The 288358-nt window shown below is 46.1% G+C and overlaps 1 protein-coding gene across 4 annotated transcripts; it reads right to left on the bottom strand.

Annotated features, from left to right (window-relative positions):
* Positions 1-73213: 73213 nt before the first annotated feature.
* LOC146809250 (zonadhesin-like) lies at positions 73214-246982 on the bottom strand. 4 transcript variants are annotated; one of them, XM_085616074.1, is made up of 5 exons: positions 246870-246982; positions 220857-221114; positions 205586-205635; positions 118810-118845; positions 73214-78436 (listed from the first exon to the last, which is right to left on the bottom strand). In XM_085616074.1, exons 3-5 carry the CDS (start codon positions 205623-205625, stop codon positions 75303-75305), a joined length of 3210 nt encoding a protein of 1069 aa, XP_085472200.1. In that variant the 5' UTR covers positions 205626-205635; positions 220857-221114; positions 246870-246982; the 3' UTR covers positions 73214-75302. The 4 variants fall into 4 exon arrangements, with proteins under 4 accessions (XP_085472200.1, XP_085472201.1, XP_085472202.1 ...); XM_085616075.1 differs by having other exon boundaries at positions 246881-246921; XM_085616076.1 differs by lacking the exon at positions 220857-221114 and having other exon boundaries at positions 246881-246982.
* Between the last annotated feature and the right edge of the window lie 41376 nt (positions 246983-288358).

Genomic DNA, 288358 nt, shown 5'->3' with positions numbered 1-288358 from the left:
GTGGTCCTTATGATCTCATGGAAACGGGAAAATCCTTTCTGTCCCTGGGATCTTGTGGACAGGAGGTTAGCCAACAGGCCCTTGGAGAGTGCATAGGGCTCCAGGCCACAGGAGGTGATTAACTGCAGGCCAGCAACATTCAGGCACAAACCCATCAAGTGGTAGTCCCCTTCCTGGAGCACAATAAGCTCCAGGCAACCACATTGTTGTAAATGAAAGTAGAATGTGATTAAGCATTTACTGAAGACATTAATGCTTCCCTATTATCATGTTTTCCTCATTATGTTGGCCGAAGTCCGGACTCCATTTTGTATTGGCATGCTGCCACGTGTTCACCACGAGGAGAGTCCGACCTCTGTGTTAGTTGCTCTTGTAATCTGCCTAGTAACAGTTATAAATAGCTTTCTTGTCTATCTGGCGCATGCCCAGACTTGACCACATCTGTTATAATTAGCTTTGCTTGACCATGTGTTTTCGCGGGCCCAAGGAGTGTGTTAGCTCCGCCCATGTATTGATTCAGTATCGAGAATGACCCTAAATGGTAATGTTCTTCAACTTCTGTGGTATCCACCCACTCATGAGCCCCTCTGTTGTGTATAAAAGGGGACTGTGTACGCAAGTTCTGTGTGCTACTCCTTGCAATACTGAAGAGTGTTGTGTGGATTGTAGGACCACCCTTAAGGGTTAATAAACGTTGTTTTTGTACTTTGCAGTTTCCGCGCCAACTTCCTTATAGATTTCGTTACAGAAGAGCGAACCCTTGTCTCTTGCGGGCCTAGCTGGGGCTTGTATTCATCAATTGGCGCCCGTCACGTGGGGCTCATCGGCGACTCGGATGCTCGAAGGACTGGTCGCGACGAAGGTGAGGAGTTTGGCCGGGGACGTGATCACTGCCAGCGGCGTCTTAGCCCTGGCATCCCGAGGTTTTTCTTCCTTCCCTTCCGAGCTGACCGTCTGGGTGGCGCCGGTCATCGACTGAGACCTCTTCTGTCGGTCCTGCCGTGAGAGCCGTTTGGGCGATTGTGGAGCTTGGCAGTTGGAACCTGGACTCTTGATTGGTAAGAACCGTTGTACGGTACTTGCTCCGAGTTTTGAAGCCTGGTCTGGCTATTTGAGTTTGATTGATGGTGACTAGTCATATTTTGAATTTGTCTTTGTGAAAATATATGCGTTGCAACACATATAGGCAGGTAATGTGGAGAAATTTCTCCGGAGCTGTGTAAACTTTGAACGGCGCAACGATTAAGTGCCCTTTTCTTGATAATACTGCATATTTTGCATTATTCCTAGCATGCCTGCTTTTAGCGCACTTCGTAAGTGGTGCTGCTGTTTTGGGAACCGGTTGAACCTCGAGGAATCTGCTCCAGCTCCCCCAGAGGGGACTCCTAATAGGGATATGTACGTGAAGCATGGTCTTTCTTCCATAATGTACAGCACGTTATGGAGGAAATATACGAGGAAGGATCCTGAGTTGCGATGGCCTTTGTATGGATCGTTTGATATACGTAAGATTGAGTATGTGGAACAGTGTATGTGTAAGCGACGTGCTCGTCAGGATATGTTTGAGTGTGTGCGACTATGGGTGAAGGAAGTGCGTGAGCGAGAGAAACGTGAGAAAGCGCTGTTTGATAAAGAACAACGGAAGAATGATCATGTGCGAGCTCAGGAAGCGAAGCGTCGGGAGGACAAAGAGCAAACGGACAGACAAGAGAAAGAGCGTAGGCTACAAGTTTCGGGTCAATATGCTGTTCGTCAGCCACTTTATCCTGTCCTTAATAATCCTGATGACGATTTCCATTTACTAGATCGCTCTCCGCCCCCTTATGTTGGCGCATCTGCTCCGCGGCCGCAAGATTCTGGTCCGGCTCCGGGTAAGGTCGACACACGGTCCATGTTATCGACCGAGCATATGGCTGATCTTCGGAAACTTTCCCTCCGTGCACTTAAGGGCAAGATGTCTAAGGATGAGTTGTTCCATACGTGGGGGTCGTGGCAAGATAGAGAGAGGGTGTATTTTCTGTCTCATTTCTCAGAAGAAGTAATTGCTGCTTTCCGAAAATATTCTAGTATCCTTGAGCCTGACGAAGTGTCTTCGGATGCCGGAGCATTACGTAATGGTGTTTTTTCTCCCCTTAAGGCTTCTGAGGCGGCTCGGCGGCTGTTCGCTTTGCGGGACGAGGTGCTGGCCCTTAGAGAGAAAGCACGTCAACAAACGGAGGAGGAGAAGCAGTCGGATTCGTCTGCAGCAGGGGGCCACCCATCCGCCTCCCAGTCAGATAAGGATGACATAGTGCATGTTAAACCAATGCGAGAGGCGGCGCCTTTGTATGTTCCTCCCAAGGGAGCAGGGACTAGCTCGGATATTAATTCTGTCGATGCTAGGGGGTATTTTGTGTATAATTGGGTTTATACTCCATGGCATAGGGCCGATGTTATGGCATTAAAGAATGCGCTGCCTGACCCCCGCAAGAATCCAGCGGCCTTCTATGAAGAAGTTGAGGGGGCCTTGAATTCTTGCATTATGACCTTAGCGGATATAGACTTGTTCTTTGGCCTTATCCTACCGCCGGATACGTGGCGCTCTGTCCGAAAGGTAGATGATGCGGTTGCCTTTAAGGCCCGGTGGTCTGACCTTGAGGATGAGGATAGGGAACGGAAGCCCGCACAGAAACCACCCCAGAATATTTTAGATCTCCCTGCGGCTATTGTGGCTAAGTTGAAGACGATTATCCCCCCTAAAAAGATTGATTGGAATATGTTAGCTGCGTGTAAACAGAAAGTTGACGAGTCAGTCGCGGACTTCTTTACGCGCTTTGAGGAGACGTTTCATGATTTTAGTGGCCAGTCGCTTACTGACGACACGGGCCGCCACCTTTTCGCGGACAAATATGTGGCTAATCTGCTGCCGGCAGTTGCGGCCCGGTTAAAAGCGAGTGAGAGTTCTTGGTCCTCCGCGACACCGACGGCCCTTCTGACCATCGCCCAGTATTATGAGCGTCAGGAGCACGAGGCGAAGGGCCAGGAGGAGAAGAAATCGAAAGATCTCAAAACTAAAGTGATGTTAGCACAAGTATATGGCCCGCCCCGCCGGGGTAATAATAATAGAGGAAGGGGCGGATCTTATGGTCCCCCTTCGGGCCGATCTGATTTGAATAGGAACCAGTGTGCGTATTGCAAGCAGTTGGGCCATTGGGCCAGGGATTGCCCAGCGTTGCGTGCTTCGCGTCAGGGGCACACTCCGGGTGGCCCGAGAGGTAGAGGGGGCTTCTCGAACTTTAGAGGGAATTCCAACGATAATGCCCGTTTCGATACTGCCGGACAGCACCGAGATAGCTCAAATGTTTTCGATCGCCAGCACCAGTATCATGTATCGGACATCGATCGATCGGGATATCATGATTCTCAGCATGCATAGGAATGCGTAGGATGGGGGTCCGAATCAGTTGAGGTGCCGGTCGATCAGACGGGTCCTTATGTATCGGCTGAGGTTTTAGGTTCTACCGATCAGTTCCTAGTGGATACAGGAGCGACACGTAGTGCATTGTCTAGGTACTTGGTTCCGGGGGCTCCCCCATCCGGCTCAATAGTTACATCGGTAGGGTTTGACGGTACACTCTCCCGAAGCCCTCTTTCACAGCCCCTTGCATTTAAAGTTGATTGCTTTTCTGCGCCTTGTCCGTTTCTGCTTGCTCCGTACACACCGGATAACATTATGGGCCTTGATATGTTAAAGTACTTTAGGGCCACAATCCGCTGTTCCCCTGAGGGTGTGAGGGTGATTTTAAATGACAACTACCCCCGATCTGGGCGGATGTGTACGATCTCAGAGGATGCGTTGTTGGCTACCCTCCCCCGAGCTTTATGGGCGACTTCGGACACAGATGTCGGACAAATGGTGATTCCTCCGGTCCACATTAGTGTCCAGGAGGGGGCGGTACTACCGCGCCTCCCACAGTATCGTATTTCCCAGGAGGGCGAGGAGGCTCTCATACAGATTGTGCAAGATTTGATCGCAGTAGGAGTAGTGGAAGAAGTTCCCTATAATATCTGTAACAGTCCGATTCTCCCTATTCTGAAAAAGGACACGGATGCAAAGGTCTATCGGTTCATAATTGATTTGAGGGAGGTAAACAAGATCGTGATACCTCAGTACCCGGTGGTTTCCGATATCACGACGTTGCTTACCTTGGTCCCGCCTACGGCGACCATGTTCTCGGTGATTGATTTGAAAAATGCCTTCTTTTCTATTCCCATTCACCCTGATAGCCGATTTCTTTTTGGGTTCACATTAAACAATAGATCTTATCGTTTTTGTAGAATTCCCCAGGGCTATACAGAAAGCCCTAGTATTTATAGTCAGGCTTTGAAGCGACAGTTGGACTCCTTTGCCTTACTCGAGGGGGTCGCCCTCATTCAATATGTCGATGACATCTTGTTGGCGGCTGACACCCTGGAGTTGTGTGAGAAGAGCACGTTAGCCTTACTTTCCTTTTTAGCATCCCACAATCACAAGGTCTCTAGGAAGAAATTGCAATTCTGTAGACCAAAGGTGACTTATTTGGGTCACCTTTTGTCTAAGGAGGGGCGTGCACTCACACCAGATCGTATCCAAGTAATTTTGGACACACCGAGGCCATCCACGCAGAAGGATGTGCGTGCATTTTTGGGTCTTGTTTCTTTTTGTAGACAGTGGATATTGGGGTTTTCACACATAGCTAAGCCATTACTAGCTCTCTTGACAAAAGACACGCCCATCCCGATCCCCTGGTCAGATGAGTGTGACGCTGCTTTTCAGCAATTGAGACAGGCCCTTTGTTCAGCACCAGTGTTAGGGACCCCTGATTATGCAAAACCCTTTTCGTTGTATGTGCATGAGAAAGATGGATGTGCATTATCAGTCTTAGTGCAGATGCATGGTGATAAGCAGCGCCCTTGTGCATACTTTTCGGCCGTACTTGATCCTGTCGCCCGAGCATTGCCAGGGTGTTTTCGCTCGGTTGCGGCGACAGCTGTGTCAATACGGCAGAGTGAAGGAATTGTGTTATCCCATAAACTGTTGGTGTTAGTTCCCCACGCTGTTGATGCCCTGCTTAATCAAACAAAGACGCAGCATTTGACCAGTGCCCGTTTAACGGGATATGAGTTGACGCTTTTAGCTCCTCATATTACGTTAAAAAGGTGCGTGACATTAAACCCGGCCACATTGTTGCCATATCCCGAGACCCAGCCTGAGGCACAGAAAGCGCATGATTGTATTCTTGTAACTGAGGAACAAACAAAGGGTCGTATTGATCTCCAGGATACGCCCTTTTCAGATGTAGATGGAGAGTTGTGGGTGGATGGATCATGCCTGAAGCTACCAGATGGTACGACTTCAGCAGCGTATGCAATTACCACGTTACAGACGATAGTGGAGACAGCACGCATACCACAGAAATCAGCTCAAGCAGCGGAACTGATAGCGTTAACACGAGCGTGTGAGCTCAGTACAGGATTGTGTGTGAATGTTTACACAGACAGCTGCTATGCCTTCGGAGTAGCGCACGATTTCGGCCTACTCTGGAAGGAGAGAGGGTTTCTAACGTCACATGGGGTACAGATAATGCATGGAGAGTTAGTCCACAATCTTTTAACTGCATTGACATACCCGAAGAGAATTGCCATTGTTAAGTGTAGTGCCCATAGGAAAGTAGTTGATAAGGTTGGAGAAGGGAATGCGTTGGCGGATCGAGTAGCACGGGAGACTGCGATGCAGCCCGGTACTACTTCCATGTATGTAGTGAAGTCACAGGTGGAGAGATGGCATGATGCGAAGGAGGAAGTGCGAGAAATACAAAAGACCGCTTCTGACAAAGAGCGGGAACAATGGGCTAGCGAAGGAGAACTGGATGACGAGGGTTGCTGGAGAAATAAGCAGATGGATAGATGGAAATTACCCACGGCTTTTGTACAACCTATGGTCCAGATGGCACATGGGCTAGCACATGTTGGAGCTTCCGCAATTGTGAAATTGCTTACCCAAGTCTGGGAGCATCCAGAGATTGCTAGCACGGCAAAGAGGGTGGTGCAGACCTGTATGATCTGTCTGAAGTATAACCCAGGGAAAGGCACGCGAACTCCAGCAGGAGGATTTGCGACGCCCACTGCACCCTTTGAGGTTCTGCAGATGGATTATATCCAGCTTGAGCGCTGTAACAACTTGAAGTATGTTCTAGTAGTGGTTTGCGCCTTCAGTAAATGGGTTGAGGCGTACCCTGCGAAAGACAATACTGCAATGACTACAGCGAAGCTATTGCTGAAAGAGTTTTTCCCCCGATACGGCGTCTGTAGACTTCTGTGGAGTGATAATGGCCCTCACTTTGTAGCGGATGTTATAAAGTATGTCTTGAAGGGCCTAGGCATCACCCAGAAGTTCCACGCCGTGTTCCACCCCCAGTCTGCAGGACTAGTCGAGAAGTATAATGGTACGCTGAAGCTTAAGATCGCCAAAATCCAAGCTTCAACATCTTTGACTTGGCCAGACGCCTTGCCACTGGCGTTATTGTCAATTAGGTCGGTGCCACACTCTCGAACCGGCCTTACACCCTATGAGATTGTATTTGGACGCCCAATGAATATTTGGGGTCCACCAAGGCCTAAGGCTGTGTATGATGTACCTTGTGTGATGATGAGTGATTATCTGGCACAGTTAACGGATAACTTGGTTTCTATTCATCAACAGGTCCGAGAGGCGCTCCCTGATCGGTCTACTGGCGAAGGACATGGTCTCCGGCCTGGAGATCATGTAATGATAAAGGTTTTCGACAGATCGAACAGTTTGGAGCCGAGATGGGTAGGACCTGAGCAAGTCCTTCTTGCAACGAGGACGGCAGTGCGAGTCTCGAACAGGAAGAATTGGAAGTAGCTGCTGTGTGTTCATTCCTGATCATACGCCATCCGTTTATAACGCCATTAACAAGCTGCATAAAATAGCAGCTGAAATCCACACAGAAAACGGCACTTGGTCCTTTTCTGGATGGTTTTGGGCGTTGGTTACTGCCTGGGGTTGGAAGGTTCTAACTGGTCTCTGTATTATTGTAGCAATTCTGTTCCTTTTCTGTATGTGTATTCAATGTGGACCATTGTGCTGTTCCGTATGCATTTCATTCTGCATTCCAGATAAGAAAGCTATTGCCGATGTTGCCCGCCAGAAGGGGCTAGCTAAAGAGGTTAAAGGAATGATGATAATTGACATATACGATGATTATTCTTGGAAACCAGATGTCTTCAGTAAATGCTGAAAGGGTCGTCTGTTGTAAATTAAAGTAGAATGTGATTAAGCATTTACTGAAGACATTAATGCTTCCCTATTATCATGTTTTCCTCATTATGTTGGCCGAAGTCCGGACTCCATTTTGTATTGGCATGCTGCCACGTGTTCACCACGAGGAGAGTCCGACCTCTGTGTTAGTTGCTCTTGTAATCTGCCTAGTAACAGTTATAAATAGCTTTCTTGTCTATCTGGCGCATGCCCAGACTTGACCACATCTGTTATAATTAGCTTTGCTTGACCATGTGTTTTCGCGGGCCCAAGGAGTGTGTTAGCTCCGCCCATGTATTGATTCAGTATCGAGAATGACCCTAAATGGTAATGTTCTTCAACTTCTGTGGTATCCACCCACTCATGAGCCCCTCTGTTGTGTATAAAAGGGGACTGTGTACGCAAGTTCTGTGTGCTACTCCTTGCAATACTGAAGAGTGTTGTGTGGATTGTAGGACCACCCTTAAGGGTTAATAAACGTTGTTTTTGTACTTTGCAGTTTCCGCGCCAACTTCCTTATAGATTTCGTTACAGAAGAGCGAACCCTTGTCTCTTGCGGGCCTAGCTGGGGCTTGTATTCATCAACATGTCTGCAGATAATTCCGTTGCAGTTCCTCCTGCCCAATGGTTTCTCTTATTGAGGTCCCAGTGTCGAACCAGCATAGAATGGTTTCAATCCCAAAAGCATCTATAAACTCCTGAGGACAGAGCCCCAGTAGTTATGCCCAAAATGACCTTTGAAGAGGAGATCAGTTCAAAAGGCCACCTTTGAAATGCACAGGCACACAGAGAGGCGTAGAAAAGCCCACTTTCCCAAAATAGCATTTCCATGTCAGTAATGACAAATCCACTCTAACTACGGGAGAGTATTTGCCATTACTAATCCATCAATGCTAAAGACCATACTGCTATTCTACTGCACGTAGGAAAAACAGCTCATTATGAGAAGCAGGCCTCACAGTACTGAACACACCATCCAATGTCATTCACTATCAAGGCATGTAGCGCAAACGTGTGCATGCCCTACTTTTCCCTACACCGTACCCTACCCCTGGGAGTACTCCGATGTAGCGAGAGACATTCAGAACTTTGACAAGTAGCTTTTCAATGCCAAGCTGAGTAACATTAACCTGCACACAGGCCCAGCCATGGAAACCTGTGGTACGTTTGAAGATCTACCTCCGTGGGAGGTACAAACAGTGCTGCAGATCCACGGAGAAGCTTTGAGTTATATGCCCTAGGTATACGTCCGGCCACTGGTCAAAGGACTTACAGCTTACTCAAATCATCCAATCATGTATACACCAATCACCAGTATGTATATGACAAGCACAGCATTTTGGCATTGAATGGCAGCATCAAAGCACTCAGTCTTAAGGCTAGCACATAGATAAGCCGAAAACCAGGAGGTACAAAAGCAAAAAACTGAGGGAATCACCCTAAAAGGGCCATTTCCACCACTACCCAATCTGGATTCTGTCCTGTATATGGTATCAAATCAGCTCGTCTCAGTCAGGCATGACCTCAGAATGTATGCTGACAAAAGACACTCTGTGGCCCTGGTGTTACAAGACCTGTCTGCCATTTTGAATACTGTTACCCATAACATTTTGATCACCAATCTAGTAGGGGTCAGTATCAGAGAAATAGCTCGAATCCGCTGTAAATCATATCTAAAAAAAATTCAAAACTGTTCATCTTAATTCTCTCCACTCCACACTCAAGGGGTCATGAAAGGGTCTGCCTTGAGGCCAACTCATACACAACACATTAGACCTCTGGTCCAATTGTTCAGAGCTCACTCATGGAGTACTTTTTTATGAATTAGGCTCAAGATTCCTAGCTGATCATATCACTTGACCATTCCTTCTCCATGTGGGGCTTTTCATAATATAATGTATGCCGTTACTGCTTGGCTCGCTTAAAATTCCCTAAAATTCAACAGAGACTAAATGGCCATTTTGTGCCATTCCATCAGCAGGCCTTATAGCACTGTCTCAGCTGACTTCAGCCAGTTGTCATTCAATTCCATTTTGTCTGTTCCATCCTTTGTTTCCAATCTAGGGTATCATCTAGACAATAAAATGTTATTCTTAACACAGGTAAACAGACCAACACCTCATACTATACTTTGATGCACATACTGTGGCAAGTAATACCTCTTCTTCCAACTTGTTGCAGGGATTCTGCATATACACAGAACTATGCGTAGAACCCCAGGACCTCAGTGAATTGTGGTGTACCAGAAACTCACCTCAGAACCCAGAACCCAGTATCCGGCTAGCATAAGTGTCCCATTCGTTATCCGAGATTTGGCTCGGCGGTCCCAATGAAAAGACAACCCAGAACAAGCGACTCAGTGTACTCTCAGGAATGGTGGGAATCGGAAATACCTGTTCGTATATTATTCTCACATCAGTCCACAACAAGAATCAAATGAGACACGGTGAAAATAAAAAGATTTTATTTTTATAGACCACGTGTCCTAAGATGCAGTACTTTGGCTAATACAAGCAGACAAATGATTATAATCAAAACCATCAGCATCGTTACAATACCATAGAATATAAAAGGAGTGATCATGTTATAAATAACAGTGGATGCTACCACCTTCCCTTTACTAAGAAGCTAATATTATTATTATTCTAATAAAAGGTCTCTTAGGCTTGAATGGGGGACCCCATACCTCAAAGATCAGCTTAGTGAAATCACATCACAGGAGCATCAGGAGTCTTCTCGCAGGAAGGCTCGTCTTCGGTCTGAATATTAAACATGATGTCTGCAATATTAAAAGCACCAGCTTTCAGGTATTCGCAGCTGCCTGTGTGTTATGGCTAAATAGTGGGTCGATCAACCTAGGAGTGGAAAACATGCATTGTCTAACAACCCAGACTGTTTGTCACACCATGTACAGACCAAGGTCGCTGCGCAGAGCTCGGGATGGTAACAACAGATTGCTCTCGTGTGAGGCAAAGTGCGAGCCAGCAGTTTGTTTAAACAATAACATGTAGATGCAGTGTCGTGCGCAAAAGCAGCAAGATGGCTTTCTAACATCTAACGTGGTTATGCTAACTCAACAATGTATGTACGTATTAAGGGTTCCTTACTACATGCCCCCTTGATCGAAGCACTAACCAGTAGGGAAGAAATGAGAGAATGCAGAGTTCAGTTTCGACAGAGCAGAACAAGGCGTATTCAATTTGAAACCAAGTATCGGTTCAGACAAAGTTCGAAAACCAAAAACGAAAAGGGAGAGAAAAAAAAAAAAAAAAAAAACCTCAAACTTCAAAAGGAGATAAAAAAATGAAAAAATGCTGCGCTGGGCAGCAGTCCCAAGGCACAGGTAATATTCAAGACATGGGAGAAAAAACATAGTGGACGACAGTTCACTCAATCCATGAACGTGTATGCAGCATACGCGGCAACTGCTTCCAACAAGAAATCGTTTGCAGAGCCACTAAAAGTTTCAGCCATCCAGTTAATCAAAGAAAAGGAACATACATGTTCTTCAATAAGCGGAGCCTCTAGCACGATAAGAGGGCAACCGACGTGTTCTTCCAGATAGCTCATATCCAAGAAGTCATAGGCAGCCCTTGCGATGTCCCAATTACCCAGGAAACCATGCGCCGCACCACAGGCCATAATCCGAACACCAGAACAGGCAAACTCGTGAGACACTAAGGGCCTCATCAGTCGATCATAATCCGGCACCGGAGACACCGTGTAGGTTAAGCACAAATCCAGAGGCCATTCAAAGGGACAATCTAGGCAGTGAAAAACAGGTTGCACGCAGGTGAAGTAGGAATACTGAAAGGATAATCCATACGCCAGGCTCAAAGTCGCCAATGGCAGCGTACCATAATATTCAAGCATCCGGTCACGAAGAAGATGCAGACGGGACAGGTTGTCGTGTGGCACAGAAAGAGCAGCCATTTCTTAGTACGAAAAGTAAAAACAGCACACCTGCCACCAGCGCCAGAATCAGCGGGACACCGCCAAAGACGCTCGAGAAAATAGAATGTAAAAATGCCGGAATCACACCAAAAGTAGTTTGGAAGGAGGTCACGAGGCCTGAGCCCACAAGTTTAAAAAAATGAGCCAGGCTCGTTGTGGACGAGGCATTGAAAATTGTTTGGATCAAAGCTCCAAAATGCAGGGGGAGGTCAGTATTCAAAAGCGCCTGTACCTCAGTGCGCGTATTTGCTACGTGAAGGACAAATGTTTCTCGGGAGGAAGTCAATGGCACCTCCTTTTGGGACAATAGAGCTCTTATTCTGCTCATCTTGTTGAACTCTGCTTTCAAGGTCGGAATCGAAGGCCAGATGGAAACATCCAGCCGCCCATGCGGGGGAGGAAATAGAACATTATTGCAGCAGACTACTCTCTGCGATACAGTTACTATATATGGGATTCCCACTAACATCCAGCAGCAAGCTTCATTATTCAAAATCAAATAACTACCGTTTGCAAGCTGTGTGAAAGATGGTGTAATCACTGGCACTGGGATACCTTTGAGGACGCAGGCCAAATTCGGGGCGTGTACATTGCAAGCACCGTGTAACTGAATGTGCCTACATACTACAGAATGATCAGGTGTCGTGGTACATTCCTCACCTTTCAGATAAACCTCAGTACCGTCTCTTGTACATCTATACGTAAAAGGGAGGGACCAAACCTCATGTATGAAAGCGGTGCCCAGCTGTTCATATCTACCCAGAGCATAGTGTTTCATACAGGACGTAAACTTAAAAAGCGCGAAAGGTAGCGTGATCAACCCATGTACTAACCACACGGCCGAATTTAATTCCGCCACAGAGAAAGGTAACGGCTCCAACTTTTCAATGTGTAACAATGAATACGTAGCATCCTTCATGGACATGAACTGTTGCTTTACACTAAGGTTAAAGGGAAGGAATAATGATGTCGTATTCAGATAGTCCCAGGGGACCTTTCCTGCCTTTAACGTTTGTAAAGTCCATGCAAACTGCATAACAGAACGTAACTGGTTTTGACCATGGTACAATACAGACATATCATCATGTACAATATCAACAATTGAAGAAACAATATTATCTAATGTATAAATTCTGGAAGAAAGAGTGTTAATGCTGTTATCAATAACTGCTAATACCTTTTCCATATTCGCTTGATCAATAGCTCTCAATCTGGAAGCCGCCTCAATTTGCGACAATTTCCATACTTCGTTGTAAATAGCATACGCCCACCTTTTGGATCTGCCACCCACAGGACCTTTAACAAAATCATTCAAATCTATTTTGTCATGTAATCTTGATAAATGAACTTTGACAGATGCCAAGGTGGAATGTCGCAGCCAGGACTGACATAATTTCCCTACAGAGTAGGTAGTTACCGTATGAGATGACTCAAACCGAGGGTCTACGCGTTGCTGCGTATACCCCGGTTTCAGACCTAGAAAACGACGTTGACAGGTATCTGAACTGCTTTGCCAAATCAACCATCCTTCACTACTAAATTTCGAAATATTGAAAGATGTATTAGACACCAATGACTGCAAAGCAGGAAGGGACAGATCTGTGTGGTTATCCCAATTTGGGTAAGCGCTCAGATCTGGAACAGAAGGGGAATATAGTTTTTTAGAAGTGGCCAATCCGAAACATGTGGTCTGGAAAATGGTTGAATTTAAAAACAACATATGATTTGGTACAAGACAGGCACGATGTAAAGCTTCAGTTCCCTGAACCTGCCATGGTTTGGAACCCCAAACCGATTTAAGATCAATAGTAGCCTTCCACAGATCATAACCCTTGATTGACAACTCATCCATAAAGGACTTAGAATAGAGTAGTTTGGTGTGTGTCAGTCTAACCTTCGAGGCAGACTCAGGCATAACTTTAAAATAAAAGGATGCCGGGTCGGAAACACTGAAATCAGTAAAATAAGTATACTTATCAACTAATGTAGGTGAACTGCCAAAAGAGGGGGTGGGACAGTGTTCCCATTGGGTTAAATTTACAAAATTACGAAAAGTGTTTGCTTTATGCAGGAAGTGATTGCCATAATGCTGAAAACAATACTGTTCCGCATAATTAGCCGCATTCTCATACAAATCTTCTGCATCAAAAGCGGCATAATATTTCAAATCAGAAAACAGTGCTTCAATGTCATGAACATCCCAATCATCAGAACGAATGTTCTGCTTAACGACATCACCCATAGAAACACGAAATACATTAGGCACATTGATGACCTCTGTAGGACCATGAATTTGGAATTTAACAGCCTCCCACGCAATTCCATCCAAAACGGGCCAGGCAGTAATATTCACAAAAGTCTGGTCTCTTTTCATGATGTGGGACGATGAGTGGGGGGCCAAAGTTCCATTAATAAGTCTAATTGTAGATCTTTCTTTAAGATAGTGTCCATTCACCAGACGGAAAAATACTATTACAAATCCAATGGACATAAACAAAAAATACTTATAAGCACCAACCAGATGTATGTCCAAGGGGTAATCAAAAAATGTCTTTTGAACCAACTAGCAAAAATAGCAATGTTCGAAGGGGAATTATGAGGCAATGAGTTAGTGTCAAAGGAGAAACGTGACTGGCCAACTGCCGTAGATTGTAAAACAGGCGAGTGACCATTTGTAGGGTAAGCATACTCAGTCTCTTCGGGCAGACCACCAGCCGGCGGTATTAACAAGGGATCAGTAACTGACTGCATCTCGATGGCAACATCAGACAAGGTGTTAGAAGCAGGAACCAACACTGAATTTCTTTGCATTGTCTGGCAGGAAACTGCTGGAGTAAGACTAAGAAGTATCGGCCACTCGCTGAAGTTTGACATTGTCAATAGAGATGTACCTGTTTTCTTTGCGACCAGGAAGTGGTGGTAAAATGACTGTTCTTGTACCCTGCACTCCAAGCACTGGAACTGGTGCACGATTAGAGGGGCCAAACTCCTTCTTGTTCTCCACCTTCTCACGGACCAGGCCTCCAACTCGGGGTAGCCAGCCGACTACCGGAATCTGAACCTCAGCTTCAGATGTGGAGGGCAAGTGTTCCTTCGAAAGAGTGTCTCTGGCTTCTTGTAGGGTCTGCAAAACAGCACAGTGATCATCTACGTCAAATGGTGCGGTCGACGCCGCCATGTCTAGACCATCAAGGTCTGGGACAAACATTTTGATTCCGAAGAGCATCATGTACGGGGTCCGCCCACCCAGAGACCTTCTAGGGATATTATTAAGTGCACGTTGGACGTTATACAAATGGACTAGCCAGTTCCGGCCTGTGCCTAAAACACGTGCTGTCAAAGACTGCTTTAAGTCACGGTTCATTCGCTCCACCACACTATTACCCTCAGGCCGGTAGGGGGATGAAAATTTGACTTGGACCCCCAAATTTCTCATAGCCTCCTTGTAAGCCTTAGAGGCGAACGCAGGGCCCTGATCAGAATGGAAGGTACCACACGCAAAAGTTCCCACAAAGACACGCAAATCCCTGATGACAGTCCGCGAGTCAGCACTCCTTTGTGGCCATACCCAGAGAAAACGTGTGCACGAATCCACTGCAACCAAGATATACTTGTACGCAGTATCAGAAGAAAAAGGACCGCAGTGATCTAGATAAACACAACCAAATGGTTTATTAGATATGTACAACTGTGTTTGTGGTGGGCGCGCAACAGTGGAAGGTTTAATCTGTTGGCAAATGTTAAAATCAAGAACATAAGCGCGTGCTTGTTTATATAAACCAAACCACCAGTAACGTTGTTGTAACAGAGATATAGTAGCGGACACGCTGGTCTGCAGTCCGCGTTGGGAATAATTCTGTCACCAACGTCGTTAATCCTCACTAACGGGACGTTATCAGGACTTAAGTGATAAACATAACGAGAAGGAAAACCCTTTGGGTAATCACTTCCCTTCTCTGTAGCAGCAATAGCTGCCAAGATGTCATCATCAATCTTACTTTTGGATCTTGTAACTGCTGCCACTAAGTATGTAGCCACTGCGGTTTTTGCTGCCTCGTCAGCCAAGCTGTTACCGACAGCATGGACACCAAGTCGTTGGTGACCAAGAGTGTGAATAACATTCACGAGAGGGAGACGTTCTTTAAAGTCTGCCACTCGAACCCAAAGCAGTTTATGCTTAATTGTGCTACCTTTGGTATCTCGATAATCGTTTTGAGACCAGAAGTGTAAGTTGTCATTGTAGGACTGGACACAGTAAAAGGAGTCACTTACTATAAGAGTCGTGACTCGGGGATCAGCAAACTCCAGTGCAAGCACCAGAGCCCGGAGCTCCGCCAATTGCGCGGTACAATCACCCAATGACTGCGTATGCACGGCATCAGATTGGAATTCACCATTTACGAATGTACCCACGACAATTGCGCAAGCCGCAGAATAGGCATGCTTTGATCCAATCGCCGGCTGCACCAAGCCGTCAGTGTATATGACACAATGGTATTCTTCGAGCGGGCGCAAAGACAGAGGAGCCGGATGAACGAATTCGTACTGCAAGTACCCCTGAGTCTGTAAAGAGGCGTCAAAGATATAAGTGACATCTGGTGATGTCAGAGTTGTGGCCCACTGTATCCACCGTGGATGCAAAGCTTTAGAATTTGGTACACTTGCTTTAGTCACTGCCTCTAGGGCAGGATACGGTGTTACAACCAGAATCTGTTTTCCATGCGACAGTGCGCGTTCCTTAAGGATCGACACCTGTATGGCCGTCAGAACTTTCTCGACCGTGGAAAAACATAATTCAGCAGAAGTGTACAAGTGTGATTTATACGCAATGGGGACGGTATCGCCCTCATTGAACGTCAAATACGTGAAACCCACGGCGCCTGGTACTATTCTTATTACCAGGTTAGTGCGGTTATCACGCGTCAGCAAGTATTGTGAAGCAAGAAGATCAGCCTGTAAAGACTGTAAAATAGCAGAGTGTTCTAGCTGCCAGCTAGACTTCGAAAAAGAAGGTTGTACCAAGGCGTAAAGCGGCTTGATACGCTGGGCATAATCAGGAATATACGTACGTCCGAAAATCAGAAAGCCCAGCAGAGATTGTAATTTTTTCAGCGTTGTAGGAGCACGGAAGCATGCGCACTTCTCCAGAAAGTGGGGAGCTAATCCCTTACCTTCATTGTTGAGCTCGTAGCCCAAAAACAACACAGTATATTCTGCGATGTGAGACTTCGCAAAATTAAATTTGTAGCCATAGTCCGCAAAACTCACAATAATATTGTCGACTCGAGACAGATGTGGCATCAGCTCATCATCCGTGAGGTAGATATCGTCAACATAGGAGTATGCGTCGGGGTCAATCCTCTCTAAGAGAGAGACCACGCGAGCGGAAAAGACGCCAGGGCTGTTCTTATAGCCCATGGCTAATCTAGTGAACTGTTTTTGTTTGCCGCCCGAAGTAAACGCCGTCCACTGGCTACTCAGTGTGGACAGGTTATGGCTAAAAAAGCCATTGGAGATGTCAAGTGTCGTTTTAAATCTCTTACGCACGAGACTGTCGACAAGAGCCGAGCTGTGAGTATTCTGTACCGCGTAGGTCCGGCAATGTGAGTTTAAGTGCCGGTAATCCAAAACTAAACGGTACGACCCGTCGGGCTTCGTCACAGTGAATAAAGGGTTATTCATAGGGGACACACAAGTTTCAATAACACCCTGATATTCCAATTGTTCAAGGATTGCCGCGACGTGCGGTCTAGCTTCACGACGCATGGGATATTGGGGTTGAGGCTGGGGCATAGACCGTAATGGAATCTCATGGCAGGGGGACAACCGGTCCCATCCCACCTGAGTACGATACACCGCCGGCGCAAGCGCCAGCGCCCACTCCTCAGCGTATACTTCAGGCTGGTCCTTAGGCACTGTGTGCGCAAAGGACGGGAGGATTACCTCCTCCCCTCTAGGAGCTTCTAAAATGAAAGCTGGGGGCCAATCTGCCTCCGCCAGGAGGATATCATAGGTGGTAGTCAGATTATCCCAAAAAATCCCTTTTATTGTACGTTGTATGTCACCCTCAATTAGTAAGACTATTTCGTAAAGTCTATCAGGGGGAGCCACTCTGGTGTCAGCTGTTTCAACAGTAACCAAAATATCAGTTGCTGTCGCCGCCAGAAATGGACGCAGAGCTTGACGGACTATGGTAATTTCCGCTGCGCTGTCCAGTAGCGTCAGCGCCCATGTCCGGTTCCGAATCTGTGTCCGCACTATCTGAGGCATACCTTGCCGTCAGAGCAGCCACTTTCTTCTTCTGAAACGGGGGTCTTTGTCGTGCAAATTCGTCCTGCTTGCCTTTACCCTCAGTCTGCCGGGGCTGGTCACGTGTTTGTGGAGCACCCCGACCTTTGCCACCGCCTCCGCCACCGGACTGTGAAGCAGATGTTTCCTGTGAAGAACGAGGAGAACGTTGTTCAGAAACCTGAAATCTATCAGGAGACTTAATAGTAGCACGATCACGCAGATCATTAGCGCGTTCACTACCTGACTGAACGGGAGAAGCAGGCCGAGAGCCCTGTTTCTGCTGCTGCTTCCCCTGTTGTTTTGACCGCCAATTCTGTTTCGGAAAGTTTGGACGGTCATTCTTACCAGAGGCTTCCGCCTTACCCTGCTGCTTAATTTCGGGAGTTTTGATCACAGGTTTAACTCCTAAAGAGCTACGACCCAAATCTCTGTACGCTGACGAGATTATTTTCGCAAATTCCCGCGGCTTATCCTCATCAGCAACTTTCTTCAGTTCATTACGAACTTGGAACTGCATAGCATCACCCTTAAGGTTACACATTATCATGGTAGCCACCAGGTCAAACTGTCCGAGGAGCCGCATACCTAATTCTATCGCAGACTCCGCACCGTGATTATCTTGAACACGCTTAATAACGGAGGGCAGTACCGACATAGACGGAGTGCCAAAGCACTGCGAGTACGTCGCTGACAAGACCTTGCCCCAGTTTACACAATCATCAATGTCGGGGACCAAGTCTTTAGGCAAACTAATGGTAAGGATTCTGTGTTTCTCCATAGGAGATGTATTCGGGTATACCGCTTCTATTTGGTCAAATTTTTCAGCAAGCCAAAAAGGGAAATCATCCCTAGTTTGGGGGCGCTTGCCCATAACCAAATTAACCATAACAGGACTAATGACCACCGCGTGGTGGTCAGTAGGTTGTCCCGCAACAGCAGGTGCCCCCGCCTGCACATTGCGTGACACGTACTGCACTAAAGCCCTATATACTGTAATAAGGGCAGTGTGTAGTACACGCAATTCAGCCACCGTCACCGTGAGGTAACGGGGATGAGGCGTAAATCTGGCTAGTACTGGCCAAGTGGCCCCTGCAATTGATAAGGGGCCCATTCTCGGCGGTATAACCGCATGGGGAAGGGCGCCATTAAACCAAATAAGATGCTGCCAAGCAGATATTGGTATTTCCTGTGTCCTATACGGTGTATAGTTCGCTGGCACGGCAGTGGCAGTGTAAGAATGAAAGAAGTTATCGTCCTCACTCACTGCCGGAAGCGTTACCCAAGAGTAGAACAACTCATAGGGATGAGCCGCATCGGCTCCTACCACAAAGATGACGTTCATACCTGTGTCTGGCACCCCATACTGCATCAAATGACGTTTCAGAGCCGCACGGCTATGCGCCGCTATTTCTACCGACATAAGGACAAGCTACACTCGAAGTAATCAGTAGCACAAGGGTTCAATAACCTTTTTAATAATCAAGCTTGAAGAAACCTATATCAAAAGAAATAGGTAGGTTTAAATCCGTCAGACTTGTTATCCGGAAACAAGAATGAGGGTGTTGTGGACTAATATAAACACTACTAAGGCGTTTCAACTCATAGACCAAACGTTAGGTGCGCCATGTTGCAGGGATTCTGCTTATACACAGAACTATGAGTAGAACCCCAGGACCTCAGTGAATTGTGGTGTACCAGAAACTCACCTCAGAACCCAGAACCCAGTACCCGGCTAGCATAAGTGTCCCATTCGTTATCCGAGATTTGGCTCGGCGGTCCCAATGAAAAGACAACCCAGAACAAGCGACTCAGTGTACTCTCAGGAATGGTGGGAATCGGAAATACCTGTTCGTATATTATTCTCACATCAGTCCACAACAAGAATCAAATGAGACACGGTGAAAATAAAAAGAGTTTATTTTTATAGACCACGTGTCCTAAGATGCAGTACTTTGGCTAATACAAGCAGACAAATGATTATAATCAAAACCATCAGCATCGTTACAATACCATAGAATATAAAAGGAGTGATCATGTTATAAATGACAGTGGATGCTACCACCTTCCCTTTACTAAGAAGATAATATTATTATTATTCTAATAAAAGGTCTCTTAGGCTTGAATGGGGGACCCCATACCTCAAAGATCAGCTTAGTGAAATCACATCACAAGAGCATCAGGAGTCTTCTCGCAGGAAGGCTCGTCTTCGGTCTGAATATTAAACATGATGTCTGCAATATTAAAAGTACCAGCTTTCAGGTATTCGCAGCTGCCTGTGTGTTATGGCTAAATAGTGGGTCGATCAACCTAGAGTGGAAAACATGCATTGGCTAACAACCCAGACTGTTTGTCACACCATGTACAGACCAAGGTCGCTGCGCAGAGCTCGGGATGGTAACAACAGATTGCTCTCGTGTGAGGCAAAGTGCGAGCCAGCAGTTTGTTTAAACAATAACATGTAGATGCAGTGTCGTGCGCAAAAGCAGCAAGATGGCTTTCTAACATCTAACGTGGTTATGCTAACTTAACAATGTATGTACGTATTAAGGGATTCCTTACTACAAACTCACCTGTCTCTCGTGATGGTACACTCATCAACAATAATCAGGCTTGATCACTGTAATTCACAGTTCTTGGGTTCCCCTGAATAAATCCAGACATTTCTCTATCGGAGTCAAACTGCTAGTCTAGACAAGTGCTGTTTCTTTCATTCTACTTATCCACATCTAACACCCTGGATCCGCTGCACTGGTTACCCCAGCCCAAGAGGATCATGTTCAAAGTTGTTTGCATTGTACGTAAGGTTATCCATAAGTCAGGGCCTGACTTTCTTCAACAGAAGTTTGAACTGTATTGCCCTAATCAACATTTGCACTCAGATGATGCAAACGTGTTAATCCTTCCTAAATTCATAAGAGTACAAGCAGGACACAACGCTTACCTCTGGTGACGCAGTGTCACTATTGTTTAGTTGTGCTTATTGATAAGTTAACCGGTAACTCGCACATACACTGCTCACATGATTTACACAACTTGTTAATTATTTCACATATTTCATGCATCATTCTATGCTTTGTTTTTATATTTAGACTCTGTAAACTGGATGAATTAAATATATTGTTTGACTTTAGTGAGCATATGTGCATCTTAGTTTAATTGTGTCTAAGCCCTTACCTTATTTTAAGATGAGCGTTGTGTTTCTGGGCACAAGAGTCACTGTTTCCTTATTTAGAGATGTTATTCTTTTTTAGAGCACATTTTGAAGGCCCTATAGGACCCAATAAATAGTTTGGATGATAATTCCCAACACCTTTTGGATTGCAGGAGAGAAAGTGAATACTCCTTTGTGAGATATCGTGAAGGTTGCAGTAATGGAACAAGTTGCCATTGTCTCATCCTTTAGCCCTATGCTTTTTTAATCTATATGTCCCCCTCTGGTCACGCCAATTAAAAAGTCAGGATTCTCAGTCATCACCTATGAAGAGGACTGTTAGAAATGGGATTTCTGCTTGGCTAAGGCTTGCGCCAAAGTCAGGCAGAAACCACCACTCTAGTCAGGGCAAGGAAGTTACACGCCAAAGATAACCCCTGCTCACCCCCTTGGTAGCTTGGCACGAGCAGACAGGCTTATCCCTGAGGCGATGTGTAAAGTGTTTGCGCGCGCACCCAGCAACAACACCCAAGGCCCACTACAAAGGAAACTCCACACAATGTATTATATAAAAATAACCTTTGTATTATACACAACACATTAGATAAAAACACACACTTTACAATGTGCCAACAGGCACGGGCAGAATTTACAAGGGATTATATATACAGGGGACAGGGCCACATGGACCACTGTCAGGAATTAGCACTTTGTAGAAATAACACTTAGAACGTAGGAATAACCTTTAGACCATAGCACTTACAATCACTGTAGCACTAAAAATAGAACATATAGCACACAACCAGTAACTACTGGTAACCAGAAAGTACCGCCTGCGCAACCCTAACCACCTTTAGGAATATATCACGCAGGGAACTAGGACCTCACTAGTACCACCTGTACTAGGGGGAAAACAACCACCTAAGTATCACAATACCTGTAGGGGTCTAAGCACATAAACACAGGATGCATAAAATACATTTAGAGGTGTAAACACAGTTTAGGAAAAAAATATCATGAAGGCATTGCGCAGGCGCAAAAAGTACATGTATGAAAATCACCAAGCGCCCTAGGGGAGGGCACAACACCAGATAACTGTCCGCAGGCCAACTGGCCTCTCAGGATGCAGAAATACCCAATATACGAGAATGCCAGGCGCGACTGCGCAGGCTGCGCAAGCCCGGCGCACAAGGCACAACCTAAACGTTGCAGCTGCCCACGAAGTGCTGGGCAGCTGTAGGGACTGGGGCCTGGGCACCTCGGGGCCCTTAGAACGCTTATGGCAGTCGTTGGAGCCTGTCTGGGCTCTGAATCAATAATGTGCCCCTTGAGCCTCGCAGGCTCTAATCAATAATGTGCCCCTTGAGCCTCGCAGGCTCTAAATAATAATATGCCCCTTCGTTGGAGCCTCTGTGGCTCGAGAACCATGTGCCTCTTTGGAGCCTCGTGGGCTCGGAAAACGAATATGCCCCCGTAGAGCCTTCAAGGCTCTCAATGATAATACTCCAGCAGTTAGAGGGAGGGGGGCCTCGTTGGAGCGGCCCACTGCCAAGCGGGGCCGCTCTGGACTGACTGCAGGTGCCCCTCTCCGTTGGAGTCGTACTCACCGGGGCAGCTTCCTGCTTGTCGCGCTGGACACCTGCGGGGCTCTCCACGTGGCTACGGGAGCTCCGCACACCCACCGGTCGTCTCCAGGCTTCACCTCCGGCGGTGGGGGTGACGGGCATGGAGCACGCGCTGCTCCGATGTCTCTGGTGGTGGCAGCGGGGCTCTCTCCTCCTTACGAGAGACCTGCTTGGCTATGCTGCACTTCCGGGGTCTTTCCTGAGGACGCGCTGGCATTGGGCGGCCCGCACAGCTTCCGGGTGGCCCGCCCCCAACCAGGCAGTCCCGCCTAACTTCCTGTCGGCTGCTCCGACGCGGCTGTGTATGTAGAGCTCGGGCTGCGGCGGTGATTCCTGCAGCGGCAACGAGGGGTAGGCTCCCTCTTCAGTCACACAGTGCGGGGTGGGCACCCGCGACAGCACCAATATGCGGGGTGGGCTCCCGCTATAAAAAATAATTAAATAAGCGGGGTAGGCACCCGCGAGGATCACGGCAATGCGGGGTGGGCACCCGCTTCCAATCCGGCAAAAGCGGGGGAATCCCTACGTCGGGGTTCCCTCAATTATCGTAGCGCCGTGCTACAATGAAGGCGTTCTTCAGGGGAAGAGCTTTCCAATGCCGGTGCCCCAATCAATGCGCTCCTAGCGCTATAAATCAAATAAAAGCGCTCCCAGGCGCTTTGGGGAGAAGGAAAGTCCTGCACAGTTCTTCAAAAGGCAGGGGGGCAAGGCTGGACCCAGAGCCAGCTCACTGGGCCTCCAGGCAGGGAGGTAATCCAAGTGGCGGTCCTCTGGTCCAGCAGCAGCAGCCCCCCTCAGGTAAGATCCTGGCAGAGAACCGTTTCTGTGGGGACACAGCCCCATTTTTATACAGTCAAACCCTTTGTTCTGGGTTCAGGGTGAGGGGGAAAACCAGTCGCAGCTGGTTGGGGAGCACCCTTGATGTGCTCAGCCCCTCACTCTATTCACTGGCTGGGCTACGGTCGTCAGTCGCACCACAGGGGGCGGGGCCAGCATTGTGTGTGGAAAACCCTGTCCTATTCAGGACCCAGGTGTACTCCTCCCACCCATATAGCTGCTGATCTCCCCATTCACCACTGGGTGACTCATCCTGACTCTGGGGAATCCCTAGCCCGTCACATGACATGACCAGCCAATCACGCGACAGACACACTGCACACAGAAGTGCCCACTTCTAGAAGTGGCACTTCCACACGAGGTACATGCACGCCGCACACATCATCGCGCAGCATTCACTCCCACGAGTCCGCACATACCAAACTCGGGCATGCACACCCCACGCATCAGGAACTACTAGGGACACATACATTCCCCATGCCTTCCTATGGGAGGGCAGGCCTATCTCACCACATGCACTCAGAGCACGCACGCACTTTACCCTGGGTCACAGGGAAAGTGCGCAGAAACCAGAAAATTACCACACCAAGTCACCAGTACAAAGCAAAAAAGTTCAGGGGTGAACCTGCCAGAAGGGCCAAGTCCAACACAACCCCCTTCCAGCCAAAACGCAGGGCAGCCGAATCACCACCGTGATGGACTTCCCTGCTTGGGGCGATAGAACACGGACGCGGGCCCGCAACTGCAGGGACACCCTCCGGTTCTACGCCACGGTGAACCCATGGAATTCTTTCTAACACCACTGTCTGGACCAACTGGGCTACCCCACTGGTACTCCCAAGCTGTCCGCGGCCAAGACCAGGCCCTAGGCCACCCAGGTGCCACCGGTCTTTGCCTAATCACAGAGTGGGGGGTAGTAACCCCTGGCACATAGCGGCCATTCTCCACTCTTCCTCTCTGAAAGACAGGACTAGACTGCCACTGGTTCTCCAGCCTAGGGTCTACACCCTCAGGCGGACCAGGAGTCTCAGGGAAGGCTCTCCTCCCCCTACCTCTTCTCCTAGGTTTCCTCCTCCTCTGGCGAGGGGTACACCTAGAACGCCATTCCAACCCAGGGTTTAACCCCTCAGGTTGTACCGGGGGCAGAGGTGGGCTCTCCCACCCTCTGCACCCCCTTCCAGAACCCTGCTCCCTACCAACTGGGGCGGTACCTCTGGAAGAAGAACTGGTCGGGACGCTGATTACTGACGACCCACCCTTCAGGTCAGGCTGATCCCGAACCTGGCCTTCCAACCTCCGGCCTAGAACCTTTGGTGGAATAATCGCCTGGCACTCCAGGACTTTGGGGGACTTACATTCCATCCCCCTGAGGCTATTAAATGACACATATGTCGAGCGACTGTCTGTCTGGCGCTGATCTCCCGTCCCCTGTCCACCTGACAGTGCGCGGAGATCCCCCAGAACAGAAGTGGTGTCACCCTGGTCACTACACGGGATCCTAGCCCAACTGGGAAGTCCCTGACCCACCGGCTCTTCCACTGGGGAACTCATCCCCCAATCACTCACGCTGGACTCCTGTACCCTCCCTACCGGAGCGGTACTGCCAGACTCCAGAACCACAGGAGCCCTGTTTACAGGCGCTCCAGGTCCTCTACTCACTAAGAGATCTTCCTCTAGTGGACTAACAGGACAGCCTAGGTCCCCAACTTGGTGTTCCCTCATGAAACCATCCAAGTCCTGAGGCAGGGGTTCGGGCGTCTGGAGACCCTCGGTCACCCCCTCACTCCTGCTCCACTGAGCCAGGCAGTGAGCCCCGACACCCTCCTCGCTATCCTGGGACCTAGCTGGGCTACACTGAGCCTCCTCCACCACGCTGGGCTGGAGGATCTCTGACCCACTATTGTTGGAATCACTCACTAATGACTCTAGAGGACCTCTAGCACATTCCCAATGGTCTGCCTTTTCTGCAAGCTCAAATGGCTCAGACAATCCACACCCCAACAGGTGTTGGCGCAACCCCGGCACACAACAACTGAGCAGGTGTTCTCTGAGAACCAGATCATACAGGCCGTTATACGTACGTTCCGAGTACTGCTCCACCCAATCGGACAGTGCCTCATTACATCCCTCCAAAAACTCCTCCCAAGACTGGTGAGACAGTTTCCTACTGCCCCTGAATTTCAACCTATACTCCTCCTCTTGGGAAACAGGTACCATACTCGGGGAACTGGGAATGGGACTCTCTGGACTGCACTCTATATTGCTGCTACCACTGGACTCCACCCTCACTGGGGAATCCAGAAAACTACCACTGTGCTCAGGGGACAGGGAAAGGGATGAGGCGCTATCTCCTACGCTGGACCCAGCAAGGGACTCCCTACCTACGGGGTCCTCATTCTCTACTGGCGTCCAGGTACTGTCATCTCCTTCTGAATCTTCAGGGCTCCCCACAGACCCACCACCCTCCAGGTGTGAGGCCCGGGCCCTTTCTTCCTCACTGCGCTCACATTTCCATTCATCTGCTTGCCATCCAATCATGTAGTTCCTCAATTCGTACACAGTGTCTGACTCTCTCACCCCTATGTTTCTCTCTCTACAGAACCTTTCCAACTCCTGCATACTGTAATAAACTAGATCACTGAGATCAAAAGCAGGCTCCATTCTGGCAGACGTTCTAGAGAAAAGATCACACAGGGAACCTAGGGGTCTGAGCTTAACAGGAGTACACAATTCACAAAAAGGATTCAGCAAGCTCTCTATCCCAGAGAACTCACACTCACTCGCCTAGTGCCACACACCACTCATCCACACACAACCCTCCCCTCGGACTGGTAAGGCAGTTTCTACCACCCCTGATTCCTCAACCTGACCACCACGTGACACAGGTACCAACTCTGGGCACAGGGCGGGGGACAAATGTACTGGACACTATTACGCTGCCACCACTGGATCCCACCCTCTGGTGAATCCAGAAAACACAATGCACTAAGGGGGATGATCTACCCTCCCGAGCTAGGGACACCTAACTCGCAGTGCACAAAAACACATTTCCAAAGAAATGACAATTAAAAACAAACTTAGAACAATAATCCCTATACCATGTGATTTATCTAAATGCAGAGTTTTGTAGTGCGGCCAGTTGCCGCTGCGGTACAGCGCAAACGCAAGTCCAAATCCCACCGCTGATCACCAATGTTAGAAATGGGATTTCTGCTTGGCTAAGGCTTGCGCCAAAGTCAGGCAGAAACCACCACTCTAGTCAGGGCAAGGAAGTTACACGCCAAAGATAACCCCTGCTCACCCCCTTGGTAGCTTGGCACAAGCAGACAGGCTTATCCCTGAGGCGATGTGTAAAGTGTTTGCGCGCGCACCCAGCAACAACACCCAAGGCCCACCACAAAGGAAACTCCACACAATGTATTATATAAAAATAACCTTTGTATTATACACAACACATTAGATAAAAACACACACTTTACAATGTGCCAACAGGCACGGGCAGAATTTACAAGGGATTATATATACAGGGGACAGGGCCACATGGACCACTGTCAGGAATTAGCACTTTGTAGAAATAACACTTAGAACATAGGAATAACCTTTAGACCATAGCACTTACAATCACTGTAGCACTAAAAATAGAACATATAGCACACAACCAGTAACTACTGGTAACCAGAAAGTACCGCCTGCGCAACCCTAACCACCTTTAGGAATATATCACGCAGGGAACTAGGACCTCACTAGTACCACCTGTACTAGGGGGAAAACAACCACCTAAGTATCACAATACCTGTAGGGGTCTAAGCACATAAACACAGGATGCATAAAATACATTTAGAGGTGTAAACACAGTTTAGGAAAAAAATATCATGAAGGCATTGCGCAGGCGCAAAAAGTACATGTATGAAAATCACCAAGCGCCCTAGGGGAGGGCACAACACCAGATAACTGTCCGCAGGCCAACTGGCCTCTCAGGATGCAGAAATACCCAATATACGAGAATGTCAGGCGCGACTGCGCAGGCTGCGCAAGCCCGGCGCACAAGGCACAACCTAAACGTTGCAGCTGCCCACGAAGTGCTGGGCAGCTGTAGGGACTGGGGCCTGGGCACCTCGGGGCCCTTAGAACGCTTATGGCAGTCGTTGGAGCTCTGAATCAATAATGTGCCCCTTGAGCCTCGCAGGCTCTAAACAATAATGTGCCCCTTGAGCCTCGCAGGCTCTAAATAATAATATGCCCCTTCGTTGGAGCCTCTGTGGCTCGAGAACCATGTGCCTCTTTGGAGCCTCGTGGGCTCGGAAAACGAATATGCCCCTGTAGAGCCTTCAAGGCTCTCAATGATAATACTCCAGCAGTTAGAGGGAGGGGGGCCTCGTTGGAGCGGCCCACTGCCAAGCGGGGCCGCTCTGGACTGACTGCAGGTGCCCCTCTCCGTTGGAGTCGTACTCACCGGGGCAGCTTCCTGCTGGTCGCGCTGGACACCTGCGGGGCTCTCCACGTGGCTACGGGAGCTCCGCACACCCACCGGTCGTCTCCAGGCTTCACCTCCAGCGGTGGGGGTGACGGGCATGGAGCACGCGCTGCTCCGATGTCTCCGGTGGTGGCAGCGGGGCTCTCTCCTCCTTACGAGAGCCCTGCTTGGCTATGCTGCACTTCCGGGGTCTTTCCTGAGGACGCGCTGGCATTGGGCGGCCCGCACAGCTTCCGGGTGGCCCGCCCCCAACCAGGCAGTCCCGGGCAGTCCCGCCTAACTTCCTGTCGGCTGCTCCGACGCGGCTGTGTATGTGGAGCTCGGGCTGCGGCGGTGATTCCTGCAGCGGCAACGAGGGGTAGGCTCCCTCTTCAGTCACACAGTGCGGGGTGGGCACCCGCGACAGCACCAATATGCGGGGTGGGCTCCCGCTATAAAAAATAATTAAATAAGCGGGGTAGGCACCCGCGAGGATCACGGCAATGCGGGGTGGGCACCCGCTTCCAATCCGGCAAAAGCGGAGGAATCCCTACGTCGGGGTTCCCTCAATTATCGTAGCGCCGTGCTACAATGAAGGCGTTCTTCAGGGGAAGCGCTTTCCAATGCCGGTGCCCCAATCAAAGCGCTCCTAGCGCTATAAATCAAATAAAAGCGCTCCCAGGCGCTTTGGGGAGAAGGAAAGTCCTGCACAGTTCTTCAAAAGGCAGGGGGGCAAGGCTGGACCCAGAGCCAGCTCACTGGGCCTCCAGGCAGGGAGGTAATCCAAGTGGCGGTCCTCTGGTCCAGCAGCAGCAGCAGCAGCCCCCCTCAGGTAAGATCCTGGCAGAGAATCGTTTCTGTGGGGACACAGCCCCATTTTTATACAGTCAAACCCTTTGTTCTGGGTTCAGGGTGAGGGGGAAAACCAGTCGCAGCTGGTTGGGGAGCACCCTTGATGTGCTCAGCCCCTCACTCTATTCACTGGCAGGGCTAGGGTCGTCAGTCGCACCACAGGGGGCGGGGCCAGCATTGTGTGTGGAAAACCCTGTCCTATTCAGGACCCAGGTGTACTCCTCCCACCCATCTAGCTGCTGATCTCCCCATTCACCACTGGGTGACTCATCCTGACTCTGGGGAATCCCTAGCCCGTCACATGACATGACCAGCCAATCACGCGACAGACACACTGCACACAGAAGTGCCCACTTCTAGAAGTGGCACTTCCACACGAGGTACATGCACGCCGCACACATCATCGCGCAGCATTCACTCCCACGAGTCCGCACATACCAAACTCGGGCCTGCACACCCCACGCATCAGGAACTACTAGGGACACATACATTCCCCATGCCTTCCTATGGGAGGGCAGGCCTATCTCACCACATGCACTCAGAGCACGCACGCACTTTACCCTGGGACACAGGGAAAGTGCGCAGAAACCAAAAAATTACCACACCAAGTCACCAGTACAAAGCAAAAAAGTTCAGGGGTGAACCTGCAAGAAGGGCCAAGTCCAACAAGGACAATCAGATAATCATTTCAGTGGCTGACAATCTGGAAGACACTGCAAGTAGGTTCCATAGTGGCACGCTGGAGTTTAGTAATTGGATATGCAACAATTGCTTAAAACTAATCTCCGGCAAAACCGAGGGGCTCCTGTTGGACAACAATACCTCCTTACCTTCTTCTGGTCCCCTTTCTGGTGGCCACAGGAACTGGAAGCACTCCCACACCGGACTCAAAAGCAAAAAGCTTGGACATTATCATTAATGACAAATTGTCATTTGATCAAAAAAACATCAATGCTTTGTCATCCTCTTCATTTTATGTTCTCAAAATCTTGAGGAAAATGTTTCCATACATTCCACAAGATATGCAGAAACGTGTGGTTACTGCACTTGTGCTTTCAAATTTAGATTATTGTAATGGACTGTGTCAATTTACAGCAAATACTAACAAACTACAAGTTCTGCAGAATGCCACAGTGCACATATTACTTAGGATCACCAAATATCACTTTGGTTCCCTAGCCCTGGCTCAGCTTCAATTACTTCCTATTCACCAATGCATCAATTTTAAACCACTTTGCATTGCTTTTAAAGAGTTGAATGGCCTCAGCCTAGAACACCTGAACCAGAAATTCATATGGTACTGCCCATCTAGAACCTTGTGGTCCTCTTCTGCCCTCAATGTGAAGGATCCCAAAGTGAAGAGAGTTCATTGGGGAGGCAGGAGCGTTATTTACTGTGCAACTAAAAGATGGAATTCTTTTACTCTTTCTTTGAAGAAATGTACAGATCTTTGCACTTTCAGGAAAGCTCTGAAAACGTGGCTTTTTAAGCAATGGTGTTTCTCCTTTCGTTTTTCAGGATTTTCCTTCCCATCCGGATATCCTGTTTGTTTCCTTTTTTTTCCAGCTGGAAGTGCCTAAATGCCTTCAGGCAGTAGTGTGTTTTATATATATCTGTATCTATATATATATTTTTTTTTTTATTTCATTATTATTCATATAACGAAGGTCAACACAGAGTACAGAAAGAAAATAGTTTTTTGATTGTTCCCTTGGGGAACATGAAGAATGTATCAATTGGATGGAATTTCTGTTTTAACTGTGTAAAGCATGTTAGGGAGATAGATCCCTTGTCCATCCCAGCAGGCGGACCCCCCTTTTTCCTTCTCTTGAGATCAATGCTTCTTATTTTATTTTATTTTTAGTTCAGAGAAAAACTTTATTAAAAGCAAAAAGGTGGCAATATACAAGACAACTGTCAAGCAAGAATTAGTACAGCACATAAGTATTCCAGCTTAAATACACAAATGAGGAGAAAGATAAACTCATAGCAAAAGAAAATCAGGAATGACACAGCTCATAAATATGTGTAAAATTAGAAGAACATCAAAAAAGTTTATGGAGGTTTAAGTACTTCCTGCTGAGACGGGGCCAGCGAAGAGTGTTGTAATGCACATTTATCAAAGAAGGTTGTAACAGGTGACCACAACTGAAGTCGTTTCATAGCCGTTTGCAAAGGAAACACAAGGAATGTATCCAGCCTATGATGATGACAAACATCATACCACCAAGCTTTGTAGGAGATTTTTGTAAAGTCTTTCCAATTTCTTGTGATCTGCTGAAAAGCAACTGCAATTAATAAATCTACAATTTTGATATTAGTATCACAGATATCCCAAACTGGTGAGAGGCTTCCTAAGAAAATGTCTTTGATGAGAAATGGGATATTGGTGTGGAAGATTAAGTTGATTTGAGACCAAACGTGAGTCCAGAACTTGTGTACTAATGGGCATGAAAAAAGCATATGAAATAAAGTAGCATTAGGCAACGAGCAGGACCAACAAGTATCCTGTACAGTGGAAAACCTTTTATTTAATGTATGTAGAGAAAGCAAAAGTCTATTATATATGTAAATCAACGTTTGTGTCAAACTAGCTGTTCTTGAGGCTTTGCGTATTTTAACCCAAATCTTATTCCACATTGGTGGAGACCAACTTACACCGATGTCTGTCTCCCAAGCAAGTTCGATTTTAGATTTTTGTCTTGATATTCCTGTAGACTGGAGGAAGGTATACAAGATAGACGCTTTAGGTTTGGTACGTATGAGAGTGGACAAACCATTAGACAAGGCATTGGTTGGAGAGATGGCAGAGTTATTAGCAAGGTGAGTGTATAAGTCAAGCGTCGTACGACGGAGAACATAATATTTAGAAATGAAAGAGGCAGGTAATTTATAAGATTTCTGAAGTGAAGAAAATGAAACAAACTCATTATCCAAAAACAATTGATGAACCCAAATCAAATCATGTTGCCTTCATGTTTTCCAATAAAAGGGCCTATTATGTATTAATAAAGATTGGTTGAGGCTAACAAAGAATCTAAAGTGTCATAAATCAAAGAATATAAAGGACTGAGAAGTTTGGAAGTGAATTTAAATATGTGAGTAGATAACGCTTGAGGTTTACAGGAAAAAAGAGAGATATTCTTGAAATGAAAAAGGGAATAAAAGTGAACTCTCAACTGAGGTCCATAAGGGGCAATCAGCTGTGGAGTCAAGTAACCAAAATGAAGCCTGTCGTAATGAAAAAGCTTTTTGATAAGCAAGGAAATTAGGAAAATGAACTCCTCCTTCAGCTTTAGGACGCACTAATTTATAAGTGGACATGCAGGGTTTTTTGTTATTCCATAAAAAGGAGGACAGTACTGAATTATTAGATCTGAAGAATTTAGTAGAAATGGGAATCGGAATGTTAGAAATGGTATATAAAACTATAGAGGAAAGCATCATCGTTATAGTATCTAAGCGGCCCCGCCAGGAGAGATAAAGGGGCTGCCATTTAGTAGTGAACTCTGAATTTTTTTTTAACACAGTTATTCATACATAGGGCTACGGTTTCTTTTATACTGGGCATGAAAAATAATCGTAAATATTTGATATGGGAAGATCTCCAGATGAAGTTAGTTGAAACAAAATCAGCTTTAAAAGTGAATTTAGTCAAAGGTAAAATTTCACACTTATCACTATTTAATTTATACACTGAAATTAGAGAAAAGGTTTGAACTTCCTTTAAAAAGGCAGGAATGGACTCACTAGGGTTGGAAATGAAAAGCATAATATTGTCAGCGTACGCTGCAAGTTTGATAGTAGTATTAGAGGTCTGAAAACCAGATATATGTACATTTTGACGTATTTTTGAAAGGAAGGGTTCAAGGGCTAGATTAAAAAGAAAAGGGGATAAAGGGCACCCTAGGCACACTCCCCTGCCAAGACTAAAAAAAGGTGATATGAGACCATTGGCACAAACAGCAGTGTGTGGATTAGAATATAAAAATGAGATTAGGGATATGAATTTAGGGCCAAAACTAAACCATTTAAGAGTGCAGAATAGGTATTGCCATTCAACTCTATCAAATGCTTTCTCAGCATCTAACGCTATAGCTGCTAGAGAATGCTTTAAATACGGGGCTTTAGATAAGATATTGACAAATAGTCTCGTATTGTCACTAATAACTCGCCCTTTTACAAAACCAGACTGTTCCTTGCCCAATATAGTTGGTAAAATAGGATCTAAACGCAAGGCCAGAGCCTTAGAAAACATTTTGTAATCTATGTTAACAAGTGGTATTGGTCTATAATTTTTACAGTATTGCAAATCTTTACCTTCTTTGGGAATCAGGCAGATATGAGCATCTGAAAAAGAGCCCGTTGATTTCCCTAAAGAAGCAAAGGAACTGATCAAAAGGTATAATTTAGGCAGTAATAACTTAGACAAATGAAGATAAAATTCAACCGTGAACCCATCTGGTCCAGGTGCCTTATAATTTTTTAAGTGTTGGAGTGCAGTCAAAAGTTCTTGTTATGTAATGCTGTTTCTAAGGATAGGAGATCGGGAGAGTATTGTTGGGATTTTTGTATAGTGGAAAAAAAGGATAATAGCATATGGTTGGTAGGATTCGTTTCAGAAGTGTATAATGAGTTATAAAAGAGTGCGAATTCATCCAAAATATCCGTATCTCTGAATTCTAAGATAGAATTATCATCATAAATAGAATCAATGTTCAATTGGTTATGTTTGGTTTTCAAATAATTGGCTAAAATTTTACCAGCCTTATTTTTCCCACCATAATATTTTGCACTAGATCACAACAAATACAATGAGGCACTCTCCGTTGACTCCTTATTAAATTGTAATTTTGCATTTATAAGGGCATCAAGAACATCTTTGGAATTGGATGTGTAAAAAGAATGCTCCAGTCTCCTAATATCATGCAGTAGGCGAGTGCGAACGCCTACGAGAAGTATTGCTTTTCCTGGCCACATAACTTATAATGAAATCTCTCGCTGAAGCCTTAAAGGCGTCCCAAATAGTGGGAAAAGACAAAGAATTGGTATCATTTATAGTGAAATATTCTTCAGCAAAAATGACAAATGAGGAGGAGAATGCTGGATCCAAAAGAAGGTAATTATTAAATCTCCATCTTCTGGGGGTATTCATTTTAGGTAAAATGTCCAAATCAACTGAAATAGGAGCATGATCCGATAATAAAATAGGTCATATTTCTGCATTCATAAGTGTTTGCGAAATATTATTGGATACAAAAAAGTAATCAATTTGTGTTTGAGAATGATGCACAGGGGAATAAAAAGTATATTCCTTCGTAGTCGGATTACACAGCCTCCAAGCATCTAAAAGTTTGTGCTGTGTAATAGTATGGACAAAGGATTTATGTTATTTATTAGGAATAAATGAGAATTTTGATCCACAAAAGGATCAAAAGTCTGATTGCAATCACCTGCTAGTATAAAATTATCTTCCATGCAGTGAGAGATCTGCTTAGCCATTGGAGACCAAAAAGAGGAGTCGCCACCAGTAGGACCATAAACAATAAAAAAAGGAGACTGGAACATCCTTCAACAGCAGTTTAACATTAAGCCAACAACCATCTGCATCAGATTTGTGTGAAAGAAATTGAAAATTAAGTGACTTACGAACTAGCATCATGACTCCGTTGCGTTTACCATCACCATTAGAATAGAATACTTCCCCCACCCAACCTTTTTTAAGTTTTAACAACTCAAATTCTGTGAGGTGAGTCTCTTGTAAGGATACTATGTCTGCCTTTAATTTAGCTAAATGGGTCAGGACTCTTTGTCTTTTTATGGGGGAATTCAGCACTCTAACATTCCAAGATATTAATCTCAACGGCATAACAGATTAGAGGTAATGGCAGAAGTAGGAAATATAGACAAAAGCATAAAAAAGAAAACCACAAAGAAGTCATGAAAAATAAAGATAAAACAAATATCAGAAACATGGTTATGAGGACCAGGTAAAAAAGAGAGGAGAGATAGAAAAAAATAAAAGGTAATAGCAAGTATCAGAAGAAACAGCAGGAGATCAGAGGGAAGCGTAGTTAGAACTATGACTCGAAAGGGAGGAGAGAAAAGAGTGAACATAAGGAGAGAAGAATGAACAATATCAAAAGCTGGGAGTTAACCACCTCAGAAATAAAGTTGAAGGAAACAGGAAAGGAAACAGAGTGAGAACACGAAGGGTGAGTGAAGGGACAACGCTTGGAAAAAAGAAGAGGAAGGAAAAATGAAGAGGATAGAAGGAAAAAGGCTAGAAACATAAGAAGGAAGGAACTGTATAAGAGTAACATACCTACATGAGGAAGGATCAGGTAGATACGGGGAGGGGGATGGAACCACATGGAATGGACGACACATCCAGGGGTCAGCTAAACGGACGACCAGGAAGACGCCATGAGACAGGGGTGTGGGCTCTGTGGTGAGGAAGCATTATAAGTATTAGAAGAAAATAGTAAATCAAACAATGTCGGTAACGCTAAGAAAGACAGCAAGACAAATAATCAAAAAAAAACTTAAGACCCGATGAAGGTCACATCAAAGGTAACAAGAACATGGAAAAAAAATAGTTTGAACTATCAAATAGTATAATGGAGAAAATAGAAACTCAAAACATCCTAGTTAGTAAAAAACAATGTCAAGCATTAAAAGAGGAGGTAAGACCAGAGGAGTCCATAGTAGTCGGTTTGCACGAATTGATGTTGCTCTGTAAACGCAAAGGATCCTCATAAGTAGTTGTTCTATTGTTATGTGTAACTTTAAAAAGGCAAAGGTGGAAAAGACCATATCTGGCTCCTATTGAACGAAGATCAGCTCGCATATTCAAAAAAGCTTTGCGCCGATTAGCAGTATTCTTAGCATAATCTTGTGCGAAGTACAAAGATGAACCAGACCATGTAAGCTTCGGAAATGCACGTACTGCTGAGAGGACCTTCAACAAATCCATATACTCCAAAAAGTATAAAATGACTCCTCTAGGCCTTGGTGAAAGTGAGGTCTGTGACGGAACATGACCTAGCCGATGCGCTCGCTGAATGTTGAGTACTGTTCCCTCTGGTAAATGGAGCAGTTTAGGGAGGAATGATTTGAAGAAAGTAATTGAATCTGTCCCCTCAATACCTTCTCCCAGGCCGTAGATGCGTAGATTGTTCCGCCTGTTATGATTTTCCAAGTCATCGACTTGTTTCTGAAGTGACTTGAGCATGAAGATGAGAGACAGTGGCACAAGTTTATTTGAAGGAAGAAACATTTTGTTCGACTGACAAGACCCTTGTCTCTAATTGAGACCAATTATCTGTTAAAGTTTGTAATTTGGTGTTAGTCTCTTCCATGAAAGGCCGAAGAGCTCTAATTTCTTCCAATAAGAGCTCCATATATACTGGTGACGCTGATTTAGGTGGTGAGGGAGGATCCTTTTTCAATCATTTGGTGTTAGACTTCCCTACCGCTGAGGACGAGAGCTCCATTGCAATGTCCAAATCTTGAGCAGAGGAACCTAGAGAGTCCTCTAATTTGGAGAGTTCAGAGAAAATGTTGGAGTTCTTTATAAAAATATGCTAAGGTTTAGAGAATGAAGAGTGAGGTATTTTCGTTCTGCCCATGAATCACATTTGACGCACTTTGTACTGAGGCAAGCGACTTAGGAGTCAACATAGTGAAGTAAATAATTTGCAAAAAGGAAGGAGCTCGTGAGGAAAAGGTACAGTTTATAAAACAAAGGAATACACCGCCAAGAGAGGGCAATGAAGACTTCCTTAATGAAAATAAAGATATGCAGTCAGTCTTCCCATTCACTTCAAAACAATAGTGGGAGAGCCGATGAGGAATCCCAGCAGAGCGCACTACAGTTTACTGCATCCTTGGCGGGGTAGGTGTCACTTGAGTACCAGGGGAACAGTACAAATAACCACTTGCAGCACACAATATAGCAATATCTTTTATAAAATATGATAAAAAGAACAAAGAGGGATTTTCTTAGGCTCAAGAAGCATTAGTTCATGAAAGTATGTAGAAAGTATGTAGAGGAAGAAGAATGTAAAACAAAATGGCTGCTGCATAAATTATGTTGAAGAAAACTGGGGCAAAAGTCATTGAGCAGCTATGAGAAACACAGCATCCAGGCAGAGGAGGTGACTGATATTCATTTAGAATGCTTCAGCAGGGGCGTAGGCAATTTGAGAAAAAAAAAACAGAAGTAAGGACATCGTTTGGTGTTGTTCTGAGGACGCGCTCATTCACGCGATAAAAAACAAAACGGTGGCCGCAATAACGAAGAAGCAGCGTCGGAACTTACTTCATTGAATTTAGCCTTTATGCGTTGCATTTGAGACCTGCGAGAGTTTCGGAATGCGCTCCGAATCTTTAGGCAGCCATATGCAGCTCCAGCAGAGCGGTAAAGAAGCAGAGAATCATTACGTCTTCCTGGCGAGCTGGAAGCCTCACCCGTGCACCGCCATTCAGCTCGGGCACCAAGCCACACCCCCCAATGCTTCTTATTTGAATGCTCCTAGAGTTACTCGCAAGAACATTACTTCTCATTCTAGTCAAAACCTTTATCTGGTTCTTCTTTCGATGGTATATTTGCTGACGCTTGCTGCTTCTATATTTCCCTGACCTGCTCACAACCTTAGCGTAGCATTAGAGAGTATCCACAATGGAAAGAAGACTTTTAATAATGCAATATTCACATTTACTAAATTGAATTACTTGAATCATACCTAAGAATGCTGTATTCAGGTGAAGTTTGATTGATTTGAAATTGTACTTTTACTAATTTGCTAATAAACTTTTATGGTTTGAAAACTTAATTCTCTGTCACTGCTCAGCAAAATCTGCTTCACTGCCATTTTAATGTTCTGCAATTTGTGATTTCAGCCTCAGTTCGAGAAAAGGGTGAATCCTAGTGGACATAACAGAGTTCCAAGTTTGTACTGTACAAAAACTAATCTGATCTGTCCCACTATCACCTCTCCCCTGCTATAAATTCTGAGTTTTGCCTACTCCGCATTATGCTTGTACTGCAGACACCAGACTGCCAACGCCACGTGGCGAAGTATTTTTTTCATGCATGTCTCAACAATGTTAAGTTGACGAGCGAGAATTGTTGTCCTCTAGTGTGAAATTCAGGTGCTAGAATAGCACCCGTGAGATTTTCTTAATGGGGGCAGCTGCGACTGCTCAAGATGAGAAAGCTGCCACTCGAGTAGAAAATCTACTCGAGCAGCAGCATAGAAGCAGTATGCCCTGTGGTGCCATTATGCAGCACAGATCATGCTTCTGTCGCTAACAATTAGCATGACATGCCGATTCCACCTGCTCACAGAATCTCAAGTTTTTATGGAACTCTGCGGAATTCTGCAGAGTGAAACTCTGCAAGTTCCGCTGACCCCAAGACATAATCTGAAGAGAGGGTCTGAGGGTTCCCTTTTCATACCTGGTTTAGGAAAGGAAGTTATTATGCAGTGGAGCTGGTAGGTGGCACTATGTAATAACTTAATGTTGCCATCAGTTATGTTCTTTGGTTTCTTCTAATAAATTCTTAGCTTGATACAGGGTAGTGTGGCATAGAGCAATCACGCTTTGCCAGAGCAACATGTGTAAAGCATTTCAGAGTACCATCATGGATGAATAGACGCAACTCAAAAGAAATCCAACACCAATTTATATAGTGCTGCAGTCATCTGGTCATTAGATGTCGTAGTGGTGCCCACGACGAGTAATACTCAAATCCGAAAGGGGCTTAATACTCTACCTGGCTAGGTGGTTCTAATGGTTCCCCCCTCAGGGTACAGCTCCAAAAATGATCTTACAGTCAGACTTACACACTAGCAGGTTTTAAGGCAAGTCCTGTGTCCTTTGCAGCTTCCAGACAATCATATCTCAAGATGCGGGTAAAGAAGTTGAAAACCATGATTCTAGTGGTCTCAGAAAACTGCTGGAGTGGGGACTGTTTAGTATTTGGCCTGGGGTCCTGCAATCAGGGTCGGTGGGCACAGGGGTCGATGTCCCTTGTAGTCAGTTCAGTTCGCAGCTGGTGTTCAATCAGAGGTGGACCACTGGCCAGCTCATTGCAACAGTGATGCCTGGCTGGGGATTCTTCTGCTTTCGGACAAGTAGGCAGGAGTGAGTAGACTTTGACTACTTGACCGTTCCAGAACTCGAAAACAGTACTTTCAGCCTTTGATGTGTCTGAGTCTGGCAACAGGAGACTAGCACAACTAGTCCTTGGAGATTCTGGTCTGTCTTGGCACCTTGAATAGATCACAGTCGGTGTTCCTGTCTTTGTCCTCAAGACAAAGTTCTGGAGCCTAATGTGTCGCAGAGTGAGCAGGTGCAGTGATCAGTGCAAATGCTCTTCTTCACAGTTCAGAAGAGTCACAGGAACAGTCCTTCCCTTAGTCCAGGTGATCTGAGGATCTGTTGCCAGGGGAGCCCCTTAAATCTTTGATTTAGTAGCATTTTAGGGGAGTGGACACAATGACTGATGGACATCTGTGTCCAACGGCTAGCACCCCATATGGTGACCACTGCCTGTGAAGTGTGCTACCCTAAGGTCCCAGAGTTCCTTGCTCTGGCTCTGCTAAAGATGACAGAACCGTTTCTCGGCTGTACAGACCAGGCTGACAACCCTAGGGCTGAGGTTAACCTCTGGGGGGTGTACGCCACTTGACAACTACCTACTCTTTGATCATTCCCACCTAGCCCAGCTGCATATATGCCTAAGGTTAGGGGGTGAGCTTCCCTCCATGGAGGGTAAGGGAAATCCATTTGCATATCAGAGGTGGTATCAGCTTTGAAGCTGCCCACTCTGATATGCTACCTCCTGTGCCATCCTATCAGAAAGGAAGGTCACACCTCCTTGCAGGGGGTCAGATTCCTCTCATGGTGGCAGCAGTCATGAGCTGTCAACCAGACACAGGAAAAGCAGCATTAAATCAGACTTAAGCAGCAAGCAGGGTTTTAAAGAAACAAGACTTTTGATGCAAAATCAGTGAGACCATAATGGGGCCAGCATTATGGGATTGCCTAGGTGCCCCCCTGAACCACCTACAGCAAACCAACACTTAAGGGACACAATAGAGGCAGATATGCTTGCACATATCTGTCTGCCCATTTCATTTAAGGCACCCTACTTTTCTGTGCTTGAGGAACCTTCTTTAGGGGTGACTTATTCCATATGAAAAGTTGTGCTTAGGCTTTGCTACTCCATGTGAGGGCAAAGTTGTGACGTGTAATTTGCACAGCACAGGCAGCCCGCTAAGGCAGAGCTGCTCAATTTGTTTACTTGTGTCACTCGGGTGGCACAGTCAGTGGTGCAGGCCCCTGGTGACCCTCATACCTCCTCTGCCCTGGATACCTTGAGTACCCTCTACCAGATACCTATAGAGGGATAACGTTTTTGCCAATAGGGTATACCAATTCACATTTACTTTATTTTGAGGGTAGAGCACTGGCACTGGAGCCTGGCTAGCATATCCCAGTGCACTCTGAGTCAAAACCATCAGCATCAGTCAGAGAATTGTTAGGGTGACCAAACCAAAGGAGGCATTTCTCCACACATGGTGTCCACTTTGAAGTGGGAGAGGCTTGTTTAGTTTCCCTCTAGAGAGGTGTCTGAAATTTCCTACATTCCTTCCCTAGTCTCATTCTGCTTGGGGGTAGTGTGTAAATTCCTTTGTGTTAGGGTCAGGCCAGTGCCTTTGAAGTGAAATGTGGCAGGAGACAGCTCTGCCCCTTCATTAAGCCAAGCTGGCCCATCCTGCCAACACCTAGACCCTCTATTGTGATGCTGTGTGGGAGTAATACACAAAGGCCAACTCCCAACTATACTTAGTCATGTGACCCAGGAACAGGCTAAAGACACCAAATGGTAAAGGCTACAAAAAATTACAGCTGTCTAAAGGTGTTGTTTTCGAAGTTACGACTTAAAATCCCATGTTACCATTAAAGAGGGCTTTAAATTACCGTTTCTCAGACACCAAATATGACATTCTTACCTGCTCCCAAACAAAAGCTATCTCACATTAAATGTAATAAGGAACTCAATGTTATCCTTTGGGAGATGTAGGCCTTGCAGTAGTGAATAATGAATTTTCCCTACCAGCAAATGTAAAACTTAAATGTCCAAGTCCACCTTTTTAAAGACAATGCACTCTGCCTTAGTGGTGCCTTAAATGTGTAAAATAAAATAGAGTGTTTTAGGCCTGGCAAATACTTTATTTTGCCAGGACAAAATGGCAGTTTAAACTGCACTCACAGTCTGCAATGGCAGACGTGAGAGATGTTTAAAAAAGCTACTTATGGAGTTGAACAGTCAGGGTTGCAGGCCCACTAGTAGCATTTAAATTAAAGGCTGTGATTACCTTGCAGTACCACTTTACTAGGGACTTATAGGTAAATAAAATGTGTCAATTGGGTGGAAGCCATTTTTACCATGTTTAAAGGAGCTAGGACAAACACTTTAGCACTGGTGAGCAGTGGTAAAGTGCACAAAGTACTAAAGGCCAAAAAAAGTACCGGTTCAGAAAACACAGCAAAAGGTTTGGGGATGACCCTGCAGAGAAGGCGAAGTCTAACAGACAAGTATTAGTTATTTTAGTATTAGAAGTTGTACGTAATAAAATATTATTTGTGTGTATTTTGTCTTAGTTTACTAAGCTTAGTCTTCGTATTAATTAATTTAATTAGAACTTGTTAATTTAGTTGTTAATTGTGGGACCTGTACTAGATTAGATTGGGAGATTTTTTTCAAATTAACATTGTTTTAAATTTGTAATTTTATGTAATTTAAATATTTAATTGATAGTCATGTAAGTTACATGAATACATGTTTAAAATGTGTTGTTTAAGAAATTAATTGGTTTATCATTTTAATTAAATTGTGTTGATTTTAAATTTAGTAATTTCTCTAAATCTCAGTTCTTTTATTTAATTTTAAATTTTTTTACTTTTTGTAATAATTTACCTTAATAATGTAAATTGTTTGACCGTTTGTCTTTTAGGGAAGTAGGGTGAGAAGGGCTTTACGTTAAAATTATCTTTTTTAAATTTCACTTTGTCATAAAAATTGTATTTTTACAATGTAATTTTATTTGTTTTATATTGTTTTGTTTTATATTTAATAAATAGATGTTTCACTAAAAAGTAGTTTTTGCCTAAATTTAAATGCTTGCTTTAAAAAAATAAATGATGTTTGTGTGAGAATAGTATATATGGCCCCTCTAAATTTAAAACCTTACCTACTTTTGTTCACATTGGAGTGGAAATAGTGCCTCTGACCCCTATAAAGTTAATCGCTCTCCCTATTGTTGCTGAGGTGGGAGTAGTGAATTTTACTTCTGGTCTAATTTTCATATGAATTTTTAAAGTTAATAAATATTACAATTTTTAAATTTAGTTTAATATAGTTTATTATTTATTTTTTCATACTTGTTATTTATTATGCAGTTATTGCATCAATTTCTTAATATGAACCACTTCCTATAGCTACACACAGTGCACATAACTCGCTCTCGCCTCCAGCAAGAAGAATATTACACTCCGATTTGCATCATAACAAGTTTATCTACTCGAATGCCAACACACCCAATGCGTTTCAATGTATTACACGCCTTGCTCATCGGTGGGACAGGTTTGTTTCCAGTATATATTTAAAGTGCAAAAGATTACATCAACTTAGAAAATGGAAATTTCATGTATCTATGGATTTACAAATACAAATACTGGATTTACATCTGCAGTGAGACTTAAATGGGTTGGCCATTTGACATGTTCTTACACGATACACACAACTGAAACTCAAGGAAGTATCTAAGGAAGCATATCCCTCCTTCATATGTAAAACATCATATAAGCAATAAGAAGCTTTTAAACTTATGTCAAACAAGTGTACCTTAAAATTAACATCTCATTGCAGATGTTTGTTTACTATTAAGGCAGATGTCCCAGACAAGCAGCAAAGTACATATATTATTTTTCATTTTTGCAATATGCAAGGGGAAATTTTCCATTTTTGCCATATGACGTAACTAGAATTATCAAGTTATGTGCTATTCAATATATGCCCATTCAATGTATGACCACTTGAGTCAGATTGAGAGCGTTTCATTGAGCAAATGTTGGTTTGTCGATTATTGATGCCATTGCTTATAATTAGAACGTGACAGAGGTTCTGCAGTTACTTGTATGAGCTCATTGACACCCTTGTAGTTATTCTTACTGGGGCTAGACTGGTAAACTTTTCTATTGGGCTAATCCTGTCAGTATTGTATTCATCTCTACAAAATAATTGTCATGTTTTGCAACTTCTTCATTATTCACAGGCTGTTACTTCTCATCTGTTTTTTTTCATTTGTCACACTTTGATATTCATACGCTGCTATTTGATTTTAATATTAATGTACACTTGTTTGACAGAAGTTTAAAAGCTTCATATGTTTTATATGATATACTTCATATGCAGGAAGGACGTGCTTTCTTAGAGGCTTGCTTGAATTACCAGTTTTTATTATTTAACATTTCAATATGTATTAGCATTTTATCATCAGTCTCAATATGTTTAAAATATTGTTCTATTATGTTTTATAACAGTAGGGGCGTATTGGTTTATGACTTTCGAAAAAATACAGATTATATATAAAATAACGTCAGGCATGCAATTTAAATATTTTCAAATTCGAGATTATCTTATCCGTAGAATGCAACTGACAAACATCTCAGGTTCGCTTATATGGGATTATATGCATAAAGATAACTCAAAATCAATAATTAGCACTGGCTACAAAATCTTATGCTCATTTAAGCCAGATGACTGTCACAGATTAGCTGAGCACTTGGGACGCAGTTTAGGGGCATCAGTGACAGCTAACACCATAACACGGGCTCTCTCTAGGCTTAATAACTCTGTATACTCTTCCAACCTTAGGATACAACAATTTAAAACAATCTGTCAATTATATTACACTCCAGAAAGAATATCAAAATGGTCCTCCCATGGCTCTTTTAGCGAACGCACAAAATGTCCAAAGTGCAATCTACAGTCTGCTGATCTAAAACATATGTTTTTTTTATGTCCTGCACTAGAGAGGTTTTGGTCAACGATAACCGATCTGATCTCTCAAAAACTAGGGAGTGTAATGATGATCTCAGCAACAGAGGTATTAACTGGAGCCCAGAGCACTACAAGCAGATATGAAGATTTATTTTCAATACTACTGGCTAGCGCAAGGTTAACAATCGCCCGTGCATGGATCTTACCCACACCTCCATCGACTATTGAATGGTGGGGATTAGTTAAAGAAACATATGATATGGAACTAGCATTGGCAAAATCGAGAGGGATGAAGGCATTATGTAAAGTAAATAAGATATGGGGTGTATTATTCTGAAAATGTTTGCAAAAGGGGTCCCTTTTCTCTCCCCCTCCCCCCCTTTTTTTTTTTTTTTTCTTTCTATTTCCCTCCCCCCCCCCCCTCCCTCTCCCCTGCAATGAGGGCTAATAGTTATATAGGTAGATATGAAGGATAATATATTTATAGAAATGATATAATTACCTGTTCCAATGCTTGTACTTATTTGCCTAAAACGTATTGAATTGTATAATATGTATTAATTTTTCTTTTTCTTTCATGTTGGTAATAAAGAAATTTATAAAAAAAAAAAAAAAAAAAAAAAAGAATTACCAGTTTTTATTATTTAACATTTCAATATGTATTAGCATTTTATCATCAGTCTCAATATGTTTAAAATATTGTTCTATTATGTTTTATAACAGTAGGGGCGTATTCTGTAAACGTAACTCAGCACACCAAGTCACATTCATTTTAGCTGACATAGAACTCCAAGCTCTTTCCCACTGCTAATCAGTGCTAAAGTTCCCGTGCACTCTCCTCTAACATCGGAGCATGGGCTCATACCCAATTCTCATATTTTATTTACTTACAAGTCTCTAGTAAAGTGCACCACATGTGCCCAAGGTCTGTGAATTAAATACTATTAGTGGATCTGCAGCAATTACTTGTGCCCACCATTTAAGTAGCACTCGATCCATGTCTCAGGTCCTCAATTGCAGGGCCTGTGAAAGAGGTTACATTGCCACTTTGAATTGGCAAGGTAAAGCCCTTTTTCAGGCCTATATCACCATATTAATACATAAACATCATCCCTAAAGTATGCCCTGTCTACCCACAGGGCATGTTGCCATGTATCTAAAAGCCAGGACATGTACTTATAAGTTGTACATGTCCTGGTAGTGAAAAACTCCTAATTTAATTTAATTTTTTACTACTGCAAGGCCCATCTCTGCTCTAGGATAACATTGTGATTACCATATTTAATCTTTTATGGGTAAATCTCAATTGTGAAGTGATGGACTTCAATTTTAGTGTCACTGAACTCGCAATTTAAATTCACAACTTATGGTGAAGTTGGATTTCAAATTCCAGTTTAGGAAATGCCACTTTTCGAAAACTGGCCTTCACTTACTTTAACAATTGTGTGCCTTTTCCCTGTCTTTGGAATGCACGTCTGGTGTGGATGACAGCAAGCTTCATGCATTCCCCTCTGGACAGTCACAAAGGAAGGGTTGGTGTGCCTCACAGGTCATCCGCATGCAGATAGACCATCCTGAGGAGGATGGAGGGAGGAGGGGACACTTACAGGACAGAGGGTATGGGTATAGGATACAGTCCTTTTAAGTATGTCAAGAAACATGGCAGGAACGGAGAAATCCAGTGCAGATTTCTTTGAAGTTTCCCCCCCTTCAAAGGCACTACTGGGTATAAGCACTGGACCTCAGACACCACCAACTCAGTACACTTCTGGACCTGTGAACACTCTGCCAGGAAGAAGAGCATCTACTGTGTTGCTCAAGGACTGACTCTTCTGGAACTACTGTTTGGTGGACTCTTGCCTTGCTGTGTTGCCCTGCAGCGCTCTCTCCTGCCTTGGTGAGAAGGAATGGCCCTGCATCACTTCAAACCAGCGTGACTCCAAGGGCTTTCAGGCTTGCCTCCTGTTGCCTAAGTTTCAAGGATACAAAGAGTTAGAACCTTCCTGTTCCAACCCTTGGGCTCATCTTCTTGAGAGTCTGTCCTGCCAAGTGATGCCACCCCATTCCTGGACCCTTGAAAATGGACCAAAGGGCTTGCTCAAGTGGAACGGACTCATCCTCTGTTTGAGCAGAATCTATGACGACTGCTTCAGTACCGATGCATCGCCGCCACTGCCTAGAGAACATAGGCTAATCACCTCTACAATGTGGAGACATCCTGCACATTGCATTTGGAAAGGATGCTTCGCTCACCAAACCGATGCATCGTCGCAGTTGCATGGAGAAATCTGCTGCAACACCTCAACTGCGAGGAAATCACCAACACATCTCGCTGTTGTTAGATTTGGGGGGTCTCTAGTTGGCACAGGTAAGTATTTGTAACAAATAGAGACCCTTGCCTCTAGTCAGGGTAAGGGGGTAAACTCCTAAAATAACCATTGCTCACCCCCTTGGTAGCTTGGCACGAGCAGACAGGCTTATCTCAGAGGCAGTGTGTAAAGCATTTGTGAACACATACAGTAATCAAGTGACAACACTACAGATGGACACCACACAAGTTTTATATCAAAAATAAGTATTCTTTATATAGATTTAACACAAGACCATAAATGACAAAAATCCACAATACTGTACTTAAAAACGGTAGAATTTAGCTTAGTTCTCTTTAGTTCTTAAATGCGACACTTTCAGTTCAATGTACCTTTTGATGCGACACGCAGGGCAACAAAATTGTTGCAATGATGGGGATGCGATGAAAGTTTGGTGCAAAGAAATAAAGACGTGAAGATCTTCCTGAAGCGGCACACTTCTCCGATGTTGCGAGAGATCTCGGCTCGATGCGTCAGCTGCAGCTGCGACATCCCTGTCCAGGGATGCGACGACAGCGGCTTTGGCGTCGACACTTCTCCAGCGATGTGAGACGCTTTTCTTGATGCGGTGAAATGTGACAGCTACAGCGGCGACATCTAAGATGCGACGGCAGCGGCTGCGACAGCAACACGCTTTTTCCTCGATTCGAGACACTTCTCTTGATGCGGTGCAATGTGACAGCTACGATGGCTGCGACACGCTTCTTCGGTGTTGCGGGACGCTTCTCTTGATGCGGTGCAATGCGTCAGCTACAGTGGCGTCACCCTTGTTCTAGGATGCGACAGCAGCGGCTGCGACGGCAACACGCTTCTTCTTCGTGAGTCGCGCTTCCAGCTCCTTGCGACACGCAGTCCCTCAGAAGGCCCAAAAACAGCAGCAGGCACTTCCAAAGAACTCCGGGGAGCTGGTGGTTGAAGTCTGTTGTCCCTGAGACTTCAGCAGGAGGCAAGCTCTTTTCCAAGCCCTTGGAAATCCTTACAAGTTGAGCAAAAGTACACACAAAGTTCCTTTCTCCTCTCTTTATTTATTTATTTATTTTTATTTATTTGAAAGGTTTTATATACCGCTGGCTACACCCGAGGGTTGCAGAGCGCTTTACATCGACAATGAAAAATAAACATGGACTCAACAATAGCAATAGGTGAAGCAAATTAAACACATGGTTATACAAAAATAAAGTAATAATTAAGATTACATATTGAGCAGATTGCATATATTGTAAACAGAAAACAAAATGAGAGGACCAGAATGTAGTTCTAAATAGTGTTATAACAGTATGCCAAGGAGGACTTAGTGTACATAGTAAGGGGGAGGGTATAGTGAGGGGAGATCATTGGAGTAATTACCCCAAACATTTATTGAGAAGGTGAATTTTAAGGTTTCTTTTGAAGCTGTCGTAGGAGGGGTTGCATGAGGGTTGCATCGAAGGTCTTTAGGAAGGGCGTTCCAAATGGTTGAGGCCTTGCCGGAGAAGGAGCGGGATTTCGAGGCGTTATTTTTTAGTAGAGGGGGTATGAGAAGAAGAGTGTTGGAGCTTCTCAGCGTACGAGCACTGCCAGCTCTTTTGAGTTTGGTTGAGAGGTAGGTTGGAGCATTCTTACAGAGGGCTTTGTGTGTAATACACGCAATTTTGTAGGAGGATGGGGTGCCATTTTAGGGTCTTGAGGGCAGGGGAGATGCAGTCAAGGCGGTTACAGTTGGTTGTTAGTCTAGCTGCAAGGTTGAGGACGGATTTGATGGGAGCAAGGTGGATTTTGGGAGTACCAGAGAGAAGGGCATTCCCGTAATCAATTTTGGATAGGACCAGAGATTGGATAATTTGTTTGAAGTCGTCAGCTGGAATAAAGGGTTTGATTTTTTTTTAAATGTCGGAGTGTGAAGAGTTGCCTTTTTGCTGAGTTCTTTATATGAGTTGAGTGTGAGTTTATTGGTGATGGTGATGCCGAGTGATTTGACAGATTCGGCGAGGGAGAGAGTACAGTTTAGGGCATTAAGGTCAGCGATCCATGTTTGGATGGGGAGAGGGTTGTTTTTGGGAGAGAAGATGATGATATCAGTTTTGTTAGGATTTAGTTTAAGATGGTTGTTATGGAACCAAGATTGGATCTTGGTAAGTGTAGTGTTAAGGTGTAGGATATTGGCATGGGACTTTATTTTACAGTACATTTGGGTGTCGTCAGCGTATAGGTTTTAGTTGATGTTTGCTTGTTTAAGAATGAGGGTCAGGGGTTCCATAAAGAGGTTGAAAAGGGCGGGGGAAAGGATGGATCCTTGAGGGACACCTAGGGAGACAGGGGTTGGTCTAGAGAGTCAGTTTTGAATTTTAATTTGTTGGGTTCTATGTTGGAAGTAGGATGTGAACCAGGTAAGGACCGTGCCATTAATGCCGAAGTGTTCTTTGAGTGCATTGAGTAGGGTTGGGTGGTAGACTGTGTCAAATGCAGCAGTGAGGTAAAGGAGGATGAGTAGGTAGCTCTCGCCCTTGTCCAGGGCTAAGTGAATATCATCGACTATGTTGAGCAGTGCGGTAACCTTTGCGGAAGCCAGATTGAAGGGGGTCTAGAAGGTTAAATGTGTCAATGTGTTTGTCCAGTTGGTGGAGGGTGCATTTTTCGAGGGCTTTGGAGAGGAGGGGGAGGTTGGAGATAGGGCGGAGATTGGTAGGGTCATTGGGGTTGGCTTTGGGATTTTTGGGGATGTGGGTGATTTGTCCGAGTTGAAGGGAGATGGGAACATTACGTGTAGAGAAGGAGACATTAATGATATTGATCCATTAGGGAACAATGACGTGTTTGAGATCTTGGACGAGTGCGGAGGGGAGAGGGTCTTTAGTGTGGGAGGAGGGTTTGAGTTTCATTAGGATGCTGAAGACTTCCTGTTCAGAGATGGGGTGGAAGTTATGCCATGAGGCGTTATTTTTGAGCGGTAGGATACTGGGCAGGCATTCAGTGGGGATGTACGATGGGGGGAGGAGTGAGTGAGTCAGTGGTGAGTTCAAAGGGAGAGGTGGATAGGGTGTAGTATCCAGGGGGTGTTGAGGGGTGGGTGAGGGTTGGGGGTGGAGAAAAGCACGGTCAATTTTTGCGATTTTTTCACTGAAAAAGTTGGCGATTTTTTCACATTTGTTAGTGGAGGCCACCGGGTTAGGGAGTGCAGGTGAGGTTTGACTTCTAAAAATGTTGAACAGTTCTCTAGGTCTGTTTTTGGCACGAGAGAGTTGATGATGAAATAATGGTGCTTTTTTCCGAAAAGGTGTGTTTTTTGTAGGAGGATCTTGCATTTCTGAGGAGAGCAAGATGGGATGGGGAAGGGTGTTGTCTCCATGTTCTTTCAGCCAGTCTCAGTGAGTGTCTTTCTTTATTAAGTTCTAGGGTGAACCATGATTTAGAGGGGACATTTTTTAGCGTTTTCATTTTCAGAGGGGCGAGTTGGTCTAGAACAGGGGTACTCATAGTACAGCCCGCGGGCCGCCGCGGACCTTTCAGACATCGTACCGGTGTTTTTTGTTTTTTTTAACAGTGTCAGCAAACACAGACTCTGCTCTGTGGGGGCCCGGGGATTCAAGCGATAGTCCGAGTGGAGCTGCTGGGGCGCTAAGAGGTGAAAGCCTCTTTATCATGCAAATTGTCTCTTAAAGACCTGTGAAGTACTCGGGTGGGGCTGTGTGTGTGCCCTGGAAGGGAAGCTGCCTCAGCTGCCACACAAGCAGAGGGGGGGTGTGGGGGGAGGGGAGAGGTGACAAAGAATGACAAGAGAACAGCAGGGTGTGAGAGTCGGGTAAGGGGACAGAGGGTGACAGAGGGCAGTAGGGAGAGACAGAAACAGATAGAGACAGATAGAGATAGAGACTAACAGAGACAGGGGCAGACAGATAGAGGCAGAGACAGACAGAGAGGCAAAGAGACAGACGGAGAGGGAGACGGAGAGAGAGAAGGAGAGGGAGGGAGACGGAGAGAGAGAGGGAGATGGGGAGAGAGAGGGAGACGGGGAGAGAGAGGGAGACGGAGAGAGAGAGGGAGACAGGGAGAGGGAGGGAGACGGGGAGAGGGAGGGAGTGAGACAGGGAGGGAGTGAGATAGAGAGGGAGGGAGAGAGACAGAGAGGGAGGGAGAGAGACAGAGAGAGGGAGGGAGACGGAGTGTGGAAATATGGATTTTTCTGGTCAGTTATGTCCCCTATCTTGGACCCCAACGGTTCTATGTGCATGTCACAAGTACATGTATGTTCCCTCCAGTTCCAGTTATGAAGACGCAAATACATGTGCGTCCACCATCAACATGTCCTCTGTCAGATCCGCCATGAATAGGCCGGATATTCCATTCCTAAATATGAAAGGCCACCGGTTTTGTATGGTTCACTTATGCCATTTTACAGTCTAGGCAAGTAGGCCCTGATTCTGTCATCAAACTCCTCTTGCCTTCTGCCTCTGAAAACTCAAGTCTGAGCCTGCATCTGTGACCATGAACTTTGTCTCATTCTCTGCGCGGCTCACGAAGCCTGACATCAGCCTATTCTCTGCCAAGAACTGTATTTCACCTTCGAATTATCTGCTTCACTCCTTAGCCGATGCATTCCTGTCTAGCAGTTTAAGTAAACATTCTTCCAGCTACTGAGCAAAGGCTCGGCTTCTCTGTCCTCATGCAAGTAATTCATAGCCCTGTTACCATGGAATATTCCTACCCCCTCGCATTCAGTGTAGACACTTAGACGCTTGTACACGCACGCACAGTCAGTATAGAATAGATTCTGTCCGAGAGTCCTTCTTTTGTGGATAACATAGTTCTTTAAACATAGGATGTTAGATATGATTTGGGATTAGGTTGACTTGACCCCCCAGACTTTTTGTCTCCACATGTAGAGCTAAATGTCAAGTCCCCTTCACCCCCTAGTTGCACGTCAATTACACGTCATGCTGCTGCGCGCGCATCTATGCCAAGTATTATCTTATAGATCCACCTATATGTGACATCATAACCAATTATGTTCCTTTTTACTCCTTATTACACCCATTTTCGGTTACGCATACGAATCGTCATTTTCCTTATCAATTGTTACGCCTACTGCATTCGCTTCATTGTAATGTATGTACTATAAAAGTCACTTCTTGTCAATAAAGTATGTACTTCACTTCCTGAACCCCCGTGGTGATGGAACTTGGAGCAACCGATTATAATCGATCATTGGAATAAAGCCCATTCCGAACCTCTAATACCACGGATTCTGCCTCTTATTTTACTGAGCTATTTTATTATGTTTCTGTATCAAATTAAGTCCCGGTAAAGGAATTTTATTTACCACATGAATGGCGCCCGAACAGGGACACTTTCTCATCTCACGCGCCGGCGGTGAGTTGCAGGCCCGGTCTCCTGCCACAGCTGGACGGACAATAACGCGTACCAGCAGGATTTCCTGTATCTCCCTCCGGTCAAGCGGGGGCGACTGAGGCTGCGATCAACACCCAGACGAGGCGGTGAGAAGTGCGAAGTATCCCGACCAGAGCCTAGCTGAGAGAGCAAGATCCGAGGTATACAGAGACCCACCAGTTCGAAGTCGAGTCCAGTTTCCGACGAGTCGAGTCGAGTCCAGTCCGGTTCAAGTTCAGTTGCCGAGGCCTTCCGTTTCCGAAGCTACCCGGTGAGTACCATTACTGGGGAGGCATTTCTGACGTGCACATAGGTTGTGCCGGTCAAGACGGGTTTGGGTACACAAATCCGGTCTGCACTGTTTTAGCAGTGTATATGTACTGTTTAGCAGTATATCAAGTATTCCGAAGTATCTAGTTATTGTCAAGAATTAAGCTTGGTGATTAGTTATGCAGACGATCATCATTGTTGGTTATTTTGAAGGTTAGAAAAATGTTTAATGTTTAATGTTTAATGTGTTAAACGTCCTGCATATTGTGGTATGAATGGTTGTTCATTATTGTGCTTTTGTATTAAGTGTGTTCAAGATTAAGTATCGGATCAGTTGTTAATATGCCGCTCTTTTCGAAATTAAGACAGATCACTACTAGAAAAGGGGTACTCGAAGAAGCCGTCCCTATTCCTCCTAGGGACACTCCAGGGCACTTCATGTATCACAAACATGGCTTAGACGCTATATTATTTCTTGATTTATGGGTAGACTACACCAAGGGATTACCAGAAAGTCAGAGGTGGCCCGCAGCAGGGACCTGGGATGCAGAGTGCATCATGAAAGTCGAGGAAGAATTATGGAAAAGGAAAGTCAGACAGTCACAGAAAGACGCCGTTGAGTTATGGCGTAAAGAATCTCATAGGCGCACAGAAAAAGCACTCCGACAGGAAGAAAAGAATAAAGAGAGTTCAAATAAAGTTCGAGAAAATCTATTAATTGAGGAAGGTATCCGAGTGAAATCAGAACAAGTAGATAGACAAAGAAATGCCCTTATGAATGGTATGTATCCCCTTCTAGCCGAAGGATTACCTAAGGCTACTCCAGAGATACCGAAAGACTTGCCAACCCCATTATTCCCAATAAAGATACATCCTAAGGGGCATCCTAGAACCGCAGAAGATGTTTTTCTTTCCTCATATTTAGATGACGCAGCTCCCGAGTATGCTAATTCCGCCCCACATAGACCGCATACCAGGGAGGTTCAACGCCAAGACCCAGTACCACTATCCTTACAGCAACAGATCGAGTCACAAGTTCCGGCAAGCACATCTGTTTCTGCATCCGTTCCTACAGCTACTTCTATAGCTGTGTCCACACCTATAGTTGCTGTGTCACGTTCAACGAATCCTTTCACACCCGACACCCCAGATGGGGCTACGGGAGGTGCTACCAATATTTTTTCTACGCCACCCAGAATAAATAAACTTACTTTTCAAGAGTCAGCACATTCACGTACACCCAAACTCATAAGTGCCCGTACGCTTAAGGAACTTCTTATAGATTGTAGATATGACCCTGTGCCCGGTAAAGAGGACGAAATGACCCTGGCATCATTGCGTATCAGACGAGCCGCAGTGTATTTAGGGAAGTTACCAGGAATGACTGCGCATCTAGATAAAATATATCATTTTGTCCAAACAGGGCGAGATCCAGAATGTATTAACAGAGCTATGGAATACCAGAAAGTAGAGATACAGGGGGAACTGTTACGTTTCCTCATAAATTGTGTGATCAGAAATCAAGACCGACCGGGGGTAGACCCGGAAGCAATGCAAATTCTTACCAGATGGAGCCAGAATATATCAGAAGGGAGACATGATAAGCAAAATTGTATAATAGCCATGTGGCGAAAGATCCGTAAAGAAATAGAACGCCTACACGAAGAGAGATTAGAGGTAGACGAGTTCGAACAAAGCGAGGAAGAAGGGTCAGGACTGCCCGCGGGACAGTCGGACACCATAGCCTATGTAGGTAGAGGAAGATCTTGTAATAGTAATAGATGTCTTACTGACTCGATACGTCCGATATGTCCAGATAATAACAGGAATTTCCAAATACCTATAATTAATATAAGGTCTAACGAGCATTCGTTCCAAACCGCCGACAAACTACTCCGAGAACGAAGGGGTTATCATTTTCTCGATTCTATGGATGAACAAGATTTAGCCAGGGCAGCTGTCCATTGGGTGGACAGTCCCGGAAAATATAGTGATGATACAGTAACACGCACATTTTTGAATCTCACCCCAGATGAACAGAGGTTAGCTGGGATTTATATGATTCAACAACTCATTATACTATATCGGAGTCAGCATTCGGACCCTGGTCCCTTACCTGACATATTGACTGAATTGCTTCTGAATAAATGGAGAGGTGCAGGTACTAAATTAATTAAAGAAATTCTAGAATCAAGAAAGCAGTATATTCTTTTTGTATGCGCAGAGCATGTCTCATTGCCAGTCAAGGAAAGAACCACGTATCACATGGATAGACAGAATCCCTTACGAGAAGTGCACCCAATAAAAGGCGAGGACAACGAGTTTAAGCGCGTATTTGTATATACGCCCATATCGAAAATAGAATTGTTACAAATGAAGAAAGTGGTACCCAGTCATGACAAAGATCCAGCGGGTTTTCACCGAGAAATTAAAGACATGTTACTCATGGGAGAGTATACCTATCCCGACATTATGACAATATTAAAGGTATTGATGCCTGCTGGTATTTATGAGAAACTCAAGGAAAAAGAGTGGGAGGTAGGAGACCAAAAGATAGAATGGTCAGTGTTAGAAGCGGAAGAAAAGGCCCGAACTGCAGGAGCAGGACTTGGGGATAAAACTAAAGCACTACCAGGTTTACTAGTACAGGTACTGCCACGTTTATTAACTACGAAAAAGGAAGATTGGGGTACAATTTCAGCCTGTAAGCAGAAGCAAGATGAAGACACTAGTGATTACTATGCCCGATTTGAAAAATGTTTTGGTATAAATAGTGGCATAAAAGCAAGTAGCGAATCATACCCGCATCTGTTTGTAACAAAATTAGTAGAAAATGCCCTGCCCCCAGTAAAGAATAGAGTATTAAAATTCGAGAGTACCTGGCAAGGTAACACTCCATCACAAATGTTACAAATGTTACAGTACCATCACAATAGAATTAGAGAGGAACAAGAACATGAACACAGACGCATGAAAGACACGAAAATGAAAATGCTAGTTTCCCAGACAGTTCCAGCTGAAGGACATAAAAAGGGTATGACACATTCCGATTCAGCAGGACCTGTAAAAGGGACATGCAATTATTGTAAAAAGCCAGGTCATTACGTACACGATTGTCCAGTTTTAAAACATAATATCGCCATAGGTAAAACACAAGAAAGATCACGGCCACTCAGACAAGATCAGAATGAACAAGGAGCTCTGCAGCATGCACAGGCCATGCCAGCCGCACAACAGCCAATACAGTTTGTGCCAGCTGCACCACCGTTGCCTGTTGCTGCCACACAAACAACAACACGACAAATGTATCAGACCGCACAGTATGAATATCCTGAGTATCAGCGTTACGCATGAACTAGCCTAGAGAGGGAAGTTGACTTACCCCTTATCGAGATTCCTGTAGATCAAGAAGGACCTTATGTACATAGTGAATTATTAGGCCAAGATAGAAAATTTTTACTCGATACAGGGGCAAGTCAAACAACTATAAAACGTAGTGAAGTTCCAGGGGCACCCCTCTCAGGCTCTCAGAATATTTCCCTTGGTTTTTCAGGAAAACCTATTGTTAATGAAGTATCACAGCCACTTCCACTTACGATAGGACCTCTGACCCGAACTACAGATTTATTGCTTACTAAATCATGTCCAGAAAACTTGTTGGGAATAAAAACACTGAAAGCTCTAGGAGCCATAATACGTTGTTCTCCGGAAGGAGTAAGGTTGTTTTTACGTGATTTTAAAGGTCACTATGTGTCTAGAGACATGGATCCCCGACTGCAGACTTTACCTACACATCTATGGGCACAAGGCCCTACTGATGTTGGTTGCATGAATATTACACCATATCGAGTCACATTAAAGGCAGGAGTGGTGCTACCACGAATGCGACAATACAAGTTACCACCAGATGCTGTAGTGGCTTTACTACAAATCATTGACGAGCTCATTGTCCAAGGAGTAGTTGTGGAAACAGACTCCAATGTATGTAATTCACCGATAATTCCGATTCTTAAACGAACAGATCCTAAGGCCCCGCCAGTATATCGATTGGTTATTGATCTGCGCGAGTTAAACAAATGCATTGTGCCACAATTTCCTGTGGTCCCAGATATCTCGTCATTACTGACAGCTATTGATTCCGAAGCAACATTCTTTACTGTAATTGATCTCAAGAATGCCTTTTTCAGCGTCCCAATAGATCCGGAAAGCCAATATTTGTTCGGATTTAGTTTAAATGGACGTAGCTTTAAATTCTCACGCGCACCTCAAGGATTTACAGAAAGCCCCAGCATCTATAGCCAAGCACTGAAACGAGAACTAGATAGTATCCACATGCCAGTTAACACTGCTCTACTCCAATACGTCGATGATCTGCTGATCACCGCGAGAAGCGAACCGGAATGTGAAAAAGCATCACTGACAGTTTTACAATTTCTAGCCGAAAAGGGGCACAAGGTGTCCCCTTCTAAGCTGCAATTCTGTGTCCAGCGAGTTGTTTATCTTGGACACTCGCTGTCCAAGGAGGGAAGGCAGCTTACACCGGACCGCATTCAGTTAATAGCTAACATGCCAATACCCAAGACACAAAAGGAGGTGCGGGCTTTCATAGGCCTCACTTCATATTGCAGGCAGTGGATCCCTCAGTACGCATTTCTAGCAAAACCACTCATTCAGTTAACCACACAGGAGGCAGCCACATCGACTGCTCTCCCTTGGACTCAGGAACATACACAAGTTTTTGAAAACCTAAAGAAAGCTTTATGTCAAGCACCTGTTTTAGCAACGCCATGTTACAGAAAACAGTTTACACTCTTTGTTACAGAACGCGAAGGTACTGCCTTGTCAGTACTCACACAGGAACAAGCAGGAGCACACAAACCATGTGCTTATTTTTCTAGTACATTAGATCCCGTAGCCCAGGCTTTGCCTGCGTGCCTGAAATCAGTAGCAGCGACAGCTTTAGCAATCAGACAAAGCGATGCCATAGTGTTAGGACATCCATTGACAGTTCAAGTACCACACGCAGTGGAGGTTCTTGTAAATAGAACGCAAACACAACACTTGACTATAGCGCGACTTACAGGGTATGAACTTACATTGTTTCAGCCACATATAGAAATCAGACGCTGTAACACATTGAATCCTGCCACACTGTTGCCAGTAACCGGAACAGACCCACTAGCTCATGACTGTATTGAAGTTATTACAATAACGACGAAACCCAGACAAGACTTAACCGATGTCCCATTGTCAGATCCAGATCTGACGTTGTATGTAGATGGTTCATGTATGAGAACAAGTACAGGAGAGTTAGTGGCCGCTTATGCAGTCACAACAGACACTGAAGTCATTGAAACTAATCGTATAAATACCTTGTCAGCTCAAGCAGCAGAGCTCATCGCTCTGACACAAGCCTGTATTCAAGCCACGAATAAAAAAGTCAACATATACACTGATTCACGTTATGCATTCGGAGTTGTACATGACTTTGGCGTGCTGTGGCGAGAGAGAGGTTATTTAACTTCCCACGGTGCCCACATTCAGCACGGACCCCTCATTCATGCCTTATTAGATGCAATACATCTACCCACTGCAATATCAATTATGAAATGTAAGGCTCATACGAAGGTTACTGATATCATTTCTCAAGGCAATGATCTAGCCGACAGAACAGCTAAACAGACTGCTCAAACTCAAACCCCCGACATGTCAAAGACAATAGTCCCGACACCGACACATTGTATGACAGTTAAAGATCCTACTCTTGACGTAATTGACATACAGACACATGCTACACCAGACGAAATAAAGAAATGGACTGAATTAGGAGGGATCCAAACGGACCAAGGATGGATGATGAAGGAAAAGTCTGTGTGGTTCCTTCCTGATTCAATGGTCCAAGTTATAATTAACACTATACATAGTCCAGCACATCTAGGAGAAAAAGCTATGCTAGACAGCATTCAACACATTTGGTTCAATAAACATTTACGAGCAGCAGCCAAACAAAAGGTCCGTATCTGTATGATCTGTTGTCAGTTTAACCCAGGAAAAAGCGTTCCCGTAGAACAGGGTGGATTTCATCCTCCTAATCACCCTTTTGAAGCCCTCCAGATGGACTATATCCAGATGGAACGATGTCGAGGATTCAAATATGTTCTCGTAGTTGTCTGCGCTCTGTCCCGTTGGACAGAGGCATACCCGGTTTCAGATTACACTGCCCCGACTACTGCCAAACAGTTGGTTCGAGAATTCTTCCCACGATACGGTTTACCACGTGTTGTTCACTCAGATAACGGCCAGCCGTTCTCATCCGAATTAATGAAACATGTTTCACTTCTGTTAGGATATCAGTGGAAATTCCACTGTGTCCGACACCCCGAGGCAGCAGGTCTCGTAGAAAGACATAACCAGATACTGAAAATCAGATTGTCCAAAATATGCAGAGAGAAAGGTGTCGACTGGGTAGTAGCGTTACCCGTTGCACTCTTTTACATGAGAATGGTAGCACACTCTCGAACAGGGCTATCCCCGTATGAGGTGATCTTCGGCAGACCACCAAATATGTGGGGGACGCCTATACCACGCAAAATAACTGATGTTGACTGTAATATGCTGACAGATTACTTGGCTTCCTTGATGTCTGCACTACAATCTTGTCGTTCACAGGTAGCTGCAGCTTTTCCCGACAACACTGAGGTGAAACCCCATGACGTAGTTCCGGGGGACCTCGTATTTGTGAGGAATTTCGACCGAAAGACTCAACTGGAGCCCAGGTGGAAATCACCCAAGTTGGTCCTGCTGACCACAAGAACAGCCGTGAAGATTGAAGGCAGGAAAGGCTGGATTCATACAAGTCATATCAAGAAATTTCATGGACTTTCTGCAGATGTAAACAGCCCACCTCGTGTGTCTTCACCCATTGACTCAAAACTTCCTTTTGTTGAACAGAGTGACTCTGAACACTATAAACTAAAGCTTAGGCCCAACCAGTCGAGCAATTTGATTGTTTAAGTCCTCTCCAAGGTGAAGCGGTTGAATTGTCTCTGACATGTATCCCTTGGACCTGAGTAGAGAAAACACCCGGAAAATGTTGAAACAACAGGCGTATTGTAAATCACTGCGTAGCCACTGCATAGTGACATTATTAATCTTGTTTTTCTTGAGTCTTTTAATAATTACTGCAAGTATATTGTTGTACATATATTACCCTATTGCCAGAAACGTTTACAATGTTACTGCTGAACATTCTTTTAGTGACTTACCTCCGCATGAATTGTCTTATAGACTTGCGCTGCGCAATAACACTTTCATTAGTATGTTACATCATTCCCATCAGACTAGTAATGCCACTAATTGTTGGGTGTGTGGCCGGCTCCCTCCCTATCAGAATTATGAAGGAGTCCTGCCTTTCTTTCCACATCCATTTACACATAATGGCTTCTGTGGAGCATGGTTTAGTTTAATCAATTCCATAGACTCAGACACAGCAGTTTACCAAGATCATTGGGTATGGGGAAACCTGAACCTAGTTTTACTCAAGGTCTGCTACCCTGACAAGGAGGGTCGCCCCAAAGGAACAGGAACTGATCTAGAAAATGAAGTATATGGATTAGGTAATTTTACACCTAATCTCATGATTCTGAATGTCGAATCCGAAGTCGAACTAATTTTGCCCACCATGTCAGTATTCCCAGTAAAGGGTGAATTATGTGTAAGAAAGGTTGGTTCCATACATATGGGCCATAGTAAATGCACTACTATAGTAGAATTCAGTGATCAAGGCAAATCTTCATTTAGAGCTTCTCGCCACTCCTACTTTATATGTGGTCAGACTGCATATATGCGTCTACCTCTAGATTGGGATGGTACCTGTTACATTGCATTCCTTTTGCCACCTGTTTTCCTAGCTCCTCCTGATTATTACAGAAATATTCATTTAGTACACAATAGAGAGCGGAGAGATCTCCCAATTGTCGATTATACTGAGACAGCATGGGACAAGTATGTAGATTTTAATAAAGGCATCTTTCCCTATATAGGTACTGTTACAAATAGTAAGCTGATACGTAGATTAACTAGAACCCTTGAAGCAGTAGTGAATGAGACTATTTCCGCCTTAGGCAATTTAACAGAAGAGCAGTCTGCTATGCGGATTGTTGTGCTTCAAAATCGTCTTGTCCTTGACGTCATCCTAGCTGATAGGGGCGGAGCTTGTAGGGTCATCGGATCAAGCTGCTGCGTATTCATACCAGAAAATTCGCCATCAGTATATAAAGCCATCACTCGCCTTCATAAGATTGTAAACCAGATACACCAGAACCCAGGCACTTGGACTTGGTCCAGTTGGTTTTGGAGTGTGGTATCAGCCTGGGGATGGAGAGTTTTATCCTTCCTAGGTATTGGCCTTCTCATACTATTCAGTTGCTGTCTATGTCTACAATGTGGACCAGCGATTTGTGGTCTGTGTACCACATCGTGTATTCCACCACCAAGATTTCATTCGTCACGGAAGAAGAAAGAAGAACAAATGATGCTATATGAACAGATCAATGGATTGATGAAGATTGATATCTCTTAACGGGCAAGTAGGGGACAGGGAGGGAATGTGGAAATATGGATTTTTCTGGTCAGTTATGTCCCCTATCTTGGACCCCAACGGTTCTATGTGCATGTCACAAGTACATGTATGTTCCCTCCAGTTCCAGTTATGAAGACGCAAATACATGTGCGTCCACCGTCAACATGTCCTCTGTCAGATCCGCCATGAATAGGCCGGATATTCCATTCCTAAATATGAAAGGCCACCGGTTTTGTATGGTTCACTTATGCCATTTTACAGTCTAGGCAAGTAGGCCCTGATTCTGTCATCAAACTCCTCTTGCCTTCTGCCTCTGAAAACTCAAGTCTGAGCCTGCATCTGTGACCATGAACTTTGTCTCATTCTCTGCGCGGCTCACGAAGCCTGACATCAGCCTATTCTCTGCCAAGAACTGTATTTCACCTTCGAATTATCTGCTTCACTCCTTAGCCGATGCATTCCTGTCTAGCAGTTTAAGTAAACATTCTTCCAGCTACTGAGCAAAGGCTCGGCTTCTCTGTCCTCATGCAAGTAATTCATAGCCCTGTTACCATGGAATATTCCTACCCCCTCGCATTCAGTGTAGACACTTAGACGCTTGTACACGCACGCACAGTCAGTATAGAATAGATTCTGTCCGAGAGTCCTTCTTTTGTGGATAACATAGTTCTTTAAACATAGGATGTTAGATATGATTTGGGATTAGGTTGACTTGACCCCCCAGACTTTTTGTCTCCACATGTAGAGCTAAATGTCAAGTCCCCTTCACCCCCTAGTTGCACGTCAATTACACGTCATGCTGCTGCGCGCGCATCTATGCCAAGTATTATCTTATAGATCCACCTATATGTGACATCATAACCAATTATGTTCCTTTTTACTCCTTATTACACCCATTTTCGGTTACGCATACGAATCGTCATTTTCCTTATCAATTGTTACGCCTACTGCATTCGCTTCATTGTAATGTATGTACTATAAAAGTCACTTCTTGTCAATAAAGTATGTACTTCACTTCCTCAACCCCCGTGGTGATGGAACTTGGAGCAACCGATTATAATCGATCATTGGAATAAAGCCCATTCCGAACCTCTAATACCACGGATTCTGCCTCTTATTTTACTGAGCTATTTTATTATGTTTCTGTATCAAATTAAGTCCCGGTAAAGGAATTTTATTTACCACAGGAGGAGGGAGGGAGGCGGAGGAGGGAGGGAGACCGAGGACGGAGGGAGAGGGAGGGAGACGGAGGATGGAGGGAGACGGAGGACAGAGGGAGAAGGAGAGACACCGAGAGGGAAGGAGAGGGAGAGAGGGAGGGAGAGGGAGAGAGGGGGAGGGAGACAGAGAGGCAGGGAGACAGAGAGAGAGGGAGACGGAGAGAGACGGAGAGGGAGAGAGACGGATAGAAGGAGAGAGGGAGGGAGACGGAAGAGGGAGGGAGATGGAGGAGGGAGGGAGATGGAGGATGGATGGAGACGGAGGGAGAGGGAGGGAGACGCAGGAGGGAGGGAGACGGAGGACAGAGGGAGACAGAGGAGGGAGGGAGACGGAGGAGGGAGGGAGGGAGATAGAGAGAGGGAGAGAGAGAGATATGTGTATGCCGGGTCTGGTGGCTCAGTGGACGAAGGCATCCGCTGCAGGGACCTGTGTTCCACCTCAAGGTCACAGTATTTTTTTGTTGCTCTAGCCCTGCCCCCTCCCCCAATGACCCCGCCCCCAAGGTGCGGCCCTCGACCACAAACCACACTGTAAATTTGGCCCCCAAGAGAAAGTTTGTGAGAACCCCTGGTCTAGAACCTCAGAGACAGTTTTGTTAAAGTGCTCAGTGAGTATGTTAGCATTAGAGGAGGGGGAAGTGAGACTGAGTTGGGATTGGAGTTTATATTCCAGAGTGCTGGGGGGGATTTGCCTAAGATTTCTGGTCACAGTTGTAGTTTTATTATTTTGTATAGGGGCGGGAGGGGCTGGAGGGTAGATCGAGAACAAAATAAGATGGTGGTCAGACCAATCGATGGGGATGATGTTGGATAAGGATGTCAGATCATGGTTGGAGATGATGGCGTCTAGCGTAGCTCCTTTGGCATGGGTGGGGGAGTGGCAGAGCTGTTTGAGGTCGCTAATCTCAAGAAGGATGTTGAGAAGGATGGTTGCAGGGTCATTGGGTTCTTTTCAGTGGAGGTTAAGATCTCCAAGGAAGAGATCATTGGAGTTGGAGAGTAACGATTTAGTAAGAAGGTCGGATAGTTCTTCGGCAAATGGAAGGGGTTCACCAGGAGGGTGGTATATGTTATGGAGTCGTATTCGGGGGGAGTTTTTTATTTTAAGTTCGGCTCCTAGGTATTCAAAGGTTGTGTAGTCAGTGTTAAAAATTGGGAAGAGTTGAAGTTCTTCTTTATAAATAATTACTAAACCTCCCCCTATTTTTTCAGGTCTGTCTTTTCTGAGAATAGACTAGCTGGGGGGGCCAGAAGGTCAAGGATGGGTGTAGAGTGGTCTTTGAGCCAGGTTTCAGTAAGAAAGGCAATGTCAGCATCCTCGTTGAGGATGGTTTCAGAGATTTTGGTCGCATGTCGGACAGCCGAGCGGCAATTAACGAGCATGCAGGAAAGGGGTTTAGGGTTTGTATTGGGGGCGGGGAGAAGTTGAATGCTGGTGAGTTGGGGGGGGGGGGTCTTGGGGCTCTCGGAGCCTCAGGGATTCTGCTAGTCCCCAAGATAACTGGGATATTGGAGTGAGTGGGGGAGGGGACATTAGGAGGGGGATGGTTAAGGTAGGCATTGCAGAGGGCAGAGAGGTCGTGGGCGGAGTAGGGATTCAAGGTTCGAAGGGGTCTGTCAGAGCGGGTGAGGAGGGGCCAAGTTTGGCAGTAGGCAACCACTGCAGGCCAATCCCCCAGGTTCAGGGTAAGTCTCTCCTCAGTTTCTTCTTTGTTGCTCTCCTCAGCAGAGGTTTCTTCTTGTTTCCCAAAGTGATTTAAAGTTCTTGGGTTTGGGTCCCAAAATTTATACTCAGCTTCTCTTTGTTCTCTGAAGGCAGAGAGGCCTTTGCCTGGTCCAAACCAGTTCTGGTCAGTCCTGGAGCACTTTGTTGAAATGATTCCTTCTTTCCTTTCATGGAGCAGGGCAGATTCATCAGATGTTCCACATGGGGTGGAGCCGGCATTGTGGAGGGAAGGCACAGCCCTATTCAGGTCCCAGGTGCAACTCCTCCCACCCATTTGCATGGAGATCTCTCTATTCAGCCCTGGCTGTCTCACCCTGTCTCCTGGAATTTCCCCAGTCCCCGTCACTCAAACTCCAGACCAGGAATACACAACCTAGCAGAGGCAGGTTTGGATGGTTAGACAAGAAAATATCTACTTTCTAAAAGTGGTATTTTCAAACACAGAATATTAAAACCAACTTCACTAAAAGATGTATTTTATCATTTTGAGTTCAAGCATACTAAACTCGAATTTCTACCATGTTCCCCGAGTCAGTTTGGATTATAAGATGTAATAATCAAACTGCCCAGTCTGTCCTATGGAGAACAGGTAATCTTGCAATAGTGAAAAACGAAAATGGCTGTAATTCACTATTAGGACATGCCACACACACTAGGGCTTGTCCTACCTTATACTTACAATGCACCCTGCCCTTGGACCAACCATCGGGGTGGTTGACATGAAGAAAAGGGAAGGTTTAGGGACGGGCAAGTGGGTGCACTCGCCCAGTCAGCATGGCAGTGCAAGACTGCACGCAGGCTCTGCAATGGCAGGCCTTAGACACACTTTTACAGGCTGCTTCTGTGGGTGGCACAACCAGTGCTGCAAGCCCACCAGCAGTATTTGATCTACAAGCCCTGGGCACACATAGTGTACTGTACTAGTGTCTGACAGGTAAACCAAACCAGCCAATCATGGAATCACTAATTCATACATCAATTTACAATAGGGAGAGCATATGCACTTTAGCACTGGTCAGCAGTGGTAAAGTGCCCAGAGTCATAAAACTGCCAACAACAGGTCAGAAGAAATAGAGGAGGAAGGCAAAAAGTTCAGGGATGACCCTGCAAAAAGGGCCAAGTCCAACAGCTGTTGTGACCCGGATCAGGTACTTTGGCTCAGTCGGCCATGCATGGGTTCTGTATCTGGCCCACACTCCTTTGTCCCGGTCCACCGCAACCAATTAACTATTTAAGCGCTACTTGCGTCTAAGTGCTATTTTTGCATTTAATCTTTAAAAGTTCAAATCTCTTCTTCAACACATTGGATTTTTTTTGTTTTGGTCTGCTTTTATCTACAAAATCCTAATCTATTTGTGTAACCTAGTACAGAGTCTTTTTGTGGTGTTTTCACTGTGTTATTGTATATGATGTTCCACAAATACTTTACACATCGCCACTTGGGTTATGCCTAACTGCTGTGTGCCAAGTTACCAGAGGGTGAGCACAGGATAATGTAGGTTGTGTTGTGACTTCCCCCAACTAGGATTGTGGTTCCTGCTAAGACAGGATAAATACCTCTGCCAATCAAAATCCCAATTTATAGCATTCATTTTGTCTCCTCTGTCCCCGATTTACCCTTTCCCCTTCACGGTCTTGCACTTTTTTTGCCCACTTTCTCAGCAACTCCCTATTTTTATTACTCTGCTTATTTCTGCTAGCCCTCTATGTTGATTGTAGCTGGGTCTCAAGTTAATTATGGCCTAGTACTCTATTCCCCTCTTTGCCTATCCTCTACCGGTCCTCAATCTTGCACTCCTGCTCATTCTTTTCATAGCTTTCTTTTAATGTCTGGCCTAAAGACTTCTTCAGCTGAACAGATAGTCTCTTGTTATAATAAAAAAAATTGATAAAAAATAAACTAGAAAAGACATTTTCAAATGCAGAAAGTTACCTGCATCAGCTCAGCTCTTTTAACTCACGGGTCTAGTCATTAATTAGTGACAACTCACCACTCATGCAGAATAGGTCACTGTTGGACCTGACCCTTTTTGCAGGTTTATCCCCAAAATGTTTGCCTTTTGCCTTCTATTTTCCAACACGGTTTTTGTTGTTTGAGGATTCTGGGCACTTTACTATTGCTGATAAGTGCTAAAGTGCATATGCCATCTGTGTAAAATGTTGAATATGATTGATTATCCATGATTGGCATATTATAAGTCCCCAGTAAAGTGCACTGAGCTTGCCAGGGCCTGTAGATCAAATTCTACTCGTGGACTTGCAGCACTGGTGTTGCCACCCACGTGATTAGCCCTGTGAAGGTGTCAAATCACTACCACTGTAGTGTCTGTGCACCCAGTTGTTCACTGCCATGTTTACCTGGCAAGTGCACCCACTTGCCAGGCTCCAGCCTTTTCGTTTGTTACATGCAAGGAAACCCTAATATAGGCCCAAGGTACCCACAAGGGCAGGGTGCAGTGTATGTGAAATGTAGGACATGTACTGGTGTGTGTTACATGTCCTGATAGTCAAATACTGTGTATTTTGTTTATCACTATTGTCGTTGGGGCTTCACTGCAACATTTTACATGTGTAACTTTCAATTGGGAAAAGATAGGAGAATGGAGTTTAGGCTTTCTGAACTCAGAATCTAATAATCCACCTTTTAGTAAAGGTAGCTTTTAATTGTGTTTGAAAATGCCACTTTTAGAAAGTGGGCATTTTCTTACTTTACCATTCTGTGTGACTCTGACTGTATATTCAGCGTCTGGTTTTGGAGTAACAGGAGCTGAGGATGTGCATTCACTCTAGACAGTCACAAGGGGGGTTGAGGAGTGCCCTGCCTTGCCTGGGTGACTCATCACTGGGCTGAATAGACCTTGTCTGCATTTAGAGTGGTGGGAGGAGTTTCGCTTGCACCGGAATAGGCTGTGTCTTCTTTGCACAATGCTGTCTCCACCCCCCTGTGGTAATGCTGGAACAGGGAGGACAGCATTGGTTTTGGACTGGGCTCAGAGACCCTTGCCACAAACAGAACAATGACAAAATGGGGTATAGGTATTGGACCTAACACCCCAAGACTTTAACTTACTCCAAAAAACAAGAGGACCCTGTCAACAACAGAGGAAGGACTGTGAGGAGCACTGCCTTTTCTGAAAGAGGTGGGTTGGTCTGCAGTTGCTGCTTCTGTATGTGGTAGAGAAAAAGAACTGACTATGTTTGTCCTGCTGTGGTATGCTGCTTGTGAAGAATCTCCAAGGGCTTGTGTGGGCTTGCCTCCTGCTCAAAGTCTCAGGGAGATAAACGACTTCATGATATATCCAAGGAGAAACTAACCTGCCTGGAAGGAGAGCTAAAGAAGCTGTGTGAGGAGCGCTGCCCCTGCTTTTGTGGAGTTGAACGGCCTGCAGTGGTTGCTCCTGCCTGAAGCAGAGAAAGGACTGGACTGTTCTTTTCCCAATTAGCCAAACAGCACACGGTGAGCACCATATTCTTCACCTGTGTTGCCCAGAAGGAAGCGCAGGGTAGACGCTTCATTTTTCATTGTGGTTGTACAACCACAAGCAGCGCATGGTGAGGGTGAGCGCTTCATTTGCCCTATTTCTGGGCCAAGCATTGTATGGGGAGTGCTTCATTTTATGGTGAAAAGTAAGCATGTTAAGCACTCAGTTGCCAGGAGATCCCGGGTGGGGAAACCTCCCCAAGTCCTTTGGGCAACTATGCGGCATGATTTCTGGGCCGATTTAGCCACCTTCACAGCTGGGATCAGGGCATGAGGTGCAGCCAAGCTGCATTGGAAAGCTCCCAGAGGGGACGGCCTTTTGCACCCTCGCCCAGCTGCTCACCATCTGAAGTCAGCATTCTTTGAAGCTCCAGTCAATGCCTGGCAACGGGAGCCGCCAGTAGGAGAAGCAGCCACCACCCCAGCCACGCCCAGCATGGAGCCTCATGGGTGAGATGGGAGTGGCCTGCTTCCTCTGTGCCAGGCTGACACAGGCCTCTTTCTTTGGAACCAAGGCCAGTCAGCCGAGTGGGGAGCATGTTACGTAAATAAAGATCCAAACCGCAACTTGTAGATGTAGGGTTTATTGTAAGAACCCAGCAGTATGTCGACGCGTGGGGTCGAATCCCATCCTCGTCATCAATGTTAGGTAAATGAAGATCCAAACCGCAACTTGTAGATGTAGGGTTTATTGTAAGAACCCAGCAGTATGTCGAGGAGGACAGTTTGAACACTCCTCTTCCAGCCTTGATCTGCCTTGATCTGATCTCACTGGATTCCATGGTTACAGAATGCAAAGGCTGGAATCCAACGAGGTCATGTAGCAGCAAGGACATAAACACAACAGAGCAATCCTCTACAGAGGTCCTGCTTGGCCTCATTGCTCAAAAGTACAGTCACGCTCTTCACAAACCAGGCTGGCAGCCCACAACCAGCACAGCAGAAATGTCAACTTTTCTTGGAAAACACTAACCGCTGCGCCGCGTGAGCGTGGGCAGCCGCGCATTCACTTACTACGGGGGGGGGGGGGGACTGAGGAGAAGTGGGGTGATCAAGTGCTCTTCCCCGGTGACTCACATTTCCCGATCCTGGTGGCAACTGTCACTCCATTTTCTACTGCAGAAGAAAATAAGGCAGCCTATTGCAGGAACTTTGTATTATGTGCACGGGAAGTAGCTTTATGAAATCGAACTTTGCTGCAAGTTCAGTTTAGGCATGTTCACACTGCATTACTAGGAATACTTGCTCAGGCAACACATTTGTGGTGATCGAATGTGTTTTACCTATGCTGACCAAGTAATGGTCATCTAATGTGATTGATGACCTGTGCAAGTTATGAAAATTTGCTTTATTGCACTAAATATACTGTAATGACAATTACCTAGTTGGCAAAATAACTGATTTATGGGATTGTGGTCTGTGTTTTATGTAGAATACAAAGGATATTTGTATATAGCTTTTTGTGGAGTAACTTTTGTGGTGTGCCTAATGTGTCACTGGTGTATGTGTGTTGTGCCAACGATGTACACATTGCCTCTGGGATAAGATTGACTGCTCTGCCAAGCTACCAAGGGGGTGAGCAGGGTTTATCTTGTGTGTGTAACTCCTTTACCCTGACTAGAGTGGTGAGTTCTCCCTGGCTTCAGTGCATACCCAAGCCAACCAGAGACCCCATGTCAGTGAGTACAACAATGTTTTGTTTCTACTGCATGATAGTATCGTGACAACTAAATGTGCAAAATCAACTGAATGGGTCACTTCAGTGTGAAGGTGCGGATTACAGATTTCAAATTCATTGTTATAACTAGGATAGGGCTGCCACATTCTTTTTAACAACATTGTTTAACAGGTTCCCTTTTACACCTAGCTCATCAAAAATATGCATCAACAAATCTCCACCATAGCCAAAAGCAGTTACAGCGACCTCTACTACCACATTGACCCCCTGAAACCTTTGTGTAGAATTTCCCTAATCCACCCAATCCAGGACTTGTCCCTCCAGCTGCCACATTATAATCAACATATAGTTTTTTTTAATAAATCTGGCCTAGAGACTGCAACCTCGTGTTGTCCAAAAAAATCTTTATTTAGCGTTTTGGTCATCTCTCTTTACTCAGTAGCCTGTTCAAGTGTCATTCACATTTTGCTTTCACCACGTCTTATAGCATGGGGCAAAAGTCAGACATTGGTTCTCTTCAGTGTAAGTGATGGTTTATGGCTTGTATACCTCTCTCTCAAAAAAAGAGAACTTATTTGCCCTGGCTGACAGGTCAATCCATTTAATTTCCTGTTTTATTTATTTTTGTTATGGGCAATTTTTAACCTTTTGAAAAGAAAAAAGAAAAAAAAATGTACTGCATGTTTGCACCACAGCTCTTATTTCATTATTACTTTTACACGTGTGTAACCGATTGCAAATGTGTGCAGAAAAAAAAAAGTTAGAACTATTGCTTGGATTGCCAAAGTTGGACCTATTGGCTATTCATTGGTGAGGTCCATTTTTAAGATGTTTAATCTTACAGTTTCAGCCACTAGAATCTTAGAACGTTATTCTAACTTCATGTTCATATTTACCATATATCTAGCTCAATTGTGTAGCTAGACACAGTTCGCAATCCTATTTTAAAAATTATTCTTTGTGCTGTCTTAAGTCTCCAGCAGCAGTTCATTTCTGCTGGACTGTATTGTTTACGAGGTATGCAAAGCTGCCCGCTATTTAGACATTAGTTCCTCTGAGAGGTGGGAGGGTGCACAAGTGGTAAGCAACAGTCACTTATCTTGGAATGTGACAGTTGGGAATGAAAGTAAGAGGTGGTCAATAAAGGGGCAATGTGCCGGTTAAGGGATGCTGTGTTACAAACCTTTTATGAGTGGAGCTCGTGTAGGCAGTTTCAGCTTCTGGTGGAGAAAATGCACGTTCTTAGATCAGGCAGAGGGACGGTTCCTCATTTCTGTAAGTAAAGGCCCAGGTGGTGGTTAGGCGCTCAGAACAATTGTTGGTCTGGATCTAGCGCTGGCGGGGTTGGGCATCTGTGCACTTAAATGCTTGTCTTTGAAGTCTCCTCCACTTCAAAGGCACCACTGGGTATAAGTACCGGACCTCAGACACTAATATTCAGTACACTTACCTGGACTTGTGGATACTCTGCCAGGGAGAAGAACTTGTGAGCTGCTGACAGGACTGCCGCTCAGCTGGCCGGCTGCTCTGCTGGACTCCTGCTTTGCTGTGCTAGCCTGCTGACCTCTTGCCTGGGTGAGAAGGACTGGACCTGCATCACTTGAACTAAGAACCCGGAGTGATTCCAAAGGCTAGCTGGCTGGCCTCCTGTTCCGAAGTCTCGGGGTCATGAAAGACTTCCAATCACCCATCTTCTGCACCTGGATTCTGCCATATGTGACTCTGCCCTGCCAAGTGGTGCCATCCCAGTCCTGGACCCTTGGTAGTGGGCATAAGGTACTGGTTTCAGCAGAATGTATGTATCCTCTGTTGAACCAATGTATCATTCCTGTTGCATGCATCAGAACCGGCGCACCTCTTCAGCTGGGTGGATTGACAATGACATTGTCGCTGCTGCATGGAGAGGACACCCACGTCCTTATATCTCCGTCGACAGCAGCCTCAATGACTACTCCGCATCAAAGGACCCTGCTCATCGGAGCGGATGAATAGTCAGTGCTGCACCGATCAGAAACAGCACAGAGCTTCCACTGCATGGATCGGCACCAACAAATAGCTTCCTCTGCACCACGCTTCCTCGACTGCGGCCTATCCAGGATTAAGGTACTTTTGCTCAGTGAATCACACTGGGTCCCTGTTTCGGACCCGCGCTCCATCGTGGTCAGTCTGATCACTTGAGTTTGTCTCAGTTCTTCGCGACCAGATATCCCAAGTAAGTGCTTATTCCTTCTAAGCACTATTTTACAGTTTATTCTTTAAAAACTCATAACTCAAGTTCTAGTTCTAGTTAAAGGATTTTTGTTGTTTTGGTCTTGTTTTATTTATTGAAATAATGTATTTTCCAAACCGGTGTGGGAACTGTGTGTGTGGTGTTCTTTTTATTCTTTAAAGTGTTGCAAATACTTTACACATTGCCTTCTAGTTAAGTGTGACTGCTCTGTGTCAAGCAACCAGAGGGTAAGCACAGGTCAATGTGGGGATTACTGGTGCCTTACCTTGAATAAGATAATGATTGCTTGACCACGCCCCAAACACCCGGCAGGAACACCATTTCTAACAGTTCCAATCTCAGATTATCTCTCCCATTTTATCACTGTGGGTAATTTTGCATTTTATTTTTCTAAATAGGTTTATGGATGTTTGTGTACTTTGATTTTTTTTTAGGTAAAGCCTACTTTTTGTGACATAGCTGTTGGGGGCTGGGCAGAGTTCTCATGAATTCTTTGTTGTAATTTAGCAAGGCAGTGGATTAGTAAATTTGTGGTGCACCCCCTCAAATGAATGATTATCTCACTTCCACAGAGCAGGCATTTAAACTGAGAAATGACATCTTATTCAAACTATCTTAGAAATATATATTCAAAATAGTGCAAAATCATCTAGCGTGCTCCAAAACTATATATACACAGGTCTACACCAGAACCCCTTTTCTATTTAAGAATTGAATTTGTATTTCTATATTAATACATATTATTTATAGCTTTGCATTGTGTATTTAGATTTTTCTTTTGTAAACAAATTCCACATAAATGTAAAGCCATTAACATCCAAGTATTACAAAAATTCATTCGTGCCAGAACAAAATATCATTATGCAACTCAAACATCATAAAATAAAAACCAAATCGTAAACTATTTCAGAAGTTTCATAAGACCCCAAGGAATATGTGGAAATTTACAGAAATTGGTTACCTGGTTTGAGGAGGCGAAAATTTTGAGTTAAATGGACAGGAAAAAAGAGAGAGAAAGAACCATCTTTGGTCACGCCTTTGAAAGGGGAAGAGCCTATCTCGGCTTTGCTCCTTTGCATTAGTGTCCCAAGGCTGTGAGAGCATCACAATGCATGTGTGCTGCGAAGCATGCATGTGTTTGCGTTGTGACGTTCTAACGTGTAGGATAGCTATTTAAAATTGGTAGAGTGAAAATAAAAAATAAAGTGCGTAGGATGAGTCACAAAGAAGCAAATGGTATGGCAGCACACTTTGCAGCCGTACGGCCCTAACAAAAAAACCTAAAAAATAACGAGCAGGGCAGGAAAGACTGCACTGATGAGCAATTGACAAGCTAAGGACCAGGGCAGTAGCCTGTGAGGGGGGAAAAAAGATTTTGTTTTCAAAACTAATGGGAGAGGGGAGTCTTAAGGGAATGTTTAAAGACCAAGCATGAACATATTCCCCATATATAGCATATATAACACTAGAAAAAAAATCCACGGGTCTACAAGCCCCTGGTAGCCTCACGGAAGCTTTATATTGAGTAGCAATGATCTCATAGACAAATGATTGGGAAGGAAACAACATATGGAAACTCAGGGAAAATCCTAAAAGGAGGACGGATTCCCATCACTCACCTAGGTGACATGCTTCATCATCTGGGATCTCATCTTGGTTACACATTGAGGTAACCAAGGGCTACAACCTTCTGTAGATCAGAAGGGGGCTCGCGGATATTTTCAATTATAATATGATAAAGGGAGCTCTACAATGCCTGTCCAGAATGATGAGCTAGAGTTGCAGAGTGAAGGGTGCAGTGCAAAAAATAAATGGTGATAAGTGAAGTTTAAAATTGAATACCAAAACAGAAAATATTTTAATGAATATCTTCTGACATCCAAACTAAAAACAGTGCAAGAGCAGTTTTAACAAAATAACTGCCGGAATGATCGGGTCTACATGTTTCAGCCAACTGGACGTTAGATAATCCAAGGCCTTCTTCAGAACCAATATACTATTTCAACTGCGTTTGTGAACAAGAATAAGGTGTCAAAACAAAAGACCAATATTAAACCACGGTTGGAATGAATACAACCTGGTAACCTGAGTTACAGGCGTAAAAATCCTCCACAAATCTCCGGATGCTGGTGGCACCCGTGATTCACGAGGACCGGACTTCACCTCACCTGGCAACAGCTCAGGAAAAAAGGCCCGCTCTGTCCGTCGGTACCCAGAGCTAATGCTGAGCTCTTGGGGGAAAAAGATACGCAGGAACGCCTAGGCCAAGAATATTAATCGTTATTATGAGAAATATTTTTTTTGCCTCAGTTTGGTTCCTCACTCTTTAGAAGTTGTATTGGAGCCTAAACTTTACTGTCTTGGTCAGTTCAATCTCTCCTTAGTCTGTGAGCAGTAGCGGCACCCTCACCCCCCACCCCCCTCAGTGCCTTGAGACCCTCACGGGTATGTAGCGCGCTTTACAAGTACCTGATTGATTGATTGTGATATAAATTGCTATATGATGAATGTTACGTGTTTGAGTGAATTGGTTTGTTTCACTGCGTTTGTTTTTTTAGTAATACCGAAGTCAACTGTAATGGAGGTTGAGTTGTTCAGATCCAAGGGTTTAAGGATTTGGTGGGTCATTTACTGCTAGATGTTTAAAAGATCATTTCAAGGGTGCATCACGTGACTGGGCGATGACAGTTTCACATTTGAACCCCACAAAATGGATAATAAAAAAGATATTAAAAACCACTTGAACATAGAATGAATGATTTAAAGTATATTTATTCCAGCAAATATTCATTAAAAAACAGATTGGAGCACTGAACTGGAAGGGAGCGTCGGTTTAGGGTGTCCTCATCCTGGAAATGATTAACATTTTAGATATAAGGCAACAACGTCAGAGAAGTTAGAAGGATGTACAAGCAAGCAAGAATATTGGACTGTTGTTTCTTCTTCAAATTACATGAATACGTTGAAATTAAAATGTACAGACTAATTCATACATTTGTCACTTTTGTGTATTACAATACAACACTGAAACTGAACAAACGCATCTTGGCTGCATGGTTTGACCCTTAATTGACGTGCAACAGCTCCCAGGCAAGAAGGAAAGTAGGACAAAAATATACCCTCCCTAAATATATATATTTAGACACTCAAGGTGAGCCTGGTCCCAGATGAGAATGTTCAGGGTTGGATGTATTGATATCTGTGAAGCAGACCATTTATCTGCACCTTGTTAACATTTAGGGGTACACACCAGGGCAGCGTTTAACCCATTCTTTTTTTTCCTCTATATGTTCGGATGGTTTAGGGGTGTCACGTAAGAGTGCACCCCACCCCGACAGGACTGGCCAAGTCTAAAAACAAGCAGATTAACAAAGGTACACACAGACAAAAGCACTGGAGACTCCACCAGGAGAGAGGAGGCGGCTCCCGCTGTGCTAGCGGGTCCTTGGAAGACCGCTGCCGCCTCCCACACTGGGCTGGGTAGAGTCTGGCATTCCATGGCGCTGGGGGGAATACACATTTTAATCAGTTCATCCACTAATGGAGCAGCCAATACCACTCAACACTATTCTTCTATCGCATTCACACTGGTGTTTTTTCTGTCCCAACATACTCAGGAAGAATAAAGCCAAGTCACACTGAAACAAAACTTTCAGTTGCATTACAATAAACTGTTCCAAAGTGAAGTGTTAAAACGATTAAAGTCTTCAGTCTTCAAATCAGTGAGAATAGTACTCCATAAACTAATTAAAATGAGGGATCATTTGAAAGAAAGTGTGCTTAATGTGAAAGGCATGCTACCTCCTTTGTCATGTTGCCCAATCTCAGGGGGTTTAAAGTTTACAAAAGAGATTGTTTAGAAAGATTCCCTAATATTGGGTCAATGGCAGTGCATCATGTGTAGGTGGCAGGTATCGGTTGTGCTGTATATATTACCAAAGCTCCTGGAAGAAGAAACTGCGCCCAGGAGTAGGGATTGGTGCTAGATTAGATTTAAATTAGTTAGGTTCGAGAAACACATCTTGATACAATACATACAGTTTATATCATAAATGGCGTAACCTGGGGTAATGGGTTGAAAGATACAAATGATGGAACTAACCCTGAAAATCAAACTCCAAATCAAGGGGATTTATGATAAAACAGAACAAAGCAGGTTATGGTGATCCACTGGTATCAGTCCTCGAAGGGCCACATCAAGACTATGGGACAAGTAAGCATTTCCAAAAGGGACATAACCGGCCCGGAGGGGCTAACCTCGAAACATGGAGTAGGATGGAAAGGGCTGTCCGAGAAACGCTCTAAGACTTGGGAGGGTGGTCAAGAGACTTCAGGTTAGAATGAGATTTTGGAAACCAAGGCCTGTGATGGCCCTGAGGGAATCCCTGACACCAACCAGTTGATGGGCAAGGTAGACACTGTAGGTTCAACAATGGGTAAAGCGAGGAGCCACGTGTACTGTGTGCCCTCTACTATTGGAGAATAAGCTGTTCGATCAATATTAAAAAAAATCAATTAGCTTTACAAAAAAAATTGGTATTGATATAATTGAAGAAAATTACCTCTCGCATATAATTTAATGTTCAATTTCCAGATTCAAGGCCGTGCTGGAATGGCAACTAACAAAGTAAGGTATTGATTCCCTCCACAAAACAAACCATCAGTAATAAACTATTCTTATAAAAGTGGCCCCCAGGATAATAAAAACCAGGCTATGCCCGCGCTGATCATGCGCTCTTGATGCCGTTAACTCCACTGCCCAGCCAGCGCCTCCCTGGCAGTTCCTGGCAGTCTCAGGGGCCCCTGTGTGCGTTTGAGGCCAGCAGGCGTCACACTTTGCACTATTCCTCGGTGCCAGCCGGGCAGTCTCCCGCGGGCACACACGGGCCGGACTGGCCAGACTGGAAGACATAGCCTTTGTTGCAGATGCACCCTTCCAGGCAGATGAGGGGGCATATTTGAGGGGGGTTGCTGAGGTTCTGGCAGTTCAGGGGGCACGCAGTGGCACACGTGCTGTAGTAGCTGTTGGCATCACAGCTCTTACAGTGGCTTTCCTTCACACAAAGGTTAGATGCAGCATTCTCCAGCACATAACCCTCATCGCAGAAGCATCCGCTCGTGCAGTGAAGTGGGCATGGACGGGGCACTGGGTGAGTAACATCGGCACAGGTCTTTGGACAGGCTGTTCCACACTGCTGGTAGTGGGCATTGGCACTACAGCGGGGTTTACAGGAACTTCGCTTGACACACCGATGTGAAGCATCATTTTCAAACACATACCCCTCCTCACAGAAGCATCCTGCCACACACTGGTCTGTGCATGCCCGGACAGGGCTTTCATGATTGTCACAGGTCATGGGGCAGGCACTGCCACACTCGGTGTATTTTGAATGGTGTGGGCACACTCTCTCACAGTCTGTTGCCTGAATGCAGCGTTTGGAGATGGCACTTTCAAACACATATCCTTCCTCACAGAAGCATCCCCGGACACACTGGTCTGTGCATGCCCGGACAGGGTTTTTGTGATTGTCACAGGTCATGGGGCAGGCACTGCCACACTCGGTGTATTTTGAATGGTGCGGGCACACTTTCTTACAGTCTGTTGGCTGAATGCAGCGTTTGGAGGCGGCACTTTCAAACACATAGCCCTCCTCACAGAAGCATCCTGCCACACACTGATATGTGCATATTTGAGGAGGGTTCTCATAATTGTCACACGTGAGAGGACAGGCTGTACCACAGGTTTTGAACCTTGAGTTGGGCCCACAGGCCCTTTTACACTGCCTCCGAGGAATGCAGCGCTTGGAGGTGGCACTTTCAAACACATACCCCTCCTCACAGAAGCATCCTGCCACACACTGGTCTGTGCATGCCCGGACAGGGCTTTCATGATTGTCACAGGTCATGGGGCAGGCACTGCCACACTCTGTGTATTTTGAATGGTGCGGGCACACTCTCTCACAGTCTGTTGGCTGAATGCAGCTTTTGGAGGTGGCACTTTCAAACACATATCCTTCCTCACAGAAGCATCCCCGGACACACTGGTCTGTGCATGCCCGGACAGGGTTTTTGTGATTGTCACAGGTCATGGGGCAGGCACTGCCACACTCGGTGTATTTTGAATGGTGCGGGCACACTTTCTTACAGTCTGTTGGCTGAATGCAGCGTTTGGAGGCTGTACTTTCAAACACATAGCCCTCCTCACAGAAGCATCCTGCCACACACTGATATGTGCATATTTGAGGAGGGCTCTCATAATTGTCACACGTGAGAGGACAGGCTGTACCACAGGTTGTGTACCTTGAGTTGGGCCCACAGGCCCTTTTACACTGCCTCCGAGGAATGCAGCGCTTGGAGGTGGCACTTTCAAACACATACCCCTCCTCACAGAAGCATCCTGCCACACACTGGTCTGTGCATGCCCGGACAGGGTTTTCATGACTGTCACAGGTCAGGGGGCAGGCACTGCCACACACTGTGTATTTTGAATGGTGTGGGCACACTCTCCCACAGTCTGTTGGCGGAATGCAGCGTTTGGAGACGGCACTTTCAAACACATATCCTCCCTCACAGAAGCATCCCCGGACACACTGGTCTGTGCATGCCCGGACAGGGTTTTTGTGATTGTCACAGGTCAGGGGGCAGGCACTGCCACACTCGGTGTATTTTGAATGGTGTGGGCACACTCTCTCACAGTCTGTTGGCTGAATGCAGCGTTTGGAGACGGCACTTTCAAACACATAGCCCTCCTCACAGAAGCATCCCCGGACACACTGCTTTGTGCACACTAGAGGAGGGTTGTGGTAATTATCACAGGTCAGAGGACAGGCTGTACCACACTCTGTGTATCGTGAATTGTCCGGACATGCGTCTTTGCAGTCACTCTGTGGGATACAGCACTTGGAAGCTGCACTTTCGAGCACAAAGCCTTCATTGCAGAAGCACCCTGGGACACACTGCAGCGTGCATGCCTGAAGGGGATTCTTGTAATTAGCACAGGTGAGGGGACAGGCTGTACCGCAGTCGGTGTAATTGGAGTTGCCTACACAGGTATTTTTACAGTCACTCTGTGGAACGCAGCGCTTGCAAGTTTCACTTTCAAACACATACCCTTCATCGCAAAAGCAACCCGCAACGCACTGGGCAGTACACACTTGAGGGGGGTTGTCATAATTATCACAGGTAAGAGGACAGGCAGTGCCACAGTCTGTGTAGCTGGAGTTGCTTCCGCAGGTCTTCTTACATTCACTCTGGGGAATACAGCGGCTGGAAGTGGCATTTTCAAGCACATACCCTTCGTTACAGACGCAACCGACCACACACTCTCTTGTGCATACAGGTGGGTGGTCATAGTTCTCGCATGTCAGGGGACAGGCAGTACCACACTCCGAAAAGCTTGAATTGCCTCCACAGTGCTTTTTGCAGTCACTCTTTGGAATGCAGCGCTTGGATGCTGCACTCTCCAACACATACCCTTCATCACAGAAGCAACCTGCCACACACTGGAGCGTGCACGCTACAAGTTCTTCACAATTGTCACAGGTGAGGGGACAGGAAGTGCCACACTCATTATAGTGGGCGTGGTCCTGGCATGTCGTCATTTTACATTCACTCGGACGAATGCAGTTTTTAGAGGTTGCACTTTCTAAGATGTACCCAGTTTTACAAGCACACCCCGGCACACATTGCATTGTGCACATAGCAGGTGGGCTCCGGTAATTGTCACAGGTGAGAGGACACGCTGTGCCACACTCCACGTATTCTGACTTGGCTGGGCAGGTTTGCTCGCAGTCACTAGAAGGGATGCAGTGTTTGGAAGCCATACTTTCGTAGATGTAGCCTTCGTCACAAACGCAGCCGCTCACACAAGGCAGTGTGCAGACTTGTGGAGAGGGATGCTTGCCTGTCCCATCCGAGCAAAACTTCGGGCATCCAGAGCCACACTCCGTGAAATGCATGTTAGGTGGACAGGTACCTGAGTAGGAAAAAATAGAGAAAGAAGGATGCATTATAAATGATGTTAACGTTTATTAGATTTAAATATTTCGATTTGGACTTTCTTGAAAATACTAACACAGTTTTCAAAAAGTTCCTACCTAATAAACCCTTCCGTAGGATTTCAAACGCTTAATATCTTTAAAACAGGAAGCATGTACCATATCAAAAACACATGAGCTCCACACTGTGTGGAAGAGGGAACAAGAGGCACGGGGTTTTAGGAGCTAGCAGCCTCCAACAATGAATGTTAACCACAGAAGAGATGCTCCTAAAGTGGTGACCACTATGAGGTTTGGGTTATATTGTGAGTGAAGACATCTCACAAAAAGTATCAGACTGATCTCACACACCACCTGGTGTCATGCTTCATCATTGACCAGTCCTTGCCCTCTAAAACCTTGGTTTGATAGAGGGCGGGCATACACCTGACGACAGGGATGCACTTCTAAACTAAGTGAGGGCCCGTCTATAAGTGAGTGTGATTAAAAATCGTTATAGTTATCCTCGTTGTGTTTTCTTAATGTGAAAGGTAACTATATGATATTAAAATCAGGTGACAGTATGTGGGGGAATTAGTGTCCCCTAACCGTCAAGTGACAGGTCGACATGTTTCTGCCGTCTTGGCCCAGGAGGGTCCAGGGCATTCATCAGGAGCTAAATATATAGATGGGGGCTCAGTTCTTACCAAAGGAGGGAAGAGTGTACCACAGTGTGGGCGTGATCAACCACGCACCTGATTGCACCACTTAAACCCAATTAACTTAAGTGAGTGTACTATAAAAGCACAACGGCTCTCTACCCATTCCTACATAAGGGAGGAATGGAAGCAGTCGCCTAGGAACCACGCAGGAAACTCACCTTGAGGCAGTAAGGGTTTGAATGATGGCTGAAAGAATTATAGTATCTTGGGGTCATTTTACCACCCCAGGCGCAATTGTGGATGAATGTTTTGTGAGTTTTGTACTTGTCAAAGACCACAATTTTCATGCCAGCTGTGATCTATGTGTTTTTTACTACAGGGTCTGACAACAGGAGTTTCCCCTCCTCTCCTCCCATGGAGCCAGTAGCTTTGGTACATGGGGTAAGAACAGTGAGACATGTGCTCTCAGCTTTGCATCTCTGTAATCATGTACATAAGTAGAGTGGCACATGTCACATGAGTAGTCACTCACAAAAAACTGAAACAGTGCATGTATTGTGTACAGTACTTCGTCACAACTACGGTTTGTTGTTATATTTTTATCTCTCCCCATATTTTCTTTTACAGGCTTGAATCTAGAAGCCATCCAATTGTGGAGTGTGACATTGATCACGCCCACACAGTGGTACACTCTTGCCTCCTTTGGTAAGAACGGAGCCCCCATCTATATATTTAGGTCCTGACAGAAAAAGACTATACAGCAAAAATCCACCAATGTAGAATGTTTGTTATAGGAGTGTAGCATATTTCTGGCATAGATACCCCTACTTTTTGCCTGGTGTAAATGTGCGAAACAGGAGCCCAGTGGCAATGTGCTCTCCTCTAAATTTGCTGTTAAGTACTTTCTACACCCCACAATTGGCATACAAGGGTACCACAGTAAGTCCCTAGTATATGGTACTGAAGTACCCAGGGCATGGTAAGCCAGGGGTTCCAGCATGTATGCCACCCATGGAAGCCCATGCAAACTGTCTGCAGAGCTGCCATCGCAGTTTACATGAAATGGAGCTTGTATTTTTCACTTTAGGTAGAAGGTTTCCGTTTTATCCTGGTCACTGTACTTTTAGCCTAGGAGTCACCCCTAGGGTAGGCCCTTCAGACAAGGTCAGGGTGCATGGTTCTAAGTGTGTGGGTACCACTGCATGAGGGGAGGCACCCCTACAAACCCCAGACTCCATTCTCAGGGCTTTGTAAGCTCAGGTAGCCATTTTAAAGATGAGTAGTGGACACTGGCAAGTTGAGATGTTCAGCTACATAATGGCTAACTCGAACCTGGTCATGTTTGGTATAAAAAAAAAATCAACAAAGGGCTAATGTTCCTAAGAAAAAGGGAGAGGCAGGGTCTCCCAAGTGGTGGAGTGTGCCTGGACCAGAGTAATGGATGGATACAGTCAGCAGGACTCTTTTAAGTTGCCCTCCAACATCCCCTGGAGGATGTCATCCATCATAGGGCAGTGCTCTTTGTTGGGCTGGCCCTGCAAAGGGTCACTTTGGCAAAGATCTTTATAGAGGCTGCCTTGTGATGAGTGCAAGTGAGGTGATTTGTGATATGAAGTGGTGAGCTGTGAATAAAGGTTAAAACTGGCAAGGAAGATCCTGCACTATACTTTGAGGGGATTGCTCATCCAGTGATAAAAAAATACAAAAAAATATGGCAAGTGAGTGCTACCTCAGGGTTTTAAAGGAACCCTGGTAGTCTGAGTGTTGAGACTTCATAGGGGAAGTATCCTATCACCTCGAGGGAGGGACCAGATTCCAGTCACCCCTTCACAAGTGTCGACATGTTTTGCACACATTCTGGTCATCGGGATCCGTGGCACTTCATCAGGACAGAAAACATAGTGGTCAAACTCCCCAATACAAAGTTGGTGCCTCTCGGTGCTACCTTGTGTGTGTGTGTGTGTGTTGTTCCGGGTCTGACCTGTAGGGAGAAGAAACCATCATGAAAGAAAAGAGATGATTAAAAACCATGGTAGAGCAGAGCGTCATCCACCAGTAGTGTCCTAGCTTGGTACCCCAACCATATAGCATGATGAAAAAGAAGTTTAAAAAAAAGGCATGTAAAAGGTGCAGACTTGCATAAAACCTGGTAACACAAAGCAAGTACTGCTGTGGGGGCGCCAAAGGTAGAGCCAACACAGTGATGTCCTGAGGAGACGTTGTCACTGCGACGCCAGTACACATGGTCAGTATACTTAACAGCCATTTGTAACAGGGATATGTATCCAAGGCATGGCCTTGTAAATTTATATAGTCACATCATTTTGAGGTTATGTCGTGGCTTCCCCAGTGCTGGCCGGGGCAGCGCTTAGGTTGCATGTGTAGCACTTTATATGCCACAAAACAGCTTGCTGTCACAGAACATAATACCCATATCAGAGTTGTGTGAGGGAATAACCATCTTCATGAATTTGAGACACATCGTAAACTAAACATTACATACAGACATAAATAACATGTAAGAATGCCCATGGTTTCTCGTGCCTCAATGTGCCCATGGCAACTGAAACATAAACATAGTAAGCTATTTGACAGAAAAACCCATATGCACTATACCCCTGACACGGTGCTCGCAAAACAAACGTGTGGTGTCATCACGTATAGTATTAACTATATAGTACTAACTATAGGGTTTTTGAAAAACAGTCCACTTGACATGGGTCATGGCGCATACCATATTCCGGTTTATTTTAGATATCAAGTGGCACGAAGGTGCCACGTTAAAGCATGTCCAGACAAATTTAAAGCAGCAGGAGTCAATGCTGTGTGGTCACAGGAAAAACTGGGTAGAAAAGAGAAGTTGGCAGGCCGTAGAGGCAGACTTCCATGGTACTTGCAGTTTTGGCATGCAGACAGAATGTCTGCACCTATTCTTCTCCACGTCCCTGGGATAGTAATCGAAGTGGGGACGCTAGCTGGTTATGACCTGTTCATTAGGAAGGAGACTAGAGCACTGAACCACCGTGGCGGTGGTACTGCGCAGGTCTGGTGGCCATCTTGGAGTGGCAAGGAGTATCGAAAGGCATGCTAGGAATTTCAAGGTGAGTCTTGACAGTTGAGAGGCAGATAGTGAGAAGGAGCAATTGCGTGGATGCAGACAGGACGTAGTTCTTGGAACTGTGCAATGCTGGAGAATGGGGCTTCTTGTAACTTGAATATCTTCTATGAAGAAAGCCAACCATATAGAATGGTGAAAAGGATGTAAAAAAACAAGGCATGTAAATTTGCCGACTTGGATAAAAACTGGTAACGCACACAGCAAATACCGCTGTGGGGCGCCTAAGGTAGAGCCAACACAGTGATGTCCTGAGGAGACATGGTCACTGCGACGTCGGAACACATGGTGAGTATACTTAACAGCCATTTGTATCAGGGATATGCATTGTGGGCCTAGATCTCCTATGTGTCCTGTGAGGATTCCTTGCGACTCATGTGCCTGCTGACAGAGGGTCCTTGAGGGAGCACTATTAATTCCCGATGGCTCTCCTGTGTGGCGAGGGCTGGCTCCGACTTACCCTTGCTGGGTTTATCTCACAGACCTTGCTATTCTGCAACACAACATCTTCTCCCTCAAACCGGTGTTTGTATTTGCCAAGGCTGGTTGATGGTCCCGCCGGCCAGTGACCTTCTTGCACTTGTCGACTGGCATGGGACAGCTCATGGATGGTTCCTGTGCTCCTGCATGGTCGCCTGGTCTCCGCTGCTGCTTCAGCCTCACCATGTTACAGCAATAACCTCAGACAACTGCCGGAATGGTGCTTCTGTGATTCCTGGTCCATTCTGGGTGGTTTGGACTCTGTACCCTCTGCTGCCAGGTTCTTCTTGTCTGGATTCCATGTTCTGGTTCCAATGGCATAATCCATGGGACTTCATAGCTGTTGGTCCTTCACTATCCTACATTAGGGTCAATGAGCGGTTCCAACACCAATTCACCCTGGATCCCTAAAGTGTAGGTGTCCTAGGTTCCTGAGTAACCTTCCTTGATCCAAGTGGTTTCTTCGGGGTCTTTTTGGATGGGTCCTAGAACAGTAGTTTCAAGTTTCAAGTTTATTTTATTATGATAAGGAACTCTTTATGAGGTCCACATAAAACAACATATACATACAAAACAAAAAATACATAAAATATTATTCCATCACAATTACACAAGACATCTTAATACAGGTCCAAAAAACATTTAAAAAAGTTGTACAGTTTAAAAGCAAACATTTCATTGGGTGGGTTAATCAAGGCTGCTTTAAATGAAGAAGCAGATAATATGTTGAGTTGTAAGCAAATTGGTCTTAACCATCTACGCCTGCAAGACATCAGTGCAGGACAAACAAACATGACATGATCTAAGTCCTGATCATACAATTGACAAAGATCACAGCATGCCGAATGACCATACCAGCTGGCATGTAGAACTTTCAGGGGAAGCAAATTATGTCTTAATAAGAACACAAGGCGTCTAACGCCATGAGAGATGTTCCAATACATATACGATTGAGCTTTCCGCAGGGTATAAGATTCGATAACAGGCGTACCACCTTTTTTCGCTAAACAGAAGTCTCTATCCTGACAAAACCCCAATTCCCAGGAGGCTGACTTCAGAACAGTTTTTAATTGATGAGAGGATAATAAAAATAAAGTTTCCTCATCCAATTTCAATTGCAGCACGGCAAATCCGAAGTTTTTTACAATCAGGGAGAAATCATTAAAAGATCCTAATAATTCATTTTTTATAAGATCTCTTAGGGTATTAGGTTCACCTTTAGATAAAGCTACTACCCAACGTATGATACTTGCCAGACCTTGAACCCAACTGCTACGTAAACCCAATTCCTGTCTCAAGGAAGCAGTCGAATTTGCTGTACCTACAGACATTAAACTGCGTAAAATTTTCCCTTCCGCAGAGTTTAAAAAACTCCACTTTTTTACATCAATTAACTCAATTCCGTACAACAGGGAGGCCGGAACTTTCGCTCTGAAAACATCTAAAAGAATAGAAAAATGCCTTCTACCTGTGGCTTTATACAGGGAAACTAAACTCTTTCCCTGAGAAATAGCCTTCCGAGAGTTATTGTCAATGTGTAATTTGTCACTTAAATTATAAGTGACAATTTTACCTAGGAAGGTATAAGATTTCACACATTCCAGTTTTTTCCCCCCCACAACCCATGGATAATTAAGGCATTTAGGCTTCTTTCTACCAGAAAAGCAAATCACTTTGCTTTTTGCCGTATTTATTGATAAAAAATGACTTTCCGCAAATTCAGAGAGTGCTTGCAACCGATTGTTCAGGCCCTTTGGGGTGAGATCCAAAATCAGGATGTCGTCTGCATACATAAGGCATGCAATTGGAACTCCACCCAAGGACGGGGCAATACCGGCGCAAGCAGAAAGAGTGACGGGTAAATCAACAGTATATAAGGAAAATAGCAATGGAGCCAAAAGGCAACCTTGCTTCAACCCATTGGAAGTGTGAATTAATTTAGATACACCACATTCACCTCCAAGTAGAATTCTGCACCAGGTGTCAGAATAAAGGGCGCGAATTAACTTGATCAGGAATGGGGGCATACCTAAGTTAAATAACTTTCTCCACAGCAAAATTCTATCTACTTTATCAAAGGCGGTGGAGAAGTCAATAAAGGCGCCATATACCTGACCACCACGGATTTTCACATATTTTTCATTGATAACTTGCAATGCAGTCAGGTTGTCTAAAGTTCCATGATTTTGTCTGAAACCTGTTTGCTCCATGGGAAGGATTTTATGTTCAGATACCCATTGATTCATTAAAGTAAGCACACATTTTGCGAAAACCTTACCAATGGCATCAAGCAAAGCGATTTGACGGTAATTTTGCGGTAGATCTCTTGCCCCTTTTTTATATAAAGGGACAATAATACTTCCTTTCCAGGAGGGGGGGACTGTTCCACTAGAAAAACACAATTTAAACACTGGAAAGAGTATTTTACTCCAAAGTTCACTCTGGTGTTTTAATACTAAAATTGGGATTTTATCAGGACCCATCGCACCAGAGGAACGCATATTCTTAATGGCACATTCAATTTCCTTTTCCGTTGGACAGTCAAGTATACGTGAGACATTATCAGATCCAACATTAAAAACTTGAGAATTATTGTTACTGTACAACTTCTCGTTATAATGAACCCACACCTGTTCCTCAATGGCAATAGGCGTAGGACTGGCTCTGGTACCACAACCTTTGCCAATTAAGGACCAGAATGTCTTGGCTTGGCCATTATAGGAATCTTCCCTCAGTTGAATCCAGAGGGCATCTTCCTTAGCACGTTTTAAACGGGCCTTAAGTCTAACTCTCCTTCTTTTTAAAATAAACAACTTAGACTTAGCTTCTTGGGTAAAGAATAAAAATTGTCCCCTTACCACTTTGTTTATTTCTCTATTTATAGCCCGTAAAGGATGAGGGACTACGAGGGATTGTTTCACACCTGGTTTCTTTTTTGCACTAGCAGTTACAGAATCTAAAAAATTAATAAAACTCAACAGCTCTCTCCCTTCCCAGAAGGGTAAATTCTCAACAGTAAAATACAAAAGAGGCACCACATTTTCAACAGTACAAGGGTTCCAAAAACATTTCCCTGATCTGGAATCAAAATTCACAAAATCTGTATCCAGACTCCACGGATCCACTTTCTGAAGATTAACGGAGACAGAAAGCATCAGTGCATTATGGTCACTAAGAATAGACTCAATGACCTTCATATCCTTTAGTAGGTGAAAACCGGCATAATCTACCATGATAAAATCAATAATAGATTTTCCCTTATTAGATTTACGAGTATAAGCTGCCGGGGTGTCAGACGGAAGCCTCCCATTTACTATTAAACATTCAACTTTAAGTAAACCATCTAAAATAAGTTTACCTCTTTTGTTAGTTTTAATTTTAGAGGGTAACTGGGCAGGTGGTATATTCAAAGTCTCTTCCAATTGAATATTTCTAAACAACTCCAACCCACAGTTAGATATATTACAATTTAAGTCCCCAAACATTAACACATGCGGAGTTGGGGAGACATCCAACGCTTTAGTTAAAAAAGTGAACAAAGTTTTTAAACCAGCATTAAAACTACAATTGGGGGGAATATAAATATTAATCACAATCAACAATCTTTTAGGGCAATCCTCAAATACATCTTTTAGGGTTATTGCTTGAAACAGTTTCCCTGGATCTAGATAGTGTGAATAGTTCCATTGCAGTCTGTTAGATAACAAGCATGCTAACCCTCCCTTAGCATGGCCTCTTCTTGTGCTGATTGCGCTGTATTCCAAAACAAAATAGTCTTTTTCCAAAGCTAATCTTCCTTCAACCCAGGTTTCTTGCAAACAGATTATATCTGCCTTTTGAGAATGCAAGAAACCCAATTTCTCCTTATAATCCTTGAATCCGGCAGTGTTCCATGAGATAAACTTCAGCTCTCTGTTAAAAATTGGAATGTTGTTTAGAACAGGGAGCAGATTTACTCGCTAGAACTCCAGGTAACCAACTCCATTTAGATTGGTCATCCTTCACTGTCTGCTTAAGGGGAGGGTTTTTGTATGAAACTAGCCTTTCATTCCTAGCCACACAAATTTTTAGGTCCTCTGATCTGAGATTAGACCAATCCGACAACAGCACACCCGTATTAGAGGGAAGTGACAGTGAAGAATTGGCAAGAATACTTTGAGTACATTTTTCCCCAAAGTATGGCATGACATCTATCCCTCTAACTTGTAATTCCTCTGCCCACTGTAGAACAAGATTTAACACAACTTTCGAATGGAATTTCACCCTTGTTGATCTTATTGGTTTCCCCACGAAGGAGTTAAGGAGAAATACAATATCTAAATCGGACGTTTGAATTAATTTCAAACTTTCGATCTCTTTAAAACAGATCAGTAGGGCAGATCTATTTAAAATTAAATCTGGTTCAAATAAGGGAGAGAAATCAAGATATAAAGTATCCACACTTATTTTTTCTTTTGGGAGAAGAACTGACATTGAGGATGGAACCTGAAAGGGTCTTGCTGAAGGATTTAGGGAAGTAGGGGACGGGATGACAGAAGAAGTGGTAACCTTAGAAATAACTTGGCAAGATCCTCCTTTAACATTACAATAAGCTGAAAAAGGATTGGCGGTAGGGTGGGAAACCTTGGGGAGGAAAGGATTGGTAAAGCTTATAGGACCTAAACCAGAGGAAGGGGCGTCTTCTTTAGGCGAGACAACCCTAGCTTCTACATGAGAGGTGGGAGACTGCTCCACCTGCAGAGAATCTTCTAGACTTAATTCAGCATTCTTATCAAAAAGAAGTTTCCTCTGTCTTTTTTTAGCAAATCTTCGGATGGGTTTCCTCTTCTTCATTCTAATCTTTTTGTGTTTCAGGGGACTCACTTTTCCCATCAATCCCGTATTTACTTTAGGAATCTCCTCTTCTTTGCTTGATGGCAAGGAGAATATCGGAAAGAGAGATGGAATTTCGGATTTGGGAATGAGAGGAGATGTTACTATTACCTCTATCTTATCACTGATTGGGGCTATACAATTAGCGCCAGCCGAAACCACTTTGGAAGGATTGGGGACAGCAGGAAAAACTACAGGCTTCTTTTCCTTTTGACCTTCTGTCAAAGGAGAAGATTGAGCTGAATCCAAAACTGCCGAAGCGGAAGGAGCGCTTATTTTTTGGGGCACCAACAGAGAAGCCGATGGTATGGGAAGATCTGACACTAACTCATTTTTACTTAGCAAGAGAACTTGCAAAATTTGCGTTACAGTGTCAAAAATACATTCCGAACCTCCCACAAACTTTTCAAGTAAACTCAAAATCGAAGAAAGAATTGATTCCAAAGAAGACAAAGAATTAGAAATTAGCCTCCCATCAATATTTGGAGAGCCCTCAGCTAAATTGTTCAACACTGGACCTGAACAAGATGTAAGGTTTAATTGTGAAAAGGAAAAATCTAGTTTATTAGAAGGTGTGCTTCTCAGAGGACCGGTGCTAGAAATAGTTATTGCTTCCTCTTAAGGCATACCTTTAGTGTTCCCATGTAACGATCCCACCCGCGCCCTATGAGCTGTTAAATTAATGTCAGGCAGTGTAAAATCATTCCCTACTACAGGGGATTTAACAAACGCGGCTGACGAAAGATCAGTATTCACTGAAACTTTAGGAACATCCATTAGAGCAACTTGCGAGGGGACAATTTTATCAGATTTTGAGGACATATTACCCGAAGATTCAAGGGGAGCATTCTGTTTCAGATGTACATTGTTTGACGCCGAAGGCGAGCCCCTTAGTACTTCGGGACTAACTAAAATAGGCAAAGATTGACTAGCAACCAAGCTTAAACTAGAGGAAACATCAATGACCCCATTAACAGGCACCGAATCGTTAGACCCTGGGATTTCGTTCGGGGGCTGCAGATCAGTGGGTTTATCTTTCCCTTTGTCCCATAAATTGAAAAGCTGACATTGACCTTTCAATTGCATAGAAGTTGCAATTTTGTTCCGAAGGGGGTTAGATTTGGTTTTAGACCCAGATCTCCCTACAATCACTCGCCCAGAGCGTAGTTTTTTAGCCGTCATGAGACTGTATTAGAAGGGGATTAAGAATCAATTAATAACAATTGTAGAATAAGAAACCTAAGAATCCTAAAATACAATAAAATCTATAAAAGCAGTGTCACACAGATTTAATACCGGAGAACCAAGGGAGGGGGCCCAGCCCAGCCTTCTTCAGCCTCTGACGGCCTCAGACGGTCCCGCCCTTGTCCCGGGCTTCTCCCGGCGCGCTCCCGCGTTGCGGTATCACAAGGGAAGGTTATAGCCGCGCTGAGGCGGGGGAGGAGCCAGCAGGGAGAGCAGGTCAGCTGCTGGTGATGCCGAGGGTCAGGCGCTCCTGGGACTTGAAGTCCTCGCCTGACCACGCTCGCAGCCCTGCCCACACCACCGCCACAGAGGCTCTATCAGAAGTGATACCACGCAGTCACAGCGCACTTCCAGCAGCGCTAAGCAGAGAACCAGAGGCGAAGCGGGACCCGCGGAGCGGGTTCCGCGAGGAGTTGATTAAAGGAAGAGCAGCTCCAGCGTGCTCGCAGTCCAAAGCTCCCTCTTCAGTCCACACAGGTAACAGGTAAGAGAACCAACAGTGAAACTGACGCGCTGGTTTTAGCCGCGCTGAGGCGGGGGAGGAGCCAGCAGGGAGAGCAGGTCAGCTGCTGGTGATGCCGAGGGTCAGGCGCTCCTGGGACTTGAAGTCCTCGCCTGACCACGCTCGCAGCCCTGCCCACACCACCGCCACAGAGGCTCTATCAGAAGTGATACCACGCAGTCACAGCGCACTTCCAGCAGCGCTAAGCAGAGAACCAGAGGCGAAGCGGGACCCGCGGAGCGGGTTCCGCGAGGAGTTGATTAAAGGAAGAGCAGCTCCAGCGTGCTCGCAGTCCAAAGCTCCCTCTTCCGTCCACACAGGTAACAGGTAAGAGAACCAACAGTGAAACTGACGCGCTGGTTTTAGCCGCGCTGAGGCGGGGGAGGAGCCAGCAGGGAGAGCGGGTCAGCTGCTGGTGATGCCGAAGGTCAGGCGCTCCTGGGACTTGAAGTCCTCGCCTGACCACGCTCGCAGCCCTGCCCACACCACCGCCACAGAGGCTCTATCAGAAGTGATACCACGCAGTCACAGCGCACTTCCAGCAGCGCTAAGCAGAGAACCAGAGGCGAAGCGGGACCCGCGGAGCGGGTTCCGCGAGGAGTTGATTAAAGGAAGAGCAGCTCCAGCGTGCTCGCAGTCCAAAGCTCCCTCTTCAGTCCACACAGGTAACAGGTATGAGAACCTAGAACAGTACAAATCCAACTGCAACATACCCTGTGTTAGTCTATTGACGTTTGACCGGTTGTAACCACTCTGCACCCAGGTGCCTTTGTTGCAGGGATTCTGCTTATGCGCAGGAAACCAGGACCTCAGAGAATTTTGGTGTACCAGAAACTCCCCTCAGAACCAAGGGGCATATCAACAAGGGCTTTATCTCTGCTTTTTTGTCTTTAAAAGCCAAAAAAGCAGAGATAAAACTAGCACCAACAGGGTGCTAATATGCAAATTCGCATGTTAGCACCCTTTTACTCTACGCTTCCCCTTGCATCTCTAATGAGATGCACAGGGGGCGTTCCAGAGTAAAATAATAGGGGAAATGTCGCTAAGCAACATTTCTCCTATTATCAAGAATATCGCTAACCATGTTAGAGACAAAAAAAGCAGCGCTAACCGCGGTTAACGCTGCTTTTTTACGTCTGGTATTTTTCTGACTTAGCCATGATATCCTATGGAAGGAGGATATCATGGCTAAGTTTGTCTGTCCCTATCAACAAGCTAATGTGAGATTATCGCTGGGTTTCCAGCGATAATCTCACGTTAGCCACTTAGCGTGAGGATTTTTATCGCTATTGCGATAAGCGTTGCTAATAGCACGCTATCTCAGCGATAAAAATCCACGCTAGCCGGCGATAATTATCCTAGCGCTAAGTGCGCTTAGCGATAATTACCGCCGCTTGTTGTTGATATGCCCCCAAGAACCCCTTATCCGACTAGCTTAGTGTCCCATTCGTTATCCGAGATTTAGCTCGGAGGTCCTAATGTATAGACAACCCAGAACAAGCGACTTAGATATTCTCAGGAGTGGTGGGAATCTGAAATACCTGTTTGTATCTATATATCAGTCCACAACAGAATAACAAAGACACAGTAAAGTTTAAAGAGTTTATTTTATAAACCTCGCGTCCTAAGATGCAGTACTTTGGCTAACATAAGCAGACAAATGGTCAAGATCAGAACCATCAGCATTGTTACAATACCATACAAAATGAAAGGAGCAATCAGAATAATAATGACAGTGGTAAGCAACCACCCTCCTTTCTCTAACAACTAATAGGTTATTATTAGACTAATAGAAGGTCTCTTAGGCTTGAATGGGGGACCCCATACCGTATAGATCAGCTTAGTGGAATCACATCACAGGATCAGCTAGGCTCTCTCCTGCAACAGCTCTTCTCTCCGAATGAATCTAAAACATGCTGCTCTGTAATATTAAAGCCCTCATCTTTCAGGTATTGGCAGCTGCGTGCATGTTATGGCTAAAAAGTGGTACGATCAACCTGAACACAACAACCTGCACCGTCTAGTGACCCAGACTCGTTCTTTACACGGTGTACAGCCCAAGGTCACTGCTCACTGTTAAGGATGTTAAACAACAGACGGTTCTCATGTGAAGCAAAGTCGAGTAAGCATTTCTCAAATGAATAACATGTAACAACAGTGTCGTGTGCAAAAGCAGCAGAAGCGGCAAGATGGCTTTCTACCAGCTGACACGGTTGTGCTAACTTAGGGTTGTACATAGGGAGTGGCTAACCCACACTACACCCCCCCTTGATCGGACTACTAACCACTAGGGGCGCACTTATCAAGAACGCAGAGTTCAAGTTAGAGAGAACGGAACCAAGGGCATGAACTATAAGTCCATATAAGGTAAGTGTAAAGTTCGAAGATAAAAAGATGGAAAAAAAAATGTAAAAAAGAAAAAACGATGTTCCAGTAAAAAAAACATGAAAAAATGGGGAAAAAATGATGGATGCACCATGACTAAAGAGTCAATCCATCCAGGTGTAAGCACAATAAGTTGCAACAGCTTCCAATAGGAAATCATTGGAGCTGTCCGCAAAAGTATCTGCCATCCAATTTAGCAAGGGAAAGGAACACACGTGTTCATCGATAATTGGAGCCTCCAGCACCAGACGAGGACAACAGGTAGGTTCCTCAACATAACTTCTTTCCAGGAAGTCAATAGCGGCCTCTCCGATGTCTCAATTCCCGAGGACTCCATGTGCAGCACCCAAGGCCATAAACCCGACACCAGAACAGGCAAACTCATGAGCCACTAAGGGGCCCATCAGTTGATCAAAATCCGGGGCAGGCGACACCATGTTTGACAGGCACAAATCCAGAGCCCACTAGAATGGACAATCTAGGCAGTGAAAAACACGTTGCACACAAGTAAAAAAGGGAAACCGGAAGGACAATCCGTATGCGACGCTTAAGGTCACCAGGGGTAAGGTGCCAAAATATTCAAGCATCCGGTTACGAAGATGTAGCAGCCGGGGCATGCTGTCTTGTAACGCAAGGTGTGCAGCCATAGCATAGCGCGCAGATCAACAATAGCACCCCGCTACGAGAGCAAGGAGCAAAGGAAGACCTCCGAAGACACTGGAAAAAATAGAATGTAAAAATGCGGGGATCACACCAAAAATAGTTGGAAAGATGTTACGAGGCCGGAGTCTACAATTTAAAAAAAATGAGCCAGGCCACTAGTAGACGAGGCATTAAAGATAGTCTGTATCAAGGTCCCAAAATGCAGGGGGAGGTCAGTATTCAAAAGCGCCTGCACTTCCGTGCGGTTGTTTGCTACGTGAAGGAGAAATGTTTCACGGGACAAAGTCAACTCGACTTCTTTTTGAGACAAAAGAGCCCTTATTCTGCTCATCTTGTTGAACTCTGCTTTCAAGGTCGGAATCGAAGGCCAGATGGATACATCGAGCCGACCATGCGGGGGTGGGAATAGGACATTATTACAGCAGACTACACATTGTGAAACAGTCACTATGTAAGGAATCCCCACTAGCATCCCACAGCAAGCTTCATTATTTAAAAGCAAATAACTACCGTTAGCAAGCAGCGTAAATGAAGGGGTTATAACTGGCACCGGAATCCCTTTCAGGACGCAAGCCAAATTAGGAGCGTGTATATTGCAAGCACCATGTAATTGTATGTGTCTACACACTACAGAATGATCAGGGGCTGAAGTGCACTCTTCACCCTTTAAGTAAACCTCCTTGCCATCTCTCACGCATCGATATGTGAACGGGAGCGACCAAACTTCGTGCAGGAAGGCAGTACCAAGCTGTTCATATCTGCCTAGGGCATAATGTTTCATGCACGAACTGAACTTAAACAGGGGAAAAGGTAACATGATCAACCCGTGAATAAGCCACACAGCGGAGTTTAATTCAGCAATAGAGAAAGGCAAAGGTTCTAACTTTTCAATGTGCAGCAATGAGTAAGTAGCATCTTTCATGGATATGAACTGTTGCTTTGCAGTTAAATTAAAAGGAAGGAACAACGATGAAACATTCATGTAATCCCAAGGGACTTTCCCTGCCTTTAACGTTTGCAATGTCCATGCAAACTGCATAATAGAACGCAACTGATTCTGGCCATGATACAATACAGACAAATCATCCTGCACAATGTCTACGACAAATATTATCTAGAGTATAAATTCTAGAAGACAAGGTGTTTATATTGGCCTGATCAATAGCGCGTAATCTGGATGCAGCTTCAATTTGCGACAATTTCCAAACTTCATTGTAAATAGCATACACCCATCTTTTGGACCTGCCAGTCGCAGGACCCTTAATAAAATCATTCAAATCTATTTTGTCGTTCAAACGTGATAAATGAAGTTTAACAGAAGCTAACGTGGAATGTTGCAGCCATGACTGGCATAACTTACCCACAGAGTAGGTAGTTACTCTGTGTGAAGATGGAAAACGAGGGTCTACTCTAAGTTGTGTATACCCCGGAGTCAAATCCAGAAACCGACGTTGACAGGAATCCGAGCCCGTCTGCCATACCAACCACCCTTCAGGATCTAATGCTGAAACATTGAAGGTGGTGTTGGAAACGAGGGACTGCAACATATTAAGGGACAGATCTGTGCGATTCTCCCAATTGGGATAAGCACCCAGATCCGGGATCGAGGGGGAATTCAATTTTTTAGATATAGCCAATCCAAAACAGGTGGACTGAAAAATAGATGAATTCAAAAATAACATGTGGTTTGGGATAAGACAGGCACGATGCAAAGCTTCTGTTCCCTGTACCTGCCATGGTTTAGTTCCCCAAACCGATTTAAGATCGATAGTAGCTTTCCATAGGTCATAACCTCCGATAGCCAATTCGTCCATAAAGGACTTGGAATATAACAATTTGGTGGGTGTCAATCTAACCTTAGAAGCAGCCTCAGCCGCCACTTTAAAATAAAACGAGGCCGAATTAGACACACTAAAATCTGAAAAGTATGTGAATTTGTTCACTAAAGTGTCAGAGCTGCCAGGCCTAGGGACTGGACAATGTTCCCATTGTGTAAAGTTAACAAAATTACGAAAAGTATTTGCTCTGTGTAGGAAATGTGTGCCATAATGTTGAAAGCAAAATTGTTCACCATAATTTGCAGTATTTAAATACAAATCTTCAGCATCAAATGCAGCATAATATTTTAAATCTGAAAACAGTGCTTCTATTGCTTGCACATCCCAATCATCTTATCGGATGTTCTGTTTAACTACAACACCCATAGAAACACGAAAGACATTAGGCACATTAATCACTTCAGTAGGGCAATCAATTTGAATTTTAACAGCATCCCAAGCGATCCCATCACGCACAGGCCAGGCAGTTATGTTCACAAAAGTCTGGTCCCTTTTCGTGATGTGTGATGAGGAATGGGGGGCCAAAGTTCCATCAATCAATCGAATTGTAGAACGTTCATTTAGGTAGTGAGTCTAAAAAAACTACCACAAAGCCAATGGTCATGAACAAAAAAATACATATCAGCACGAGCCAGATGTAAGTCCAAGGTGCCACCAAAAAATGTCTCTTGAACCAGGCAAAAAATATAGAAATTTTGGAGGGGGCAGTGGAAGTCATTGATTCAGTGTCAAAGGAAGAATGTGACTGGTTAATTGCTGTTGAATGTAGTAGAGGCAAGGGGACTCCTGCAGGATAAGCATACTCAGGATCATCAGGCAAACCACCAGCCGGTGGCATAGAAGGATCAGTAACTGTATGCATCTCAACGGCAACATCAGGCATGATGTTAGAGGGTGGTACCACAACAGAATTTCGCAAAATAGAAGGGCAAGAAACTGAAGGTGTCATACTATGGAGAATCGGCCACCCGCTGTAGCTTGACATTGTCAATCGAGATGTACCTGTTATCCTTGCGACCAGGAAGTGGAGATAAAATAACTGTACGTGTACCCAGGACTCAAAGCACCGGGACCGGTGCACGATAAGAGGGGCCGAACTCCTTCTTGTTCTCCACCTTCTCACGGACCAGGTCACCAACTCGAGGTAGCCAGCCGACTACCGGAATCTGGAGCGCAGCTTCGGATGTAGAGGGTATGTGTTCTTTTGCTAGAGTGTCTCTGGCTTCTTGAAGATTCTGCAATACAGCACAGTGATCATCTAGGTCAAAAGGCGCGTCCGCCGCCGCCATATCTAGACCATCAAGGTCCGGGACAAACATTCATATGCCAAAGAGCATAATGTACGGGGTCCGCCCACCCAGAGACCTTCTAGGGAGATTATTAAGTGCAAGTTGCACGTCATATAAGTGGGCTAGCCAGTTCCGGCCAGTACCTAAAACCCTGGCTGTCAAAGATTGCTTTAGGTCACGGTTCATTCGCTCCACAACGCTGTTGCCCTCAGGCCGGTATGGAGAAAAAATTTGACTTGGACTCCCAAACTTCTCATGGCTTCTTTGTACGCCCAAACTTCTCATGGCTTCTTTGTACGCCCTGGAGGCGAACGCAGGGCCTTGGTCAGAATGAAGGGTACCACATGCAAAACTCCCAATAAAGACACACAAATCCTTGATGACAGTTCGGGCATCAGCACTCCTTTGTGGCCACACCCACAGGAAACGTGTGCACGAATCAACTGCAAACAAGATGTACTTGTACGCAGAATCAGAGGTAAAAGGACCGCAGTGATCTAAATAAACACACGCAAGTGGTTGATTAGATATATGCAGCTGCGTTTGTGGTGGACGCGCTGCAGAGGAAGGTTTAATCTGCTGGCAAATGTCACACATAAGAACGTATGCCCGCGCTTGTTTGTACAAACCGTACCACCAGTGACGTTGCTGCAAAAGAGATACAGTAGCCGATACTCCGGCATGCGCAGATGCAACACCTTCATGGGCAGCTGAAATCAGAGATGGTCTGCAGTCCGCGTTGGGAATCAATCTGTCACCAACGTCGTTAATCCTCACTAACAGGACGTTATCAGGACTTAAGTGATAATGGTAGCGAGAAGGGAAACCTTTCGGGAAGTTTTTCCCTGTCTCGGAAGCAGCAATAGCTGCCAAGATGTCATCATCAATCTTAGTTTTGGATCTTGTAACTGCTGCTACTAAATATATCGCCACTGCGGTTTTTGCTGCCTCGTCAGCCAAACTGTTACCGACAGCATGGACGCCAACTCGTTGGTGACCAAGAGTGTGAATTACATTCACGAGGGGCAGAAGTTCTTTAAGTTCTGCCACTCGAACCCAAAGCGTTTTATGCTTTACTGTGCTTCCTTTGGAATCACGAAAGTCATTTTGAATCCAAAAATGTAGATTGTCGTTGTAAGATTGAACACGATAGTACGAGTCACTCACTATAAGAGTAGTGACTCGAGGATCTGCAAACTCCAGTGCAAGCACCAGAGCCTGAAGCTCTGCTAACTGCGCGGTACAATCACCCAATGACTGCGTCTGCACGACATCAGATTGAAACTCTCCATTCACGAAAGTACCGACAACAATTGCACAATTGCGCAGGCGGCTGAATAGGCGTGCTTTGATCCAGTAGCGGGTTGCGCAGACCCATCAGTGTAAATGACACAATGGTACTCCTCGAGCGGGCGCAAAGTCAGAGGAGCCAGATGAACGAATTCATAATCCAAGAACTTCTGTGTCTGTAATGCTGCGTCAAAGATATAAGTGACGTCGGGCGAGGTCAAGGAGGTAGCCCATTGTATCCACCTTGGATGCAAAGCCTTAGAGTTAGGTACACTAGCTTTCGTCACCGCCTCAAGGGCAGGATATGGTGTCACCACCAGCATGCGTTTCCCTTGTGATAGCGCTCGTTCTTTCAGGATTGCCATCTGAACTGCTGCCAGTACTTTTTCGACAGCGGAAAAGCGCAGCTCAGCCGAATTGTACAGATGAGATTTGTAAGCAATGGGGACTGTGTCGCCCTCATTGAACGTTAAGTAGGTGAAACCCACCGCACCCGGCACGATTCTAATGACCAGGTTAGTGTGGTTATCACGAGTCTGTAAGAATTTCGAAGCAAGAAGATCAGACTGCAAAGATTGCAAAGCAGCAGAATGCTCTTGCAGCCAGCAAGATTTGGTAAAATTAGGTTGTACCAAGGCATAAAGCGACTTGATACGCTGGGAATAGTCAGGAATGTAGGTCCGACCGAAATTCAGAAAACCCAGCAAAGATTGTAATTTCTTCAGAGTTGTAGGAGCACGGAGGCGTGCGCATTTCTAAAGGAACTGCGGAGCAAGCCTCGACCCTCATTATGGAGTTCGTACCCCAAGAACAACACTGTGAACTCGGCAATGTGGGACTTCGCAAAGTTAAACTTGTAACCGAAGTCAGCAAACATAGTAATTATGTTATCCACGTGAGCAAGGTGTGGAAGCAACTCGTCGTCTGTTAGGTAGATGTCATCTACATACGAGTACGCTTCCGGGTCAATCATCTCTAAGAGAGACCACATGAGCAGCAAAGACCCCAGGGCTATTCTTATTGCCCATTGGGAGCCTTTTAAACTTCTTTTGTTTGCCACCCGAGGTAAACGCCGTCCACTCATAGCTATGAGGGGACAGATTATGGCTGTAGAAGCCATTGGAAATGTCAAGTGTGGTTTTAAACCGTTTTCTCACGAGACTATCGACGAGAGCCGAACTGTGAGTATTTTGTACCGCGCACGTCCGGCAATCCAAAACTAGGCGGTACGACCCGTCAGGCTTCGTCACAGTGAATAAAGGATTATTCATAGGTGACACACAGGTTTCAATTACTCCCTGATATTCCAATTGTTCAAGGATAGACGCGACGTGAGATCTAGCTTCGCGACGCATGGGATATTGGGGTTGAGGCTGGGGATCTGACCGCAACGGAATCGTATGGTTGGGATAAAATTTATCCCAGCCTACCTGATTACGATACAACGCAGGTGCAAGCACCTGCGCCCACTACCCGGCTAACCTGTTAGAATGTTCCATAGGCTCTGTGTGCCCAAAGGATGGGAGGATCACCTCCTCCCCTCTCGGAGCATCTAAAACGAAAGCCGGGGGCCAATCCGCCTCCGCCAAAAGAATATCATATGTGGAGGTCAGATTATCCCAAAAAAACACTTTAATTTTGCGTTGTATGTTACCCTCAATTATAAGGACAATTTCAAACAACCATTCAGGGGGAGCTACGCGAGTATCAGCAGTTTCAACACTTACAAATGTATCAGTTGCTGTCGCCGCCAGATATGGACGCAGTGCTTGCCGCACTACTGTAACTTCCGCCGCGCTGTCTAGCAGCGTTAGCGCCCATGTCCGGTTCTGAAGCAGTGTCCGTACCATCTGAGGCATATCTCGTTGTCAGAGCAGCAACTTTCTTTTTCTGAAACGGGGGTCTTTGACGTGCAGACTCGTCCTGCTTGCCTTTACCGTCAGTCTGGCGGGGCTGCTCACGACTTTGAGTACCCCTTACTTTCCCACGATCTCGGCCACCTGATTGAAAAGCCGATGTTTCCTGTGAAGAACGAGGAGAACGTTGTTCAGGAACCTGAAATCTATCAGGTGACTTAATATTAGAACGATCACGCAAATCATATGTGCGTTCAGTAGACGACTGAACGGGCGATGCAGAACGAGACCTCCGTTTCAGTTGCTGCTTCCCCTGTTTCTTAGCTCGCCAACTTTGTTTCGGAAAGTTGGGCTTTTCGTCTTTTGTAGACGAACTCACTTTAGACTGCTGTACTACATCAGGAATGATCACGGTGGGCTTCACACCTAAGGCGCAACGACCCACCATTCTGTAGGCTTTCGCAATAATTTTTGCGAATTCCCTGGGCCTGTCGGCCGGATCCACAAGTTCCAGCATATTTCCAACTTGGAACTGCATGGCATCCCCTTGGAGCAAACCACATCGAAACTGTTGACAAGCCTCATTCCCAATTCAATGGCCGCCTCCGCACCATGATTGTCCTGGACTTTCTTGATGACAGAGGGTAGTACAGACATAGACGGAGTGCCATAGCACTTCGTATAGGTCGCAGCAAAGACCTTGCCCCAATTGTTACAATCGACAATATCAGGGACCAGGTCCTTCGGTAAAGTAATGGTTAGAATCCTGTGTTTATCCACAGGAGAGGTGTGCGGAAAACACTGCTTCCAGTTGATCAAACTTTTCAGCAAGCCAGTAATGAAATTCATCCTTATTCTGGGGGCGCTTGCAACTGCATTAACCATAACGGGACTAATGACCACTGCGTGGTGGTCAGTCGTGTGGCCCGCAACAGCAGGTGCCCCCACCTGCACGTTGCGAGACACGTACTGCACCAAAGCCCTATGGACCGTAATCAGGGCAGTGTGTAGTACACGTAACTCAGCCACCCCTACCGTCAAGTAGCGGGGATGAGGCGTATAACCGGCCAGCACCGGCCATGTGGCCAACGCAATAGACAACGGGCCCATTCTCGCCGGTACCACCGCACGGGGAAGGGTGCCATTAAACCAAATGGTATGCTGCCAGGCACTAAGGTATTTCGAGTGTCCTATAAGGGGCATAGGCTGCAGGCACCTGTGTGGCAGTAAAGGTGTGGAACAAAGTATTGTTTGCATCCACCGCCTCAAACGTCACCCAAGAGTAAAATAACTCATATGGGAACGCTGCATCAGCACTCACCACAAAGATAACAGCCAACCCGTCATCAGGCACCCTATAAGCCCGTAGATGCGCGGTTAGGGGAACCCGATTGTGTGCGGCGATATCGACCGCCATTAGGACACACTAGAGAGCAACAACAATTTCTACAGTAGCACTGGGGTTCAGAAAAAAGAAACCTTTTTAATTATCAAGCTTGAAAGAACCTGTAGTCGAAACCTAGGTAGGTTAAGCCGTCACTCCCTTTATCCGGAAACCAGAGTGAGGGCGTTGTGGACTAATACAAGCACTACTAAGGCGTTTCAGATCAAAAGACCAAACGTTAGGTGTGCCATGTTGCAAGGATTCTGCTTATGCACAGAACTATGCGCAGGAAACCAGGACCTCAGAGAATTGTGGTGTACCAATAACTTCCCTCAGAACCAAGAACCCCTTATCCGACTAGCTTAGTGTCCCATTCGTTTTCCGAGATTTAGCTTGGCGGTCCCAATGTATAGACAACCCAGAACAAGCGACTTAGATATTCTCAGGAGTGGTGGGAATCTGAAATACCTGTTTGTATCTATATATCAGTCCACAACAGAATAACAAAGACACAGTAAAGTTTAAAGCGTTTATTTTATAAACCTCGCGTCCTAAGATGCAGTACTTTGGCTAACATAAGCAGACAAATGGTCAAGATCAGAACCATCAGCATTGTTACAATACCATACAAAATGAAAGGAGCAATCATAATAATAATGACAGTGTGTGGTAAATATTTAAATTACCTGTACTATTTTTATGCGGTAAAGTTTAATAAGAATAACTCAGAAAAATAAGAGGCAGAATCCGTGGTATTTGAGGTTATAAAAGGGGTTTTATTCCTTACAAAGGAATTGGTTCGAACCAGGCAATCGGATTCCGTCACCACGAAGGTTCGGGAAGGGATTCAGCATACATTATTGACAGGTTATCATATATATAGTCAATGCATTACAGTAAAGGCAGATGTAGAAGGCGTAACAGCTGAGAGGAGAGATAAGAATACACATACGTAATGAAAAAGGCGTTACAATAGGCGTGCATAAGGGCATAAGGGCGTGTACTAGAAACGTCATTAAGAGGATGTCACAGGTGGGTGGATCCATAAGAGAATCCTGCAATGTCAGCAGAAATACTTGGCAGAGATGCGCGTGCAGCAGCATGACGTGTGACTGACGTGGAACTAGAGGGTGAAGGGGATTTGACATTGAGCCCTACATGAGGAGACAGAAGTCTGGGATGTCAGAACAACCTAATCCCAAATCGTATCTAATATCTTGTGTTTAAGGAACTGTATTATCTGGAAGGAAAGGTCTCTCAAGCAGAGGCTATTCTATACTGACTTCTAGTGCGTGAATAAGCGTCTATGTGTCTACATGAGATGCGAGGGGGCATGGGCCTACCATGGTAACAGGAGCTATGAATTACTTGCACGGAGACAGTGAGGCCGGGCCCTTTGCTCTGCAGCTGGAAGGATGTTTACCTAAACTACTAGACAGGAATGTATTTTTCGAGGAGCAGAGCAGATAACTTGAAGGCAAAATACAGTCTTTGGCAGGCAACAGGCCGAGCCGGGCACCGTTAGCCGCGCAGGGAGTAAGACAAAGGTCATGGATACAGATGCAGGTCCAGGCTGGAGCATTCAGAGGCAGAAGGCAGGAAAAGGCTCGATGGCAGAATTCAGGGCCTAACTTGCCAGAGCTGAAAAACGTGAAAGGTACACCATATAAAGACGGTGGCAAAGCATACTTAGGAACGGAATATCCGACCCATTCATGGTGGATCTGAAAGAGGACATGTTGACGTTGGACACAAATGTATTTGCGTCTTCATAGCTGGAAGTGGAGGGAACATACATGTACTTGCAGCACGTACATGGAGCCGTTGGGGTCTAAGATAGGGGACACAATTGATCATAAAATTCATATTTCCTCATTCCCTCCTTGTCCCCTACGGACCCTTCATGAAATATCGATCCTCATGAATCCATCAATCTGTTCATGTAACATCATTTGCTCTTCTTTCTTCTTCCGGGATTTTGAATGAGAACTTGGATGTGGAATACATGATGTGGCACACAGGCCGCAAATCGCTGGCCCACATTGTAGACACAGGCAGCAACTGAATACTATGAGAAGGGCAATACCTAGGAAGGATAGGACCTTCCATCCCCAGGCTGACAACACATTCCAGAACCAACCGGACCAAGTCCAGGTGCCTGGATTCTGGTGTATCAGACTTGCAATCTTATGAAGACGAGTTATGGCTTTATATACTGATGGCGCGTTTTCTGGAATGAAAACACAGCAGCTAGATCCGATGACTCTACAGGCTCCGCCCCTATCGGCCAGGATGACGTCAAGGACAAGACGATTTTGGAGAACAACAATCCGCATCGCAGACTGCTCCTCTGTTAAGTTGCCCAGGGCAGAGGTAGTTTCATTCACTACTGCTTCAAGGGTTCTGGTTAATTTGCGTATCAGTTTACTATTAAGGACAGCACCTATGTAGGGGAAGAAACCTTTATTGAAGTCTGTGTATTGCTCCCATGCCGTTTCAGTGTAGTCGACAATCGGGAGATCTCTCCGGGGTCTATTGTGTACTAGATGGGTATTTCTATGATAATCAGGAGGGGCTAGGAAAACAGGTGGCAGAAGGAATGCAATGTAACAGGTACCATCCCAATCTAGAGGTAAACGTATATATGCAGTATGACCACAAATGAAGTAGGAATGACGGGAAGCTCTAAATGTAGATTTGCCTTGATCACTGAATTCGATCACAGTAGTACATTTACTATGACCCAGGTGTACTGAACCATTCTTTCTTGTACATAATTCACCTTTGACTGGTAACACTGACATAGCAGGCAAGACTGGTGCAGCTTCGGATTCAACATTCAGAATCATGAGGTTAAGTGTAAAGTTACCTAATCCATATACTTCATTTTCTAGATCAGTTCCTGTCCTTTTGGGAAGTCCCTCCTTGTTAGGGTAGCAGACTTTAAGCAAAGCTAAGTTCAGGTTTCCCCATATCCAGTTGCCTTGATAAACTACGGTGTCTGAATCTAAAGAATTAATCAAACTAAACCATGCGCCACAGGAACCATTGTGTGTGCACGGATACGGAAAGAGGGGCAGAACTCCCTTGTAGTTCTGGTAGGGAGGGAGTCGGCCACATATCCAACAATTTGTAGCGTTGTTGGTCTGATGGGAGTGGTGTAACATACTAATGAATGTGTTGTTGCGCAGCGCAAGTCTGTAGGGCAACTCATGTGGAGGTAATTCGTTAAAAGAGTGTTCGGCAGTAACATTGAAAGCAGAATGTGCATGCTTGAAAATAGGATAGTATATGTGCAACAGTATGCTTGCAGCAATAATCAGAAGACTTAGAAAAAACATAATCAATAATGTCACTATACAGTGACTACGAAGTGATTTACAATATGCACGTTTCTTGAGCTGTTTCTGTCTATCTCTCTCTCTATTTCGGTCTAGAGGATACATATCAGAGACTAATTTAACAGATTCACCTAGGAGAGGACTTAAACAATTAAATTGTCTGATTTGCTAGACCTTAGTTTCAGTTTATATTCCTGGAAAGCAGTTTTCTCGACCAGGGGGAGTTTTGAGTCAGTCTGTGGAGGAGGGCAGGGCTGAGAGTTCAAATCAGAAGGCAGTCCGTGAAATTTCTTGATGTGGCTCGAGTGTAGCCAACCCTTGCGATCCTCAATCTTCACTGCTGTCCTCGTGGTCAGAAGTACTAATTTCGGCGTTTGCCAGCGGGGCTCCAGCGGGCTCCTCCTGTCGAAGTTTCTTATGAATACATAGTCACCAGGAACCACTTCGTGGGGCTTCACCTCAGTGTTGTCGGGAAAGGCTGCAGCTACCTGTGAACGACAAGATTGTAGTGCAGACATCAAGGAAGCTAGGTAATCTGTCAGCATATTACAATCAACGTCAGTAATTTTACGAGGTATAGGCGTCCCCCACATATTTGGTGGCCTACCGAAGACCACCTCGTATGGGGATAGCCCTGTTCGAGAGTGTGCTACCATTCTCATGTAAAAGAGCGCAACTGGTAAAGCTACTATCCAGTCGACGCCTTTCTCTCTGCAGATTTTAGAAAGTCGAATTTTCAGAGTCTGGATATGACGCTCCACGAGACCTGCTGCCTCGGGATGCCGGACACAGTGGAATTTCCACTGATAGCCTAACAGGAGTGAAATGTGTTTCATTAGCTCGGATGAGAACGGCTGACCGTTATCTGAGTACACGACACAGGGCAAACCATACCGTGGGAAGAATTCACGAACCAGCTGCTTGGCAGTGGTCGGAGCAGTGTAATCTGAGACTGGGTATGCTTCTGTCCAACGGGAAAGTGCTCATACAACTACGAGGACATATTTGAATCCTCGACAACGTTCCATCTGGATATAATCCATCTGGAGGACTTCAAAAGGATGATCGGGAGGTTGAAATCCACCTTGTTCTACAGGAATACTTTTACCTGGATTGAACTGACAACAAATCATGCAAGTACGCACTTTCTGTTTGGCTGCTGCTCGTAAGTGTTTATTGAACCAAATGTTTTGAATACTGTCTAGCATAGCTTTCTCTCCTAGATGCGCTGGACTGTGTATTGTGTTAATGATAACTTGAACCATGGAGTCGGGGAGAAACCATGTAGATTTTCCCTTTGTCATCCATCCCTGATCTGTTTGGATCCCTCCTAGTTCAGTCCATTTCTTGATTTCCTCTGGTGTAGCATGTGTCTGTATGTCAATTACATCAAGGGTGGGATCCCTAACTGTCATGCAGTGTGTCGATGTCGGAACTATTGTCTTTGTCAAGTCAGTTGCATGAGTCCGATTCTGAGCAGTTTGTTTAGCTGTTCGGTCTGCTAGGTCGTTACCCTGGGAAATGATATCGGTGACCTTTGTATGGGCCTTGTACTTCATGATAGATATCGCAGTAGGCAGATGTATTGCATCTAACAGAGCTTGAATGAGGGGACCGTGTTGAATGTTGGCACCGTGAGAAGTCAAATAACCTCTCTCTCGCCAGAGGACTCCAAAGTCGTGTACAACTCCGAATGCATAACGTGAATCTGTGTATATGTTAACTCTCTTATTTTTGGCTTGAATACAGGCTTGTGTCAGAGCAATGAGCTCTGCTGCTTGAGCTGACAAGGTGTCAATACGATTTGTTTCAATAACTTCGGTGTCTGTCGTGACTGCGTAAGCGGCCACTAACTCTCCTGTACTTGTTCTCATGCATGAACCATCCACGTAAAGTGTCAGGTCTGGATCTGGTAATGGAATATCTGTCAAATCTTGTCTGGGTTTCGTCGTAATAGTAATGACTTCAATACAATCATGTGCTAATGGGTCTGTTCCACTTAATGGCAAAAGTGTGGCAGGATTTAATGTACTACAGCGTCTGATTTCTATGTGTGGCTGAAATAATGTCAATTCGTAACCTGTCAGTCGTGCTATAGTCAAGTGCTGGGTTTGTGTTCGGTTCAAAAGAACTTCCACGGAATGTGGAACTTGCACTGTCAATTGATGTCCTAATACTATGGAATCGCTTTGTCTGATCGCTAAAGCTGTCGCTGCGACTGATTTCAGGCACGCAGGCAGAGCCTGGGCTACTGGATCTAATGTGCTAGAAAAGTAAGCACACGGTTTGTGTGAACCTGCTTGGTCCTGAGTGAGTACTGACAAGGCAGTACCTTCGCGTTCTGTGACAAATAGTGTAAAAGGCTTACTGTAACATGGTGTCGCTAAAACTGGTGCTTGACATAAGGCTTTCTTTAAGTCTTCAAAAGCTTGTGTATGTTCCTGAGTCCAAGGGAGGACAGTCGATGTCGCTGCCTCCTGGGTTGACAACTGGATGAGTGGTTTTGCTAGAAATGCATATTGGGGAATCCATTGTCTACAGTACGAAGTGAGGCCTATGAAGGCCCGCACCTCCTTTTGTGTCTTGGGTGGTGGCATGTTTACAATTAACTGGATGCGGTCAGGTGTGAGCTGTCTCCCCCCTTTGTACAGCAAGTGCCCAAGGTACACAACTTGCTGAACACAAAATTGCAGCTTCGAAGGGGACACCTTGTGCCCCTTGTCGGCCAAAAAATGTAAAACCGTCAGTGATGCTTTTTCACATTCAGGTTCGCTTTGGGCGGTGATCAGCAGATCATTGACATACTGAAGCAGGGCAGTGTTAACAGGCATGTGGATACCGTCAAGTTGTCTTTTCAGTGCTTGGCTATAGATGCTGGGGCTTTCTGTGAATCCTTGAGGTGCGCGTGCAAATTTGAAGCTTCGTCCATTTAAACAGAATCCGAACAAATATTGGCTTTCCGGATCGATTGGGACGCTAAAGAAGGCGTTCTTGAGGTCAATTACAGTAAAGAACGTTGCTTCTGAATCAATAGCTGTCAATAATGAAGAGATATCTGGGACCACGGGATACTGTGGTATAATGCATTTATTCAATTCGCGCAGATCAATAATTAATCGATAAACTGGGGGTGCTTTTGGATCAGTACGTTTAAGAACTGGAATGATAGGAGAATTACATACATTGGAGTCGGTTTCCACGACCACTCCTTGTGCAATGAGCTCATCAATGATTTGCAGCAAAGCCACTACAGCATCTGGGGGTAACTTGTATTGTCGGATTCGTGGTAATACCACTCCTGCTTTGAGTGTGACTCGATATGGTGTAATGTGCATACATCCTACATCAGTGGGGCCTTGTGCCCATAAATGTGCAGGGACATTCTGTAACCGGTGATTCATGTCTTTCAATACGTAGTGACCTTTAAAGTCACGCAAGAATAGTCGTACCCCCTCCGGGGAACAACATATTACAGCTCCTAGAGCTTTCAGTGTCTTTATACCTAACAAGTTTTCTGGGCATGATTTTGTAAGCAATAAATCTGTAGTCCGTGTCAATGGACCAACTGTAAGGGGAAGAGGTTGCGATACTTCGTTAACAATAGGCTTTCCTGAAAAACCAAGGGAAATATTCTGGGAGCCTGAGAGGGGTGCCCCTGGAACTTCGTTGTGACTTATAGTTGTTCTGCTTGCCCCTGTATCAATTAAAAACGTTCTGTCTTTCCCTAATACTTGACTATGTACATAAGGACCCTTTTGATCTACAGGAACCTCAATAAGAGGCAAGCCAACCTCCCTCTCTAGGCTGTTTCATGTGTATCGCTGATAATCGGGATAGTCATTTTGTGCATACTGGTACATCTGTTGTGTCGTGTTTTGTGCTGCGGCAATAGGCTGTGACTGTGGTACTGCTACGGTCTGTTGTGAAGCTTGCATAGGCTGTACATTCTGAAGTACTTGTGGTTGGATCTGATCCTGTCTAGGTGGACGTGGTCTCTCCTTGGTTTTACCCGTAGAGATATTATGTTTCAGAACTGCACAATCGTTTATATAATGACCTGGCTGTTTACAATAGTTGCATGTCCCTTTAACAGGAGCCGCTGAGTTACTGGACTGTGTCGCACCCTTTTTATGACTGTCAGCTGGAACTGACTGAGCTACGAGCATTTTCATTTTCGTGTCTTTCATACGTCTTTGTTCGTGTTCTTGTTCTTCCCTAACTCTATTCTGGTGGTACTGTAACATTTGTAACATTTGTGAAGGGGTATTAGCTTGCCAAGTGCTCTCGACTTTCAATACTCTGTTCTTAACCTGGGGCAGGGAATTCTCGACTAATTTTGTTACAAAGAGATGTGGATATGACTCGCTACTTGCTTTCAGACCGCTATTAATACCAAAACATTTTTCGAATCGGGAATAAAAATCACTAGTGTCTTCATCGGGTTTCTGTTTGCAGGCTGAGATGGCACCCCAGTCTTCCTTTTTCGTAGTTAATAATCGTGGCAATACTTGTACTAACAATCCTGGTAACGCTTTAGTTTTGTCCCCAAGCCCTAGGCCTGCAGTTCGGGTATTTTCTTCGTTTTCTAATGCAGTCCAATCAATCTTTTGGTCTCCCACCTCCCATTCTTTTTCTTTGAGTTTCTCGTAAATACCGGCAGGCAACAATACTTTTAATATTTTCATGATGTCAGGATAGGTATAATCACCCATGAGTAACATATCTTTTATTTCGCGGTGAAAACCTGCTGGATCTTTGTCATGGCTGGGCACTAATTTTTTCATTTCTAATAGTTCTATTTTAGTTATGGGCGTGTACACAAACACGCGTCTAAAAGTATTATCTTCATTTCTAACTGGGTGCACTTCGCGTAAGGGATTCTGTCTGTCTATGTAATACATTTTTCTTTCCATGGAGGGAGCTGGATCAAGCTGCGAACACAGGAAGGCACTGTATCTGTGCCAATGTTCTAGAATTACTTTAATTAGATCGGTACCTAGACCTCTCCATTTCTCCATGAGTAGTTCTATCAATATATCAGGTAGGGGACCAGGATCGGAGTGTTGGCTTTTATACAATATAAGGAGGTGTTGTATCATGTATATACCGGCTAAACGCTGTTCGTCTGGTGAAAGATTCAAAAACGTGTGTGCTAGCGCGTCATCACTATATTTATCAGAACTGTCAGCCCATTGTACTGCTGACCTGGCTAATTCTTGTTCATCCATAGATTCGAGTACATGGTACCCCATTCGTTCTTGAAGTATTTTATCAGTAGCCTGAAATAAGTGTTCAGGGGTCTTTGGATTTGACATGGCTGTTAGAAAAATTCTCTTACTTTCTGGACGTATCGGACGCATTGAATTATTAAAAGATCTTCCCTTACCTACATAAGCTATCATTTCCCTAGCTGGTAATTGTAATTGTCCTGTTGTCGTTTCTGATCGTTCCTCCTCTTCCGAGGATTCAGTCTTATCCGTCTCTATTTCTCTTTCAGGCTGTTCTCTTTCATGTATTTGTTCTACTGTTTTTCGGATCCTTCGGTACATATTTTCTATACTACTCTGTTTATCATGTTTTCCGCCTGCTATATTCTGACCCCATTTGTTATGTGCTTTCATTTCTTCCGGGTCTACACCAGGCCTATCTCTGTTTCTAATCAAGCAGTTTATGAAGAAGCGTAACAGCAGCTTTTGCGTGTCCACTTTCTGGTATGCCATGGCCTCGCGAATACTTTCAGGACCTTGCCCTGTTTGGACAAAGTGATATATTTTGTCTAGATGATCAGTCATTCCTGGTAGTATCATTAAATAGTTCGCAACTCGTCGTAGACGTACTGATGATAGCATCATTCTGTCGTCTTTACCGGGTACTGGATCATATCTACAGTCTGTAAGAGGCTCCTTAAATATGTCGTAATTCACTGTTTGAGGTGTACGTTGGTGTGCTAAATCCCTAAAAGTTAATCGACCTGTTGATGGTGGCGTATGAAAACCTCCTGTCGCACCTCCTGAGGTGCTAGGTCCAGCAAATGGATTTGTTGGGTGTAAGGTAGGGAGATTAGGTGCAGGAAGGAGCGGAGGAACAGGCGGAAGGTTTGAAACGGGAGGAGAAGTATGTTGCTGCATAGGTGGGGGCAGATTATCTCGGGGTCGAGCGCCATCAGCAGGTGGTGTGCGTGGCGGTGGATCATTAACATATTCGGGGGCTACATCGTCTAAATAGGAAGAAAGGAAAATGTCCTTTGCGGTCTTATGGTGCAATTTAATCGGAAGCAATGGAGGTGGCAGATCTTTTGGTACTTCCAGGGTGGCCTTAGGTAAACCCTCGGCCAGAAGAGGATACATACCATTCATAAGAGTGTTTCGTTGTCTGTCTACTTGTTCTGTTTTTACTCGGATACCTTCCTCAACTAATATGTTTTCTCGGGCTTTGTCTGAATCCTCCCTACTTTTCTCTTCTTTTCTGAGCGCTTTTTCTGTGCGTCTATGTGATTCTTTACGCCATAATTCAATGGCATCTTTCTGTGACTGTCTGGCTTTCTTTTTCCATAATGCTTCTTCTACTCTCATGATGCAATCTGCATCCCATGTCCCAGCAGCGGGCCATCTCTGATTCTCTGCTAAATCTTTGGTGTAGTCCACCCATAAATCAAGATATAGTATGGCATCTAGGCCATGTTTATGGTACATAAAGTACCCTGGAGTGTCCCTAGGTGGAATGGGAATGGCTTCCTCGAGTATCCCTTTTCTAGTTTTTATCTGTCTTAATTTTGAGAATAACGGCATCTTTAAACCTTGCTACTTGACTCTTACTCGGACTTGAACACAATTAATACAATAAACACAGTAATGAAGATCGAACAACCACTCATACCACGACATTAAAAACATATTAAAACATTTCAGAACGAACAACAATAATTAGAATAAAACTAGCTAACTGAATAATACTGGATGTTCTGCTAAACAGTACAGATACACCGCTAAAACAGTGCAGACCGGATCTGTGTACCCAAACCCGTCTTGACCGGCACAAACTAATGCGCACGTCTAGATGCGTCCCCAGCAATGGTACTCACCGGGAAGCACGGAACGGAACAGAAGGCCTCGGAAACTCTGGACTGGACTGGACCGGACTCGACTTGACTCGACTCGACTCGTGACGTAGATACTTCGGAACTTCGGAACCTGGTGGGCCTCTGTATACCTCGGATCTTGCTCTCTCAGCTAGGCTCTGGTCGGGATCCTCCGCACTCCTCACCGCCTCGTCTGGGTGTTGATCGCAGCCTCAGTCACCTCCGTTGGCCTGAGGGAGGTACAGGAAATCCTGCGGGTACGCGTAGTTGTCCGTCCGGCTGTGGCAGGGGACCGGGCCTGCAACGCACCTCCGGCGTGTGGGGCGGGGGAGGAGTCCCTATTCGGGCGCCAATTATGTGGTAAATATTTAAATTACCTGTACTATTTTTATGCGGTAAAGTTTAATAAGAATAACTCAGAAAAATAAGAGGCAGAATCCGTGGTATTTGAGGTTATAAAGGGGGTTTTATTCCTTACAAAGGAATTGGTTCGAACCAGGCAATCGGATTCCGTCACCACGAAGGTTCGGGAAGGGATTCAGCATACATTATTGACAGGTTATCATATATATAGTCAATGCATTACAGTAAAGGCAGATGTAGAAGGCGTAACAGCTGAGAGGAGAGATAAGAATACACATACGTAATGAAAAAGGCGTTACAATAGGCGTGCATAAGGGCATAAGGGCGTGTACTAGAAACGTCATTAAGAGGATGTCACAGGTGGGTGGATCCATAAGAGAATCCTGCAATGTCAGCAGAAATACTTGGCAGAGATGCGCGTGCAGCAGCATGACGTGTGACTGACGTGGAACTAGAGGGTGAAGGGGATTTGACATTGAGCCCCACATGAGGAGACAGAAGTCTGGGATGTCAGAACAACCTAATCCCAAATCGTATCTAATATCTTGTGTTTAAGGAACTGTATTATCTGGAAGGAAAGGTCTCTCAAGCAGAGGCTATTCTATACTGACTGCTAATGCGTGAATAAGCGTCTATGTGTCTACATGAGATGCGAGGGGGCATGGGCCTACCATGGTAACAGGAGCTATGAATTACTTGCACGGAGACAGTGAGGCCGGGCCCTTTGCTCTGCAGCTGGAAGGATGTTTACCTAAACTACTAGACAGGAATGTATTTTTCGAGGAGCGGAGCAGATAACTTGAAGGCAAAATACAGTCTTTGGCAGGCAACAGGCCGAGCCGGGCACCGTTAGCCGCGCAGGGAGTAAGACAAAGGTCATGGATACAGATGCAGGTCCAGGCTGGAGCATTCAGAGGCAGAAGGCAGGAAAAGGCTCGATGGCAGAATTCAGGGCCTAACTTGCCAGAGCTGAAAAACGTGAAAGGTACACCATATAAAGACGGTGGCAAAGCATACTTAGGAACGGAATATCCGACCCATTCATGGTGGATCTGAAAGAGGACATGTTGACGTTGGACACAAATGTATTTGCGTCTTCATAGCTGGAAGTGGAGGGAACATACATGTACTTGTAGCACGTACATGGAGCCGTTGGGGTCTAAGATAGGAGACACAATTGATCATAAAATTCAAGCAACCACCCTCCTTTCTCTAACAACTAATAGGTTATTATTAGACTAATAGAAGTTCTCTTAGGCTTGAATGGGGGACCCCATACCGTATAGATCAGCTTAGTGGAATCACATCACAGGATCAGCTAGGCTCTCTCCTGCAACAGCTCTTCTCTCCGAATGAATCTAAAACATGCTGCTCTGTAATATTAAAGCTCTCATCTTTCAGGTATTGACAGCTGCATGCATGTTATGGCTAAAAAGTGGTACGATCAACCTGAACACAACAACCTGAACCGTCTCGTGACCCAGACTCGTTCTTTACATGGTGTACAGACCAAGGTCACTGCTCACTGTTAAGGATGTTAAACAACAGACGGTTCTCATGTGAAGCAAAGTCGAGTAAGCATTTCTCAAATGAATAACATGTAACAACAGTGTCGTGTGCAAAAGCAGCAGTAGTGGCAAGATGGCTTTCTACCAACTGACGCGGTTGTGCTAACTTAGCGTTGTACATAGGGAGTGGCTAACCCACACTACACCTTAGGGTCCCTGGGTACTCATCTTTGGTGGTTCAGTGCTTTCCCTGGGATCCTCCATCCTTTGGTAGTAGTTGTGTTTTAGTGACCATTTCACATTCCACTATTTTAGCATGTGGTTCGATTTTCTCATAGTGGCCCATGTGTTTTCCTATGCAACTTACCTGCTTTTGAAGTATTTTGTGTTTAATAAATACAAAGTATTTTTAAATTCACTTTGGTGGTTCTCTTTTGTGAAATTACTGACTACGTGGTAAATTTACCCACTCTGCATCCTCCTTATAAGCCTTAGCTGCTCTCCACAGCTTCCCCTTGAGAGCTTTGGTTATCCGGGGCCTAAACACTATCACTAAGGGTTGCCTGGACTCAGTATATAGTGTCCACCTATAGTGAGGCCCTGTGCCAGCCTCCTATACTTGTTAATCATTGACTGAGACTGGGGCGCAAGGTCTCATGCTGGACTGTGATGGACTGGGGTTTCTGTTTACACAGCAGGTCATACCAGTTAACATTTTTACCTAGGAGCTTTTTAGAGCTCAAATTCTTTCAGCAGTAAAAGTCCAAATTTGCACCATGAGAGGGTCTGCAAAGTCTGATACTTTTGTATTGAACGCCTACCAAAGACACTGGCTGCTGTGCCCAATTAGAACACTGGATTATAGCAGTCAATGTCACTCCACTGCGGTGAAAGATATACTGCCTCTCATTGGTCGACCTCCAGACGTAATCATTTTTTGGGTTCTCAAAATCCTCCAACAGGGCAAGGCTGAAACTGTAGGCTGACAGGGCTCCACAAGGCAAATACCTTGATAAAAGTCTTGCAGAACCAGTTTTCAGCACAGCAACAACCTCACCAGAACTATACCAACCTCATTCCCTTCATTGGTATAGTCACCATGTCCAATACTCAGCACATTGGCCTAGTCCTCTAGAGGTATAAAAAAAAAATATATATTATTAAGTCCCACTTTTCTCCAACTGATTGCTAACTTCCTTCTGCTCATTCCTGCAGCTTGCATCCTAGTTAGGACAGACTACTTAGCACCTAGGCTTTCTATTGCTAGAGCTCTTGCCCAGTGTACAGCTGGGCCTTGTGCAGACAGTAGTTTTCTGTTCTTTATTTCCCTGTAGCATCCAACAAGTGGCTAACTATTTGAACCCCCGTCCCCTTTAAGTAACAGTTTAAGTCTGTTAGAAATGGGGGTCTCTAGTTGGCAAGGGCTTGCACCTTTGTCCAAATAGGAACCCTTCTTCCTAGTCAGGATAAGGGAGGTACACTCCTAAAATAACCCCTGCTCACCCCCTTGGTAGCCTGGCACAAGCAGTCAGGCTTATCTTAGATGCAGTGTGTAAAGCATTTGCACATAACCAACAGTAATACAGTGTAAGCACTACAAAAGGACACCACACCAGCTTTGAAAAATATCCAATATTTACATACAAGACCAAAAACAAATCCACAATACAGTACTTAAATCTAGAGATATCAAAATATGCTTAAAAACAGTTCCTTGATGTCGATAGCTTTGTCCGGGGCTTTCACGGCGTCGTGAGCAAACAAATCCAAACTGTTCTGGCTGACCGTGCCGTGGCGGACCACCTACGGTGTCGGGAAGACCCGCAAACGGTACCTTTTAGAAATGTAGGGCGCCGGTGACCTCTCGTTGAGTTTCCAAAAACACGGCATCCGCAGGCGACGGTTTCGGAGGTCGGTGCAGGAGTCGTCGGATTGCGAATTGCAGCGGTGCGGCGTCCTCAGGAGTATGAGCAGCGGCTCGGTGGCGGCATCCGATAGCGTCATCAGTGAGACCAGGGTTGCGGTGCGAGATGAAGGCGGTGCTCGTCACGGTGCTAGCAGGTCTCTGTGCAAGCAGCGGCGTCGTCGTTGCTGAAGCGCTGTCGCCGGCTGACGAACTGGAGTCGATGGTGCGGGCAGGCCAAGGCTGCGGTGCGGGATGAGGGCTGTGCGTCATTTAACTTTACGAGAAGTGCCCTCGAAACACGGTGCAAGCAGCAGCGTCGATTTCGGCATGGAGTGTTGTTGGTGGGGATACCAAAGCGTCGTCATGAAGCGAGGCGGTGCAGAGTGCAGTGCCCACAGGTCGCGGTGTGAGCAACGGCTCGGTGGCGGCATCAACAGGCATCGTCAGTGAGACCAGGGTCACGGTGCAGCGTTGCCCTCTGCGGTGCCAGGGTGTCGTCATGAAGCAAGGCGGTGCGGAGTGCGGAGCCCACAGGTCGTGGTGCGAGCAGTGGCTCGGTGGTGGTGTCAATGAGACCAGGGTCACGCTGCGGCGTTGCCCTCTGCGGTGCAGTCAGGACACGGTGTTGGCAGCGGCGTCATAGAGTTGCTTTTCCTGTGTTAGAGCACAAAACACAGTCCCCAGTGCTGCGGGCAGAGGAGCTTGAAGTCTTTGTTGTTCCTGATACTTCTTGAACGGGGGCAAGCTCTACCTCAAGCCCTTGGAGAAATGCACAAAGCAGATTGCAGAAAGTTCAGTACAGAAGCAGCCACTGTAGGTCAACACAGCAAAGCACACAGCAAAAAGGTAGGTCTTCCTCACAGCTTCTCCAGCTCTTCTTCTTGGCAGTCTTCTTGATCCAAAATAGTTCTAAAGTTCAGGGGTCTGGGCCCCAATATTTATATCCCAAAATCCTTTGATCTCTTAGGCAGAGAGGGCTGTGCCCAGCCAGAACCAGTTCTGCTTTCTCTGGTATGGTTTCCTGGCAGGAGGTGAAGACGGCATTGTCAGAGGCAGACCAGGCCCTTTGAGGTACAAGGAAATCTCACTCTTCCCCCTCCCATCGCAGCCCAGGTCTACGTAACCTTATATAAACCCTCACATAAGTACACAGGTCGGGGGCGGTATATCTTGATTCTCCGCCTCAGTGTACTGTCACAGCATCATCATAGGGTTTCGTTATTGTATATATGCTGTCCTCCGCCTGGAGGTAGACCATCTGATTTGCCTGTAGGGTCCAGATATCAAAAAAGAGAGGGACGTGCAAGTGCTCGTGTGTGGTGAAGTTTAAAATTCCCTACATCACTCTGATGCGATAACATTTTATTAGAAAAAGAGGGCGATGTGGGAAATTAAAAGAAAAAGCGTGGTGCGTGTGTAGACCTAGTAACTAGTCTACCGCACTAATAGGTAAACATGTTTCAGCCTTCTTGCGTTTTCTTGAGGCTTTCGTCAGGACCAGGTGTGTTTAGGGGCTCATTATGCCTCCTAATATGAGTGGTTGAATCGCCACTTCTGTGTTAGTTTGTAGTCAGATCTGTTGTATCTGAAACAAAATTAATCACAGAGGAATCCTATATAATGAATATTAAAGGATCCAGGAGAATTCAGCATCCGTAGATGCACACCGAGCGGTTGTGGTCTGGGAAAATATTCAAATTTCTAAAGGTCTCCACCAGCCGGTTGGAGATTAAATGATTAAATGAATGCCGCCAGCTTCGCGGTCGTTACGAAGGGGAGCAGGAGATGTGACTTCCTCGGAAATAGACCGAGGAAGCCACGTCTCCCGCTTGAGTAAGGGGCAGTTAGCTGGTTACAAGCACACCTGTTCGCACATGTGTGCAGGGTACGCATGTGAGCCTTCCATCATGCACAGCTTGGTAACTGCGCACAGGTAGCCTGGCACTAAGGGGATTTTGCTAGGTTAGACCTGGGATAGGCCTTATCATATCTGTGCACACTCAGAGGTAAGGTCAGTAGGTTTTACTGTTTTATCTGTAGGGGCACTTGTGTACACATGGGGGGGGAAATCTGACTTAAAAGTTCAGTTTTGCTTCCTTTAGACCTGCAGAGTTGTGTATGGGATGAAACCGGGGTGAAACATGTGTGCCCCGTTTGAATCAGCAGGTCTCAAGATCCTGCATGTATACCTTATGGGTCATCAAGAATTTACATATTTCTCTGGTTCAGCTCAGGATCAGAGTACAGGCCTTTTTCCATCCTATGCCCAAGTTAATTACTCTGCTACCCAGCAGAGGGAACAAACCACTCCCCACACAAAAGGAGTAGTTAACAGTGCTTCACTCCGCTCCTGAGCAAGGGGAGGGGAGAGGAAAATAATTTGCATCTGTTAAATCACTGTCGACACTGTACAAGGCTTGGGAGAGCCCAGGCCCCCTGAACAAAGGAGGAAGCACAGACATTGGAGGCCAACTCAGGGGAGGCTCTCTTTTGAAGTTTAGTGAAAAGTCCTTGACTAAGATGTCAGCTGGGGGTTGAGTTAAGGCCACTAAAGAAGATGTTAACAGTGGCTTATTGATGGTGCAATTTTGACCAGGAGGTCTGGGTGGAAGAGTGATGTGACACCCTAGGAATGGCCAGTGGTGCCTGGCTTCCACAACTTTCCATCCCCATTTAAATACTCTTGTAAAAAGGTAAGAAGTTGTTGGAGTTATACTCTAGCACTGGCATGTGACAACACCATGGAAAGCTGGAAGGAAAAGACCCTGATGGACTTCGGACTCTGCTTACAGTTGACACCTGAACCAGTGGGTCTCTCCAGGAGCATCCCTCTCCACAGTAAATCCCCTTTTAAGCCAGGAGGCATGCTGCAGAGGCTCTACATAACTAGAGCTCCCCACTAGGAGCAAAAGGAGCCCAAGATGGTCAAAAATCAGTCCATTGAAGCTCAAGATAATTGCTCGGGGGGGCGGAGGGCGAAGCTGACTAAGTGCAAAGGGTTCTGCTGGAATTTGGAGATACGACAAGGGTGTGCTAGGGCCCATCCCAGTCAGGGAGACTGCACAGGGTCCCCGATTTAATACATTTGGGTGTAGTAGACATGCTTGTGGCCCCTTACAATGCGGTTTAATTGACCTCGAAGGCCGCCCCCCCCCCTCCCACTATCCTCCCATGGGCTGATACTAGAATGGTGGCACAAGACCCCAACATATCTAAACAGGCAGGGGAAAACTGTCAAGCCTCCCCCCCCACCACAACGGTGACCCTGCCCCCTGCGCTCTTGCCTGGGACAAGCGAGGTAGCCGAGGTGCAGCGAGTGGACAGGGAGCAGGCTACAGCATCAGCGAGGACAGTTGCATGGAGAGCTTTCCAGGCAGCAGTGGGTTTCCAGCATGGCCACAATAAATAAGAGCCTGACGGGACTCGGTGGGACCAGGCACCCCCCAGTGCACCGATAAAGAATCCGACTACGGCTGGTGCTGCTGTTCAAATATGCAGTGCTCTTCTCTAGGAGGGCCCAATAAAGACTGCAGGACTCATTTACATAAATTTTCCTGCTATTGGATGGCAGGAAGACATGAGCACCATCAGTAAATTCAAAGAGTATTGGGGGAGGGGGCTGAAGGAGTTACAGCAGCCAACCCCTCCCCCCACCTCCCCCCAGAAGTAATATTTCAAAGTAACACTCAGTTCCGGGTTTAGGGAGCCATAGCGTTCGGATTTTCACTATCAGTTTTGAGGCACTCAAAAGGTTTCAGCTTTTGCTCTTCATCTGGCAGTGCACCACCCTCTAGGGCTAGTTCATTGGCTGCCATTCATGTGGACCGAATGAGTGAAAAGAAATGACAGACGTGATCTTCATCTCAAAAGTTCTATCGATAAGCAAAAGCGAACAGTGTTTTTTGATCAATGTTAAAATACTTTGACATTACTGATCTTATTGCTAATCTTCTTTAATTAGGTTGTGGTGACATTTGCATCATTTCCATTACATACACACAGTGTCAGTCCAGCATTTAGAATGATGTTGGACGCGAGGACGCATTTTGCACTACACCCAGTGCAAAACTGATCAGGACTCAGACAGCGACTTGTGTTCGGTTAGTTCTTGTTCCCATGCACACGCAATCAGATTTCTACCCAAACCAAATCTTGATTTGGCGACGCGGCCTAGGAGTGTTCTCTCGGTCAATGTGAAATGCTGGCAATAAGCGTAGTATGGCAGGGTGCATCAACAAGCCCGTGACTTCTATGAGAAGGTGTAACAAAAGTTATTACATATTAGTTCATGAATGACACATGGGAATAAGCATCACTGAACACCTAGTGAATGCTCACCCGTCTTACTAAAGGGCAGAAGTCACACTCACAATACTGAACTCAGAGTTCATTTCAACTCCCCTTGCAGTGTACGATGCCTCTACTCCGAGAAGAAGCGTCACATGCATATCGGTGCAAGGCTCCAAACACACTTGGAACAGTTTAAGTATGATTAGCATGTAGTACGAGTAGAACCTTGACATGGTTTCATTACAGACACATTCAAAGCAAGCCTTAAAGCATTTAAAGTTCTGCTTCAGTTCATTTGTACTTGCCTTTCGTCGATTCATCTCCAGTGGCCAAGGGGAGAACTGAAATAGAAAATATAAAACTCACTACTCAGAAACATGCATCTTGCGTTTTATTTGTATGAGGTACAGTTTCAAGACAAGGGCAGTTATGCGGCATACCATAATGCAGAAATTAGCTCTCGCTTCTCACCATTTCGGTTGTATGTACATGGTGGACATGTGGCATCATGGCATACCTGGCAACCTCGACAACTCATTCATTTTTAGGTCTCACCTGGCTATCGCGTAAGCGATCACTCAGCGAGACTTATGTAGGGGCTTCAGAAAATGCTCCCAAAGGCTTCCTAGGCGGATCGGGTGGCAGTTACGCGCACAACCACGGGCATTCCATTTGCCACCAGCTACTTCCAGCACGTGCGCCGCCTCACGCATTCAGAGGGATTTAGTAAGGGGCACAAGACCTTATGAATGCAGTTTATGGCCAGTGCATGTGAGGCATTCAAGCGCGAAGCTGGCATCTGGCATCAGACTTGAAAGCAGCAGACTGCTTTCACCAGCGCGTGCTCTGCCTCACTTCCTGCATCCCCTCTTACAACAATTAACTTTCGTTATAACTCACACCCCATATGCTCGTTCCCTCCCACCCTTCCTTTGATGTCCGCTTTTCTTGTTGTTTACAAACCACGCCACACACTGCTGCACGCCTCACACTGCTGCACGCCACACACTGCTGCACTCCACACACTGCTGCACGCCACACACTGCTGCACGCCACACACTGCTGCGCACACTCCTGTACACCACACACTGCTGCACACCGCACACTGCTGCACGCCGCACACTGCTACACGAAACACTGCTGCACGCCGCACACTGCTGCACGCCTCACACTGCTGCACGCCGCAAACTGCTGCACGCCGCAAACTGCTGCACGCCACACACTGCTGCACGCCACACACTGCTGCACGCCACACACTGCTGCACGCCACACACTGCTGCACGCCACACACTGCTGCACGCCACACACTGCTGCATGCCACACACTGCTGCACGCCACACACTGCTGCATGCCGTTTGTGGGACCAGACCTCGTGGCGTGGGCCTCCCCGACCATTAGCATCCCAGCCCAACCCAAGCACCACCCTTGATCCCTGGATGTCACAGACCTCCGGCCACCCTGTCCCCGATGGCCGGCCCGGAGCCCCAGCGAAACCTAGACCCTAAACGCACATGCCCGGCCGAGGGAGAAAGAACCTCCCAAGCAAGACAGGGAGGAGTAGTCTCTGTCACACCTCTGACCTCCTCTCAGGAGAGGGTTTCGATCACCCTACGGGCCCCCGGGGAGCTGGCTCCTCGCATGCTGGGTGTTTGGAGTCCCTCCCGGTCCAACTTGAAAAGATCAAAGAGCAGAGCGGCAGGAAATCCCAACACACCGCCCCCAGGCACCAAGACCCCTCTCTGCGAGGACTCCGGACTTCAAAGAAAGGAAGGCGTATAACAAGGGGTGCTCGGGGGACTGACGGGCAGAGAAGACCTGGACCTAAGAGAGCCCTGCTGACCTGGTCGCGGCTCGACAAATCTGAAAAGAAGGACGCTACCCAACCCCTGGAAACCGGATGATCCCTGCTGACTTCGTCGCGGCTCCTGCTTGGCAGAAAACCCCTTCTGCCGGAACCATCTGAGCCCTGCTGACGTAGTCGCAGCTCCCTGGACACTGAGAACACCTGAGCCCTGCTGAGAGACTCGCTGCTCCCCTAACCCCAAAGACCGGTTGAGCCTGCCGAGTGAAACGCGGCTCCCCTGTATCCCCCGGCTCAAGGATTGAGAGCTGTGCGAAGGATATTCGGCATAGACCCTGAACCGAAAGACTTCCCCACTACCCAATTCCCCTATCCAGAAATTACCAACGCTTGTTGTATTGATCAAAAACTGCAACACGGATCATAAAGATCCACAGAATCTCTAGATAAAGAACGCCTTTCTACTGAAGGTGGTGTCCCTTTGTCAAGTAGCTCAGCGCGTGCGATCCTAGGTACGAAAGGTATGAAAGGGCCTCCCCGCTAGTGCTCGGCCTAGTTCTGGGAGAGGTGGGTCACGGGGTGGCCAGGAACGTGTTCTGTAACCCCCCTGAGATCACCCCTTCTAACATTTGGTGGCAGGCGACGGGATCCGAGCTGACACCTAGAGATCGTACAGTAAACCGCTGACGCACTACCGGACAAAGATGGAAGGAGGAACCACAATGAGTACCACAGGAACCAACGCGAGTTCTACATTCCGAGAGGACCGGTTGGAAGAATATACGCACCGAGAACTAAAGCAGTTTTGCAAAGACTTTGGAATCGCTACCACCGGATTAAGCACAAAAGAAGATTTCCAGAAAGCATTGAAGGCCTGGATCGAGGCCGGAGCTTCCCTTCCCCAAACCGAAGGAGACGCTCGAGAGGTGGAGCCCCCGAACAAACTCCGAAGCACCCCGGTAAGGAGCAACGCCCCCGAGGGGGGCCTGCCCCCGGAAGAACTAGCGGACCGAGAGAGGAGCCGCAGCCACGAACTGGAACTAGCCAAACTAAAGATAGAAGGAGAGCTAAAATTGGCTGAAAAAAAGTTAGCTGTAGAACAGTTACGCCTGCAAGGGGAACTTGAGGAAAAGAAACGCCAGCGAGAACACGAAGAAAGAAAACTTCAACTGGAACATGAGCACAGCCTAAAAGAGATCGAGCTCAAAGGCCAGGAGTGAGGAATCCAGACCCCCGGGGAATCAACAGACCTCTTCCTCGGTGGAACCAAAGTTCCACATCCCCAAGGATGTGGTGAAAGAGTATTACAAGAACGACGACATCCAGCAATGGTTCAAGGCCTGCGAGGTCGAGATGACCTCCCACCGAGTTCCACAGAAGGATTGGGGGGCTGGCTTGTGGGGCCGGTTCCTGAACGAGGGGAGAGATACCCTACTGGACCTGCCCTCCACCGTGCTAAATTCCTACAGCCACATGAAAGAGGCTCTATTAGCGAGATATGGACTCACCCCCGAGATGTACCGGCAATGGTTCCGAGACTGTAAAAAGATACCCGGTACTACGTGGGTGGAGTATGTAAACTTTTACAGCAGGGCCTTGGACGGGTGGATCAAGGGCAGCAAGGTCTCCACCTTTGAGGAGCTGTTCGACCTTATCGCGTGGGAACACTTGTCCGCAAATTGCTTCGTAGAGTTACGCCAACATCTCCTCGACAGCAAGCTCACAGATCCTCGGAAACTGGCTGTTGAAGCTGACATGGGGCCCCGTGGGTGACTATGGCCGCTACAGTCAGGGACCTCCCCGCCAGAGGGGTGGGGGGAACCAGGGAAGACAGAGGGAATCCCAGGCAGGCCCCCAGCATAGTCCCCCCAGAAACCAACCCCCGCACTTTTCAGCCCCACCTCCAGCCAGCACGGCGCCCCCGGGGAGGCAGGGACCCAGATTCAAGATCACCTGTTACCGATGCCAACAGACTGGTCACTATGCCAGTGACCCCCAATGTCCCATGTACCAACGGCCCGCAGCAACAGCTCCCCCAGCCTGACAGATGGCCACCGTGGCCCTAGGGGAGGAGATGGAGGACACCGAGGAGTGGGAGCTGGCAGCCATGGCCCTGGTCTCCCTAGGAGACCGGGAAATGGTTCCCGGAGCCCCCTTACCTGCCAACACCAAGAAATACCGACAGCAAGTGACGGTCAACGGTCACCGAGTCGGCCCTCCGCGACACCGGGGCGAGTGTCACAGTGGTCCACTGCCACCTGGTCACGGAAGACCAGATACTACCCAATGTCTTCTGTCCTGCTATATCCTCGGACAATTCCGAGAGCCTCTGCAGGATGGCCCTGGTACCCTTCGAATGGGGGAGAGTAACCGGTAAATTGAGAATGGCCGTCCGAGCCTCCCAACCAGTAGATTGCCTCCTGGGCAACGATCTTGAGAGCTCCCTGTGGGGGCAGGTGGAACGAAGGGCCCACCTAGGAATGATGGGACTACCCGAATGGGTGTGCGCCACCACGCGCTCCATGTCTGCCCGATCGCCCCCCCTCGAGGGAGTTGAGGCCCCAACTCTGAGCCCTGTCGCCGTCCCAGAGGACTGGGACAGGCTACCCGAACCTGACGACCTTCTCCCGGAAGGAGAACCCGTCCCCGACAATGGACCATTATATCAGGACCCCGAGCAAATGACCGAGCTAGGTGACCTGCCCGAGTTGGCACAATGGTGCTCCGAGGGGGCCCCTCCCGGGAGGAGTTCTGCAAAGAACAAGCCACCTGCCCTTCCCTCATCGAACCCCGGCAGCAGGTCGAAGCCCAGGCGGCGGGCGACCGGTCTGGAACCCACTGGAGGTATTGGGAAAACGGCCTCCTGTACAGTGAGCAGAAGTCTGCTGAACTAGGGTCGGCCTGGGTACTGGTAGTACCCCTGCGCTTCCAAGACTTCCACCTGGGCCTAGCCCATGATGTGCCCCTGGCGGGACACTTGGGCCAAGACAAAACCTATCATTGCTTAGTCACCCACTTCTATTGGCCCAAGATGCGAGCTAATGTAGAGGCCCACTGTAAGTCATGTCCCACGTGCCAGGCCAGCGGAAAAAGTGGTGGGAAACGCAAGGCTCCACTACAACCCTTCCCTGTCATCAGTACCCCCTTTGAGCGGGTGGGGATAGACATCGTGGGACCTCTGGATCCCAGGACCGCCCAGGGCCACCGGTTCATCCTCGTACTGGTGGACCACACCACGCGCTACCCTGAGGCCATTCCCCTCCGAACCGTGACGGCCCCCGTGGTGGGCCGGGCCTTGATGGGGATATTCTCCCGCGTGGGGTTCCCTCGCGAGGTCGTGAGTGATCGCGGAACTAACTTTTTCTCAAAGTACATGAGGTCCTTATGGCAACAATGCGGGGTTTCGTACAAATTCACCACCCCATACCACCCCCAAGGCAATGGTCTAGTGGAACGGTTTAACCGGACCCTGAAGGGGATGATCATGGGCCTCGAAGAGCCCCTCCGTCGCAGATGGGACGTCCTCCTCCCCTGCCTCCTGTTCGCCTACCGGGAAGTCCCCCAAAAATCCCTGGGGTTCAGCCCATTCGAATTGCTCTACGGGCACCCCGTCCGGGGACCCCTGAGCCTGGTCAAAGAGGGCTGGGAGACCACCCCCCGAGGGACACCCCAAGATGTATTCCGCTACATCCTGGCACTCCGCAACCAGACTCGGAAGTTCCGGGAGCTCGCCGAGGCAAATCTCGAGGCTAGCCAGGAGAAGACGTAGCGCTGGTATGACCAGAATGCCACTCTGGTCGAGTTTCAGCCGGGCCAACAGGTCTGGGTGATGGCCCCGGTGAAACCCTGCGCCCTTCAAGACAAATGGACTGGGCCCTTCACAGTCGTCGAGCTGAAGAGTCAAGTCACTTATTTAGTTGACGTCCAGTCCCCTCGGAACCACCTCCGGGTCCTCCACGTGAACCGCCTCAAACCTCACTTCGTGAGGACGGAGTTGAGTTTGCTCCTGGCCACAGTCGAGGGGGCCGAGGAGGACACCGAGCCCCTCCCGGGCCTCCTGTGTGCTAAGGACAAAGATGGCTCCATAGAGGGAGTGAGACTTTCCTCCTACCTCACCCTCCAACAATATGATGACTGCCGCCAGCTATTGGGGCAATTTGCAGACCTCTTTTTCCTCACCCCCAAGGTCACCAACTGGTGTGTCCACGACGTGGATACCGGAGACAGCCCGCCGGTATGGCACAGAGCCTACCGCGTCTCTGACAGGGTCCGGACCTGCATCCAGGCCGAGGTAGCTAAGATGCTAGCCCTAGGGGTGGTCGAACCCTCCGACAGTCCATGGGCCAGACCCGTGGTACTGGTTCCGAAAGCGGCAGCCCCTGTTATCGCCCCCGAACTAAGGTTCTGTGTGGACTACCGGGGGCTCAATGCGGTCACCCGCGCCGACGCTCACCCTATTCCCCGGGCAGACGAGCTCATTGACCGCCTCGGTGCTGCTCACTACCTCAGCACCTTCGACTTGACTTGCGGGTACTGGCAAATTGCGCTCACCGAGGGAGCCAAGGAGCGGTCCGCCTTCTCCACCCCAGATGGGCACTACCGCTTTCGAGTCATGCCCTTTGGAATGAAAAATGCCCCGGCCACCTTCCAGCGGCTGGTCAACAGGGTCCTGGCCGGACTAGAAGAGTTCAGCGCCGCATACCTAGACGACATTGCGGTGTTCAGCTCCCAATGGACCGAACACCTCCAACACCTCCGACAGGTACTGATGGCCCTGCGCCAAGCAGGCCTAACCATCAAAGCCAGCAAATGCCAAATTGGACAAGGCTCAGTGGTTTACCTGGGACACCAGGTCGGGAGCGGGCAGGTCGCCCCCCTCCAGCCCAAGATCGACGCCATCTTGGCCTGGGAACCTCCTACGACCCAAACAGAAGTCCGGGCCTTTTAAGGCCTCACCGGCTACTACCGGAGGTTCATTAAAAACTATGGCAGTATAGTGGGGCCCCTCACAGAGCTAACCTCCAAGAAGCAGCCGAAGTTAGTACAGTGGACCTCCCATTGCCAAGAGGCGTTCGACGCCCTAAAAACCGCTATGTGTACCGCCCCCGTGCTCCGAGCCCCCGACTATTCCAAGGAATTTGTAGTTCAGACAGATGCTTCGGAGCATGGCATCGGGGCTGTCCTCTCACAATTCAACAAGAAGGGCCTAGATCAGCCCGTAGCCTTCATCAGCCGAAGGTTACTACCCCGGGAACGACGGTGGAGCACCATTGAAAGAGAGGCCTTTGCAGTAGTCTGGGCCCTAAAGAAGCTATGGCCTTACTTGTTCGGAACCCACTTCCGAGTCCAAACAGATCATCGACCCTTACAGTGGCTGATGCAAATGAGAGGAGAGAACACCAAACTGCTGCGATGGTCAATCTTACTCCAGGGGATGGACTTCACCGGAGAGCATCCCCCGGGTACTGACCACGCCAACGCTGACGGCCTGTCCCGATTCTTCTGCCTCAGCGAGGAGAACCCCCAAGAGGATGGGTAGTTCTCCCCGACTTTCAGCTGGGGGGGGACACGTGTGGGACCGGGCCTCATGGCGTGGGCCTCCCCGACCATTAGCATCCCAGCCCAACCCATGCACCACCCTTGATCCCTGGATGTCACAGACCTCCGGCCACCCTGTCCCCGATGGCCGGCCCGGAGCCCCAGCGAAACCTAGACCCTAAACGCGCATGCCCGGCCGAGGGAGAAAGAACCCCCCCAAGCAAGACAGGGAGGAGTAGTCTCTATCACACCTCTGACCTCCTCTCAGGAGAGGGTTTTGATCACCCTCCGGGCCCCCGGGGAGCTGGCTCCTCGCATGCTGGTGTCTGGAGTCCCTCCCGGTCCAACTTGAAAAGATCAAAGAGCCGAGCGGCAGGAAATCCAACACACCGCCCCCAGGCACCAAGACCCCTCTCTGCGAGGACTCCAGACTTCAAAGAAAGGAAGGCATATAACAAGGGGTGCTCGGGGGACTGACTGGAATAGAAGACCTGGACCTAAGAGAGCCCTGCTGACCTGGTTGCGGCTCGACAAATCTGAAAAGGAGGACGCTACCCAACCCCTGGAAACCGGATGAGCCCTGCTGAGTTCGTCGCGGCTCCCGCTTGGCAGAAAACCCCTTCTGCCGGAACCATCTGAGCCCTGCTGACGTCATCGCGACTCCCTGGACACTGAGAACACCTGAGCCCTGCTGAGAGACTCGCGGCTCCCCTAACCCCAAAGACCGGTTGAGCCTGCCGAGTGAAACGCGGCTCCCCCGTATCCCCCGGCTCGAGGATTGAGAGCTGTGCGAAGGATATTCGGCATAGACCCTGAACCGAAAGACTGCCCCGCTACCCCAATCCCCCTATCCAGAAATTACCAATGCTTGTTGTATTGATCAAAAACTGCAACACGGATCATAAAGACCCACAGAATCTCTAGACAAAGAACGCCGTTCTCTGAAACCTACTGTGCGATCCTAGGTACGAGACCCTTCTCTGAAAGGGCCTCCACGCTAGTGCTCGGCCTAGTTCTGGGAGAGGTGGGTCACCGGGTGGCCAGGAACATGTTCTGTAACCCCCCTGAGATCGCCCCTTCTAACACCGCTGCACGCCGCACACTGCTGCACGCCACTCACTGCTACACGCCACTCACTGATGGACGCCACACACTGCTGCACGCCACACACTGCTGCACGCCACACACTGCTTCATGCCGCTGCACTCCACACTGCTGCACGCCACACACTGCTACATGCCGCACAATGCTGCACACTGCTGCACGCCGCACACTGCTGCACGCCACACACTGCTGCACGCCACACACTGCTGCACGCCACACACTGCTGCACGCCACACACTGCTGCACACTGCTGCATTACTCACTGCTGCCTGCTGCATGACACTGCTGCACGCAGCACACTGCTGAATGCCGCACACTGCTGCACGCCGCTGCATGCCACACACTGCTGCATGCCTCACACTGCTACACGAAACACTGCTGCACGCCGCACACTGCTGCACGCCGCACACTGCTGCACGCCGCACACTGCTTTTATGCAAGTTTATGCTACTGACATTGTAAATGACAATCAATGCCTTTTATTTGTTTTAAAACCAGAACATAAATAAAAGGCATTGTAATTTTACAATGCCAATAGCTCACACTCTTATAAATGCGAGACCTATTGCATTGCAAATGCTTGTTCTTCTTGGTGTTTTTCAAAGGGCATACAAAGGGCCCAGATCAGAGCAAACTGGACCCAGTACAAATACACAAACAGAAGACAACACCGAGGTCTTCAGCATGAGAGCGGTGTGAACAAAGACTGAAGCATACATCATACCAAACCTGGTATTCGAGCAATAAAAGGGCATGGGTAAAAAATAAAGATCCCGGGATGGTAAGAATGTACAGACACTACAAATTAAGGTTTAGAGCTTGGAAAATATTTGGCGACGGAAGGCAAAAACTTACTGGACGGGTTTGAGGTCAATACACTGGTGACCAAGGGGAAAGGATACAGAGGTAAACCACAGGACTCCAGGTTCCTCCGAAGGCGTGCAATCAATAAGAAATCACGAAGGAGGAGACAGGGAGCATTTGGGATTGAACGAAAGAGAAGGACATGGGAATTTGGACTATTTGCAAACGTCAAAGTCATAGCACATAAAGAATAATAGAGTGAATCAAAGCTGGACCGGAGACGCACAGGTTCAAAAAATAAAATAAAAAAATAAAAAAGGAATTGGAGGGAAGGAGAGAAGGGAACTGAAGGTAAAGATTCAGTCGTTTCTTGAATGCTCAGTGCATGGGGGTCCAGACTCTAAGGGCAGTACCAGATTCTAGAGGGAAAACCTGAGAACGATTGAGAGAGGATTTGACACTAGCCCTCCTGTGTTCGATTGACCAATCACAGCATTTCAGTAGCGGACACAGCTAATGTCCGAGGACTGCGAGTAAGATTTCTTAAATTATGAACACAATCCCGGGCACTCCCGAGCCACGAAGACAATGACCATCTCATGTAACAATAAGCAGAACGACCCGAGTTTGAACACTTATGGTCATTTGACCAACATACAGCCGACGTGCGTGCAACCCCTGGCAGGAACGCAAATGTAGCATCATATAATAATCACTATTCATCTTATGATGGATGACATGTCTCCACAATAAATTTCAACTTTAAATTGAAGCTAGGATGGGCATTTTTACCTCATCTTACTGAAAGTGGGGGCTGGAGTCGCTTAAATAAACCCATCAATTTTCCATGAGTGAGTGAGAATGAATGACTTGAAAGGGGTTGTTAGACCTGGCTTTTACAGCAGGTTTATCTCCAGATTATTTGCTTTGTGGCCTTCAGTTCTTCTGACCTGTTTGTTGGCTTTATGACTCTGGGCACTTTACCACTGCTGATCAGTGCTAAAGTGCATATGCTCTCCCTGTACATTGTTGCTATGGATTGGGGATTCCATGATTGGCATATTTGATTTACTAGTCAGTCCCTAGTACAGTGCACTGAGTGTGCCAGGGCCTGTACATCAAATTCTGTTAGTGGGCCTGCAGCACTGGTTGTGCCACCCACATAAGCAGCCTGTAAATGTTACTCAGGCCAGCCATTGCAGTGCCTGTGTGTAGTCTAATACTGCCATGTTGACTTGGCAAGTGCATCCACTTGCTGGGTTCTAACCTTCCCTTTTCTTACATGTTAGTCACCCTTAAGGTTGGTACAAGGTACCCCTGTGGGCAGAGTGCAGTGTATGTGAAACCTAGGACATGCTCTGGTGTGTGTGTGGCATGTCCTGAGAGTGAAATACTGCCAATTTTGTTTTTCACTATGGCAAGTCTACCTATTCCTATAGGATAGAATGGGAAGTTTGCTTAGAACATCTTATGTAGAAAATATCTGGGCATATGGGTCACTCTGTTCCCCGAATTGGAATGGGCACTAAAACTTACCCCACTCGTCAAGAAGGCCAAGGAAGACCTCCGGCGCTGGCAAACCCGGCTGTTTAACCTGCTATGGACGGTGGCATTATTTAGGATGATCCTCCCCTGTGTCCTATACGTCATTCAAAACACCCCCTTCCACTTCCCACGAAGCTGGTTTAAAGAGATAGAGGCCATGGCCACTAGGTTCCTGTGGGGAGGTGGAAGACCACGTATAGCCCTCGCCCGTTGTCAGATTCCATCCTTCGATCGAGGCATGAGCATGACCGACCTTTACCTATACTACCCAGCCACCGACTGCTTGTCATTCATGATTGGTTCACCGGTACAAATGCCAAACTCCAATTCTACAGAACCACAAATTGGATTTTTAATTCGGTATTTGTAAGGGGTGTTTTTAGGGTGTCCCTTCCAAATACCGAATTGTGGCGATATGTATTAGTGTTTTGCAACCAAAATCTGATCATTCCGATATTTTGGTGAGGGGAGTCCCCAAATAACTCCCTCACCTTTTAGAATGTTAAAAAAAAAAAAGAGAACAGACTGCTTTTTAAAAAACAATCAGATGGTGGCATGGACCATCCCTGTGATGGCCATCATTCCTAATGGGTTGCAAACTGTAATCTACATTATTCATAAGGTAGGTCACATTGAGTTTCATACATTAGGAATAGCTTTAACAAAATTGCGATTTGTAGAAAATCCCAATTAGGAAATCACTAACACTAACGTTACTCTATCTAGCCCTAAGTGCAGTGCAGTAAGCAGGGCATTGAAACCTGCATAGTGGGACACCAACACCTGTTGTTAAAACTGAGCAGACGATGCACTTTCCTTCCGGAAGCTACCAACTCCACTCTTTCATAACTCATACCAGGGGGGGTGGAGTCAGTCAGGTTTGTTGACTTCGTGTTAAGCTATGATTATTTGTAATGTTGTTATTCAGGGATTGGAGCCACATCGAGCCCCTTAGCACTGCAGTGCTTCATCTTCAAACCCCTGAACTAATGTTGGCCTCATCATGAGTACAGTTCAGCTCTGCAGAGTCATTAGCTCCTGAGACAATTAACTCACAGGACTCAAGGCTGTGACCTTGTCAGCCCGGCAAAGGATGATGGATTCAAGCCTGACTGACATGGCTGCTTTCTGACAGGGAAGAGTGTGGGACTGGGACTAATGGCTCTGCAGTCCAGCCATCAGTAACTCTATTTTTGTTAAACAATCATTAAGGAAAGAGAGAAACTATTGGTGGGGGGGGGGGAATGCCACATAGGTGAGCTGCCGCTGCTGGTTTGCCTTCTACACTCTGTATTTGCACAAATAGTTGCCTACTGCCTGTGTGGTTGTAGCCTATCTTGACGTTTTTAACTATGGGAAAGTTCACTTAAAAACACACCTGTATATGAAAATGTCCTGTGCGCTAAAAACAGTGCCCGTCAGACAATGAAATCCAGATGCTTGTGAATACAAGGTGGTCATGCCTTTCCCATTTAGCACAACTAGTATAACTATAAATAACACTATAAAAGCAAAAGAGACACAGCTACCCTCCAGAGTGCAAAACCTTTGCAGATGAAGCACATGTCAAATTTAGGTCCCACAATTCCTGCCAAATGATGACTTTCCATCTTTTGAGCTTCATTAGATGCATGCTGTGGCTCCAATTTAAACTTCACAAGCCAGAAAATGCATTTTGTTTTCTTTTACTTTAGTTCTTCAGCCAACTTTGGGTTGTGGATTGTTAGACTTGGCATCTTTGGCGTGGTTTCCCCTGACTTTTTGCATCTACCTCTTGTATTTTTGATGCTGTGCTGGATTTCGTTTTTTGCTGTATTAGATTCTTTGGGAACTTTGCGATTGCTGATCAGTGTCAAATTGCAAGAGCTTCCTGTGTAATTTGTGATTACAATTGGTTCTTCCTGATGGACATATTTAAGTCCCTAGTAAATTGCACAGAGTGTGCCAGGGCCTGTAAATCAAATGCTACTAGTGGGCCTGCAGCACTGATTGTGTCACCCACTTGAGCAGCCCTGAAAAGGTATGCAGTGTCCGTGCACAGTTTGTTAACTGCCCTGTTGACCTGGCAAGTGCACCCACTTGGCAGGCCCCAACCTTCTCTTATTTTACATGTAAGGCACCCTATGGTAGGACCAAGGTACCCCCCGGGCATGGTGCAATGTTTGTGTAAGGTAGGAGATGTACTGGTGTGTGTGTGACATGTCCCGACAGTGAAATATTGCCAATTACGTTTCACTATTGAACGGCTATCTGTCCCATAGGATAGAATGGGAAATGCTTTGTAACATCTTACAATTATAAGTTCCCATTAGGACAAGCTAGAGAAATAAAGTCAAGGCTGTCTGAACTCAGAATTTAATAACACATCTTTTAGTAAAGATGGTTTTTAAATTGTGTGTTTGAAAATGCCACTTATAGAAAGTGCGACAGATGGGTGCGCATCAGCGTTACCCTTTGGATATTTTTTGATAAGAACTGTGATTGTTGGGACAGATCGCAGCCTGTTCGCACGCATCCACAAAGAGTAATTTTTCAACTAAGTTCGATACACCATCACTAATTAAAGGGAAGAAGTGCATTCTCTCTATTTTCCATTTTGTAAAACAAATACTGTCCCTACGTGACTTTGCACCCCGTGGTCAAAATATTGAAGATTACTGAATATTGATTGAGGATACATACATCACTCCGAAGGCAGCGTGAGGACATGAATAATTCAAGTGACGCTCATGTGTGGATAATGTACTTTTTTATTGATTCTTGGCTTTGATGTGGTAGGGTTCGAAATTTCATTTGAGCAGGTTAAAGCAGGGTAGAGTTAATGGTGCACGTGAAACATTGGTGTTGAATGGGGATTGCTTTTGTTTTATTGTTTTGTGTTATTCTTTTGATAATATTTTGGGAGCTGTTTCTTTAAAGATTCAAATTTCAATCAGATCAGGTCATGGGGTAAAATCGCACCCGTTTCCTATAGTGCACGAGTTTAAAACTACGGTGGAAGGGTTTCAGTCAAACTGAATGCGGACAGTGTCGAATGGTGTTGCACGTTATGATGTTACCGCCACTTGCGGCTTTTAAGGTGATTCACTCGTTTACAATTTCAGAGTGCACTGAAGGGATGGTTATTAGTATTAGTAAACAGGGTGGGTTTAACAGAGGGGTTTAATTGAGGGATGTCTCGCAGTTCGAGGGTATGTGAGTACGGGTAGTGGGTTAGCGTGTTTACTAATTAGTTTTCACGTGCTGGATTAATTTTTGTTTGGGCAGGGGATGAATTGTTGGAGGGAGGAGATTAGCTTTAGGAGTTTTGGGGTTTAAATTGTAGGAAGGTTGAACATTTGGGTTCGTTTTCATATTTATAGCATTATCTTATTTTATTTTAATGTAGAGAGTTTGCTTTGTACAAATGGCTGAGTGTCTTTTTATTATCCATTTCAGTGACCCCTGACGAAGGGCCCCTGTGGCCCGAAATGCATTGGGTGAAAAGTAATAAACATCTTTAAAGCCAACTTGCTTTTAATGATTCTTTTCAATGTGTCACTGTTGAAGGCCTGGAGGCCATGCAGGAGATATGTGAAAATGTAAAATGAATCAGGTTGGAATCACGCTGTTTTCGCTGGTACGTTGGAAGTATGGATGAACTTCGGATAAAGGTCTTGGATTACAGATTGGTTTACTTTGAATAAGAGGATTACAATTAGAAAAGGAACAGAGAAGTTGTTGATGAGAAGGATACATTCCTGATCTCGCAGTACGACAGATTGGTGCGCATCAGCGTTACCCTTTGGATATGCTTATTGAAAGTGGGAATTTTCCCGTTCAACCATTCTGTTTGCCTTTGCCTGTTGCCAGGGGCTGGGGATGTGCATGCACTGTAGACAGCCACCGGGAGAGGGTTGAGGTGTGCCTGGCCCTTCCTGGATGCCTTGGAGCTGTGCAGGGGAGACTCCTCCACTAGGGCAGGAGAGTGGGACCCCACTTTCTTTCCTCACAAAGCAAGAAGCAGAAATATAAAATGGTATTTTGAATACCATTTTATGTTTAAATTTTATGTTTCTGCCTCTCACACTGCGAGAAAGCAGAAGGGGGGATATGCCTGGTTGGGGGTTAGCAAGTTGGCGAGGTGTGGCTCTCTGGGGCTGACCAAACCAGTCATGCGCACTCTACATTTTCTCTTTGGAGGCTACATGCAGCCTACATAGAGAAAATGGCCTCCCTACAGGCGCCCGGCTGAGTGCTGTCCGCACCAATCACAAAGAAGCCATTACAGCGTTGTGATTGGCTTACGGGAGTGGAGGGAGCATGCCTGTTCCTGTTCAGGAGCAGGAAAACCCCAAACGCGGCACCAGGCCCAGGAGCAGAGGTAGCACAGGACCCGGTAAGGTACGTTTTTTAAATTTATTTTTTATTTAACCCCCTCCCCCACGCAAGCCCCCATGTGACCACCCCTGCCCCTCCCCACAAGGATTGCGAGCTGCATCTGGAGTTTAGCTGAATGGGGCTTGGTAGTGGGAGGAGATTTTTTACTTGATTAGGGCCTGTCTCCCTTGCACAAGGCTGTCTATACCCCCCCCCACCAGAGAGGTCTACCCACAATGCTGTCTCTACCCCATACTGCACCAGTGAGAACAGAACTGGTTTGAACAGGGCTCAGAGACCCTAAACATTTTTGGGTATGAGGAGTAAACCTAAGACCCCAGAACTTCAGATCACTTCTGGATTCAAGAGGAACCTTTGCCAAGGAGAAGAGCTTTGAGGAAGAGTACTGCCCCTTTGCTGTATGCTGTGTGGGGTTGGCCTGGAGTTGCTGTGTCTGCCAAGGAGAGGACAAAGACTGGAACTTTGCTCTGAACCTGCTTGAAGATCTGCAAGATCCTGTGTGTGCAGGCCTCCTGTTCTAAAGTCTCAGGGACTCAGACTTCACCCCCATCTCCCTTGAACTCTGTTTCTGAGAGTTCTGACCTGCCAGGAGATGTCTATTCCAGTTGTGGGCCTCTGGAGGTTATCCCTGCTGCTGAAAGAAAAGAAGAACTGAAGAAATAGATGCAAATGCTTTTCTTATGGCTATTTTCAGGACGCAGCACCACAGTGCAAGAAGACTCTCCATGCATTGCCTCACTGCTGTAGAACAAACGCATCGAGCGATTGCGGCTGAAGAAACCAATGCAGTGCCACTCAATGCCACTGCATTGATAATCGGTGCATCACAGATTTCCACGCATCACACTTGTGCAGCAAGTTTTTCCGACGCATCACCCGCAGACCAGAACCGTCTTTGAGTCGACCCATCACTTCCCCCTACAGACCGGATTCGATGCATCACAACTCCTGCGTGCAGCTGAACGGTCGCATCACCTCCCTTAAGGTCTCAGGAACTGACGCATCTTTGTTTCTCAATGCTTCCCCATCTCTGCGGCTGTTTGGCCTTGTGAATTTTGATGCACCTACCGGTACTTTGTGAGAAATATTGCATCCATGGTTTTCTATTGACCAAGTTGTTTGAAAACATTTTAAAGGCATCTTATTACATGTATGTTGGATTTTTGTGTCCATTTGTGGTGTTATCACTGCATTACTGTTAATCTTGAGTACTAATACCCAAAACATTGCCATTGGGATAAGTGTCTGCTCATGCGAAGCTGCCCAGGGGGTGAGCAGGGGTTCTGTAAGGTGTTTATTCCCCTTACCCTGACCAGAAGCAAGGATCTCTCTATTTCGACAAAGTTACCTACCTCTGCCAACTAGAGACCCCCAATTTCAGACATGGATATAAACAGGGATGAGGCTATGAAATGCCTGTAGAGCATGGAAATAATGTTATGGTATTCTCTGTCAGATTTATCAATATGTCACACATTACAGCAAGCCACATTGCTGCCCTGTGACAGAAAGATGGCAGGAATAGACTAAATTTACCATAATAACACATACCGCTGTCTTTTCCCAGCAGTGAGCACAATTTGCTGCCTATTGCCAATGCCTGCACTAGCATCTTAGTGCAAGCGTGCCTGCTTTGAAAGCAGGATTGTTTTTGTGACGGAAGGGACACCTTCTTGCCAGAAAACAATGCTGAGGCATTTCCCTCTTTCTATGTGTGCTGCAGGAAACAAAAGTAGAAAAAACATATTTCTCCACGTTATGACTCACCTGGGGAGGTGTAGCAGTTTTGGCTCATTCCCCAGTCTTCCACTCATGGTAAATCTTGGAATGCGTCAAAATCCATGGGTGTTTCACTGGAAAAACCACGCACCACCCATCCTGGGGTGTGGTAAAAATAATACTCAACCACATGATAAATAAGGTCCTTAGTGTGGTCACTAAAGTGATCAGATTCCAAGTCCAAGCACTTGGTTCCTGGCTGTTCACCAGAACCACGCTCGGGTTGTGTTCTTCAATTAAGTCATTACAGACTAGTTGCCTCCCTGTTTACTTTACACTGGATGCATACTCCTTTCTTGTGCCATTCCGAATCACTTTATACAAACAGGACCTTGCAATGCGATAGTAAACCTGCACCACCCGTGTACACAACACTTACATTTATTTCACTAAGCAGATCAATGCTAACTTTTGAGAACGCTTCTCTGGGAGGGAGCTGAAGGCCCCCCAAATCTAGAAAGCCGCCAGAAAGAACACCTGATCATATCTAACCAAGCATCATGCACCTCAGGCAGGCAGCATTGAACCAGGACCTCCATCACCCAACAAATGACTAATAAATACAAAACAAATAACAGGCATTGAGAAAGTCAGTAGGTCTGGCTCATAACTCCATGTGCCTCTTCATTGTTTGTTTGGTATTGGGGATAGGCCAGTGGGTAAAGTCAGGAATGAGTTATAAATGAACAACCACAAGAAAAAAGACTGATTTATAGGAGGATGTAAACTGACCAATCAATGGAAAGCCCCTTTCAGTTATTAGAAGACCTATTGGCGGAGCCATTACATACTTATGTAGTCTTGTTGCCCGACGGTTCTCCCCTATGATTTCTGTGGGGCTTTAGAATGAGCACACGGTCACGTCTGGAAAGTGAGCTCTGTGCTTAAAGAAACTCCTTTGTGTGCTCAAGTTTAGACTGTGCTCTGTATGAGCATGCCAGACCATGTGTGGCATCTAGTTCTGCTGAATGTGCTGTCATGTACTTTATTTAGGTGCATGTTCAGGGACAGATTCAACCTAAGAGAAATTGAAGTAACTTTGAATGAATATACGAAACAAGAATCCGTGCAAGTCCATCTAACAAAAAGAAGCAGACACCTATGTTTTACAAATGTTATCTGCGATACTCCTAAAAGATGAAGGGGGTTCTATGGTTGAGAGGCCAAGAAAGAAAATACTTGCTCGCCATATCAGTATTGAGGCTCAAATGCTAAAATAGAATGGGCTGAGCGAAGAGAACAGGTTGAAACAATTCACTGTGGATGCCACCGCTTCTTGTAGTGTCTGGGAACTACACATAGTGCTTTACAATGTGTTGTACATGTGATAGCCATTGTAACTTTCTCCTGGCCTTGGTGACATGACCACATTTGTGTAAACTAGAGACCATTTCCTGAAGTTTAGCTGCAGTCTGGTCAATCGTTTTAAAGAAGTTAATAAGTAACAAGCATTAGCATAGTCCGGTTGAGGGGGTTGGGTATTCAGCCACTACTGAGAAATGAAGTTCTTATTATGAGTAATACCGCCATGACTTAATTCCAAGGAGAGTTCTTTTGGAACTTACACCCAGAGTTGTCACCGCACTCCCAGGTATCAGACAGGGTCCTAGATCACAAGGTCATACACTGGCCTTACAGAAAGATGGCTCCAAAAATGTATTGGTCTGCCTTGACTGCATGTAATTGAAGTTTCTAATGCTCATCCAGGTTTGAGTTACTGACAAGAAGAGAAGCTGGGTATCGTCAGCTTAGGACACAATTTAGTCCAAAGGAGGCAAATGATATTGACAATTGGTCAGATGTAAAGGTTACATAGTATGGAACAAGAACGCAGAACTGACAACAATTGAAGGATACCAGGGAAAGAGATGAACTGAGGCCAGTCAAGAAGGTAAACCAAGCAAGCGTTGAGTCTCAGATGAGAAGCCCAGACAACACCTTGTTCATAAGAGTGATCAACTGGGTCAAAGTCCACAGATAATTCAAGAAAAGAGAAGGCAGACAGGCCGACCCTCACCCAAATGCATTCTAATTTTTATTTGAAATAAATAAAATATATATATATATTTTTTTAAAAGACACTGGGACCAAGGTCTACAGCCTGATTCGTCAGCATCCCGAATGTTACTCTTGAGGTGCTGGGAGTCACCGAGTTAAGTATTGTCCCCTATTGTAGTCATATCTGACAATAGAAATTGGTTTGTCTTTTTTTTTCTTCTAGCAAAGACAAGAAAACTTTTTTTTTTTTAAATCAAGCCTCTGGAAGATTGCCAGATACAAATACCCGCCATGTGTGGTGATGGGGAGGAGGGTGCAGGGGATGAGGGGTGGAACACCCACTGCAGGAATTGCATGTTAAAGATTTAATTCAGAGAGCTGGATCTGACAGACAGTGAGGGCTTGCGAGTCATATAGCCTTTAGAACTGGGGACAGTGTGTAGAGGAGGGCCTTTATAAGGTGTTAGTATCCAGAAAAACAACAAATCCTGCAAGGCCAGACCATTTTTAGGTTGAGCTAGACGGTGCAGCGGTCTTTGAGACCTGCTGTAATCGGTGTGTGGGTATCAAGTCCATCCCCTTTCCTGACATTGGTTTTTATTTGTCTATGTCAGTGTCCTTCAAAAATCCCTGCTTGCTAGTGGTCAGTTCTGCCTCTTTGTCCCTCCTTTCTCTGTTCCTCCCACAGAGCAGGGACTTAGTACTGTCTCATTCCACTTTTTTTTTTTTTTTGTGTTGCTACTGCCTTTTTTTACTGCTGCCTCCCCCACCATGGCTTCTGCTGGGTTCTTTCTTTTATCAATTGTGGACATTCCGCACTGATTGCCCTTTCATTCTTGTGTATTTTCGCTGCTCTCCCTCCCCTCCCAATCAGTCAGCAGGCTCCAGCCTGGCCAGCCTCACAGTTGTGCTGATAGTTTACAATGCCCTACCCCTGTCCATGCCTCGCCTGCTGCTGCAATTAACTCCAATTGGATCATCTGTGCTGAGCAGAATGATTCATTTTTACCCGCTCACACACGCTGCCGAGAGACCTCTCTTTGATCGCTTGTTTATCGTTTCCTGCCGGTCTTTGGTGCTTTCTGTCTGGGAATACTTTAGTTTTCAATGCGAATCAATTTTCCATGTAGTTCACAAACACAATATGCCATTTCCCAGTGCAGCGGGCCTTGCAGTCGAGATGCCATTACCAGCCAATATGGTGAGAACAACCAACGATGTGCACATATTTCCTTTTTGATCAAGTCACATTACTTATAGGCTTCTTTTTGTGAGTCAATGGGCTTTGAAATCTCAAATCATAGACGAAGTAATGGTCTACCTAATCTGTCTTTCCTAAGCTCACTTTTTGAACTTCTTGATATGTATTTGCTGCTTAGTGCAGATTCTTTTATAGAACTAAAAGCTCAGTGAAGATGCAAATAAAAAAAAAAGTTATTAACCTCCAAATAATAGGCTCTCTTAAATTGGACAAAGACCTTGAACATAGCCAGACTCCTTTGTTAAGAGGGTGGGGGTGGGACAGCGGTAACAACTGCTGACTCGGGAGTCGACGATCCTGGTTCGAGTCTCGGCGTCTTCTCAACACGTGGTTTTGGGCAAATCACTTAATCGTCCTGTGCCCATGGACAGCGCTTGGAGAAAACCAACAAAATTATTTTATAAAGTAGAGAACTAAAAATAGGGTTTCAAAAGTTAGACGCTTGGGTTGTTAATTGGTCATTCAATTAGTGCAAAGGAAGTTAAATAGCATAGTATGTAAACAAGGAGGTATCCTATCTTGTAACAAAGCCAACATCTCTTAACCACCTCCACCTATTTCAACTTTCTATATAACTGTGGTATATCATTTCATCTCTAGTGACTGGCCCAAAAGAAGTTCGAGTACTTTGTGCAGTGTGGAAACAGATCAGGTGTAGAGCAATTACAATAATATTGTCAGTGTTGTCAATGACTTTGCAGAGACTAATTGGAGTAATAGAGATACAGATTTACGGCATCCTGCTAGAGTGAAAAGACCCGACCTAGCTGCGGGTAATTAAAGTGCCATTCAGGAGAACAGAATGGGTCCTCCCACTAGTCCGTATAGGGGAGATTATCAAAGGAGCTATATGCAGTGCCAACGTTCTACCATAGCAGAGAGCTTGTGCAATTGTTTGGGCACCCCCTATGTTTAGGTCTGGGCCTTCCAGGACAGTCCTTTTAATGCTCTTGTTATCTTCCTGACAAAAGACATGTCTGATGCTGAAGTCAGGAAGATCGCTTTCAGAATGTGAGCGCCTCACTGCAGCCTCTTGGGTTTGGATTTAAAAAAACAGGGGGCGTTCAGAGAGCTTTCACATAGCAGCATTAAGTGTGCACCACTTTCCGAGCCACCCAGCAAAGATTTGACATATTGGGTATGGTTTCGGAACACGTTTTAGATCCAAAAAGAAATACACTTTGGCCACAAATAGGTCGAAAGGTTGAAAATACGAAAAAGAAAAACTAAAGAAAAGAAGGCAGTAGTCACAAAGTACCCAGATTGGTTTTATTCACAACCACGCATTAGAGCTACTTTACAGAGTTTGCCAGTGAAAGAGCTACTTTTGTTTTCTCATCTTTCTTTGAACACTGGTTTCTCCAGGTGGGGAAGTGCATCATTCCTGGAGGTACTGCAATATCTGGTTGATGCGTAGAGAAAAAAAAAAAAACTCAATGTGATCCTTATCAGCTGTTTTTGAAATTTAGTTTATAAAATGAGTTTTGGGAAAAAGGGGGTGGTGATGGACAGAGTTTCTGAATGATGCAGAATACTCTTACCAAGTCAAGAGATCATGGTTTTAATCCATCACCGTTTTTTAGCTCACTGCACCATCCCAGCTCAGAACCTGGCTACATGCAAATTAGTCTGTACCTGTCCCAGTGCATGATGGGAACAGAGCAAACCAAACTACCAAGCCAATTCTTATACTGGGAAGGAAACAAGCTTCCGGGGACCGGTTTCTGGCATCACAGCCTTCGTCGGCCCGGCTTGCCTGAATCCTGATGGTGCAATGAGCAAGGGACTCACGTCTGAGCATACCCTCCCACACTGAGTGTGGATAAATTCGATTTGGGAAAAAGGGGGTGGTGATGGACAGAGTTTCTGAATGATGCAGAATACTCTTACCAAGTCAAGAGATCATGGTTTTAATCCATCACCGTTTTTTAGCTCACTGCACCATCCCAGCTCAGAACCTGGCTACATGCAAATTAGTCTGTACCTGTCCCAGTGCATGATGGGAACAGAGCAAACCAAACTACCAAGCCAATTCTTATACTGGGAAGGAAACAAGCTTCCGGGGACCGGTTTCTGGCATCACAGCCTTCGTCGGCCCGGCTTGCCTGAATCCTGATGGTGCAATGAGCAAGGGACTCACGTCTGAGCATACCCTCCCACACTGAGTGTGGATAAATTCGATTTGGGAAAAAGGGGGTGGTGATGGACAGAGTTTCTGAATGATGCAGAATACTCTTACCAAGTCAAGAGATCATGGTTTTAATCCATCACCGTTTTTTAGCTCACTGCACCATCCCAGCTCAGAACCTGGCTACATGCAAATTAGTCTGTACCTGTCCCAGTGCATGATGGGAACAGAGCAAACCAAACTACCAAGCCAATTCTTATACTGGGAAGGAAACAAGCTTCCGGGGACCGGTTTCTGGCATCACAGCCTTCGTCGGCCCGGCTTGCCTGAATCCTGATGGTGCAATGAGCAAGGGACTCACGTCTGAGCATACCCTCCCACACTGAGTGTGGATAAATTCGATTTGGGAAAAAGGGGGTGGTGATGGACAGAGTTTCTGAATGATACTCTTACTTGGGAGGGTATGCTCAGACGTGAGTCCCTTGCTCATTGCACCATCAGGATTCAGGCAAGCCGGGCCGACGAAGGCTGTGATGCCAGAAACCGGTCTTCGGAAGCTTGTTTCCATCCCAGTATAAGAATTGGCTTGGTAGTTTGGTTTGCCCTGTTCCCATCATGCACTGGGACAGGTACAGACTAATTTGCATGTAGCCATGTTCTGAGCTGGGATGGTGCAGTGAGCTAAAAAACGGTGATGGATTAAAACCATGATCTCTTGACTTGGTAAGAGTATTCTGCATCATTCAGAAACTCTGTCCATCACCACCCCCTTTTTCCCAAATCGTTTATAAAATGTGTACCATGTCTGTTTGCAGGGCTGTGGTCTTTTTAAACCATCCGGCTTTAGTTTTGTAAAGATAAAAGCCATGGGCATTGAAACTGGTCCATATCTGAGATCTGTAGGAAACAGAGGGGTAATCTGTCCCAAACTCTTACTAGCCATTTTTGAAGAGCAAATAGTAATGATGATGCTTATCCGTGACAGGGGTAGACTCCTGATCCCCTAGTGCTGAATGTCGACGGATTAATACGGATACTGGTCACAGCCAAGAATTTCTTGTGGACTTGAGTGACAGGATCAATAAAATAAGCAGTGTTTTAAAAACCTGGGAAAATCAGACCTCTTTTTCTGCACCATGTTGGCAAGTGTGACGATGGGATGGTATTAGTTGCAGAAAGCTCTAGGTCAAACCAAAAGTACAGGTCGAAAAGACATTGATTTAAGCATGACAAAGGGCATGGGTTACCTTATGTGAGTGAACATGTGACTGTCAAACTCCTGTATTAGTACTCCTGTTTAGGCCAAAGACTACCAGAAGCACAGCTGTCTGGTTTGCTAACGACATCTTGGAGACATGTGGAAAGCTTTCCTGCAAAGGAATTTCGCTCTTTTCTTACCATTTCATTTGTGGTTTGTCACTCACATTTGCTTGTTCTCTATTTGCTGGCTCTATTTGTTTTAGGCTGTCCAGCTTGAGTTGGTTCCATTCCATCTCCAAAACCTGTTTACTGTTTTCGTCCACCAGTGCTTGCCTTCTGTAAACAGGCCTTTAAATCTTGTTCTTATCTTGTTACATTTGCTGTACATTCTAAGACCGAGGTCACATGTCAGGCTCTGTTTTCCAAGGGAGCTTGGTGTTATTTTTCTTTCTCTGACTTCTAAGTGACAGAACATAATGAAGCTCACTTTTTGGTAATTCCGATGTGTGATGGGAACAAATATTTTATTACGGTGAAAGCAAATCAATATACTAGGTGACCACATTTCCATACATTATCGTTCGCTGTATGCTTTTAAGAGTAAGACCAAACTATGTCTGTGCAAATGTAGTTGTCATTTAAATTGAAGATGTGTACTACCATTACACACAACACACCATGCAAACTTCACTTTACCCCACTCCACTATACTCCACTCTGCACCACTCCACGCTCTTCCACTCACCACTCCATGCCACTCACCACCCCATGCCACTCACCACCCCATGCCACTCACCACCTCATGCCACTCGCCACCCCATGCCACTCAAAACTGCACTAAACTCTGCATCACTCCACTCTACTTCACTCTACACCACGCCAATGAACTCTACAAACACAACTCCACTATGCACCACTTCCCTCTTCACCACTGCACTCTACACCCCTCCACTGCACACCACTACACTCTAAGCCATTCTACTCTACAACACTGTACTCTATGCCACTGCACCAATGCACTTTACTCTGTACCACTCTATTCTACGCAAGCGCACTCTAGGCCAATCTAATCTACTCTGCGCTACTCTACTCTCCACCACTGTACTTTACTGTGCACCACTCCACTCTAAAACAATCTACTCTGCCTCATTACACTCTGCCCCACCCAACTCTACTCTGATTCACTCCATTCTACTGGGACACCAACCCAGTTCCACTGTTCCAAGGTCGACAGGTTGCAGTCTCTGTGGTGCAGCATGGCTAAAAAGTAGAGCCATGTCACAGCACTATTTTTCTTTATGTGAAGTCTTGCTGGATAGCAGCCTGAGCTGCTGAGCCACATGTCTAAAAAAAAACTTTAACAGTGCCAATAGATCTCACATAGGCAAAACCTATTGACTTTGCCCGTGCTTGGTCTATGCTATCTTCCCTTAGATTTCATCTTCAGGCATGTGGCCTTCACTGTTGGCGTTATTTAAAGTTTGACAGAGCAGGAGCGGCAGAGCTCCAGGTCTTCCAAAAATGCAATTCTCCTACTCTATTTAACTTTGGGGGAAGTGTTGGATGTACACCAGCAAAGCCTCAGCTACCTCTGATGGCAAAATCCATTGACTCGATGGCCGGAAGGCCTGCCCGCCTGCCGAAGGCTGTCAGGGTGGTGCAAGGCCCACTGTGACCTATGTGTAGTGTGGACAACCCTCATTCATTTTATCTTCCCCGGGACTAGGTGGAAAACTCCATGCACATATTTTGTGTTTCCTTTTTTAGGTCGACCATTCAAGACCTCTTGTATATAACTTTAGTATATATACACTTTATTAGGTCGAGCATTCGAGACCCTTTAGTATATACTTTAGTATATAAAGTATACATTTGTATCTGTATGTACTTTGTGGGCTCTGGAGATCAGCCCTAGGACTTGTCTGCTTCCTCTTAGGGCCTTTTTTCTGTTCAACCGCCTCTATTTAACTGTCTTGATAGCAAACGACCAGCAGAGGTCAGTAAAATACCAGAATTGCTTTCTGCTGAGAGACTTTTTTTCATTTTTCTGACAACTGCCTTTATTTAACTTTTTTTTATAGAAAACAACCAGCAGAGGTCAGTAAAGTAGCAGAATCACTTTGACATTTGCTAGATTCCAGTCCATGGAAAAAGTCTTCCTCAAGCACCGGTAGACAATAACATTTTTCTCAAATATTGTATTTTCAGTGATTTGACCACTGAAGGCCCTGCTTTTATATTAAAAACAAAGCTTTGGACTATACCATTGCCAGCTGAAAGGCAATATTTCTCTCCATGTGTTCCCATACCTGGCGTGTCACGCAGTTTGGTGCTTACTGTCCCTCCATGTTAAAGAACAGTAGATGTTTGAGCACCCAGGCTAATGTGCTGCATAGCTAAATACATATAAGGTCCTAAAGGCGAGACCGATTGCATTGCAAATGCTTGTTTGTTTCAGCCAGCATATTACTCTTTTCTTCTCGCTCTCATAACCCATTTCCCAATTTTTCTGGTTCTCCAGCGAGGCAAGCTTATATGAACGGCAATAGCACTATGCAAATTGCATCACTCCACTGCATACAAAAAAAAAAAAAATTAAAAAGCATGGTCATTTACAATGCCACGAGCTCTAACTTTAGCAAATGCGCAAACGATTGCATTGCATATGCTTGCTTTTTTTTGCTATTATATTCTGCTTCCACTTCGCTCCCATAATAAGACTAGTGTTTCAAATAATTCTTGTGACGGGGTAGGACTTTAATTTAGCACTTTGACCTACGCTGTAGGAAACTCAGATGTCAAAGTTCAAGTTTATAAGGGCCCGTTTATAAATCCACGGGCAAACTAACCTTGGACTGATAATTGGGTTTGTTGGATTTTCACAAACTACTTGGATATTTAAACTTTACTAGAGTATTTAAACAACTTCTGAAAAGTGTAACCCATGATGGTTTCTCAGGATTTCATAGAATACAAACCGAGAAGTGCGGGGGCCATACTTTTCCATACGGTCGCCTACCCATTAGTTCTTTGTTAGAGCATGGCTTATAGGAAATGGTGTTTATCGTGTTATCCAGTGCATGCATGCTAGAACTCGGCAAACAAACACTCAACTGGACCGAAGGCGCTCTACTGCCATCTAACGGTTTAAGAAGAATAGAACAGCTTACAAAACAAGAGTGATTGTTCGGATTTCTGTTAAGATTATGTTGTTATGTTATGTTAACGGGTCTTGTAAAGCGCCTGGTTACACTAGGAACAGTGTGTCCCCGCGCTGCGGTGGGGCAGCAAAGCAGAAACTCGGTCTATTTGTGGGGGAATAGGAGAGTCTTTAGCTTCTTCCTAAAAATACCTTCAGCTGGTTCTAATCGGAGGCACACAGGTAGTTTATTCCAGGCTTGAGCCGCCAAGAGTCGGAAAGATCGGCCCCCCATTCTGGCTCTTTTTATCATAGGGACACATAGTAGGCCCAGTCCCTCAGACCTGAGGCGACGGGTAGGATTGTAGGGAGTGAGAAGGTTACGCAGGTAGGTAGGAGCGGTCCCCTGCAAAATGCGGTGGCACACACATAATGCCTTAAAACGGGCTCGTTCCCGGATAGGGAGCCAATGTAGAGAGGCTAGAGCCGGTTTAGAGGGAGCTCTCCTGGGGCGCTTCAGGACTAGTCGGGCCGCTGCGTTCTGGACGCATTGAAGTCTCTGAGTGCACCTTTCTGTAGCCCCCAGAAGGAGGATGTTACCATAGTCAAGACGGGAAGTCACAAGTGCATGGACCATGGTCTTCCTAGCCGCAGTAGGCAATATATCAAGGGTTTTCCTGAGACTTTTTAGTACTCCGTAGCAAGTGCCAGCAACCCGCCTAGTATGGTAATCAAACGAGAGGTGGGTGTCAATCCAGACCCCAAGGTTTTTAGCTTGGACACAGGGTATGGGGGTGGGTCCCAAATCTTGCGGCCACCACGCAGATGACCAGACAGAAGGGGCTTTCCCCACTATCAACACCTCAGTCTTATTGCCATTGAGTTTTAAGCAGTTAATATCCATCCAGGCTGCAAGTTCCTGGAGGCAAGCCACCAAGTTGGGAGCTGCTGATTGTTGGTCTTGAGTCAAGGACACCACCAGCTGGGTGTCATCGGCATAAGACACCACTCCGATCCCAAAACCTTCAGCGATCTCGGCCAAGGGAGCCACGTATAGATTAAAGAGGGTGGGGCTTAAAATTGAGCCCTGGGGGACTCCCTGCTGCATTGCCATCACTTTGGAATAGAATTTCCCCTGCCTCACCTGGAAGCTACGGTTGTTTAAGAAAGAAATGACGGACTGGCCTCACACACCACCTGGTGTCATGCTTCATCATCGGCCAGTCCTCGCCCTCCAAAACCTTCGTTTGATGGAGGGCGGGCATACACCTGGAGACAGGGATGCACTTCTAAACTAAAGAGTGGGGGCCCATGGGGTAGAACGTGGAGTTAAAAATCATTATAGTTACTAAAGAATATTTTTAATGTGATCAGTAACTATATGATGCTAAAAACAAATAGCGGCAGGTGGGGTATTTAGGTGTCCCCTAGCCGTCTAGTGTTAGGTCGACATGTTTCTGCCTTCTTGGCCCGAGCGGGTCCAGGGCATTCATCAGGACCTAGGTTTACAAGAAGAGGGCTCCGTTCTTACCAACTTGTGGCAAGAGAATACCACTGCGCAGGTGTGGCGTAGGCCACACTCCACTACCTAGATGGCTCCCAACTGTAAAGCCTATAGAAAAAAATCAAAACAAACAAATGTATTTGTATACACAACTGTAGAAAAAAGGTCAAAGGTGAAAACATAAGAATCAAGATAAACGCATGCGTAATTATCTTAAAGTGAGTGACTAATCACGTGACATGTGCCACTCTACGTGAGTACACAAACATGTTTGAGAGTCAAAAGTGCTCTCATGAGGCTTACCCTAGTCAGACAGACTACTTGCCACATGGGGGGATAAAGGAGGAGACACTCCTGTTCAGTCTACAGGGAGAGAAGATATAGTAATAGTCAACAAACTGAAAATGCCCAGAACGTGGACCCTTGCAAACCTGGAATCAGGATGGAACCACAATCATTCCACAATAAACCCACAAAGGGGTTAAAACAGCGCGAAACCACCATTCATACTCTTACTATCCGAGGCAGGGTGTCCCGTGTTCAGCCTACGGTGTTGCTCCTCGTCCGCCCGAATTTGGGAGTGAGACCGCAAGGCGGGTTTAAATAGCGTGCTTAATGGGAAAATAGGAAACAGCCTGGAGTGATCACGGCTGTGCAGCAGTTCCTGGTGCGGTGCATCCGGGGTCCGGAGTAATCGTAGTGGCGGCGCATGCAGTGCAGTGCCTGGTTGTGTAATGGCCGATTGTGCGGGCCTATTGGAGCGTCCAGGCTGAGTCTTGTGCCCAAATAAGGAACGAGTCAGGGGATCCGCCCAGAGAAGGCGGTCCCGTGTGGGCGTGCGCGTCCGAGGTTGTCCGGGGAACGCGGTGCACGCGTTCGGCGTGAAACCTGAGGATGATAGTAACACGTGCTGAGGTGCCCCGGGGAGGGGGGTTTGTGTTGTGAAAGTACAGAGGCACGTGTACGCGTCCCAAGTCGAAAGGGGCATGAAAGGGGAGATATTATCGCCGTATGCCGCTAAGACCCTGATAAAAGGTGAGAGGTCATTCATGCAGCGTTCGATTAGTGCGTTGATAAAGAGGGTTCGTGAGGGGGTGTGGCCCCTGCCAACTCCAGTACGTTGGCATGACAACCAGAAAGGTCAGGGTACGTATTAACGAACATTGCAACACCATAAGATGCAAGAAAACAAACACTAAGCTCACACGCCATTTCTTGGAGAAAAACCACAAAGACACTGATCTGCGATGGACAGTCCTAGAGGTCATGAACAAAACCAAAGTTGATCTCTCAAGAGCTCTCCACATCAGAGAACAACGCTGGGTGTTCCGCCTGCGGTCCCACGAAAAGGGACTTAACGACGATATACCGTGGCTCCATCTAACTAGATGACCTCTCCACCTACCTTGAACACCTGGGCATCTCTTCCATCATGTGCCAGTTGCCCTAACACACCATTAATGTACCTTGAACACCTGGGCATCCCTTCCATCATGTGCCAGTTGCCCTAACACACCATTAACACCTCCTGTCCCTCTATCTGCCTACCCTTTGGGTTTTGTAATCTTCATCGCAGGGATCTCCAGCTAATGATCATAGTGACAGGAGTACTTGGGCACCACACTGTACTTCTCATATATTTTTTCTGTGACCCCCTGGCCTTGTCTGGAGCTGACTGACTCTCCATTTAAACTGGGATACTTTCCATTATATGCTGAGAGCAACGCAGAGGGCATGGTGTCTACTTTTTCTGTTGCCGTCAGCAACCGCCACACCCCCTCACGAACCCTCTTTATCAACGCACTAATCGAACGCTGCATGAATGACCTCTCACCTTTTATCAGGGTCTTAGCGGCATACGGCGATAATATCTCCCCTTTCATGCCCCTTTCGACTTGGGACGCGTACACGTGCCTCTGTACTTTCACAACACAAACCCCCCTCCCCGGGGCACCTCAGCACGTGTTACTATCATCCTCAGGTTTCACGCCGAACGCGTGCACCGCGTTCCCCGGACAACCTCGGACGCGCACGCCCACACGGGACCGCCTTCTCTGGGCGGATCCCCTGACTCGTTCCTTATTTGGGCACAAGACTCAGCCTGGACGCTCCAATAGGCCCGCACAATCGGCCATTACACAACCAGGCACTGCACTGCATGCGCCGCCACTACGATTACTCCGGACCCCGGATGCACCGCACCAGGAACTGCTGCACAGCCGTGATCACTCCAGGCTGTTTCCTATTTTCCCATTAAGCACGCTATTTAAACCCGCCTTGCGGTCTCACTCCCAAATTCGGGCGGACGAGGAGCAACACCGTAGGCTGAACACGGGACACCCTGCCTCGGATAGTAAGAGTATGAATGGTGGTTTCGCGCTGTTTTAACCCCTTTGTGGGTTTATTGTGGAATGATTGTGGTTCCATCCTGATTCCAGTTTTGCAAGGGTCCACGTTCTGGGCATTTTCAGTTTGTTGACTATTACTATATCTTCTCTCCCTGTAGACTGAACAGGAGTGTCTCCTCCTTTATCCCCCCATGTGGCAAGTAGTCTGTCTGACTAGGGTAAGCCTCATGAGAGCACTTTTGACTCTCAAACATGTTTGTGTACTCACGTAGAGTGGCACATGTCACGTGATTAGTCACTCACTTTAAGATAATTACGCATGCGTTTATCTTGATTCTTATGTTTTCACCTTTGACCTTTTTTCTACAGTTGTGTATACAAATACATTTGTTTGTTTTGATTTTTTTCTATAGGCTTTACAGTTGGGAGCCATCTAGGTAGTGGAGTGTGGCCTACGCCACACCTGCGCAGTGGTATTCTCTTGCCACAAGTTGGTAAGAACGGAGCCCTCTTCTTGTAAACCTAGGTCCTGATGAATGCCCTGGACCCGCTCGGGCCAAGAAGGCAGAAACATGTCGACCTAACACTAGACGGCTAGGGGACACCTAAATACCCCACCTGCCGCTATTTGTTTTTAGCATCATATAGTTACTGATCACATTAAAAATATTCTTTAGTAACTATAATGATTTTTAACTCCACGTTCTACCCCATGGGCCCCCACTCTTTAGTTTAGAAGTGCATCCCTGTCTCCAGGTGTATGCCCGCCCTCCATCAAACGAAGGTTTTGGAGGGCGAGGACTGGCCGATGATGAAGCATGACACCAGGTGGTGTGTGAGGCCAGTCCGTCACTTTTTGTGAGATGTCCACACTCAACTCACAACTGTAGTAAGGTCATATCACACTAGGAGCAGCTTCTTGTGGTCAATAGTAGTTATGGAGGCCGCTAGCTCCTAGCACCCCGTGCCTCCTGTTCCCCCCTCCACACTTTGTGGAGTTCTTCTAGTGATTGCTATTTATGTACAGCTGCCGGCTGTGGGAACATTATTGGGGTACTATTCCTTTAAAATAGGGTGATGTTCTGAGTCACGTATTCTTACGACCGGAACGAGCAGACAGACACTTCTACGTCTGCCTTTTGAACCAATACAGTTTATTCTAAAGTGTGAGAAAACCTTTCACACTCTCCTTACCCACCTTGCACCATGGATACCGAACTCTCCTTCGGGGATGAGATCCTAGCGGAGATTCTTAATACACCATCTCTCCTAGCAGAAACCATAGTCACCAACACGGTAAAAAACTCAGATGAATGGGAAGCCCTTTCTTCTAAGAAAAAAGAACAGATACGCACTGCACTACATGGTGCGTTTATGACGGAGTACCTCCGAAAAAACACGGCCCGAGAGGTCTCATCGTCACCAACGAACCACGACTGTTCCTCAACAATAAAGAGTTCAGAATTAACTGGTCGAGCATTGCCTGGAAGTCCACCAAGGACTGGCTCATCCTCATTATAAACACCGCCAGACAGCTGGCAGATGCACTCCTGATTGAGATCCAACAGAGTGAGGGTAGACTCAAGGCAACGGTACAGCTTTCAGCCTTTAAAAAGAAACTGGAGGAGATCAACAAAGATCACTCTGATTATAAAGAATACCTCACACAGTCGAAACTTACTAAACTCCGTAAGGATGTACAAACATTTAGTAAGGAAACTGTCTACCCGTACGTCACAGACGAACACTATGATAAACCAGCCCCTCAACCAACAGGGAGAAAACAACGGTTTAGACCAACACCCCAGAACTGGACGTTCAGCTCTGGAGAGGAAAGAAGTGACAGTAGCGGCGATGAGGGTCAAGGACCACAATTCCGGAAACCTATGGGCTATCACCATCCGATGATGCAGGGTCCACAACCTCAACCTCCACCCTTCGGGTTTTGGCCACAACCATTTTACCAACCAGGATTTGGTTTTCCACATGGCCAACCGCCTTTTTTGTTCCAGGGCCGTGGCAGAGGGAGAGGACGCCAAAAACGAAGAAATACGAGGGTCCAGTGGGAAGATCAACCAGAGCCACAGCATGGTGTAGTAACCAGGAGCAGAGGGAGAGGAGAGATGCCCTCGACGAGCAGGGAGTAACCAACATAGTGAATATCAGTAAATACACACTCTCACAAGACGAAACAACCGTCCTTTCTAAAGGGCTGGGATTTGTTCCCACACCCCGAAATGACCCCTTTGCCCTTCACACGGAATTGGCCCAATTCTTCAGAAAAATCAAACTCCGCGATTATTTCGGAGATACTGAAGATACTACAGACGAGAATGGGAAGAAGTCCACAGGGCTAAAGAGAAAATCCACCTTCCAACCCCCGAACCAGAACATTTCATGTAACATACTTGCTTTCGAACAGGCCGTACTAAAAGATATTGAGAAGATTGATTTCCAGAATACTCGTGGGTTTGATAACCTTACGGGAAAGGAGCGCACGGCCCTCGCGAAACTGAGCAGTAATAAAAACCTAACAATAAAACCAGCTGACAAAGGGGGCGCCATTGTGGTCATGGATAGTGATATGTACAGAGAAGAATGCTTGAGACTTCTCTCTGACTCAAACAGTTACACCATACACAGGACTGACCCTACTGGTCCTTTGATGATCAAGATTAAGATCATGGTCACAGAAGCACTCGGCAATGATTGGATAACCAAACAAGAGGCGGACTTCCTCGTGAATGAAGAACCAAGAATGCCTAAATTTTACACACTCCCGAAAATCCACAAAAACAGGACGCCTCCTCCTGGGAGACCAATTGTATCCGGGATAGGGTCAGTATTAGAACCACTGTCACAATTCTGTGACTGGTTCCTTCGCCCTATCGTCCAAAAATCTGCATCCTACCTCAGGGATACGAAGGACGTCCTGTGCCTCCTCAGAGACCTCACGGTAGATTCGACCAACGACTGGCTAATAACCATGGACATAGAAGCTCTCTACACGAGCATACCACAGAGGCGCACATTGGAAGTGGTGGAAAACATCATCATAAATAGAGAGTGGGATTTCTTAACCCCACAGCAGTTCGTGATGGAATGTGCGGAACTAGCGTTAATGGAAAACTTCTTCGAATTCGAGAAAGTCATCTACCACCAGATCTCTGGGACTTCAATGGGGAGCACTTTTGCCCCTAGTATGGCTTGTCTGTACGTACAACAGTTTGAAGACGACTTCATATACAACCCACATAATCCATTCCTACAGAACCTCAGACTTTGGAAGCGCTACATAGATGATGTGCTGATAATATGGAATGGATCAGAGGAAGAAGCGATGAACTTTGTCCAGTGGGTGAACAGTAAAGATGTACACCTCAGGTTCACCCACACTATCAGTAAGAACCACGCTATCTTCCTCGACCTGGACATCACTATGGACAATGATGGTTTCTCAACAAAAGTGCACAATAAGCCCACGGATCGGAATAGCCTTCTACTGTACGAAAGCTACCACCCCAAGGCCCTCCGACAGAATCTCCCAGTTGGACAGTTCCTTCGGGTTAGGAGAAACTGCTCAGACACCCCAACCTTTGAGGAACAGGCATCCCACCTTGCAGAAAAACTTGCTGCCCGCCATTACCCCCAAAAAATGATACGCAAGGCTAGGAAACGAGCTAGGAACAACCCTAGAGAAGCACTCCTGGAGGATGTAACAAAGGAGAACACCAAAAGAACAGTATGTGTTACAACATTTACCCCTGCCTCTAATGCCGTACAAAAAATAATTAAGAAAAGATGGAATATTCTTAATAGTGCAGGAAAGCAGTGGGATCCCCCACTTTTTGCCTTCAAACGGAACAAAAATCTGCGAGATCAACTCGTTCATGCCACTATGCCAACCGCAGAGGGCACGGAACAACAGAGGCTTTGGGATCAACCACGAGTAGTGGGACACTTCACGTGCGGGGGTTGTATTTCATGCAAACTCACTTCTAACACCAAAGAAGTCGACATTGGCACAGATAGACCATGGCAACTCCGCAAGTTTAGCAACTGCAATACTGAGAATGTGGTTTACCTACTAAAATGCCCCTGCCAACTCCAGTACGTTGGCATGACAACCAGAAAGGTCAGGGTACGTATTAACGAACATTGCAGTACCATAAGATGCAAGAAAACAAACACTAAGCTCACACGCCATTTCTTGGAGAAAAACCACAAAGACACTGATCTGCGATGGACAGTCCTAGAGGTCATGAACAAAACCAAAGTTGATCTCTCAAGAGCTCTCCACATCAGAGAACAACGCTGGGTGTTCCGCCTGCGGTCCCACGAAAAGGGACTTAACGACGATATACCGTGGCTCCATCTAACTAGATGACCTCTCCACCTACCTTGAACACCTGGGCATCTCTTCCATCATGTGCCAGTTGCCCTAACACACCATTAATGTACCTTGAACACCTGGGCATCCCTTCCATCATGTGCCAGTTGCCCTAACACACCATTAACACCTCCTGTCCCTCTATCTGCCTACCCTTTGGGTTTTGTAATCTTCATCGCAGGGATCTCCAGCTAATGATCATAGTGACAGGAGTACTTGGGCACCACACTGTACTTCTCATATATTTTTTCTGTGACCCCCTGGCCTTGTCTGGAGCTGACTGACTCTCCATTTAAACTGGGATACTTTCCATTATATGCTGAGAGCAACGCAGAGGGCATGGTGTCTACTTTTTCTGTTGCCGTCAGCAACCGCCACACCCCCTCACGAACCCTCTTTATCAACGCACTAATCGAACGCTGCATGAATGACCTCTCACCTTTTATCAGGGTCTTAGCGGCATACGGCGATAATATCTCCCCTTTCATGCCCCTTTCGACTTGGGACGCGTACACGTGCCTCTGTACTTTCACAACACAAACCCCCCTCCCCGGGGCACCTCAGCACGTGTTACTATCATCCTCAGGTTTCACGCCGAACGCGTGCACCGCGTTCCCCGGACAACCTCGGACGCGCACGCCCACACGGGACCGCCTTCTCTGGGCGGATCCCCTGACTCGTTCCTTATTTGGGCACAAGACTCAGCCTGGACGCTCCAATAGGCCCGCACAATCGGCCATTACACAACCAGGCACTGCACTGCATGCGCCGCCACTACGATTACTCCGGACCCCGGATGCACCGCACCAGGAACTGCTGCACAGCCGTGATCACTCCAGGCTGTTTCCTATTTTCCCATTAAGCACGCTATTTAAACCCGCCTTGCGGTCTCACTCCCAAATTCGGGCGGACGAGGAGCAACACCGTAGGCTGAACACGGGACACCCTGCCTCGGATAGTAAGAGTATGAATGGTGGTTTCGCGCTGTTTTAACCCCTTTGTGGGTTTATTGTGGAATGATTGTGGTTCCATCCTGATTCCAGGTTTGCAAGGGTCCACGTTCTGGGCATTTTCAGTTTGTTGACTATTACTATATCTTCTCTCCCTGTAGACTGAACAGGAGTGTCTCCTCCTTTATCCCCCCATGTGGCAAGTAGTCTGTCTGACTAGGGTAAGCCTCATGAGAGCACTTTTGACTCTCAAACATGTTTGTGTACTCACGTAGAGTGGCACATGTCACGTGATTAGTCACTCACTTTAAGATAATTACGCATGCGTTTATCTTGATTCTTATGTTTTCACCTTTGACCTTTTTTCTACAGTTGTGTATACAAATACATTTGTTTGTTTTGATTTTTTTCTATAGGCTTTACAGTTGGGAGCCATCTAGGTAGTGGAGTGTGGCCTACGCCACACCTGCGCAGTGGTATTCTCTTGCCACAAGTTGGTAAGAACGGAGCCCTCTTCTTGTAAACCTAGGTCCTGATGAATGCCCTGGACCCGCTCGGGCCAAGAAGGCAGAAACATGTCGACCTAACACTAGACGGCTAGGGGACACCTAAATACCCCACCTGCCGCTATTTGTTTTTAGCATCATATAGTTACTGATCACATTAAAAATATTCTTTAGTAACTATAATGATTTTTAACTCCACGTTCTACCCCATGGGCCCCCACTCTTTAGTTTAGAAGTGCATCCCTGTCTCCAGGTGTATGCCCGCCCTCCATCAAACGAAGGTTTTGGAGGGCGAGGACTGGCCGATGATGAAGCATGACACCAGGTGGTGTGTGAGGCCAGTCCGTCACTTTTTGTGAGATGTCCACACTCAACTCACAACTGTAGTAAGGTCATATCACACTAGGAGCAGCTTCTTGTGGTCAATAGTAGTTATGGAGGCCGCTAGCTCCTAGCACCCCGTGCCTCCTGTTCCCCCCTCCACACTTTGTGGAGTTCTTCTAGTGATTGCTAAGAAAGAAATGAGCCAGTCCAAGGCCTTCCCAGACACACCTCCCTTCTTCAGACGATCGGCCAGAATCTTATGGGCCACAGTATCAAAGGCCGCACTGAGGTCGAGCAGGATCAGGGCGGCAGTCTGGCCCGCGTCCACATATTGCCGGATGGTCTCAGTGGCCAGGAGAAGGGCGGATTCTGTCGAATGACATGAGCGGAAACCTGACTGGGTGGGATGGAGAAGGTGGAAATTCTCAATGTGCGTCGTGAGCTGCTGGTTGACCACTTTCTCTGCGATCTTGGCAAAGTAGGGGAGCAGAGAGATGGGTCGTAGATTCTCAAGGCGATCAAGGCCCAGGTGCGGTTTTTTGGGGAGGGGGAGAATGACTGCCTCCTTCCAACGACGGGGGACAGTGCTGGTCTTAAATGAGATCTCCAGGAGGTACCTAATGAAGGGTTCCAGAGCTTCTAAGCATCCCTCAAGTTTTCTTGGGGAGGCCTGGTCTTTGGGAGACCCTGACTTAACACGCCGACAGATTTTTATCAGAGTTTCCGGGGAGGGAATTGAGAAGTTCTCAAGCTTTTCCTCCTGTGCAACAATAATATGGCGAGATGTAACCCATCTGTCTTGGTCAGCCAGAGCCACATCAGGGAAGGAAGAGTAGATATTAGTTACCTTCTCGGAGAAAAATTCCGCTATTTGGTTACAACGTTCGGTTGAGCCTACAACAGGCACTGCTCTTGAGTCTATAGAGGAAATCTCTCTATAGACCCTGAATAATTCTCTTGTGGAATTTTCTGCAGACCTGATACTTTCTTGGTAGTGTTCAGCCTTGGTTTTCCTGATAAGCCTATGATAGGCTTTCAGCGTTGTTTTGTATTCATTTTTCCCTTGCGTAGAGAAGTTCATCCTCCATAATCTTTCTAGGCGTTTACACTCTGTTTTGGCAACTCTAAGAGTATTATTAAACCAAGGAGCAGATTTTTTAATTCTGGTTGGAGTTTTACATGTCCATGGGGCAGTTATATTAAGGGCTTCTTTTATCCTCCCGTCCAGTTCAAGACAAGCACTATCAGCGTCCTTAGCCTCGGGCGGGCCCCCTCTTAGGAGGGCACTCTTGAACTTGTCTGGGGAGAAGCCAGCCCACTTCCGACATGTTATACCCTCCAATAAGTGTTCTTTCACCTTCGGAGTGGGGGTCCGAAGCATGAAAGGGACTAAAAAGTGGTCCGTCCAGACCATAGGGAGGGGAGTGCTGACTACCACCTCCTCCCAGTTGGTAAATATAGGGTCAAGCAAGTGACCCTTCTGATGGGTAGGGCCCGTGACACTGAGTTGGAGTTGAAGTGTCGCTAGGTCCTGGCGCAAAGTTTGTGCCATTGTGCAACCGGCATCCTCCAGGTGTAAATTGAGATCGCCTAGCACAATAAGCTTACTATAACGGAGAGCGGGTAGGGTGAGGTATTCAATCAAACTTGAGACAAACCGGGATGAATACCCCGGGGGCCTGTATGCCAGCAGACCTTTAATGATACACCTGCTATCAGTCGTGATAGTAAATAGACCGGCCTCACAGTCAGTAATGGAAATAGGCTCAAGTGTGCATTGAATATCATGTTTAAAAATTATGGCCACGCCGCCACCCCTACCATTGTTCCTATCAATATGGTTAATAGAATACCCGACTGGCAGAGCTTCGAGGAGTTCAGGAGAAGAGTCCTCGTCCAGTCAGGTTTCGGTGAGAAACATAATATCGACCTGATTGTCAGTCAAGAGATCGTGAATCTCTAGTCTGTGTTTCTTGAGAGAGCGGCAATTGAGGAGGCCGCAAGTAAGGGAGGGTGGGTCCATCTTACCCTCAGGCGAGGTGGTGAATTTAAAAGGACAGTGACTACAGGCTCTAGTTAGGCTGTCAACATACATAGAATGAGTGCAGGTATCAGCAGATTTAGGGCGAAGAGCATGAAGGCTGTGACTATTGTATCGTACTACCCTCCTGAAACTACCAGGGGGACTGGCCCCGGACCCCGTAGGGCCGCGGACGGGCGCAGACGGGCTTGCCTTAGCGCGCCCGCTGCACGCGTCCGCTGCGCGGGCGCCGGAGCATGCGCATTTAGCCTCCCCACTGCCTGTGTGACCCGGAAGTGCCTTGCCCTGACCTTCTCCGCCCTCCGCACAAAGGTAATAATTACCGCGTCGGACCGGGGCGGGAAGGAGGAGGAAGGAGCAAAGGCACACGAGTCCCCAGGTGAGCAGCCCCACAACAATGGATAAAAGCTTAGAGTAAAAAAAGCTTTAAAAACACAGTATCACAGGCTAAAGGAAATTTAAAAGATTTTTAAAAGGCTCAGTTTACGAGATCAAAAACATGGCATTCACTCCCAGCGTTACCAGCGTTACCACCAGGTATCCACAAAGCGGCTCAGAGTGCTGCCGCTCCCTGTATACCGCTGCGCGGGCGCCGGAGCATGCGCATTTAGCCTCCCCACTGCCTGTGTGACCCGGAAGTGCCTTGCCCTGACCTTCTCCGCCCTCCGCACAAAGGTAATAATTACCGCGTCGGACCGGGGCGGGAAGGAGGAGGAAGGAGCAAAGGCACACGAGTCCCCAGGTGAGCAGCCCCACAACAATGGATAAAAGCTTAGAGTAAAAAAAGCTTTAAAAACACAGTATCACAGGCTAAAGGAAATTTAAAAGATTTTTAAAAGGCTCAGTTTACGAGATCAAAAACATGGCATTCACTCCCAGCGTTACCAGCGTTACCACCAGGTATCCACAAAGCGGCTCAGAGTGCTGCCGCTCCCTGTATACCGCTGCGCGGGCGCCGGAGCATGCGCATTTAGCCTCCCCACTGCCTGTGTGACCCGGAAGTGCCTTGCCCTGACCTTCTCCGCCCTCCGCACAAAGGTAATAATTACCGCGTCGGACCTGGGCGGGAAGGAGGAGGAAGGAGCAAAGGCACACGAGTCCCCAGGTGAGCAGCCCCACAACAATGGATAAAAGCTTAGAGTAAAAAAAGCTTTAAAACACAGTATCACAGGCTAAAGGAAATGTAAAAGATTTTTAAAAGGCTCAGTTTACGAGATCAAAAACATGGCATTCACTCCCAGCGTTACCAGCGTTACCACCAGGTATCCACAAAGCGGCTCAGAGTGCTGCCGCTCCCTGTACACCGCTGCGCGGGCGCCGGAGCATGCGCATTTAGCCTCCCCACTGCCTGTGTGACCCGGAAGTGCCTTGCCCTGACCTTCTGCGCCCTCCGCACAAAGGTAATAATTACCGCGTCGGACCGGGGCGGGAAGGAGGAGGAAGGAGGAAAGGCACACGAGTCCCCAGGTGAGCAGCCCCACAACAATGGATAAAAGCTTAGAGTAAAAAAAGCTTTAAAAACACAGTATCACAGGCTAAAGGAAATTTAAAAGATTTTTAAAAGGCTCAGTTTACGAGATCAAAAACATGGCATTCACTCCCAGCGTTACCAGCGTTACCACCAGGTATCCACAAAGCGGCTCAGAGTGCTGCCGCTCCCTGTAGAATTCACCAATACGGTTGAGGGTCCTTAAAAGATTAAATTAAATGGCTTTAGCACTGTGCAAGCATCGACGAACAGTAAAAAGTCATTGGTTGTGGAACACTATCTTTTCATTTTTGAGGGGATCCCTCAAATAGAAGACACTATTTTAGCAGACTCAATAACATTCCTCAGAATCTCCGGGTGGCTAGATCAAGACCCCACAGCCCCACAAGAAATAGTTTTAAGTATTACTAAACAATGTGTTAAGGAAACACAATAAAATAGCTGAACCAAATTACAAAAATGAAAAATATCAGCCAGTAAAATGAAGGAAAAATGATTTCACATAAAATAATTTTGAAGAAACCGTAATATCGTTTTTTGTTTTTTTTAACATTTAAGACAAGAAAGTGACAAGAAATAGCAAAACACCAAAGCTCCAATCAAAGTCCATGTTTAAAGTAGAAAGGATTTCGAAAAAAATAATCTAGTCTGACAAGGGTGTGGTGCGGAGCGGAATAAAAGGTATACCCTGGCAAGGAGGGGTTTAAGCTTGCCCAGCAGTCTCTGAGACCATGTACCTGGGCTAGGTCGATCAGTGCTTGATATACCTGTGGTTTCCTACCCTTGTATTTCCAGTGGCTGACACTGTCCCAGTTGGAGGGTAGATGTAAGTTCAGATCGCCACAAAGAACAATAGGGGTGGGCCAGTGTGCCAAGTCCCCGGAGACCAAGTTTATGACTCCTGGGTCATCTAGATTGCTCCCGTAAATTGAGCACAGGGTAAAGGGGGGGTTATTTGCGACATGGCACTCAGTGATCACCCATCTGCCTAGGGGGTCAGCCTTGGCCCTGGGTGAGAAAATAGAGAGTTTTCTTTCAGCCAAGATACCCACCCCTTTATTTTTTTAACCCTGCGTAGTGGCCCCTAAGACTTGAAAGCCCATTGAATCTAGTAAGTGTCTCTGAGAGCCCTCAATGTGAGTTTCCTGGATAAAATTAATGTCCCCCCCCAAAGAACGAAGCCCCAACACAACGTTCTGTCTTTTTGATCGGTCATTTAGCCCACAAATGTTAACCGAAACAATTCTTAGAGGATTTATCTTAGCCATTTATCCAAAAAGAAAAACAAGGAAAAAACAGAGAGAAAGAGGCCAGCAAATGATAATAGCCCTTTAGTTTCCTGATGTTCCTGATGTTCTAGCTTATGCCATGGCAAGTACATCTTAGGTATGTGTATATAAATACAAAAGAAATTTCAAAAACACATGGTGGAGTTATCTGTGTAAAACTTCTCTCTTGCTGTGCCTTTCCCACCCCACCCCCCCCGCCCCCCCTTCTTTGAGCGATCAGGCAGTGCCTGAATGATGGAAGTCAGCTTGGGCTCTGGCTGCCAGTCACGCCGGACTGATATGTTCTGTGACTCTAGACTAATAAGATCAGCCGCAAGCCCTATTCTCTAAGCACTTGGCTATCTTCAATAGTGACGTAATAAAGTAAAGTGATATAATAACAAAAGAAAGAGAGAACCCATACAGTGAAGAATAAGGCGAAATAACAAATTAGGGTAGCGAGAAGAAAAAAAGAAAAAGAAGGAAATAAAGCCAAAAACAACAAAGGAGAAAAGAAAGAAGATAAAGAAGTTATTTTTTAAATCTAACTTCGTTCTTGACCCCTATTGAGCAAGTGTCATTTGTTCTTGCTTTTCAGTTCCTCCAGATACTCCCCAGCCTTAATCTCCGAGAAAAAAACCTTAGTGCTCCCATTTAGTGTTACTTTGAGCCTTGAGGGGGCCATAAGAAACACTTCTGCCCCCAGCTGTTGAAAAGGGGAGATTAATTGCCTCATGCGCCATCTTCGTTCAACAGTCTGGTGGCAAAAATCTGGTTTGGCGAAAAATTTATACCATTTGCTCCCTTCTTGGAATTATAGCGGGCCTGGTCGTAGATCATCTGTCTAAGACGAAAGTTCCCAAAGTAAACGAGGAACACTCTGGGCTGCCCTCCTGACGTATTGGCGCCGCTATGTTGTCGCTTTTGGTAGAAAGGGAATCGGTGTGCCCTTTGAACTTCATAGTCCCAATCCCAGCCTGGATGATCTGGAAAGGAGTCTTTTAATAGTTGGACTATAAAGCGCCGGGGGTCATCCCCCTCCTTCCCCTCCGGAATACCAAGAAGGCGGAGATTGTTCCGACGCTGGCGATTTTCCTGGTCCTCAACCTTTGTCATCAGGTCTATCAAACAGGCGGTATTAGACGCTCCCTGTTCTTTGGTGGTTACCACATCAGTTTCCAGGTGATCAATTCGTGTTTCTGCCATGGAAACCCGTTCACTAATGTCTACACAGGTTTTGCTCAGACGCCTCAACTCACCCTGCAGTTTTTTGGCAGCATTCTTGGCGATTCGATTGTCCGCCCGAACTTCTTCGTGGAACTCCTTTATGGAAGTCAAGATAGAGGCTAAAGAGGGTTCGGCCGTTTCATCACTTAGGCTCTTGGAACTGCCCCACTGATTAGAATTTAGATCGTCTTCATCTAGGGGATATGATACTTGAGAGTCAGAGTAGTCCCATTTTAGATGGCTACGACGCCTGTTTTTGCTGGTAGGTTTTTTCTGACGCTGTACTGTGCCTGTAGTTTGGAGTGGGGTCTCACTGTCCTCTTCACTGGCTTCTCCAGAGACGTCTTCATTAGAGGAGTTTGGTGTGCTATCTGATACAGAGTAGAAATCTTCAACCCCTGCTTCAGGAGTCCAGGGGATCTGGGAGCCAGTGGGAACCGACAGGTTTTGAATTACCTTGTAGACCCCTGCTCCAAGGGCAGGGTCAGAAAAAGACCGGGAGGCCTCCGGGCTATTCTTGCTAAGTATGTTTCCGGGTTCCTCTGATTTTTGAGAGGGCTGAAGCAGAGAGGTTTTATTATCTATGAGCAGTAGTGACGGCGCTGGGGCAGGAGAAAGCCCATCCTGAATCCCTGTGGGCTCCCTTGTTACAATCAAGTCATTATCAGGCAGAGTAAGTAGGGCAACGGGGTCAAGTCCATTCCCTGTTTGGGATGTCCCAGCCTCTGTGTTATCTGCCGGTAGGGTGGTAAGGGAGGATAGAGGTTTCGTACTGGGATTGGAGATGTTTTTTTTAAGTCCCAAAAAGATTTTTGCAGGGGGGGGGGGGAGGTCTCAGCATTTTTGTCTCGAGGAACAACACCCCCCCCCTAGCTTGCCCCCCTGTTTTCCCTGCAGTTTCTTATCCCCACTGACCTCGTTTTTTTATTTTGTGGCTCCCTCGGTAGCAGCGACGGCGGCATCTTTTGAAGCCTTTACATCTTTAGGGTCCGGTGTCAAAGCGAAATACTTTTGTTTAGAGCCTCTCCGACCCCCACGTGTATTCATAGTAGCCCTACTGGGTTTCAGCGAGTTTGCCTTGCAGGGATCTCTGTGAAGAGCAATCCAGGGGACTTGGGTATCAGACCCGGCTGCAGCTGCAGAGATCGCCAGGAGAGAAGAGCACAAGATCAAGTCTCCAGCAGTATGCAGTGCAACGAGTGCTTTCCTCGACAACCTGTTACACCGGATAAGGACAGTCCGGCTACACCTCGGCCCGGATGAAATCCCCAGTAAGAGTCTCCTTTCCAAGAGGAGCGGGTTTGATATTTGTGTTGTAGAGTCGAAAACGCCAAAAGCGCAGCATTCTGGCATCTCGAGTGCAGTGCAGGGCAGCTAGCTGAGCGTTACGCGTCCGGCGTGAGCAGCCGAGCAACGTGAGCTCAGCTTAGTTCCATCTCGCCTGGCTATTTATATCAAGTAGAAAGGATTTCGAATAATTTTTAGACTGACTGTCTGCAATAGAGTGTGGATGAGGGTCAAAGAGTGGTGGCGTGCAAGCCTTGTGGTTAACACCAGTCAAAAGCTGTACCTGGGGGGCGTGGCTAGGCGCCCAAAGAGGATGGCGGCACCGGAGTAGGGGCTCCGTCCTTACGGGAGTTTGCAGGCGGCTTGCGATCCTTGCGAGAGCATTCAACGGAGGGCTTCGCCGCGGGATGTTGCCGGGCACGCCTTGAGCGCATTTCTGCCGCCGGGGCGGCTTCGCTTTTGAATCCTGCTACTCATTTGGGTCCCGATCGCGGTACGGCTGCGGCCGCGGCCGCCATTTTGTTTTGTTCGCGTCCATAACCTCCTCAGCAGCGCGTTTCATCGCGCACTGGACCCCTAGCTGCTATGGTGATATTGTAACACTCCCATCACCCCCAGCGGTATAGTTGTCATGTACCAGCTTCTACAGGTGACTTTTTATTTTTTGCAATGACTTTTTCATGAACTTAACGGACTTCCTTTGTTCTCCTGATATCAGGCAGCCATTTTAGGTCCCCAATTTGCGTCTCCTGGCTATTAGTACCTGTTTTGCTTCCAGCTTGCCCGTGTGCTTTCAGTATTCCTGCATCTTATAGACGCGTCGATGGCTGACTGTTCTGGCAAAGTCTGCAAGCGCAATTACATTAAAAATTACAAGCTTTTTACGGAACTAGCCCATTTAGAAGCCTCTCAGTCTCTCCCTTTTAGTGAGATGACGTCGAACATGGAATCCTCCTCACAGTCTTCAGCGAAGACGACGCCTAAGAGGTTAAAAAAAGATCCACCTTCGCCTCCCAAATCTTCTTCGGTCATTTCGATGGAGTTAATCCTTGAAGAGATACGGGCCTTGCGCCCTTTTATGGAAGAAACCAACGCTAAGCTGCAAGTCCTTACTGAAAACTGGGCTTCAATGGATGAAAGAGTGTCATTGGTGGAACGTGATGTCTCTTCTCTTCAGGACTCTGCGGCCAAGGTCACCCATATTCACACGCAGATCTCGTCTCTCCAGAAGCAGGTGGAGGACTTGGAAAATCGTAACAGGCGCAACAATCTTCACCTTTACGGCCTGGTGGAAGGCTGCGAGGGGAATGATCCTATCAATTTTTTCAAGTCTTTTCTTCCCAATATTTTACACTTACCCGAGGACACATCTTTAAACATCCAACGTGCCCACAGACTTGGTCGAGCTACCTCCTCTTTATCCTCATCAGCGAAGCCCAGAGGAGTAATAATGTATTTTTTGGAATACACAGATCTGCTGAAAGTTCTTTCAGCTGCCAGAGCTTCTCCTCGTCTTACATGGTCGGGCTCCACTTTGTTCTTTGCGCAGGATTATGCCAGAGCCACTGAGTATCGCCGTAAGGCCTTTTTGGACATGAGACCGGACCTCCGCTCCATTGGTGCCAGATACGGTCTTTTTCACCCTTGCTTATTCAAAGTCACCTACAACAACAAGACTACGACATATGAGGAGCCTACGTGCCCTCGAAGTTTCCTGAATTCCTGTCGCCAAGCTGACATGGAGCTTTCTGGGCCTTCCTCTTCTCTCCCAACGTGACTTTTTTCCGAAGTTGTATTATGATGCCCTGTTTCTTATGTTCGCTGGTTTTTCTCACTCAATGGATCTTATAACTTGCATGTTTCTCTTGTTGGGGTTTGCTCTTCACTGAAATGTTTGTTATTTATGCTGTGGTTTCTTGTTACGTCCCACTCATCGCTTGTCTCATGACCCTGTCGCTTGTTGTCGCCTAACCTGGTTACCCTTCTTCCTTCACAGATCAATGTTCTGTGTTCCGCTTGTTCCTCTGGTTGGATGTCTCACTGACCCCGAGTGCCTGCCTTCTCCAGTTGGCCCTACATCCCCCCCCCCGTTTCCACGTACGTCCTTGCTTGTCTTTGTTCCTGATCGTACCCTCCCTAAGTTACCCCTTGTAAGTATTCTTCATACTCCTTTTGACGAGTCGGTTCTTGTTCTGTTTCTTTTGACTATGTTTATTCCTCTTATGCTTTCAGATTTACTGGTGTCTGTACTAAGGGTGGGCGTACGCTACGCAAAGTGAAGTTCGCACTACGCGAGCTACGCGTAGCACTTCGCGAACTGCGTAGTAACATGTTCGCACTGTGCAAGATGTTGTTTTTAATGATTGCACAGTGCGGACAAGCAACCGGCACTGTGCAACCATTGAAAATGGCATCTTGCACAGTGCGAGCTGTAGTTTTCTGCTGCTCGAGTAGATTTTTACTCGAGCTTCAGCTTTCTCAACGCGAACTGGTAGTTTCTCATCGCGAGCGGTCGCGAGCATACGCGACCACTCGCAATGAGAAACCTGACCTCCTCGCGTTGGGAATCTCGCCGGGAGGTTTATTTTCCATGCTCGCGATCGCCAACTTGCAGTTGCTGATCGCGAACAAGGAAAAAATCTCGCCGGGATGTCATTTTGCTTGCTCGCGGTCGCCAACTTGACGTTGAGGACCGCGAGCAAGCAAAAAATGACTGCAGCACTATGCAACACTACGCTACGCGTGTTTGCACTGTGCTACGTGCAGTTCGCGTAGTGCGAAGTAGCGCAAACTTCGCAAACTACGCGAGCGTAGCGTAGTGCTTCGCCCAGGCTTAGTCTGTACCCTTTTTGCGACCTTTTTCTTCTTCTTTTTCTCTCTCATCCTTTCTTCTCATTGCTTATTGGCTCCCGTGGACATGCGTCTTTCTCTTTATGCATTCTATTCCCCTGTCATTTCGCTTCTCCTTTGACTTATACTTACGTTCCTCTTCTTATGACCGTCTTCTCTCATATCCTGCTTGTCTATTGCTTTTTATGCGCATGCTTTTTTTCCTTTCTCACTGGACCCTATTTATCAATTTTTATGAACCTTACTCACTCATTTTACTGACTTCAGCAACACTTTGGCTTTCCTCTATTTTTCTGACATCTCTTAGTTTTCTCTTACTTTTCTGTCTTTTGTCCATTCCATTTCCTCTCTATTCTCATTTCTTTCTTTCTTTTTCCTATGTTCTCATTTCTCACGAGGCTCTTTCTCATTGTTTTAAATCTCCTTTGCATTATTTTTTTAATTATCCTTAATGTCAGTACGTATTGTATATTGGAACGTTAAAGGTCTTCACTCTCCTATTAAGAGGCAAAAAATATCTTTCTCACTTAGCCAAGTTGAATGTAGATATTGCCTTTTTGCAAGAAACCCATTTGTCAGATATTGAAGCCGCTAAGCTCAAGATTGGCTGGGTAGGTGATGTTTCTCTGCTCCTGGGGATGGTAAAAGAAATGGTGTGGCTGTTTTAATTCGCAAATCTCTCTCTCATTCGCTCTTGACTTCTGAGTCAGACCCCGAGGGTAGATGGTTGTATGTCAAACTTTCCTCGAAGGGTATTCCCATTTCACTTCTCAACATATATGCACCTACAGGCGGTGACCCCGTCTTTTGGCGCACAATGGATTCCCGCATTTCTGAATACGTTGATGATAATTTTATTATGGCAGGAGACTGCAATTTACCCCTAGATCCCTTTTTAGATAGGCATTCCAAAGCATCTTATATCCCTAATAAGTCTCATAAATTGTTTGTGCAAGCAATATCCCAGCACAAACTTATTGATGCTTGGCGTTTATGCAATCCCACTACCAAGGAGTTCACCTTTTACTCCCAATCCCATCAATCACAGTCCCGCATTGATTACATTTTTCTTTCCCATCATATCTCTCAGTCCCTCACTCGTGCTGATATTGGCCCCATCTTGTTCTCGGACCACGCCCCTGTACTGGTTAACATTGATATTTTACCCAAGTCCACCGGCCAAAGAGGTGGCGCTTTAATAATACCCTCCTTCTTGATCCAAAATTCACCACCTCCTTTGTTGATTTTACTACAGAAATTTTTCTTATCAATGATACACCCAATGTACCCAAGCATACCATTTGGGACGTTTACAAGGCTGCAGCTAGAGGTTTCATCATTGATCATGTGGCTAGGAAACGTAAAACTGCTCGCAAACGTACTAGTGATCTTCTCCTCACGATTAAAAAACTGGAGCATTCTTTTTATACCTCCCATTCGCAGGAAAGTTTGACTACTCTTATTGACGCTAAGATGCAATTTAACAAACAGTCTACTGAAGATGCTTCGTTGTATTTGCTGAAATCTAGCTAAAAGTTTTATGGGGGTAAGAATAAAGCGGGAAAGGTTTTAGCCAATTATTTAAAAGTCAAACAACACAAATTGTACATTGAATCTGTTTGTGATGTTAACTCTGTTTTAAGATGTACAGATGTTGATATGTTAGAGGAATTTTCCCGTTTTTACTCCACACTTTACTCATCTGAAACTCACCCTTCTGCCCAATCCCTAGCTACCTTTTTCTCCAACATTCAGGCTCCCCCCAATTTCCCTGTTGACCTATCCATTCTTGAAACGCCCATCTCTAGTACCGAATTACACAATGCACTTCATTCACTTAAGAGGGACAAAGCCCCAGGTCCAGACGGATTTACAGTTGAATTTTACTTGCAATTTTCTCAAATACTATTACCCAGATTGCACTCCCTTATTGACTCTTTTACTCTTAGTTGCACCTCCTCTGGCACTTTTTCAGACGCACATATATGTATTATACCCAAAGAAGGGAAAGACACTCAACATTGCAAGAATTATAGACCAATCTCTTTAGTTAACATTGATTACAAGATATATGCCAAATCCCTTGCCATAAGACTAGACCCCTTTCTTCCAGAGTTGTTGGGCCTGGAACAATCTGGATTTGTTAAAGGCCGTTTCATCACAGACAATACTAGACTCTTGTTCAATGTCCTGTCCAAATCCTCACGATTTCAAGATTCCTTAGCGGCAATTGCTTTGGACGCAGAAAAAGCGTTTGATAGAGTAGAGTGGACTTTCCTTTTTTCTGCCCTTAGATGGTTTGGGTTTGGTCCTAATTTTATTTCCTATATTTCATTCTTATACTCCAGTCCCAGAGCGGCGGTCTGCGCTAATGGCCTAGTCTCTCCTTTCTTCAACTTAGGTAGAGGAGTTTGTCAGGGTTGCCCCCTTTCTCCCTTCCTTTTTAATCTGGCCTTAGAACCCTTTCTCTCAAAACTCCGCCAAAATCCTAATTTACATGGTTTCCAAATCTCTCAAACTAATATCAAACTTGCTGCTTATGCTGATGATATCCTACTCTTTATGTCCAATCCCGCCACTTCCATTCCTGCATTTTTAACTGAAGTTCATGAATATTCCCAAATTTCTGGTTATAAGCTGAATAATGATAAATGTGAAATTCTACCCCTTACCAAATTTACCTTCAAACATGATTTTGCTCTGTCCAATTTTACTTGGAGTCCCTCGCATATTAAATATCTTGGTTTACACATCACACCCTCCCTTCCCGATACTGTTTCGTTATGCCTCAACAAGTGTTCCCAGAAATTATCTGACCTCACTTCTAGATGGCACCCGCTTTACCTTTCCTGGAGGGGTCGTCTCGACACGATTAAAATGAGGTTATCCCCAATCGTACTTTACACTATTTATAATATTCCAATTCCTATTCCCACTACATTTTTTAGGAAAATCAACACTATTCTCTCTTCTTTCCTCTGGTCTGGCAAAAAAGCGCGTATGTCCCTGCTCAGACTACGATTTCCCAAATCAGAGGGTGAGGTTAATTTCCCGGATTTTCCCTCTTATCATAAAGCATTTTTTCTGCGACAAGCCTCCCTTTGGTTGCGAGATCCTGCTGAATCTTCCCCTCTTTGGCTTGTTATTGAAGTTCTCTCTCTATCCCCCTTCACTTTCGCTGAATACCTCTCATTCTCCCGTAAACCCCAGCTTACTTCCACTCCCATCCATAAATTCACTACCAAACTTCTTCTTTCCAATTCCCCGAAACCGCCTTCCTCTGTAGCCGAATTTCTCAACACCACCATTTGGTATAATAATAGCATCCTCATTAATCGCAAGCCCTTTTATTGAAAATCTTGGAGACAAAAAGGTTTGATGTGGGTATCCCACCTCTTTTCTGACTCTGTTTTCTTATCTTTTTCTGCTCTTCGTCAGAATTTTAATCTCCCTCAATCCTTTGCCCGTAAATACCTCACGCTTAAAGATGCAGTTATGTACACCTATGCCCAACTTTCCAGCTCTCCCACCCAGTCTGATCCTTCCAATCCTACTCAGCACCTCCATTCCTTACTGCGTATTCGCCCCACAGCCTCCTCAATCAACCATTCATTTGACAAGACTCACACACCTAGGTCAAAATCCATGGTAGAGGAACAGTGGGAGTCTGATCTTGACATCTCCTGGTCCACCTCTTTGTGGGACAAATTGTGGATTAAAATTCGTAAATCATCCAGGGCTGCTTCCCTCACACAAACCCTTTTTTTTTATCTTTAACAGGCTTCTTTTCTCACCCCATATGTTAAATAAGAGGTTTCCTTCAACCCCTGACCTTTGTTGGTCTTGCTTGACACCTAAGGCTACTCTCTTTCACATGCTTTTTTCTTGCACTGTTGTGCACAACTTTTGGAAACAAGTTTGGGCTCAGATTAACACCATTTTTCATACTGCTTTTCCCTTTTCCTTCGTCAATATTTTTTTAGGGAGTATCTCTTCCTGTTGGGCAGATCTTGATTTTAATGTGCAAATTGTTGACATGCTGCTAGCTGTTGCATTCCAGCAAATTACTGTTAATTGGAAAAACTTTTCTAACATTTCTTTCAGAGCATGGTGGTATAATGTCTGTCATAATCACAGGCTAGATACTGTCTTTGTTTATCCCCTTAGCCTGGCTAAAAAAACGACATGATCTTTGGCTTCCTGTGACTTTATACCTTGATATTTGTGCTAAGCGTTCATCTCATTTGCCTCCTTTTCAGCAGGAGGTCTCTAAGCCTCCTTGATTGACCTTTTTGTTCCTTTGCATTTATTTATAATCCATTGTACTGCATATTATTTTTAGCATTATTTTCTATTGCATAGTCTCAATTATTTGTTATTTCTTAATCTCATGTTTATTTCCACAGACACGTCTATTCTACCTTTCATATTGTTGTTATGTTTTTCTTATGTACCGACACCTTTATTCTTTAATAAAAATCTTTTGAACTTAAAAAAAGCTGTACCTGTAGACTTACCCAATTGGAACAACTTGACTTTCAAATAGTAAGCGAGGATACTGAACCTTTGTAAGTGTCAATCAATGCGTTCATGCCCGATACTGTGCTTCTTGAACGGTGAAGCCTTCAGTTTGAGAACAAAAGCTTCAATTGGGACAATTATAGCATGGAGATTGCTCCCAAGTACTACAAATCAAACTTCGGTGCATATTTAGGACTTTAGTGGAGCAGGGCAGAGTAGCAAGTCAGAGGGACAGGGCAGGAATGCGCCGTATTTATCAATGGAAGCCTTTCTGTCCACTTCCCTTGCACTGTTGCCATTTTGGCAGCCTAGTGCGCACGCAGGCACTGTTACACTATAGTGCTTGTGTTGTAGGGACAATATTGTGTGCAGGAAGGTTCACCTTGCTCCAAAAAAACAATCCTGAGAGTTTTTTTGCTCTGTGTGTGCTGTGTGCCCCTCTTCTCTGCGTAGCTCCTCTCTCCAACATGCATTTCATATTTTTAATAGCACTACTTATAATTCACTCAGTTCTGGGACCTGCCAGGTACACATCCTTTACAGCAGGAAAATGAACCGTCATCTCTACTTTATGATGAGTCAAAACTACCACTAGACAACACTTCACTCTCGCTCCAGCAGGAACATTAATCACCAGAGACAAGTTTTATTGTTGCCTGAAAACAAGAAACTCCGCTGCACATGCTTTTAAACCCATAAGTTATTTTCTATACACATCAGAACTCACCAGGTCAGCGCCTAGTGTGATTGCACCTGTTGTACAGTCTTAAAGCAAGCCCTGCATATACCAATAGCATCTCCCATGCACAGGCATAAATCTGGGCACTTGGAACAAGTTGCCATGTGCATATCAAGCTAGGTGTGTGGAGTTCTCAGCACATTTATTACTAACACAGGTGTGAGAATGGCAAGGTGGCACACATCCCAAGATCTTTTCCAAAAAGACACACACAATTTTTTATTTTTTTTTAAAAGCACACCTGCAAAAGTGAAAGTTGGGCAGCCCAGTCTTGAAATTATTTACTACACTTGCCCACTCAAAGCAAGTGCAACAGTTTACACATAAAACAATGGAAGGAATAAGAGGAAAATATTATTTGAAAGTCATTAGTTCATGAAGACAAATTACAACCTGTGCACAGAACAGATACCAAATTGTTACAATAATGTTGTTTTTTTAAGGCACATTACACTTGCAAGATACCTCCAACTACTTTTCACTCAAAAACATATTGCTGCTTATTTACAAGATGGTTTGCATCACATTTGCACCTCACAGCATGGTACATGTCCAACACAAACCTTAAGTAAGATTTATGAAGTCACTCAAGGCCACTTTCCGTTGCCTTGAGAGGCTGCATAAATCTGGAGTAAGCTACCCCTTCCTACACAAAAACTATCCTGCAAGCAATACAGATACCCTTGCATCATGGTGAAAGGTGCCCACCTGGGCACTAAGCAGCCAAAAGGGCGCCAGTGCCAGAGAAAAGGCAAGAACGTGCTGTATTGCCTTGAATATGGAACATTCCTGTGCTTTTCCTGTCACATAGTGCACTGCAGCAAGGCGACTAGCTCCTCAGCACTGCGTGACTTTCATAAATAAACTCCTCCATTTATAGAATTGTGCAACATTTTACAGGAAAAAATACACAATTCACTCACCATTAACTTAAAATTGGTTGTGCTATTGTTTGCAGTGCCTAATTGTCAAAGTCTCTTCCTTTCAATAATGTAGAAATTGATCCTTATTTTAGCATGCATCTGGAAACAATCTCATGAGTGGTGGTTAGTCCGGTCATATGGTCTTCCTGACAGATGGTCATTCTTAAATATTGGCTGAAAAATCAGTTCCACATTTCACCAGCAACCCCGGTTTGTATGGATGCTAGCCAAACAGGTCTAGTTGATTTCCGTCATAAGCTGGGAATGTTTTCTCACTTTTAATTGTAGTTCAATATGGGCTAAACTGATCTGGATTCATGTGGGTTATTATAAACAATGCAGTCCAATGCCTGCACCACAAACTAGTGAGCAAATTGCAGGAGTCAAAAATTTACCCCAAACGTTAAAAAAAAAGTACATTTAAAATACCAGTCTCCTAAAAGCATCCAGTCTTTTCAATAAATAGAAAGGAAATTATAAAGTTGATATATTGTAAGGAAAACAGATTATATGGTGAGTTATGCAATCTCATCTTGTGATAAACTCAAAAACATCTTGGGTCCAAGTCAGGCTCATTTGCAAAACCTTAGCACAGCCCTGGGTAGCCATGGCTTCGAGCAGTCAGGCTTGCTAAAAGGAAAAAGAAAGCAAGTGCAAAACATTTACAAAAACCAAAACAGTTGAATAAGAAACAGGATACAAAGAAAGTCCAACATGAATTCATAAACCACCCTTATGTTTACTAATTATTAGACACCAAAATGAGCACATTTCACTGGTGTGTTCTGGAGATATTAAAAACGAAGCCAATAAATCACTGCTTTTCATTCAAAAAACAAACAAGCAATGGCAACTATGGCTGTTACTTGGAAAGCTTTGATAACGCTGAGCATGATTACTATGGCCAGGTCTGGGTGAAGAACTCTAGCAGAGAGGGAGTCACAGTTGCCAATGAGGCTTGGTTGGACATACACTTTGCAGGAAAAGTAGTCTCTAGTCTAGTTCCAGGTTCCATGGGCAGTCAGACATCAGTGAAGTAGTCCTGATGCAAGGAATACAGGATGCGGAGAAAGCCGATCCAGTGACATGTCTTCCAGGGGCCACCTCTTGATCCATGAACCATGGTGGGGCAACTTTGGTCACAGAGGTCGATGTCCCTACACGTCCAGATGTAATCCAGCTAAAAAACATTTGCCAATGTCTACGTGTCTCTGGTTGCAGTGTAACCAGCAGTTCCCTTTAATTTAGGCTAGTCTGTCTTGGGAGATCAAACGGCACTCCAAAGACTCTCCCGGGTCCCGCACACTTGGGGGCCATTTTTGAACGCTGAGGCTCAGTTGCTCAGGGTGCACTTCAACAGTTAGTGGTAATCAGGCAATCTTGTCTACCAACTTGCCAAGGCAGGTTTCTTCAGCTTTTGTGACCATGTAGCTGTAACAGGAAGTCATCCAACTGACTAAAGGAGCCACCTCTTCTGTCTGGGGCCTAGGTACAATGTTCCCACAAGCAGAGCACCAAAACACATAGCCCTCTTTGCTAGCCCAAGGATCAGCAGTGCAGATGTGATCTGCGATCACGGTTACACTTGTGCCCAGAACTTGTCTGATGACAAATTCCTTCAAAGGTTGGAATCTAGCTATCCCAGAATGCAATATACTGCCCACTCCCAAGATGGCTGGACCCTTCTTGGTGTTTGGAGTGTTGTAGCCCACGCTACCCGAGGGCTGCACACCCACAGGAAAATTGGTTTGGCAACCTATGTTACCCGCACCAACCGGTTTACCAGAGCAACAAAAGGAGCAGCCCTGTCATGTGTGTCCACCATTTGATTTGCCCTTCAAGGTGGTTTCCCCTTTGAAGCTCATCTTTTGGGCTCATACCGAGTTTGCCCTTATATTCTGTAAGAGATATAATTTCGGTGTTCCTTCCTTCTTAGATGTTAACATTAGTTATTATTTTAGTTTTTAAACTGCTCGCAGAGCAATGGGGCGGTGCTCCTTCGCAGCAAAAGGAATGATCTTGAGAGCCTGTAGCCAATATAAATGTGTGGTCTGGTGAGAAGATTTCATATTGTTCATCCGCATAACCCACGTTGTGCAGGGGGGGTACTCAGGAGTTTGAAGGTCACCTTCATAGTTAGACAATGCTCGCAGGTAGGAGAAGGATGGCTATGGATGCTAATAATTACAAATGGAATAGGAATAATAGCTCTCAAAAATTGCAGACTCTTACATTTTCCATGACTCCATACACTCTTAGACATCTGGTTGTGTAGAAATCTGGTTGTGCAGAAAGGATTTACTCGTATCAAACTTGGAGAGATTGGACCCAATCCTATACTCAGTTAAGATAAATGCTGAACAGAGGCAGGAAAGGTAGGAAGAGACATTATCCTTATCCAACATGGCAGAAGCATGCTCATGTGGTTGGAACTGAAATTGAATTACTGCAGCTATTGTGTGTATTAAAAGATGCTATTGTGGAGTATGAACGCTTTCTTTTTTTTAGAAAATGGGTTCTGCCCATTTGGTCCCCATGTACGTTTTGCTTTTGAATGCTCTATTTCTTGAATGACCACGGAGTCTCACTACTTTGGCCTCACAGTAAAATCTAAGGCAATGGTTAGGGTCTGCTTTTTAAGGTAAGGCTAATTTGCAGATGGATAAGAGGGTCTGAGCAGTTTACATGTGTGCATACAGGTTCACATGTTGTGGGTTGAGAATGAGAGGCAAGTGTCGAGCTCAGCCTGGGATCAAGACATGTAAAGTGCAGCTAATCAAATTTTATGGTATCTGTTAGAAATGGGGGTCTCTAGTTGGCAATGGGTTTCACCTTTTCCAAGTAGGGACCCTGCCTTCTATTCAGGATAAGGGGGATACACTACTGAAATAACCCATGCTCACCCCCTTGATAGCTTGGCACCAACAGTCAGTCTTATATCAGAGGCAGTGTGTAGAGTATTTGCACATAACCAACAGTAATACAGTGAAAACACTAAAAAAGGACACCTAACCAGTTCAGAAAAATATCTAATACTTTATATATTCAAAACAAGCCCACAATGATAAAAATTCAACATACAGAACTTAAAAATATGCACTTTGCAAGAATACCTTTAAGATGCAGTTCCTTGAAGTCTGTAGCTCTGTCTGGTGCTACCGTGGTGCTGAAAACCACAGAATCCAACAGTCCCATCCGACTGTATTGGTTGGGGTGTCGGCAGACTTATAAACCGTACCTTTTAGTCGTGGCCAATCATGTTGGTGCAGGCTGGTCATGGCAACCATCGGGTTGGGATGCAGTGCGGCATGCCATGTCCTCAAATTGCGGTGCTTGCAGCGGCTCGGTGATGGTCATCCAGCGGCATCAGTGAGATCAGGGCTGTGGTGCAGAGTGAAGGCGGTGCTCGTTGCGGTGCTGACAGATCATGGTGCACGCGACAAAGTCGGTTGCGGGGAGCTGGCGTCAGTCGGACCGGATGGCGGGGTGGGATGCGGCAGTGCATCATGAGACTTCTGAGCAGTGCACCCAAGCCATGGTGCAGTCACAGGTGTCAAAATCAGTGGGCAGCGAGAGCATCGGTGAGACCAGGGCAAAGAAGTGAATGCGAGGCAGTGTGGAGTGCGGTGCCCATTGGTCGTGGTGCAAGCAGCAGGTTGTGGCGGCAGTCAACGGTGAGACCAGGGTTGCAGTGCCAGATGGGGCAGTTCCCTCTGGACACAGAGCCAGCAATAGTCAGTTGCTTTCCCATCATTTATTGCAACTGAAACCATGGTTCCAGAAGCAGTACCCAGAGGTAGGGGAAGTCTTTGCGGTACCCGAGACGTCTGAACAGAAGGCAAGCTCTATTTAAAGCCCTTGGAGATAATCCGCGACAAGTTGAGAAAGTTCAGTCCAGTCCTTTCACTGCCCAAGGCAGAAGCAGCAACTGCAGGCCAACCTAGCAAAGCAACTACACAGCAAAGGGGCAGTACTCCTCCTGCCAGTTCTTCCAGCTCTTCTTGGCAGGTTCCTTGATTCCAGAGAGTTCCAAAGTTCTGGGGTCTGGGCCCCAATATTTATACTCCGTTTCTTTGTTATTTTGGGCAGAGAGTGTGTGCTTAGCCCAACACTTCTGTCCATTCTGGTCCAGCTTCCCGGCAGAAGGTGGAGACAGCATTGTCCAAGGAAAACCAGGCCCATTCAAGTGCAAGGAAATCTCCTCCCACTACTCTAAATGCAGCTCAGGTCTATTCAGCCCAGCCCTGACTTCTCCAGGAAAGTCAGGACACCTCGACTCCACATAGTGGCTGTCAGAGAATGCAAATCCCCAGCGCCCATCACTCCAAAGCAGAATCAAAGGGGATAATTACAAGCACTGTATGTAGTTGATATTTATTGAGCGCATATATCACCCGTAGGTTTCATAACGCTAGCTGAAAAACAGAAGACTAGGGGGGCCAGGCAGAGCGTTAGAATAGCCACGTTTTAAGGGCCTTGTGGAATTTTGTGGTCTGTTTCTAGGCGGAGCCGTACAGGCAGTGCGTTCCATAGCTCAGGGGCAGTTCTGGAGAAGGACCTGCAACCGTTCCTTACAGTGCGGACCTTCGGGTCGGTTCACAAATGTTTGCTGTTGGAGCGGAGGATTCCAACTGGCTGGTATTTGGTGAGTTTCTTTGCTAGATAGATTGGTTCAGTGTTGAGTGTTTTATGTACCTAGCAACATAGTTTAAAGTTAATCCTTTTTCTGATGGGGAGCCAGTGGAGAGCTTCTAAACTGGAAGCCGATGGAGAATGGGAGGTTAGAGATTTAAGACCAGCCTTGCCGCGGTGTTCTGCAGAACCTGAAGTTTGGACAGAAGCTTTTCATTTATGGATGCAAACAGCGCGATATCCATAGTCCAAGCAATTAATGATTAATCCCTGGAAAAGGGACATACGTGAGCAAAGGGGAATCCATTAAAAAAAAGTCCTGAGGTATCGCATTAAGCCGTAACATGTATGTACCGTGGAGTTTACGTGGTCGCCCATGTTGAGTTTATTGTCCATTACCACTCCTAGATTGCGAACTGTTGTCTTGGACGGGGAGGCATGGCCCCAGTCAGGGCGGCCACCAGTCGGAGGACCAGATGTGTTGAGGATTGCCAAAGAGCACACTGTTTTGCTCGCATTGAGCAGTAGATTGTTTGACAGCCAGTCGTTAACAGTTGACATACACCGTTTAAATCTGTGTTGAGCATCGGTGTGATCAGGGCTGAGAGGGATTAATATTTGTGTGTCATCAGCGTAGGACACAGTACCAAAACCATGGGCTCTGAATATTTTAGCCAAGGGTGGCACATAGGTTAAAAGGAGTAGGGCTTAAAATTAATCCCTGGGGAACTACCTTGTCAATAATCTGACTTTTGGATGAGAAATCACCCATTTGTACCTTGGAGGACCGGTCCGTTAGGCTGCTCTTTATCCATTGTAAGGAGAGGCCCTCGACACCACACTCCCATAGGCATTCCAGCAGGATGCCGTGAGAGATGGTGTTGAAGGCGGCCGCAGATCAAGTAGGATCAGAATAGCGGATTGTCTGACATTCAAAGAGAGCCTGATGTTATCAACTATCTCTATCATGGCCGTTTTGGTGTTATGTGACCAGAAACCAGACTGAGATGGATCTAGAAGATTGTTACTTTCTAAATGTTTGGACAGTTGGTTGTTAATCATTGATTCCATTACTTTACCAAAGAGGCGTCAGAGAGAGAGATTGGTCTATAGTTAGATAGTTTTTTAGGGTCAGCTGATGGCTTTTTTTAGAATGGGTCGAACGATGGCTTCTTTCCAGTGAGGGGGTACTGTGGATTGTGATATTGGATAAAATCTGAGAAGATGCTGGGTCAGTCGGTGAGCCTGATTTCATCTTTCTTAATGTGGCAGAGGTATCTTCCTCTGTTATTGTTCTAAATTCTCCAATAGAGTTGATATGCTGGGGAAGCGTTGCAATGGAATTTTGTTCAGACGAAGTATTTATCGCTTGGGAAATATTTTGTAAATGTCATTGATCTTATTTACAAAACTCACCCCCAGTCAACTGATCTGGGTTTAATCCATCATCATTCTTTAGCTCACTATGCCACCCCAGTTCAGACATGGCCATATGCAAATCAGTCTGACTCTGTGCCTCATGGGCACAGTCCAGCCTGAACTGCCAAGCCATGTTTTCCCTGGACCAAAAACAAGCTTCCTGGGACCGGTTTCTTGCTCATCAGCCGTCATCAGCCAAGCCGGGCTTCCCTTAGAGGTTACTTCTATGGAAGAAGAGGGAAGATTAGGGCCTGGCAAGTGTCTACACTTGCCAGGTCGACATGGCAGTTACAAACTGTTCACAGACATTGCAGTGGCAGGTCTGCGTTACATTTAGAGGCTGCTCATATGGGTGGCACAATTAGTGCTGCAGGCCCACTAGCAGCATTTGATACATAGGCCCTGGGCACACATGGTGCACTGTACTGGGGACTTACCAGTAAATCAAATATACCAATCATGGGATCACCAATCCATAAACACAATTTTCAGGAATAGCATATGCACTTTGGCACTGAATAGCAGTGGTAAAGTGTCCAGAGTCCTAAAACAAACAAAAGCAAGGTAAAAAACAGGAGGCCAAAAAGCATATAGTATGGGGTAAACCTGCTGAAACAGCCAAGTCTAACAGTATCCATTTGCAGAGGATCTTATTGTAAAGGCTCAGCTGAATAGCTAGGTCTTGAGATGTTTCTTGAATTTTGGGTGAGGTCTGAAGGTGCAGAGGGAGTGCAGTCCAGGATCTAGCCGCAAGGTTGGAGAAGAAAGGACCACAGCTGTAGCTTTGATGTGTGAGAGGGGTGTGGGCGGGGTTGAGTGAGGTGGAGCACAGGTGTCTGGAGGAATGAAGGACGATCAGGTGGTGGTTGATGTATTCTGGTCCTTGGTTGTGCAGGGCCTTGAATGTGTGGATGAGCAAGTTGAAGTGGAATCCCTTCTGAATGGAGAGCAAGAGGAGTTTCCAGAGGTGGGGGGAGTGATGTGGGTCAGCTTGGAGAAGTCGAGTCTGGCTGCCAAATTATGAATGATTTCTAGTCTCAAGGAGATTCCTGCTTATAACTTGTTGCCGTAGTCCAGCCTGCTGGTCACTAGGACTTGGGTGACTGTTTGGCTGGCATTGACTGGGAGCCTCTTGAAGATCTTGCGGAGCAAGCGAAGAGTGAGGAAGCAGGCGGAGAGGGATCAGGTCAACGGTAGCATGTTGCAGATTGGACTCTTCAGGAATTGGTGCAAACCTGGTGCTTGCCTTGTATTGTGTATTGTGAGTGGGAAATTAATAGTGTTGATCTGGGTTGCTTACTGAAAGTCTGTTTTCTCACTGCATTATACCTTCTGGGAGAAATCTGTGTCAAGGCACTGGTTTGCCTTACTTGGGCCTAGAGACTGCTGTCAAATCAATTTTAGGGTGAACACAAACGCAGAGTGCAGATTCACTATCACTTTTGTGGTAACTGTATCCCTTTTGGAACTATAAGAATCATCATATTTCCCATGCTCAGACATAATCAGACTCCGGAGCCTTGTCCCTTCACCTATTGGGCCAAGTTAATTATTCTACTGGCCAGCAAAGGGGGGGGGGGGTGATCAAAAGCCTCCCATCACAATAGAACAATGAAAAGTCCTTGGCTGGGTTCATGGGAAGAGGAAGGGAGAAGATCTGCATCATTTAACTGCTCACACTGCACCTGGCCTGGGCAATCCCAAGCCCACAGAAACAAAGTAGTAAGTCCAGACCTCTGGAGCCAAATACTTTCGAAATTTTGGTGAAAGGAGTTGAGTAGCTGTGTCATTTGGCGGCATAGTGGAGGCTAATTGGAAAGATCTTTTAATAGACCACTTGGGGACACTATGCTTAAATATCCTAGAATGCTGTGCAGGAGGGTTAAGAAAGGGTTGAAGTGATCTGGCATCCTCAGATTGGACATAAATGCCTAATTTCCAGAACTCTAACACCCCACATAAAAACACTTAAGACACTGGACCCAAGAGCAACAATGGAAGGAAAATGCCCAGCTGAAAGGAGGGATCACTAAGGCAATAGAGGTAAACGTTGTATTGTTAAAAATAATCAGTGTCAAAAATATTGTTTAGCAAATTATCATATCCATGGACTTCTAATGGAAAGGTAAAGACTGAAAATAAAAAATCATTACTCGCTAATATAATTCAGAAACATCCCAAAATATTTGATATATTATATATAATTTGTTTAAAGTAGTAAATCTTAAATGGATTATATAACAATGGAAATTAGCCCACTAATACAATATATATTAAAACATATTTAAAAAAAATACATATGGTACATTATATATATTTTTTTACTTTTACTACTATGAAAGGCATATAATATACACACACCTTTCGATAAATATATATTTTACTTAAAACTTAGTATATTTTTTTTAAAATTAGAAAACCAAAAAGCAATTACAGAAAATATAAACATTTAAAAAATAAACAAATTACAAAATAAAATATATGCAACCATCATTATATAATTCTTGACCAAAAGGGTCAGCTTCGCTCATTCTTTTCGACTTAAGAGCAGCTTTCGACATGGTTTCCCACCCCATCGTCCAAAATAGGCTGGAGATGTAAGGGACAACAGCAAAAGTATTAAAATGGCTGATCTACTTCCTTGATATAGAAGTTTTCAGGTGAGGGAAGGTTCTGGTCTGTCGTAAGTCCACCAGCTTAAGTGTGGTATGCTTCAGGGATCCTCCCTGAACCCTACTCTTTACATATATGTATAGCCCCAAGCCAATGCTAACTGCTCATTTGGTTTTACTATTGTGTCTTAAGCGGACAACACCCAGACTGTAGTCTCACTGGCACCGAGTAGTAGTCAAACCACAGTCAACCTATCTAGCTGCCTAGAGCTAGTCAAATGGATGGCCTCTAGCTGCCTTAAAGTGGTGACAAGACAGGTCACGGTGGTCAGGAAAAGTCCATATCGCTGGGACCACCTCATTTGGCCCTCATGCATGGGGGACCGCCCATATCCCGCACTGCAAGTCAAGAGCTTGGGAGTTCTTTTGGATAAAGATCTAACCATTGCCTCCCAGTCCAAAAAAGTTGCAGAAACTTGTTTTGGTATGTTAAGAGCCTTGAGGAAGACAATTAAATGGCTTCCTGAAGAACAGCTGTACAAGGTCTCATTCTCTCATTGTTGAATTATGGTAATTCACTTCACCTAGGCAGCCCTGCCTATGTCCTAAAGAGACAGTAGACCATTCAAAAAGCTGCAGCCCTCATTTTGCTAAACCTTCATAAACCTGTCTGCACAACGGCCAGCCTTCACTGGCTACTAGTAAGGAAATAATTGAAAACTCTCTGGATTGCACACCAGATAAAGTATGCTTATGGTCCACACATCTCAGGCCATCTAATTGTCCCGTATAGCAATGCATGAGATCCAAGATCAAACAACCACTTTCTTCAGGCTGTTCCCAGAATTAAGAGGGCCAGAATTGGAGGGCGATCATTTGTTTATCGGGTCACTAAGCTCTGGAATTCTCTCCCTAGCCATCTTAAGGCCAATGATGGCCTACTCAACTTTAGAGAGTAATTAAAAACCACACTGGTTTATATAATTAGAGCATCATTGTTCCCATTACAATTTTGGTCATCACTGGGAAGCCAGTACCCGGGTAGCTATGCACTCAACAAAAAACAGTATAATAATAAAGAATGTATTGGAGTCTAGGAACATCATCTATATTATTCCCACTCTAGTGTACGCAACAGCAGGCAAAGTGATGGACCGTGGAGGGATAAGAGTAACTATTCCCATTCCCTACAACTCAACAGTAGGGAAAGTGATGGACGGGTTACATTTATTATTTCCAATCGAGTCTAAGCTACAGTAGAGAAATGGTTATACTTTGGAGGGGTTGATTCACTTTATTATTCCTACTCAAGCCAGCATAACAGTAGGGAAAGTATTTGACTTTGGAGGAATAAGATTTACTATTCTTACTCTAGGCTAAGCAATACAGTATGGAAAATGCTTTACTTTAAACACGTGAAATATTCGAATAACCCAACTTAGTAAAAAATGTTACAATCTAAAAATAAGCATTTATATGTAGATTTACTAAACTAATAAAAACACACAATTTACATGGTGCAAGGGTGCCTGCATTGGCGCTAGGCAGCCAAAAGTGCCCCAGCACATTAAGACAAATGCACCATATGATGCTAATTCTATGGCAGGACGGGAGGCTTCGGAGTATGCCAATTCTCTCTTCGCTTTATTACACATAAACTTGTATAGCAGCCAGAAAGATTTTCAAAAGATTTCCAAAAGAATCCATAACAATACAAAACTACAACTCCCTACAACCAGAGAGGAACTTGAATACATAGTCCTTCATGTGTTTCCATCGCCTCAGGTACATAGTCCCCTGTTGGTCTCCTCACTTCCTCTTTCTTCGCTGCTCCCACAGCCAGTTAAGTCGTTTTTTTCCTTGTTCTTATTATTTCAGGCTGATTGTTAATGTGAGCGCTGTTTTTCTTTCTGTGTGCGCTATTGCTTTGAAGAGTTCCGTTGTGTTCTTTTTTTCAGATTCCTAAGCCGGGAGCGGGAAAGTTTTTCCGCTCCTACGTGGCCAGCACTTCCCCAGCTGTTGTGGCGCCATCTCGAGCTGCTAGAGGGACTCGCTCATCTTGTTGCTCTCGAGACGCGGCTCCTCAGATGAGGAGCCGCGCCGCGAGAGTAATGGATCGGAGCCTTGTTCCCTTTCTGCCTCACCTCAGACGTCCGTGTTAACGGACTGTATTTTGCCCGCAGAATCTTTCAATTGAACGCCCCGGTGGGGGTCCGTATAGCGGGTTTACCCGCGGTGAACGCGGGAGATCGCGCTGTATGTTTTGCACAGTCTTTGGCCCCAATTCAAGGTTACACTCGCAATACATGCGAGCGCACGCATATTTCTGCAATAATTTGAGCTTTTAACGCGCAGGGAGGCAGTTAGCCCGGTCAAGGGTTATCCTGAGGGCATTTTTGGGTTGGTGCAAGCCCATCTGTGGCCCTTAGGGTCATCCACATCCACGCAGCCTTTGGCCTGCCCCCTATTTGGTAGTTTTACTACCCTTGTCACCTACCTGCGTGGCGCATTTATCAAAGTCAATACTTCCTTTCCGTATACTTGTTACTTACCTTTATGTGCATTATGGATTGCCAGACAGGTTATTACGAGGAGGAAGTCCAGGAGTATATGCCCTGGGATGAGGAGTTTTGACGCCGTGGACTTCTCCATTTATTGGGTGGTCCACGAGGTAGTTGGTCCTATGGAGCAACGTCTTTCTGATAGAATTGTGCAAGAATGCAATAGGTTGGCTGTGGCGCGCACTGATCCCCCTGTGCCTTCCGGTGGGCAGCCTGCAGAGGGCCCTTCACCATCCAAGAAACAGTGCCCGGAGGGGGTGGATGTGGATGCCTTTCCGCGTCTAAGACTGAGTTTCTGGCTAAAACATCGTTGGCCGTCCCTGCGACTCCTCCAGCGGACATTCCTCAGGATACTCTGGATCCTCCTTCCCCCGGGACAGATCATGATGACACCCAAGGGGACACGGATGAGGAGGCGGGATCCTCACGTCCTTGGCGGCTGTCTTCTACTCATTCTTCTTCCGCGCCACCAGAGGAGTACGCTGACATGCTTAATCCTGACGAGATTATGCATCCCCGGTCTGCGGCCTGGGTTCCTGGAGAAAAAGTAGTAAGATTTGTTTTGGGTCATCTCCGCAACCCCCTTGAGCAGGAGGCCAGGGGTTGTTTACGAGCGGAGTGTCCGAGGCCTTCCCTGCCCGACAAGCTAGCTTCCACGGCGGAGTTGGATCCAAAAATTGCCACATTTCTTGCTAAGTATGTGAAGGACCCTAAGAAGGGTATAGCTAGATCCTGGGGGTCCTGTCAGGACAAGCTCCTCAACGCGATCGGACCGATGACGAAGATATTAGACATGGCGGAGGAAGCCAAGGTGTCAGGGTCACCTATTTCCCCAGAAGTTCTCTCAAATTGGGCCCAGCAGACTATTATCTTTATGGGCAACGCTAATTGTGCCCTTTCAACAGAGCGTCGTTGCTCGTTATTGATCAAACTTGATCCGAAGCTGGGGACCTAGCCTCCTCAGAAGCAGGAGCAGTGGCCCAGGGGGGCCTGTTTGGTGAACCTTTTATTAAAGAACTAGGCAAATTTGTTTCCACATTCACTTCACTGGACAAGGCTCAATCCAGCATTAAGAGAGTCTTTAATCAGCGAGTTTTCTGCGGGGCCGGTCGAGGCAGGGACCGCTCGTCCGGCTGAGGTTTCCAGCAAAATTCCTCAAGGGGACAAGGCTCTGGTCGCGGCCAGTATAACTCGACCGTGAATTACACAAACTTCTACCCAACGCGTGGACAGCATTTCAGAGACCGCTGAGGATTCAAGTCCAATTCCGGCGGGAACAATTCCAGTGGCAAGTGTTCTACCAGCAGCGCAAGTTTGCATCGGGGGTCGACTAGCGGCCTTTCTAAGTGTGTGGGCGGCCATAACTTCAGATGCATGGGTTCTCCGGACCGGTCAGGGCTTCCATATAGAATTTTACGGAAACCCACGGCAAGAGGCTCGGCCTTGACCGCTGACATTCTCTTTCCCAGAGGCACAGTTGATCGATGAGGAGGTCTCCGAGTTCCTCCGCAAAGGAGCCATTTGCCGTTCAACTTTGCACCCTCGAGGCTTTCTCAGCAATATTTTTCTGGTAGACAAAGCCGATGGGGGTCGACGGCCGGTTATCAACCTCAAAGAATTCAACGGTTGGTTGATGTATCATCATTTCAAGATGGAGGGAATCCAACTTCTCCGCGATGTCCTGCTGCCAGCAGATTGGATGGCACGCTTGGACTTGAAGGATGCCTACCTGGTGATTCCCATCCATCCCCCCAAATCGACTGTTCCTTCAATTTTGTTGGAGAGATCTGGTATAAGAGTTCACCGCTCTTCCATTTGGTCTTTCCTCAGCCCCTTGGTGCTTCGCCAAGGTGCTTCATCCCGCGGTGAAGTTCCTCCGAGCTCAAGGCATTCGAATGATCGTATACTTGGACGATCTTCTTATGGCACAATGTCCTCAGATACTATTGAGACAGCTCCACCAAACTTGACTCTTTTACAGAGCCTAGCTTTTATCATCAACGAGGCCAAGTCCGTTCTCGCACCTTCACAATCAGTAACGTTTCTCGGGTTCGTAGTATACTCCGTCCCCGCGACATTAAGCCTTCCCTCGAGGAAGATGGCAAAAATTCGCCACGAATTGCGGCAAACAATTTCCAAGCCTTGCACCTCTGTGCGACTCCTGACTCCTGGTGGGTCTCCTATCGTCCTCGATTCAAGCGATCTTTCCGGGGCCCCTACATTATCGAGCCCTCCAAAGTCTCAAGGCGTACCATTTGAGGAAGGGCCGGTCGTACGATCACTTGGTTCCCCTCTCGGCAGATACAAAGGAAGAGATTGCATGGTGGCTGTCCCATATGGAGGCATGGAACAGACGCGCGATTTTCGGCTCGGTTCCAGACCTTGTCAGAGTCAGACGCCAGCAGGTCAGGTTAGGGCACTCGTTGCAGGGATTTCTCCACCGGGGGGATTTGGTCCTCGGATGAGCAAGCTCTTCATATCAACTGCTTAGAACTTCAAGCAGGCTCGTTTGCGGTACGATGTTGGACCAAGGACAGGGTTCAACCGTGCGTCCTTTTGAAGATGGAAATCTCCACGGTACGGTATGTCAATCACTTGGGGGGTCCCCGATCCCAGGCATTGGCGAATTTGGTGAAAGACTTTTGGGGGTTTTGCCTGGACCATCATATTTCGGTCACGGCGGAATATCTTCCGGGCCACAGCAATCAGGTGGCGGACTGGCATTCAAGACATCTATACGACTCCAGACTTTGGAATCTGGACTCTCAAATCTTTCAGTGGTTGAACACTCTTTGGGGCCCCTTCTCGGCGGGACCTCTTTGCTTCTCGGCTGGACCATCCGGTTCCTCGGTTCTTCAGTTGGAGACCTGATCCACTGGCCCTGGCCACGGATGCCTTCCTTCAGGATTGGAGCATGGAACAGGGCTATGCGTTTCCACCTTTTTCTATGATAACGAGGACGGATCCCGTGGTCGCAGGCAGCGTTCCCATCCTGAATTTCTTGGCAAGCTTGGCGTCAGAAGGTTTGGCGTATCGTTCAATAAATGCAATCAGGTCAACAATTTCAGCAGGTCATGCTCCGCTAGACGGATCTCTGGTTGGGGAGCATCCATTGGTCTGCAGACTTTTGCGGGGAATCCGGTTGTCATTGCCACCGGAACTTCGTTATTCCGTTCTGTGGGATGTCAATCTTGTGTTGAATTTGTTTCTTTCTTGGCAACTCAATAAGTACCTTTCTTTGAAGGAGTGGTCTTCTAAACTCGCTATGCGGCTGTGCTTGGTCTCCTGCAGGAGAGTTTCAGACGTCCCGGCTTTGGATATCTCGGCACAAACTTTTTCTCCAGAATGGGTCGTTTTCACGATCGGCCGGCGCACTAAGTCTCATTCCCGGTCAGTTTCCTACCTGGCTTTTAGAGACAACCTGAAACTGTGTGTGGTGGACTGTTTAAAGGCGTATGAAGCCTGAACGTTAGAACTCTGTCCTCCGGGCGAACAACAACTTTTGATAGCTCTCAAAAGGCCACACAAAGCTGTCTCTTCTCCTACCATAGCTAGGTGGGTGCGTTGGGTCATGCAACAAGCTGGTATTGATACAAAGCAGTTTGGCGTCCATTCAGCCAGGGGCGCTATGGCCTCTAAAGCTTTTGCGCTGGGAGAGCATTTGGAAGATTTGATGCATGCTGCCGATTGCTCTTCGGACTCCACTTTTAAAAGGTTCTATTTTAAGCCGGTGCTGGATGTGGCAAAGTTGGTAGTAAGTAAGCTTTGAACTAGCATAATCCGAAGCCTCCGGTCCTGCTATAGAATCGGAATTTGCCTAGCATCGTGACGGTAAGTTCAAATTCTATTAAGGACACGGAGGCAAGGATAATCCCGCCGCGGCACAGTGGTGCTAACCCTCCCATATGGCAGTAAGTAACCGATTTACCCTTTTACTGTGGTATTGATGACGTGGTTGCCTTTCTTTTGACACGATTCTTGTAGATTGTTCAGCATCGTACGTTTTCATGTGTCGTTGGGGTTTTTTTCCCTCGACTTACGTTGTTTTGTCTTTCCAGGAAACAATGGTTCAAAACAGGACCAGTGATGGAATGGCATGATTTACGCGAAGCAAGTGAGGAGACAAACAGGGGACTATGTACCTGAGGTGATGAAAACAGATGAAGGACAATGTATTCGGGTTCCTCCCTGGTTGTAGGGAGTTGTAGTTTTGTATTGTTATGGACTCTTTTGGAAATCTTTCAAAATTCTTTCTGGCTGCTATACAAGTTTATGTGTAATTAAGCGAAGAGAGAATAAGCATAATCCTCACCTCCGTGTCCTTAATAGAATTGGAACTTACCGTCTCGATGCTAGGCAAATTCCGATTACAGCCCAGTCATGCAGCGCAGCAAGGGGGCTTGCTACGTTGCGCTGCATGAATAAAACCGCCCCAGCATTTGCTGCCATCAGTATGGTGTCCACAATGAGGAGGTGTACGCAGACCTGTACCACTTAAAAGCAAGACTTGGAGTCTTCGAGTACTACTGTGAAAGGTCTGCTGATGTTTAGCTCTAGACCGGAGGTATTCTGCGGGTAACGACAGTAAGACACTGAAAGGGAAGTTTATGCACATATGCATAGACAGGAATATGCACCTTGGCAGAATGGAATGACACAGGACCTGTAAGGGCTGGAACGGTGTGTACATCAAGTTAGGGCACTGTCCAGGGACGGAACCGGGCCTGGTCTGCTGATCTGAAGGGAGGATGGATTGAATGGGCCAAAGGATTCTGAATATGTATGACGTGTTTTGAATGTTAGTTTTTGTATCTGGCTTCGAGTGGCTGCTGGAGTGGATTCTGGGAGAGAAATATTGGAGTTAATAGAGGGTGCAGAGAGTGGGCATGGAGATTTGCCCTTCTTCAAATCACTCCCATCCCCTCGGCTTTTAAAGTGGGCCCACGTGGACATCTACTGTTACACAAAGTCGAAATCAGCGTTATGGGCCTTGAGGCATAGGGCAGTGATACGTGTCATATCAATAGGTCTGCGTGTTGAGACTCGTGTCCTTTTACCGTGCGTTTCGCTGAATAAACATTTAAAATAAAAGGCGTGAAGCAGCTTTCTCCATTATGGATTAATCACTCAGGTTGTTAAGGTATTCGACGTCACAGGATTATGTGATTCTCTTAATAGAAAAGTTCCATAGTAACATGGCATTCGATGCATAGACGAGTATTTAAGAGATTTAACACAATCATATTGTGAAAAATCCATAAATTTAAACAAACGATTTGGCATGACATCACTGGACCAAGAGTACTGGCGTGGTAAGAAAGGACTGAACAATCCAGAGCCTTCGGACCCCTGCCCAGCACACAGGACGGGGTCACTGGATACCTGACGGCAATGGAGAGCCGTCCCACTGCTCTGCCAGCCTCACCCTTGCAGTGCCTCGAGGACAACCGCACATACCCGGGCCAGGGGTCTCTCAGATCCTACAGATGCGAGGTCAACTGTTTGATCTGTTTGGTGGAGTGGTGCCACCTTTAGGCATCACAGAACGGTCACTGCGTGTACCCGTTTATCACTCCAAGAATCTGAATGTCCATAACCACCCAGCAGAGAGGAGTCCTATTCGGCCTGATTCAACCAGCCAAGTGACTTCACCAACTAAGATCAACCATGCACCAGAGAATTGAAAAATAGCCAACCAGTCACTCCTTCCCGCGCCCAGGCTGGGTTAGGGTTCAGTGTGGAGTTAAAATATGGCCCAAGCTGCAGTCTTGCTGCTGCCTTTTTATCAGGACTGTCTGGTTTTGAATATGGTGCGGGCCAGCAAGGTTAGCCTACTGAGTTCTATTATTTTAGGGGTAATATACTATTTCTTCAGGTCCTTGATAAGATTGAATAGGCATGGAGGATGGTCTTAGTGGGGTGCCAGTGTAGCGTCTGGGAGGCCATGAAGCAGGGATTACCACCATAAAAATGCAAGAGTACAAGTGCAGATCTGAACCCTCTTTCTGTATAAAACGGATTCACATTCTGTAGAAGAACACTGATACCAAGCTGAAAATTGGGGTTTTAGATCCATCACCGTTAATGTCTTTAAGCCAGGTTTATATGGTTTCTTGTTCCCGTCAAATAACCAGAATTTTTGCTTGATTGGGTTGAGCATCATGTAGGTGATGGGCCTCCTGGTCTGGATAATGTGCGAGCAGTGTTTGAGCTATTGGATATCTGAAGCCGAGGAGCATTAAAATAGAGGTGTGTATCATCTGCATATTGGTGAATTTTTATGCAGTTTTCTGAGTGGGCCACAAAGTAGTTCCATGTAGAGGGTGAAGATAACAGTGCACTGAATGGAAACCTGGAGGACATTGTGGGTGAGTTGGATTGAAGACTTCTGGGTGCACATGAGGGTAGTATGGTCAACTGTGTTAAAGGCAGCCCAGACTTCAGTATCAAGAGACAGAGGTCACCTTCTGTGGTCAAGAAGACAGTCTGGGATTAAGGTTCCCAGTTTTCCATTAAACACAGAAAATGGGTTCTCTTTTGGATGATACTCACTACTGTCAATCATAAGTGCTAGGTAAAGAGCTGTGAAGATTGACAGACAAGGATGCCAAAACAAACAATATGTCAAAGATTTTCTAATTAAGCTAAAAATAACTGCAGCAGTGCAGCTGTCTAAGCTGTTCTACGATGCAAAAGGTTGCCAATGACTGGATGGTACTGTAAACAGCTAAAATCCATTAGATGTTCAAACGTGAATCAGCATTTGTTGGTTAAATAAAAGTAGAAAGGTACCCATTACAGTGTCTTTTTCAACATTAACCAGAAAATAAATATGGATAAATACAGACGGAAAAAGTAGATACATAACGTGAAACCAGGGACCCCATCTGTGATGTGTAAGGGTGCAGTATTAGAGTGGAAGAATGAGACAAATCCAGACTAGCAGACATGCAAGACATGGTAAATATTAATGTAATCTTGGATTGAAAAAATATACTGTTTTTTCAGTGATGATGCCAACAAAAGAGACGTTAGTGATGGACTGGTAGTTGGTGAAGTCATGAGGATGAAGTGTTGTTGTTTAGATGTGGTAGAATATGGTCTGTCATGGGAGCTTCTGGCAAGATGCCTTGAGTGAGATTCGGTGAGTGTCCCCAGAGAGCTTTGGCGAAGGAGAAGAGTAAGACCTCTTCATAATAAGCAGTGCTTAATTTGTGCCGGTGCTTTCCGGTGCTTAGCACCGGCACTTAATTATCAGGGCCGGGTCTACATGCGTCGCTGCACGTCATTGACGTTCACTGAGTGTGAGTCAGTCCTGTTCCCCACTGTCCCACACATTACTCCATGCGAACTTGCGAGCACACCGGCGCGCTGTACAGTGAGCGTTCCTGGCCTGTGCTGCCCTGGCTGAACCTGAGCCAAGAGGAGATTATCTTCTTCTCATCTCATCAATACGATTATTCCTTTAGAAGTTTACGGTAGTTCACTGATCAGTGATGTTTCCACTCGTGCCCGGCCCCTAGTTCAGTGGTGCCGGCCCGGTGGGTGGGTCGGGACACTGATCTGGGCTGGATTTTGGGTTGGGGTTGTACAGCAGCAGGCAGTGTGTGCAGATTTCATATTGCGCATTGCCATGCCCCAACATACCGGCACAGGCCGGCCACACCCCACTACCGAGTCACCGTGACTGGAGGACTGGTGGCTCAACTTCAATCAACAGCCAAATAACTCCCCAGCCAGCACGACCCAACGACAACGTTGGTTGAGGACTGGAACTTCAGTAGTAGTATAGTAGCCAGTACTGACAAGAACAGCTGCAGCATCAGGCAAGGCAGGCAGGCAGGCTGTCAGGCCTGGCCCAGTGCCCTAATCACTCAATTAATAACGCACGCACCACCACAGTGCACTGTCTGCACTCTGCAGTCAGTGTGTCCCGGGCCAGTTACCCGGCCCACCACGTCCATAAACTAACCGCTAAGTCACTTGCTAAGCTAATGCAAGCACTAGTAATAGTAGTAGAAGTTAGTCAAGTAACTTACTAGTACGTAGCGCCGGCGACCTAGCGTAACCGCCATGCGCCCACTGCCCATGCCATGATGATCATCGATACATCATGATTGATACCCAGTACTGATGATGTCAAGAGGAGAATGGAGATTCATGTGATGAATCTTCTTCTCAATCTTATATGTTGATGGTGAGGTGGCGGCGGCCACCGCATCCCTTAGTTCAGTGTTGCCGACACGTTGGGCGGGTCCGGACACTGATTTCATTTGGGCTGGATTTTGGTTCTGCGCGGGCTTAGGCCTGTGCGGCAGCAGGCGGCTTGCACAGTTTCAGATTGCGCATTACTGCCAGTGCCACGTACCAGCATACCCACACGGCCTTACCCCAGACCACGGACCGAATCATCTCAGTCTGAAAGTCACTGCCGGCCAGAGCCGGCGCGAACAGACGACGACGCTGAGGATTTAGGACTAGCAGCAGCAGTACTAGTAGTAGTAGTAGCCACTTCTTGACTACTACCCAGTACATTACCGGAGCGGCAACAGCACCAGGCAGTACTGGCAGCAGGTGAGGCAGGCAAGCTGGCAGGCCTAATGACCTACAGTTGATAAAGCAGCAGCCAAACGCTCCACAGTACACTGTCCGCAGTCAGTGCGTGCGTGGGGCCGGCCACCCGGATGTTTTGAAACTTATTTTTTTTTAAACTGATGACTCAATGGTCAGATACTGCGCGCCAGGCCATTCCCACACTACCAGGGTCCAGGACACACCAGGCAGGGATATCCCCATTCCTCGCTTCAGCGCTTCTGTTTACTCTCTTCATAAAAAATAAAAAAAAGCCTGGCCTGCCTGATTCACAAAACGGAATCGGTCAGACTCAGGGAAACAATGTTTGGGGCCAGCCATGAAAGGGAATATAAAATTAAGATCTCACTTTAAGGGGATGATGATGCTACTGTCACTGCGGGCTGCCCCATACGCCACTTCCAGTGTTGTTTGGATCTTAAATCTTTTGAGCTGGTCTCAGGGTATAAAATCAACTTAGATAAATTGGAGGCATTACATTTAACACTGGGGGACGAAATAAAAAGTGGCTTTAAGAACTTCACTCCTTTTCAGATGGGCTAAGTCCTCTATTAAATACATACGTGTTAAAATAACTATAATAATTTCTCTGTCAACCAAGGCTCTGAGGCTCCCTCCTTCCCCCACTGGCAGACCTAATGAAGGACCTGTAGGTACAGGGAAATTTGATTCGACTGGACTGGTCAAATAAACACAGCAAAGATGTCCATCCTTCTGGCACAGCAGGATGAACATCTTTACTGTGTTTATATATAACAGGAATTTTTCCCGAGCACTTTGCGCTTGACAAAACTTGCCTGTAAGGTGGATTATGAAAATAAGAACAACTCGGTGGTAGCGAGACTTACCTGTGATACACTGTGACCGAGTTATGGAACTTTTCCTTTAAAGCAAAGTATTGCACCAAGTACACAGTGAAATACGTCGAAGTTTTGCCTAGATCGACATTGAATACTACAAAAGAAGGAGGCAGTCAGAGCATTATGGGAAATGTAGTCCCGGTATTTTGATAAAGAGTCTTATAATATTTGTAACGAAGGAAAACTTTTATTGGATACCACTATGGGGGTTAAATGTTGAATCTGATGTGAAATAACTGTACTACCTTCGTTACATTATTGGAAAAATTGCACAAATAATGAAAATATGGACTGTCTCTTTAAAAGTTTTAAGTGGACAGCTGTCCGTTTTCAATTTCTATAAAGTTACGTTTCTTTTTTAAAAGCTAAACGAACCCATCGATGACAATAAGTGGCATATGATTAAGACTTGTGGAGTCGAAACGCGTAATGCCTAGCTTATCGCGGAATAAAGCAATCAGCGCTGTTGGTGTGACCTGCATTACGCTGCTGGAAGAAGCGTGTGTTTCATGTGATATATATATATATATTTCAAGCACTGCGGATATGGCTCAATAGAGCATACTCTCTGATGGCTGCAGGCACTAACACACTTTATCTGGAGAGGTAGAGCATCATGGATTCCGTAGAAGGTCTGACTGTTGATTCAACAAAGGGAAGGGGTGAGCTGTGAGGTCACATACCAAGAGAGAGATGACAGGAGCAAGAGATGGGTGAGGAGAGAAGGAAATGTATATAGAAAGACAGGGTGTTGCGGTAGGGATAGGTAGAGAGAAAGTAAAGACAATCATAGTTAGAGGTAAATAGTTGGGGTGTGGAGGTTAGAGAGAAAAATAGAAGCAAGTAAGAGAAAGAAAAAACTGGGGACTCCGCTACATTATGCTGCCAAACAGAGCATTAGCTTACACGTCTGTGATTGTTCAACAACTTTGAGCGATGTTTCTAATTTTTAGGACAACAAGATTATGGTGAAAATGTACTCTATTTTGCGGAGAGGAAAAAATATTTCTCTCGTGTGGCCTGCCACAAAACTCTAGTCCAAATTATATACAATACTTTAGGCCTTCGATTCCTACTCCCGAATGTCATTACATTGAAGTTTTTTTTTTCAAATGTGTAAGCTTGATGTGTTAAATAAGTCTGCACAGGTGTCACGCCCGAAAATAGATGTAAAGTTATCAGTCACTGATACACACCTAATAGAAGCTACAACACACAGCTGTTGCAGGAAGCTCAACAAAGAATCCCTGCCAGTACAGCATCTTTGGGATAGGCTCGGGAACCGGGATAGCTTGCAGTTTCACTCTTCTTACCATTAAACACAGGCCTACATGCTGCCTGCAAAGTACCCTTGAGGCCTTGCTTAACCTAAGGCATGGGTCTGCTTTTCGGATAGGGGGAAGTGAGTTTTCCCCCATTTCGAGAGGCCAGCTCACCTCGCCAGCCCATTCCTGCTATTGCCTTAAGTTAAAGTGCCAAGCCCTGGGGGTACCAAAGTAAACATACCGAATGTGACAGCAGGATTAGGGTCCCTATACAACCTGTCTTACTCACAGGACTCACTTTGCTTCAGAGACCCATGTCGAGCCATCTTTAAGCGTTACCGCTGTTTCATGGACTTACATACATAGATCTCAATAATAAATAATAACTAGCGATGTGTGGTAGCTACTCAACTGTCCAAAGCATCAGCCAATATGCAGGAATTCTACCACAGCACTGGATAGAGCAGGAAGTTGAGGCACTTGGGCTTGGTGAGTTTAGGATTGTGGAAAAATTTGGTTCATACAGTTCACCAACACCACTCAACAAGCAGTGTGCTTCAAAATGCTCCACTGCAACATACCTAACCGCACCCTTGCCACCTCCACCAGAATGGGCAAGGCTCATTTGCTATGTTTGTCCTTAGTGTGATGTTTGGATTTTTCACAATGTTATGACTTTCAGTGATGTAACATTGAGGGCAGCACCAACACTCTGAAAATTGTTTCAGTGCCACTGGCTTGGGTGCCTTTCTTTGACATTTTCATGCTTTCTTGCCTGGGTGCCTTTGTGTGACGTTTTCATGATTTCTGGCCGGGGTGCCTTTGTGTGACGTTTCCATGCTTCCTTGTCTGAGTACTTATGTGTGAGATTTCCATGCTTTGTGGCCTTTGTGCTTATGTCAGGTCATCGTTTATGAATTACTATGCTTTGAAAGTTAACACAGCTAAATATGTAATGGAAAATGTGTTGTGCACCACTGTTTTTTCTCATTACAAAATGTTCTTGAGGGGAGAATTCCCTAGCATGCAAACACCTAGCAGTCGTTAAGCTCGCTGCGCTCGCTAGCTACGCACCGTATGGGGCTGGTTTAACAAAACTTACCAGGGCTGCTTTGGGTTCCCAGTCCGGCCCGGAGTGTCGATTAATTAATCATTTTTGTCAATCACAGTGTGCAACTAACTCTGCACACTGCCACTTCACCCTGCTTTTGTTGTAATATCAGAAGCCAAAGCTTAAAAGTGAGGAAAACTTTAAAGACTTTGTGTGTCTTTCGAGTGAGCGCTGCAGGGCAGCCAGGGGTATGAATTGGAAAAAGGGCTGAATTTGGGTTAACCCCATATCCCTTCGACCACTGAAAGTGACAGTGGCTGACTCATTCAAGTGTATTACATGATTTTATTCAGTTTATCTGTTTAGAGTGTTCTCCCAACATTTTGGTTTATTTCGTCACATAACTTAAGCTATGTCAAAGTTGTTTCTTTGAACTAATAGACTGGCATGACCTACCCCCACTATTGTCCTTTCCCCAAATCAGCACATGGAGAACTGAAATTGTCCCTTCTCAATGCATTAATGATTTTAGCTAATTTATTCCAAAATTGTGCTTTAAATGCACTTTTCTTTTAATCTTTTTCAAAATGTTTCGCATGGGAACCTCCTATCAAAACCTTACTATGAGGAAGGCTCCCTTTCTGAAATTCAGATCAGGTATTACATCTGACTTTTAGCAGTGCCAGTTGAAGATGTGGGTGGAGCTAATAGAGTAAGTGGGTGGAGCCATGGAAACATAGGCGTGGCCTCAGACAAACCTTTGAGCACCTGCACTTCATATTTTACAAACAAATTGATCACTGATAATAAGTGATATTGAAGCAGTTGATAATGATGAGATCTGCACGAGATTGAGTGTTGAAAGAAGACCATTCTGCGGAGAAGTTGGGAGTATAACATGCAGTAGGGTCCACGTTGTCAGATTTTCTATTTTCATCCACTGAAAAGGCTGATGGCATTGCAGGATTATGTGGAGTAAGAAAGAGGTGTGTCGGTCAGGAGAGTCAAGCTATCCTTAAATGCCGAAAAGTGTTCCAGTTCGGTTGGTGGCTTCATGGGATGTTAGTAGTCCTTACCTTTGGCCGATAGGATGAGCGGTCAATGTGATCGATTGGTATGAGTGGTCATCAGGAGCTTTGTTTTTCTTCTATTTTTCATCTCGGCTGATGGGTAATTTATTGGCAGGGAGATCAGGGTGCTAAAGGCTGTGGTTTTCTCTTACTTGTATTAATTTGATAGGATGAGAGCAAAAGTGTATTCATTAGATTGTCTATTGATAATGTTTTGCCAGGTCTAGGAGTATTGGTGGCTCACCTTGAAGGTTTATATATGTTAGAAGGCAAGGCCAAGGTTCTGGTCATTTGAGTAGATTTGTTGTACTACATGCGGTACTACATGGAGTGTATCGAGGACATTTACAGAGATTGCAATCCATGCACTCTCGTTGAAAACGTGGATGTTTGAGCAAATTCATCAACACTCGGCAAACCTGGCTTGGGCCAGAAGCTTCAAAAGAGCTAATCAGGACATCCAGGGCAGCATGGCCATTTTTTTTTGCCTTCATGTATTCCAATGGTATGTACAACCAGTTAACTGGATTCAGAGAACAGCAATCGGGTCACACCCTGCCTTCCATTATGATTTTCTACTTACCTTGGTGGGTGGGGCATAGGACCAGGCAGTGCAGAATGGCATCTCAGCCAGGCACGTGAACCACCATGTATTCTGACTGGTTATCCATATTCCAAGTACTTCACATTGACACATCTCCTCAGGCCTGCAGAACACCATCCTTTGTACTTTATAACAGTACAAGCTGGTAAATCAGGGCCAGGAGCCCACATCATGGGCCTGGCAGATCCCTGACTGGGGAGCAAATTAGAACTTTTAACCCTACCCAAGGAGCAGTCTATGCATGGCACCCAGGGTCTGTACTCTAGGTCTACTGCAGCTCTGCCTTAGTATCTATTATAAGTATTAAAAAGGAAAGTTTAGGCTTGCAAAAAAAGGTTTTATTGTGTGGTCAAATTAGCAACATAAAACTAGACAGAGGCTACAATGGCATGCCAGAGACAGGTTTGAAAGGCTAATTAGGTGGGTGGAACTGCAGGCTCTCTAGAAGTACTTAGTTTACCATCCCTAGGTATATTTTATGGTATATGTTGGACATGGCCCTTTTAGCAGGGTCCTCCCCGAACTTTTTGCCTCCCTCCTAGCCTTTTTTCTGTCATGGTGTTGGTGGTTCTAGGCCTCTGGGCACTTTAGCACTGCTGTCCAGTGCAAAGTGTTGTGTGCTCTCTGTGGTAAATATGGTAAGATTGGTCTACACCTGTTTGGCTTATTTAATTGCCCTGTCAGTCCCTTGTAAAGTGGTATATCATATACCCAGGCTGGTATATTAAATGCTACTGGTAGGGTTGCAGCGCTCAATGCGCCACCCACCAAAGTAGCCTTTCAAACTGGCATTTGCCATTGCAGGGCCTGTGCGTGCAGTGTTACTGACGCTGTGACGTGGCACCTGTCTGTGACCCCACTTTTTACTGCATGTCAGTCACCCCTAAGGTAGGTCCTAGCTAGCCCTATGGGCAGGGTGCATTGTAGGTAGAAGGTAGGACATGTACCTTAAGTGTGTGACATGTCCTGGTAGAGACAAACCGCCATTTTGGTTTCCTACTGCTGTGAGGCTGCCCTCTCATAGGAATGCATTGGAGATTCCCTGATAAGTGTTTCAGTGATAATTCCTGATATGAGAGGAGCAGGTTGGTCAAGTCCGGTATGGTTGGAATAGTAATAATAAACGCTGCGCAATGGTGTACGCTGATTTATTATCACCATTGTAGAACTGCCACTTTTAGAAGTTGCCTTTTCTGTGTGCTATGTGTTCGCCTGCCTGATGTGGATTGCATGTCTGACTTTGGAGTGACAGTGGCTGGTGAGGTCTGTGTCTGTGTCTGTGTCTGTGTCTGTGTCTGTGTCTGTGTCTGTGTCTCTGTCTGTCTGTCTGTCTGTCTGTCTGTCTGTCTGTCTGTGTGTGTGTCTGTGTGTGTCTGTGTGTGTCTGTGTGTGTCTGTGTGTGTCTGTGTGTGTCTGTGTGTGTCTGTGTGTGTCTGTGTGTGTGTGTCTGTGTGTCGCTCCAGGGAGAGCAGGGTGAGTCAGCGAATGGAAGATCTGCATTTGGAGGAGCGGGAGGAGTAGTCTCCTGGCCTTGAATAGGTCTGTGCCTGCCTAGATGAATGCTGGCTCAGCCCTCCTGTGGTGGTCCGATGACCGAGCCCCCACCTGACAATGGAAAAGAGGAGCCCTGTAAACAGAGTGCTCCAAAAAAACCAAATATTGGGACTAAGACCCCATGAAAAGGTGGTGCTTTTTTTGTGCTTTCTGGCGACTTACTGCTGCTGGGCCCCAGAAGGAACCGCCACAAGGACTGCCTCCCTGCTGGAGGGCGCGGTGTGCTGGCCAGCCTGGGCCCAGCCTTTGCCCTGACTCGGGGAAGGGAATCCCACTGAATGGTATTCCCTCGTGCTCCCAGGCAAAGCGGGAGCCCACCTCACATTTTGCTCTCCATATTGGTGGATAGAAGCCCACCCCACATTTGTGGAGACTCAAGAAGCAGCTGCCAACGCTACGAGCAGAAGTCGGGCAAATGCCCGCCTGACTGTGGGTGGGGCCTGCGGTGCTGAAGGCCGGGAGGAAGTAGCCATAAGACAGGCAAAGTTGTGGCCTGTTGCTGAATGGGGCTTCTGTGAGCTGGAAGGAGCCCCGCGGAGTTGCCTTCTACATCTAGAAGAACCCCAAAGAGCCCCGGTAAAGGGGGCTTACAAGGAACAGTAGTGCCAGCCCTTAATTAGGCACAGCTGCAGCTGCCCGCTCTTGTGCGGTGCAACTGGGGGCAATTTGGTTTCCAGAGAGGGACCTACTGAGGCACATTGTCAGTGCCTGGAGCCGTATTGGCGCTTCTGGAGGAACTGGCAGTGCCAGTGCGGATTGCTGTTTGGGCACAGTATGGTGCCAAGAGCGGAACCAGGAGGGTCCCAGTAAAGGGAACTCTTCAGGCACAGTTGGTGCCAGGACTTGCTTTCTCAGCTGCACCGCGAGAGCGCGGGCAGCTGCAATGATGGAGCAATGTTTTGTTTGAGGATGGAGTGAGGTGCACTCCTCAGCCCCCAGTGCATGACGCACATCGTTACTGCTGCCTTGGCAGCCATAGGGCTACTTGGTAGGCCCTACAATTGCGAGCCCTGACATTTTGGACAGAGGGCATTTGAGCCCCAGAGAAGGCCAGTTGGAGTACCTGTGAATACTGACAGGGCGCAAGGCCCTAAGGTGATGTATACACCTGGTGGTAGTGTTACAGTGGTGCACTGCTGATTTATGCATAATGTGTTTATACCTAATGTGATGTTGCATAATGTATTGATGCTGATGCCTAATGTCAGGCTATGATATTTTAGGATGGTGCCTAATGCTAATAGGATACAGTGCCAAGAACTGTGTCTTAACAGTAGTTACTGGTTGTGTTTTATTACTTGCACTTGGAGGGTGCTGACAGTGGCCCCGTCCTGTATAGAATACCCTGTAAATTATTACCTGGTGCCAGTTGGCACAGTGTATGTGTGATTATGATTCTAATGGGTTTTGGATAATACAAAGGCTATTTTTTTTATATAACCTTGTGTGTAGTTTCTTTTGTGGTGTGCCTAGTGTGTTGCTGCTGTGTGAGTGTTGTGCAAACGCTTTACACATTCCCTCCGGGATCAGCCAGACTGCTCGTGCCAAGCTATCAAGGGGGTGAGCAGGAGTTATCTTCAGCGTGCAACTCCCTTGCCCTGACTAGAGTGGTGGTTTCTGCCTGGTTTAGGCACAAGCTCAAGCCAACCAGAAATCTCATTTCTAACAGTATACCACTTTAATTAGGATCTTATATGTAAATTAAATATGCTAATCATGGGATGTGTCAAAATTAAACACGAAAACAGGTTGGTGGAGGTGAGGCCCCGGAAAAGTAAAACCATGCATCAGTTGCTTACGCCTAGAGGAGGTGAAGCACCAGTTTCCTAACTACAGGGGATGTGATGTGTTGGTTTAATGATACATTGCCTCGAGCCCTTACTGCTGGGCCACGTCAATGAAGCACTTGGCAAACAGCTGGAATGTGTCAAAAATCCAGATGTGCTGGGTTGACACATTGAAGCAGGTGCTACTTCAATTTCCCTGCCAGGAAGTAGATGATACATCAGTTTCTTTAGATGCACAACACGGCCTGCATTGGAGACAGTGCTCGGGAATCTGGCTACAGCGATCTCTTAGCCGCAGGACAGGCGCTGAAGGTCGATGTGTGGATTTTCTTCGGTTCTGTGCAGCAAAGCCACCTCCAAGGACGTGGTACTGAAATTGGCACCACTTGGTAGGTCAGAACTCCCAGCTGATGAGTTCAAGGGCCACAAGTGAAGTCTTAGACAGCCCTGAGACTTCTAAATAAGGAGGCAAGCACACACATGCCCTTGGAGAACCTTTAAAAGCTGAATGCAGAATGCGAAGTCCAGTCCTTTCACTGCCCAAGATAGAATCAGCAAGCAGTAGGCTAGCACAATACAGCAACAAGCAGAGTGGCAGTTACCTTCCTACAGCTTCTCCAGCCCCTCTGATTTGCAGAATCTCCTCTTAGTCCAGAAGTTGTCAGACACAACAGAGTCAGAAGTCCAATGTGTATACCAGTTTCTGCCTTTGAAGTAGGCAAACATCAAAGGAAAGCCTTTGTAGTGCACAAGACCCTGCCTTCCCCGAACCTAGCTCCAGGCACACTACAGGGGGAGAAGACAGATGTGTGAGGACAGGCATAGCGCTATTCAGGTGTCAGTGACAATGCCTTCCGCCACTCTAGCTTAGGGAGACCCATCAGCCTGGTGATGGGCCATCAAGATATGTAGGGCACATCTCAGCTCCCTTTGTGTGACTGTCTAAAGTGAATGCAAAACTAGCCCAACTGTCGGTCTAAACCAGACATGGATTCCACAACAACAAATGTTAGAGCAACAAAATGTCCAATTTCTAAAAGTGGCATTTTCAAACACGCCATTTAAAAAACAACTTCACTAAAATATATTTTTACATTGTGAATTCAGGGACCCCCAACTCCAAATCTCCATCTCTTCCCATTTGAAATTTACACTTGTAAGAGGTTACACGCAGCTCCAACGATAAGTTATGGAAGAGAGCGTCCTTGCAATAGGGAAAAACTAAATTAGGCGAATTTCACTATCAGAGCATGTAAAACACACCAGCACATGTCCTACCTTTCACATACACTGCACCCTACCCATGGGGCTACCTATGGGTGCATTACATGTAGAAAAATGGAAGGTTTGGGCTTGGCATGTGGGTGCACTTGCCAGGTCGACATGGCAGTGTAAAACTAAAGTGGCAGGCCTAAGATATGGTTGCAGGGCTACTCATGTGGGTGCAAAAACAGTGCTGCAGGCCCACTAGTAGCATTTGATTTACAGGCCATGGGCTTATTTAGTATTTGCTAGGGACTTAACAGTAAATCAAATATGCCAATCAGGGATAACCAATATTAGCCACAGTTTACACAGGGAACACTTTAGCCCTGATCAGTAGTGGTAAAGAGTGCAGAGTTCTAAAACTAGCAAAAACAGAATGCAACACCCAGTCAAAACATAGTAGGTCAGAAGCAAAAAAAGACAGGGGGGAAACATGCCAAAAATGCCAGGTCTAACACAATGTTTTAGGGAGAGAGCACAAGCACCTTAGCAGTGCACAGTCTAATAGCCAAGAAAATTGATTTCAGTAAAAGGGGAGGAGCAAGGGGAAATATTTGGGAAAACACCACCCAAGGGTGTCCGGCCTAACATTCAATTTGTGATTTTGATCCTCAGGTGCATCTTTGAGGGTATTATCTAGACTGAAATGTGCAATTATTTTCTCCTTGAGTTAGGAAAGTTCTACTCCACATGAAGCCCATCTAGTAATGCATTGTCGACACTCTCAACAGGTTGATAAAGCACAGTTAGGTAGAGATGGGCTGTGGATGTTTGGTCGATTGCTTGCAGACACAGGAACATTTGTAACACATTGTTGAGTGGACAAGCTAAAATACTGGGAGTGCAAGTTTGATGATCACTTGTGTCCAGCGAGGAAAATAAAGATGGGTTGGGGGATTGTAGGAGAGTAGGATCTGCTTCACAATGGTATCCCCCTTTTTGCTGGTGTTTCACTGTTTTTCGACCTTAGTCTGGCTGTGGCACTGCTAATCAGGACCCCAGCCTAGCTGCTTCCTCTCTAAAATGGTTTTCATGTACATTAGGTACATCTCTAATTGGATTCTAGAGTTCCTTATCAGTCCCTAGTATATGGTATACTATGTACCCAGGGCATAGGTACCTCAGAGGCCTACCAGGGGCTGAAGCATGTATTATGCCACCCCTGGGAAGCACTCCACAGGTCTGCTACTGCAGCCTGGGTAAGGTGGTGCATGCACTCCTTACTGTGGTATAGGCTACCTCTATCACAACCATTGCACACACATATAAAACCTATAAGTCACTCCTGTGGCAGGCCTTAACAATCCTGAAAGCAGAGTGCTTGGTTTTTATGTGAAAGGGAGTCTCTGCATGAGCAGAGCCCCTCTGCAGCATTCGGAATACCTCTTCTGATGCAGTTTCTGGTGCAGCCTGACCATATACTCTTGAGTGCATTATAACCACGCGGTAAATGCTAACTTTGGACTGGCTGCACAGAAACATGTCGTGTTTGGCGTCAAACACTTTGGAATACTAACCCCGCCAGTTCTTGCAGCGGGGGTAGCATTACACCCTTTTAGAGGGAGAGACATGTTCACACTGGTCTACCCGGTAAAGACTTTCTAAAGCCCTGGCATCACAAAATGGATACCACAGACACGGGTCTGGCCTCCTGCTGCTGACCGAAACTCCGGCAGGGGAGGCCTGGACAATAGGTTTCTTGTCCCAGGGAGGTGTAACCACCTCCCCAGACAGGCAGATATGTATTGGGGCTGGGTGGGAGCACTCTGGTGCTTTGAAGTCATGAACTGGGGGCACACTTGGTGTCCAGTCCAGTTCAAACCGGTTGCAGGGGCTACCTGCCCCTGCTCTGGTGCGAAACTGGAAAAAGGAAATTGGTGTAACCACCCCTCTTTCCAAAACCTCCCATAGGTGGGTCCCTAGAGTATGTCCATCCCCAAACTTAGTATAAGTATGGGAACCCAGTCCTTGAGACTTTAGATTACCCTGGACGAAACACTGCAACATATATCCTGGACCTTCGACTTTCTATTTGCTAGAAGACTGAAGAAATCTCCCTTGGGGTCAAGGAGCGACTCCCCTGCTTGGCAAGCACCAAAGAAGCAACTGTCCGGTCTGCAACTCTGAAGCTACCACCGGATGCCAAAGTCTTTGCATCACCAGAGGTGGATTTCCAGACTTCCGAGGCTAGCCTGAGTCCACAGGAAAGCTGAGACCCGTGGCTATCGTGGGTGATGTGTAACCGTGACCCCCGGACATGTGATCTTTTGCCAGTCCATCATCTTCCTGGTCTTCCTCAAAGTTGTGCTTTGGGCTCCAAGTAGCCCCAGCCTTGGGCATCTACAGCACCGAAGATCTCTGGCCTCTACTCCACGAGTGACCCGTGGGCCAGTTTCCAGTGCGACTGCTCGAGGCTCCTTCGCGATCGCTAGCCCGTTGGCTAGTGGGTTTCCACGAAGGCAACTCCTCTTCTGATTGGGCTTTCCTGGTTGCTCCAGACATGCCCCGATTTACCTTCACTGGGTGAGTCCCCCAGACTTTGCTGGTCTGCACCAACATCTTTCTTCTGTTTCCCCTTGACTTGCCGTTGCCAGGGCTTGCTGGGTCCATCCTGGTCGCCGACACCGCAGCACTCAGACTTCATGGGGCAGCTCAAATCCAGCTCCTGGTTGTCGTCGACGCCTCCTGGACCTCGTGGCTGAAGAGTCCAAACACCTGTCAACTCACCTGAAGCACCCGATATCTGTGGGCATTGGACTATCGTGTCCTTGGTCACTGGTAAGTGACCCAGACTCTGTCCCCTCTGCTTTCAGGTTCCTTGAATCCTCGATCCAGGCTTGGATCGCTCCAGACACTTCTCCTTTTCACGGCAGCAGCACTTCTTTGCCCGCTTCCATTGAAAACGACGCCGCGACCCGACTAAATTTGACACTTATGCACCCGGCTTCCCTGGTTGAGGTAACTCAAGTACTCCAGTGCTCCCGTGGGTGTTGGCCCTAGACACCTCCAAGTCCAAAAGGGTTTGCTTGTAGCCGTCCTCTAAGTGTCCTTAACCCCTTCAGTGCCCGCCCCTTTCCCCGCCCAGTGCCGGCCGTTGCATTAGCGGGCGGGGTCTATGACGAGCTGGACTCGTCATGGGCACAGCGCCACCGCGGCCCATGACGAGTCCAGCTCGTCATGGGCACTGAAGGGGTTAAACTCTTAATTTCCAAACGCGACTTTCCCCATAAAAGTCAATGGCGATTCACGGCTGTGTTCTCACACTGTATGTGTCCCCGTGTCACTACCTTGGGTGGTTCCTTGTGGTCCAAGCACTTCTACAGGCTCTAGGTCTTGTGTCTAGTTTAGTCATGGTTCTTATACCACTTTATTGGTATATGGCTTGGTACGTCCCTAGGGCCCAAACGTTTATTTGTGCTTTTACTGTTGAATACTGACTTGTAACTTAAGTACTTCGAACTCCAGCCTGATAAAAAGACTAGAGGGGTGTGTTTTATCTTAAATACATATATTTTGAATATATACCTGGTGTGGTTGTCCTTTCATTTGGTCATTCAAGAGATTATACACTGGTAAAACAAGCTGCTTTACATTCCTTCAAGACTTAGCCTGAAGGCTGCTCTCCACAGCTACCTCTAGGATAGCTTTCAATAAAGGTTGTCCTTAACCTATCACCAGAAGGGGTTGTTCGGACTGATACAGGGTGTCCACTAACTAATGGACAGCATATATCAGGCCAACTTCTCACTGGGATGGATAACTTGATTTGTGGTCAGTGGAAGGACGTTTTTACAACTGCTAGTTTGGAGACTAAAAGTTAGAATTCTAGATTATTCCAAAACATCACAGCACACGCTAATGGTACTGGAGTATCAACTTTCACGGAGCACCAGTTCCATGTGCATCATTGATCTGCAGAGGAATAATTTGTGTTGCTATATGTTCAGCTGGTTTATTGGTATCCATGCAAAGATGGCAGAGAAGCACGAGCAGAATGCAGAGCAACTGAGAGCTAAATGAGGTTTATGGTTCAGCATTATCAGAGCGTGCTACCCATTACTGTAGCATGCAAGTCTGAAAGATTCAAATCCTTAGGGATATTGATTGAGGTGGATACTAAAATAATTTGACATTTACATAGCCCTGGTATACACCACAGTGGTTTGGATGATGAGAACTAGAAAGAAAGATGTAGTTAAGGTGATCAGAATGTTTAAGAGTAAGGATGCGAGCCAGTCTAAGTGTAAGGTGCTGAACCGTATTACTGTGTATTTATGTGCACACAGTTTGGTGGGTTAGGATTTGCTAGATTTTCAGATCTATGGAAGTTCTTTGATCCAATCAAAGAAGCTGTCTTTTTAGGTCTGGAATTCTAACACTAATACAATTTTTTCCACAGTTTCAAATGGGACTCTGTATATGTCGATTTTAAATTTGTTAAAAATACCTTCAGCAAAAAGGTTATAAAATATAAATAATAGGCTTGGGGAAAAAAAAAAAAAAGCAAATTTATAACAAGAAAATAAATTCTGAATTAACAAATGCACTGTGGCACTGAAGGTCAAAAACGAAGGCAGAAGAGGTCCATCCGGTTTGTTTCGTAGAGTGGACACGTTGAGGCTGTTTGGAGGGCTGCTGAACATACAGTGGATTAAAGGGATTGGCACAAAGAATCTGACCAAATGTGTGCCTTCGATTATCTCCCCCATTTAATACTCAAATTGGTTGGAATGTCCCCACAATGCAATGCTGATATTCACTCACCTGCAGTCAGTGCAAGGATGATGAATCCTCTCCTGTCCATTTCAAAAGCCCTGCAATGAAATAATCACAATAATAGAGATAACTAGAAGCAGGAAAAACACAATTACTTCCTACATAAGCCCATATTTATTGTCGTCACTCGCATTCCCAATTTATTTTTTATTTTTATTTCAATATAGTTTTTATTGCTTTTTTATAACATAGAACATGTAATAGTCATCGATTTGTCATTACAGGGCAGCCCGAGCTGGCGTAGTTGGTTGCAGTATCTCTCCGGTTGATGTATGCTTGACTGCCCCCTTTCCACTGTCACCGTAAGGGGAAATGAGAAGGGGTGACAGGGGAAAAGATAAGAATAAAGGTAGAGAGAAATAGAGATAACATACCCGAAGTTAGTATTTCGTCGCTAGTGTCTTGACCCGGTGAGGGTGTGCTTTGAGTGTTCTGTTAGTGCTATTCAAGGCGGATAGTATGGGTCAAGGAACTTGTCCAGGGACGCCCACATTCCCCTGCAAGGTTGTCTCCATGGTGAGTTTCTTAGGGCAGTTGTGTCAGCACCTCTAAGGTACATCACCCAGTTGAGCTAGCACTTGAAGGTTGCCTTGGAGGGTCTTTCCACTTGGCGAGTACTATTTTGACTGCCGCTGTTAGTAGGAGATCCAAAAGGTCTCTGTCCTGTTGCAAGTCTATGCTTGTTGTCATAAATGCCGTGGTTAGGGTAGCAAATTCTGCTTTTAGTGTGCAACCTAACATTTTATTTAAGAAGGAAAAAAATCTTCTCCCAGAATTTTTTTTTAACTTTGAGACAATGGTAGATAAGGTGTGCCAGGTGCCCCTTTTCCTTGTCGCAATTCCAGCACTGGTCATTGTCCCTCAGGCCCAGGGTCGCGAGGCGAGCCGGGGTCTGGTAAGTTGGTTGTAAGAGCCAGAATTATGTCTGTGCTAAAACCGGGGAGATTTTGTTTTGTGTGGGGGAGGTCCATAGCAGATGGAGCTCTCTCGCTGAGTGCAGAACCCAGTTGTGCCTCCCGGTAATTGATTTTGTCATTGAGTTTGGTCGTGCTGGGTCATAGTAGTCTGTATAGGTGTGATACCTAATGGCCTATCCTTTTGAGATTCGTCATGTATTGGATGATTGAGGGCTTGTGCTTGTGAGCTTCGCTTTTGCCTGGCAGTTTTGATTTTAAGGAAGTTGTACAGTTCTATGTCTGGTAGATTGTGCTTGTTTTTTAGCATGCTGAAGGTGGAGGGGCCTTCCCCCTCTTCCAGCTGAGCTGGGTAGGAGATATCTAGTACTTTCCATTAATTTATAGATAGTGGTTCCCCCCTGTATTTTATCTTTGAATTTGCCTACAGTGACTCCCACCTTGAGTCTTTTACGCTGTGTTCCATCTTTGGGTCTACCTTCTTGTATTTTTGAGTATTGGGTTTGCGGCTTGTGTTTGTTTGTTGGCTGTGAGGAGAGCTATTGGCTCAAGGTTGTTTAGAATTGCTCTCTCAATTGTAAGCCAGACCGGCGTGCAGTCCTGGCTGGGCAGGACCCAGTAGGCCCCCTGTTTCGCTAAAAAGGCAGTTTGGAATGTCTTGAAATCAGCCACGTTTAGTCCCCCCAAATTCTTGCCTAGTCTTAATTTAAGGCTTATCCTCGCTTTTTTAATCACACCAAAGGAATTTGTTTATCATCTTGTCTATTTTGTGGTGGAAGTCGTCCGAGAATTTAAGAGGGAGCATATTCAACAGGTAGTGGACCATTGGAGTGATCATCTTTACTGTCTCTATCCTCCCCCACCAGGTTATAAATTTGGGCGACCAGTCCTCCAACAGCTTCTTTGTCTTTGCTAACATTAGTTTTTCATTTTGGTCGAGCGTGCTTTTGAGGTCATTGCTGAAATGTATACCTAGGTATTTGATGAAACCGGTTTGCCCCAGTATCTCTCTAGCGGTGTAAATGTTAAGTGGCTTACATTCTGACTTATCCTTGTTTAGCTTGTACCCAGAGTGGGTTGAGTACTTTTCTATGTTCTCCATGAGGGCCATGATGTAGTATTTAGGGCTCTCTGTGACAATAAGAATGTCATCCGTGCACGCGGCTAGTTTGACTGTGACCTCATTGATGGTGATCCCCTTCATCTCCTCATTGGCCCAGATATCTCGGATCAGAGGTTCAAGGGCCAGCAGAAACAACAAGGGGGACAAGGAGCAGCCCTGCCTTGTGCCACTCTGTAGAGTGAAGGGTTCTGAGACCGCCCCATTGACTACAATTCGAGAGCTAGGTTTTTCGTATAGAGCCATAACTTTCCATGTATATGATTCACCAAAGTTGTATGCCCACATGCACTGCTCTAGGAAGTGCCAGGACACCCTGTCAAAAGCTTTCTCGGCGTCCAGTGTAATCTTGGCAGCCCTTTCCAGTATGTGGCACAGGAGTCTGGTGTTATCATGTGACATGCGTGTCTTTAGGAATCCTACCTGTGCGTTGCTTATCAAGTGTGGTAAAACCGTGTTTAGTCTTGTAGCCAGTATTTTGGCTTAGACTTTGCAGTCAACATTGATTAGTGAGATTGGTCTGTAGTTTTGAGGCCACTGAGTGTTTTTGCCTTCCTTTGGGATAACTATTATGTTTACTTCCGACATGGTTTGTGAGACCGCTCCCACCCCCTCGCAGTGATTGAACACTTTTTTCATAGTTGGTTGCAGGTGCGGTAGGAATGTTTTATAGAAGGCAGCCGTGTATCCATCCGGCACGGTGCCTGGTTGTCTTTAAGAGACTTCACAGCCATCTGAATTTCTTCTGAGCTTATCTCCCGTTCCAGTGTCTGTGCTTCTTCAGACGTTATCTTTGGGAGGTTTAGTCTATCTAGGTATCTTGCCCTCCCTAGAGATGTGTACGTACTCCTCCTTATCGTTCTGGTATCTTGACTAGTAGGTGGGTAGCATCTATGTCACCCCTTGTTGGGTCTTTTGTACCTCCCACCGGATCTGGTTGACCTGTTCCCTCTAGTATGTAGGAGTATAGATAGAAAGGTTAAGATAGGATAGAAGACAGTGGAGAAGATCAGAGTACCTATACACGACATACAGTACAGACATAACAGACAAAACCCTCCCCTCTTCCCCCCTATCCTCCCAGTTCCAACCATCGTATTCTGGACGTGCGACGGCAATGTCCCCATTCTGCCCCCCCGGGATAACTTGGTTCCTTATGCTAGTGGTACTAATACTGTTACACCTCCTCTACCCCTCGATGCCTAGCTCTCTGTAGTCTGTACAAATCATATGTACGTTTTGGTTCATTCTTCCCCCTTGGTTCCTCTTCCCCCCAAAAGGATATAGTGTTAGGTTAGTCTCTTGATTCCCTTCAGCTGTTGATACGTTCGTTTTAGACACTGTTTCTGCATGTGCTTCACTGACAGTCTATTTATGCTCAAAGTCGGAGTGTGAATACGAACTTTTGCTTTGTATACAGAAAATTACTTAAGAAGACGATGCATGTATCAATCAGGGGACAGTGGTGTGCTAACTCACAAAGAGGGATAGAATGTTTCATATTTATAATGGGGTCCGTTACGGATATTTCTGTATACTTTTATGATCCGTGTTGCCACTATACATTGGCTTTTTTACATAGTGATGGTTCAATCCAAACGGTGTGTTTTCTATGAAGGCAGCCATGATTATTATTGATGCACTTATCCGGGTTGTTTTTACACCAGGCCAACTTGCGTGAGGAAGCGGAACCCGTAATTAGATTGTTCGCTTTCTGTCATCTGGAACGTTGTGTTTTGTCTGAGATTTATTCCAACTACGTAGTATGAGCTCTACATGGGGGAGTTATCCTCTGTGTGCTTTATATGACAACCTTCGAAGAAATGGCAGCCCCCTTAGCTTTGGTGTCTCCGTTCTAGTTTTTTCAATACACCAGGATCACCTGACCGGGACTGTGTGTCATGTGATGGGGGAATTTGTCAAAAAATACTTCCGCCATGGTGGCTTCCCTTTGAGCGTCGTATACATTTGTTCGCGGGACAACAGACCTTTGTTTCTATCCACTACTGCTCTGTGATGGGTGAGTGAGGGACCATGTTGTTTCTAATATTTAGTAGATGGTTCTCTCTTCATGTATAAGGAATTTCTATTTATTTTTCCTTTTTTCCTTTTTCTATGATGTGTTGACATGAGGACATTGTGTACACTTATCAGGGAGCTGTACTGAATATTGACACTGCGTGATACAAGTGTGTTGTTCATCATTGGGTCTACATTTCCATGTGCAACAGCGTTTTATTTTAAGGTATGTGGGACACTACCATGGGGATCGTATGGATACTGTGGTTGTTGGAAGTTTGATAGGGTTTATGATTCATCCGATTACTTTTTGATTGACTTCAGCTTGTGCGATTAATTTGCACGCCGGCATGATATTGAGACCCAGCTTTAGGGGGTGATCTGTATATTTACACAGTTTTACCTTTGGGACTGCGACTATACGGTGGACATGGAGAGTGGTGTTCTGTTTGATAGCAACCTTTTTACTTATGTAATTAGGTGCAACTTTTGCACATTATCATAGAGTACTGTGGTACATTAAAAGACGTTGGCTTTTCTATAGCTAGGTACAAGCCATTTAGTTTTTTAGAATGAGACGTTTTATTTGGGATATTGAGAATGGACCAGTGTCTATGAATTATACAGTGTTTTCTTTTATAATCTGTAATCTTACCTTATCATTTGGGGACACTACATATAGACAAAAAAAAAAAATCTACATATAGGATACTTGTGGCCTTCATCAGATTCGTGGTCTCTTGTAGTCGAATGTTACTTTGGATCGAGAGAACAAGTCGCTGATGGTCACTAATAAACATCAATCAGGAATATTGTTACATACCTATTGGTGGGTCTATGCATTGTTCATTTTATTTTACTCTCTTTTCGTGTTTGGTTGGGAGCTTAAACTTTATAGCTCTGCATGGTTTCTCTCTTGTGTCTTTATCTTGACTCAAATCATGTGATACATGAGTTGACGTAGGCTTGGGTTATCTTTGACTTTCCAATGATTTTTCCTTTTTGATCTCTAGTGTCATGAGTGTTCAACATGGACTATGCTTTCTAGCACAATAACAATCTTGGAGCACATGGGACTCGGTTTCCATTAATACATCAATCTTTTTATGCTACTCATGGAAGCACTTGTTCTATCTTCAGTAGGAGATATCGACTTTGGAGCTACTTGAATATGTACTTGTTCAGTGGTGTATATTACAAAACCATGATGGTCTAGCAATCATACCAAACAACAATGTTAAAGTATGAAATAATTCTTCAAGACACTTAATCACCACCGGTGTTGGTCTTTTCAAAACATTTTGAAACGAATTTGGTTAATGAATACATTTGTTACTCTTTGTATGTTTTTAGCAAGATATATTTATTATGTGTGTTTATTTTTCCAGCCTTGAAAAAGTCTTAGTATAAGACGAAACACGTGTCGGCTTGATCGTGTGCTGGGATTTCTGTTTTAACAATAAAAGATGACAATCAACTGAAGGGGTTTGGATTCTTTTGACAATGGAGAATGATTGATGGAACCAATTCTTCCCACCTGTACTGATGAGTACTTGTAAACTTTGGATACAGTGATCGATCCACAGTATTGTTGGACTCAACATTTAATAGATAGGGGTGTGCTGTTCAGGCTTTTTCTATAGTACTGTATCTGTTTCTACTTCTCCTCACGTGCATTTGTGGTAGATAAAGATCCGGTTTTCTTTGGTGAGTAAGCCATCGGTTTGAGGTCGGCACGTTAGGTAATTTTGTTTAGTTCTGAAGTAACCTCTTTTTTCCCCTTTATTAGAGTCGTGATGGAGTATCCTGTGAACTGAGGTAGAAACGGTTATATTCCCGAGTGCTCCTGGGTGTAGATTTTTAGTCTTGTTCCTTCATTACTCCACTCTTGGCTCCGGCGAAGCTCTCCTTTTGCTCGTTCCTGCTTGTGAAGTTTCCATCTCTTGATTCGATGGCCCTTGTAGGTATTTGGACAGCTCTGTAGGGTCTTCGAAGACATGCGTTCTTCCTTTGTCACTAATTCTGAATCTTGTAGGGCCTACACATGAGAAAATTATGTTCTCTTTCCTTAGTCTGTCCCGCTGGGCCAGGAATCCTTTTCTTATGTCCACAGTGGGCTTGGAGTAGTCCTGTGTGAGGATTATACTGTGTCCGTTTCGGTTTTTCCTTGCCACACCGAATATGGCCTCTGTTGCGATCAGAGTGGTTTTCGCTTTGTAGGCTGGTATCCTGTACGCCTTGTCTAGTTCAAAAGGGTGGTCAAATTTGAGGTTAATTATTTTAGGGATCATGTCTTCGATAAAGGCCATGCACGACCCTGTTTTGTCTTCCTCTCCCTCCAGAACACCTAGGATTCTAATGTTCCCTCTTCTGTTTCGATCGTCCAGTTCAGCTGTTTGTCTTTGTAGTATTGCCGTTGTTTTGGTTAGGGCCATAAGCGTTTTGTCTTCTGCTCTCCATCCTCTATGTTGCTAACCCTCTGATCCACCCACGTCAGTCTGTTGTTTGCCGCTCGAACCGCGGGCAGTTCCAGCTGTATTGCATCAGCAGTTTGCTTTGTTGATTTGGCTAAGTCATGGACCTCCGCCAACTTCTTCAGAATCATGTCCAGTGTGCTATTAATGTCCGGTCTATATTTGATGGGGGAGTCTGATATTGTTATTTCTCCCTTGTTTTTTTGGGCAGGTCATGCTGGAAGCAGTGACATTGTTGCTGAAGCGCAGTCGTCGGCTGATGAACTGGAGTCAATGGCGCTGGCAGGCCAAGGCTGCAATGCGGGATGAGGGCGAAGCGTTGTGTAACTTTACGAGTGGTGCCCTCAAACCACAGTGCAAGCAGCGACGTAATCGGGAATACCAAGGCGGCATCGTGAACGAGGCAGTGCGGAGGGCAGTGCCCACAGTTCACAGTGTAAGCAGCAGCTTGGTGGCAACGTCAGACGGCATAGTAGGTGAGACCAGGGTCACGGTGCGGGTTGCCCTCTGCGGTGCCTTCAGGACACGGAGTCAGCAGCAGCTTTGGGTTGCTTTTTCTTCTGTTGCAGGACACAACTCTCAATCCCCAGTGCTGAGAGCAGAAGAACTTGAAGTCTTTGCTGTTCCTGAGACTTCCTGAACAGAGGGCAAGCTCTACCTCAAGCCCTTGGAGTTACTCAAAGAAAGAAGTTGTAGAAAGTTCAGTCCAGTCCTTTCACTGCCCAAGACTGAAGCAGCCACTGCAGGCAAACACAGCAAATCACTCAGCAAAGTGGTAGTTCCTCCTCACAGGTTCTCCAGCTCGTCTTCTTGGTCCAGAAGAATTCTAAAGTTGTTGGCCCCAATATTTATATCACCAAATCCTTTGCTCTCTTAAGGCAGAGTGTCTGTACCTAGCCCAAACCAGTTTGGTCCTCTCTGGTGCAGCTTCCTGGCAGGAGGTGAAGACAGCATTGTCCAAGGCAGACAGGGCCTATTTAGGTGCAAGGGAAATTTCCTCTCACCACTCTAAATGCAGACTGGGCATATTCAGGTGTTAGTGACAACTCCTCCACTACTCTGAATGAAGCCCAGGTCTATTCAGCCCAGCCCTGAAGGCAGGACACACATCAACCCCCTGGTGGCCATATGAGAGAATGCACCTCCCCAACCCTGTCACTCCATGACCAGACAGTACACATCCTAGCAGAGGTACACAGGATGGCTAGCAAGAAAATACCAACTTTCTAAAAGTGGCATTTTCAAACACAATGTAAAAATCACCGTTACTAAAAGATGCATCTTTAGATTCGGAGTTCAGCCATACTAAACTTTTCTATCTGGTCCCAGTGGGAAGAGGTTATAAATCAACTCACATGCTTTCATATGGGCCAGATAGCCTTTCAATAGTGAAAAACAAAATTGGCAGTAGTTCACTATCAGGTCATGCCACACACACACACACCAAGGCATGCCCTACCTTTCACATACACTGCACCCTACCCACAGGGGTACTTTGGCCCTACCTTAGGGGTGATTGACAGGTAAGAAATGGGAAGGTTAGGGCCTGGCAAGTGGGTGTTCTTGCCAAGTCGACATGGCAGTACCAGACTACACACAGGCTCTGTAATGGCAGGTCTGAGTTACCTTTTCAGGGCTACTCATGTGGGTGGCACAATCAGTGCTCCAGGCCCACTAGTAGCATTTGATTTACAGGCCCTGGCACACAGTGTACTTTAATAGGGACTGAGAAGTAAATCAAATATGCCAATCATGGAAACACCAGTCCAGAACACAATTTACACAGAGAGCATATGTACTTTAGCACTGATCAGCAGTGGTAAAGTGCCCAGAGTCCTAAAATCAACTACAGCAGGTCAGGAAAAAATACGAGGAAGAAGCAAAATGTTTGGGGATAACCCTGCAAAAAGGGCCATTTTCAAGACTATTCATTGGAATCCAGGAGCCGCGTACCTCAAGTGATTGGGACTGCAAGTTAGAAATCACATGGCGCATAGTATCTTTAAAATACATTCGAGATTTAACTGAGACAAAGCGCTGTAGGCGTACATTGCATTTCCTTGTATTACCGCACCCTGCTGCGTATATGGATATGGACTGTTGTGCATCTTAGTTTTATTACCACGCCGCAACCACATCACCCCCCATCTGAGGAACCTACACTGGCTCCCCGTCGACAAAAGAATCCCCTTCAAGCTCCTGATCCACGCACACAAGGCACTCCACAAAACCGGCCCAGCCTATCTCAACAGTCGACTCTCCTATGTACCCAACAGGAAACTCTGCTCACCAGCCCTGGCCACGGTCCCACGCATCCGGAGAACCACTTCCGGAAGCAGATCCTTCTCCCATCGCTCCGCCAGTACCTGGAACACCCTCCCCCTCCGACAAACTGAAGACCTGCTGACCTTCAGGAGACAACTCAAGACCTGGCTCTTCGACCAATAGCAGCATCATCCCCCAGCGCCTTGAAACTCTCCCGGGTATGTAGTGCGCTTTACAAATTATGTGATTGAACAATATCAACTCAGAATATCTCCATATCAACTCCTCTTGCTTTCTGGCCATCTGAAGTTAAACAAAAACTCAAATGGAGTGAATGGAAAGATTACTTTTTCAACTACATTGCAGCAATCGATGAGTAAGAAAAAATGTCTTCTGTGCAAAAGAAAATATATTTATTACATACTTTAGGCCTGTATGGCTTAAGAATTTATAACCAAATGTCTAAGGCACCAGTTGTGGGAGATGCTAATGTTTTTCTTGCAGCTTTGAAAGACATTGATAGTTATTTCACGCCTAAAATGTGTATAGGTATAATTAGATATAGATTTTTTTTTAAACAGCTGGAGGGAGAATCCGTCGACCAGTATGTGTCAGAATTGAGAAAACCGGCATTGGATTGTAAATTTGGGAATCTTTTGGATGATTTAATCAGGGATCAGCCTGTTATGCATACACATACTCAAGCTGTTCAGGAACGGTTGTGGGTGAATGAGGACTCCCCTTTAGTTGATATAATTAGAATTGTGCATAAAGGGGAAATGTCAGGCAGGTGTGCTAAAGAGTTAACTGGAAAAAGCAATAGCTTGGAAACAGTTGCTAAGGTGAACAGTAAGGTTATTCCTAAACAGTACAAGCCTCAAACTAGAACAGGTACAGCAAGTAGAAGCAGGTGTGACAATAAGGATCATTTAGCCCGTAGCAAGTCTTGTCCTGCCATAAAACAGAAGTGCAGCAATTGTGGTATAAGCGGTCATTATGCCAAAGTGTGCAGAAAGAAAAGAGTTGGCGTGAAGTGTGTGTGTTAGAAGAGGGAAGTCCTGACGAAGATTTGGACAGGGAGTTTGAGGATGGTAATGTCAATAACATTATGAATCTGTCTAACAAGTTGATTCTTAATGTGAACATCATCATGAATAAACCTGAACTCATGTTAAGTGTAGGTGGTGTGGAAATAAAAATCTTTGCTGATTCCGACTCACCATGCACTATCATAAATGAGGAACCATGGAGAAATGAGTTTGTTGGTAAGGTGGGTGACAGTTTATACGAGTTGGACATACATCTGCAAGGGTATTCTGTAGAAACAATTGAAATGTTGGGGTACAGGGGGTTTACATTCAGGTTCAAAGGAAGAAGCACACGTGCCAAACTGTACATTGTCAAGAAGGGTCCACCAGAATTGGGTTGGATGGACCAAGGTAAATTGCAAATTATTTTGGACCCCAACTGTGAGCAGTAGATCAAAGTAGTGGATGATGGAACCCTTGTGGCCAGCAGAATGTCCGACTTCTATCTCCTGAGGTGTTCAGTAAAGAATTAGGGAATTTAATACATTTTGAGCATCACATAGTTTTGAAGGAGAGTGCGACTCCCAAGATCCATAAAGTTTGGAATATTCCCATCATGATTAGGGAGGTGTCAAATTAACTTAAATTAGTAGCTGATAATGTTAGTAGAGCCTATCGAAGGTTCAGAGTGGATTCCTCCCTTAGTAGTTACACGGTGTAGTAATGGAAAAATGTGTTTGCGTGTTGATCTACGCCATTTGAATGAAAACATTGTAATTGATAGTTTTCCACTACCAAAAATTAGAGTTGGTTAGTAGTTTAAAGGGTGAAAAAGTTGTCTCTACAATCGATCAGCGGCTTATAACCCGATTTCTCAGTCATCTGATTCCAAGAAGTTAACAGCGTTTATTACACCAATTGGATGTTTCCAATTTAGGAGAAATGCCATTTGGGTTGGCATCATCTGCTGCAGAATTTCAAAGGTTAATATTTAATTTATTCAGTAAAATTGAGGGCACCAGATTTTTTCAAATGATATCCTTATTTTTGGGGAGAACAAGAAGTTCACAACTGTAGACTGTAGACTTAAGAACAGCATGAGTATCTTGAGGGAAACGGGCCTTACTGTTCAATTGTCTAAATGTAAATTTGCTGAGGAGAAAGTATCGTATCAGGGACATTAAATTAGTGCTAATGGGGTGAAGCCTAAAGCTTCCTTGGTAAATGTTATCAAGGAAGCTCCAGCCCCTAGTTGAAAGGATGAATTGAGGTCCTTCTTTGGGCCAGTTGGATATTGTTCAAAATGTATTCCACATTTTGCATCTAAGTGTTTTACATGAGGCAGTTGTTGAAAAATAGAGCAAAATTCAAATGGTCAAGTGCGTGTCAAGAGGAATTCCATTTACTCACCACAACTATTGACAAAGCTCATGCCTTGGAAGGATTTTGTCCAAATTTGGACAGTTGCATTACCACCGACGCAAGCGGTAAAGGGTTAGGAGCTGTGCTATTGCAGAAATAGGAGAATGGTAAAGAACTAATGGTGTCTTTCCGCTCAAGGGCCTTAACTCCCACGGAAGAAAAATAACCTGCAATAGAAAGGGAGGCACTGGCTTGCGCTTGGGCATTGAATCATTTTAGATCCTTTTAGTGGGGTAAACCGGTTATGATTTTTTGCAACCACATACCCTTAGTTAAATTGCTGACAAGAGAAGGCACTGTGGGAGCATCTGCAAGAATTGCTAGACCTTCTGTGCACATGCAAGATTTAATCCACAAGGTGCTATACTTACCCAGCAAGGACAATGTACTTGCAGATTGTCTAGGTTGCCCCTTAAACTAGAAGACTGAATAGGATGCATGTAACAGTTTTCAAGTGGCATTTGTGCATGGCACTATTGACTGCAGTGAGCAAGGAGGAGTGGTTGCTGGAGTGCGGGAAGGATGTAGTGCTCAAACAAGTTATAGAATACATACAGAATAATTAGGCGACTAAGTGTGATGAGAAACTAAGACCTTTTTGGTAAGTCAGGTCGCAATGGAGTATAGAAAATAACACAATTTTGTGAGCTGAGAGAATTGTACCACCATCTGGATTACGCAAAATGATTATTCAGTTATGTCACAATGGTCATTTTGGAATTGTGAGAACGAAGAATTTAGTAAGAGACTTATTTTAGTGGCTGGGGGTAGATTCTGATGTGGAAAGGTATGTGAGGAATTGTAGTACAGCAGACAAAACCGTACAAACCTTGTGCCCTCCAATGTTGGAAATGTGTCCCCCTTTGATGATAGGCTAAAACTGGGGAAAGTCGAGGAAGCTCTGGTTTTTATTTCCGTCGCAGTACTTCGGATCTTAATCTCCGCAGGGTGGAAGGATACCGTAGCTCCCTCATTCCAAATGTGGCTCTCCAGATTACTAGGTATGCATAATATAGAGATCTCTCTGTACGCACAGAAAGGGAAGAAATTAGGAGATTTTGGGAAATGTATCTGGTCTCCCATTTTGAATTGGAGGGAGACTAGAACTAGAGAGGGGGAGAGAATTTAGCATTTTAAATGTTGTATATAAAATGGACTTCTGGTTCCTCTTCCCATTATAGTTGGTCTCGAGAAGACAAAGGATGTACGGCTATGGTATTATTTGAATTCTTACGCTGACGTTTGGATGTAACTGTATGTTAATATGTATAAACTGCAAATCAAAAATAAAATTACAAAAAAAAAAAAAAAAAAAAAAAAAGGAAACGTGTCCCCCTGAGGGTCCTTGGGATTCTGTGGCCATCGATTTGTTTGGACCTGTGGGTACTGATCAAAAGTATGTCATTGTCTTACTGGATCTCTCCTTTCGGTGGCCTGTGGTAGAAGTTGTGGATGCAATCAACACTTCTGTTCTGAAGTTTTTGGACAAGACCTTTGTGTCTGAAGGGTTACCCAGGACCATTTTAAGTGATAATGGTGTACAATTTCTTTCGGAGTATTTTGAAAAAGTTTGCATCAATCCTAAAACTACAGCACTGTATAATCCAAGAGGGAAGTGTGATGTGGAGAGGATGAATCCAGTGATAAAAGGGGTTATACAATCAGCGTGTAACAGTAGATTTGATTGGGTGATTCAATTTCATAAGGCAGTTTGGGCGTACAGGGTTCCTAAAGTGATTGTACTGCACTTTCTCCATTTGTGATGAGAGCGCGTAAACCTAGGTCTAAGTGCAACTCGGCGTGGTTGTGTATTCCAAACATTTGTCACTGGTCCCGGATATCAGCTCGCACTAGATTAATGGAGCACCAGGCCAAACTAAAAGAAAATTACTATTATAGTAGACAAGGAGCGAAACCTACTAGAATGGACATAGGGCATTGGGTCCGCATAAAGAAGCCGGGAAAGGTAAAGAAAGGTGCGGGACGGTTTTTTGAGCCAGAGGAAGTTGTGGAGGTTCTGAAGAATGCGGTCAGAAGTAGTAAGGTGTGGAATATGCATCGGATTGCTTCAACCTCTAGGTTGACTGGGGAAAACGTTTCCATGCCAAGTTTGGCTGGTGACTCATTGGTTGGATGTTGATTCTGCCTGTGAGGGAGATGGTGAGGACGGGAACAGAGAGCATACGGTGGTTGAAGAGGATGCAAGTGCTGGGTGTAGTGTGGACACACAGTCCAGTAGCGCAAGTGCGGAAAATAAGGAGTCATGTGGACGAGAGTCTAGAGGTGGCTACGGCGCAACAGAATGTTGTTTCCAAGGAGGGAGAAGGAAATGAAGTGGGTAGAACCCGGCGACCTCCAAAATAGTTGGAAGATTATGTGCATGATGGTGTGAGCTCTTGCATATATAAGTAATTCCAGAGTGACTACGTGGTTAATTATTTTTACTTTTTGGTACTACATTCATGTTAACTTCTGTTCTCTAAATAGGATTTTATTAGGATAGTTTGTTTGTATTAGTTTAGTACTTGGTTTTATAAGAACGGGGATGTGTTGTGTTTTTGTATCTATGTGTTGCTTGGCAACACAGGCAATTTCATGCTGGAACCTAGTGTGCGAGAAGAGTCACTAGGCAAGGGACAGAGCGGGGTTCAAGGAAGTTGTTAAAGGAGGCTCCAGACAATAAAGGAGTACACTTCAACCACCTGTTGTATTGCTTGTGTACTTAATCATCACCGTAAATTATTGACAACTTTTCCTTTCTGCTACTAAATCTACCCGATACTAAAGGGCCATTTGTCCACTGTCCCTTAGGCACAGGATTTGGCAGTCCTTGTGCCTTTACTGGAGGACATCATTAAAATCAACTGAAGATTTTCTTTCTTGGGTGTACATTTCATCTTGTAAGGAAGCAAGCAGAAGGTGCCACCTAATAAATAAACACAAGTTACAAAATTCGACATATAAATTCTCAGTTCAAGACCCATGGTGGGGTTCAGGAAAATGACCCCTGGCTTTTCTACTCAATACTCCTTCTGAATAAAGACTAGCGTGACCACCTCACTCCAGATCATTACAATTACTGCACCAAACCGAACACTTTGACCTACAAGACATTGTTTTCAGAAGTCTAATTATGTCAATGGAAGTAAACATGACATTACCTCCAGCTCTCTTGTCCGCATCTTATTCATCATTAATGAAGTATTTCTGCCTCACAAGACAGAAAAAAAAAAAACCTAAGAAGAATGCTACGCATATGCTCCTCCCACAAGGCAGCATCCTATAAGGATTCACTCACCCAGCATTTCTTGAAGCTGAGCCTTGCAGCCAGCTAGGGTTTGCTTTATTATTCCTCATTAGTGACGAATTGGAACGAGGACATGGGGGTTCTGGGGTAATGTCATTACTTATCGATAATCTTCATTAGGCTTCCTCCTATTTTCCTTGTCCCATTCAGCATGCCACTCTAATCAACCCAGCCTTCTGTTTGAGGATTTCAAGAGGAATGCTGGGTGAGTATAGCCTTACAGGGGTATATACACCTAACATTCTTCTTGATTTTTTCCTGTCTTGTGAGGTAGAGATACCTCATTAGTGATGAATGAGGCGAGGATAATAGGACCAATAGTAACGTGGATTACCAGTAAGCAATAGGACATCTACACCCAGAAAGCCTTTGGTTGCCAAACAAAAGTCTTGAATTGGAAGTAGTGCTCGTAAAACCAAGAGAGTAAAGCGGGGGGGTCACCCAAACAAAGGTCCTTCAAGTGAAAGGGAAGCAAAGACAATTCTGAAGATCAAATACAGAATCTATGCTCTAGAAAGGCCAAGCGTTTTTTGGCATGGGAACGTCCCACTACAAAGTCCTCAAACCGTGATAGGATGAGTCTGGGATCCACTGAGAAATGGTCTGTAAAATAAGGCTGATGACAGAAAGTGATCTCAAACTAGGCAAATGCAAATACAAGCCCCCAACCTCAGCAACCAATCAGGAATTTATATTGCGCCGCTACTCACCCGTACGGGTCCAAAGGCGCTGAGGGGGGCGCAGGGAGGGGGTAGACTGTTGATCCTTCTGGGCGTGGAGTTTCAGTTGAAGAGACTGGTCTTGAGATCCTTCCGGAATCGAGTCAGCAAGGGTGATTGCCTAGGTGGATGGGCTGGTGTTCCAGGTCTTGGTGGCAATGTAGGAGAAGGATCTTCTTCCGGTTCTGGTGTTGTGGATCAGTGAGACGGTGGCCAGAGCAAGTTGGGCAGAGTGAACCCGTCCGGCAGCTGTGTGGAAAGAAGTGGTGGTTCAGATATGTTGGTCCTGCACCCTGAAGGGCATTGTAAGTATGTGTGAGGATCTTGAAGGTGACTCTTATTGACTTGGAGCCAGTGAAGTTTGCGGAGGAGTTGATTGATGTGGTTGGGGAGGGGGGGAAATGTCGAGGTCCAGTCTGGCTGAGATGTTTTGAAGTTTCCCCGAGATGTTTCTGGGTGATGCAGACAGAGTGCATTGCTGTAGTCTGGTCTTCTGGTGAGGAGTGCAAGGGTGACAGTCTTTTCTGTGCGGGATCCATCTGAATGTCTTTCAGAGAGTGTGGAAGATATGGAGTTTGTTGGACTTGGCCTTTTTGGGCTAAAGTTCACCTAAACCTTTTGCTTTTCCCCCTAGACCGTTTTCCTGACAGAGTTGCAAAGTTAGATGCTGTAGGTACGTGCCACTGTTAATCAGTGTGCACGTACAGATGTTCCCTGTATAAATTGTAGTGGTGATTGGTTGTCTCTGATTGGTACGTTTGCCTTACTAGCAAGATCCCCAAGTGATGTGCACTGTGTGTGCCGGGACTAGTACTAAAGAAATGCGCAGAGAGGGAACATAGGTCTGCAGTGTAGGGCCTGCATACATTATTCTAACTGAGCATGTTGTCCTGACAAGTGCTACCACTTGTCAGGCCATTTTTTCTCTTTTGCATACACATGGGGCCCACTGTAGGACGTCCTGGGTGACCCCTAGGCATGGTGAAGTGTAGGTAAAAGGCAGAACCTGTGCCAGTGTGGGTGCTAGGCCCTGAAAGTGGAAAATACTCCATTTAATTTTCCCTGGTGAAAGGCCATCCTGCCCATAGGACAGAATGGGGGAAGCTGGGTGTAGTATTGTTAGGTCAGCACATTCAAAAATGAAAAGAGTCCTCATGAAGAGGGCCAAGTCCCATCACCCACCGAAGTGGCATGCTTCATCATCTGGGACCTCCCATAACTGCACCTGGTGTAGTTATAGAGCTGCTACTCCTTTGTTTACTGTAATAAGGAGGAGCTCCGGGATGTTTTGATTCCTGTAATTGGGAGGGTAGATAAACTCAGACTGAGAAAGCTGTCATAAGTGTGGTGAATTTAAATGCAGTGTGTAGAAAAAAGTGGTTTAAAATTGATCATCATTGGAAAATAAATTTTATTCTGTATCCAATGACACCAAACTAAAAACAGCAGAAATTGTGAGGGGAGCGTGTCCACAAACGTTATAGGGCCACGCCCTCGTGGGTCAACATGTTTCAGCCAACCTGTGTCTACCCAATGACTATGGCTTTCGTCAGGACCAAAAGGTAACACTACTGCAAGATCGTGAGTGACTAAAGAGTGAAATAAAAAGAACGATACAACCTACAGAAGTACCTACTTATCCGTGGATATGTGGCACCGTAGTGATGTGACTTAATCACCTGAAGGTAAAACAGAAACAATAATACATGAATATGCTGAACAAAACTACTCTTATTCTTTAAACTAATGCAAATGTCTCGTACATAAACATTTGTCAAGCGTGCAGACTGCGTAGTCTCCTTACCCGCAAAAAGTCGGGGATGCACCTACACTCCTGGTTACAACTCAGGGCGTGAGGCAACGCTCTAGAAGACAAAGAGAAAGGGAGAAAAACCAGCTGATGCCAAATACAGCAGAGGACGGTATATTCAACTGTATGTGCACCAAGCTGTATAACTCTAAAGACTTAAAAACCCATCTACAGACAAAGATGTATCGACTAACTACAGAATGGAATAAGCCATGCTGCTACTGGGATGGAAAGCAGATTAACCAATACCGTTTAGCAAGCATGTTCATGACAAAAATGCTGATAAAGTTACACACAACAATCACGGGTGGCTCTAAGCCCCATCTTTATGGTAGAGTCAAGAGCAATTAAAGCATGTCCATGACAAAAATGCTGATAAAGTTACACACATCCATCACGGGTGGCTCTAAGCCCTATCTTAATGGTAGAGTCAAGTGCAAAGACCAAATAAGTGTGTACTAAGGTGTAGGGAGCTGGCTTACCTGTCCGTCGTTACCCCGGACTTTCTTCCTGGTTGTAACGAGTGTGACGGGGGCCTCGTAAGCCTGCCTTTCAACTGTGTGACGCTCCGGACAGCGAGCCAATCATCGCGTAGAGGCGCGATGACGTGGAACGTGCCCTGAGCGTGCGTGTATATTCCAAAGGTTCATGGGAATCGTAGTTTGGGCAATAATCGAGGGCGCTCGTAACCTGAGCGATGTAATGCCTCCGACAAGAAGTATCGCTAAAAGATACCATCTCTGCCTCACATTTCCCCGTTCTGAACAACAAAACCCTGAACTGCACTTATTATGTTGGCTGACCATGATTGACCATGATTGACCAGGATGACCAGACAAATTAGGTTAGGACAAGGGTGCAGAGCGTGCAAAATGTAATTTGAGCTATATGCAGCGCGCTCATAGCCTAAATGGCGTAATACCTCGAACAGAGGTATCCCTAGAAGATGCAATCTCGGCCCCATGTTTCTCCGTTTATGGTAGTACGGCCGGGGGAACAGACTAATCAAGTTTAACTACGGATAGACCAGGTTAGGACAAGGGTGCAGAGCGTGCAAGATGTAGTTTGAGCTATATGCAGCGCGCTCATAGCCAGAATAGCGTAATACCTCGAGCAGAGGTATCCATAGAAGATGCAATCTCGGCCCCATGTTTCACCGTTTGTGGTAGTACGACCAGGAGAACAGACTAATCAGGTTTAACTATGGGTAGACAAGGTGAATGCGTCTTGAGTTTATTGATAATGACCGTCACCGAGCTCTAGTCGTCACGCAAGAGAATATCTTTCTCGCTGTGAAAATGTTGTATACTAGGGATAATGTCACAAAGGGTGGGGTAGAGATGGGTTAAAACAATATCCTAGACAACTCTGACTAGAGCGCCACTCGATTAAACTAGAGATGCTTGTCAGACTGGTGTGTTGTATCTAGAGACTCGACACAGAACACGACCCAACAATAATGGGCCCCAGTACCAACACAATGGGCTCAGACCCTAGAGTGTTATTACGAAGTCCAAGGAATTGACTCGTTTAGCCCTGTCGTGTCACTTCTGAGTGTAAAAACCCAGCGTTGCTCCTTTCTGAATAGGAAAGTGGATATATCGGTCATGTGGGGCGGAATGAAAGGTTGTTCTAAAACCGTCCACCTAATGTCATCAGGACTATGATTGTGTTCCACAAAGTGTCTGGTCATGCGGGTTGCCTGCCTTTGACATCTGATGGTGCTTTTGTGTTCCATTATCCTGAGTTTCACCTTCCTGGTGGTCATGCCCACGTACCTCAAGTTGCAGGGACAAGTGATCAAATAGATAACCCTCTCACTGTTGCAGTTAGTGTGTTTGATCTGCCTCCAGGGTTTGTTGGTCCCTATGTCTATTTCTGTAGTGTGTCTAGTGTTAGGGCAAGCAGCACAGTTGCCACATGCATGATGTCCTTGAACAGGAGGCAAATTCCACAGGGTATTGGTCTTGATGATCGCTCTGTTCTTAGGGCGCGTGTGTACTAATGTGTCCCGCAGGTTCGTACTCCTCTTGAACGAAAAAAGCGGGGGGTTAAGATGTATCTGTCCCACATTCAAAATGCGCCAGTTTTTCCGTATGATTTTTTGTAGTTGATTAGAATGGGTGCTGAACGTCTGCACACATGTCAATCTGTCCAGGGTGGCCTTGGGTACAGATGGTTCTAATAGGGCATCGCGATTATTATTGCTGGCCCGCTTGTATGATTGTTTGATCAATTTCGCAGGGTACTGCCTAGCCCTTAAATTCTTCGCGAGGACGTCAGCATGCTCTCTGAACTTCTCTGTGTCAGTGCAGTTCCGTCGCAATCGAAGAAATTGCCCAAACGGTAAACCGGACCTGAGTGATTTGGGGTGGAAACTGTCGTAAGACAAGAGAGAGTTCCTGGCCATGGGCTTGGTATACCGTGTCCTGTGTACTGACAACCCTTTCCGTGACTGTATAGTCACATGGAAACGCTATATTGATGATATTTTCGTCATATGGCGAGGTGACTCCGAGATTCTAGAGACCTTTCATCTGTGGCTCAATGAACAGAATTCTTTCCTTAATTTCACCATGGAAGCAAGCAAACTGAGTCTACCATTCCTTGACCTTCTCATCTTCCCAACAGCCAACGGACTAGGGAGTGAGCTGTATACCAAGCCCATGGCCAGGAACTCTCTCTTGTCTTACGACAGTTTCCACCCCAAATCACTCAGGTCCGGTTTACCGTTTGGGCAATTTCTTCGATTGCGACGGAACTGCACTGACACAGAGAAGTTCAGAGAGCATGCTGACGTCCTCGTGAATAATTTAAGGGCTAGGCAGTACCCTGCGAAATTGATCAAACAATCATACAAGCGGGCCAGCAATAATAATCGCGATGCCCTATTAGAACCATCTGTACCCAAGGCCACCCTGGACAGATTGACATGTGTGCAGACGTTCAGCACCCATTCTAATCAACTACAAAAAATCATACGGAAAAACTGGCGCATTTTGAATGTGGGACAGATACATCTTAACCCCCCACTTTTTTCGTTCAAGAGGAGTACGAACCTGCGGGACACATTAGTACACACGCGCCCTAAGAACAGAGCGATCATCAAGACCAATACCCTGTGGAATTTGCCTCCTGTTCAAGGACATCATGCATGTGGCAACTGTGCTGCTTGCCCTAACACTAGACACACTACAGAAATAGACATAGGGACCAACAAACCCTGGAGGCAGATCAAACACACTAACTGCAACAGTGAGAGGGTTATCTATTTGATCACTTGTCCCTGCAACTTGAGGTACGTGGGCATGACCACCAGGAAGGTGAAACTCAGGATAATGGAACACAAAAGCACCATCAGATGTCAAAGGCAGGCAACCCGCATGACCAGACACTTTGTGGAACACAATCATAGTCCTGATGACATTAGGTGGACGGTTTTAGAACAACCTTTCATTCCGCCCCACATGACCGATATATCCACTTTCCTATTCAGAAAGGAGCAACGCTGGGTTTTTACACTCAGAAGTGACACGACAGGGCTAAACGAGTCAATTCCTTGGACTTCGTTATAACACTCTAGGGTCTGAGCCCATTGTGTTGGTACTGGGGCCCTTTATTGTTGGGTCGTGTTCTGTGTCGAGTCTCTAGATACAACACACCAGTCTGACAAGCATCTCTAGTTTAATCGAGTGGCGCTCTAGTCAGAGTTGTCTAGGATATTGTTTTAACCCATCTCTACCCCACCCTTTGTGACATTATCCCTAGTATACAACATTTTCACAGCGAGAAAGATATTCTCTTGCGTGACGACTAGAGCTCGGTGACGGTCATTATCAATAAACTCAAGACGCATTCACCTTGTCTACCCATAGTTAAACCGGATTAGTCTGTTCTCCTGGTCGTACTACCACAAACGGTGAAACATGGGGCCGAGATTGCATCTTCTATGGATACCTCTGCTCGAGGTATTACGCTATTCTGGCTATGAGCGCGCTGCATATAGCTCAAACTACATCTTGCACGCTCTGCACCCTTGTCCTAACCTGGTCTATCCGTAGTTAAACTTGATTAGTCTGTTCCCCCGGCCGTACTACCATAAACGGAGAAACATGGGGCCGAGATTGCATCTTCTAGGGATACCTCTGTTCGAGGTATTACGCCATTTAGGCTATGAGCGCGCTGCATATAGCTCAAATTACATTTTGCACGCTCTGCACCCTTGTCCTAACCTAATTTGTCTGGTCATCCTGGTCAATCATGGTCAATCATGGTCAGCCAACATAATAAGTGCAGTTCAGGGTTTTGTTGTTCAGAACGGGGAAATGTGAGGCAGAGATGGTATCTTTTAGCGATACTTCTTGTCGGAGGCATTACATCGCTCAGGTTACGAGCGCCCTCGATTATTGCCCAAACTACGATTCCCATGAACCTTTGGAATATACACGCACGCTCAGGGCACGTTCCACGTCATCGCGCCTCTACGCGATGATTGGCTCGCTGTCCGGAGCGTCACACAGTTGAAAGGCAGGCTTACGAGGCCCCCGTCACGCTCGTTACAACCAGGAAGAAAGTCCGGGGTAACGACGGACAGGTAAGCCAGCTCCCTACACCTTAGTACACACTTATTTGGTCTTTGCACTTGACTCTACCATTAAGATAGGGCTTAGAGCCACCCGTGATGGATGTGTGTAACTTTATCAGCATTTTTGTCATGGACATGATTTAATTGCTCTTGACTCTACCATAAAGATGGGGCTTAGAGCTACCCGTGATTGTTGTGTGTAACTTTATCAGCATTTTTGTCATGAACATGCTTGCTAAACGGTATTGGTTAATCTGCTTTCCATCCCAGTAGCAGCATGGCTTATTCCATTCTGTAGTTAGTCGATACATCTTTGTCTGTAGATGGGTTTTTAAGTCTTTAGAGTTATACAGCTTGGTGCACATACAGTTGAATATACCGTCCTCTGCTGTATTTGGCATCAGCTAGTTTTTCTCCCTTTCTCTTTGTCTTCTAGAGCGTTGCCTCACGCCCTGAGTTGTAACCAGGAGTGTAGGTGCATCCCCGACTTTTTGCGGGTAAGGAGACTACGCAGTCTGCACGCTTAACAAATGTTTATGTACGAGACATTTGCATTAGTTTAAAGAATAAGAGTAGTTTTGTTCAGCATATTCATGTATTATTGTTTCTGTTTTACCTTCAGGGGATTAAGTCACATCACTACGGTGCCACATACCCACGGATAAGTAGGTACTTCTGTAGGTTGTATCGTTCTTTTTATTTCACTCTTTAGTCACTCACGATCTTGCAGTAGTGTTACCTTTTGGTCCTGACGAAAGCCATAGTCATTGGGTAGACACAGGTTGGCTGAAACATGTTGACCCACGAGGGCGTGGCCCTATAACGTTTGTGGACACGCTCCCCTCACAATTTCTGCTGTTTTTAGTTTGGTGTCATTGGATACAGAATAAAATTTATTTTCCAATGATGATCAATTTTAAACCACTTTTTTCTACACACTGCATTTAAATTCACCACACTTATGACAGCTTTCTCAGTCTGAGTTTATCTACCCTCCCAATTACAGGAATCAAAACATCCCGGAGCTCCTCCTTATTACAGTAAACAAAGGAGTAGCAGCTCTATAACTACACCAGGTGCAGTTATGGGAGGTCCCAGATGATGAAGCATGCCACTTCGGTGGGTGATGGGACTTGGCCCTCTTCATGAGGACTCTTTTCATTTTTGAATGTGCTGACCTGTCACTTTTTTCCTTTTGAATGTTTGGTTTAGACCCGCAGACTCTTTTTGTTGTGTTGATTCAAGTGATTTGGGGATTTGTCTGCGCAGGTCTTTAAAATTCCCTCAGACCCTATGACCAGTTGTTTAGTATTGTAGTATTGTTAGCCTAGTTTCCCAAGAATTGGAAATGGAACAGTGAAGTTTGATATGTCGAAGCTCACAGCGTCATAACGCATCTTTTTGGGTAGATGGTTTTGTCGCTGTGTGTCCAGAAGCCGCTGTTTGAGAAATTGGCTCAGTTTGTCACCGAGACCTTTTTGTATGTCTCAGCAGAATGTGAATTGCCTGGACCTGGGAGAGACTAGAAAGGCTGAGGGAGGTCGTGCCACAGGGGAGGGATGGAGACGGCACCAGGCTGCCCTGCACCTGGAGCGGGGAGAAGCAGAGGCTTAATGAGGTGAAGAGGCCTGGTTTAGAGCCATAAAACAATAGACCCATCTCCCTCTGAGTTATTAAAGATCCAGGCCCCCAGTATCAAAGGAAGGTCAGTGACACTAGGGAGGGGGCGGGGCGGAGGGGAAGGGGGAGATACTCAAGACTGATTTAGGGAGGGGTCAGGGACCCCAGAGCACAAGGAAACTTCAAAGACAATAAGGGGTATAACTAGAAGAACTGTAACACCAAGACTTTGGTTATGTTAATGATGTCGTCGAGAACGGTCTCGGTATCATTCAGAGAAGTGCTAGGAGCGCTTTCAAGACGCAGTGGACTGGTCGAGTCTGGCAGCTTTGACCTGTCCATGCTCGGGAAGAAAACCTCTGCCTCAGGAAGAATTGCTGAATAGGCTGCGGGAGACTTGACCCATGCTTCGTGATCTAGGGTTTGTGGGCAGTTTGTAGCTCTTGACTGAGGAGAGACTGAAGGGGTGCTGTAGTGGGTCATGCCCCCCCTTCTTCCTGAGCAGGACTTTGGTGTGTGCAGCATCCTGTACCCCAAGGGCCCCCGAGGTGAGCTGGCTCCCTGTTCAGAAACACAGGAAAATAAAAGTTTCCAGGAAGTCTCAAGTGGTGCAGTGGTGGGACCGTGTTGTGGCAGCCTGAGACCTCTGAAGGGGTGCCTAAGGTGATCGTGGGCACCCGGAGCGAATCAAGACTGATGCGCAGGGTGCGTGTCTTGGTGTGGCTACAGGTATTGGAGCATCTGTGGATTGTGGGCATCGTGGAAGAGACGAGATTGGGGGTGGGCAGGGGGTGCATGTCACAGTGCAGACATCAGTGGCATTAAGAAGTAGTGAGTCTCCGACACGCGGGTTGGTGTGTGGTGGTGCAGCCGGGGCATTAGTGGAGAGTGCCTGGTACCTCGTGTGCACCAGGAGGAGAGGTGAGACTCAGACGCGTAGTGTGCGTGTCATGATGCGACCAGGGAGTTAGTTGAGAGCGCTTGGGTCATCGTGAGCACAAAGAAACGAGGTGGGTCTCTCCAACACGCAGTGTGCGTGTGGGGGTGCAGTTGCGGCGCTAGAGGGGAGTGCCTGAAGATCGTGTGCACTAGGTGACGGAGCGAGACGCAGACGCGCAGGGTGCGTGTCAAGGTGCCAGCCGAGGCGTAGTGAGGTGCGCCTGGTCATCGGAGGCCAGAGGAGGAGTGAGTCTCGGACGTGCGTGTCAAAGGTGCCACCGGAGGTGCTGGTGAGGAGTACCAGGGAGCTGTGAGCACCGGGGAGAGAAGAAGTCCTAACAGCACTGGAGAGGAGGGCCAAGTGATCGTGCCCTCGAAGGCAACGTGGGGTGGCACCAGCGTTGTGTGGAAGGCTTTGTGGAAGGAGTGTGCTGAATGTTGGCGGCCGGGACCGGCAGCCCCGCAAGAGCTGAACTACCAGCCCGAGCACACCTTGCCAGTGGTGACAAGGTTCTGAAGTGAGGCCAAGGCACTGCTACAGGAGAGGAGTAGGGTCGTGCCCCCCAGGTAAAGTCGATCACCGCCTGGGGCGGGGTGTGGGCTCGAAGCGACACTCTCTCTGCCTCTTGCTGCTGGCAGCTGTGTGCGCCTATTGCTTCAGCCCGGCTCTCAGTCCGTGTTGGTCCCGGACAGGGCAGGACAGGGGCCAGGGCCCGGAGTGGAACTTGGGTGTCATTGTTGATCCGTGTTGGGGGCAACCGGTTGCACAACTTCTGAAAACAGTTGTATAACACTTTGCCTATTTGCTGCTAACAAACTATCGAGCTATTGAACAACGTCCGACACTGGTGGTGCTTAACGAACTCAGGGGTTAGTGCACCATGCACTACGTTATGTTTCTCTTGCAGAATACAGGATCATAGTGTGGCGCACTGCATTGGTTATTTACTGCACTGTACTGAATTTCACTGCAACGCATTGCCTTATTCCTTCCTTGCACAGGGCATGCTGGTAGAGATCCGGGTTGCATTATCTTTTGTTGACTCAGTGCATGATCATGACACTGCGCATGGTCACTGTGGCGTGGTACAGGAACCCATCGTTAAGTAGGGCAGTATTCCTTTTATTTTGCAACGTGTGTGATTCTAGTGATACGACGTACCTAACCCGTTGAGAATGGTTAAAAGTCAGCGTAACTGTTGGTTAAAAGCGGTGGTTGGGGATTAGGACCGCCCAACCCACCGGAAACAATATTACCCATTGTGTATATGTTGGATTTGTATCGTGTGGTCATTTCGTATATCTTTCTATATAAAGTATAGCTGTTTTATACAAACTTGTGTGGAGTCCACTTGTGGTGACATCAAACATCATTGGGATTGCGGTGGGTGTGGTTGCACATACTGAACACTCGTGCCTTGGAGATAAGCCTGGCTGCTCATGTCAAGCTACTAAGGGGGTGAGCAGGGTTGTCTCGGACGGTGTCCTTTCTTGGCCTAACGTGGAAGGGGGGGGGACGGGTTGCGCACTTGACAACAACGGTGCGCACGGGATCTCCGGCTTCTAACAGCGTTGTTCTGGTGGTTCATAGAGTAAGGAGTCCGTTGCGATGAAGAGGTTGCGTCCATTATCTGTGGGAGTTTTTCCCCAGAGTTGGGGGCGGGCACCAAGAGTCGTCCCAAGCTAAGGGGGCAGGTCCTAGGAAGAGTACTTTAGGCTTGTCCGAGGTGAGCTTGAGGCAATAATCTTTCAAACACGTGGCCACAGCCTTTATCCCGCTGTGGAAGTGGGAGCTGGCAGCTGTAGGATCATTGGTGAGGGAAAGGATCAGCTGGGTGTCGTCAGCATAGGAGATGTTGAGTCAGTGGATTCTGACAATGGCCGCAAGAGGGGCCATGTAGATGTTGAAGAGGGTGGGGCTCAGGGAAGAGTCTTTGGACACTCCGCAGCTGATCTTTGTAGGATCTGAGAGGAATGGAGGTAGCCTGACTTGCTGCGTTTGGCAGTTAAGGAATGAGTAGATCCAGTCCAGGGCTTTGTCGCAGATGCAAACATCATGTAGTCTCATGATTAGGGTGCGGTGGGAAAGTGTATCGTAGGTAGCTGTGTGGTCAAGTAGGAGGAGGGCTGCGGTTTCACTGTGGTCGAGGTGGGATCGGATTTCATCAGTGGTGGCGAGGAGAGTGGTTTTGTTGCTGTGTTTGCTTTGGAAGCCAGATTGATAGTTGTCCAGGATGTGGTTTTCCTCAATTAACTCCGAGCTATATAATGATGGCCATCTCAATGACCTTGGCTGGGAAGGGGGGGAGGCAGATAGGTCTAAGGTTCTTTAGGTCTGTTGGGTCGGCGGATGGCTTCTTCAGCAGGGGGTTGATCTCTGCATGTTTTCTGTTGTCGGGGGAGGTGGCGGTTTCGATGAAGCAGTTGATTGTGTGCTGAAGCTCTGGGGCGATGGCTGTTCTAGGGAAGATGTGATATTAGCAATGGTCTGATGGGACCCAGAATAGATGCTCTTCAGGGTCTTGAGTATCTTTTGTGGTGAGCTGGGTCCAGTTGAGGAGGATCCGTTGGGGTATGTTGTGGTTGCGTGCAGAGTTGACAGGTGTGGAGGCAGGGTCTTGGGTGTTGAAGCTGTCGTAGATAACCTTGTTGTGGAAGGTGGTGCTGAGTTTGTTTCAGATGTCCTGGGAGAGCGGATGTCTATGGTCTTGCTGTTGGGCCTGGTGACCTCCTTGGCAATGGTGAAGAATACCTTGCTTGTGTGTTTTGGCGTGGATTCTGTCTTGCAGGGCCATTTTCTTTGTGGCTTTGAGGTGGTGGTGGTGGTGGTGGTGGTGTGTGTTGATGGCAGTTTCGAAGGCTGTGTGAGTTTCTGGGGTTTTGTTGTTCCTCCGTCTCTTTGAGTCACTTAGAAGTGCACCTGGACTTTGAGGGCAGAAGTAAACCAGCTGGCTTTCCTGGAGTGTTGCTTTTTTGGGGGCCTCTTTAAGGAGGGCTAGAGTGTTGGCGCAGTTGGAGATCCATCGGTGGAGGTTATGTGCCGAGGTGTTGATGTTGGTGGTGTGGTAGTGGTGAGGAAGGCAGTGAGGTGTTACTCAGTGGCCTTGTGTAGGATCTGCTTCACATGTTTACTTTTTGCTGGTGTTTTACTGTTTTTCGACATCAATCTGGCTGGAACCCTGCTATTCAGGGCCCCAGCCTAGCTGCTTCCTCTCTAAAATGATTCCATGTACTTTAGGTACAATTCAGATTGGATCTGAGGTGCCCTTATAAGTCCCTAGTATATGGTATACTATGTACCCAGGGCATAGGTACTCCAGAGGCCTACCAGGGGCTGAAGCATGTATGCCATCCCTGGAAAGCCACCCAAAATGACACCACAGGTCTGCTACTGCAGCCTGGGTAAGGTGGTGCATGCACCCCTTACTGAGATATAGGTTCACTATATCTCACCATATACTGCACATACCAACCTATCAGTCACCCCTATGGAAGGCCTTATCAATCCTGAAGGCATGGTGCTTGGTTATATGTGAGGGGTGCCCAGGCTTAGCTGAGCCCCTCTACAGCCTTCGGAACCTCTTCTCCGGGGTTGTCAGTAGTGCAGCCTTACCATATACTCTTAAGTGCATTATAACCAAACGGTAAATACTAACTTTGGACTGGCTGCACGGAAACATGTTGTATTTGGTGTCAAACACCTTGGAATCATACCCCCACGCCAGCAACTGGTGTGACAGTATGATCCCACCCTTCTAGAGGGAGAGACATGGCAGCACCGGTATACCCGGTAAAAACTTAATAGAGCCCTGGCATCACAAAATGGATGCTGCAGCCACAGACAAGTCTGGCCTCCTACTGCTGACCGACACTTCTGCAGGGGGGCCTGGACAAAAGGTTTCCTGTCACAGGGAGGTGTAACCAACTCCCAGACAGGATTATGTGTATTGGGGCTGGGTGGGAGCACTCTGAGTACTTTGAAGTCCTGCACTGGGGGCACATTTGGTGTCCCTCTGCATAGTCCAGCTCAGACCGGTTCAGGAGTTTCCGGCCCCGACTCTGGCATGAAACTGGACAAAGGAAATGGGTGCAGCCACCCCTCTTTCCAAACACTCCCATAGGTGGGTCCCCAGAGCTAGTCCAACCACTTCCTTAGGTATAAGTAAGGAACATCTGTAACCAGAACTGGACGAAACTCTGAAGCCAAATCCTGGAACTTCGACGCTCTACTCATGACTAGAGGACTGAAGAAATTTCCCTTGGAGTCAAGGAGTGACTCCCTTGCTTGGCAGGCACCAACGAAGCAATTCGCCGGTCTGCATTATCGAAGCTCCCACCAGACTCCGAAGTAGTTGCAGCCCAGGAAGAGGATTTCCAGACATCTCAGAGGCCGGCCCGAGTCCCCAGCAAAGCTGAGACCCGCAGCCCTCGTGAGTAGCGTGGAACCGGAACTCCTGGTCACTGTGCATTGACTTAAACATCTCTTGAAGTCGTGCTTCGGCTGACTTGTAGCCCCCACATCGAGCACTAAATCTACCAAAGATGGTTGGCCTGGTCATTCAGAGTGACCCGTGGGCCGCCATTTTGTGTTTCGTCTTGAGGTCCCTTTGCGATCCCTGGTCCGTTGACTGGTGGGTCCCTGAGGGGGTAACTTTGAATTTCCTTGGGCTTTCCTGGTTGCTCCAGACGTGCCCCAACTCCCTACCAAGTGGTGAGTCCCACAGACCTTGCTGGTCTGCACCGAAGCATCTTTCTCGTTTCTGCGTGGGTTGCTGTTGCCAATGCTTGTTGAGTCCAATCCGAGCACAGACACTGCAGCACTCGACATCCTTCATGGGACAACTCGAATACAGCTCCTGATCATCCTCGACACCTCCTGGTCCTCGTGGCTGAAGAGTCAAGCTTCACCTCTTTCACCTGAAATCACCTGACATCGGTGGGCATCTGTCCATCGCCTTCCTGGTCACTGGCTAGTGACCCAGACTGTCCCCTCTGCTTTCAGGTTCTTCTCATCTTCGATCCAGGCTTGGATCTCTTTGGACACTTCACATCTTCATGGCAGCAGAACTTCTTTGCCAGCTCCCATTGAAATAGACGACGCGACCCGACACCAAAAGACACCTATGCACCCAGCTTCCCTGTGTGAGGTAACACGAGTACTCTGGTGCTCCCTTGTGTGCTAGCCCTGGAACATCGTAAGTCCAAAAGGGTTTGGTCCTGACTCCTTTCTAAGTGTCCCTAATCTTTTAAAAACCTAACCGCGACTTTCTCTTAGAAGCTAACGGGAGCTCGCAGCTGTGTTCACACACTGCACACGGCTCCAGTGGGTTCCCTGTGTCACTACCTTGGGTGGTTCCCTGGGGTTCCAGTGATTCTACAGGCTCTAGGCCTTGTGTCTAGTTCAGTTGTGGTTCTTATACCACTATTTTAGTATATGGTTTGGCTCACCCCTAGGGCCGGACGTGTATTTGTGCTATTTTACTGTGATTATTGAAGTGTAACTTATGACCTCTAGTCATAAAGAGACTAGGAGGGTGTGTTTAGTAATTATATATATATATATATATATATATATATATATATACACACACACACATACACACACCTGGTGTGGATATCTTTCATTTAGTGACCCAAGAGATTATAGACTGGTAAAACAAGCTGCTTTACATTCCTTCAAGACTTAGCCTGAAGGCTGCTCTCCATAGCTACCACTAGGATAGCTTTCAATAAATGTTGTCTTTAACCTATAACCAATAAGGGGTTGTTTGGACTGATACAAGGTGCCCACTATAACTAGTGGACAGCATATATCAGGCCAACTACTCACACCTTGTTCCGGCTATGATGGGGGGGATGTGGTGAGGGTGGCAGCGGACAGTGAGGGTAGTGAAGGTGAAATGCACGCAGTGGTGGTTGATCCAGAGGAGTTGGGTGGTGTGTCTGTAGGCAGTGTTCCCGCTGGTGGTGAAGACGGGGGTCGAGCAAGTGTCTGGCTGCGTGGTCGAGCCAGTGACTAGCTGGTTGAGTCTGATGTTGGAGAGGTTGTCCAGCAGGGACATGGTGCACTGGTTGCTGGGGTTGTCCAGGTGGAAGTTGCGTTCGCCGAGTAGGATGTAGTCAGTGGATACGAGAACCTGGGGCACAATGGGGTCTATGATGGCGTCGGTGAAGAAAGGGCAGGGTCTGAGTGGCCTGTAGATGAGGGTGCCAGGGTGGTGTTGGGGCTGGTCTGGATATGAAGGTGTTCCATGGTTGTTGTTAGGCCATTGGAGGCGATGGTGGGTGTACTTGTGGACGATGGCGATGCTTCCTTCTGGTCGGTCGGTGTGGTCCTTATGATTGATTTCTTAGCCATCGGGGATGGCTTTGGTGATCTCTGGGCTGAAGCAGGGATTGGTCAAGGTTTCTGTGAAGAATACAATGTCAGGAGAGGGGCCGCTGAAGAGGTCCCAGCTTTTAGTGACAAGTTTGTGGAGGGCGTACGTTTAGCAGGATGCAGTTGAGCCTGTAGGAAGTGCTGTAGATCGGTTGGGCAGCAACAGTATGCGGCGTTGGTGAAGGTGTGGCTGCAGTTCCAGCAGGCGAAGGGTCCTTGGGTCTCCTTTGGAAATGTCAGGTGGCAGGCGGTGTAGCGTCTGGATTGGAGGGCGATGAGCATGCTGGCGTCAAAGTAATGAAACGTCCGAGAACCAGTGTCCCTGGTGCTGGGCACGGTCCAGGTGCAGACAGGCTTGGTCTTGGTGTGGTAACCATTAAATAGTGCTGGGGAGGAGGGGCAATCTCAACACTGCGGCAAAAAAAAAAAAAAAATATGAACAAGGGAAGAAAAGGCAAAAAGAAGAACAATGGCAGAAAAAGCAGAAAAGAGAAAGGGGCAGCCCAGCTGAGCACAGACGCTCTACCACTAGAAGTGAGGTGCAGGCAGGTACTTGCAGGTGGAGGAAGGCCTCAAACTCCTGACCAGGGTTCAGCAATAGGGGCAGCAGCTACCAGGCAGAGGTGTGCCATGAAGGGAGCAAGTCCCCTAGAAGGTCAGAAGCATCATTGTCAGGATTAACTGGATGCCTTTTACCCACTTTCTCCTCCAGGGGACAAAGTTAAAGTCAGCTCGTGGCTAATCTCTGGGACCTTGCACCTACCGGTTTCAATCCGTGGCTGCCCTGTGTGTTGTTGCTCTTTCTCTCTCCCGCCGCCGAACCGCCAAAACATCGCAGCCGCAGTGCAGAGGGACTTCACCTCCCAGACTCCCCAGCGTCAGAGGGCGGAACCAGGCGACGCAGCTTACGCGCCTGGAGGCGCTTTAAATCACAGCGGTCCTCCGGTGGAGCGGGGGACAAAGTTAAAGTCAGTTTGTGGCTAATCTCTGGGACCTTGCACCTACCGGTTTCAATCGGTGGCTGCCCTGTGTGTTGTTGTTCTTTCTCCCTCCCGCCGCCGCACCGCCAAAACATCGCAGCCGCAGTGCGGAGGGACTTCACCTCCCAGACTCCCCAGCGTCAGAGGGCGGAACCAGGTGACGCAGCTTACGCGCCTGGAGGCGCTTTAAATCACAGTGGTCCTCCGGTGGAGCGGGAGACAAAGTTAAAGTCAGCTCGTGGCTGATCTCTGGGACCTTACACCTACCTTTTTCAATCCATGGCTGCCCTGTGTGTTGTTGCTCTTTCTCCCTCCCGCCGCCGCACCGCCAAAACATCGCGGCCGCAGTGCGGAGGGACTTCACCTCCCAGACTCCCCAGCGTCAGAGGGCGGAACCAGGCGACGCAGCTTACGCGCCTGGAGGCGCTTTAAATCATAGCGGTCCTCCGGTGGAGCGGGGGACAAAGTTAAAGTCAGCTCGTGGCTAATCTCTGGGACCTTGCACCTACCGGTTTCAATCCGTGGCTGCCCTGTGTATTGTTGCTCTTTCTCCCTCCCGCCGCGGCACCGCCAAAACATCGCGGCCGCAGTGCGGAGGGACTTCACCTCCCAGACTCCCCAGCGTCAGAGGGCGGAACCAGGCGACGCAGCTTACGCGCCTGGAGGCGCTTTAAATCACAGCAGTCCTCCTGCATCGCGGGATAGCGCCAGGCTAAGCCCGGGCAAAGGGCGGGCCGTCTGTGGCCGTCAGGGGCCGAAGGAGGCCGGGCTGGGCCACGTCCCGTTCTTCCTTTCCCCCTTCCTGGCCTTAGTCATCTATTGATATTTCCATCCTGTAGGTGTGGACACAAGAGGCCCTACATTACATGCTGCCACTCAGGTGACTTAAATATATGTTGTATGCCTCACTGACCTGGCCTTGTGCACATTGCTCTCAGGTAGACTGCCTAAAAACGGCGGGTGGCGAGTACAGCCGGTTTCACTGTAATATTGCTAGCTGTAACAGATTTGTGTATTTAAAACAAGAGGGTTTGTGATAGGGATACTCAGTACTGTTTCGTCTGATTATGGTCAAAAATAAGATCACCAAGCTGAGGGTGGAGGGAGGGGTTAAAAGGACTCTCGATGCTTTTATTACAAGAGCTGAATCGCTTTTAGTACACGAGATTCAATTGGCTGAGCATAGACTCTCCCTGGATTCCCAAATAGCAAAGAAGCGATCCTCTTTGGGTAACATAGCCTCCTGCATAACGTCCGGCGGAGGGGCACATTCAATTGAACCTACTCTGGTCCACGAGATTCAGTCTGACATTTCTGACACACCGCTAACTGTCGATCTAAGTTTACAGGGGGATACTACGACAGTGGGCTCAATAGGGCCGTTTAACGGTGGGCAAAATGCCGCATTGGGATCACATGGCATAGGGGACACCCAGATGATTACCCAACAAAGACCAGTGCAGGGGGACGTTCCAAGAGAGGGGTCTAGTACATATCTAGTATCAGGAGATGCTAACCCTATATGGAGTCCTAGTAGAGAGGTAGTTACACGCTCTAAAAAAACAAAAGTCTTAGCGGGGCTCTCAGAGTCGGGTGGATCACAATGCTCTACCCGTGCCAGTAAACCCAGTCGAAAAGGGATGGCTAACTCCATCAAAGGCACTAGTAAGAACCCTGACAATATAGGCTGTCCAAATTGTCAAAGCGTAAGAGGGATGGATGGGACCCAAGAAATTATCCTAGCATTAGAAAATAAAATGGTACAGCTCCTCCACCACTTTTTAGGGCCAGTAATGGCGAAAATCTGTAATATGGAAGGGATTATAAATAGATTTGTGGCCAATAACAGGGGGCAACCCACTAAGGATCTCCTGCAGGAGAGAGAGGAGGGGACTACAGTGGCTGACCGTAGAAACAAGGTAACAATTAATGTGGAGAAAGCCCAGAGCGAGTATAGAAAGACACCCCCGGAGACAGATAAAACTATCAATAAGGACTTGAGCAGGGAGGCCCCAGATAACCTAGGTATCCCACATGAGATTAGGGATAGTGGTCGGGTACAAAAGAAGCCCAAGAGGTCGTCTAAGAATAACAGTATGGACTATATCCAGGGCACTCCAGGTCTCCAGACACTAGATTAACCCCCGGCCTCCTGTCCTTACTCAGTAGTGCTAGTAGGAGTACCAGGAATAAATAATGGCAGCGAGGAATCGGCCAGTACTCTGATTAATAAGGCCGCGCACTGGATCCAAAACAATATACCAGTAAGGAGATTTCAACATGATCAAATTCTCATGGCCAGGAGGGTGGCCTGGATCGGGGGTGGAGAGAAAATATTTGCAGGTGACTGCATTATTGTAAATTTTAGATATCCGGAGTTAGTTAAAGAACTTCTAGATAACCGGTATGGGGCGAGCGAGAGAGAGTCATGCATAAGGATGCTCCCATTGTATTTCTTCTATAGGGACAGTGCCCTTGACCACGGGCAGAACTTGCAATGGCCAAGAACATTTAAGAAAAGCAGAGACGATAACATGCGCTCGGCTTCAAATAGATATGCACCCCTCTCCAATTTTTCTGCTCTGGATGAACAAGATTGACTGGGGAGTTTGGTGAGCATTGAGGTCGAGAGAGTACTTGACACCCAGGGGAACCTGGGAATCGTAACCAAAATAGGAAATAATGCCCAGGATCTAAAAGCTGGTACACCCGCAGGGCTGGTGAGGGTGGTGGAAGATACGCCCTTGAAAGTAATCTGCCCAGAGACAAACCCCTTGCAAAGGAAGATCAAGGGAGGAACCAGCGGCCCGGTTCAAACAACCTCGGAGCTGAGGCTGATATCCTGGAACATTGCTGGACTTGCAACTAAAGTCTCTAATAGCGAATGGCAAGTCTTTATTAAAGGGTACAAAGTTATTTGCCTGCAGGAAACTTGGGAAACGGATTGCAGTGGGTTATTCCTGGAGGGATACAAACTGTTTTTCGTCCCGGCCCGCAAATCGCCAATGGGTCGAGCCAAGGGTGGTCTAATTACTTATGTGGCACTGACCCTGCAAGGAAGCTGGCAAGACCTGGGGTGGGACTTTGATTGTCTCCAGGGCATAAGATACATTACAAAGGGTCTCTAGGTTATTTTTATAAATTTTTATAACGCGGGACAATCGATGTTAAATCTGGTGGAGCTAGATGAAAGATTAATGGGGTTAAACGACACGGGGATTCAAGTATCCAGTTAATTCTGATGGGGGACTTTAATACCAACCAGTGCCCCTACCTGAAATGGGAAGGAGGTATATGGGACGCTTGCCCCTCCATAAAGGGATGGCACACAGAGCACTCCAGAGAGGGTATGGCACTAGGCACAATCTTGGGTAAGTTGGCCCTCACACATACGATGGATCTAGTCGATGGCGGATCACCAAATACAATGACTCCCTCGTTCAAGGGACGGGGCTGCGATTCTATCATCGACTATATCTTCGTCTCTAACGCCTTAATTGGTAGGGTTAGTCACTTTTCGATAGTTCCTAGTGCATTTAGCGACCACAATCCGTTAGAACTGATAATAGGGATTTCAGACCCGCGTACTAAAGTGGATAAAAGGATCACTGAGGGACAATATAAGGCAAACGACCAGGGCAGGAGAATTAAATGGAGTAAGATCGATGGGCTAGCACAGAGCGCTCCTTGCAGACAGTGATAGTCAGACGTGGAAATGCCTGGACAGCACGGTAGAGGGGAGCGACCTGATTGCAGCATTTGAGGGCACTGCCCAGCACATTGATAGTCTTTTGAGGAGTAAATTGAAAAAGTAGACCGACCTCTGCCCCAGATGGTTTGATAAGGAATGTTCTAAGGCTCTTAGAAACCTGAAGCAGGCACTTAACACAGCCCCAAGGGACAGAGGTGCGATTGCTGATTGTAGGAATCGGTACAAAAAGGCTTTCAATAGGCGGAAAAATTGCCTTCAATCTCAGGCCTGGGAGTCACTAAGAGAAGCAGCGGAGCGCCGCGATATGACCAGCTTCTGGAGAATAATAAATGACCCATGCTTTCAAGCCCCGAACAAGCCACAAGTGGCGTCCCATATTTTGCCAGAAGCTTGGGTAGCGCATTTCACAAGTTTATATAACCGGGGCAATCAAGAGATGCAGCAACCCCAAGTTATAGAATCACCTGAGGGTGAGAGTACACCATTTACGGTTGCAGAAGTAAAATCAGGAATAGCCGGCCTGGCACTGAGAAAGGCGCCAGGGCCTGATGGGATTCCACCAGACTTACTTAAAAGTCAAGTAGACCTCTGGGCCCCAATATTGTCCAGGGTACTAAACGCAGCCAGAGAGGTGGGCTTGCCAAGATCGTGGTCCACCGTTGTCATTGTGCCAATATTCAAAAAGGGAAATAGAAATGACCCACAATGCTATCGCCCAAAATCCCTTATAGATGTCACGGCGAAAGATTTGGGGAGAGTCATTTTAAATGGTCTCTCGGATTGGGCCGAAGAACATAACATTATTACCGATCTCCAGTATGGGTTTCGAAATGGGCGTTCTACCACAGACCAGTGCCTCAATCTCTATCATCTAGTGGCCAAATACACTCTGGCTAGGGAAGGTACTGTGTATCTGGCATTTATGGATCTCTCAGCAGCTTTCGACTGTGTTAACAGAAGAAAGCTGTGGGAGATGCTGGCAGAGATGGGTATTGAACCAGGACTGATACGAGTTTTACAGACGCTTCACCTCGATACAACGGCACGGGTGAGATTCACCGATGATGGTGACCTCACAGAAGACTTCCAATGCCGGGGAGGGGTGCGGCAAGGCTGTATCCTAGCGCCATTTCTGTTCACGCTTTATATAAACGGGCTAGAAAGGGCGTTGGGAGTACTGGAGGCAGACTGTCCCTGCATAGGGAGGAGAAGTATACCAGTCCTCCTATATGCAGATGATGCAGTCCTTTTGGCCCGTACAGGAAGGAGTTTACAGGCACTTATTAATGGTTTTGTTAGATTCATGGCGGATTTAGACTTAGTGCCCAACCTTTCAAAATCATATATCATGGAAGTGGGTAAAAAGCCAGCTAAGAATTGTAGTTTTACAATAGGAACCCATATACTTGAAAAAGTAAAAATTTTCAATTATCTGGGGATCGTTTTTGACCAAGATCTTAACTTTAAGCCACTAGTAAGTCATAAATGTAGCCAACATCCTAGCGCCGCGGGGTCTATTATGAACTGCGCAACAAGATTGGGTCGCTGGTCCCCGCATGAAATCGCTCAATTATATAGTTCGGTATGTTGTGCAAAGATCCTGTATGGCAGCGAGGTTTGGGGTTTTACAGACGTGGGGAACATCCAACGTGAAGAAGACAAATTCTTAAAAAGGCTTTTGCAAGTGCCAATATGCATTTCTTCGTTTATTGCCAATGAGGAGCTAGGTATAGATTATCTCACTGACAAGGTCGGCCTCAAACCAATTTCTTGTTGGATAAAAATATGGACAAACCCAGAGGCAAGTCTAAGCAGACTGATTTTAGAGGATTGTATGAAAGGGGACAAGTGGCCCCGAATACCATGGCTCAAATATGTAAGGGATGTACTGACTAGTTTGGGTCACGAAAACTTTTTTTATGAACCATGCACGTTGGCTAGCAGAAACAAGGGTGTTATAAAGATAGATTGCATGCAGCATCTAGTTAGGGCTAGAGAAGGGTTGAAAAGTACAGTAAGGTCATACCAGCTCATTAAAGTTAACCCGGGCATGGAATTCTATCTTGCCAATATGTATAACAGACAGGATAGACTTTTAATGTCCAGATTTAGACTGGATCTTCTGCATCACATCCTGTCTGTTCCAGCGGGTTTTATACATGACGTAAGCTTAAAAGGGTGTTGCGGTTGCGATCTTAGATCTCCACAAGACACCCTCCACTTTGTCCTAATTTGCCCCTTTTCTGCTTACCCACGATCACTGTTTTTAAAAACAATCCTAAAACGCTCCAATATAAGACAGGCTAAAGTGGCTCTTTTATTTCTTAAACTCGCCTCTGAACCTTTCACTCTATTCAGTATAATACATTTTTTGCGTTTGGTAGTTAAATTAAGAAAGACCAGGGGTGAGGATTAATCAGGCTGCCCTCTTCATAGGGAGTAGAAATGAAAGAACTAAAATCTATATTGGCGCCTCATGATCCATCTCTCCAGGGAGGGTGGAAATTTTATATGCCCAAATGAACAGAGTATTATTGTCCCGGTTTTGAATGTTTATATCGATGGATTTTTAACATGATTGTTTTAATGTGAATTATGTATAGGTGTTTGAAATATTTTGTATTAGAAGAAGGCCCGATTATACTATATGTATCTTTTATGGTTATTTTTAATATCCGAATAAAGATTATTTGAAATATATTGAAATACACTAAACTAACATGCAATTTTAAAGGAGATAGTGGGGTGGCATGTGTAGATAGATATTATCACATAGGATGACCACTTATGCAAAGCTTTTCTTCTCGACTGGGGCAAACGGATGCATTATTGTTGTCTAGATAGGTTAATAACACCGATCTCATAATTAACAATTCACCTCATATCCCCCAAAATGTACAACTTGAGAGATATATTGCTTCTTACGGGTTTGAAAGGGTAGCTTGCCATGAATATATAGCATTTCGATTTGGGTTCTTGACAATTATCCACATTCTTTGACAATATGTTCGCCAGCAGACATTCCCCAACCAGGGTCATTTGTAATTATGGCAATATTGTTGGCAACGAGTATAATGGGAAATGACTCGCCCACTACTTAAAGTTAGATGTACGGTGCTACTAGAAACAAAAGAGTCTAATGGCCAAAAACAAAGGCTGAATAAGCCATGAGAACAGGGACACCCCGGGTGGCTTCACTCCAATCAGGATAGATACCAGCATGGCTTTGCTAATACAGACTATAGGAACTGGCTAGCTATTCAAAAAGTTTATTCGGCATGAACGCCCATAGCAATCACTACTGTCATGAAAAGCGTGGCAGCAAAGACGAGCGCTGTATGTCTTGTCCCTCAGATCTAATGCAGGGAGGAAGGTTTGTAGTATGCATCGCAAGTATCAACACGCAAGTGACTTATTATCTAAGAACATGAAGGAATACATTCATGCCATAATACATCATCATCACCACAGGCCAGAATTAGCATATTTTTTTCAAGCCATAGACGCGAGCTAAAAATTATCTATTTCTCATATTAAATAGATTCTCTGCCATCACGATTGGAAGACGCAGCTTTTGGTCCAGGAGCACTTCTATAAAGTAAGAAAGGACTTAAGCCTGACTCCAGAGACCACTAAAGTCAGAAATGATGTGATTGCCGTGTGCTGTTGGGAAGGATTCGTGCGTGACTCCAGAGACAGTTTGGATCAGATTCATGTTTCAGAAGGTTTGTTTTCGGGGCACTGGTGTTCCATTTTGCTGGTAGCAGATGGCGATGTATGTAGATGTTCCACCCAAGTTACTCCGTATCATGCCTTCTCCCCATTCCCAGCTCGTTCGTTTCTACATACAAGTGCCAGGTATTAGCTAAGTGTGCGAGTAACAGCTCGGGGTACAGCACCGTGACTGCTACTGGAGCGGTCGTGGCCTCTCGTGAGCACCCAGAGTACTGCAGCCCTAGCAGCCAGGTGCTGCTAGCCTAGGAAGGGTTTCCAAGAACAGCCGTGGAAAGGTGCGATGACACCTGCGCCTGGAAGACGTCCATCGCCTTCATGCGGAGGCAAGTCTGGGCAGAGCCTGCCTGTGGCTCATGCAGGGACCCGTCTTTAGTGCAGTTACTCTTGGCGTCTCTTCTTCGTGATAAAACCCCTTCCTTAATGTCGGGGGTGAACATTCCCGCCCTATAGAGGGATTTACACCCCTCATTGACCAGATAAAATCCATTATGGCTTCAAACGTGGGTCGCGAAAAAGCTTGTATGTGCCCCCCCTACTCACGTAGGTCTGTGATCTTTATTAAGATGTGAGCATGCCCCCCCCCCTCGTGTGCCAGTTTATTAACTACTGACTGACAACGTGTTTCCATCACCACGGATTTTGCACAAACGTGTTCTTTGATTTCTACTGAGCTATTCAGACGCATGTTTGAGCAGGGTTTCCAAATGGCTCCTTTCACCCGAAAGACATTTCCTATCGGAGGCGTTCATTTCGGAGAAGAACTGCATTGTGGGAGTTGTAGTCTTTCTTCACTTAAGTTAAGCAAAATGGACATAAGTATAGGATAGAAGACATGTGTAAGACTGGAGGGTTGTGTTCTTGGTGACAAGGAATAATTTACCATCACCTCGCATAAGATACGGACAGGACGGGCATGCAGGCTGCGAGGGTGAGAAAGTTACACTGGAAGGAGTGGGGATCTGATCAACAGGCAATAGAGAAAGAAAACAGACAGCCAAAAGCTAGGTGAAGGCACAAAGCCAATAGTATGGTGAAATGCTACCGGGGCAGTCAGGGAGCAAACGCCCACAAAGAAATAGAGATCATAGCTGCCAACCCGTCTACCATCAGTTAGAAACTTCAGATCAGCAGCAAAGCACCCTCCCTGTGTCTGGAGGCAGCCAGGCTGCAATAGTCGCCAACCGCCCGGGGACAGTCCCGGCGAGTTGGAGACTGAACCGGGTAATATTGTTGGAGAAACTGTTCTTTATAGCACACGGGTGCGCAAACAATAACTTTCTATCTGCAGCAGCCCCGTGCTACAAAGTGTCCAGGGAAATGTTTTCAAATGTTGGCAAATATATGCCCTGGCAAGTTTCCAGGGTCCATGCGCTCATGCCCATGTTTTTTTAAAAATTCTGTGATATTGTAGTCTTGCTGGATTATAAAAACAGGATTTAAGGTTTAAAAAAACAAACAAAAAAAACACATACCCCCACCCACCCCCACCCGCCCATTGCCCAGTATGTGAAGGCACCATAAAGAAAGGTATTGCCACAGCTAGGGCCCCTTTAAGATGGGCTTACATGGTTATTACCGCATCTCAGTACTGAGGTAGTACTGATTACATGAAACAAATCTACCATGGGGGGAGAGACACAGCTAAAGGCACAATAAGGAGGGAGAAATGTTGCTGGAATAATAAAAGGTAGAAATGCATCCGAGAGGAAGGAAGAGGACAAGTAGCATTGGACGAAGCAATAAAGTGAAAGGGGGTGGGGGGCTCCTGGAAGGATAGATAACAAACATTAAAGTTTGAGGATTCAGCGAGGCAACGGGCGACTACAACACATATGTGCCACTGAAAGGATCAACGAGATGCAAAAATACAGAAAGGTAAGAAAAATAATTCAGGGTAAGGTGGTAGATAACCCGCCTCCAGAGGAAGGGGGGAGGGTCACTAGCAGAAAGGGTAGACATCAACATTATTACATACAAGACAGACTTTTGTGGCAAAAGTACGAAAGGAGAAAAAAAGCTATGCATATTCAAAAGGGGGAAAAAAAATAAGAAAAAAACACCTGCGCCAGAAAAGTAGCTGAAAAGTCAGAGAAAGTCCAATCGACAGTCGAAGGAGTCATTTTGAATCACTAGACCATCAAACTACAACGAAAACATAAGAATAGGAAAAGCCTGACATAAGTAACCAATGCACACATTTTGTGTATTTAAAGTGGTGTATACATCATAGAAAAGTGACTATACCTGAGCCTTACGTAATAAAAAAATCCCGTCCTTCTGCTGGTCTGATGGGAACAAGCCTTCCTGCCTCAGCAGCAGGTTTATATAAGCAGCTGCCTGCTAGCAATCCATCAAGTGTGGCAAGTAAAAGAATCATCCCCAGGCAGCCAACAAGCACGCTCCCACCCGATCAGGCCTCTAGGAACACCTGGTTCTCGTTTCTGCCTAAACAGGCTTCTACAAAGCCAGTAAGTCTAGCCTCTTCTTGCAAAGGTTGTTCTGTTTTGTCCGTAGTGGGAGAAGCTGCTGTGCCCTTACTGATCTAAAAAAAAAATGCACACAAGCAAAATAAGTTTTAATATAAAGAAATACTCATTGCCAAAGTTGCCCCTGAAAGGAAAGGAAACACATTCGTGTGTGGTTGTGCTGCTTCTGAACGAGGATAATGCCGCCAATCAATCAATCAATCAGTGACACTTATAAAGCGCGCTACATACCCGTAGGGTCTCAAGGCGCTGGGGGGGGGGGGTGCCGCTACTGCTCGAATAGCCAGGTCTTCAGCTTCTTCCTGAAGGAGAGGTGGTCTTGGGTCAGGCGCAGGTCGGTCGGGAGGGAGTTCCAGGTCTTGGCGGCCAGGTAGGAGAAGGACCTTCCTCCTGTAGTCGCTCTTCGGATGCGGGGGACGGCGGCGAGGGCGTGGTTGGCTGATCGGAGGTGGCGTGTAGGAGCGTAGAAGTTGACTCGGCTGTTGAGGTAGCTCGGGCCTTGGTCGTGTAGGGCTTTGTGTGCGTGGGTGAGGAGGCGGAAGGTGATTCTCTTGTTGACGGGGAGCCAGTGAAGGTCTCTCAGATGTCCGGAGATGTGGCTGGATCGTGGGATGTCGAGGATGAGTCTGGCTGAGGCGTTCTGGATCCGCTGGAGTCTCTTCTGGAGCTTGGCGGTGGTACCGGCGTAGAGGGCGTTACCGTAGTCCAGTCGGCTGGTGACGAGGGCCTGGGTGACGGTCTTCCTGGTCTCTGTGGGGATCCACCAGAAGATCTTCCGTAGTATGCGTAGGATGTTGAAGCACGCCGAGGAGACGTTGTTGACCTGCCTGGTCATGGAGAGGGAGGAGTCCAGGATGAAGCCCAGGTTACGTGCATGGTCTGTCGGTTTGGGTGCGGTGCCCAGGGCGGGAGGCCACCAGGAGTCGTCCCAGGCGGAGGGTGAAGAGCCCAGGATGAGGACCTCCGTCTTGTCCGAGTTCAGTTTCAGGCGGCTGGTCGTCATCCACTCGGCTACCTCTTTCATCCCTTCGTGCAGGTTGGCTCTGGCGGCGGCGGGGTCGTTGGTCAGGGAGAGGATCAGCTGGGTGTCGTCGGCGTAGGAGATTATGCTGAGGTTGTGTTTGCGTACGATGGCCGCGAGGGGGCTCATGTAGACGTTGAAGAGGGTGGGGCTCAGAGATGATCCTTGGGGGACGCCGCAGATGACTTCGGAGGCCTCTGACTTGTACGGTGGTAGGCGGACTCTCTGTGTTCTTCCGTCGAGGAAGGAGATGATCCATTCCAGCGCCTTGTCCTTGATTCCGATGTTGCTGAGGCGCCGTACTAGGGTGCGGTGGCAGACCGTGTCGAAAGCCGCGGAGAGGTCTAGGAGGATGAGGGCCGCTGTTTCTCCATTGTCCATCAGGGCTCGGATGTCATCGGTGGCGGCGATGAGGGCGGTCTCGGTGCTGTGTTTGGCTCGGAAGCCGGACTGTGAGGGGTCGAGGGATCCGTTCGTCTCGAGGAAGGCCGCCATCTGCTTGTTGACGGTCTTCTCGATGACTTTGGCTGGAAACGGGAGAAGCGAGATGGGGCGGTAATTCTTGAGGTCGGTGGGGTCCGCTGTTGGTTTCTTGAGTAGAGCGCTGAGTTCGGCGTGTTTCCAGCTCTCGGGGAAGGTGGCGGTGTCGAAGGATGTGTTGATGATGTCTCGCAGGTGGGGTGCGATGACAGCGTCGGCCTTGTTGAAGACGTGGTGAGGGCAGGGGTCGGTCGGTGATCCGGAGTGGATGGAGTTCATCGTGCGGATGGTGTCTTCGGTGCTGATCGGGGTCCAGGCGTGGAGGGTGGTGGTGGGTGGGGGTGGTTGGTCGGTCATGGTGTGCGTTGGTTGGTTGTTGAAGCTACTGTGTATGTCCGTGATCTTGTTGTGGAAGTATGAGGCGAGGGAGTTGCAGAGGTCTTGCGATGGGGTGATGTCGTTGTTTCCTGCGCTGGGGTTGGAAAGCTCTTTCACGATGTTGAAGAGTTCCTTGCCGTTGTGTGCGTTGTTGTCCAACCGGTCCTTGAATGCTGTTTTCTTGGCGGCGCGGATCAGCTGGTGGTGTTTCCGGGTAGCAAGTTTGTAGGAGGTTCTGTTGTCCGGTGTCGGTTCCCTTTTCCAGACTTTCTCGAGGGCTCGGCAGTTCTTCTTGGAGCTCTTGAGTTCGTCGGTGAACCATGGGGCCTTCTTGCTGCCGGGTCTGCTAGGCGGGGTCCTCAGCGGGGCGAGTTCGTCCGCGCAGTTGCTGATCCACTTCGTGAGGTTGTCGGCGGCCTGGCTGGGGTTCGCTGAGCTGGCAGGAGGGTGCTGGCTCAGGGAGGTGGCGAGCTGGTCTGCTGTGATCTTGTTCCAGCTTCTGCGGGCGGCCTGTTGCTGGTGATGGTGAGTCGTCGTTCTCTTAAAGGTGAAGTGGACGCAGCTGTGGTCCGTCCATTGAAGCTCTGTGGCGTGGCTGAAGTCGATGTCTGTGCTGGATGAGAAGACGGCGTCGAGTGTGTGTCCGGCGAGGTGGGTGGGGGTGGACACGAGTTGCTTGAGTCCCAGGTTGGCGAGGTTGTCGAGCAGGGTGCTGGTGTTGTGGTCGTTGTTGTTCTCCAGATGGAAGTTGAGGTCTCCCAGGAGGATGTAGTCAGCGGAGGGGAGGGCATGCGGGCTGACGAAGTCGGCGATGTCCTCGCTGAATTGCGTGCGTGGTCCAGGGGGTCGGTAGATCAGGGTGCCTCTGAGGGTGGTGTTCGGGTTGGTGTGGATCTGGAAGTGCAGGTGTTCGGCGCTGGTCAGGGTGTTGTCGGTGCTGGTCGTGAGACGGATGGCGTTCCTGTGGATGATGGCGATGCCTCCTCCCTTCTGGTTGGCGTTTCGGTCCCTCCGGACGATCTTGTAGCCCTCTGGGATAGCGATGGCGATGTCGGGAGCTGAAGAGGCGTTCATCCAGGTCTCCGTGAGGAAGGCAACGTCAGGGGCTGTGGCGTCTAGGAGGTTCCAGAGTTCGATGGCGTGTCTGTGGACGGAGCGGGTGTTGAGCAGGATGCACTTGAGGTGGGTGCTGCTGGTGTTCGACTTGGCGGGTGCTGGTGCGGGGCTGGTCTGGATGCAGGAGAACTTGCAGGCGTGGCAGCTGAAAGGTCCGTGGGTGTGTCGTGGTGTGGCTTGGTGGCAATCTTGGAGTCGGCCGGTGTTGAGAGCGATGAGGGTGGCGGCGGAGTACGTCAGGCGGGTAGGTCGGGGTCTTCGTGGGCCAGGGGTCCTGGCGCTGGACGCGATCCGGTCGCGGACGGGCTTACCTTTGGCGCACCTTCGGCGCTCAATCGGCGCACCCGCTGCGCGTGGCCGCTGCGCGTTCGCACGGTCGCCATTTAAGGCCAAGTGCGCGGGTGGGCGGAGCAGCTGGGAGGCGGGAGCGGGGAGGGTTACATAAGGCAAAAGGGGCGGGGACAAGCGGCGGTGGCGGGAGCGGGGAGGGTTACAGAAGGCAAAAAGGGGCGGGGACAAGCGGCGGTGGCGGGAAGGGAGGGCGGAGGGCGGCGAGGTAGGCGGGCAGCAAGGAAGGAAGCAAACACGGGGAAAATGAAATAACAGCAGAACAGGCACAAATAACGATAAACAAGGGAAAAAAAAAGAGAGTTAGACCAAGCAGGCACAAAATCACGTTAAAACAAGGGCAAAAACAACTGCAGCGGCGGCAGCCGGCAGACGAGGCAGAGGGCAGCGAGGCAGAGGGCAGGCAAGGGGCACACGCAGCAGCTGGTGGCCGTGCGGCGCGGGGGTGTCCCACAAGTGGGTCACACTCACCTGCGTCGCACGGTCGCCATTTAAGGCCAAGTGCGCGGGTGGGCGGAGCAGCTGGGACTGAAGTAAGCCAAGGGCTAACTAAAGTGCAAAAAAAGCGATGCATTATCATGGATATATTGCTATTAGCACATAGGACAGCCACTAACATATAATGTTCCTTATAATCTCGTCTGTGGCTGCACTTTTGTAGTATGTAAGGTTAATAACAACGAGCTCATATGTAACAATCCGCCCCATATCCAAATATACATACAATTTAAGAGATGCATTGCTTCTTCTGACAGGTTTGAAAAAGTAGCTGACCCTGAATGTTCAGCATTTCGATTTGGGATCTTCAGAATTCTCCACATTCACTCATTGCCAAACCAGGGCCATCAGCAACTATAGCAGTGTTGTTGGCAAAAAGTATAATGGGAAAGGACATATCCACTACTTAAAGAATGAAATATGTGGCACTACTGAAATAAAAAAAATGTCAAATGGCTAAAAATAAAGGCTGAATAGGATATGAGAAAAGGGACACCTCTTGTGGCTCCCCTCACACAGTCATCACTGTAAAGTATTTCCAGCTCGTTTCTTTGTTCTTGGAGGATTTTAAAAGCCAGCGTCAATGCTGGGGTTTGGAAACACTACTGGACGTTGACACCAGCCTCAGCTGGCTTATTTGAAAGAGATGGGGCTTTGGTGGGGGAGGGTATAGAAGTGCCTCCTGGGTATGAGTCCCCCACCACCTCCAAGGCCAAGCCTCTTCCTCACACTCCGATCCACCGACCTCGCTCTTGCCGAAAACCCGCACATCTACAGAGCCAGTACAGGTGGAAGAGCCTTTTCCTACATCATGGCCAAGACCTGGAATGAGCTCCCAATCGACATCAGACGCGCCCCCTCTCTGCACACCTTCAGGAAGTCCCTCTAGAACTGGCTCTTCGACAGCTGCTTATCCTTCCCCCGCAATTTGAGACCCACACAGGTGAGTAGCGTGCTTAACAGTTCCTTGATTGATTGATATTCAAAAAGTTTATCTGCCACCTGAACGCCCATAGCATTTACCACTGTAATATGGAAGAATGCACTGAAAAATGCAGTAGCCACCTAAGAGTGTTATGCCTATATCCTGTCCCAAATCACTAATGCGGGTGGTAGGCATATAGTGAGCATCGAATATTTCCACATTCAAAGGCCTAGTTTCAGCTAAAGATGTTTGTCTGTGTGGTTCCAGAACATATAGGAATGCATTTAAGCTATAATAATTATATTACCACAGCCGACCGTTAGCATGTTTATTTAGGACGCAGAAAATTTGTAAAAAATATGGCATCTACTACCACACTCCTAATGCACTGGTATCCAGAATTTGAAGGGGCAGTGTTGGGACTTAGAGTAATTTCATAAAGTAAAGTTACAGGAAGGGTATAGGTCTGACTCTAGAGACCTGTAGTAACGGTGACTGGAAAAATATTGAGTTTTTAATTACATGGTACCAGAAAATCGTTGCAATATTGTGATTTAGGATGTATCGCTGTGCAATATTTATTATTTATACAGATTATTTATGAAATCTATAAATAATAATACTTAATTTTTCAAGTACTTGGCATATAATATATTTTACACATTTTAACAAAACATGAATAACTATTTCTCAAAAGTTATTATTTATACAAATAATTAATTATATTGTTTTTGTATTTAAATTGTGTAACAGAACATTTAGGGGGTATATTATTTTGTCAAGTATTTAATAGAATAGTGAGTAAAATATAATTTTTTGTTAAATAATATTTTTTTAATGTTTTAATATTTAAAATGAATTGATTAAATTGAAAAATACATTGACTTTTGATACATCATTATTTGGAATTATGTTAGTGTTTTCGTTGCTTTCCTAAAAGCCCTAAAACATGGCTATTTAAGCCTTACTTTCCCTCCTGTTCCCCACATAGTCAGATCTCTGAAATACTGAAACAGCGCCAAGACACCTCCATGTATTCGTACGCATTACAAATTGTAATAACATAACATTGTATCTTATATTTATGACATTATAGGTTATTATTACTGTGAGATGGTTTAACATTATACTGTGGTCCATAATCTAAGTTTGCTGTCTTCGGTTTGAACTGCCACCGTTGCGGTCCCAGAAAGACCGCCAAACCAGTGGTGCACCCACCCGCCCATGGCAGGTGGGTGGTGCTGCGGTGGTCTCACACTGATGGTATGTTAGGCTCATAGAAGAGCCTAACAAGCATACCACCACTATGAGAGAGCCTGCAGCGGGTTCCTGTACAGTGTGCAATGCACCATGTCATGCATGCCTGAAGGAAGTGACCCAATTAGGGCCACCTGGGTCACTCACAACCAACTCTCAGCCTTCCAAACAAATGAAGAGTCAGCTAGACAGTAGAGAATACAAACCTAAGTTATTTATTAGAGATACACTCGAGTGGAGTCCGGTCTGACCTGCCTCCTTGGATTGCTGCAGAGGGACTGACTTGTAATGCATAAAGTACATTTCCAATACCCCTAAAGACATGCCCAGACTGTAATTTTCCAGTTAGTAGCTAGTGAACAAAGGAGATATAGAAGGATGACCTGCAATCCTGGGACTGGGTTCATGCTATCTCAACGTCAAGGTTACTCTGCCCGTGCCCGCCGCTCTAATGGTAGAAGCAGGCCTATCTAATGAGAAAGGTATGTAATGATAAAACAGTCTATTCATTAGTGCAGCGAAGCTCAACCTTGGAGAATTACAGAAAAAATATTGTGGATGATTTCTGCCGAGGCAGAGAGAGTGAGACAGAAGTTAGTTTTGTTCATAGCTCAAAATAGCAGCTGAATACAAAATGGTGCAGCAAATGCAACTTAAATCGTACAATACACAGAGAAATCAACTAAAAACATTTTCTATTCCAACTGACCCTTCTTTTAGCATTCACTAACACATTTTGCTACTGTCTAAGAGCAAATAACTCTCTGCATAACATAAGGGCTACTAATACAAGCCAATACATGTATTATCAATATTCTAAAATGCCTTCATCTATTGACATTAGATCTTGTATATCCTGCATCATCATGGCTGTTGTCTTAGTGTCATGTTCTGACACCTTTGGTTTGGGCGTCAGAGTCTATACACAATGAGCACAGCAAGCAGGGAGACAAAGTATGCACAGGTAGCAGGTGAAAATTATACCAGCAATTGCGACTAGGACAATAAGAATCTTTCAACCCCAGGATGGGAATAGGCCTAAGAACCATCCAAAAAGAGTCCAAGTACCGTTCTCTTGGTGGATGTCGGATGCGAGCCTGTGCAACTTCTGGATGGCTGAGTATATATTAGGAGCATGGTCTGGGATATATACACAACAACTACTGCCAATGATGCAACAGGACCCTCCCCTATCTGCAAGGATGACATCTAACACCCAACCTGTTTTGTAAGGCAACATGTCTTGCAGCCTGGAGCTCAGCTGTAATATTGGTAAAAATTCTCTGCTGTCGTATTAATAACACCTTTGACAACTCTTGTGAGTCGAAGAATATTAAGGCTGTTGGACATGGTGCCCCAAAAGGGTAAGATACCTTTCATGGCGTTTGTGAACTGCTGCAAAGTGGTATCCGTCTGATCTATATCTTCCGTGGTAATAACCCTTCTAACTCGGGGCAAGTATGCACTCCTACACTGCAATCGATGATCCTTATGGTAATTGGATGGTGCTATATACACTGGGGGAAGAAGGAATGAGAGGTAACATGTACCTGACCATCCCCTAGGAAGCCAAACGTAAGCTTGAGACCCACAAATAAAATAGACATCATGTGGTGGGAGCAAAGGGGGGCTACTAGTTGTACTCAGCGTCTATGTGTAATTGCAATTGCTCTCTCCCACTTTTACCATCCCTATTCCCTAGACACAGAAACCAGCTGTTGTGTTGACTACTAACACCGGCTTTGCCTCATCCATAGGAATATTACAGATTTGAAAGAATCGGAAATATTCAGTGGCATTGTGTGAGAAGTTGGCCTGGTATATGCCGTTCACTAGTTAAAGTGGACACCTTGCACCAGTACAATTCTACTCTTATGGTAGTAGGTTTAAGACATCCTTTAAGGAAAGTGATCCTAGTGGTAGCTGTGGAGAGCAGCCTTCAGGCTAAGTCTTGGAAGGAATGTAAAGCAGCTTGTTTTACCACATAATCTCTTGAATGACCAAATGAAAGGACACCACACAGGTGTATATATCAAATATATAGGTATTTATTACTAAACAACTCTCTACTAATCTCTTTATGAGATTAGAAGTCAGGAACATATGCACAAATCAACTTTTCACAATAAATTGAGCACAAATATGACAGGGGCCCTAGGGGCGTACCAGACCATATACTAAAAAAGAGACTTGGAGATAACAACTTGCAAAGGGACAAGGCCTAGGGCCTTCTGAAGCGTTGGGACCTCACAAAACCACCCAAGGCAGGTAAGTAAAGGACCCACGAGGGATGCATGGAGTGTGTTAACACAGCCGCGAATCCCCGTTGACTTCAACGGTGCAAGTTGCGTTGGAAATTAAGAGTTTAAGGGTACTTCGGGAGAGTCTACAAGCAAGTCACTTACAAGGTAAGTAGTTCTAGAGCCAACACCCACAGGAGCACCGTAGTGCTGGAGTTACCTCACCCAGGGAAGCCGGGTGCATAGGTGTCTTTTGGTGCCGGGTCGCGGCGTCGTTTTCAACGGGAGCCAATGAAGACTTGCTGCTTGTGAAGACAGAAGAAGTGTCCGGTGGAATCCAAGCCTGGATTCAGAAGAAGGAAGACCTGAAAGCAGAGGGGACAATGTTCAAAGTCACTTGGCAGTGACCCGGAGCAAGGAAGATGGATGCCCACAGCCATCGGGTGTTTTCAGGTAGTTCACAGGTGTCTTGATTCTTCATCCATGAGGTCCAGGAGGTGTCGACAATGACCAGGAGCTGGATTCAGCGTGTCCCACAAAGTCTGCAGCTTACTCCGGTGTCAGTGACCAGATTGGAGCCAACAAGCCTTGGTAACAGCAAGTCTTGTGGAAAGGACAAAAAGTCAGCGGTGCAGACCAGCAAGGTCTGGGGGACTCACCCAGTCAGGGTAAGTCAGGACAGGCCTGGAGCAACCAGGGGAGCCCTTTGGAATTGTAGGAAAGTCTTTGGGGGACCCAAAAGCCAGCCGGCAAGGGATCGCAAAGACGACTCAGGAGGATACACTCAACAGGGGCCCACGGTAACTCAGGATGGGGTAGGCCTCTGATCTTTGGAGGGACCCCTGCTAGAGGATCGGACCACATGTGGCCCAATGCACAGGTTCGTAGAACGTCGTGAAGGGGTTGTACTCGAAAATAGTGCACGGTACCCAGGGATTGCGGTTCCGCGTCACTCGTGGGGTCCACTTGCCTCAGCGTCACTGGGGACTCACGATGGCCTTGGAGAAGTCAGGAAATCCTCTTCCTGTGCTGCAGGGACTTCGGGCTCCGGCGGGAGCAGTGGAGTTTGTGACCATGGATTGCAGTTTTTGGTGCCTGCCAAGTGGGGGAGTCACTTCTTGAATCCAAGGGAGATTCTTCAGTCTTCCAGAGGTAGTGGAACATCGAAGGTCCAGGCTTCGTCTTCAGAGCGTCATCCAGGGGTATCTAGTTTGCAATGGCAAGGGTTCCCTAACTTATACTGGAAGGAATGGAAGGACTAGCTCCATGACCCCACCTATGGGAGGGTCAGAAGAGTGGGTGGCTACACCCACTTCCCTTTGTCCAGTTTCACACCAGAGCAGGGGCAGGTAGCCCATGAGCCGGTTTGAACTGGTGTATGCACAGAGGAGCCTATTGCTTCCCCAGTGCAGGACTTCAAAGCACTCTAGGAGTGCACCCACCAAGCCCCAATACACTAAACCCTGTCTGGGAGTTGGTCACACCTCCCTGTGACAGGATATATATTGTTGGGCTTCCTCCACTGCAAGTTTCGGTCATCAGCAGGAGGGCAGCCCAGTGTCTGTGACTGGTGGCATCCATTTTGTGATGCCAGGGCTCTTCAGGATTCTACTGTGTTTCCACAGTAGGTACATGTCTATCCCTCTAGAAGGGTGGGTTCATACTCCCACAACAGTTACTGGTGTGGGGGTATGATTCCAAAGCATTTGACACCAAAAACAACATGTTTTGATGCAGCCATTCCAAAGTTAACATTTACCTCGAGGTTATAATGCACTTAAGAGTATATGGTTTAACCGCATTCACAAACAGCCCCAGAGAATGGACACTGAGAGCTGCGGAGGGGCCCTAATCAGGCAGTGGCACCCCCTCACATGGAAACCAAGCACCCTGTCCTCAGGATTGATAGGGCCTGCCTTAGGGGGTGACTGTTAGGTTTAAATGTGTGTGTAGGAGAGATATAGTGAACCTATTTCTCAGTGAGGAGTGTTAGCACCACCTCACCCAGGCTGAAGTAGCAGGCCTGTGGTGTCAGATTTATTCTGCTTCCCAGGGGTGGCATAATACTTGCTTCAGCCCCTGGTAGGCCTGTGAAGTACCTATGCCCTTGGGACCTAAGGTACCATATACTAGGGACTTATAAGGCACCACAGTATCCAATTACTAGTGCACCTAATATGCACTCCATGTTGTTTAGAGAGAACAGAGTGTCTGGGGCCCTGATTAGCAGGGTCCCAGCCAGACTATAGCCAGAAACCAGTGTAAACATCAGAAAAAAAGTGGGGGCAACATAAGAGGCAGATCCTACTCTCCTACACATTGAACCCTTGGAAATCTAACATCTCATTTCGAAGCCATGTTTCATTCTTTACCTTATCATATATATTTAGGCTGCTGGGGACAATGTACCCGGGGTCCCTTGTCCTCCTGACCCCGTGGAATTAAACCCTTTGTGGTAACGTATATATTCTACCACTGTGCGAGAGTCAGCAGAGGTCATATTCATAGTAGAGGAATTAAAGTGATAATGCACCATAGTAAATAGTTCAAAGCACCCTTCACAACTTCTGAGATAGGATAATGGCATTTATAACAGAATATCACTCTTATGTGTAACTGAGGGGAGTTAACCACAGGTCCAGCAATTAGTAGCATTAAACGTATCATGGGTCTGATGCAACATTTGTAAGAATACATTGTCTACATATGTTTTTCGATGTTCTACTTTATGAGGGGCCAAAGTAACAAACATGTGTTCAGGGGGAACAGGCGTTGTACTAACCAGGAAATGTACTGGATATTTCTCCTCTATGAACCATGCTATTCCAAGTACTGTTATTAAGAAGATCACAAAGATCACTACAAAAGCTATTTTACTCTTTGTGGACCAACAGGACCAACTAGGCCCACCGCACTCTAAACTGGGTGCTGCAAATGGCTGTTCCTCCTCAGTGATGGGTCAACCAAATAGATACATTGTAATCAAAGAAAAGGAAATGCAATGGAGCTGATGACAAGAAAACAAAAAGAGGGCAAATGTTCCCAGTGTCGGTCTCAGCCTCACTGGTAGACTCCTATTGTTCATCAACGTTGGCACTATTGAGCACCAGTGGTGGAGCTGTACTATCCTAGCTCTTGAAGAAATCCCACGTCGTGCAGGATAAGGTACCCTACTCCAGGGGAGCACAATCGATCTTTCCTGTCCAGTGTACAAACAATGAACCTCTCCGCTTCTCCCTAAGCTACTGTTGCCTGACTTGTCGAGTCGATCCCTGCTAATCTGACTTTTCCTTTGGTGCACTGTTCCTCCGTTGGGGGCGCAAATTGTACCCAGCTATTCCAGGCAGAGAGGGGTCAGGAAAAAGGGGGTCAGACACAGAGGGGCCAGTGGAAGAATACTCTGGAATTGCCTTAATCTCCTGAGGCACTGCCGCTTTAGGATCTCATCATTCTTAGCCTCTGTTTGGGTCCAAGTGAGTTGGGCGTCCGAAAAGGGATTGAAGCAGAGGACTTTCTCACACTCGGAGTCCCCGATGCCCTCATGGACCCACTGATAGTAGGGCAAGGGTAGAGGACACTTTGCGTCAATGCTGGCAATGAATCCAATTCGTTTGGCCAGCGACCTTCATGGGTGTGCGGGTGGAAAGGAGCACCTGGGCTGTCCCCTTAAACCTCATCTCCATACTCTTCTTTTTTTTCTAGAAGTTGTGGACCAACACAAAGTCACAAGGCCGAATGTCATAGCCTAGCCCTCCAGGTACTGGTGGAAGGGATTCCTGGATCTGTTGGTGAATAAAAGACAGACTTTTAATTAACTCATACAGATAGTCCACTAACAGAGGATATTCAATTTCAGAAAACCCACGAGGACCCTGTACGCCCCGGACATTTGCCGGGTCCCAAACACGACATCGTAGGGTGACAGTCCTATCCTAGAACGCGCTGTCGTGAGTGTGGAAAAAAGGGCTAATGGTAAAGCATCTGACTACTGCAACCCTGTGCTCTCCTGCATCTTTGCCAATTTCAGTTTGAGAGTACCATTGTACTTCTCAACCAAACCTGCTGACTGGGGTGATTTGCAGCATGACATTTCTGGCTGATATGTAATCTCTCACAAACTAATCGAATACATTTCACGTTGAAGTGGCTTCCATTGTCACTCCAAATCAAACGGGACAAGCCAAAGTCAGGTAAGAACTCCTTCAGGAGCACTTCTGCATTTGCTATGGCTGTGTTTTCTTTTGTGGGGTAAGCCTCAACCCATTTACTGAACACTCAAACAACCACCAACACATATTTCAAGTTGTTGACTCGATCCATCTCTATGCAATCTAACTGGAGGGGTGGTTAGTCTAAATATCGAGTTTTAAATGTCGACCTACAAGTATATCGAGTTGTTAATATCGTAGGTAAAGAATATCGAAGTCAAGAATATCGATGGACAGAATATCGACCCCAAGGTAAGTATTATCGAAGTTAATAATATCGAAGTCATTAATATAGATGTAAGTAATATCGTAATGAAAAATTTCGATGTCAATAATATCGATATTTTATTAGTGTAATGTATTTTAATATGTATTTTATTTGTATGTTAAAGATTATTGTAATGTATTTTAATACATTTAAAAATAAATGTTTAGAGATTAATAATTATTTAAAATATAATTTAGCGTTTTAGTATCAGAGCGGGTTGTGGGTTTATAGGGGAATAGGGTGGGAAGTAATTTAATTATAATTAATTAATTAAAATGTATTGTTTAATTGGTATTTATGATTAATTAATTGTTAATTAATTACTAATTGTAAATTAAATATATTAATTGATTAATTAATTGTTAATTAATTATTAATTGTAAATTAATTTTATTAATTGGTTAATTATATAAGTTTTAATTAGTTTAATATTAATTTTTATTTATTGGTATTGTTAATTAATTAATTGTTAATTACTAATTAATTGGTGATTTAATTTTATTAAGTGATTAATTGATGATTAAATTAATTATGTGAATTTTTATGTGCAGTGGGTTGTGGGTTTATAGGGGAATAGGGTGGGATGTAATTAAATTCAAATAATTACTGATTTTTATTTACTTGTAATTATAATAATTAATTGTTAATTAATTATTAATTGGTAATTAATTGATATTAGTACGTTAAATATAGTAAATATAAATAATTTATTATTTCATGTTATTTGTTGTTATTGCTAATTAATGTATTGTTAATTAATAATTAATTTGTGAATAATTGTAATTTGGTAGTTAATATGTATAAATTAGTAAATAATAAGTATATTAATTATAAAGAATGTATTAATAATTGTAAATAATAGATAAACTGATATTTAAATGTATTGTGTATTTTGTATGTGTAGTGTGTTGTGTGTTAAAGGGGGAATAGTGTGGGATGTAATTTAAAGTTATTTATATAAATATTTATTATAAATAATTGTTATTTAAGAATAAATATTTTGTAAATTAATTATTAATATGCTATTTTTTTATAACTAATTATTTAATTGGTTATTATGTTTATAGAATCCCTATGCTATCCAGTGCTTTCCCAACTGTTTTACTATCTGGAGTAGGAATAGTAATTTTTACCCCTACGCTATCCAGCGCTTTTCCTACTGTTGCACTCTCTGGAGTTGGAATAGTAATTTTTACCCCCACGCTATCCAGCGTTTTCACTACTGTTGCACTCTCTGGAGTGGGAATAGTAATTTTTACCCCTACGCTATCCAACGCTTTCCCTACTGTTGGACTCACTGGAGTGGGAATAGTAATGTTTACTCCTACGCTATCCAACGTTTTCCCTACTATTGCACTCTCTGGAGTTGGAATAGTAATATTTTTCCATACGCTATCCAATACTTTCCCTACTGTTGCACTCTCTGGAGTGGGAATAGTAATTTTTACCCTTACGCTATCCAACGCTTTCCCTACTATTGCACTCTCGGGAGTTGGAATAGTAATTTTTACCCCTACGCTATCCAACGCTTTCCCTACTGTTGCACTCTTTGGAGTTGGAATAGTAATTTTTACCCCTACGCTATCCAGCGCTTTCCCTACTGTTTCACTTACTGGAGTAGGAATAGTAATTTGTACCTCTACGCTATCCAACGCTTTCCCTACTGTTGCACTCTCTGGAGTTGGAATAGTAATTTTTACCCCTACGCTATCCAGCGCTTTTCCTACTGTTGCACTCTCTGGAGTTGGAATAGTAATTTTTACCCCTACGCTATCCAGCGCTTTCCCTACTGTTTCACTTACTGGAGTGGGAATAGTAATTTTTACTCCTACGCTATCCAACGTTTTCCCTACTATTCCATCTACCACATCGCTGCACTCGCGCTGATACTAGCACAGAGTATTTAAATGCTGCCTGGTTTTTGTATTTAGGTTCGTTTTTCTGTTTGATTTTTCCCTGCTTTTAGCCTGCTTGCCTGTAGCCTGCGCCCCTCTCTCCCCTTACCTGCATTTAAAAAACGGCATTTTCTGCCTGCCAAGCACCACCATTTCGGTGGGTCCGGGTCCTGGGGGTCATTTTGGGCGCCATCTTTGTTTGGGACACCTCAGCCAGCGGCGGCCGCCATCTTGGAGCGGACTCGCACGCTCAGGGCTGATTGGAGAGCCTATTTAAGGCGGGCTTTGGCGCGGTGCTGGTCAGACCATCTACCACATCGCTGCACTCGCGCTGATACTAGCACAGAGTATTTTAATGCTGCCTGGTTTTTGTATTTAGGTTCGTTTTTCTGTTTGATTTTTCCCTGCTTTTAGCCTGCTTGCCTGTAGCCTGCGCCCCTCTCTCCCCTTACCTGCATTTAAAAAACGGCATTTTCTGCCTGCCAAGCACCACCATTTCGGTGGGTCCGGGTCCTGGGGGTCATTTTGGGCGCCATCTTTGTTTGGGACACCTCAGCCAGCGGCGGCCGCCATCTTGGAGCGGACTAGCACGCTCAGGGCTGATTGGAGAGCCTATTTAAGGCAGGCTTTGGCGCGGTGCTGGTCAGACCATCTACCACATCGCTGCACTCGCGCTGATACTAGCACAGAGTATTTTAATGCTGCCTGGTTTTTGTATTTAGGTTCGTTTTTCTGTTTGATTTTTCCCTGCTTTTAGCCTGCTTGCCTGTAGCCTGCGCCCCTCTCTCCCCTTACCTGCATTTAAAAAACGGCATTTTCTGCCTGCCAAGCACCACCATTTCGGTGGGTCCGGGTCCTGGGGGTCATTTTGGGCGCCATCTTTGTTTGGGACACCTCAGCCAGCGGCGGCCGCCATCTTGGAGCGGACTCGCACGCTCAGGGCTGATTGGAGAGCCTATTTAAGGCGGGCTTTGGCGCGGTGCTGGTCAGACCATCTACCACATCGCTGCACTCGCGCTGATACTAGCACAGAGTATTTTAATGCTGCCTGGTTTTTGTATTTAGGTTCGTTTTTCTGTTTGATTTTTCCCTGCTTTTAGCCTGCTTGCCTGTAGCCTGCGCCCCTCTCTCCCCTTACCTGCATTTAAAAAACGGCATTTTCTGCCTGCCAAGCACCACCATTTCGGTGGGTCCGGGTCCTGGGGGTCATTTTGGGCGCCATCTTTGTTTGGGACACCTCAGCCAGCGGCGGCCGCCATCTTGGAGCGGACTCGCACGCTCAGGGCTGATTGGAGAGCCTATTTAAGGCGGGCTTTGGCGCGGTGCTGGTCAGACCATCTACCACATCGCTGCACTCGCGCTGATACTAGCACAGAGTATTTTAATGCTGCCTGGTTTTTGTATTTAGGTTCGTTTTTCTGTTTGATTTTTCCCTGCTTTTAGCCTGCTTGCCTGTAGCCTGCGCCCCTCTCTCCCCTTACCTGCATTTAAAAAACGGCATTTTCTGCCTGCCAAGCACCACCATTTCGGTGGGTCCGGGTCCTGGGGGTCATTTTGGGCGCCATCTTTGTTTGGGACACCTCAGCCAGCGGCGGCCGCCATCTTGGAGCGGACTCGCACGCTCAGGGCTGATTGGAGAGCCTATTTAAAGTCGCTCCCTCACGCGCAGCGTGACGCGCAGGTGGGCGCCTTCGCTTAGCCTGAGTCGTGCCGGAGTCCTGCCCGTCTGCGCCCGTCAGCGTCCCGGAGGCGACGGGGCGGCGGGGGAAGCTGGTCCGGTGACACACTGGCTGAGATGATCTGTTATACCTCTGTGATGTTGCGGGATTTGCGGGGCCTCTCTAGCTCCTGCCGTTCCGTTTTCCCGGGGCGATTTAAGGGTAAACGCCGTTGTCCGTGTTGTGGCTGGACGCCTTTCTGGACCCATGTTAATGTTCCTCGCCCTGCAACGGCTGGCGCACAGCATCTTTGTTTGCTGCTGAATACAAGGTCGGTAGGCTGCCATGCCCTGCATATTTACGATCTCCTTGTTAGGGAAAATCCCCTTTGCCTGCTACTTACCGAAACCTGGTTGGGAGAGGCTTCCAATCCGGATGTCTTCTCAGCCATTCCTCCGGTGTACAATATCTTCCGGCAGGATAGAGTGAAGGGTAGAGGCGGGGGAGTGGCGGTAGTGGTGAAAAAGAGCGTTTCCTGCTCAGTTCTTCCTCTTAATTCCATCGGGAGCGCTGAGTCGCTCGCCTTCACGCTCAGACTGTCCCCGGGCCAGGCCCTGAAGGGGTTGTTGGTCTACAGGCCACCAGGCCCTTTGGGTTCCTTCCTGGAAGATCTGCAGACAGCTGTCTCTGAGTTGGTGCTGACCTCACAGCACTGCGTCATGGCTGGTGATTTCAACCTCCACCTTGACGTAGCGGATGACTCGGATGCGGTCAAACTGTTGGATATTACATCTCCACTGGGATTGTTACCGTTCGTGTCGGGGCCAACCCATGAGAAGGGGCATACCCTGGATCAGGTGTTTTCATCTGTCCCTCTTACGGAGGTTGACACCCTGCCGGTGCTCTGGTCCGATCACAGGCTAATCAGATTTTCGGTGCTGGAGAGTGCGCGGCCGGATAACAGTGCCTCAGTCTTGTCTAGACCGACCTCAAGAGCGCTGCACAGAGTGACACCTGACATGCTGGAACAGGCGCTTCTGGATCACCCATGCCATCTTTCGGGCGATCTGGATAGCGACACTGAGGCTCTGCAGCGGTGGCTCATTGATAGGCTGGACGATCTGGCCCCCAAGGTAGCCCTCCGATCCACGGTGGCACGGCAATCTGCACCATGGTTTACGGAGGCTCTTCGTGTGGCTCGCAGCCAATGTAAGGTGGCCGAGAGGGCCTGGCGACGTTTGTATGATGGGGAGGCTAAACTCGCCTACAAGGCGGTGGTGAAGGCCTACCATCGGGACATTCTGGGAGCTAAGAGGGACTATTTGGCTAGGAGGATCGAGGCATCCGCGAACTCCTGTAAGGAGATCTTCACCATTGTGAAGGAGTTCATGACCCCTAGTTCCCAATCGCCCCCTCTAGTTTCTTCAGATACGTGGGCAGGTGATCTGGCCGGCTTCTTCACTAATAAGATCAAGGCGATTCAGGCCTCCTTTGTGGAAGGACCGGAGGATGGAAGCGGCGTCACCGGGGCTGGGTGCGGATTTCCGCACACACCGACGGCGGTGCTGTCTGATTTTCCTGCTGTTTCCAGCGATGTGTCCAGGCAGCTGTTGGCCAATTTGAAATCTGGCTCGCCACTTGACCCTTGCCCCGCCAAATTTTTGGCTGGGATGGCGGAGGTGGTGAATCCGCTGGTTAATCCCATCCTCAACGCCTCGCTGAGGGAGGGGAGGGTCCCCAGCTCTTGGAAGAGAGCGATGGTGATCCCCCTCCTAAAGAAACCGGGTCTCGACGTCGAGGTTCTGGCCAATTATAGGCCAATTTCACTTCTTCCGGCCCTCACGAAGATCACGGAAAAACACGTCCACGGTGTCCTGTCGCGCTTTCTGGAAGCTAACAATCTGCTCCATCCATCTCATTCCGGTTTCCGTCCTAATTTTAGTACGGAAACGGCATTGCTAGAGGTCACTGAGATCATCAGGGAGACTCTTGATGTCGGCGGGAGGGCGATGCTGGTCATGTTAGATCTATCGGCGGCCTTCGACACCGTCCCCCACAGGGCGCTCTTAGCGAGGCTTTATGACATCGGCCTTAGGGGGACGGCGCTCAGGTGGTTTACATCCTTCCTTGAAGGCCGCCGCCAGACGGTCTGGGTTTCCCAGAGCTCTGCCGAGATGCCGCCATTGGGAGTTGGGGTTCCACAGGGATCTGTGTTGAGCCCCACGTTGTTTAACATCTTTATGTCCCCTTTGGCGGCCTTGGTGGAAGCATATGGGGCCCAGATCATCTCTTACGCCGACGACACGCAACTCCTCTTCACATGCGGGAAAGACCAGGAGTTTGATGGAGGGAGAATTCGGGACTGTCTTACATTGGTCTTTGACTGGTTCCAACGGAACAGTCTAAGGGCCAACTCGAGCAAGTCCGAGGTTCTGTTTTTTGGTTGCGGTGTCGATCCGGAGTGGAAGCATTGGTGGCCGTCCGACATGAGCCCTCCTGCACAGTCTTCCTTGGTGGCTAAAAACCTGGGTGTCAAGCTGGACAACCAGCTATCGCTGCGAACACACATTCTGGGTCTGGCTGGCACCTGTTATGGAATTTTGAAAATGCTCCGTAAATTCCTGCCCCTGCTGTCTGAGGAGCACAGGCGTATTACTGTGCAGGCTCTCGTCGGTTCGAGGCTTGATTATGCTAATGCCCTCTTCCTTGGCCTCCCTGATTACCTAGTTCAGCGCCTACAGGTGGTACAGAACTCTGCCGCCCGGGCTATCTTTGGCCTGCGTAGACGAGCCCGAGCTTCCGGGCTGCTTCAGGCGCTACATTGGCTGCCTGTCCGGAAGCGGATCCAGTTTAAATCCCTGACTCTGATGCACAAAGCCCTGTTTGGATCAGGGGCTGGATACCTGCGGCGGAGACTAGCCTTCTATCGACCAGTCCGCTCCTTGCGCTCGGAATCCCTTTACAAAGCGGTGGTCCCTCGGGTGAGGAAGGCCCGCACGGGAGGGCGCTCTTTCAGCTGCAAAGCCCCACAGCTGTGGAACTCGCTTCCTCTTTCGCTGCGCAGCACTGTCAATTTGTTCCAGTTCAGGAAGAGCCTGAAGACCTGGCTTTTTAATCTTTAGGCTGTTCTTATTGCTTCAGTTTCAGTTCTTTTTCTCATTCTTTTGCTGTGTTGTGTTATTTTTATTCTGAGATGCAGGTGGAAAGCGCCGGGACACTCTTTTCGAGTAGCCGTGCGCTATAAAAGAACGCTGTAACATAACATAACATAACATAACACTCTCTGGAGTTGGAATAGTATTTTTTTTCCCTATGCTATCCAATACTTTCCCTACTGTTGCACTCTCTGGAGTGGGAATAGTAATTTTTACCCTTACGCTATCCAACGCTTTCCCTACTATTGCACTCTCTGGAGTTGGAATAGTAATTTTTACCCCTACGCTATCCAACGCTTTCCCTACTGTTGCACTCTTTGGAGTTGGAATAGTAATTTTTACCCCTACGCAATCCAGCGCTTTCCCTACTGTTTCACTTACTGGAGTGGGCATAGTAATTTGTACCCCTACGCTATCCAACGCTTTCCCTACTGTTGCACTCTCTGGAGTTGGAATAGTAATTTTTACCTCTACACTATCCAGCGCTTTCCCTACTGTTTCACTTACTGGAGTGGGAATAGTAATTTGTACCCCTACGCTATCCAGCGTTTTCACTGCTGTTGCACTCTCTGGTGTGGGAATAGTAATTTTTACCCCTATGCTATGCAATGTTTTCCCTACTTTTGCACTCATTGGAGTGGGAATTGTAATTTTTACTCCTAAACTATCCAGCGTTTTCACTACTGTTGCATTCTCTGTAGTTGGAATAGTAATTTTTTTCCCTACGCTATCCAACACTTTCCCTACTGTTGCACTCTCTGGAATGTGAATAGTAATTTTTACCCTTACGCTATCCAACGCTTTCCCTACTATTGCACTCTCTAGAGTTGGAATATTAATTTTTACCAATACGCTATCCAACGCATTCCCTACTGTTGCACTCTTTGGAGTTGGAATAGTAATTTTTACCCCTACGCTATCCAACGTTTTCCCTACTGTTGCACTCTCTGGAGTGGGAATAGTAATTTTTACCTTTACGCTATCCAACGCTTTCCCTACTATTGCACTCTCTGGAGTTGGAATAGTAATTTTAACCCTATGCTATCCAACGCTTTCCCTACTGTTGCACTCTTTGGAGTTGGAATAGTAATTTTTACCCCTACGGTATCCAACATTTTCCTTACTGTTGTTTTTGTTGGAGTTGGACTAGTAGTTTTATTGTGTCTGATATTTAATATGTTTTGTATTATTTTTGCTATTGTAATATATCATTCATAATAAAAAATATTCACATTAAAAATATTGATTATTATTTGCTATATGTAATTAATAAATATTTATTAATGTTATTGTTTTATGTGTATAGATGTATTGGTAATTTTTAAAAACATTTAATAATTTATACGTTACAGAAATTATTATTAAAATTAATTATTAAGTAAGTATATATATTATATATTATATGTATATGTTTAATTAAAGTTTTATTAAATTATATATATTAATTATACATTTTAAATATTGTAAAATATATTTAATTATGTTTATTTAATTTCTAAGTATAATTTGGTTTATTTTACATATATTTTTAAAGTAAAAGAAAAACGATATTTTTAATAACGATATTTTTGACATCGATATTTAATTTTCGATATTTTTGTACTTACCATGTTGTAGATAGGATGTCGATATTCTTGACATCGATATTTTTGTGGCGATATATTTGTAGGTCGATTTTCTGTCTGTCGAAATTATGTCATAGAACCAACTGGAGGACCTCAAAAGGGAAAGTGGGGGGTGCAAAATGACCAGGTGGTGTAGGGGTACCCTTTCTAGGATTATGTATCATGCACACTGTTAGACTTGACATCTTTTGGTGTGTTTTCCCTGAGTTTTTGCTTTCTGACCTCCTGGTTTTGACTCTGGTTTTGCTGGCTTGGTGTCTTTGTGCATTTTTCTCACTGCTGATCAGTTTTAAAGTGCAAGTGCTCCTGTGGTAAAATGTGTTATGGATTGGCGTTTCCATGATTGGCCTATTTGATTAATGTGTCAGTCCTAGTAAAGTGCACTGAGTGCTGTAAGTGGGCTGCAGCACTGGATTGTGCCACACACATGAACAGCCCGTAAATGTAACTCTGGCCTGCCATTGCAGAGCCTGTGTGCAGTCTGGTACTGCCATGTTGACTTGGCAAGTACACCCAAATGCCAGGCCCTAACATTCCCTCTTCTTACATGTCAGTCACCCCTAAGGTAGGCGTAATGTACAGTGTATGTGAAAGGTAGGACATGCCCTGGTGTGTGTGGCATATCCTGATAGTGAATTACTGCCAATTTTGTTTTGCAATATTGCAAGGCTACCTGTTCCCTCAGGACAAAGTTATAACATCGTATAAACATAACTGGCCCTGGGAACTAGGTAGAAAAATAAAGTTTTGTATACCTGAACTCAGATTCTAAAGCTGCATCTTTTAGTGAAGGTGATTTTTACATTCTGCGTTTGAAAATACCACTTTTAGAAAGCAGGTAATTTCTTGCTCAACCATCCAGCAGGCCTCTGCTGGGTTTGTGGATTGACTGTCTGGGTTTTGGATGACAGGGGATGGGTAGAAGCAGTGGCTCCAGATAGTCTAGGTAGGGTCAGGAAAGGGCTGAATTGTCCTGGGCTGCATTTAGAGTAGGGGGGAGAATTCCTTTCACCTGAATGGATATGGTCTGCCTCTGACAATGCCGTCTCCACCACCTGCCAGGAAGTCACACCAGAGAGGGCAGAGCTGGTTCTGGCTGGGCACAGACACTCTCTACCTGAGATGGCAAAGGATTTTGGGCTATAAAAAGTGGAGCCCAAACTCCTGAATTTTAGAACTCTTTTGGATCAAGAAGACTGCCATGAAGAAGAGCTGGAGGAGCTGTGAGGAGGAACTACAACTTTGCTGAGTGCTTTGCTGTGTTGGCCTGCAGTGGCTGTTTCTGTCTTGGGCAGTGGAAGGACTCGACTTCCTGTCGACAAAATTGAAATTAGGAAAGTGACATTTTATGTTCGTGGTGTGCTAAACGCAGCAACAATTTTACCGTACTGTCTTTGCAACCCTTTTCAGTGTCGGAAGCGATGAGAAGGTCTTCTGCATATTGGAGCAATACATTACCTGAGGGAAGTGTGAGGGAGTCCAAGTGGGCTTTCAAGGCTTGGCTATGTATACTAGGGTTCTCAGTATCGCCCTGAGGAACTCAACAGAATCTAAAGCTTCTTCCAGCTAGTGTAAACAAGTGCCTGCTGTCTGGATGGATCAGAGTACTAAAGAATACATTTTTCAGATTAATGACAGAAAAGAATCTAGCAGAGGAAGGAATCATCGTCAGAAGGGCGGTAATGTCAGGGACCACTAGGAACTGAGGAACTTCAATCCTATTAACTTTGCGCAAGTCAATCACAAAACGATAAACAACGGGGTGATCATCAGTGGAGCCTGTAGGTGCCCTCTTAAGGATGGGAAAAATAGGGCTATTACCTATTACACACATTAACAGTCGTCTCTTCAACAACTCCTGAATGAATGAGGTTCTGTATAATCTGCAACAGAGTTCGCTCCCTGGCTTTTGGTATTTTATACTGGGGAATACGAGGCAAAATAGCATTGTCTTTAATTTTAATGGAAATTGGAGGAATGTTCAAGAGTCTTACATCCGTGTCACCTGTTGCCCACAATGTGGGTGGCACATCCTTAAACTTAACAGGGAGGGGCGCATCTTTGGACAGACACTGTTTAGAGCTGACCACATTTGGGCCCATCGTCATGTAAACACCGTTCGGGGAACAATAAATTGTCGCATGTAACTTCTTTAATAAATCTAAATCTTCTTTGTTGACCCCCTTGTCATGTCCCAAAAAAGTGAGAAACGGATCAGGTGTAAGGGGGAGACACGTAATCTCATTCGCAGTATGAAAGATCTTCCCCCAGAAATCAAACATTTTAGGGCAATACCAGGCTATGTGCAGAACCCAGCTTCCTGTTCTGTGCAGCAATGACAAACCGCTGAATCACGGAATCTGTATCTGCATAGTCTCTCAGGTGTGTAATACACTCTATAAATATATTTTAAAGTGAATTAGTCTGTGTCTACTATTAAGAGAGATGTGCTGTTTCGCTTTGCAGCAATACTGCCAGCCATTGTCATCAATCATCATATCTAGGTCTTTCTGCTTTCATTAAGTGTGGTCTCCTGGATTCTTGTGCAAGGCTGTAAATTCTAGTTACCAGCTTAGCGGGTGTGGTAGAGCGTATAATATAAGAAAGTGTTGGCATCTCTAATGGTTCCTGCACATCTTTGCCTTAGAGGTCGTGTAATGCATGCCGAGCTCTGAAGTATTGATATTGGGCAATGGTTAAGGGTTTGTGTCCCTCCTCCAATATGTCTTCCCACTAGTGTACCACCTCGTCATGAGAGCGGTCGCCAATCTTAGATATACCAAGTTTTCGCAATGTTTGGGAAACGTCCCTTTCTCTCCCCATCAGAAACTAGGAGCACCATTCTAGCGGGGTGAGTGAGGAATACAACAGAGCTCCTGTTGGTCTCTTCAGCAAGTTTCACCAAGCATGTAGTGTTGAGTTTAAATAGTCAAGGATACCATGTTGCCTAACTGGGGTTCTAAAGAGCACCTGGGGGAGAATATCTGGGTCAGTGGCATCTCTCTCAATATGTAGGTGCGGTAAGCCCTTCGGTCTGTGTATCAAGGCATGTGCACGTGAGCTCTGTCCTGTTCTATAGTATAACTGGAGATCTGGTGCATTTACACCGCCCATAGAGTATGGCAGGATGAGAGTTTCCCATTTAACCCTCGTCTGCGTACCGGCCCACGCCAATTTATTCAGCAATGAACAAAGAGTATCAAATATATAATTTGGAAGTAGCATCGGGATATTCTGAAAGAGGAACAAGAATATGGGGAGGACGACCATTTACATAAGACAGATTTGTCTGACCAATGGGAGAGGTAACCTGATCCAGTGTAACTTTGTGTTCCTAAATAACGTATAGAATCTGTGATCCATTGCAGTGGGATGTCCAATTTCACTGGAGCCATGGATGGAGTCGGGGGGAAAATTATGGATTTTGCACAATTAACCCTGAGGCCTGATAGCTGCCCAAAACAACCCGACTCAGTGAATAGAGGGGTATGGTGTCTCAGTGTGTCGGACATGAAGAAGCATGTCGTCAGCATATGCTGTGATGATTAAATGGTAACCAGGGAAGTGCAACCCCCCTATTTCCATGGCATTCCCTCAAGGCACAGGCCAGGGGTTCTGCCACCAGGGAATTTAGAAGGGGAGATAAGGGACACCCCTGCCGGGTACCTCTCGAGACAGCTATAGGAGAGGTGACTATATTACCCATTCTAATCCTGGCTACTGGGTCCTTACATAAAACTGCAAAATAACCTGAGAAAGACCTCTCCAACCCCAATGCGGTGAAGCACAGCCTTCATAAATGACCACTCTACTGAGGCAAACGCCTTTTCAGAGTCTAAAAAGACTGCCACAGCCCGAACATCTAGGTTAACTCTCTGGATGGTCCCAAAGATGGTTCTGAGAATGTAGGTTATGCACCGTCCTGGAACAAAGCCAACTTGCTCCAGACCAACCCCCAATGGGACCAATAGGGCAAGATGATTGGCTAATATTTTGCAAAGAGCTTGGTATCGTCGTTTAGTAGGGATAAGGGTCTGTAGGAAGAAAATTTTTCTGGAGGTTTCCCAGGTTGCAGGAGAGTAATGAACAATGCTTCTCTCATGGATTTGGGCATCAAATCGGCCTCGACCATTTTCATATAGAGTGTCTAGATTTTGTATAAGCAATTTCTGGAATTCTTTATAACAAGCCAGCATAAGGCCATCTAAACCAGGTGCATCCCCCAACCAGCATTGTCTTAAGTGCAAGCCGAATTTCTCCAGGATCAAGAAGAGACATAAGGTGTTCCCCTTATGTATTGGTGAGCCATGACATTTGGATATGTTCGAAGAACTCTTTTATTGCTTTGTCGTCCAGTGATATCCGTGAACTATATAGCTCCTAGATATTAGCCAGAAATCTATTCTAGTATGTATATCGTGAGCGGCAGAGTAGTGAGTGAACCCTGAGGTGCTGGGGGAACACTGTCTCCAGACATCTATCAAGCCTAATTGGTCTGTAATGTATGCTATTGTGTCCAAAGCACTGGACGGGTGGTGTGGAGGACTGCTGGAACGGTCGCCTAAATACAATTAAATTTGTGGAAGATCTGTGCCTTTGAGTAGACATGAGCTGAGTTATTTGTAGAACTGTGGGTTATTGTGGTTGGGTCCATATATATAAACTAGATCCACATTTAGCCCTTCTTTGTGACATCTAGTGATAACAAAGCTACCATTTGGATCTACTTTGACTTCCTGCAATGTAATCCCTGATTTCAAGTTAACCGACCTGAGGACACCTCTGGCATGTAAAGTAAACGCAACAGCACAGTGATGGCTCTTAATTGTCTTTTTGTGAGAATTCTACTATAAGAGGTCAAATGTGTCTCTTGCATTAGTGCTACTCCAACATGGTGCCTTTTTAAGTATGTTACAACTTTGCGTACGTTCCTATAATCATTTAGGCCGTGTACGTTCCATGGCAGGAATCTAACTCTGTTGTGTGTGTTCTGTTCTGCCTCTGTCAAAACCATTTTATCTGCAAAGTCTGAATTATGTACCACTTGTGTAATGCATCACCAGCCAAAACTTAGTATCACATACCCATCTAATTTGATTGGAAAATCTACTTCCAAACCCTCCCCACCAACGCTATGCATACCCCAACATGGCATAGTCGATATTTTGCCCACCCCCTCACATTAAAGAATACCATAACTATGGTGGTAAGCAAAACAACTTTGTATGCACACTGTGGGTAATACACTAAGGCAGATGTTGCCGCCATTGAACCTCGTCTGTAACCTGGCTGCACCTAAAGGAATAAAGTATAGTACGCTTTCCATATTATGTGATGGATCATGTCCATTCTGCCTTCCCCAAACTCATCTCCCACCCCGCCGGACTTCTCTAAGCCATCAGCATCTCCCCGTATAGTAAAAAATGAAGGGAAGGGGGCACCGTGCTACCCTAAACCCAGGAGCGAATCAGCTACTCACTTTGTACAGTAAAGTGTCCTTGGGGATCCATTTCTTTGACAGGCTGATATAATACTCTGTTTCTATCATTGGGCCCACAGAGATGCTAATATTACAGGAGCACATAGCCTTGGTGGTAAGAGTCTCAATTTCCTTAGACCTTACCATGTCCATATTAAACTGGGTTTGTTGGGGTATCTTGGCTGAGGGTCCTACAACCACTCAGAAGCAGATAGTGTTAACATTTGGTCTTCATTGATCTTCCAAGTCTATAGCATCCTCTCCCACGGAAGTGGGAGATCTTGGGGATCCCTTCTGAGGTCTATCACCTTCACTCTATTTTAGGAACTTCAGCGCCTATCTTGGATTGGTAAATATATGCAATTTTCCGTCTACTTGTATTCGCAGTTTTTCAGGATATATCATATTGTAATCCTGATGGAGGTTGCGAAGCTTCCTCTTTACTGGCATGAACTAACAACAAGCTTCCTGCACCGGTTACGTAAAATCTGGATAGAGGGTAAGGTCCATGCCCTTGATGCGCAGTATCCGTAGTTCTCTGGTTCTACAAAGAGCAGCATCTCGATCTCTATAGTTAAGGAGCTTTGCAATGACAGGGCGCGGGGCCATGCCTGCACCGGCCAATGAACAAGTTTCAAAATATGTCTCAGCCCAGAAGTGTGACAAGGAGCTGTTCAACAAAAAGTTCCATGTTTGGGATATTAGTTGACTCTGCTAGTCCCACGATCCTTATGTTATTGCGCCTTAAGCGCACCTCCAAATCATCGGCCTTGGCCTGCACAGTGCACAGCAATTTATCAATTTTTGTATATGAAAGCGAACTAGAGTTTTGGGCGTATTCCGTGTCAGAGAGCCTTTTTTCCATCGAGTCCAGCCTTTCCGTATGCTTATCCAGCCGCTCTGACATCCTGTCCATTCGGAAGGAAAAAGTGCTGATTTTCCCATCTATTTTAGTCAAGCTATATTCCATGGCGAACAAAGCGATACCAAAAGGGATGATGGACGGAGCGTTTGAGCAATTCAAACACTCACCCCCAGTGAACTGATCTGGGTTTAATCCATCATCATTCTTTAGCTCACTCCACCACCCCAGTTCAGACATGGACGTATGCAAATCAGTCTGACCCTGTGCCTCATGGGAACAGTCCAGCCCGAACTGCCAAGCCATGTCTTCCCTGGACCGGAAACAAGCATCCTGGGACTGGTTTCGGGTTCATAACCCTCATCAGCCAGGCTATCTTGAATCCAGTGGCAAAGGGCCATATGTAGGTGGGCTAATACCTGTCGGTAACAGCCGAAAATCCGTAAATTTCGTGTTACCGACCAGTATTTAGCCCTTTGCGATGTAGGAGGCTGGATTTAAGGATTTGGTAATTTACTGATTCGTTATTTTAAGGAATCGGTAAAATAGCGAGTCCTTAATTTAAGGAATCGGTAAGTTACTGAATCCTTAAATCCTATGTAGGGAGCACTCAAGTGAGTGTATTTTTGGTTTAAGGATTCGTTATTTACCACCAACTGCAAGTTGGTGGTAAAAACCGAATACCTTCTAAAAAGCAATTTTGTGCTTTTTTAAAAGTGCCATGTGGCAGACATACTTTCCCTTAGGGCATGTATGTGAGCCACATGTGCACACATGCACGATTCAGGGGTGCAACAGGGTGTCAATGTGACACCCTGCCACCCTTGAATATGCTCCCCTCTTACCGAATCGGTATTTACCGAATCGGTAATAGTGAATGGATTCCAATTCATTCCTATGGGCATCCAGGCCCATAGGAATGAATGGGAAGGTATTCCTTATTACCGATTCGGTAAATAACGAATCGGTAATAACGAATATTGCCGAATCTGTAAAATATACCGATTGTTTACCTACATTCTATTTACCGATTCTTAAATACCGAATCGGCAAAATTCAGTACTTAGGAATCGGTAAGTAGAAATTACCTACATATGGCCCACATTGAGCAAGGGACCCATGTCTGGGCATACCCTGCCAACTTGAGGCAAACAAAGCGATACCAAAGGGGATGATGGACAGAGCGTTTGAGCAAATCAAACACCCCCAGTCAACTGATCTGGGTTTAATCCATCATCATTCTTTAGCTCAGTCCACCACCCCAGTTCAGACATTGCCATATGCAAATCAGTCTGACCCTGTGCCTCATGGGAACAGTCCAGCCCGAACCGCCAAGCCATGTCTTCCCTGGACCGGAAACAAGCATCCTTGGACCGATTTTGGGTTCATAACCCTCATCAGCCAGGCTATCTTGAATCCAGTGGCAAAGTGAGCAAGGGACCCACGTCTGGGCATACCCTGCGAACTTGGGGCGAACAAAGCGATACCAAAGGGGATGAGGTACGGAGCGTTTGAGCAAATCAAGCACTCACCCCCAGTCAACTGATGTGGGTTTAATCCATCATCATTCTTTAGCTCTCTCCACCACCCCAGTTCAGACATGGCCATATGCAAATCATTCTGGCCCTTTGCCTCATGGGAACAGTCCAGCCCGAACTACCAAGCCATGTCTTCCCTGGACCGGAAACAAGCATCCTGGGACCAGTTTCGGGTTCCTAATTCTCATCAGCCAGGCTATCTTGAATCCAGTGGCAAAGTGAGCAAGGGACCCATGTCTGGGCATACCCTGCCAAATTGGGGCGAACAAAGCGATACCAAAGGGGATGATGGATGGAGCGTTTGAGCAAATCAAACGCTCACCCCCTGTCAACTGATCTGGGTTTAATCCATCATCATTCTTTAGCTCACTCCACCACCCCAGTTCAAACATGGCCATATGCAAACCAGTCTGACCCTGTGCCTCATGGGAACAGTCCAGCCCGACCTGCCAAGCCATGTCCTCCCAGGACCGGAAAAAAGCATCCTGGGACCGGTTTCAGGTTCATAACCCTCATCAGCCAGGCTATCTTGAATCCAGTGGCAAAGTGAGCAAGGGACCCATGTCTGGGCATACCCTGCCAACTTGGGGCGAACAAAGCGATACCAATGGGGATGGTGGACGGAGCATTTGAGCAAATCAAACGCTCACCCCCAGTCAACTGATCTGAGTTTAATCCATCATCATTCTTTGTGCCACTGGAATCAAGCTATCCTGGCTGAAGAGGGGTGAAACCCCGAAACCGGTCCTAGGTTGCTTGTTTCCAGTCCAGGGAGGACCTGGCTTGGCAGTTCGGGCTGGACTGTACCCATGAGGCACAGGGTCAAGACTGATTTGCATATGGCTGGGTTCAAACTGGAACGGCATGGTGAGCAAAAAAACTATGGATTTAGGCCCAGATCTCTGTACTGGGGTGAATGTATGACCTTATTCTGCATTCTGTCCATCAACTGTTGTTTTGGCATTTGTCACCCCGAGTGGGAAGGGTATGCCCAGACGTGGGTCCCGTGATCTCCATGCCACTGGAATCAAGCTTTCCTGGCTGAAGAGGGGTGAAACCCCGAAACCGGTCCTAGGATGCTTGTTTCTAGTACTGGGAGGACCTGGCTTGGTAGTTCGGGCTGGACTGTACCCATGAGGCACAGGTTCAAGCCTGATTTGCATATGGCTGGGTTCAAACTGGAACGGCATGGTCAGCAAAAAAACGATGGATTTAGGCCAAGATCTCTGTACTGGGGTGAATGTATGACATTGTTCTGCATTCTGTCCATCAACTGTTGTTTTTGCATATATTCCATGGCAGCTAGGATTTGTTTTAGATCAGAGTCTGCGTAAGAATCATCAGTTTTAAAGCCGGATTCAGAAGCGTTTTTATCCACATCCTGTTGCCTGGGCATCCTGCGTGGCTCAAATTGTAGTTCAGACTGTGAATTTTCGGTTCTCCCAATTGTAAGGTTATGTAAGTTTCTCCCACTGTGGGTGAGCTGCAATTTTGGGAGGGAGGAAGAAGGTCGAGGCTCCACACCGACTGTGTGCCTGTCAGCGTACCGCAGCAGTGACTTAATAGCAGGGTGCCCGGTGTGTGTCAACACAATTGAACTTTGTCCCAGTTGTAGGGCTTAAGAAATTAGCAGAGGTCCATTATGCTGACTGCATGGGCTAAGCTGCACACAAGAGGCCTGGTCATCAGGCAGTGGCAAGTTGTGTTGTTTCAAATGGGGGGACACAACACCATCATGCCCAGTTAATGGAGGTCTGTTTCTACACTATTTCCCTTGGGCCTTGTCACCCCTCTCACTACGTAGAGACTCAGAATGGGTGAATAGGTTCACAGCAGCCTCATCAGTTTCGGGCACTCAACATACTCTGCACCTCAACTGAGCAATATCACTGCATACTACATGGGGGCTTGCGGAAACAGCCTTCAGATCAACAGGTGCGGCTAGGATTGCGGTGGATATCACTTGCGTGGGAGCCTTCTGTGCAGCAAGTCCTTTCTACTGCAGTCAACTTAGTCTCCTTTGAGCATCACACAAATACAGTGCCAACTGCGGTGTGGGTGCTAGGGACAAATCTGCATGGCAGTGTTCTTACCCCACCTGGGTGTAGCTCACATGCTCTCAAACGGAGGCACTACTGTAATCGATCTAGTGTGGCTCAGTCACTCAACAATGCCCTGCTCGGGTCTCCAGCGCACCTCCTCACCTGTGTCAGCCTAGGGCATAGCAGATATCAGCTCAGCTTGGACAGGTAGGAGTGCAACAGGCCCAGCAGACCCAAATATCCAACGCCTACCTTATTTTTTCACCTCGATATTCCCACAGTTTCTCCAAAAGTCTGCTGGTGTTTAGTGTCAGTGTAGCATCGGTTCCTGGCCCACAGTAATCAGGTGTGCATGCAGGGGGCACCACAGGTATAGGCATGAGTAGCTCCCAGGGTAGGGCCCCCTGCGAAACGGGAGCTTCGTCATGGGGGAACTTGGAGTCGCACCTTCGACTCCACCAGCGGCACACGGACACTTCACAGCAAGGAAGGGTGCAAGCCGCATCCCTGCTGAAACATAGGCCGCTCCAAAGGCTCAGCGCAGAGTCCTTCTCCTAACTCACTGCGTCTCCAATTTATTTGATAAACTGGCTGAAACTCCTCCGACCATACTGCACAGTGCCTTTGAGTGGCTTTTGAGGGTATTCTAAGTCTAGGGAAGCAAGATCATTGAGGATTTAATGCTGGGCTTGCGGAGCGCTTCTAAAGTGCGGTCATCTTAGAGCCAGGCAAGCTCCACCCCCATTACCCAAAGTTAGCACTTATCAAATGTAATAAGGTAAACCAGTCTTTATAGTAGTGAAAACAACTTTAGGAGTTTTTAGCTCCTAGGACAGGTAAAACTTAAACCCACATGTCCTACTTTTCAATGCAAGGCACCCTGCCCTATGAGCCCTTAGGGCCTACATTAGGGGTAAGTTATATGTGATAAAAAGGAAGGTTTAGGCCTGCCAAAAGGTTTATTTTGCCAGGTTAAAATGGCAGCTTAAAACTGCACTACAGACTTCAATGGCTGGCCTGAGACATGTTTTAAAGGGATTATTTAGTAGGTGACACAGGAAGTCCTGCAGTTCATTTAGTACCACTTAATTTACAATCCCTTGGTTCATGTAGTTCCATATACTAGGGTCTTGCAAGTACATTAAATCTCCAAGTTAGGTGTAGGCCAGTTTTGCCATGTTTTAGGGAACACGCAAGCATTTTAGCACTAGTTAGCAGTGGTAAATTATACAGTGTCCTAAAGCCAACACCAATTAATCCAGCAAATAAAGAGGAGTGAAGGCAAAGAGTTTGAGGGTAACCACAGGAGAGGGCGAGGTCCAACGCTTACCCCTTTAAGATCCAACATGTTCAAAGAGTTGTTTTTTGCTGGAGTTGAATTAATATGTTATTTATATTTAGTATGTGTATGTTTTTTGTAAATGTATTGGATTCTAAGTTTCTAAGTGCATAGTATTTAGTTTGTGTTTGGTTTAGATGGATATTTGAGCTGTGTTTGTGTTTGCTTAGAAATCTGAAGCTGTTTTTTATTGTAGTAGTTGAGTATGATGTGTTTTTTGTTTTTCAGGTAAAACCAGTTATATTTAGTTTAATGCATATTTTATTAACACATTTTAAAATATTAGTTGCATGCACGTTTTGATAATTTGTTACACATATGCAATATTAAGATACAAAAATAAATTTTTCTTCTTTTGAGTACATGGCTATATATTTCTTAATAATAAGAAACACTTTGTTCTGCACGTTATTCATGCAATGTTTTTCATATAGTTTCTTTTCCATGTTGTGCATTTGTTTCTTCACATATGCTTTTTTACAAGTGCATTGCATTTAAACATTTTTTCCTTCGCATTTATGTCATATATATATATGTGTGTATATATATATGTATTATCTACTGGCGGTCGCCAGAAGATAGTTATAGTTAGGACCTATTTTCCATAGGAAATCCAAAACATTCTATTGGGAATATCTTTGGCGCCGATTGACGAATCTTCACGAAATTTTCCAAACTTTTTGTCCAGCTGCGCTCCGCTCCTACCCTGAAAGTTTCGCGGTGATTCGTCAAGCGGGGGCCGAGAAAAAAGGGGGGTCAAAAAAACGCGTTTTCCCCATGCAATTTCCCATAGGACCTGTTGTCGCAGCTACAGCCCGAACTGCTGAACGGAATTACACCAAATTTGGCAAAGAGGTAGTCCTCCGTTCAGACTCGTGCCTTTTGCATAAATGGTGTGAATCGGTTCAGTAGTTCCTGAGAAAATTAGAGTTAAAAGTACATATATATCAATGGCCCGGGAGCTGCATTGCAGAGTGTTGTAAAAAGGGGCGTGGCCTCTGAACACCTCTCTGCAATGCAGCTCCCTGGAGCATACTGGAGGTACCTGGTGGGCAAGTTGGTCGCCAGGGGACCTCAGGATTCAAGGGGACTTAATCGCCCAATTTAAAACACGCCACAGGGCGCGTTTGCACAGTGGTGAAGGTAGGGGGCGGGGCCTGAGGTGATATGTGTGCAAATACGCCCTGTGGCGCGTTTTAATTTAGGGAATTAATTCCTCTTCAATCCAGAGGTCCCCTAGGGGCCAACTAGCCCACCAGGTACCTCCAGAAATCGCCACGGAGCTGCATTGCAGAGTGTTGTAAAAAGGGGCGTGGCCTCTGAACACCGATCTGCAACGCAGCTCCCTGACGCATACTGGAGGTACCTGGTGGGCTAGTTGGCCCCCAGGGGACCGCAGGATTGAAGAGGAATTAATTCCCCAACTTAAAACGCGCCACAGGGCGTGTTTGCACATGTCACCTCAGGCCCCTCCCCCTTCCTGTACCATTCTACAAATATTCCTCTAAAATCAGCCGAACTACGAATTCCGATTTACTCACCTGTTATCAGGAGAGAACCCAGGGCTGCATCTTTTAGCTCAGCACTGACCCGGAAGAGTAATTCTAAGCGTACTTACCAGTAACTTGTATTTCCTTCCATAGGAATCCATTGTGTGGTTTTCACCAGAAAATTTTCAGTGTCCATTTTTGAAACATACAAATATTCCTCTAAAATCAGCCGAACTACGAATTCCGATTTACTCACCTGTTATCAGGAGAGAACCCAGGGCTGCATCTTTTAGCCCAGCACTGACCCGGAAGAGTAATTCTAAGCGTACTTACCAGTAACTTGTATTTCCTTCCATAGTGGTTTTCACCAGAAAATTTTCAGTGTCCATTTTTGAAACGTACAAATATTCCTTTAAAATCAGCCGAACTACGAATTCTGATTTCCTCACCTGTTATCAGGAGAGAACCCAGGGCTGCATCTTTTAGCCCAGCACTGACCCGGAAGAGTAATTCTAAGCATACTTACCAGTAACTTGTATTTCCTTCCATAGGAATCCATTGTGTGGTTTTCACCAGAAAATTTTCAGGGTCCATTTTTGAAACGTACAAATATTCCTCTAAAATCAGCCGAACTACGAATTCCGATTTACTCACCTGTTATCAGGAGAGAACCCAGGGCTGCATCTTTTAGCCCAGCACTGACCCTGAAAAGTAATTCTAAGCGTACTTACCAGTAACTTGTATTCCCTTCCATAGGAATTCATTGTGTGGTTTTCACAAGAAAAGTTTCTAAGTGTCTATTTTCACAAACTAAAAATATTCCTAAAAAATCGTCTGTATGACTTCAACACATTCTTTCAACTGTTTACAGGAGGTTGGCCAGTGCTGGATCCAGGATCCACCACTGAGTAAGAAAAAGTAATGATCACACTACTACCTGCTAAGTGAATTTTCTGCCATAGGATAACATTGGTGATTCTATGTGAAAAAAATTCTAAGTGTCAACTTTTAAAATACAATAATATTCCTTAAAAATGACTACTGTAACCAAAAAGCTTTTACTCAACTGTTTACAGAAGATGTCCAAGGACTGAATCTAGGATCCAGTCCTGTGGTTAGAAAAGTAATCCATAAAGTAACTAATTGCATTTCCCTAGAAATTCACATTGAGCTCAATGTTGCTTTGTGTTTGAAATTGTGTTGCCCATTGCAACAACTGTAACTACTGTACTTAAAAGTCTGTTGCCTATTGGCCAAGTATTTAAACTAAAGTAATTCATTCTGAGAAAGTATATTTTGTATTGTAATGTATAATGTAATTATAATGTAATTAAAAAAAAATATATCTAAAAATAAATAGTTTTAAAAATACTGTAAATCAGTATCAAAAAAATCAGTATAACAATTAACACAATCAAAATTGTCATTTACAAAGCCTTTGAAATTCACTGAAAAAACCATAGGTTTCAGGCCTGAAATAGTTAGGAATTAGCATTTAAAAAACATTTGAAATTCACTGAAAAAACATAGGTTTTAGGGGTGTTATAGTTAGGAATTGGCATTTAAAAAACCTTAGAAATTCACTAAAAAAAACATAGGTTTCAGGGGCGTTATAGTTAGCTGGACATTTCCCTCGTACAAAACCCTAGAAATTCCCCCGTTATAGTTAGTTCAGCTAACTATAACTCGCGCCCCGCAATGCACTGCTGATGACGTCACATATTACATCACTCATGACATGGTCAGGGACATCACTGATGACATCACTGATGACATCTGAAATGACATCACTGATGACGTGATCAAGGCTCACTCGCCGAAACATGTTGGAGTATGGGAAGCTTTTAAAATGCCGCACGACCCCGAATAAAGCCTCTTTCTTCAGTATTGGGCCTCTCTGGTTGCTTCATTGGTGTGATGATTTGACGGGCTCCTCCGTGCCCACCGTAAGAGGCCGCCCTGAAGAGCAGGGGGGCTCCATGTCAGAGGTTCTTGTGTGGATATATATCTATGTATATATCACTTAAAAAACCATAGGTTTCACACATGTTATAGTTAGCTGGACATTTAACTCGTAAAAAAACAATGAAATTCCCCCTTTATAGTTAGTTCAGGTAACTATAACTCACGCGACCAAAATCCACTGCTGATGACGTCACATAAAACATATTTTTTCATCTACTGGGCTGCCATTTGTTTTTACTGCTACATGTGTTTTGCATTCTATTAACATCATTGTTCGTCAGTTTTGATTCTTGGTGTTCGAGGTTCCCTGCTTCTGCTCAAGTTATAAAGTAAAACTTATTTCACTTTATTTTTAGGCTATTTGTGAGGCAGGGGGTTGTAAATAGGCATTTCTATTGTTGTCTACTGTGTTTGTTTGTAGTGTTTGATATGTTTAGTGTGAGTGTTTGCAGTAACGTATGGCATTGCGGTAGTATTTTGAATCATTTTTGTTGTTTAGATAGTATTAATAGTAACTGTACTTATGTTGATAATGTATTATATGTAATGATGTAATCCTTGAAATATATTTGGTGTGCATGTTTTGTGTGAGTGGTGTGGAGCGTTGCAGAAGCAAGACAGAGACTCCCTTGTAAAGGCTTAGGTGGTTTATTGTAAGCATAACTGCAAATCAAGCTTTAGTTTCCCTTTCTCATTATTGGGGTCGTCTTCTCACTTCCTTTACGAATGAAGCAGCCGTCTTCCCTCTCTTCCCTCAGAGAGTGGCGTTTTCGTTTTCCTCCTCCCGTTGTCATCAGCCTCCGGAGGGATTATGACCAAATAAAATTAAATAGAACAACAAAATAACGTAAGGACGTGGTTCAGGGGTCCTTAAAGTGATTAGGGAAAGGGCGTGAAGGGAGGTTTCACCCAATACCAGCACCAGTGCTTGCGTTTCTATTTTTTAATACTGTGGCCTTGGTTACGCGTAGTTATGCCAAAGTCACAACAAGCGGCTTGCTCGATCACCTCCCTCCTCCTGACACGTCTTGAGAGCTCTAGCTCCCTTTCCCCAAGCGGTCCCCAACTGGCCCCGTACCATGTTTAGCCACGTCTCTCCTGGAACGTGGCTGGCATCTGCACGATGTCGAACAGGGTCTGTCTCCCTCTCTAGGTCCGTCCCGCCAGCGGTCTTCTGGAACTCTGGTTCCAGTCTCGTCCTCAAGTCTCCTGGTTCCATCACCTTCTTCGGTCCCGGTGAGATGATGGAGGCTCTGTCACTTCCGCACTCTTCTTCTGGATCACCTTCTCTAGTGCTGGCCTCTGGAGTAGAACGCCAACCTTCTTACGCATCTTCCTTCTTCGAGACGATTGGATCATGTGACCTGGTCACATGATCGGAAAACGGGTCCCACAGCGTGAGTCCCTTAAAGGCATAGTCCACATACCGCACTGCAGATGTTGGCTGAAAACAAAGGAGAGGATACGGAAATAGTTAAGGGGGAAAGGTTCCTCCATCAGTTTCTTGTTCCTCTGTCTGCCGTTGTGGCACCTCGTTACACACCCCTACCCCAATCTGTTCCTGATTGGGGAACAGGGGAATGTGTGAGAGGAAGTCTGAGTTTCCATTGTCAGGGCCCTTGCGATGCCTGACCTCAAAGGAAAAAGGTTGAAGGGAGAGGAACCAACGCAACACCCGGGGATTGTTCCCCTTATTCTGAATCATCCAGAGCAAGGGGGTGTGAACGGTATACAAAAGGAAGTGGGAACCCTTGAGGTGGTATCGGAGTTTTGTCCACAGCCCACTTAATCGCAAGACACTCCTTCTCTATAATGGGGCATCGGTGTAGAGCTTGCGGCTGATAAACAAAATGGGATGCTCAGTGTCATCATCTGATGCCTGTGACACAACCGCTCCCAGGCCATTTTCAGAGGCATCCGTCTGGAGAAGGAAGGGTTTAGAAAAATCAGGGGATCTCAGAATGGGACTCGTTGTGCTAGCCGTTTTTAAGTTTTGGAAAGCTTCTATAGCCTGTGGTGTAGGACGTAGAAGGTCTCTTGTCTTGGTCTCCTTTTTCAATAGATCAGTTAAGGGCATGGCTATTTCCGAGTATTAGGGTATAAATTAACCCTGGTCGAAGTTCGTGGAGTTTTGCTACGCGGAACTCCGCAAAGTTTCAAATAAACTCAGCGAAGTTCCACGAGTAGCGGAGTGCAGTTCGAACTGCAGTTTGTGCTGGTATTCCTGCTGCTCAGGTAGAAACTTACCATTGGCGATCGCAAACTTACCGCTCGCAATCGTGGGCAGGGAAAAATCCTGCTGCACATCGCGAAGCGGAGTTTTCTGCACTCTCCGAGCTCAGCGGAGTGCAGACAACACCAAAAACTCAGTGAACAGAGTGAAGTTCACCTCCCAGGCCTAGTATAAATCTCCAGTTATAGCCAAGGAGAAAATCCTAACTTCTTTTTTTGTGGTAGGGAAAGATGTATTTATAATAGCTTTTACCTTTTCTTGTTGGGGTTCTATGTGGCCATTTCCAAGGAGATACCCTAAATACTTCACTTTCTGAAACCAGGCTCTTGATTTTTTTGCATTGATGTGTGATCCCGCCGACTAAAGAGCCTGGAGGATCTGGTGACAATGATGAAGATGGTGCTCCCATGTGAGCCTGTATATGACAATGTCGCCAAGATAGGCAGATGAATATGTTTGGTGATCTGACATTACTCTATTCATCAACCTCTGGAATGTGGCAGGTGCTCTGTGAAGACCAAAAGGCAAGACAGTAAACTCATACAGGCCTGTGGGTGTAGAGAAGGCAGTTTTTTCTTGGTTTTGTGGTCTGAGGGGCACCTGCCAGTATCCCTTTGTGAGTTCCAGGGTCATAATGTATTGGGCATCGCCCAGTCTTTCAATAAGCTCATCCACGCGAGGAAGGGGGTATGAGTCACACTTGGAAATTGCATTGACAGCCCTGAAGTCTATACAAAACCGAACGGAACCATCCTGTTTTGGCACTTATACGATTGGTGAGGACCAATTGCTTTGGGAAGGCCTTATTACTTCCCTAGCAAGCATATTTTCAACCTCCTTTCTTATCGCCCTTCTGCAGGCGGCAGGTATGCGATACGGTCTTTGTCTCACAGTGTTCCCCGGCAGAGTGGGGATAGAGTGTTCCACTAAGGTGGTTTTCCCAGGAAGGTCGGAAAATAAGGTAGCAGAAGGGAACAGGGTTTTTTTCTGCTCTGGCGAGAGCCCGTCATTGACTACCAGTTGGTTTAGAGTGGTGTCATTTTCACTTATGGGGATAATGGAGTGAATGTTCTTTGAAAGCGGGCCTAGCCATTTTTTAAAGCGATTAATGTGACAGATTTATGTCCTTTGGGGTGTGATTTGTAAGTGGTAGGATGTTACATCAATTGTTTTTGTGATGTTGCACGGTCCTTTCCACTCAGAACTGACTTTAGGCAGGGTGGATGGCATGAGGACCAAGACCCAATCACCCACTTATAGGTGTGTCCATTTGTTTTCTTTATCATAGGCTGTTTGGTTTGTGCTTGCTCCAGGTTGGCATCGGTGAACTCTCGTAACTTGTGTAAGCGGGTGCGTAAGGCTTGGGTATAGTCAAGGATTGACTTGGTTTCTTCTTGTTTTTCCTGTTCCCACACCTCCTTGGTTAACTCTAACAGACTTTGTGGTTTTCTACCATAAAGGAGTTCAAAAGGGGAACAGCCCAAAATGGTTTGGGCCTGGCTTCTGATGACATACAGTGCCAGAGGGCGACGCATGTCCCACTCTTACCTTCAACAGCCAGCATTTTTTAAATGTTAGTTTAAGAGTAGCGTTAAACCGTTCACACAAACTGTCGGTTTGTGGATGATATACGGATGTTTTAATGTGGGAAATATCAAGAGATTTACAGATTTGTGACATTAGTTTAGAAACAAAGGGGATTCCTTGGTCTGTGAGGATTTCCTTCGGGAAACCAACCCGGGAAAACAGTTCTAATAATTTGTCACTGATATTGGTAGTTGTGGGAGCTCGTACTGGAAAAGCCTCGAAATAGCGAGTAGTGTAGTCTACCATGACTAGGGCGTAGTGGTTGCCCTTCTTAAATCGTGGTAAGGGGCCAAGAAGATCCATGCCTATTCTCTCGAATGGTTTTCCAATGATCGGAAGTGGCTGTAGGGGGACAAATAGTTGTTTATAAGGGTTGTTCTTTTGGCACACCTCACATTCCTCACAGTATCTGGTGACATGAGAAAAGACGCCTGGCCAATAGAAATGCTGTAACACTATTTGTGTTGTCTTTTGCGCTCCCCTAACTCTGCAAGTAGGTGGGAGTGCATGGGGTTCGGTACAAAACTGGTCTGTCTAGTGTGGGCCCAAGTGGCTTGTAAGGTAGGGTCATGTGCTTGGTTGAACCTGAAACTTCTATCAGAGAGTCAGGGGGCCTGAGTGAGTAAGGCCTGGTGAATGGAGGTCTGGGTCTTAAGGGGATGTATTCTATTCCTAAGTAGGGGGAGAAACATTGGGTTATCCAGTCCTATTATCAACTGTTCTGGAAGAGACAGTAACACACCAAGTCTAGCCTGTAGTACTTGACCGTTCGGTAGGGAGATGGGTAACTTTACTAACGGATAGATACATACATCCTCATGTACGCAACTAATAGGTATGGTGTCCCCTGTAGGAGTAGTTGAGGGATCTACCAGTGACTGGAGTATAACCGACTGGTGAAAGCCGGAATCTAGTAAAGCTCGGACTGTCATCCCCTTCACCTGTACACTTACATAGGAACAAGGCACTAGTTCTTCAGTGTAGAGGATTGAGCGAGGTATACAACTAATGTTTATAGGTTCTTCTTGGGGTTTTTTGTGGGGACAGACCCTGGCGATGTGGCCCCATTCCCCACACTCAAAACATTGGGGTCCCTTCATGGGGAGAGGGTCAGGACGATGCTTGAGGGCCCGAACAGGCTTGGGTATGGGTCTCTGTGGTTTTCTTTCAGCCGTGCTGGGGGGACCAGAGGGGCGTGTGGTCTTTTCAGTGTCCCGTAGTATGGAACGTGGTTGGGCCTGGTAGAAGGTGGTGGCCATTTCCACTGCTTGCTCACCCGTTAAGTGGGTATTTTGTTTCAACCTCCCCTGTGTGGAGAAGGGGTATGCCTCGAGATACTGTTCCAGATAAATCAACAACATGATCTCTTCCTTAGTGTTTTCCTGTTGTTTAAGCCACTTATCGGCTGCGGCCTTCAGTTTAAAATATAAGGTCTTCGGATTGTCACCTGGGGCACCCCGCTGCTTTCTAAACCAGACTTGATAGGCCTAGGAATCCATTCCTAAGTGGTCTAGGATGATACCCTTTATCTTGCTGTAGGGAGTGTTTCCATTTGCATTGGCCACTTGATAAGCGGCTTGCGCTTCTCCGGTGACGAGAGGACCCAGGAACAACAGTCACTTTGCTTCCGACATCTGTGC

Source organism: Triturus cristatus, chromosome 7 (assembly GCF_964204655.1).
Source record: "Triturus cristatus chromosome 7, aTriCri1.1, whole genome shotgun sequence".
Taxonomy (NCBI): Eukaryota; Metazoa; Chordata; class Amphibia; order Caudata; family Salamandridae; genus Triturus; species Triturus cristatus.
Note: the sequence above shows the minus strand (reverse complement) of the source record. Positions and strands in the feature narration are given on the sequence as shown.

What these genes read in the sequence shown, in the direction of transcription:
- LOC146809250 (XM_085616074.1), bottom strand. Translation starts at nt 205,625, where the DNA reads ATGGACAGGAGAGGATTCATCATCCTTGCACTGACTGCAG. An exon ending in CATCCTTGCACTGACTGCAG is followed by an intron (nt 118,846 to 205,585) that starts GTGAGTGAATAT and finishes TTTCTATTTCAG; the next exon opens with TTCTCCCCTTGGCCACTGGA. An exon ending in TGGAGATGAATCGACGAAAG is followed by an intron (nt 78,437 to 118,809) that starts GCAAGTACAAAT and finishes TTTCCTACTCAG; the next exon opens with GTACCTGTCCACCTAACATG.